The sequence below is a fragment of the Podarcis melisellensis genome (assembly GCF_964234715.1).
Source record: "Podarcis melisellensis genome assembly, chromosome: 3".
NCBI classification, from domain to species: domain Eukaryota; kingdom Metazoa; phylum Chordata; class Lepidosauria; order Squamata; family Lacertidae; genus Podarcis; species Podarcis melisellensis.
This window is the reverse complement of record NC_138530.1, coordinates 38,205,544-38,491,853: the sequence shown is the minus strand read 5'-3', so window position 1 is coordinate 38,491,853 and position 286,310 is coordinate 38,205,544. Positions and strand designations below refer to the sequence as shown.

The window sequence follows — 286,310 nt, the reverse complement described above, 5'->3', positions numbered from 1 at the left end:
CGCATCCCGGACTAAGTAATGCCCGAGATGCGCCAACAGAGGGAGCTCGCGAGTTTCGAAAAACTGATACGTTTCGCCAAGAGTCGAAGCTCCGGTCCCGTTTGCCCACCGAGACCCCGCAGCCTGGGCGGGGCGGCGGCTTTTTAGGGGCCCAACCAGAAGCTGGTTACGGGCCAATCGAGTAAAACTTGCGGAGTCACTGCAGCTCTTGCGCCGCACGCTGAGTCATGGCGGGGGCGGCAAGCGGCAAATTCTACAATTAAAGGCGCTGGGTCTCCAGCTCGCCCGGCAAGCCAAGCTTCTCTTGCCCGCCCCAAACTGAGCACGGAAGCTCTCCAAACCGAGCCGGAGGGGCGAGTGATCTTTTCGAGGGTTCATCTCATTGGCGAGGAAAAGGCACTTTGCACATGCCTCGCTCGGAGCCGCTGCCACGTTACTCCAAGCATCTCAGCCCCCACCACTGCGGGAAACTAGTTCCGGGGCTAAGCCCGAGACGCAACGAAGCCCTGAGTGGCAGCTGCTTCCCCGCCCCGTCGGTCTGGGCGCGGCCAGCATAGCTGAGGCCTGACTCAGAGAGCGGGGCTGCGGCTCCAGAAAGACGCAGTGGATCCGGGCCTTTGACTAGGAGGGGGAGGCGGGCTCTCAGACGCCGAAGTTTGTTGCTTCCGGGCTTATTAGCTCATGGTTTGCCTTCGACGTGCCCCCCAAAAGACACGCACACCCATCTGAAATGCGGACTAACCGAAGTGCAATCTCTGTACAACTGCCCACTGTGCCCATAAAGCAACACAATGCACACATGCAATTGTCATTGTTTCTGAAAAGATACTTAAGTTTGTTCGAGCTTTGTTGCTTTGCCACATATATACCCTCAAAGGGAGTTAGTGAAAAGATACTTCTATGTAACTCTTGACTTGCCACTTTATGAACAAGATTCTCAATTTCCTGCAAGTTGCACAGAATGTAGTACAGTAATGTACTCTGGAAGTATGTACTTGATTCTGACCAAACTAGCATTGGTTGCCAGAAATGAAATACAGTGGTACCTCGGGTTAAGTACTTAATTCGTTCCAGATGTCTGTACTTAACCTGAAACTGTTCTTAACATGAAGCACCACTTTAGCTAATGGGGCTCCCGCTGCCGCCGCGCCGCCAGAGCACGATTTCTGTTATCATCCTGAAGCAAAGTTCTTAACCTGAAGCACTATTTCTGGGTTAGCGGAGTGTGTAACCTGAAGCGTATGTAACCCGAAGCATATGTAAATCGAGGTACCACTGTATTTATCTAGCCCAGTTTTGTCAGCCCAGCTCCTCAGGGTTTCAGGTGGGGGGCACTCCCAGTTCTGCCTGGAAATGCCAATGTATGTTCTCTAACCACCAACCCACAACCCTTCCCCTGATGTCCTCCTCACCAGCCCTCTGAGCACACCATTCCCCTTTCCTTTCAAGGGTGGCAGGAGGAGGGGGTTGCATTAGACTTGCCTTACATATACTCAAGTCACATCTGTGGCTTTTCCATGTGGAGCTCCTCCACATGCCAGTGCCAACATGAATGGATGCATGCATGAAGCAAGCCGTAGCATTGTTACCACCCATCAAGCACAGACACAGCAGACAACTGTTATTAATTACCCCATGCTTCCACCAAGCAATTTGGGGCCCCTCATTTTATCCTTGCAATAAGCCTGTGAGGTAGGTGCAGCCTTTCTCAACCTGTGGGTCCCCAGATGTTGTTGAACTACAACTCCCATCACCCCTAGCTACCAAGGCCAGAGCTCAGGGGTGATGGGAGTTGTAGTCCAACAACATCTGGGGACCCACAGGTTGAGAGCCGCTGGAGGGATGTTGACAGGTGGCCCATGGTCACCCAGAAAACTTCAAGCAGGAGGGATTTGAATCCACATCTCAGTTCTAGACCGACACTAAACAACACGGCTATACTTTATGGTATTATAGTAACAAACTTGGGTGCTGAGTGTATGTAGCCAAAACAGGGCTACCTCTGAAAAGAAGGAAGTACAGGTGCAATAGAATAATAGAATTGGACAGCTGGAAGATACCCTAAGGGTCACCTGGTCCAACCCCCTGCAATGCAGGAATCTCAACATGCAGCCCCCCATCCAGTTTGAATCATACCAGGCCCTGCTTACCTTTGCAAATGTGCTAGAAGTTTTATTGCTGTGCCACTAGAAGCTGTCTGTTGTCCCATCTAACTCAGTATGGTCTTTGTTGATTGGCAGCAGTTCTCCAGGGTTTCAGACAGCATTCTCTGCTAGTCCTACCTGGAGATGCCTGGAATTGAACCTTGGAACTTCTACATCGAGAGCAGATTCTCCACCGCTAAGCCATGGTCCTTCCACACAGTCAGCATGCTCAGAAGAACCTGAGTGTTTGCAGAATTTTTCTAAAAAAGAGGGGGAAAGGCAAAAGCCCCTTGTGGTTTATTGTCAGTGTTTACATTGCATGTTACATTGTTGGCACTTGGTGGTAATATCAGTGGCTATACCTGCTTAGTCGAAAGAAACCACGGAGTGCAAATTGTTAGATGCAATGCAGCACATAGTAAGTCACACCTAGCCAAAACTAGAAGCGTAGCATGTGAGCAAAAATGGATGACCAGAGAGGAAAAAATTGCCCTACCCTGCAGGATAAACATACCTCTGAGAAGCCACCTGCCTCTCTCTCCTTTCCAGTTGCTACCCGCTCCTGTTACCTTGTCATCTCTATTGTGCTTGTTACCAGGCACTGTGTATTGATCTGCTCAAAGACGACATGGAAAACAAATAAAATGGAAGATTCAGGTGAGCTTAAACAAATAGGGGAGGGAGAGGTCCCAAGCCACTCTCACCCAGCCACATTTCTCGGTGCTGCCTTCCCCAGCTCACGCAGCAGCACCCTGCCTGGACATTCCTCTTGGGCATGACTTAGTACCACAGGCCAGCACAGCATCCCTCTGTTCACACCCAGCCAGACATGCTGCCAGGGATTTTTTACAGTCCAATAAAGACATGTATGCATCCAAACAGTGTAATGAATACTGCCTGGGTATGCACACACAACTGCAATAACATATACATTGTAAATCCAGCGGGGATGACAACAGTGAAAAGACAAGGGACATAAATGTTGTGCTTATTCCATTTTAAAGAAGAGACATGCACTGAGATTGCAGTCCCATGCACATTCCCTGGGAGGACTAGGTCCCACTGCATATTTGCAGGGACGCGGACTTATAAAAAATATTGGGGGGGCCCGGGAAAGCTCATGAATAATAAATAAGCTCATGAATATGCAAATAAAGTGGCGCCGCCTCCTCGTGAGCGAATAGGGGAGAGCGTGCTGCGCCTATTAATCAGCTCCAAAGGAAATTGGGTGGAGCTTTTGCTCGGGAGGGAGGGCAGGAGGCATGCAGCCCGCCCCTCCCTGTGCATTTTGGGCTGGGGGAGGGGCGGCGATGGCGCTCTGCTGGAGGGGCGCCGGAGATTATTGGGGGGGCGGAGCCCCCCCAAACGAATTTTTGAGGGGGCTCGGGCCCCCTCAAGCCCCATGCAGTCGGCGCCTATGCATATTTGCCAAGATCCCTTCTAAGCAAGAAGATTGGCAGCATGACTATCTACAGGTAAATTGTCATTTTAAAGCACATTGTTCCTCTCTGTGACACTCCCATTGCTCAACCATTATCTCAGCTCTCATAGGGTCTCAGTTGTGTTCAGATGGACTAAAGGGCTTCAAGGCCAAAACAGGCTATGTACACATGTGGGGTTTGAAATGCACAGGGCTCTTTTTTGCGGAGTTTTTGTATGTAAGTGCTTTGCAGTTGTACATATACACTAACATTTCCTAAATCGGGAGTTACTATCCATGCTGTCTGTACATACAAGTGGATGAAGAAGAAGAGAAGAGTTTGGATTTGATATTCCACTTTATCACTACCCAAAGGAGTCTCAAAGCGGCTAACATTCTCCTTTCCCTTCCTCCCCCACAACAAACACTCTGTGAGGTGAGTGAGGCTGAGAGAATTCAGAGAAGTGTGACTAGCCCAAGGTCACCCAGCAGCGGCATGTGGAGGAGCGGAGATGTGAACCAGGTTCACCAGATTATGAGTCTACCACTCTTAACTACTACACCACACTGGCTCTCACTGGATGAGTTTACGAAGCGAAGTGCATCAATCTTTTATTCTGTGCTCTACTCAGTTAGTCTACCCATCCACCATAAGCACTGGCAGAAACCAAGTAACACCTCATCACACCTGTGACCGTGCAGTTCTTCAATCAGTGTATCACCCCCCAAATGAGCCTGTATTCAGCACTGTACGCACATTAACACGCAATGTGTACATGCCCCAGGAAAAGCCTCTCTGGCTTGAATGGAGGTCAAACGTTTAGAAGGAAGGCCTGGCTATTAGGGTAGCAGCAGACAAAAGTCTTAAATCAGAGGGTGTAAAGATTAATAAGAACACTCATTCATATTTCAAGATAGGAGAAATTCTCAGCAAGGTTGAAATGCCCATTCTTGGTTACATTCAAGATCAAAGGGTGGGCAGTGCATTTTAACCTCATAGAAATGTTTATTTATTTCTTTGATAAAATGTATACAGTGCTTGGTTGTGGAAAAAAACTCAAAACAGTTGTCAACAAATTCCAAACATCATCCTCATCCTCATCATTTATGGAGTGCCATCAGTGTGCAGTATTTAAGGACAGGTCCCTGGCCCTAAGGAGCTTACAATACAAGCATTGACACAGGGGAAGAAGGGAGCTCAGGAAGGAAAGGGGGGAATTAAAAGCGGAAGTAAAGAGGGAAAGAATGTGCAGTTGGTTCAGTTAATACATGCCTGGGTTTGGTTACAAGGTTATTTATTAATATTGCTGCTGCTGCTGCTGGGGGTCATTTTGCATACACTTAAACTGATTGCCACAGACTCTTTGCACTCCATTGCCATTTAGTCTTGACATTCCCGCCACTGCTTCCATCGCTGTGTACCTAACCACTCTGTGCATCTGATGAAGTGGAGCCTAGTTCACCAAAGTAAATAAGTTAGCATTTTTGGTTGCTGTTTTTGCTGCAGCACAGACAAAACTAACCACACAGAAATAATAATGAATTATTATCAGCATCACCACTTGTATGCTGCCTTTCAAGGTAAAACCTCTGGAGGCGGCTCACAACATACCGAAGCCATAAAACTCATCAGAATCTGACATAAACCCACAATCTATGCTAACCAAACAGGAACACATCCAAATATCTTATCCTGACAGCAGTCTGAAACAGCACAATAAATTACATATCAATCCTAGTAACTAAAAATAAGATATGGAAAACACCCACTTCCTTATTTTTCAGCAGAGATTTGTGCTGTTAGCCTGCCGATAGAAACTGTTCAATATGATAGAACCAGTGACTTGGGACAGGACAGGAGGGCAGTGGGAAGGACAGGAACTTATGAGGATGAGATCTGAGATAAAAGAGGAGCGAAGCCTCCCTTCCTGAAATTGCACCCTACGGGTGTGAGGCGCCCAAGGTCAATATCACACAACTTCAGGCTCCCCCAAATCTCTATCACCAACCGATGATGATGATCTTTGGGGGTCCCGGGCATAGAGGCCCCTCGCGTATAATTGTCCTGTCCCGCTCCTTGGGCCAAAGAGAGCCCGAGAATGACGGCAGGCTAACTCTCGCACTTTTCCAGGGCAGGTTTACGATGCCTTGCACCGGACGGTCGGGGTGGGGCCGGGGGTCAGCTACGGCGTTTGCCCGGGGCAATCAAAGATCGGCTTTGCTTTGGCCCCTTCGAGGGGCTTTTGTTCCGCACATGACGGAATAAGCGGGAAGGGACCCCGAGCCGGATTTGTGCGGCGCCTTTAACTCCTCCGCCCTTGCCCCGCCCGCCCAGGCTCAATCTGAGCCGCCGCCGCCGCCGCCGCGTGCACATCCTGCCAGGCCAAACCCCACCTTCTCCGCGCGGAGCCTGGAGGGCGGCTGCCGAGCTCCGACCGTGCCTGGCCGATGAGCAAGTAGCAGGGCGTGGGGAGGTGCCCGCCTGCCCGAGGAGGGAGCGGACCAGAAGCGGAACTCCGGCCTGGCAGAAGTAAGTGGCTCTGGGCGCTGGAGATTTCCTGCAATCCGATTAGGAGTTGCTAATTCCAGCCCCTCCCGCTGCTGGCAGCAGGGCCTCGGGACCCCCCCCCCCGGCGCCGCCACCAGCCCTGCCCCGAACTTTCCGGCACCAGGCCAGGTAAGCGACTAGCCGGGGGGAGAATTTGGCGTCTCCATTACTTGCAAGAACTTGGAGGAAGCCAGGGAGATCTTACTTGCTTTTTAGTTCAGGGGGAGGAGGGGTTTTTGGGGGGCTCCCTTTCTGTCCTTAGTTAAGGGTCGAAGAATGTCTAGGGGAGCAGGGACCTTCTCTTAAATGCTGTCTGTTAAAAGGGTCCTGGGGGGAAAGGGATACTCGATCTACCTCAAATCTCCGATCCAGCATTTTATACCTTGTATGTATGGCTGGAAGCCGATCTGGGTGGGCGCCAACTTATGTGTAACGCTCTGCGCGGCCTGGGCTGGGCCAAGCCAGAAGGAACAAGCAGGATCAGCCTGGGACTCTGGAAGGGGAAGGCGCATTTCTTGGAGGATCCCTTTAAAGCCACTGGCTAACCTCCCTGGGGATGCCCTCCCTACACCCCTTGCGGAGCCATGCGCTTCTCCAGCAAGCTTGTGCAGTGAAATGCCGGGTCTAGAGAGAATGATCAAACGCTGCTTATCTCCTATCTGATTTTTCCCCGGTGTACCTTCTTTTTTGGGAATGAAGCCAAGCAACAGGCCTGGGAAGAGCATCCTGTCTGCACCGACATATTACTGAACAATTGGGAGAATGAGCCTGTGCTTTGTAGCACAAAGCAGAATTATTAGCATTCTGGGCTTAGTAGTTGGGTTTGTATTCAGGACAGGGTCATAGCAGGGATAGTCAATGTTGTGCCTCCCACATGTTGGACTGCAGCTCCTAAAACCCCTGACCAGTGCCCATGCTGGTTGGGGCTGATGGGAGTTGGGAGTCCAACATCATCTGGGAGCAGGGCCGACCGAAGGTATTTTGGCTCCTGAGGCGAGCCAGAAAACGGCACCCCACTCCCTCCAGGGAAGAAGGGGTGTGTGAAGATCTACATCAGGAGCAAGGGGAGGAGTAAATATCTACATTGGGATCTGCTGCTCCTGTGGATTTGCCACCCAAGGCAGTTGCTTCACCTTGCCTCATGAGTGGACTGGCCCTGTCTGGAAGATGTCATGTCAAGACGCCTCCTTGCTGTTTTTAATTTATGTTGACTGTGCACTTCAGGAGGTGAAGCACTGCTGAGGTCTCTCTGGGACCCCCTCTCTATATTGCACATAAGAGCACCCACGTTTTTCATCTGTATTGATGATAAAAACATAAGAAGAGCTCTGCTGGATTATCCCAAAGGCCCATCTGGTCCACCATCCCGTTCTTACAGTGGCCAACCAGGTACCTGTGGGAAGCCCCTAAACTAGCATTTGAAGCACTAAACTAGTATTGGAGACCTAAAAGTGTAATGAAGTTAATAGCTCTTGCTTTGTTTACTTATTTCTACAAGCAGAGAGCCTTTCATTTCTAAAGCCAACCACTAGCCTCTAATCTGGCCAGTTTAAGATGTCCTAATAGCCACTGTTGACTTATGTCATAGTTATGCCCTATATAAACAACTAAATACGTGCTTGAAGTATCAGTGGAAAAAACTCACTCTACTCCTTGGACTGTGCATCTAGGCATCCAAAACTGGTCACTTTTTATGGACTTGGAGGCAGTGGTTCATGACTAATAGTTTCTCTTTGGTAGATAGAGCCCAAGGCCAGGGTCTTCCACTGTTGTGTAGGAGCACACACAGGATGGCCATGCTAAATTGTAGTCTGTTTTTTCTTACAGTCAATACAGATTCCCAGTATCTGTTGGGTTTCCATGGAGTTCTGCCGCCTGACCCAGCTAAACTAGCGTCTTCCTGCCCTACTTCTCAGGGCTGGAGTATAGGACTACAGTTCCCAACAGATCCAGACATGTTGGGAACTGCAGTCCAAGAACATCTACATGTCACCATATTTGTTCCCCCCATGGCCTCATGTAGCTGCTGCATTCTACTGTGTTCCTCATGGATGCTTTTGTTCTGATGCTGAGTGTTCTTTTTTTTTATTATTCACTTTTGTGGCTCTGGAACATGAAGTACTTTGGGATGGCTGGATGCAGCTCATGGCTGCTCTTTGTGCACTGCTGGATTTATTGTGGCAATCTGTAGCTTTTCCTTTTCACATATCTAGGAGGAATAAACATGGGACTTACTTGCACTGATAGAGTACTTCCATAACATTAAAATGGAAGCTGCTGTGGATTTTCCTCCTGCAGTGTAAGCCTAGCTTCCTCCTGACTTGCCAGTGTAAATGACAGTCATACACACCAGTTCATTCAAGTCACTTTTCGCTCTTTACCATGTTTGGACTAGGCTGCCACTTTTTGATTTTTTAATTGTCATCCATCGAAAGTTTTGTTTCCCCCCTGAATTTGTTTAACGATTTAAAAGGTTTGCAAAATACACTTTGGGAATTTGGAGGATAGAGAGGAACTGGGGAAGCCATCTTATTCTGAGTCAAACCTTTGATCCGTCTAGTTCAGAATTGTCTACACTGACGTGCAGCACTTTTCCAGGATTTCATAACAAGGATATTCTCAGTCCTACTAGGGATGCTCGGGATTGTACCTGGGGCCACCTGTTGATGCTCTGCCACTGAACCGTGGTTTGTTATGTCATGGACACCAGCCAAGCAGTGCTGTGCAGCCTGCTGCTGCTGCAAAAATGTTGAAATGGATTTTTCTGAGTTTGGCACTGGAGAGAAAATGATTTTAATATAATGGAAGGAGTGTACTTGCAAAACAATCTGCTGCTGAAATGTTATGTCTATATGCACCCCTGAAGTGTTGGGGTGGAGGGCAAACCTTATGTAAATGGTAGCTTTGATCAAGACCAGTCCTGTTTTGATTTGGCTGCAGTTATGGAGTCTTGATTTAGAGTGAAGCAATGCGCTCCATGGAGCACTGGGTGGGTGCTTCATACTTCTGCCTTATTCCAGAGGTAGGCAATGTGGTGCCTGCTTCCAGAGGTTATTGGACAACAACTCCCATCACCCCTGACCATTGACCATGCTGACTAGGGCCAGCAGGAGTTGGATTCCCAACAGCACCTGAGGGCACCGTGTTGCTTATCTCTGTCACTAGAAGATCTAATGCAATCCAATTAATCTATATTATTTGCCAAGGAAGCACAAGCACCCAAACTAAATTATGCAAATTATCTAACAGTCAATAGAAGTTTATTGTTCTAGTCAAAACCTATGACAAACCTGCAGCATCAGTACCAGTAAAACAATACAGAGCATACGTCCATAATACGAGCCAGCACCCAGGATGTAAGAGAGAGGTTGCCAGAGACAACAAACTTAAATCCAGCTTGATTTCAAATCAAACCTTTGAATCACCACAACAATTTATAGTGATTTTATCTAACTCCCCTTTCCTGTTTTTTTGGTTTTTTTATTTGTAGCCAGTGCATAGAGGGACACTCTCTGTTTTACAAAGCTATTTTTGTTGCTCAGGGGGACTGGACCATTTCTGCCAGGGTGTACCTGCTTGCTTGTGTTCAGGGGTGCTAACTTAAATAAAATATGGGGGCAGGTAAGTCCCGCCTCGTATAATCAATCACATGACACAGCCCACGAACACCATTTGAATGGCAATGCCCATCAACTGCGGGGGGGGGGACCTCAGCCCCCTCAAATATTTTATTGGGGGGTTGAAGCCCCCTTGGCCTCTAGGAGTTGGCGCCTATGCTTGTGTTTATGAAAATTAATAATATCTGCATATATTTCCAAATTTATTGTTCTTCCAGCATTCAGGTTTCCAATCTACTGGACCTTTCTCCTTTTATTGATTGGGGGGGCTGAGAGTTGGGCTGACTAAAACAGGCATAGGCAAACTCGGCCCTCCAGGTGTTTTGGGACTACAACTCCCATCATCCCTAGCTAACAGGAACAGTAGTCAGGGATTATGGGAATTGTAGTCCCAAAAACATCTGGAAGGCCGAGTTTGCCTATGCCTGGACTAAAAGCATGTGGTAAATGGAACCTGACTGGGCACCATCAGCACATTCCTGCTTTCCTCTGCAATTGTGAGGGCTTTTTAAAGAATAAGTGCTGTATTGTATGAGCTAGCTGATATGTACCACGTGTACTAAATCTGTATTGTCCATGTTATCCCCAGTTGTGTGGGGTGCTAGCAATCGGGACTGAGCCACTGGAATGGACTGCTTAACTATTGCTTTCTCCCTTCCCCTTATAGGATGCTCTGGTGGCATTGTGACCGCCTTCTCCTTTGAGCGGTTCTGTGTAGAAGTCCTTGGCCAGGGTCTTCTTGCACTGCAGCAGGCGCCTGGGATTAATCCTGGAGGGTGGCAGGGAGCCAAGTCCTTCCCAAATACAGCAGACTGGTGTAGTGACTGAAGAGCTGGAGGCCATCACTCTGCCTGAAAAAGTGCATTGTATTCTAGCAGTCAGTTGCTATGTCTTCAGTGCTGGGAGCTGCCTGCTGACATTGCTGAAATAACTTGCAGATCACTGGATATAGCTTACAGCTGTTGATGTTTCTGTCTCAATTTTTAGGTGTAAGGACAGGCGGCATTTCTCTTGGGAAGGGCAGGGGAGGAGTGGGAGGCAGGCAGCTTCTGCATCTGCTTGGGCTGTTCTCTGTCACAGCTCCACACTCCCATCATTTTCTCCTTGGCCATCTCTAGCTCATGCACAAGATTTTGCTAAATGCCAGCTCATGCAACCCAGCAAGTCCTCCAAGGGCTAAGAACTGTTTCTTGGACTGTACCACCTCGGCTGCAGGTGTCAGTCCTCCCTGCAGATATTAATGTAAGTAAGAAAGGAAGCTGTGCTGAGTAGCAGGCAGTGTGTCACCTTGAGGAACATGTTGAATATCCTTCCCTTCCTGGATTGACTTTAGACAGATTCTGCTTCGAATGAAGGTCTCTGTGTTTGAATTTGAATGTCATCCCACAGCTCAGAAATCTGCAGCCAGATACAACTGTTCTCACAGATCAGAGTCCTGGTAGCTGGTCATTTTGGTCTGGCACAAGGGGAGAGGTAGAAAGTGAGGAACTCGGGACTTGACCCTGCTGCCAGTGCTGCAGAGGAACGCTGCCTCTGGGAAACTGCGCAGAACTCTTTCTGCACTAGGAATTCAGAAGTACCATTTTTAGTTTGCACGTACAGCAGCAGGAAATTGAAGTAGCAGGAAATGTTTTCTTTCTGCAAAATCAAATGATTGTGCCAGCTATGTGAAACCCATTTCAAAGCTGCATGGCCGAGAGAGTGTGCTGAAAGGCTGAAGGGAGCGGCAGGGAGAAGAGGGTATCCCTTTCCATTTTGCAAATGTTTAGAAGCTGATTAAGCACTGGCTGATCTGATTGGCAGAGTGCCTGGTTTGGGGGAATATGGGAGACTGGGAAAGTGACTGAATTAAACAATCCAAAATAGTAGCTGTATGCTAGGACTTCAGAAAAGCAGGAAGGCCTTTTCTGGTTATAGTCTATAGACTATAGCACTTGGTCTCTTGCGGGCAGTGGGGGGAAGTGTGACTTTGGGTTGTGTTTTTTACAGAGAATGGGGGTTTGTTTGTGGGGCCACTTTAAACCTTCTTAATCAGAACTCTGATCGTCCACACAAGGCAGTATTTTGGAAACTTGAGGATTTAAAGGAAAAACATAGAATCAGCTGTTTGTTTAGTAAAACTGGGCATCGAATGATGAGTTGGATTTGAGATCTTGCCCTTGTGGGTGCCTGCCCCTTGGTCTCCAACCCCTATCCAGACAGCGCCTTGGGAATGAGTCCAATGAGTGTGTACAAGATGCACGAAGAAGGAGAGCGGTAGCCCTAAAGCAGGCATAGGCAAACTCAGCCCTCCAGATGTTTTGGGACTACAACTCCCATCACCCCTGACCACTGGTCCAGTTAGCTAGGGATGATGGGAGTTGTAGTCCCAAAACATCTGGAGGGCCGAATTTGCCTATGCCTGCCCTAAAGCATCTCCTGTTATCTTCTGCCTCCTTGCGCTGACTTAAGAAGCAAACATATGCTGAAAGATGCATTGCATCCAAGGGGAAAAGCCATAGCTCACTGGCGGAGTGCACACTTTGTGCGCAAAAGGTCCCAGCATCTACAGGCAGAGCTAGGAAAGGCACAGTCACTGCTGGATGAACTAAGGATGTGATTTGTTATAAAAGCAGCTTCCTGTGATCCACATTGCCTCTTCCTATGATTTTCCTGGATGTGGGGCAAAAGACCAGCACACAGGCCTGCCAGGTTCACCCCTAGTGGCTCCACTACATGTAGAACCCCATGGCACCTGCCAGTGTAGCCAAAGCCAGGCATCATTTGTGGTAATGGCAATAGGCAGCTGGTTGACATTTTGTTAGGTTGCTTATACTTCTGTGAGAAAATGAGGAAAGACACGTTCTCATAATACAGGAATTGATAGTGGAAAAAGGAAAACACCAGAAGTTACATATATGGGTCTCTTACCTTACAACCATGTTTGCAGACAATTTTTTTGTTGGCGAAACACTCGTGCCTTACAGCAATAATAGCTACTGAGTTGTGCTCTGGGAACCAACAGAAGCTAACTGTGCTAATGTGCAATTAAAATGTGCTACCTGCATCTATAAATACTTCCAGCAATTGGTTGCTGATATGATTCCAGTGTTTCTAAGTACTGGCAGCAATATAACTGGGAGTGGCTCTGTAAGGAAGGTGAGCAGCTGTTTCAGCAGTCTGCCATTATAGCACCTGAAAAGTCTTATTTGTCATAAAATCAAAACAATTTGCACTATCTGTACAGAATTTGACCCGCAAGAGGGAAAAATCTGACCAAATGGCAAGAAGCTCGTGAGGAATGGCTGTGTTATAACTGTTTAAATATTAAACCTAGCATTCATTATTTCTTTTAAGTTTGTGAGATGTTGAAGTTTGTTTAAAGATTGGATAAATATTCCAGAGCTATTTTTGTATAACTTTGCATTAGAGTTCATCCTGGAGAAATATCCTCCCTATTTAGCCATTCTGATACACAACTGCATAATACATTCTTAAATTAAGACAGTTTACTCCTCCTCTGCTAATAGGCTTTTGTACAGTTGAGGTTTTTCTGTCTTTCTAGAGAAATGACATTTTGCCTACCCAAAGAATGGCATTTATTTATGAAGCTTTATTATTTATGTTTCACCTGTTTAATGGAATATTGACCTAGAGACTAACAATAAACAGAAAATAAATCAAAATATAAATGAAGACATATTGAAAATGCATATTGAAAATGCACATACCTAATAAATAAGCAGCAGAAAAAACACAGTAGTAATATATGCAACCACTCAGATAAAAGCAGCCAACTGATAGACTGAAATACAACTGAAAAGAAAAGGTTTTTGACTCCCAGACAAATGCCAAGAGTGGAGACTCCAGTGACGTGAGTGTGGCCATGAAAAAGCTCATTTCTTGTCTATATATTGTGTCAAAAATTCAAGGCTTTTGTGGAAATAAATTATGGATCCCATTTTAAAGGAATCATTCAACTAAAAGGGGTGCAATTTGTGTCTTGTTGGCCTGACTGACACTTGTGTTTTCATGTGCTGCAACATGCTACAAGTGCACTATGCACAAGGGTAAGTGTTAGTGCATGGCAGCTAAGTCATAAGCAAGCACAATATTATGAGATAGAAGGCGTTTTCCTGCTTGTGTGGCAGTGAGCTAAGGCCAGGTGTCGTAACTTAATGCTTCCAAGCTTTTTAATGCGTGAGTGAATTTGTATACACCTTAAATCTTCTCTTAAACAAAGAGGTGGGTGCTTTTTGTTTTGTTTTTGTTCCTTCATACTTAACAAGTACAGTGGTGCCCCGCAAGACGAAATTAATTCGTTCCGCAATTTTTGTCGTCTAGCGAATTTTTCGTCTTGCGAAGCACGAAATCCCATAGGAATGCATTGAAAATCAATTAATGCGTTCCTATGGTCAAAAAAGGTCTAAACAAAGCCAAATTTGGTACAACAACAGTTTATTAACTGCTCTTTAAAGTCACACATACTGTAAAGAGCAGTTCAAAAACTGAAGGGAAAATAAATTAACTTTATAAACAAAACATGTCTTTGTTTTTAGACGTCGCGAGACGTTTTCGTCTTGCAAAGCAAGCCCATAGGGGAAATTCGTCTTGCGAGGAAAATCGAAAACGGAAAAACCTTTCGTCTAGCGAGTTTTTTGTCTTGCGAGGCATTCGTCTTGCGAGGTACCACTGTATACGGGGCTGGAGTTAGTCTACTTTGACTTGCACTGATGCATAATGTGTCTATCCCTTCTCCCTCACCCTTTCCAAGCCACTACTTTTTGTCAGCTAATAGCACTGGGTTTCCCTCCTACATATTGTTCTCAAATAGTTTCCTGTGTGCTGGCTGTTGCAGTTGCTTAAGATAGCTTCAGCCATCCGTTCTGATATGGGGCTGCCCACGGGGCCATGAAATGACAGGGAGGGGGGGCTGGCTGGCTCTGTCACAGGATTGTTTCAGGATCCTTTCCTGAATTTTCAGTTTTCATTTTTAAAAGTGTCTGCCTGCTCCTTTCACTTTAGGTTGTGGTTTCTGTAAAGTTTACAGGAATGTAAAGGGGAAACATGCAGCGTTCTATCCAAAAGAGCTCAATAAAAAGAAAGCTTGCATTTTCAATGTTATGAGCCACAGATGCAGCCTGGTAGCGTAACAAAAAGCATGTGGCTCTTGATTTTAATAACACCAAAACAGAACACAAATGCATTATTATAATTATTTCATAAATTAAGGGTTTCATCCCATACTTATGCCCACTGAGGGGACCTGGGAAGTGGCTTAAGTACCATATTGAGAGATGATCCAGTCACAAGCTTCCCATCTCATTTGCCTCAGTTCTCCTATGTGCCAGACCTTGGTCCTGTGACTGAGGACCTGCATCAGAGACACCCTGTATCTGAGTGGGACACACACATCCATGTCATAGTCTAAGTGTGCTTTCTGTTAGCAGACTGACTTCTTTAGAATAATGAAACCACAGATCAGGAAACGGTTGCTATGATGAATATGAATGTGCCTGGTGATTCCGTTTCACTCCGCCCTGCCCAGTGAGTCAGAGAAAGAGAGAGAGAATGACTGGTCTGGTCTGCATGGAAATATGCATACCTTGTGGGGTGAGAAGTTGTGTGAACTTGTTTTTTGTAACTTTTACCCTGATGTAAACTAGTTTTCTCTCTCATGATAGCTGCCATCAAGTCCCAACAGTATGCTAGAGGCAGTTAAACCTTGGTAAGATATTTGCTGACATCGAATATATTGCCCCAAAGCATAGTTCTGAGGTAAATTTGACTTTTGTCTTTCAGAACAAGCAGCCTAGAGGGGTATGTAGAATGCTTGAACTCAGCTGGGAGTAACTCTGTGACAAACGTTGTTTTTGAGTGTGGAAAGTTCTGGTTTGTGAAGGGTGGATTTGTTTGTCTTCCCATATAGGAAACTATGTGTGTCAAATGCATGTACATTGAGGATCTATTTCACTATGTGAATGGAAGGCGGAGCCGCTGGTGGATTCCTGTAGCATGTAGATGTACAGATAGATGTGTGTGGACAGTGAAATGGGCACATTTTCATGTGGGTTGCAAAAGGCAGTAGTGAATCTCTACCATTTACACAGGGACCCTGTGGCCCTCCCAATCGTCTTGGACTCCAGCTCTAATCATACCTGACAATTGGTTATGCTGGCTGAGGCTGATGGATCTTTTTGCATTAGAAGAAAGAGTGTTTTAAAAAAATACATTGTCCCAGAATGCTAGCTGAATAATGATGTCAGCATCACCTGGAAAAAATGCAGCTACTATGCCACTATCAATGATAATGCTCCCAGTTGCTGGACATCGCAAGGGGGAGAGTGCTGTTGCACACAGGCCCTGCTTGTCAGCTTTGCATAGCTGTTTCTCACCACAAGAACACAATGCTGGGGTGGATGGGCCACTGGCCTGATCCAGCAGGACTCTATTGTGAACCACCCTGAGACCTCCAGATATAGGGTGGTATATAAATTCTATTATTATTATTATTATTAATAATACATTAAGTGCAATGTTTCTCAAACTTGGGTCCTCTGCTGTTGTTGGACTACAACTCCCATCATCCCTAGCAAGCCAGGACCAGTAGTCAGCAATGATGGGAGTTGTAGTCCAACAACAGCTGGGGACTCAAGTTTGAGAAACACTGGTTAAGTGGGATTTTGTCGCTCGAGTATCTATTACATTTTCTTTCTTTCTTTCTTTCTTTCTTTCTTTCTTTCTTTCTTTCTTTCTTTCTTTCTTTCTTTCTTTCTTTCTCCTAGGGTGTCTTAATCTTCTAAAGTCTGCCAAAAAAAACCCCAAACCGAAACATAACCCAGGAAATTTGGAAGTCAGGATGATGTAAATATTTTCATGCATATACAAACACATCTGTTTTGCATGGTATTTCACTAACACCCGGTTACCAAAGAGTGCTTGCATTTCTCAGTGGTCTTTTCAGGCTTCTGAGTTAGATGTCTGAGTGTGGGGTGACTGGTGGCACTCTTCCCAAAACGCTCATCCTCTCAGATGAGCTATATTTGCTTCTTTGGTTTTCTTATTCCTGCCAGAGCTGGGGCTTCTGGGATTTCTTTTCACTGGGTCTGCAGGCATTATTGTCTCTGGCCTACAGCTGTGCACAGCTAGAAGCCATCTTCTTGTGGGCTGCCCAGAATGTCCTAACCTGATCTGTGCTCAGTAAAGGGTGTCTCCCAGGCTATAGTGAGATCCATTTGCTGTGTTGCATGGCCTGCAAGCCAGTGTGGCGCATTTGTCTCCGCATGTGTGGAGGAGCCCAGGTGCAAATCACAACTTGGCCTCCAAGCTGACAGAAGGCATGAAACTGGATGACCTATTTCTTGGGTTGTTGTGAAGGAATAATGAGAGGACTCTTTCTGTGTGGGATCGTGAGCTCCTTGTGGAAACAGTGGGGTATATAAATGGCTGGGAGTATCTTTGACAAATGCACCCATCTACATAGTTCAACCTACGGACAAATATTGTTCACAAGAGCATGAAGGCTTATTCAGTCAATGCATTGCCCCCTGTAGTCTGGAAGAATATCTCCGATTTGGTGATTTGCCCTCCCCAGTATGCAGAACAAAATGGAGAATCCCCCTCCCCCAGAATACAGTACTACTGTTTTGGTTTTTCCTGATTAGCCATGAGGATTAGGACTGTTTTAATCTGTTTTTTAGTCTTTGGCTTGTTTTTTTTCAAACTATATCTTATAAATAGATATTGTACTTCCTTGTTTTACCTGAAAGGCAAGACAGGAATTTTAAAATCTATAATCATAGAAACATAGATGCACATGCTGGATACCCTTAATCAGCTTCAGTAATCTGTGTCTCATCTCACAGTGGATTTTTATTTTGGATTTTAGGAGTGTTGCTGAGGTATCCATTGCCCGCGTCCTGCTTGCTGTGCCATGATGCCTTTTGGAGGAATGGCTGCCAAACTAGAATGGAACCGTTTGCGGGCTGAAGGTGTGGGCCAGCACAACAATGCTGTTAAGTTCCTCGGCCAAGATTATGAGACCCTGAAGCAGCAATGTCTGGAGAGCGGCACCTTGTTTGAGGACCCCCAGTTTCCTGCCATCCCCTCAGTCCTTGGATTCAAGGAGCTGGGGCCAAATTCTTCCAAGACCCGTGGAATTCGCTGGATGCGTCCTTCGGTGAGTACCTGGCCGTCTGCTTGAAGGGACCCTCGGAGGACCACTTTGACCTGCTGTTCTGCATTCTGTTAGCAGCTTTTATTAAAAGCCTCTTTGTTCATGGATCCAACTGTAGCATTTATTATCATTATTATTTGCTTCTGGTGGCCTCTTTCCATCTTCTAATTAGTCCCGCTTTTCTCATTTGGACCTCTTGCTTTGCCCCATCAATAAATTTTAGTTGACTCTGGGATCCAGCCCAACCTCAAATGCATCTGAGCTTGCAGAAGATCGTCTAGTCTGCAAAAGGGGTGGAGAAATGCCAGACAACCAATTTCCGCACTTGAATATTCACTACAATAGAACTCTCTAGAGTTCCCAGCAGCTTCCTGTGTATCGATGGCACAGGCCCATGTTTTGGAGCCATTATTTAGTTGAATAGAGTTGTCCATTTTGCTTCAAGGTTTGGGGTATGTAGCAACATTTATATGCAAAGTCTCCCTCTAAGCTTTGGTATGGCCTGGTTCTTGGTGAGGAAAAAGTAGAACCGTAATAAGGCATAGGAAGAAATCCTTTGATACAAGCATATGAGATCTGCGCAAGCTGGTGCAAACCAAATCATATGATATCCAGTCAGCTGTGGACTCACAGCCTTAAACAAGCTGCCCTCTCACATTCTCCATCTATTATAAGGTGACAAAAATGCTGGCCTGCATACTGTATTTTTTTATGTATAAGATGCCCCCACATATAAGACAACTCCTAATTTTTGGAACCCAAAATTTAGAAATTGGGTCAGACCCAAGCCTGGGCCATGAGAGCCAGAGCCCAAAACCCTGCCCAGACCATCTGCGCCAGAGTCTGAGCTTGAACCCGAGTCCAGGCAGCCTGCACTCAACCCTGAACCCCTGTACAGTGGTGCCCCGCAAGACGAACGCCTCGCAAGACGAAAACCCCGCTAGACGAAAGGGTTTTCCGTTTTGGAGGCGCTTTGCAAAACGAATTTCCCTATGGGCTTGCTTCGCAAGAAGAAAGCCCATAGGGAAATCTCCGGGGACCTCTTTTAAATGCTAGCGGTGGGGAGCAAAGCCTTCCCCCCCTCCGGCCTTCAGAAGAGGTCCAGGGAGGCTGGCAGGGGCCGAAAGGCTTTGCTCCCCACCGCCAGCATTTTAAAAGCAGTCCGGGATAGCAGGGAAGCACTTCCCGCTATCCCGGATGGCTTTTGAAGGCAGGCGGGGGGGGAGCAAAGACTTTTGCCCCCCGCCCGCCTTCAGAAGAGGTCCTGGACCTCTTCTGAAGCCCGGCGGGGGGCAAAAGTCTTTGCTCCCCCCTGCCTGCCTTCCCGGGAGAGCGGAGAAATGCAGCGCGTTTCTCCGCTGTCCCGGGCGGCTTTTGAAGGCAGGCGGGGGGGGGGGGAGCAAAGACTTTTGCCCACCGCCCGCCTTCAAATGCCGCCCGCCAGCATTTTAAGATCGCCCCGGGACAGCGGAGAAGTCTCCGCTGTCCCGGGAAGGCAGGCGGGGGGGAAGCAAAGACCTTTGCCCCCCACCGGCCTTCAGAAGAGGTTGGGGGACAGACTGTCCCCGGACCTGGTCTGAAGGCGGTTTCCATAGGAACGCATTGATTGATTTTCAATGCATTCCTATGGGAAACCGTGATTCGCAAGACGAAAAACTCACAAGACGAAAAGACTTGCGGAACGAATTAATTTCGTCTTGCGAGGCACCACTGTAAATTCACCATCTGGGTATAAGACAGCCCCCAATTTCTGACTAAAAGTTTTAAGCAAAAAACATTGTCTTATACATGGAAAAATATGGTATTTATTGTAAACTTGGTACACTCCTTATGTTGATAGACTATTGTTTCCATAATCTCTGACCATTGGTCATGCTGGCTGGAACTGATGGGAATTGTAACATCTGGAGGGCCACAGGTTAGCCAGCTCTCTCTCCCCCTCTCCCTGAATGGATAGATGGGTGTGTATTCAACTAAGTTTTTTTCAGAGTACAAATTAATGAATATGATTATGTTGGGTCCATTGATTTCAGTGGGTCTACCCTGAGTAAAACTTGTTTGAGATTATAGGTGGTATTCAACAAGAAGAAAACATTGTCTGCTCACATTAATCTTTTTAAGACAATCAATCCTGACTTAAACATGTATATTAATATAAGCAATCCACATGTCTACTTGTTCACATGTAGAAAGAGCAATGAGATATTCAGGGTGGGTGGTGGGTGTTTATGCTTCCAGCCTTGAAGTATAAACCTCTTTGCAGCCATAAGGTTTTGCAGGTTCTGCTTCCGCTGCCTATCTGTAATCCCCACACCACAGAAATATAATTTAAAAGTGTGTGAACACCTTCAAATATCAAGGATTTTCCCCAAACTAAAGTTAAAACTAACGATTTCTGGTCAGAAAATAGGGCACCACAAAACACAGTCATAGTGTATGGCTCAAAAATGTATTATCAGCATTAGATTGCCAGCATCTGCCTGAACTGGCCGCCTGTGCTTTAAATGGTCTAGGCGATAGCAGCTGCCTGACTCAACTGAACTCTGATGCCAACCATTCATTACTGTACTTCAGTGCCAAACTGAACCAGGAGATGTTCCAACATAGAGTCTCCCTTTAAGGCCAGAAGCTTTCACAAGTAACAGAATACTTCATTGAATGTGTTAGATTTAGTTTCTAGATTCTGCTGGTTTTTGTTTTTGTAAAAACACTCTCCTTTTTTGTTATGGCACTTCAACTTTTTATGTAAAGCACTGCAGAAATAGGTCCTCAACAAAGAACTTGTGCACAGTAAAATAAAGGAAAAGAAAGTTGCAAGAATCCTAAGATTTGTGTGTGTGTTCTTAAACTCTCCAGAGTACATTTAGACCAATCCATAACCCAAGAAACCAGAGCAGGGAGGTCAGAGAGAGCAGGAGATATTAAAAAGAAGAGCAACATTGAAGTGAGAGAAAGGAACACTATATGGATCTGAGCCATAACAGTCTTTGCCTGTCTCCGTTTAAGGATGTTGCATTCATGTTGTGTATTCAGTGCTCCCACTAAGTGTGTATGAGTATTCTGAAGAACCCAGCCACAGTTTATATTCCATTTTTCTTTCCTCTTTGCAGGAAATTGTGGATGACCCCCAGTTTATCGTTGGAGGTGCTACAAGGACAGATATCTGCCAGGGGGCTCTGGGTGAGTAATGTGTGTTTATCCCTTGGATTGAGAGGGAAGCTGGAGGCACCATAGATGAATCTTAAAAGCAAGAAAGTATATTCCAAGTTTTCTGGTGATTTCAGATGATGAGGAATTTGCTGATACTGAAAACCTAGAGAAGAAATAAGGATATTAGGAATCTAGGTCCACTGGGAAACTGAGGCTTCATTCAGACAGCACTTCATTCCTTCCCCCTCCTCCCCCCGCCCCCCGGCAAAGTTTATGTGATCTTTCACATAACATAACAGCCACTTCTGGAAGTGCAGCGGAAGTTTAGTGCTCATTCCCCTATTAATTGCTTCCAGGGAAAATCCGTTTGCAACACCATTAACGGGGGGGGGGGGGGGAGGAATTGGAGGATGAAATTTGGGGTGGTATGCCAACATAACTACTCTTTCCTGCCATTTTCGTGGGGGAATCGTAGCGCACATGAGCATAAAGGGTGGGATTGTGGGAACATGTCTGCTGTCTGCGTTTGTGTACCACTATGCTTATGGGAGTGAGTGGAATTTAGTGTGACCTGGGCAGTCTATCAGTCAAAAAGCCACTGTTCCATCATTCAGCTAGTAATGCAGTGTAAAAGGAATGTCAGAAACTGGGACAAAAGTGTCACCAGGAAAACTGGTTCAGCAATCCCCACATCTGAATGCAGCCTGAGTTGACATCTATTTCCTTATTTATCAGGTGACTGCTGGTTGCTTGCTGCTATTGGTTCCTTGACTCTCAATGAGGAACTTTTGCACAGGGTTGTACCCCATGGACAAAGCTTTCAGGAGGACTATGCGGGCATCTTTCACTTCCAGGTAAGGCTCATCTTTCCCACAGAAAGTGCTTCAAAGGAAAGCCTGTCTCACAGGTGGATGGGACCCTAAGCTATGGAAAATGTAAAGCTGCAAACAGAGGAAGCCTTGGCTAAGAAGTGGAGTTATTGCTGAAGGGATAGTTGCCCTGTTCGAACCTAATGTCTACTGTCCCATTACCTCAACCCAATCAGCAAAGCTCATAGCTCAGTGGTAGAGTACATCCTTTGGATGCAAACCATCATGAGTTCAAGCTCTGGCATCTCCAGGTAAAGATGGGGAAGAACATCTAAGACCTTGGAAAGCTACTGCCAGTCAATACATTGTCCTTTTCCAGTTTAGTGGTGGAGCCTATTGAGCCTGAGCACCTATCTCGATGCAGCAGTACCGAAGGTGCAGGCTTCTTCAGGAGGATTGAGTTGTTGTTGTTGTTGTTGTTAATAATAATAATAAATGGAGTGATGGTCTGATTCCGACTGGACCATCTTGCTATGTTACTCTGCCTTACCTCATTATTATTCTCCGACTTCTTATTCTTCAGATCTGGCAGTTTGGTGAATGGGTGGATGTAGTGATTGACGATCGGCTGCCAACCAAGGATGGAGAACTGGTGTTTGTGCACTCAGCAGAGTGCCAGGAGTTCTGGAGTGCTCTGCTGGAAAAAGCTTATGCCAAGTGAGTGCTGCCTTGTGGTTTTCCCAGAAAGCCCTGGTTTGGATTTGTTTCCGTTGTTCTTCAACTCACCACCCTCTGTAACTGGGCCTTCCGGTTTCCAGGAGGCCAGGTTTAAGGCTAGCCTACTAACCGCCAATTCTCTTTGCCATACAGGCTGAACGGCTCTTATGAGGCCCTGTCGGGGGGCAGCACCACAGAGGGCTTTGAGGACTTCACAGGTGGCGTGGCAGAGATGTACGATCTCAAGAAGCCACCTCGCGACTTGTGCAGGATCATTTCCAAGGCTCTTGAGAGGGGATCCCTGCTTGGCTGCTCCATTGATGTAAGCAGTGCCCCAAAGAGGGAGCTTGTGGGATGTTCCAGATGTGGAATCAAAGCGGGGCAGCGGAGGGAGATCTGGCTTCCCTGATTTGGCTCTGATATTTGTTCTGAGGCCAGGGATTCGGTCAATGGAAACCTCTCAGAGTAGAACTGTAGAATAGGCCCAAATGTTAACTCAAGTCTGGGTTTGGCTGTGAAGTTCCATTTCTCATGTTCATCTGTATCAAGAGACATTTGGTTGGTGCCCCCTTGTGTTAGGAAAGTGTACGGACAACCACCCTGTTTCAGGCAAATACAGTACAGTTCAGGTTGCCATTTTCTTTTACTCTTTAGTTGAGTTATTTTAAAAATTAGAAAATAATGACGTGCAAAACAGGGGCATATGAATAGTCTTGTTATGTGCAAATTAGTCAGCTGCTGGTCTAAGATCCATGCTTGACTGACCATTGTCTGGGATGTTTGCCAAACACACATCTTTTAATTATTCCTGTGTTTTTAAAATGCGAGGAGAGAAAAACAACACTGGTGACCACACACAAGTGCACACCAGTCTAAACAAGAGAAATGGAATGATGCCAAGTTGTGAAGGAGGAATGCCTCTGAGCCAAGCTTCCTACGCAACAGCTTTTCCTTTCTCCATACCCACTCTTATTGCCCTGCATGCCTGCTCACACATTGCCAACAGAGTGACCTTCTATAAATGTCCATTTGTGAGTTGTAATAAGTCATCCCCCCTCACACTCCATACTGTTGTGGAGAAAAGCAGTGCCAAGTAAGCCAGAAAAATGAATGAGGGCTACATCCCATATATATATATTATGATCTAGTGGGCCAGAACTAATCTGTACATTTTCAGTGCGTTTACTTTTCACTGTTTGTGTATTCTGAATAATACAAGTGGCCAATTGGTGAATAGCTTGCAGCTAATCTATGGAATAGCTTTATGTTGGAAAATGGGGATGGGTGAAGCTGTAGCCCTCCAGATAGTGTTGATTTCCAATTCCCATTAGGCCAGCCGGTGTGGCCAGTGATGAGGGAGTTGTAGTCCCAACAAGAACTGGAGGGCTGGAGGTTCCCCATCCGTGCTATAGAATGTTGCCTTCAAATGTGAAAAGCTGGTCTTCTCTTGTTGAAAAAGTAAAGAAATCGACCTGGATGTCGTCAGCACTCCCAGTGATGTTTCACCCAAAGTTCTCTGTCAAGTTTCCAAATAACAGTTTTCCAAATGTCAAAGCCTACACCCACTAAAGGGCCCTTTTCCTATGGAACCTATGGAAACTGAGCATCTTTTGACATAGATGCTGTAAAGCCCGCAGCCTTACTCCATGACTTTTGCATCCTTCTGAAATGAACGGGCTTGTAAGAGTTCACAGCCTCTTCAACATTGTGAATGAACTTTTCACTGAGGCAACTAGGATATACAGGAACCAACACCGAGCTGTGAACTGCTGCTGGTACATTGTGTTTAGCAGCCATTTTAGTCCGTTGCCTTTTGGAGAAAGGGGAGGGTTAAGCCTTTTGACCAGTGCCATATATCCTCTCTCTTCAGATCACAAGTGCATTTGACATGGAAGCCATTACCTTCAAGAAACTGGTGAAGGGCCATGCCTATAGCGTCACAGGATTGAAGAATGTGAGTTTCTCTTCAAGGGGCTGTGGAGACCAATTCAAGGGCTTTAGCCATGTGTGTCGGTTGTCTTAATACCTTAACTTTGACAGGTGGACTATCGTGGCCGGCAGGAAGCGCTCATTCGCATAAGGAATCCCTGGGGCCAAGTGGAGTGGACTGGAGCCTGGAGTGATAGGTGGGTTGGACGTGCTCCTGCCGTGACATTAGTAAGTGCCATGCCCAGCTGTGACACCTGATAGCGATCCCATTTGGGATGCATCCGGGTGACACTTAAAAAAATGTTTCACAAATGCATGTGCCATCACTCGATGACCTTAGCATCAGGTGATGATCTGCATGTGCAATTAAGCCATCACAGGTAGAATTTCCATCTCCTTTTTAACACAGTGCTTTTTTATCTAATTAGCCATCTAATTAGGTTTTAATTTGATCCTGACTTGTTTTTAGGAGGTAATTTGATTATAGTTTGATTTTATACCAATGTTATTGTTGGCGATTTGCAGTTTAGTAGCGCTGCAGAGAGCTTGCTGGGGAGACCATGCATTAAAAAGGGACTCAAAAATAACTTAAACAAGGTTTTAATAACAAAACCAAAAACTCCTTATACACTAAATACATCAACAACAAACCAGACCCAACCACCAACCCATCCCCCAGGGTAATGGGAGAGCTAGGTGCTGCTCCTTATATACTATGCCCAATTTCTGACACAGCTTGATTAACACAGCCTAGCAGCACCTGCTATGTTTCACAGCTGTAAGACTGGGTCTTGTTATTTGCCCTGACCCTGGCCCTTAAAGACATACATAACTTGTGAAATAATAATGAACCTTCACATTTTAAAGTGACCATTCAACAGTTATATATTTGATGTTAGCTGCCCTGAGCCCTGGGAACGTGGGATACAAATAAAAGTTTATTATTATTGTTGTTATTATTATTATTATTGAATCTGTTCATCCATGAGCTGGAATGAAACATCAGGTTAGGGTCAAGGGTAGCTGCCTAATAGAGTCAGATCAATGGACTGTTTAACTTAGAATTGTCTACAGTGACTGGAAGCAGCTCTCCAGGGTTTCAGACAGGAGGGAGAATTGAACTTGGGACTTTTTGAATGCAAAGCATGGGCTCTTCCACAGCCCTTTGCTGCTACCAGATAAAACTGGAAGGAGCAACATGTCACTAAAATTCTACTCAATATTGATCCAGAGTAGATTCCAATGTATAGTTAGCAGAATAAAAACTTAAACACATTGCAGGATTCTCAAAAAATAGACCATGAAATTGTATTTCATCCAGCATTTGCTACTTGAAGGCAAATGTGCATAATGGTCAGGATTGGCACTGTCCATAAGAAGTCCAGTTGCAGCAGACTTAACTTTAACTTACAATAACTTATAATAATTCTAAACCTTAACATTAAGCACACTGTGTACAGAACACCACACCAGAAGGAAAAGAGACAGAAAGAATAACTGAAACCCAGGCTCCTTCTGGCCTCTTATTATAGTCAGCATGACCTTGAAGAAGAGATAACAGAACCAGTTTAAACCAGCTGTACTCAGCTTCTCTGAAGGAATAACCCAAACATCATGAACCTTCTGCTTGTTTCTTTCACACAAAGAAGCTTCAAGAACCCTCTCGAATTAATTAGAATAGGAAAGATCTCCACACATCAGATCAATACTTTCTGCACTAAGAAATGCAGACTGACACAACATGGGGAGGACACACAGCATAACTGCCTTTCTGTTGCTATCTTAGCTCTTCTGAGTGGAACGAAGTGGACCCCGATCAGAGGGAAGAACTGCAGCTGAAAATGGAAGATGGTGAATTCTGGTGAGTTCTGAGACTTGTGGCACTGTTTGTTCCTAGTGTGTACACACACAGAGACATGCCAATACCCCCAATAATTCCTAATTCTGCAGTGGGATATACAGAAGCGTTTGATGCCAAGCGTTTGATTGCCTCTTTAAAAAAAAAACAGAACAAAACACCCATAGCTGCTTTCTGTTTGTACCCCAAAGTTGTTTAAAGAGTAGGTGTGGAAAGTGTTTTCTTTTGGCTTCAAGGTTCTTTAAGCATTGGAGCAGCATTGCGCTTGCCCTGCCTGATTCTTCTCTCTGCCCTGTGACTTCAACATACTTTTTTGTCCCTGAAGGATGTCTTTTCGAGACTTTCTACGTGAGTTTTCCAGGCTGGAGATCTGCAACCTCACCCCTGATGCTCTGACCAAGGATGACATGAGCAGATGGCATACCACCCTCTTTGAGGGCACCTGGCGCCGAGGCAGCACAGCAGGAGGCTGCAGGAACCACCCAGGTAACAGCTGCTGCCTATTCCTTGTCCGCCCTCTTTGGTGGTACTGGACTAGTAAAGTGACTCCCACATTCTGCAGAGGTGTGATATATAAATTCACCATCCTGGAGCCTCTGCTTGAGCCACGATTTGTAGCCTGATGTCCTCCTCTCTTGATGCCTTAGTTGTGGAAAACTAACCTTTTTCCGATAATGCAATAGGTGGCCCTGGGAAAGACCACTGGCGGGGCTACTTCTAACATGCAGCTAGACACATTATTGTCAACCACAACAAAATCTGTGCAGTGTGAAAAGTTATTACGCACTTGGACATATGGGATTTCGGAAGTAACCACGTACAGTGGTACCTCTGGTTATGAACTTAATTCATTCCGGAGGTCCGTTCTTAACCTGAAACCATTCTTAACCTGAGGTACCACTTTAGCTAATGGGGCCTCCCACTGCCACCGCGCTGCTGACAAACAGTTTCTGTTCTCATCCTGAGGTAAAGTTCTTAACCTGAGGTACTACTTCCGGGTTAGCGGAGTCTGTAACTCGAAGTGTTTGTAACCCGAGGTTAAAGAACCACTGTTTCTTTAAAAAAGAAATAGATGAGGAAAGATAGGAAGAAACAGGAAATCAAGATGAATACTGGTTGCTTTCAAATCTTGATAAACTTGTAGTGTATTGTGAGGCTAGTTACTTGACTAGTCAGAGGCTTTTATTGACTCGTAGCAAACTCAAACAATTAATCTAGGTATACAATCACTACACAAACAAGATTGTTCAGTGGTGCTTCCTCCCACATTGTACTGAGCTTGCAAAAATTTATTTCATCTTGAGATGAAGTGGGGACTCAGCTTCATAGTTATGCTTTGTGGGGGAGTCTCAGTACTCAAGTATAGTTTAAGAAAGGGAGATAATCTCTTCCCCAAAATAATTGAGGGGGCATCCCTTGCTCTCCCATCCTTTTGAGGGCACCTCTATTTTCTTGCTCCCTCACCGTCTTTTTTATTTTGCACATTTCTTTCTTCCTCTGTTTTTTTTTTAATTTTCCCTCTTTCTCTGTTAATTCTTACTTTTCTCTTCTGTCTTCCATGTTCATTCTTTCACTTACAAAGAGGATGGGAGTGGGCAGTGGGCTGGCTGTTTGTACCATAAGGGAGAAAAGCTTAGACCAAACCCTGCCACAGTGTCACCATCTTCCCTCTCCCCCTTGCAGCTACATTCTGGATTAACCCCCAGTTCAAAATCAAGCTCTTGGAAGAGGACGACGACCCAGACGACAATGAATTGGCTTGCAGCTTCTTAGTGGCCTTGATGCAAAAGCACCGGCGGAAAGCACGTAAAGCTGGCGAAGACATGCACACCATTGGCTTTGCAGTCTATGAGGTAACCCCACGTGGCTTCCTGGTGTGCCCTTTTGAGCATCATCACTTAATAGGAGCGCATTCCTAACCTTTGTCTGCTTTCTCTCTGTGTACAGGTTCCTGAGGAGGTATGCCCTGAGCCACCAAAACCCCATTACTGAATTGTGTGCAAGAATGAAATGGGTTGAGGCCACAGAGTGCTGTTCCCTATTCTGGATGGAATCTGAAGCATGTACCTTCCTCCTGCTTGATGCAAACAGAGACCCATAATGTTGTGCACAGCTCTTCGATGGCTGCAGACATAGAATCATAGAGTTGGAAGAGACCACAAGGGCCATCGAGTTCAACCCCCTGCCAAGCAGGAAATGGTCCAAATGGACCAGACCAAATGGTCCAGGCTGTATAGGTTCTAAGCTAGAAAGGGGGGGGGTCCAATTCTGCACTGGATGCATCAACAAATTAAGCAAAATCAGTAAATGTGTGGTGGTTGCATGATTTTAGATGGGTTTGCCAGATGGCTTCATGAGACTTTAAAGTGGGATTGTAGTACTTTAAATGCATGGTGTGAGTGTTTCTAGATATGCATGTGATGCCTAGGCCGTTGTCATCAGATGAAGGAGGGGGCTGCCCCTTTGCCGCCCTGTATAATATACCTGAACTGTTTCCTGTTCCAGAACCAGGGCTGCCAGAGTATTCACCTGAAAAAGGAATTCTTCCTGAGGAACCAGTCTCGGGCGCGCTCAGAAACCTTTATCAACCTGCGGGAGGTGAGCAACCACATCCGCCTTCCCCCAGGCGAATACATCATCGTGCCCTCCACCTTTGAGCCTCACCAGGAAGCAGACTTCATCCTGCGCGTCTTCACGGAGAAGCAATCAGACACAGAGTGAGTCCATGCCTTCGGTGTGAGCTACTATCATCTCCTAGGTCTTTGTAAGGGGTGTGTGAGCTTTCCTTGGGACTCAGCTGCGTTTCTGTAAAGATGCCAGTTGACTTTTGGGGGGTTAAGAAAAGCAGAAGATACTCATCTGAGCTCTAGATGTTGGACAAAAGACTCAAAAGCTAGTTGAGGAATGGACCTGACTTGTATTCCACCCATTGTCTTTATCCTCACAGTGGCTTTCCATGTTTTGCTGCCTGAGTGAGCTGCACAGCAAACTTCCAGATACATCCATTGGGACTGCTCTCTTGAATGGGACAGTCAAAGTGGAGATGTGTCCTACCATATCTCTTGCCCTTCTGCCAGGTCCTCCTCCATCTTCTAAGAACTAGAGGCTTTCCTAACATTGTTCTTTCTTCCCCAGGGAGCTGGATGAGGAGATCAGCGCAGATCTGCCTGATGAGGTAACATTCCAACCCAAGACGGGCAGTTTTAAGTGTCAAACCTCCCTCTTTTTTAATTCTGACTTATTTATGAGAGCATTTAAGTGTTTGTGTGTGTGTGGTGTGTGTGTGTATTCTGCACATTTCACTGTATCTGGGTCTTAAAGCAGTTTACAAAAAGTGAAAACAATACAGTGTACAAAATTTAAAACATCAAAGATGATAATACCGAAACAAGTATTCATGGTGCAAATGCCTCCTGGAACAAAATGGTTCTAACTAAACGTGTGAAGCTTAGCAGGGACAATGCCTGTCTGATTTCTAGTGTGAGGGAGTTACCTAGAGTTGGGCTCGCTACATTCAAGGCACAACTCCAGTGTTGGATTAAGAGCTGGGAGACCAATGTTCGAATTCCCACTTGGCCGTGAAACTCACTGGTTGACCTTTCAGCCTACCCCACAAGGTTGTTGTGGAGATTAAAGGGGGAGTGATGTATGCCACCTTGAGCGCCAAAGTTGGGCTAGGAAGTAATAAATAAATAATACTTTGGTCCATGGGGGGTGATCTCTGTAATTGGCTTGGGACATAAAGGGGCAAGGCGGTTCTTAAGGTATCCTGGGCCTTAGTTGCTCAGGGCTTCATACACCAGTACAAACAGCTTGAATCTGGCCTGGTAGGAAAGGGGAAGCCAATGCAGGTCTCTTAACCCTGCCTTTTCCCATTATCCATCTAGCTGCAGCAATCTGCTCTAGATCAAGCTTTGAGATGAGTCCCAAGGACAGCTCCCCATAAAGCATGTTGCAGTAATATAGTCTTGGGTTACTGTATAAATCACCTGCACATAATAAAATACTTTGTTGAGCATTTGGGTAATGTCCCTTCACGCCAATGTTCCTCCTTCTTAAAGCTACATTTTAAATAAACCTTGTTGGTTAAAACAGGATGGGATGAAGCATGGAGAATTAAGGGAAGGGAGAAAGCCAGCTGATGGAAAGCGAGAAGATAGCATTTAATGATGGGAGTGTGTAAGATGCTGTCAGTGGTTTTTGAAGATAGCTAGAGGGAAAATTAGGTAGTCAGAGCAGTGCTTCACCTGCTGGTCCTGGTTTTTGTTTCCTCAGGAAGAGATATCTGAGGATGACGTGGACGAAAACTTCAAGAACATGTTCCGGCAGCTTGCAGGAGAGGTAGGTACTGTGACTCAGCATTCCTGTCAGTTTCTTCCCCAGGTGCTGTGTGCAGCTAGCAGGTAAAGTAGCGCCAGTGGCTTTGACAATGTGGAAGTGAGAAGGTGTCAAAGGAGCCTGTTCACTGTAAAAAGAGGACTTCACTTGGATCAGGGACCTCTCTGAGGGATGCCCCAAAGTCACCTTCCTTCAACCTCATCTACCTCACAGGGGTATTGTAGAGATGAAATGAGGGTTACAGAGGCATGCACATAGAACTTGGAGAATGGAGGGAAAGTTGAGGGGAAGCACAATAGATAAATATCATTGAACAGAAGCATGCTTGTGATCAATGGAGGAAGATGGCAATAGTTCATTGGAATATGAATTTGAGGCTGAAGGGCTCATAGTCCAGACAAATTTCCATGACTACTTCAGTGACTTAGCCTTCCTTGGTGTTGTCCAGAACCATCTCTTAATACTAGGGATGCTTGAAGAATTTAGTTTCTGAATTCTGATACAAACGGACCTGGGACTGAGTTTCAAATCAGAAAGCAATGCTTTGAATTTTGTGGTGCCATTCTTGGCTCAAAAAACGTATACCAAAACATGTAAATAAATCTGTTTTGTATGTTTAGAAACCCATTTATTGATGCAAAATGCATTTATTTTGGAATAAAATACATATTTAAATATAAATTTTGCTGTAGATTAAAAAAACAAACAGAATTGCAGATTGGTGTGGAAACAGGGCACAGTGAACTTATGAATAGACATGTATGTGAAATCAACATGGATTGTAGATAGAGTGATCCATTCATTCCTATGCATTGACAGGCTGCCCAAGGTGAGATCAGAGCCTGAGGAGATAGGAATGAGCTGCTTTTGGACCCCTGAAATCAATGCTCTTCTAATGATCTGCCTTCTCTCCCTTCCTCCAGGACATGGAAATCAGTGTCTTTGAGCTCCGAACTATTCTGAACAGAGTCATTGCCAGACGTAAGCGCTTCTTATTCAGACTCCTGGCCTATGCTGCGGGTGTCTCTGAACATCACATCCAAGTGTAATAACAGTGTGTCTCTTTCCTCCCTCGGCCAGACAAAGATCTGAAGACGGATGGGTTCAGCATGGATTCTTGCCGTAACATGGTCAACCTGATGGATGTATCCTTTCTGCTGAGAAGGGAGAAATGGGGAGAGTTATCTTGGTCAAAGAAAGTGGGGCAAGGATAGAAATCTGCTCATAGCATAGAACTACGGGCAAAGGTAGTTTTGAGAGAGAGAGAGAGAGAGAGAGAGAGAGAGAGAGAGAGAGAGAGAGAGGAGTGTTCTTGTATGAAGCTTAATAGCCTAAACCTACTGACCCAAGTTTGCCCATCACAATAAGCTGTAGTTAATGGTTTTCCCTGACTTCATGTAAGTCTGCACCAGGGATCATGCTTCGTTTCATTCCCCAAAACCCAAGATTTGTGCTTAGCTTACTGATTTGGAAATACCAAAAAGCAAGGAATTGAGGTTTGTTTTCTCCAAGTAGATGTGAGGAGGGAGAGAAGAGCCTCTTAGATGCTAACATGGTTCCCTTTAGATATTGTACTACAGCTTCCATCAGCTCCTGCCAGCATGGCTTCTGGTCAGGGATGGGGGTTGTGTATACCATTACCTATGTGAAGGGAGTCGCTGTGGCCTCATGATGTGTTCATCATTTACGAATGCAGAGTAGGACAACTTTTGAGGTAGTTGCCTCTTTATTCCTCTTAGTTGTAGGCAGGCGGTTGCTTGCGATTGTGCAGCCTCTCTGTGTATAGCTTGTCCTAGCCCTATAGCAGGCCAGAGACTTCTTGTAACTTGTAATTTTTAGGATATTGTGGGAGCCGATCTGTGTTAGTTAAATGCAGATTCTCTGGCTTACTCATGGCCCCACTGCTCACAGAAGTGTATTAGGCAACTGTATTTTGTTGCAATGCCCCTCTTCATACACGTGTGTAATTAGTGCGTGTGTTGTGAGCTGTGCTTTGGAGCCAGTTGTCTGATTGTGCTTACATTAGACACTTCAATGTGTCAAGGTCTTGGGAGCATTCAGCCAACAAGATAAATGTACCATGAGATGGGCCTTGTTTTTTCTTTCTTTTCCAAATTATTTTTATTAGTTACCAAATTAATACAGTGGTACGTCGGGTTACAAACACTTTGGGTTACAAGCTCTGCTAACCCGGAAGTAGTACCTCGGGTTGAGAACTTTGCACCAGGATGAGAACAGAAATTGTGCATTGGCAGCAGCAGGAGGCCCCATTAGCGAAAGCACGCCTCAGGTTAAGAACAGTTTCGAGTTAAGAACGGACCTCCAGAACGAATTAAGTTTGTAACCCGAGGTACCACTATACAAATAAAACTTAATAAATTTAATTTAATACATTTTTTAAAAATCAGGTTTCCCACTCCTGTTGCCAACATATCCCCATCTCTTCTGTTGTTGCCACATTCTTTTTTCTTGAAATCCTCTTAAAATCCTCGCTAGATGTAGATGGGCCTTGTTTTTTCAGTACTGGAATGAAAAATATGGAGAAATATTTTCTGTTGCTAGCCCTTTCTTGCTTAAATAGAACAATATCATTATGTAAATTTTCTTTCCCCTCTCTTCTACTTCACTTTTCATTTCATGTTCCCCCTCTTCTTTATTTTTTGGAAGTGAAAGTGTGTGTGTATATCTCATTCACTCAATATAATTGTGGCCTAGTGCACAATTCCTAGCTGTGCATACCTGCTATTCTCACTTAAATAGAGTGTTTCACTCAATTGTACAGAGCAGTTCAGAAGTGCAGCTGCTCCAAGCTGGCTGACGTGTGGCACTGATAGCTGCAAAATCATTAGGCTGTCTTGTGTCCAACTGGAAGACAAGGGTGGGTGAGGTGAACCTGGAATCCAGCCAACACTATCTCTAGGCTTCTTGTTTCTATCTTCTGCCATGTTGAACAGTTAATGAGCTTACACCCTCCTCTATTCAACTCCCTCTCCAATACTTTGGGATTAGAAGTCCTCCTTTTTGCACTTAATGTCTTCCCTTGACTCTTCTGCTCTTCAGAAAGATGGCAGCGCTCGCCTGGGCCTTGTGGAGTTTCAGATTTTGTGGAACAAGATTAGGACCTGGCTGGTAAGAGAAGCAGACTTGGCTGGTGTGTGTGTGTGTGTGTGTGTGTGTGTGTGTGTGTGTGTGTGAGAGAGAGAGAGAGAGAGAGAGAGAGAGATGTGCTCAACAGAACCTTCAGTGGGAGGAAGGGGCTTAAGGATGGCAAGGGAGTGTGTGTGAAGGAAGCAGAACCTCAGCATCATCTTCTTTCTCTATCATGACAGAATGTCTTTCGCCAGCATGACCTGGACAAGTCAGGAACTATGAGCTCTTATGAGATGCGTCTGGCTTTGGAAACATGTGGTAAGCATGGAAGGGGATGTTTCCAAACACTTCGCTGGTGGGTTGCTGGGGTCCTTACCAGCTGCAGACCCTAATATTTTGACTGTGCTATGTAGTCTGAATCCATGCTAGTCTCATACAATACCATTATTTTCTAATTGCTATCCAGGGCTTTTTTGCCGGGGGGTGGAGGGGGAGCAGAATCCATTTCTCAGAATCTGAACACAGAACTACTAAATAATGCCATCTGAGAAGGAGTGATGGTCCTTCTTCTCAGACTTCCTGTGTGGAAGGAGTTCGGCCTTTTGTTTCTAGTGCCATAGCCTTACTGGAACAGCTTTGGATTTGGCAGCATTCATCAGAACTGCATGTGGGTAGAAAAAACTATTCTGTGATTTGAGAAAGAAAATTCTCCTTCAGCATTCTTTTTTTTTAATTCAGGAAGGACATTTGGCAACATCTGTGTGGTAAATATAGGTGCAATCTTAGACCAATACAATGATCCTGTTCCCTGTTCTCTTCACAAGCCAAGTTTTCACACTCTTCCCCACCTCCTGGGGGGGGGGGGGTTAGTAAATATTGAACTGTGTTTTTTTTTTTGCCTTGACTCTTATGCTGAACCTCATTAAGGCAAAGAAGGCCTCCATTTCTTTCAAGCGGGTTTAACACTCCCATTTCTACCTTTTTAGGCTTCAAACTGGACAACAAGTTGCACCAAGTGGTGGTGGCACGTTATGCTGACGAGTCACTGGGCGTGGACTTTGATAACTTTGTCTGTTGCTTAGTCAAGTTGGAGACGATGTTCAGTAAGTGTTTCTAGAGCTGGGCCTGAGAAGGGAGCCATCTCCCTGGGCAGTCTGCCCAACGGCGTGTAGGAACATGCCTTTAGGCCTGAAGTGCACACACTTTTATTTCTCTATTGGTGGCAGTTGGTTGTGTAAAACGGCTATCCCAGACAAACTATTCTTTTGGGGTGTAGGTAACAGCTATACAGCTATCACTCCTTATTAATTTCAGCTGGGTTTCTCCTTGAGAGAAAAGGGGAGGAAGTAGCTCCCTCCAGGCAGGCTGCTGCTTGTGGTAGGCCTTAGATAATATCTTAGAGGTTATCAGTTTCCTCTGGTGATGGTTATATGGACTCAGAGGGGACATAACACCCCCCACACACTTGGCTTGTCAGTGTTTCTGCTGTAATGGAGATTCTGCCAACAGTGAGGATCAATTTGAGCCCCTCTTGGTTTTTGAAGTGTGATGGTGTTTAGCCTAAGGATGTAACGTATCCTGGTTCCTGGTATACAACAGATTCTCAGTGTACCAACTCCTTGCCAGGTTTTGAAGGGCAAGTCTCCTTTTGACAGGGTTTAGGTAGGAACATTATAAGTCAGGAGCCAAGAGCCACCTATAGCTCACCGCTCTGACTAGAAGGATATTTTAACTATGGCCAGCAGGCTGCCAACTGAATGCATCAAGAAAAATAAACAGGCAAGGAAATTTTTGAGTAGGCATTTTTAATATTCATTGTGCCTACAAGCCATTGAAGATCAGTTCAGTGCTTACGGGATTTAGCTGAGGCCCAATTCCAGGCATCCTTGGACAGGCCATTTCGGAAGTGGTGGTCTGCCTGTGGAGCTCCATCCCTAGATATGTTTGTATAGTGCCTACTTGTTTTGTATTTAAAACATCAATTTAAAAGGATCTGGATTGCTCCAACCTTTATTTGTAAGTTTCCTTAGGGGCCATCTTGATGAGATCAGATGGAACAGAAGTCCTTTCAATGACTGATCACCTTGTGTTTTCTCTTAAAACTCTGTAGGATTCTTCAATAGCTTGGATCCTGAAGGCAGTGGGAGTGCTGTGATGAACCTCGGTGAGGTAAGAAAACTGAGGCAGGACTTGAAAGGTGACAGAAAGTGCGTTCACAATATTGCAGCCCTGCTGTCCCTTTTGGAGCTCCTGTCATGCGTTAAATGTGCGGAGGGCAGTTAATTGATTGCACCAAACTATTCATTGGAAAGGTTGGCCACTGAGAAACTGGATGGGATGAGAAGGTCGACAGCAGAAGGCTAGACGGGGAGAAGTGGCAGGAATGAAGAGGAATAGCCCATGTTTTTGCCATGTTGTGTGGAGAGAACCATTGTGTTTTGGTGATGGGTTGAAAATGGAGAGTAAAGGAGGAAGAGAAGAGAAAGGTCCAAGGCCTCGTGCCTTGTTAGTTTGGTGGCAAAGTGAGGCACTAGTCTCAGACAGCTAATAAATGTAGGGAGACAGTGGAGGCAGCTCCCTGGCTGTTCCTGCTGTGTCCCTTAGCTATGCCCTTCTGCTGGAAGCCTGTTCTGCAACTCCTCATCTAGTCTATTGTCCTCAGACATGGTGGAGGACAGTATTAAAGTAAGATTCAACTGCCAATCCAGTAGAGTTCATTGGGGAGGGTAGCATCTTGTCCTTTGCCTCAGGTAGCCAAATATCTTGAGCCACGCCTGAGACAGATTGAGGTGGGGGGGGGAGCAGTTAATGGTCCAGTTCTTCATCTACCTTCTGGGCCCTCACAAGTGTATTCACTCTTGCTTTCCTTCCCTCACAGTGGCTGATGTTCACAATGTGCGGCTAAAGAAGAGACAGGCGTTTGCTGAGATGACCCTCTTGGACTGGGCTGCCCCAAGTGCCTCCCTTACGTCAGGCTGACTGACCTAGGATGGCCCATTATCCCTATTTCTTCCTCTTACCTCCTCATTCCCAAGCTCAGAGCCTGCTTCCATTTTCCCCCTCCATGAAACAGACACAGCCGGTACCCTGTGATTTAAGCTCCCTTACACCACTTATTTAGGGGGATCAAAAAGCTCTTCTATGGGAGCTGGGCAGAGAAGGAACAGCTCTTATCCTGCTGTGAGTGTGGCTTGTGGTAACAGCAGCACGTAGGCAATCAGGGGGTACTGAGAGAAGCGCATGGGTGCATGTTGGGCCATTGCATGCAGACATTTGTGTAGCTATACCCTTTGCCAGGAGGGGGCCTGCCTGCCTTCACAGTTATCAAAAGGAGGCAGGGGTGGGGTTGTGTTGCTTCTTCTCAAAGGTTGGCCTCTCCGTACTCACTGGCTACTGGCAATTTGGATCTTGCACAGAAATCTCGCTTGTTCTCTTGCCGCTCTGAGCATTGCAAGATCCCCTGCTCTGCTTTTCTCTAGTAAACTCGGTGGCAGGATGGAAAGGGATCTGTGTCCTTAATTTAACTCTCAAAGAGTTTTCTGCAGTGATGGCATGACCTCCAGAGCTGGTGCCAAAGGGTGGTGAAGTCAGTGATTTTCCAAAACCAATAACAGGCCCCACTGCCCACAGGTGCCACCATTCTTGCTTTGCACAGAACATCCATGGAGGTTGGAGGCCCAGGAACATAGGAAACTGCCTTGGTCCATCTAGCTCAACATTTCTACACTAACTGGCAGTGTGGCTCTCCAAGTATATTCTCACTTTTACTAGGAGATGCTGGGGATTGCACCTGACACTTTCTGCATGCAAAGCAGACACTGTCTACCACTGAACTGCAGCAGTTTGGCATTAGTGGGAGAGAGTTATCTGTTTGCACGCTAGTCTTTTCTGAGTTAAGAACTGCACTGCAGCCTCCTTGATGCTTGCATGCACAGTGGTGAAAGAAGAGGGCTTTGGATAACTTCACATTTCTTCAGGTACCCAAAGCATCAGAGTTCTTGCATCGTTGGGACCCAGTACTTAGAATAAGTAATTCATGCTTTTAAAAGCCAAATTTTCAAAACGAGAAAACATCAAAGCGGTGCTTTCAATCTCATTGTTATATGTTTAGGCAAGAACCCTTTTAAAAAAAGCAAAACCAAAGCATTCAAGAGTTGAGGAGGACCCCGCAGGCTGCCTCAAGTGTCACATGAACATTATGCAGTACCCCTAACAGGTGAAAGGATCAAGAAGTTAAGAATGAAGTATTCTGGCTCCTTGCACCTGATGGGTTAGTGACAGCTGGGAGCACCTGGCCCTGCTTTCTTGTTGGATTTGTAAGCACAGGCTTGCCTAATCATTACAAGCCTTGTGGAAGCATCTGACAATAGTTTTAAAACCGTGTAGTAAATACACAGATTAGCCTAAGCAAAGGGAGAAGTCCCTTGTTCTGAGGACCGTTCCCATGCCTGCCTCTGACTTGCTCTGTGGCCTTGGCCAAGTCCTTTTTATGCTTTTAGCTTTCTCCTTCTTCTGAGTGGAAAAATAGATACAAATTGGGGAGTGTGTTCCTCTTAGATTGCTCATTAATGCTAATGGCTACAGTGTAGTTGAATGCAGCGCTGCCTCTTTCATTCTTATACCTCTCCATCGGTTTCCTGTGGTGAGGACAAAGATCCCCACCTAATTGCAGTTCCAGCCCTCTGCAAGCTTTCCAGCCTAGCACTGTAGGCAGCCTGAGGCAGGATTGGTTTTCTACTGTGACGTGTTCCCAAAATGGCTGCCTTTCTTTGGATTTACTAGTACAGAACAACTACCAGCCTTTGGTGCTACTTTAGCATGGATCAGAATCTCCACTCCCCGTTAAAAATGTCATTGAGAAAAGTGGGGTGTGGTAATATAGCAAAGCTGTATGAGATGGGGAAAGGGAAGATCTTAAAAGCCACCCGAGTTATTGCAGTTGCCTCATTTTGATGTCAGTTGTAATACCTGATGTTAGTGGTAGGGAGCTTATTCTGTGGATTGCACCTGTAATAGGTAGCACTTGGCCCAAGTCATACCTCATGTCTGGCTCCTGAAAAGGGGTTCTGAATTTAGTGTCCTGAGCTAAACTGGGCAGATTAAGAAAATGGGAGTCTGCTTTGCATAAATTCTGTTTCTGAGGCTGAGATTTTGAGAGGGCTAGGATGCCCCAGTAAGGTCAGAGGCAGATAAAACAAAACATGGATGGGAGGGTTTTGTGTAGCCATTCTGGGCTGAGGTCAAGTACCTCTGAGAGCAGGATAGAGAGGCGTGTGCTGAAGGCATAAGGGTTAGAAGCCCTACTCTGCCACCTCCATGTGCAGGCTTCTCCAGACACTGCCAATGCACTCCCAGGTTAATCTCTCCCCCATCTCTCTTTAAAATTTGCCAAAAGAAAACTGAAAATGTTCTGGATGCCAAATTCCCATGCTGCATTCTTCACTTGTCTACCCTTAGTCATGCTGCTTAATTCTTCACCCATTTGAGAATGTAAAATGGGAGTTTTCTGAAGGGTACATTCAAGCCAGCTTTGCACAACCCAGGCCGCTTAATGGAAAGGAGATGCTTAGGTGAGATGCAGCCAAATTGGATTTTTCAAAAAGCAACAGTAGTGAGTTCAGATTCTACAGCAGGCATAGGCAAACTTGGCCCTCCAGATATTTTGGGACTACAACTCCCAACATTCCTAGTTAACCAGACCAGTGGTCAGGGATGATGGGAGTTGTAGTCCCAAAACATCTGGAGGGCCAAGTTTGCCTATGCCTGTTCTACAGTTCTTCCATGTACTCTCATTCTTTCCTGTCTTATACTCTTCACTCCCATGAGGGCATTTCCAGCTTCTGGGTCTTTTCTTGTCTCCGTTGTGAGGAACCCACATGCGGCATATCCTCCTGCCCCATCACCAGCCCAAACCCCTTCATGGCCCCTGTCTATATCCAGGCTGCTCGTGCCCTTAGTGCTTTGTTGCAGGGACCCACAACCACCTGCTGCCTTAGAATTCCTGCAGAACTTGGCTGCGATTATAACCACTTCAGCTCAGAGAGCAGAGCTGCCTCCTCAGTCTGATTTGCGACATATGTGAAATAATAAATAGAGATATATATATCAAACTATGTATGTGTGGGTGTTGGTATGATTTTAAAAAAAAACTATTGGGGGCAAATTCACGTACTAGGAGTCAGTTGAAAGGGAAGCTTTCAAACATCTACGGAATACTTTAACACACACCATACAATGCAATGCTAACCACCTGCTTGCATTGCTAACCACCACCACCCCTCTCCAAAACCAAATCTCCACAATTTGGTAGGCCTGGTTGGCTTCATCTCCAGTTCCCCCATCGTCTGCTGCTGCAATGGCCCAGCAGTTTCGAGAGTCCAGTTTGTCATCACACTTTAGTTTGCAGCAGCACCCGTCTGGCTAAGTAAACTGCAGCATGACACCATTCTGACATTTTTATTATATGTATATAGAAAATGTTGATCTACACATTAACCAACAGAAGAATAAATATATGCCTGCAGGCCAAATAGTTTCCCCTGCCTTTGGAAAACTACTATAAACTTCAGGTTTCCTTCTGTGCATTATATATTTGGGGAAGACGGGTATTTCCCAGAAATAGTTTGTGTGCAGTCCAATAGGAGCAAAATAAATAGAATTTCAAACTATTTTTGTTGAGGTAAATGCAAAGCAAGTTGCATTGCAAAGCAAATATATAATAGCAGCTGTAACTCCAAGTTCAGATATAAGAGTTTGCCAACTGACACCTATATCTTGATGTCAACATGCCTTTTATTTATTTAGCAGCGTTCATATAACAAGAAAAAAAGTCTTAAGAGGCTTACAGAAGTGGTATAAAATATTCAGTAAAATAATAAAAAAATGCACACAAGCAGGCATAAAAAACTGCAACAGAGGTGTGTGCCTGATACAAAGAGAGAGTTCCAGAAGATTGCTATCATGCTAAAAAAGATTTTTCATTTATGGAGTAAAAATGTGGCATATGATCAGTGTCAAAGATTACAGGTGTAACCTTTACACATTTTGGAAGAAGAAGAGAAAAGCTGTAGGTGAAGCGGGGCAAGATTGGCTGTTCGTTTACCAGAAGGTTACTCCTCCCAGGGATTTTTTTTTTTTTTTTAGTGTACAATAGTGTTCAATTTCTCTTGGTACTATGATTTTTATTCAGAAACCACTAGGTGGCAGGGAAGCTCTTTCCACAGCCCTGCAGAACTCCCTGACTCCCATCTGCCAGCCCTACTGCGATCTGCAACTTTGCCAGTGGGCTGGATGCCAGCAAAGTTGTCCTGCTGGCTTAAACTCTGGAAGAAGCCTGTATTGGAGTTAATGAAGAAAGGGGTTGACTCAAGAAAGGCAGGGAAGGGTTTGCCAGGTTGGGCATCACCTCCTCCCTCTCACACCACTCACAGCCTTGAGGCCATACCATTCGGTCATCCTTCCAGCTTCTAAAAGTACCTTGAGGAGAAAGGAATGGTGTGAAGAATTTTTTAAAATTATTTTTTTTTATTATTTTTTGCAAAGGCACTTGGCCACCTCTTGTTCTTTCCCCCTGATTTCTATAAAGCTTGGAGAGATTGCAGTGCCCTAGCCTTGTGGGCAGGTGTCCTTCTGGCCCATAGAAATCCTGTCCTTCAAGGGGATTAAGGCCCCTTGTGTTTAAGCGGTTGTACCTTGTGTTAGGACAGCTCTGTGGACAGCAAATTGAGAGAAGGATTGCATCAGAGAGAGGGAGTGGCCTGCAGGTGCCAAACAAAGCCGTACACGTGTCCATTGCAGCTGTGCCAGGGTCTCTAGAGGAACACGAATGGTAGCTTGGGAGACCACAACAGGACACACACACACACAAAACCTAATGTGAGTATTGTAGATGATATGTTAGCTCTACAATGCCATGTCCAAGTGTCTGGAAACCAATTGCCTGAAGATTCAATGCAGAAGATTTTGAGCATGCCTGGCCCAGAAAAGGGAATCCAACAGGAGATCTAGAGGAAGGACAAATCTCTCCTGCATGTTAGCAACCAAAGTGGGATGGTGTGCTGTGGCGGACCTTGGTGTCTCAAATTTCAGTGGCGCCCTGTGTGATGCCAAAATCTAGCACCCCACCCCACCTTTTGCCTTCCATTGGATAGTTGAGGCAACTGCTGCGGTACCCCAGAAACTCTGTGCCCCTAGATCAGCCTGTGTGAGAGAGAGGGACTCCAGAAGCGTGGATTTCAAAAAATCGATCTGAAGCTCTTGGCCTCAACTGTTGCAGTAAATGAGCTGTTAACGTTCACTTCCAAGTAGTGATTTTAATGGTAAAGAAGCTAGCACTTCATATCCTTCATCTTGGAATATTTACAAGCCCTTGTGGAGCACCAGCGGACACTTTCCTGCGCTCCTTTGGCAACGGATGCCGATCTCACTAGGCGGGCCCAAGCCAGGAGCCCTGTGCCAAGGCTGCAACAAGAGCAGATCTTGTTCTTTTCCACCTGGCCGTTGCATCTCTGCAGCTCGGCCGACAGGGTGCTGCTCGATGAAGGCTAGTGAGAGCACTGGGAACATGAAGAGCTTTCTCAGAAGCCTGGGGATTAGCACGGCGGGCAAGGAAGCAAGGAAAATCCAGCACTTCCGGCCTGCTGGGCTTGGGAGAGTGGACCACACACGGCACTTGCCCGTGGGCAGCCTCTGTAGAAGGCCAAAGTTCTTTCCTGTGTTTTTAGGCAAGCCGTGGCTCACAGCTGGATATAAAAAGCTTCCAGAAAAACTCCTACAAATGAAGGAGGTGGGCACTCATGTCACTCAAACCAGGGTTCTCCTGCTCTTGGCTGAAACAGATTACTCAACAACTGGCTTTCCCCACATATATTTAACCTCCCCTCATCTGGACTCTGAGGTGAGAAATCATGGGATGGGGAAAGCAGCCCTCAGGAGAAGCCATTCTCATGCACTCTGAAAACACAAAATTCTGTGTTGTATATTGCTTCAGGGTGCCTCACAGGAAGTGACTCATAAATGAAATAAATACTAACAATAGCAACAAAAAGAGGGATTGCTGACTCTGTCAGAAGTCCCTTCAGATGAAGAGCAGGGCAGCTGGGATCCTTGGGATCTACCTAGGCCCTGAGAGGGCCCACTTAATTCCTTCCCCAGTCATAGCACTTGGATCTAGCCATCCTTTTAAATTGCCACCACACCCCTGAGTGTGGGGCATGATGGGAAATGTAAAGGGTGGCTGGGCACAGCCGCACCTGGTGCTCCTTAGTGCACTGCCACCATGGCCAGATCAACCTTCCAAGGTATGCTGACAGAGGAGGTGGCCCACATGGAGCTACTTGGGCCAGTGACTCTTCAGCCCTGGCGTCAGTTCTGAGAAAGTGCTGCAGAGAGCTTCATTTGAGATAGTACAGCCTAAAGCAGCTCTCAGAGGGATCTCTAGCTGTGCAGCAGGGATGGGGCACCTCAGGCCCAGGGAATAAATGTGGCCCTTCCAAGACCCTCTGTCTGGCCTCAGGACTCTCCTCAGGTCACATCCCCTCTCCCCAGCTTGCACCTCTCACTGGCCCTACTTTGTCTGTCCTGGTACTTGTATTTTGAAAATTTGTTTAGTGTATTTGCCTGGCTGGAATGTGTTCTTGAATGCTATTGCTTGTCTTGATAGAGGATGGTAAGAAAGGAGTGAGTGAGTAGAGGAACTAGCCTACTGTACAAAAGTAAGATTCTCATTCTTTCCTCCACCTGCTTTTGTCTCTGGCCTTGCCCATGACTGGCCTGAGGGCCCTGGACAATTGCTCAGAAGGGGATCTGTTCTGAGGCTGAAAATGGTTCCCAGTCTCTGCTGTACAGCAACTAATAACTCTAGGCACTTTATGAATAATGAAGAATAAGGGGACATAGAATACGTTCACATGCCAGTATCCTGTTTCAGACCTTACAGGGTGGTGTACATGGTTCTCCCTCTCCCCATTTTATCCACAACAACCCTGTGAGGTAGGTTAGGCTAAGGGATAGTGACTGTCTCGAAGGTCACCTAGTGAGCTTCATGGATGTGTGAGGATTTGAACTCTGGCTTCCCATGTCCTAGTCCAGCACTCTAACCACTATACTGCATTGGTTTTAAAGGACAATTTTGGCACAGAGTTGAACTGGTAAATCAGAGGATGACAGGTAGGCATAATTTGAGACGTGTTTGCTTGCCAGAAGTCACCTTTCAACAGCAGGACTAGCAAATGGCCCCAGTTTAAATTAACCCCAGGTAGGGGTTTAGGAGCAAGAAGGAATAGTAGGTGAATTCTAGATGGGATAACTTTGATCCTGATTGGCCAGCTCAAAGTGTTGGGTGATTATTTGCAGGCAGGGAATGGAGGCAAACTAGTTATTTACGTAGAGGTCTGTCTCCTTGGAAACAACTTTGACCTCATTCTTCTTATGCACCTTGAGCAGCTCCAGGTTTCGGACAGGCACCTCTTTAGTTCCTCACATGAAAGAGGGAGGCTGTCAAAACTCTGAAAAGGAACTTGTTTGTGGCAAAGAGCAGCTGGGGTCAGAGCACAGAAGCCCAGGAGCGAGAAGGAAAGTAGGAGATTGCAGCCCAAATTTGCGAGAATTGCAGTTGACATCAGCACAGGGCTAAATACAGGCAAGCAACTTAACTTTACCATGTGGTAAGTGTTGGAGGAAACTGATGACTAGATAAATCCCTCAACCTTTCCTACACATTAGAATGCATAGCAGGAGGGCAGGGAATCATACTACCTTTTTAGTAGTACATACAACCAAGCAAAACTAGGGTAAAAAGCTTGATAAGTTGATTGTCCGCATTTATATGAAGCAATATATCTCAGGAGTCTTCAGTCCACGGAGGAACACTGATATTGGTAAACTTGTTCTGATATTAGGACAACTTATGACATTCTGGAGTCTCCCTCCCAACATGCACGCGCGCGCGCACACACACACACACACACACAGAGTCCCATTTACTACTAATCTCTCATAAATACTTGGCCACTACAAATAAATATAAACATACTCTATTTCAAAGATAGTAAAAAATAGGACTGATCATGATTTTTAAGTGTGCTTACGTGCATGTGTGGGCATGCACACAGAACTCTGGATTCTGAAGAAATTCAAGTTAGAATGATGAGTTTCAACCCAACAATGTTCCAGTATTTGCAAATAAGACACTTTGAACATGTAGCACCTAAAAAATTCACTTCTTTCAATAGAGAACACATTCTTCAATCTCTACCATTGAAAGTCTTGGGATTTATTAGTGCTTAACTTTTGTTAACTTTTAAAATCACAATAGTGGGAATAAGGCGGGGCATGATCTCCTTTTTCACGAACAAAATGGTCTTTGTTCAATCGTTGTAATACACCTAATTGTCTAATAGACCAAAATGTCTAATTGGGCAGGGGATCTTAGTAAGCCAATATCTGGCAGTGAACGGAGATATACACAACAGAGCCAGGTTCAAGATTTTTGTATTAATTTACAGGGCCCATAACAAGTTGGGTCCAGAATATCTTAGGGACCACCTGATCCCCTATCCCTGATTGATCGTTGAAGTCTTTGGGGGTGTCACTGCTAGTGGTCCCCCAAAGCTTGTTATCCGGAACCGTATGGTCAATGTTGTGGGCCCAATTTTACAGAAATCCATTCCAGTGAAGATCAGACTGGCCCCATCCCTGATGAACTTCCGGCACTTACTGAAGACTTCTTTTATTACAACAGACTTTTTGACCAAGTTCTGATTTAATAGTTCAAACACATTTTTAGTTTCGTTGTATTGAGTTTCCTCTGCACCACTTAGAGATGACTGTCATTAGGCGGTATACAATTTTTTGAAATAAATAAATATACTTCATTACTCGAACCTGCTTCTTCTTCTTCTTTTAGTATGAGCTTGAAATAAATGGTTTCTCTCTCCCCTCCTCCACATTCTGTGTCACTTAATGTTATACCATGCATTCTTCCTGGCAGTTCTGATTTCCTCTTGGGCACTAACTAGTCTTCTCCATTGCCACTTCAGTCAAGCCAAGGTTCTGGCCTCTGCTACTCCTTGGAGCCAGCTGCCTTTTCAGTCCGACCATTTGTTTCCCCTCCCAAGCAACTGCTTGCATAATTCTTGAGCTTCTCCCAAGCCAGCCAGACACTTCTTAGCAAATGGAGGGGTGAGGGGAATCCACACAGCTGGTGCCCACCTGTTTATGTCAGCTGCTGCTGCCCATTGCACGCAACAGGCTCTCTGACACTCCCTCTGTGTCCATCAGATGTGGGTTCTCCCTTCTCCTCCCTATTTTACTTGCTGCAGGAATTCCAGGCTTGCTGGCACAAAAAGTCCCTTTGTGAGATTGGGCAGGGGTGGGGAGAGGCAACCAGGATGCCCCAGCTGCTGCTTCTATTCACAGGGTGGCTTCAGCTTTTGGAGTCTTCTTAACACTTGCTGTAAAAGGATTGCAGTTGCTGAGACTAGGTGAAGAGCCAAGTGGGAAACTGCAGCAGGAATTCCAGACTGGGAGCAGCAGCAAACTAAGCTCACTTGATCATTGTGCCCTGACTACCCCTCAAACAAAAGGAGAAACTGAGTCATGCAGCCCAGATCCAATTTGTGCTCTATCTTTGGTCAGAAAATGAGTGAAATTACATGGTATGAGGCCCTGCTTCTCAAGCCGTTTTAATGCTTGAAGTCATTGTGTCCATTAATGGAAATGAGTCCCTGGCAAATTGCAGGAGCCACTCCAGGTTTGGAGGAGTTGGCTTTTGGCCCATCTATAAATGGCTTCTTCTACTTCAGCCTTCCTTAGCCTGGTGCCCTCCAAATGCTTTGGACTACAATTCCCATCAACTCTTGCTTTGGCCATAACAGCTAGGAGCTGTAGTTCAAAACATATGGAGGGCACACACCAGGTTGGAGAAGTCTGTCCTACATCAGCGAGCTCCTCTATAACACCCGCAGGATGTTAGGCCTAAATCATCTTTAGTAGGTGGCAAAACTGTTCAACAACGATTTGCATTCCCCATGACTGCCTTCCATCCACTTTGGAGAAATAATTTTTGACTTATTATTTGACTTGTGGCCCTCCAGGTAGGGCCAACTCCCTTCAGCCCCAGACAGAGTTCAGAGATGATGAGCACTGTACTCCAGCAACATCTGGAGTGTCATGAACTGCCTACGGTGTAGCCCAAACTGGGACCCCAGGGAAAGCAGGGGATGGGGAAGGAAGTACTCACAGGGTGATGGAGGATGGCAAGGCGGTGAGGGTCAGTGCACAGGAACCAGAGCAACAGGACCCATCACCAGAGCTAGAGGTGCTTGAGGAGCCCCTGTCTCCACAAACACGGCAGGCTCTGAGGTGTAGGAGCAGCAGGAGGGGTGCTCCAGGAGGCTGAGGCAGGCAAGGTCCCACAGCCCAGCTCCCTGTGATTCCTCAGCTGGAGTAGGTGCCCATGTTGATGGACCTTGACTTGGATGCTCCTGGACTTCTTTGGGATTTTGGACTTGTGGATTGATCCCTGGTCTTTGAACGTTGGACTTGACATACTGAGGTAGGATAGGGGTTCGGGACATGGAGGGCCATAGGTTACCCATCTCTGTTTTTGACATGGCTGCTCATTGCCTCTAGAAAATGTTTTTTCTTGGTGCCTGAAAGGCTTCCTCATCCCCATTCTTGAAAAGAGACACAAAACCAAAAACTCATCTCTTTGTAAAAACCTTTATTTGCTTTCCTCCCTTAATATTCATGCCAAAACAGCAAATACACTTACTGACTATAACACCTTCAGGTTAGAGCTAGTCATTGACCAGATGGTTTTCTAATTATCTGACCAAAGTCCAAGAAGCTATTCTGTTCTGTTTAGTCAGCTCCTTCTTATCCTTCATTTGGCACACATGAGCAATGTATGTAAGCTAACTGAGCAAAGCAAATTGCAATTTTTGTGCTGAAAAACTTCCACCCTGAAATGACACTAATAAATCGCTTTTTGCGAAGCAATACTAACTTGTGCAATGATTCTGCTATCCCCCCCCCCAGCTGTGCATATTTTCACCTCCTTTATATGTACCATATCACAAAGTCCCTCCAAATCTTCTGATGCTTTTCTGCCCGTGAGGATGAGTGAAAACATATTTCTCTCCCTTCTGCTGCACAACACCTCAAATGGCTTGAAGTTGAAAGCAGAGGAGACTGGGAGAAGAAGCTCTCTATGCAGCCTCCTGCCCAATACATTACTAGTCAAATGATCAATATTTTGCTAAACATATTACGTTTAGCAAAATCTTGGGAAGACAAGATGGAAGACAGCTGGCCTACCCCACCTGCTTCAAACAACTGATGTTCTAGAACTGGCAAAGTTATCAGACAATTAGTTCTTATTTCCCCAAGTTATTTATAGTCCCTTAAGAATGAATGGGCCATATTGTCCCTTCTCAGGAACCGATGGTGGTGGTTGAGGGTTCAGTTGTCTCTAGCCTGCCATACTTCTCTTAACCTCAACCACAGAACTATGTATGTCAGCCATGCAGCTGCTTTCAACAGGCTTCTCCTCTCAGAAGGGGAGATTTTGATACTTCCTGGAGCCAACAACATATACAGCTGTCTTTTCTGGGCTTAGCTTAGGAGCTGTAAAACTGGTGTGAAGACCACAACAAAGGTTGCTTGCTGCATTTGCCAACAAAGGTTTTGCCCCTGAGAATTTTGTCTTCATGGTATGTGTTGTCCACACTGGACTGGACTCCCTGTCTTGAGCAATAATTCCCAAAGGAATAGAAAACAGTATATGCCTTTGATGAAATCCAGGCCATGCCACAAAGCCCAGAATAACCTCCTTGCTACAGCCATATTTCCGTGCCAATCTATCCTCCAAGATCTACAGCAGACTAAATGAGGGTGCTTTGGCACATGGGATTTGTTTAGTGCTAAGATGTTCTTGTGCTGCGCATCTGAAACACAAAGACCACACTCAATTTGTTCAAATATTGTACAAAACTATGTTGTCCATTAGGTAAAATTGCAGCTAAGATTAGGGCAGGGGAACTGGCTAGTTGGCAAAAGACATTGGTCATGCTGTTGTAAAAGCATTATACCTGACTTCTCAGACTGTATTTAAGATCCAGTCTGCAGTGTGTCAAACTTCTTGGAGTGATCCTTATCAAGGTCTCCTCATTAATCTTAGAGCTTACACTGCTGTCTGCCTCCCATTCCTTTTCTTTCAGCAAATAAATATTTCCACATCATTCATGTGTCTGTCTGCAAATGCAGTGATGCCATGGCGCCAAAATCACCATTTGGCTCCCCTCCATTCTCTCCTCCCATTCCTTTTCTCTCTGTACCCCATCTCATGAAAGGCTCTACCTCTGGATTTGACCTCAGAGCACTTCCTTTGGGCTCTTTGAAGGAATGATCTCATGTTTTAAAAAAAAAAGGTTAAATGCAAATTGTCCCAGGCCTATAGTGTAAAAGCTTGTCACACACTGTCTCAAGTGCCCATATCAAAAACCTTTTTGGCACAACGAAGGCTGATTTCCCACTAAATATAATTTTTACTATGTTAAGTTTGGCTTTTAGTTGGTGGCTGATGAATTTACATAATGGATTGCCTCAGTTAAGATGCCTTTCAGATAAATTTACGTATTTCAAAGGTTTCTTTGGGGAACCTGAAGGAAGATGGATACTATCTTTTATCTGTAAACTACTGCTTATCATTTGATGGAAAGGTCATCTTTATCATTTCCCTTTCTTTGCAAACTGGGGAATATGCTCTGTTAGCTACTCCCCACTACAGTAGCACACAAGAGAAAAAGTAAAATGTTTATTTTAGAGCATTTACATAAGGCTTTTCTTTTAAAAATCACAAAGCTGCGTACAGCACAATGTAAAAAATGCAATAAAACTAACACTTATATAATAATAGTCATAAAACCGATGCAAACAGATAAAGAACAGACTGGTATCAACTGCCAGCTTAGGCTTCGGATGATGATATTTATATGCTGCCCATCTAACTGGTTGCCCCAGCCACTCTGGGCAGCTTCTAGCATAGGATAAAAACCCAACTATGCATCATATATAAAAAGCTTCCCGCTCTAGGGCTGCTTTCAGATGTCTTCTAAAAGTCGTGTAGTTGTTTATTTCCTTGACATCTAATGGGAGGGCATTCCACAGGGTGGATGCCACTACCAAGAAGGCCCTCTGCCTGGTTCCCTGTAACTTCACTTAAAGGTAAAGGTACCCCTGACCATTAAGTCCAGTTGTGGATGACTCTGGGGTTGCGATGTTCATCTCACTCTATAGGCCAAGGGAGCCAGCATTTGTCCGCAGACATGTGGCCTGCATGACTAAGCTGCATCTGGCGAACCAGAGCAGCGCTCGGAAATGCCATTTACCTTCTCGCTGGAGCGGTACCTATTTATCTACTTGCACTTGGCATGCTTTTGAACTGCTAGGTGGGCAGGAGCTGGGACCGAACAACGGGAGCTCACCCCGTCGCGGGGTTTTGAACTGCCTACCTTCTGATCGGCAGAAGCTCAGACTAGATGGTCCCTTCCAACTCTATAATTCTATGATTCTATTAAATACTTTCTTTCATCTCTCCTCTATCTTCCAGCATTCAGCTTCATTAGATGTCATGAGCTCTAGCATTACAAAAGAGGGAGAAAAACGTTTCTTTATCCACTTTCTCAGTGCCACTTGCTTTTTTATCCTGCTGCTTTTAATTACTGTTTTATTCTTGTAGTGTCTGTATATCGTGCTTTGTGATTTTAAGCATTTTGGAAACAACCTGGAATTTCTGATGAAGGGTGAGATGGAAGTTGTTTAATGCATACAGAAAAAATGGAGACAGCTCAATAGTATTCCCTTGCTTGTTGTCATTAGCTTGTGCTGAATTTTGAAGTTCTAAAAATGTCAGTATTTTAGATGTTGTGTGGTAATAAATATTTACAGAAACAAATGGGTGACATCTTGTGAAATGGTACTTTCTGGGATGTCAGAAAATATATAATTTCAATATAAACACAGAAGGCTTTTGTCATGGTATGTGTATTTGACTTCTGTAGACATATTGGTGCCTGAGGCAAATCACAATATGGCGCTCCCCACACCACACCGGGGAGCAAGGGGTAAGGGAAAACTGACATAGGGAACAAGGGGAGGAATACACCAGCAGCTCCTCCTATTCTCCAAAGGCTGCTGCAATGCCGGATTTACGTATAAGATAAACAAGCTATAGCTTAGGGCCCCACTCTCTTGGGGGCCCCCCAAAAAATTAAAGGGGAAAAAACCTGGATGCACATTTCCAAAATATAAGGAAAAAAACACAAATAAAATAAACCTACATACAGCAACAGTGTTTTGTGTTGTGTAGGCTCCTATGATATACATATTTGTTATGTGTAAATGGCTTTAGTTACCTGTTAGATCCATAAATTACCATATAGCATATATTCAACACAAAAAACAGCGACAATTTGTCTGAGGCAGTCACCTCACCTTGCCTCATGGGTGGGTTGGTCCTGACTAATATAACCAGAAGTGGCCTGTTTTGCTTGCTCACTGTCATGTTTAGACTAAGAATGATTTGTGTGTCATAGATTTCAGTTTCTTTATTTAAAAAAATCAGATTGATTCAATATTCTCAGGTGGGGGGAAAAGTATAAAGTAAGCAGAGCTAAACTAAGCAAATATGAACACTGAGGGTTGTTGCTTCTTAATATAATACATCTCTGACATCTTTCCCTAAGCATTTTTCCTCTAGGCTAAGCACACCTTTCTCCTTCAACTTTTTCTTACGTGTTTTTCTTTCTAGATGTTTCATCATCTCTGTAGTTCACCTTCAAACCATTCCAATTTGTCAGTTGCCTTCTGCATTGTTAAATGAGTTTATTTGCGGCAGTCCCTGCATACTTCTGTGCAATCCAGCTGCTGTTAAACCGCCTTATGTTTGTGAATTGCATTCTTCGTTTCTATGTTGCACAATTTGCATTAGTTCTTGTAGAACAGCACTTGTTATCACCTCTACCCTCCAGTGTATTTGAATTATTTTTAATGTTTAGTTTATGCTCTTAAGATGTTTGCAATTCTTCCCACTTTTGTATAATCGGAAAGTCTGACAGGTGTATTACTCAACTCTTTTCTCCAAGCAGCTAGCAAAGATGCTGAACAGCACCAGACCCAATAATGACCCCTGTAAAACCACAAACAAGGCTTCTTTCTAATCTGAAGTCAATCCATTATTCCCCTTTATATGCCATTATTCAGCCAGTTACATATGCACTGAAAGTCTGGTCTTTCTCTTCCATTTCCCAAGCTTCCTAAGGAGGATTTATCATTCAGAATCTGCGCTAAAGTCAAAAAAGGTTATATTGACTTTATATCCTATGTCTACTAAATCAATCACTTTATCGTGGAAAAAAGGTTTCTTTTAACAGCATGATTGAGTGGTACCAACATCTCTTTGGCTTCCTTCCAGATGATCTCCTGCAGTCTGGCCAGAATGTAAACATCTAACATTATGTAAGAGCTGGGACTTGAATTGTCTTATTTTCCTTTTCTCACCCCATCCCTTTTTCCTTTTCAGTCATGCCTATTAGGTTGTTAGAGATGATGATAGTCCCTTCTAATCTACCCTTCTTGGCACAGCCTCGTATCTTGACCATGCTCCTGCTGCCCCTACTCCTAATTAAGGATGGAAGGATGAGCCCATTTCTGTTCTCTGTTTCTCATTTTTCCAATCCTAAATTTGGCTCTCCGCAGTTTTGTAGCAATTTGCAAAAAAAAAAAAATCCTCATGAAATTTTGTCTGTATTTTAGTATAACTTTCTAATAAACACATTTGTGCATGCAGTTGTGACTGATATGCACATTTTTGCAAGCAATTTCTCCTATAATGCATCTTTGTATGTTATTTTCACTTATTTTTAGCACACATTTGCCTAACACGTGTATTTTTGTAAACGCTGGGTGAATGCAGAGCTACATTGCAAAAACTGGATAAGCGTGGATTTCAAAGGATGGCTATCTTTTGGCTGTCCTATGGTTATTGAAAGTCTGAATTTGATAAATTCAGGTTTTAACGTGAACTGAATTGAATGTGTCTGTCTCCCATCCCTACGCCTAACAGAGTTGTACCTGCTGCCAAATAATTTCGCTATCATACATGGGCATAGCCAGTATTTATATGGGGGGGGGCAGGCTTCATGTTAGGAGGGGCAGAACCTCAGTTAGTTATTTTCATTGATTTTCTAGATTTTAGGAGGCAGCTGAGCCCATGTTGTGCCCATGCTCCTGTCTCCCATGCAGTCCGGAATACTGACTGGTTCACAACACTTATATGAGCAACAGAAACATTATACGAATAGCATCACTGTGCACTAAATGATACTGAATGTGCAGAAAAGAAAGGAAGGAACAAGTTCTTCATCTGCTGAAAAGAATCAGGCAAGGCAGAGGGCAGCTAGGAAGCAAGCCCCAGGAGTCTGACATCACCATTGACCCTTGCTGCTCCCTCTTGCTAATGACTGAGCTGTTGAGTGGCTGTTTCTGATTTTGGAGCATGATGCTGCTGTGCTGGGGCCAAGCTGGTCCCTTGGGTTGATCTCTGCCTCTCCGTGAGAAAGCTGCAAGGGGCTGGGAAAGGTCAACCCGGCTGAGCTCATGGCAGCAGCCTTTAAGGGGCAAAGGATGGACTGGAAGAAAGAAGGAGGAAGGGCTGATCTTTGCTCTCAGACATAAACCTCCACACGGCGTCAAACAAAGTGAACTGGTTACAGTTTCCCACTTCCTTATTTTTCCTCAATTGTTCCCCAGTTAAATCTTGTGTGAGTTAACTGCAAAGCATGAGCAATAGGATCCAATTCCCAGCGCAGAGAATGTTAGGTATCACCCGGGCTCATGAACATAATAATACTCTAACTGTTAAGTAACCAATCGATTCATTGCCATTTTTCTTCAGTGTTAAGCCTATCCACAATGCTGGTTTTTTTTGGGGGGGGGGGTTGTGTTTTTTGCAATGTCTCTCTCTCATATTTTTTTTCCACATAACAATTTTTATGTTTTTTACAAATCGGTTTCATTTGTTGAGACATTAGGAAGAATAGGGGAAAGAGGTGGAGGGGGGGGGAAATATGAGTGGGGTTGGGGTTGGGTGGTGATGTTTTTATTTTACTTAATATATGTGGGGTTTTGTGTCAGCGTTGCTTGTGTGGGTTCTCTGCTGTTCACTTGTGTTCCTTTGGTGGTAAGAAAGGTTGGGGTTGGCTTAGGGTGTGGCTGTTCATTTGTGGTTGGCTGTGGTGTTCTGTTTTCATGTGTGAATGGGGTGGGTGGGTGTTTTGGACCAGGTTAGCCATATTGATTTGTATGCTATCCACAATGCAGTTAAGGCAGAGCACTTGGGTTTAAGCCAGTTGAATCTCATTGGCTTCAAGAAAATTAAATCAGTTGAAGGCCAATCTAATCTGAAGTGATTTGAGGAAGGGTCCCTCTCACATCATCAAGTTCTGCAAATATTTGACGCAGCACAAGTGGGGGTGATGGTGGAATAGAAAAGAACTGTTTCATCAACCCTCTCCACATAACTGTAGTGTTTACAAACATACTTTTTTAATTACTTCCGTTATTTAAAATGTTTACTATCCCCAAAAGTTCAAGGTGACTAAATAACAAACACTACATAGAAATGTTTTTTTTAAAAAAAATGCATCACATTATTATTTTTTTAAATCACTAAAACATCATTACTTAAGAAGCAGAGCAGCAAAAGCCACAACATTAAAACCATAAAAACAGTAATAAAAGTGTGTCAACCAAAGTTCATTAAAATCAGTAACAAAGACCTTCCTAAAAATGAAGGTTTTTCCCACTGTGGTAGAAAATATTCAGGGTCAAGGTGAGGCAAATCTGCCTGGGTGGGGAATTCCAGAGTCTGGTTGTGGCCATGGAAAAGGGTTACACAGATGAATGGGATTGCATAATGGGAAATAAAATCTCATGCTGCTGCATATGTGGGTGGAGGGGGCCTGCTTTGACATGTGGTGGTGACATTTTTTTGCCAATGCTCAGCCAACTTGCAGTGGAGTTTTTACCGCAGTATGACTAGCCACTCCCTCCAACATTGCAGTGCTTAGATAAAAGTGGATTGATTAACAGTGTGTCGGTTAGGCACATGGTTGCCTTACCATGTGCCGGATGCGCTTTCCTATTTGTGTCAGACATGGGTTGGATCCATTTGACCCATACGACATGCCACATTTTCCCACTTCCAGTTCTAGGTTCCTGCAGACTCAAATAAATTAGCCAGGCTCCTAAAATGGTTTGGAGATCTTTCATACAGAGATCAATGATTCTGAAGGATTCACTTGCCTTCAAAGGGTTTTCTATCTGCTGGGGAGCCTTAGAGAATAGAATCACTGAATCGTAGAGTTGGAAGGGATCTTCTAGTCCAACTCCCTGCAATGCCCACAGCCATCCCTGGGTGGGCTCGAACCACCAACCTTCTGGATAACAGCTAGATGCCCTGACCCATTGTGCCACAAGATGTATGGGAACATAGGAAGTTGTCTTATACCAGGGCTGACTATTTTTACATCAAGCCCAGAGTTGTCTACTCTCTCTAACAGTTGTTCTCCCAGGTCTCAGGCACAGATAAATTTCCCTTAACTCTATTTCTTGAACTGGAGATAGCAGAGACTGAACCCTTAGACTCCTGTATGTACAGCAAGTCTTAGAACTGAGCTACAGGCTCTCCCAGACCAAAACAAGCCCTCCCCATGTGGACACAATTTAAGCTAATTCGAATTCGAATATTTAGAATCAGAATATTTTTGCATTTGAGGCGAACCACAAAATGGTGCCCCTGCCCAGGGCCAAGGAAGAAGGAGTGACTGCAGATCTACATCAGGATCAAGAGGAAATAGAGATCTACATTGAAACAAGGGGGCGGGGGGAGAGACCACCTCCTATTTGCCAAGAGGACACTGCTGAGGAGGTGGACAGATCCTACCTCCAAGGTGCACAAGGCCAGATCTGCTGTATCTGTGGATCCTGCTGCCCAAAGCGGCTGCCTCAGCTTGCCTCATAAATGGGCCAGCCGTGCCTGGGTGGACAGTGAAAAGGCATTCTATCCCCTACCCCCCCTCCCAGTGCCTCTGGAGAGTGGGAACTCGCTGGGTGCTAGAGGACTCTGCCTGCAGACTGTCTCGCCAGAGTGGTGCATGCTCTGGTTATCTCCCACTTGGACTACTGCAATGCGCTCTACGTGGGGCTACCTTTGAAGGTGACCCGGAAACTACAACTAATCCAAAATGCAGCAGCTAGACTGGTGACTGGGAGCAGCTACCAAGACAATATAACACCAGTCTTGAAAGACCTACATTGGCTCCCAGTACGTTTCCGAGCACAATTCAAAGTGTTGGTGCTAACCTTTAAAGCCCTAAACAGCCTCGGTCCAGTATATCTGAAGGAGCGTCTCCACCCCCATCGTTCTACCCGGACACTGAGGTCCAGCACCGAGGGCCTTCTGGCGGTTCCCTCACTGCGAGAAGCCAAGTTACAGGGAACCAGGTAGAGGGCCTTCTCGGTAGTGGCGCCCTCTCTGTGGAAGGCCCTCCCAACAGATGTGAAAGCGAAAAACAACTACCAGACTTTTAGAAGACATCTGAAGGCAGCCCTGTTTAGGGAAGCTTTTAATGTTTGATGTATTACAGTATGTATATATATATATATATGCAGGTTTTGGTGTCCTCGGGTGTCTTCCCGTGTAAAAGTTGGGGTGTCTAGGCGACGTTTCGACGAGGTCTCACTCGTCATCTTCTTGAAGATGACGAGTGAGACCTCGTCGAAACGTCGCCTAGACACCCCAACTTTTACACGGGAAGACACCCGAGGACACCAAAACCTGCATTCCTGTACCCGTGAAAATCTACGAAAGCATATATATATATATATATATATATATATATATATATATATATATATATATATATTGGAAGCCTCCCAGAGTGGCTGGGGAGGCCCAGCCAGATGGGCAGGGTATAAATATATTATTATTATTATTATTATTATTATTATTATTATTGCCATCCTCTCTCTCCCCCTGCTATACAATAACATGTGTCTACATTCTTTGGTTCCTTGAGGAAATGAAGTGACGCTCATTAGCAATCCAGGCAAACCGTCGTGGAGCTGTGTGTTTAAGCTAGTTGCCTGCTCAGAGTTTGAATCGGGCTTTTCAACAGATGCTACTTGTGCCAGATCTTATGATTGTGCAGCACAGATGCTGTGATCCTTTCCCTTAGCCCCATCCCTTCCCCCCAGTTAGCCCCGTCTGCATGTTGCAAGCACCAACATTGCCACCCTAACAGATGGGGGGTCACAGGGTTGGCAGAGATCCCTTACAATGACCATGTGTCCTTCTCCCCTCCTCCTCTCCCTTGTTTGTTGGGAGAGACAGAGCTGGGTATGGGTATAGAGTTTAAAGGACAGCTGACAAGGAGGAGTCTTTTTTAAAAAAAGAAAGAAATGTGTCCCTCGTTGTCTGGGCATAATCGTGGTGCTGCTGAAGGCAAGTCGTTTTGCCAGAGGTAGTGCAGAAACCTGAAGGCTGGCCTTGACACAGGACCACTCTGCTATTCTGGAAGAGGAGACCGAGGAAGGAGACAGTAAGAGCTTCTGTGGTTGCGCATTTGTAGAGCTGTCTTCTGGGAACTCTACTAATCAGGGATGTGTTCCCATCCCATGGCAGATATGACCTCTGGAGGTCAACAGGAGCATGCAAGCTTCCTGTTCCATGTTCTTATGGAAAATGTAAGAACAAGGGGGAAAGCGAGTCATGGACTACTACAGTCCTTACTTGCTGGCCATTCCAGCCTAAAACTGAGCTGGTTTTCTATTTCTATGATGGAGGATTGCACAAAAATATTATAGTTTGGGGAGGATTTAAAAAAAAAATTGGTGGAGGGAGGGGAATATGTGAAGATGTACAATTTCTTCTTCTTTCTCTCAACTCTAGCTTTCTCTTAACCTAAAGAAAGGAAAGTGCAGACTGAAACTGAGTGTTTTGCCTCTGCTCTTGCAAAAATTTTGATAAAGAATAAAGGAAACAGCAGGTGAAAATTATAGGGTAGGGCGGAAAGGGGGTAGGATAGGAAAACTGCTAAAGTGGAAGCTTAAAAGGATATTGTTGGGGGAAATGTAGGGATTAAAGGAATCATAAACAGTCCGATTGATGTCCTCATATATAGTATTTAAAGTGTAGTTTTTCATCACATTATTTCAAGCTGTGCTTTACAAATAGGGTAACTGGTGCAGTAAACTTTGAACAGCTTTTGAATTAGACATGCCTTTAAGATGTATTAATTGAGAAAACCATTATAATTGCTTATTACATTTATGTGGCTGTCCATCAGTAACAGTTCCTGGGCCACTTACAAAATATCAATCTAATACAGAAATATTATCAAACATTCACAAGCTATCTGCATGAAGATAATGTAATTATTTAATAGGTTGATTAATTTATTAACAGTTCAAAGACAATCCACAAGTTTGTCTTTATACATAACATTTAAAACACCAGTGTCCCTTGGCTAAGTTGGAATCTGCACACATATAAAAAAACTGTGAAAATGCTTTTTAAAAAAACATTTTGAAAAATACATTAAATTTGGCATAGCTCACCGTAGCCATTTAGTGCCACATTTGTATATGGCTCTTTACAACACATTTAAAACGTTTTATTTGCAGCTGTATAGCTGAATCCTAAAATGGCTTTCCATGCTGCTGTTTGGTGATAAATTAAAAAGTTTATTCAAAACATTTCAGAACCTCTGATGGCAATCTTGGCAGGGTAGCTAAACTTTAGATTTGACCTTACAATTGTAATTGTTATGAGGCCCACTGGTGATAATAAATCAGGCCCATATTTCCAGATGATAGAGATGCCAATTTATTCCCTACCATCTGTTTTGGCAGATGTTTTATGAGAACCTTTTTCTTGCTTTCCTAGCTTTCATACCATTGCAAACCAAAAAGGACAACTCTTCCCATCTGTGGAAAACAGTTCCTGGGCTTGTGGTAAGACTTTATGTGATATATCCTGTCCCACAGAATCACCCAGACATTTCAGTCAATTAACCAGGGCAGAATAGGGAGGCGAGTGGCTGTTTTCATGTGAACAAGCCCTTAGAGGTCAATCAGTCTGTAAACAATTAGGGGACTTACGGTAAGTCATGATAAGCTGAGCCTGAACTGCAGAATCTCATCTCCAAAAGAGAGTGTGCTTAAACTATGCAGTTTTAAGGCCATTATTTGCATGATCTGGATGGCAAATGATATCTTGATTAGTCTACCTTTCTGCTTGAGAGGTGCTATAATTTTGACCTTGTGAACAAATACAAACCTATGTGGATGGAGAGGATTAGGTAGCCTCAGTGGCTAGAAATGTATTTTGGCAGCTGCGACTGGTATGACAACTGTGGCTGTTCCTGGAGAGCTTGCTTGGCCACAGTAGTTCAAGCATTGGAGACTTAAATGTTGAATTACTGCAATACTCTCTCTGTAGGGCATCTCCTAACCTGATCTGGTAGCTGCAGTTAGTGCAGAATGCAGCAGCACAGCAGACCCTCCAAGTGCCCCTAGTTTCCAGGGATAGCCCCAGATTTACAGAAGCCATCCCGGTTTCTGATTTGATCCTGGAATGTCTTGCTTTTCCTTAGGATGTCCCTATTTTCAACAGAAAAATGTTGGAGGGTATGGAGTTACCTGAGCCCCGAGCCATCTGAAGGCAATCCTGTATAGAGACTTTTTAAAAATGTTTAATTTATATATACATATATATGTTGGAGTGACTGGGGCAACCCAGTCAGATGGGTGGGGTATAAATAGTATAACAATAACAACAACAATGGAATAGGACATCCCTATTTTCATCAGAGAAATGTTGGAGGATGTGAGCACAGCTACCAGCAGGAATGAAACCCTGTCAGCACATAAACACCTCTGCTCAGAGAACTGCTTTGCTTGCTGATGTGTTACTGGGCCAAATTCAAGGTGTTGCTGTTAGTATATAAAGCCACTAACAGCTTGGGACCAGTTTACATGCATAAGCAATTTACTCCATATATGCCCACAATACAACAGTACTTACACTTTGGAACTCCCTGTCTGTTGACATCAAGCAGACACTTTTGCTGTACAGTCATACCTCGGGTTACAAACGCTTCGGGTTGCGCAATTTCGGGTTGTGCACCGCACCGAACCCGGAAGTACTGGAACGGGTTACTTCCAGGTTTTGGCACTTGTGCATGAGCGCTAAATCACGATTTGCACATGTGCAGAAGTGCCAAATTGCGACCCGTGTGTCCACAGACGCAGCACTGCGGGTTGCGGATGCTGCGGGTTGCGAACGCAACCCGAGCGTCCTCTGTATAATGTTTTCAGTACCTGCTTTAACATTTTTGTATAGGAAAGCCTATTGAAACATGTAGAAGCTGCATGTCTTTTAATCTGTGTTTAGCTTACTGTTGAGTTTAGTTTTCAATTTTTAAAAACAACAACAACAACCTGTTTTTAACAGTATTTTTTTGTAATTTTAATGCTTTAGTTTGTTTCTTGTAAATCACTTTGAGGCTTTATTACAATCAAGCAGTAGATAAATTTTGTTAAATAATAAGAATGCAAAAAAATAAGAGAGCAAGGGATGCAGGGCTTTCTGCAGTCAAACTGACCCATCTTGCCCCTGAGGCTCATGGGCTCTCCCCTAGCCCAGGCCAGAACAGTTTGCAAATGTGCCTATCGGCCCAAAAAGGTTGGCAAGCTCTATACTAACCAATCCTGTTGAAGAAAGAGCTCTTGCAAATTTTACTGAGAATCTGCCTCCTTCTAGCCTCAGTCTCCAAGTGCTTCCTGTTCAGTGCGGTCACAGTATTGCAGATGATTTCTTTCCTTAACTGTTCTTTAAATAGAGCAATTCCTTTTCCTTATGGTCAGATGTTAATTACTGGTTGTCTCTCATTTTCCCCTGCACTTTTGTTTCAAAATTGTGCATTTTCAGAAAGACAAAGTAAGATAATGAAAGGAAACCAGTAATTAAGGGCAGTGGAAAGCAAGAACAAGCTAAGAATGGGTCAATTCATCAGCAATGGCTTGCTGCGCTGAACAGGAAGCAATCAGAGGCAGACACCACAAAATGGTGTCTAATTAAAGACACAATAGCCCTGGAAAACCTCAGCGGTATTTTGCCTGTCTGCACTGGACAGACCGATGCTACAAGTGCCCTTTAACCATGAAAACGATAAGCACAAATCAAGTTGAATATAGATGGAAGGACAACATGGGGGTGTGGCGAAATTGAATGCAGAATCATCTGGATTCCCTGCAAAAAAGCAAGTGAACAATTGTAGACTGCATGGCTAGATTGGAAACAAACTGACATCTCCTTTTGTCACAAAATTCCAATTTGGAATTCCTATACAAAAAGCCCTTGATCTGGCTACCATTATGTCATTAGACATGCTACAGTGAAATGGAAAAAAGAAGCACATTATCACTACTAGCTTTATCTAACATACAGACCAATGGTCCCAGTGGGCGGCACCAGAAAAAAGGGGATGAGGCACACAGAAGGGGCAAAGTATATTTACAAGCGAGTGATTTATAGGTCATCTGTCATAGATGTGTTAGTTGAGATTCTTGAATTGCAGGGAGTTGGACTAGATGACTCTTCCCTTCCAACTCTGCAGTTCTGTGATTGTACGTCCCACACATTAAGCAGCTATTATCTTATCTTTAAAAGACATCTGAAGGCAGCCCTGTTTAGGGAAACTTTTAATATTTAAAATTTAATGCTGTATTGTTTTTAACACTCGATTGGAAGCCACCCAGAGTGGCTGGGGAAACTCGGCCAGATGGGTGGGTATAAATTATTTATTATTATTATTATTATTATTATTATTATTATTATTATTATTATTATTATTATCTCTGAAAGAAAACCAAATGTATATGTTACAGGCAGAAGTCCAGCAATAGAGGGACAAGGTAGGGTTGAGCTCATTTTGGGGGGAGAATGCTTGCCCCCCCCCCGGCACCACCCATCATGATGGGTCTTCCCACAAGCAACCCATGTGGCTTACTGTAATAGTTTCCAAATAGTTTTATTGTGTTATGTTATTACATTGTTGCACGCCTTTCCAAGCTCTGAGCACTGCGGGATTCCAGGGGCTCCAGCCACTCATCCAGGATATGTGTTTCCTTTTGGAAATGAGGCACAGTGGAGACTGAGGTGTCTTCATGATATATGGTTTATTTACACATATATACAACCTGAGCATAAACATCCCAAGAGAGTTTTGCTTCTTCCATAGCTTTAGCCCTGAATAACCCATCATGCTCTATCTGCTGCTTTGCTTCTTCCGGACACATAACTCCTAACTCTAACCTCTACAAGTTCTGGCTTTATCTGTCGAAGGAAAGTCCTCACTCCTTCAATCTCACACCAAGACCCTTTTGATCCTTGGTTGTCTTAACGGCCCATCAACCAGGAGGCTTCCCTGGCTGAATTAGCTTTTAGCATTTGCTAAATTGAGAGATTAAAGTAATATGTCACTGAGTTTAACACCCCAAGGCTTCATTAGATTCTAACACTTTGCTGAATCCCAGGATTATAGTGATCTGGCAATTTCCTGGAGTTAGAGGCCTTTAATTAAATTCTAACACTTACTGATTCCATGAATTTAGAAGTGTCTAGCACTCACAAGCTCATAACAATATATATATTAATCACATTCAAGGCAGAATTCTTTTGTTGTTGAAACATAGTCAGGATGTCAGACAGAATTTCCTAATAAAAGCAAGATGTTTCCCTGTCTGGTGCAGAAACAGCTGTAGCTCTGGTTACAGTGAAACAATTTTTTTTTTTTTTTTGCAGTGACTTTTGACCAGGGATGTGGGGTTGCAACTCGCCTTGTCACTGACTATTGGCCAACCTGGGGCTGAGGGAAGTCCAATAACATCTGGAGGGTCCCCATCCATCCTTAATTTAAATGTTACTCCCTGTCAATGACTATTGCAGAAAGATCTTCCCCTATGCAGGCAACTGAAGCATTCTGTGTAGGAATTTATGTGCATCTTGTCCACAGATTTCTGTATGCAACAATAAGGCTCTTCACAAATTATGCTGACTGCAGTGAGACCACCTTCTTTTCCTGTCCTGCCCCATGGGTGCATCCAGGATTTTTGTTGGGGGGGAGGCTTTTGTTAGGGGGCCAGAACCTGTTATTTAAGTATTTCTTTATTGATTTTATTTATTGGGGGGGCAGCAGCCTCCCTGCCCACACCCTGCCCCTTCAAATTTGGCATTAAGTTTTGAAGTAGCAAACATATTTACAAAGCAGCATCATAGTTGTTGTATGTGTGAATCTGTATTCTTTGACTGTGCAAAGAGCCTGCAACTGTTCCGTAGCATGGCTTTCCATGGGTTTTGTCAAACATGCATGAGGAGGGGGTGCCAGTGGGTGCAGTCCCACTCTCTACTGTTTCCATGTGACACGTATGATGCTTTAATCACACTTGTAGGTTTTTCACTAAGGGGACATTCATATGTGCAACCAATTGCGATACACAAAACAAAGACCCGTTGTTCACGGTGTTCAGACATTACTTTGGATGCATGAGGAGAAGGGAGGAGATCATGTACACTCACCCAACCCAAGCATGTGGAGCTTTAAATGTGAAATCTACACAAGCACAAACTTGATGGCTATAAATCTGTGTTCACGGCACAATCGTGTCTGTCTTAACACTCATGCCAGGAAATCAGATCTGCCATGTGTTGCAATAAATCTATGTCTTCCTTAAAAACTAGTTTAGTACTGGTTTTATTTTGAATTACGTGGGGGCATGGCACCATACTTTTTTTTTAGTGCTTAGGGCCTCTGGAGGTCTTAATTTGGCCCTACGCACATTCTATAAATTTGCGTTTCCAATTGCACGTGCAAAGAAGGCTCTTTCAAATGCCAGATTCAAGTAGGTGGAGCGGAAAGGGCTGCAGATACACTTCCACTGCCCCTCTGTGCGTCTGTTCAGATGGAAGCCCTGCCCGAAGGTCTATACAAGCAGGGCTGGATTTAGGTTTGATGAGGCCCTAAGCTACTGAAGGTAATGGGGCCCTTTATATGTCCAGCTGTCCTTTGTCAACAACAAATTGCCGCTGTTTTTTTTCTGTTGAATATATGCTATATGGTAATTTACTGACAATATAGGAACCTCCACTACACAAAACACTGTTGCTGGAAATGTAGGTTTTATTTTATTTATTTTTATCTTATATTTTGGAAATGTACATCCAGGTGTGTTTTTTTCCTTTTTGGGGGGGGGGGCAAGAGTGTGGAGCCTTTAGCCATAGCTTGTTTAGCTTATACATAAATGTATAATACAAGCCGCAGTTGACATTACTACAGAGAAGTGTCTTCTGTCGAGTTGTGTGAAGAGCAAATACCGAGGAACTCTCTCACGGTGAACGCCCCCCCCCTCTCCATCACGCCGCGCTCAGCGCGCATTGGGCTGCGGCTCCGCAACAGCAGCCCCTGAAAAGGGCCGGAGCGCCGCAGGAGGGAGCGCGGATACTCGGCCAGGCCGGGAGCAAGCGACAATCAGCGATCCGGGCTCCGTCCCAGCCTCTGGCCGTCCAGCGCTCTAGTCCCGCCTCCCCAGCCCGGAGGTTGCTGGAGTCCGTGTTCTCCGTTGCCATAGCGCCCGGGGAAGTTTCCTTTCCGAGTCCCCGCGCTTTGAGCCTATCCTTGTGGAATTCAATTGCATCATCGCCTTCGACGCGCTCAGTTGCTAAGACAACTCTGGGCACTTGCAGGGAACGCTCCTCTCCCCTCCGCCCGCCCACTCTAGATTCCAGCGGCCCGCTCGCTAGGCAGCAGGAGAGGACGCGCAGCAATAAGCAGGGGAAGCGGGCTCGTGGGGTTCCTCCGATAGAACAGGAGGCGCGAAAGCGAAGAACCTTCCCGCGCGCAGTTCCCTTCTATAACCCCATCCTCTAGCTAGCAAGAGGCTGGTGGCCTGGTTACATTACTTCCCGCGCAATTTTATAGCTTCACTTTAGGCTAAAGCGTGCGCGCACGCTCTAAAAGGAAAAATGCACTTCAAGCATACGCATATGCAAAAAAAAAAGGGGGGGGAAGTTTGCTCCATCCTTTTCTTCCGTGGCTCGCAACTAACTCCTTCAGGCTGTTTGCAACTAACCCGAAGAAGAGAGCGCGAGCCGTAGCGGCGTGCGCGTCTGAGTGAGGCGCTGAGGCGGCTCCTGTTGTCTTTAACAGCCTCCCCACGGGCAGAAATCCAGCAAGCGTTACGTTCCTCAGTGCGGCTGCCTCGCGCTGGGAAAAGCTTCACCTGTTGGATTTCTGTCGCGCGGCCGTTCAAAGGCGCCGGAGAGGCGCGGTTCGTTCCAGCTGCTGCCGGAGTCCCTTCCGCGACGGGATGGGTGCGCCCCTTCGTTGCCTTGTCTCGGAGGCGTCCCTCTCCTCCCCTCCTCAATCCGCGCTCCTTTCCCCCAACTGCACCCCGAGCCTCCTCCGGGAAGCGGCCGACCTCCACCCCCAGGAGGGAGGAAGGCTGCGCGTTTTTTTGGAAGCCGTCTTTTCCCCTTTGCCCAAGCCGCATTACCTCATGCTAAAGAACTCCCTGCCTGAAGGGCTGGGCTAAATATCGGGACTGGAACCGGGACCGGGAGTGGGAGAGAAGTGAAGACGGGGCCAGGAGGGAAAGGGAGAAAAGGAAACAGGCCCGCTCGAACCCTGGGTGGGTGGGTGGTGGTGGGCGCGCGCTCCTTCTCTTCCTTCCTTCCCTCTCCCTTGCTTCCCCTCTTGCTTTCGGCCACCGAGCAGGATGCGCGCCTTTCCGGGCCGCGGCTGCTCTGACCGCGGTGTGTGTCTCTGTGCCTCCCCTCGCAGATCCCCGCCGAGCGCCCGGAGCGCAGCATGCCCGCCCCGCTGCTCGCCCTCCTGCTTCTGCGCACCCTGCTGACTCGCCTGCTGCTGGTGGCTCGCCAGCGCCTCCTGCCGCTGCTTCGGCGCCTGGGGGCCCGCCTGACTTCCCGGCAGTCCCGCGAGGCGCTCCTCACCTGCCTCCTCTGCGTCCTCAACCTGCGCAAGAAGGTGGACGACGCCTGAGGCGAGCTCTGCAGGGAGACGCCAAGGAGAAGGGGCGGCAGCAGCAGCAGCAGAAGCCCCCAACTTTGCAGGTAGGTAGCCCCACCGGCACCACCTGTCGCCCTCGCCGCCGCCGCCACTCATGCAGAGACTTTCGAAGTGGAGCAGCACCCCAAAGGGCGAGGAGGAAACCGACTTCACCCCACGCTGCAGCCAATTTCTCTCTCTCTCCCTCCAGCATCTGAAGGGACATTTTTAGCTTCTGGGTGAGTGCGTGTGGAGAAGGAGCTGCTCTCCGCCTGCCAAAGGAGAGGGAGAGCAATCAGGGAGCAATCAGCAACTCCAGCCCTCCCAAGGAAGATTTAATTTCTGATCTCATTTCTCAAGATCCACCCCCAGACAAAAGGCTTCCAGCTTCAAGCCTCGCTGAATGCTTTTCTCCTCTTCGCTTTGAAGCCAGGACCAAGCTCCCACCCACAACCCCACACTCATGGTCTTTTGGTTGCTGGTGGAGAAATATGGATGGGGAAGCAAAGCAACACCACCATTGCTGACCAGAGGCCTGGCGTGGTGGTAGCATCGTGATTTCTCAGGCCTGGAAGCTGAAGAAGACTGGAAGTCCCCTTCCGTCAGACATTTCCGAGCAAGCTTAACTTCTGAGAGAGTTCCCAGGAGGACTGAACCCAACGGAGCAAATTCTGCATCTGCATGGTTCAGAAGAGGCTGGAGAAGAATCTCTTGTGACTTTGCCATGTGTTTTATAGCCTCTTGTTAGAGTTCAGGACTGGTGGCCCGCTCTCCCCTTCCCTTTCCCCTGTCTCCTGTGTGGCCAATGCGAGAGGCAGAAATGTCTGGCAGCAGAGCAAGGAAGGTCCAGCCGTTCACTATTACCACCAAGCTTTCCCTACCCAAGTGCTCCCTGGACTTTCCAGGAGACAGCTGTCCTGACATAGCTGCTCTGGATAATCATGCCCTGCACCAAAACCTCAATGAGCGTGTGTCTCTGTATCTGGCTCAGGCTTCTCCCGTGTCCTCTGAGGGTAGGTTTGACAGCACCAGCCCCGTTGAGGAGGTGGCCACCAATGAAGATTGCATCAACCGCAACTCCCTGTCCCGCTCCATCAAGAAAATCACCTTGTCCAACTGGCACGGAGAACCCAATCCAGGGGAGGAAACATCAACTCATACCCGTTGTGAGAGGAACTGCAACAACAACAACTGCAGAACAGGGAAAACACAGTTTAAGGTAAGGTCTTTTATATTCCTCCCCTGCCTTACTTTGTTTTGTTTTGTTTTGTTTTGTTTTGTTTTGTTACACTAGAGTGCATTGCTCCACTCTATATCACAGTCACATCAGGCCTGACCTCTTCCTTGGTTTCAGGATCCTCTGAGAAGAAACCCTGAGAAGGGGTGGTTATGTGTGGGTCAGTATGCATCTCAAGGGCTTTTCATAGCTTAAGTTTCCCCCTTTTTATCTGTTGAGGAAGATGATCTTGGGAGCTTTGATCGCCTGAAATTAAGGAAGCACAACTACTCCTCATATCATGGTAGAAAATAATTCTGAACAAGGGACAGTTCAGAATCTCAAAGGAGATGATGATGTCATCTTTTTTTCTGCAGGGATAAGATGAAACAAAGCACCTGCCTCCCTTGAATCACCACTGAAGTTTCCTTCATTATCATATTTTGCAGTCTGATGGTAGTTTTATGCAGATAGATCGATAGAAGCAGCACCAGCCTTGCTTGTCAGAGATAGCTGTAGATCCTGGATAGTTTAATCCTTATTTTGATTACAGTGGCTTTTCCATACAACCCTTCCCAAAACTGGGAACAGAGCCCAGGGATTTCTAGTCCTGCCTTGCCTTCTATTATATCATTTCTATTCTATCTCTTATCTATTGGATTCATCTACCTTTTTGGATGGCCTGTGGATGATGTAGTGAGAAAGCAACTAGCAGAGCATGGTACGGCAAGCCCAGGAAAGGCTTCCCATATCTTTAGTAAGCCTCTAAGTTTCCATCATGCTTCGCCCACAGGCATGTCAATGATGGGCAGGTTTTTATAGGGGTAGTGAGCAGAGTGATGCTGGTAAAGGCTCGGAGGTACTCAGTTGAAAGACTTCGAATTTCTTTGCAGCAGTGGTTCCTGGGCTTCAAAGAAAAGGCAGTCTGCATTCTGGTGCAGCCTTCTACAGTACTTTTGTAATCCAGAGTATGTCTACATAGTATTTGCCAGTGCTTAAAAACCATACCCAGAGTTGCTTTCATTTCTTGCTCAGACTTGTGTTGTTGTTTTTTGTACACACACAATCCTAGCAATGCCCTTTATTCCTGCTATGCTAGTACTAGGCTTGTTTTGAGCAGATCTGAGGGCTGATTGTTCTGCCTGTGTTTGTAAAGTCTATGCATGGAAGTGCTGGCAAATCCCTGAAGAGATGCGTTGTTAGGCAAACTTTATAGACGCACCCTTTTAAAAGTGGATGTCTCTGGGTCCCATAAGATCCATTTCCCCATTACAAAGGTGCATTACTTGCAACAGTTTTCTAGCCACTTCTCTGCAGAACTTTTATACACTCAGAGAAGAAGGAAGTAACACTGAGACTAACTCTATCCTCGTGACACATCAGCTTTGTGAAATTATGAAACATGCCCCAATGGGATAAACTGAGGACACCCTGCTTATTTCGGTTTTGAGTGAAGTCAAGATTTTGTCAGGTTCTCTGTAGTGTCTGGTAAAGGCATTACCTCATTGTGCTATCTCATAGGCCCCAGGGAAAGCGTCCTCCAAATTGACCTTGACATCTCAGCCAAGAGTCTGTCTATAAGGCCTTCTGTGTTTCCCTGGCATTGAGCCTCATAGGACCCAGGCTAGTTCTTCCTTTGGATAGACATACATTTGCCCTCATTTGTGTAGTCACACCAGCCAGCAAAGGTTCCAGCCAGTCACTTCTCAGTTGCAACCTCTACTTTCCAAATCAACAGAAAGACTAACTCGTTTCTTGTTTTCACATGTGCTCCCGGCTGCTGCTTGTTGGATGGGATGATATGGCAGGGGAGGGAGGGAGTCCTGCCTCCGCAATCCAAGCAGAGCAGCTCTGCAGGAAGGATGAGATCATCTTTGCTCTGACAGCCTTGTTTTCCTGCAGCTGATGGATTGAGGGAGCTTCGTATGTAAATAAAGCACTTATGTCACCTGCAAGCTTATCTCCCATTACTGAGCTCTGGCTGGAGAAGGGCCAAGTGGGTTGTGGTGGAGAATATATGGGCAGGTTTAACCGTGAACATCTCAGACCACAGGGCACTGTGCCAAACACTAACAACCATTCCATAAACAGGATAGGAGCAAAGCATCACCTAATGCACCGATAGGATAGTTGTCCAGGCCAGGGAGTCTAATTTGTTTGTTTGAGCTCCTCATCTCTTGGATGCTTTGATAGTTCAAGCCCCTTTAAGTCTTATCTGGATAACAAAATGTATCGCAAAATCCATCATGGAATATTCTTGTTCATATGTGTTTTGGAGAGGAGTAGCCTGACTTCAGTGGCCTAGCTAATGGTTTTTTTACCCACACACCCACCTACGCCAGATCTCAGATGTACACTCCAGTAATGAACAGAGGGAGTGTACATACTTCAAAGAAATTGTGATATGGTGATTCATACATTTATAAAACACCCCCACCTCCTGCTAACTGAAGATCTTCTGAGCAGCAAGAAGCTTGTCTTTGGCTATCATTTCTTTGCTTGCAAAACTGAGCCCCGAACTTGCATGATCCACCAGAAATCTCAAGAGGAAATGAGGCATTCAAAGCTACTTAACTTGCCCTAACCAGACCCCTCTGCACGTAAATGACACTTGGGCTGCAGTGCAGTTCACAAAAGTTAAAAGTAAGTCCAGAGGGTCTTGCTTCCAAGTAAATGTGCTTAGATTTGTGCTGTTGTAAGCCCAACAATAATTAAACAACCAACAAGCTTATTTAGAAAAGTGCAAGATATTGAATGCTCATATAAGATGGAAATAAACAGTACCAAAAGCCAACATAAACTTCTAATATGTGCTTAAAATGTAGTCATGCTTGAGTGCACTTAAGTGCAAGCTTAACCTCTATTTTTTGTTCTTATTCCCAGACCATAGCTTGTCAATACAGTGGTACCTCGGGTTAAGTACTTAATTCGTTCCAGAGGTCCATTCTTAACCTGAAGCACCACTTTAGCTAATGGGGCCTCTTGCTGCTGCCACTGGAGCACGATTTCTGTTCTCATCCTGAAGCGAAGTTCTTAACCTGAGGTACTATTTCTGGGTTAGTGAAGTCTGTAACCTGAAGCGTATGTAACCTGAAGCGTATGTAACCCGAGGTACCACTGTATTCTAATATACCCAGTTTAGGGTTCAGAAGCCACCACCACAGTAGCAAACCACCTGCTCTCCTTTGTTCTGAATCATGAACTCTGACAAGCAGTTGTGTTCTCTGGAACACAATAAATAATGATGATGATGATGCTCCCATGCTGTGTTCCTCCTTTGTTCCTTCCAAAAGAAAGTTCTTCAAGTCTGCTGAGCTCAGTCACAAGCATGCTACAACCACCTCCAGCAAGTCTCCCCTCAAAAAAATGTAGATTACATAGCTTTGGGTTGGGTGTTTGGGAGCTGATTTACCGTTCCCCCACAGAAACCTATGGTGCTTTGTCTAGCACCATGTCACCTTTGCTTCTAATAACATTGGTTGTTCACTTGTGTGAACTGCTTATAGCCCAATGTGTACAGTAGAGGTACCTTCCTTTGCTGCTAATGGAAGACAAATACAGAGAACAAAATGTTCTGTGTCACTGCAGTCCATATCCTTCCTGGTTACATTTGACATTTGTCACTGTTCTGTGCCAGATTTGTTCATTCCTGCTTTCCTCCCTCCACCCCCCCCCCACCCCATATGTGAAGTCTTTGAGTATAGGTAAAGAATGTTTCTTCAAATTATTTAATTTGATATTTCAGGCTTTGTGGATAAATGTCTGGCATAGGTAGCGCTGAGTGTTTATAAAGATCTGAATCCTGAGAAAGTATAGTTTTGTTAGACTTCAGGGTTTCTGCCTCTTCAGATAACACCTGAAATGTAATGCCTTCCTTTCCTGCTTGATAGCAAATGATATGTAAAGAGAGGTGAGTCCATTGGCCAGAATGTTATGCTTTTTGAGGTGGCTTTGGATATTAACTTCAGCCACGTACTTGCTGGGTTGCTTTGGAAAGTAACGTATTAGCTTCTGTGCTTCAAATGTAAAATAGGAATAAGTATTACTTCCATTGCACTGTTCTTCCAAGAGTGAGAGTGGAACTTAGTGTTGGATAGGCAGTATTTCCAAATATAATAAAGGATCGAAGAGGGTTGCAAAGTGATGAGCCTTTGCTCTGTATTCTCATGGAATGGCTGCCTGCAGATTTGTGACACAGTAGCAGCTGGCAGATAGGCTTTGTTGAAATTGTGGTTGACCAGCTAGCATGGGTGTGTGATGCTCACCTAAGAGCATAATTTGGATGAGACCTTGCTTTATGCTGCAGTTGGGTAAATGTGATGAAGTCTGCCCCTGAGAAGTTTCCTTTCTTCTTCGCTCTGCCTTTGCACCATGAACAGCCCTTAGTTGTCCAGTTCAAGTATTCTCTAATATTCTTCAGAACTGGATGAGGTTGCACTCTCCTCATCCATTATCTGTTTCCCCCCACTTTTTAGGTCTTTCTCAGAAAAGAGGTGGAAATAGAAGAAGAAAAGCAAGACTCTAGGAGGCCCCAGGCTAGTGGCCATTCTTCATTGGGCAGAGTTGCTCCTCTTCATATGGTATGTGCCTTTATACCCCCTCTAAAAATAAGCCCTTTGTTTGTGAGCCTGGGTGACTGTTTTGAGTCTTTTCAAATGGAAATAAAGGCAAACTCAATTACAGAATATGGACTGCATGCTTTCATTTTTGTCCTTGTAGAGCAGTGCAGTCAAATGAGGAGGAAGGAATGAGTCCATGAGAATTCCTTGAGTTCCTCGATAGATCATTGAAACCTCAAGGATGCAAAAAGCCTTTACAAATTAATTGTCTCTCCACAGTTTCTCTGTACATTATCTACCTATCGTATTTTTCCCTCTATAACACGCAGATTTTTTTCTCCTAAAAAGGAAGGGGAAATGTCTGTGTGTGTTATAGAGCGAATGTGTGGTCCCTGGAGCCAAAAAATCAGGCAAAAATCAAATCGCGCTTCACGGAGAAGGGAAACCTGAAAAGAGGAAGCGGCTGCTTTCCTGCATACTGCCTCAGGGTCTTACTGCCCACCCTCCTCTGTTTCGTTGCTGTGTTTGCTGAAACGGAACAAAGAGCAGGGAAAGCCCTCCCCTCCAGGCAAGCAGAGGGGAAAGCAGAGTGTGCTCCGGTGCTGCTGGGGGAGAGGGAGAGAGAGGGGGGAAGAGAGAGAGAGAGGGGGGAAGAGAGAGAGAGAGAGAGAGAGAGAGAGAGAGAGAGAGAGAGAGAGAGAGAGATGGCTTGGGTGGGGGGAAACTTTTGCCTTTCTTTCCTCCCTCCAGTTAAATCCCTCTCCTGCATTCTTAGCCAGCTGCTTCTCTGCACACCCCTCTCATGTCCCTTCTTTGTTTTTCCTTCCCTCCCCACTTAAAATGTGGTTACAAAGCATAGATCCACATGGATCCTAAGGGTCTTTGCATTGGGTCACCCCAAATTCACCATCAGATCACATGTCTGTGGCCACAGCATGAAGCACAAAAATGATACATCCACTGTTTCATTCAGAATGTTTTTTCCCTTGTTTTCCTCCTCTAAAAACGATGTGCGTGTTATGGTCAGGTGCGTGTTATAGAGCGAAAAATACGGTATATAAGTGGAGGTGCACACATTCTGAGGTTTGGATGGGGAGCCTGCGGCTCTCCAGATGCCATTGGACTCTCACTCCCATTCAGTTCCAGCCAGCCGGGTCAGTGGCCAGGGATGATGGGAGTTGTAGTCTAACAGTATCTGGAGAGCTCAGTTTTCCCATCCTGTTCTAAGGGCTGCCTGTGTTGCGACTGTACATTCTGGCTCTGTTAAAGCATGTACAAAAAGCTACCTGAACCAAGGAAGAGCACATTCCATGAGAAGCTGCACAAGTGATTCATATGTGATGTAGAAGTAGCAACAGAAGATATCTTGCGGTGCAGTCCTGAGAACATTTGCTCAGAAATATTGCCAAGTTCAGTAGAAGTTAATCACCAATGTGCCTGCTTAGCATTGTAGCTTTAGTGATTCGCACGCCACCTTTCCAGGTTTATGGGGTCTTGTCTGAAGGGGGAGCTCTCATAGCTCTTCCATGTACAGATGTGTGTTCTTTCAGTGCAGTACATAAAAATGTATGTAATTTTCGCTGTATAAGACGCCCCAGACCACAAGACGCACCTAGTTTTTGGAGGAGGAAAACCAGAAGAAAAAAAATTCTGAATCTCAGAAGCCAGAACAGCAAGAGGGATCGCTGCGCAGTGAAAGCAGCAATCCCTCTTGCTGTTCTGGCTTCTGGAATAGCTGCACAGCCTGCATTCGCTCCGTAAGACGCACACACATTTCCCCTTACTTTTTAGGAGGGAAAAAGTGAGTCTTATAGAGCAAAAAATACGGTAATCTGGGAGACCCTGGTACCAGTTTGCATATTCTTTCAGCTAATTGGCATCCAGCGTAAAGGACCAAAGCATTACCAGTTCATCACTTTCTAATGCATCCTTTGAAAGGCCACTACTCATGCCATGAGAACATGGCATGCCATTTTGTCTGAAGGCACAAGCTAATGGGAAATGTCATGGTATTGTGCCCGCCTCCAGTATCTCAAAGGCTGTGCCCCACCACAGTCTCTTTTTTGTGTCCTTGTGCAAAGTGTCTTCCTTGTTCATTTCCAGCTTCCCTTGCTATATCCTGCCAGACAGAAATGCAAATGAAAAGAAGTTCTGGGGAAAATGTCATGGGAGGAAATTAGGTTATGCCTGGGGCATGTCCATAAGCTTATCATGCAAAAACTGAACAGGACATCATTAGAAGGGTGATAGCTTAGGCTATAAACAACTATAGATTATCAAGGACTCAGTCATCTATGCTGTAAGTCCAGTCCCTTTAATAGTGGCTCCCCCTCCCCATTCTTGAATAAGAATAAGAATTATTCTTGTTTTCTATAATGGGTCTAGCTGTGATTAATTTATGAGGCTGCTGTGCTGCCCCCAGCCTTGATAGAGAGCTACTTTTCCATTGCAGATATGTGTGTTCTTACTGACAACCCTATGCCACTTGCTGTCCTCTAGGAACTGTTTCTGTTCAGTCTCTTCTGTTTTCATTCCATATTTGTATTCTGAGACATTCCCATGCCAAACCTCTTGGCTTTCATTCAGGTCTCCTTTTTGGATGCCCCTACACTACAACTGGTTGGACAGTGTTGGGGGCCCTCTATGAGGTGATGAGAATTCTTTGCTAGACATATTTTGCTCTAGAGTCATAGCTCAGTGGAGGAGCATCTGCTTTACATGCAGGAGGTCCCAGGTTCAATCCCTGGCATCTCCAGGTAAGGCTTGGGTTGTCCCCTGTCTGAACCCCTGAAGAACTGCTGCCAGTCAGTGTAGACAGTGATGAACTAAGATGGACCAATGGTCTGACTCAGAATAATGCAGCAGCTTCTGCCTCTTCCCCTACCACCTAGTTTACATATACTTACAGGAAACTTAGGGATGCAAGTGGCGCTGTGGGTTAAGCCACAGAGCCTAGGACTTGCCGATCAGAAGGTTGGCGGTTTGAATCCCCTCAACGGGATGAGCTCCTATTGCTCGGTCCCTGCTCCTGCCAACCTAGCAGTTTGAAAGCACGTCAAAATGCAAGTAGTTAAATAGGTACCACTCCCGGCGGGAAGGTAAACGGCATTTCCATGTGCTGCTCTGGTTTGCCACGTGACCCGGAAGCTGTATACCGGCTCCCTCAGCCAATAAAGCGAGATGAGTGCCGCAACCCCAGAGTCGGTCATGACTGGACCTAATGGTCAGGGTTCCCTTTACCTTTTACCTTACAGGAAACTTATCTCCAGGAATCATTGAGAGGGGTGAAACTGATCATTAAACTGGATTGAAACCAGCTTGTGTTTGCAGTGTAGACCTACCCTTAGCATGAATTTGTTGGGAATGTGCACCCAAGCTTTAATTTTAAAATCATTATATTTCTGAGTCGTGCTCTTCATGCATCATGAACTATTTCCCTCCTGACTTACACCTTCTCTGCTTGAAGGTCTCAAATCGTATCTTTCATAAGTGCTCTGGTATGTGTGCTGTCAGTGTTCTGAGTTCAGTAGTGTTAAGCTTCTCTTTCCATGCTCTACCATTTAAGAGCAGCCAGTACTAACCTCTCTTCCTGCAGTGGGATTTGAGATACTGTTTACAAATTTAGCCCTCCATGGTAGTTTGCAGCTGGACCTTGGGCTGAGCTTGGAGGAAAGCCATTTCTGCAGTTGGCTGACCTTAGTGGTCTTGGAGTGGTGACAGAACATTGCATCATTTCTGACCACAAGAACAAAGCCTGGAAGAAATCCAGACTTTCTCCCATTTGATGAGTTACTTAAAATAAGTATCTCTCTAGACTGCTTTTGAGGAGCAGGGTCTGAGCTCATTTGTAAGGCAGGCAGACAAAAAGTCTCCCTGTTTGTTTAGAAGCTCTTTTACCTGAGGGCTGGGAGTTTTGCAGAAATAGGTTTACTTCTGCCGAACCTGAGAGAGGCAGGATGAGATGAAGTTAAAGATAGGGCTTTTCCTCTTCTATGTTTTGCTTAGATGACGCCTTAGGCTTGATCCCTGGCACCTTAGTGGATCTTGAGTAGCAGTGCCAGGAAAGAACTTCTAGAGAGTTTTGTCTTCAACTATACCACCAGCCTTGTCCATATGTGCTGAGAAAGATGAACCATTTACTCACTGCATACAAGATTCTTGCAGTGAATGGATAATACAAAAACACTGAAGGATTTCAGTGGAAGTCAGCTTTCAAGGTACAGTGTGTACATGGCCTAAGACTCTATCTTATTGATTAACTTACTTCACAAGGCCGTTAGTTCCGAACCCCCCTGAAGCTCAGTTAGGGCATTGCTGCTTCCCCTTTATCAGACGTGGACCAAATCTAAACAAACTTTTTATTTCCCTCTGTTTCTCTCTCCTAGATGTCAAGCTGTGCTGTTGCAGGTCCCTGGAAGGAGAATGTCAAGAACATACAGGCAGGCAAAGTAGCAGGGCTGAAGCCTTGCCTCCAGAACAGCCCAGGGCTGGCCGACCTTTCCAAATGGAGCCCTCACATAGCTCAGTTCAACTGTGACATGATGCAGGTAAAAGAAAATGAGATTGGCAGAGGAACAAATCCCCTTCAGTGTCTCGGTAGAGCAGGAACATGTTCTTCTCTTCTTTCCCATACTACAGTAGAAAGGAAGGGAAGGCAGCCTTTTCCTTGCCAAAGGTCTTTCCTCTGTTAAAGTGAGAGGAACGTGCAGACGGAAGGAGACAAGGTCCCTTGGCTAGAGGGAGGCTGTTGTTATGGCATGAGGTCATCCTTGGCAGCTTGTCTTTAGGATGGAGGACCAGAGGAGAGGGGGTCAATCCACAGATATCTGATTTCTTTCCCATCTCTTTGAGGTGAAGGGGGCACAGAATAGCAGTCTCAGCCCGATGTAGGGACATCTAGGTGATAATAAAAGTGTATTATTTTTATATCAGAATGTTTGGGTATGTAGCTTTTGTCATGTGACTTTACAGCAGCCCTGTGAGAAAGGTGGCTGTCATTCCTTTCTGTGCCAGGTGTCTTGAACCAGGAACTCTTAGCAATGGGACTCAGACACCATGGCTAGTTGCCATGGTGGTAGAAACAGGCAGCCTGTTACCCATATGGCACTCAGGAGTTTAGCATTGGCCAGGTGACACAAGGGACCAATTGCATTCCACCTGCTCTTGTAAAGCTGCTAATTCATTCCTGGCTCTTCAATCTGAGCAGCTCAGACTGAACCCAGGCTGAGCTCTTGCACTGCACATAGCAGCTTCTTTGCTCCCCTGTTTTCCAGCTCTTGCTAATCCCAAGCATATAGCTGGAACATGTCTCAGTGCCTGTAGTCATGACTATGAGCTTGGTAACTGAAGAGCAGTGTAGTATGGGTAACTACATAATTAAGATAAATTAATTCACACTTGTGCCACTCTGTCACTCACTGCTTGAAGTATCTACTTAGCGTTTTTTCCATTCTATGGATTGACTTCTGAAACGTCCGGGTTAGATCTGTGGTGAGGTTAATGCCAGGGCAGCCTTTGCCAACCTGACGTCCTCCAGATGTTCTGGACCACAACTCTCATGAGTCCCAGCCAGAGCAGCCATCTGTTCACAACATCTGGATGCTGCTGTAGGGGAATATTGGAAGGAAGTCACCGTTTACCCGGTCTGACTGTTTGCCCATCTAGCCCAATATGGTCTTCTCTGCTGGCAGCAGCTCTCCTGTGTATTGAAGAGAGGCCTTCACCATCAAACCCAAGCTTTGGTTAAAACAAACAAACAAATGCTTAAAAACATTGCAATTCCACAGGATTGCATGCTGTAGCAATGGGAAGTTACATGGAATAATCCTGTACTGGGTTTTCTTTAATGTCATGCCAGAACAGGCATCTTCTCCATTTTGCCCAGAGTCTCTCCTTTCTCCCATACAAAATCAGACTTTTGAACTTCCTAATGGAAGTAGAAAGAGTGCTTTCCCCAGCTGCTTGTCCAGTTCCCATCTTGACATTTGTCTTCATGTTTCAGGCTGAGAAATGGGTACGAGCGAAACTCCGAGACCTGAAGGATGGTTGCAGTATTCAGGAATGGGAGAGGGCAGCTCAGACGTTACAAAGAGACATGAAAGACTTCGAGAATACCATGATCAAACTGAACCAGGTACAACAAGGTCTCTGGAAGCCCCCTCTCCCCCCTGCTTTGAGTTCTTTAGGTAGCAGCACGGCTCTGAAGAGAGACCTGAATCCTGTTCACCCTTGCTCCCTCTCCTGTAGTCCAGCATCTCTGTGTTTCCTCCTGTTTCTGTTCTCTTGATTTCTAGAGTTTCCATGAAATCAGTGCTCTGGCAAGACTGGATGACTTTTAAGTCTCGCCTCTCCATGGAATGCAGATTCCATGTTAGGGATCATTAGGAGAGGGACTGAAAACAAAACCATCAGTGTCATAACGCTGTTATATCTATGCCGAGAGAGCACATTTGGAACAGTGTGCACAGTTTTGATCGCATCACTTCAAGATGGTTATTATCAGAGCTAGGGGGAAAACACAGGAGGCAGTGATGGCCACCAACTTGGATGGCTTTAAAAGAGGATTAGACAAATTCGTGGAGGATAAGGCCAGGCGTCAGCAAACTTTTCAGCAGGGGGCCGGTCCACTGTCCCTCAGACCTTGTGGGGGGCCGGACTATATTTTGAAAAAAATATATGAACAAATTCCTATGCCCCACAAATAACCCAGAGATGCATTTTAAATAAAAACACACATTCTACTCATGTAAAAACACGCTGATTGCCAGACCATCTGCAGGCCGGATTCAGAAGACGATTGGGCTGGATCTGGCCCCTGGGCCTTAGTTTGCCTACCCATGGATAGGACTATCAGTTGCTACTAGCCACAATGGCTGGGTTCTATCTCCATGGTCAGTGCCAGTATATATCTGAATACCATTTGCTGGGAATCACAAGTGAGGAAAGCGCTGATATGCTCAGGTTTTGCTTGCCGGCTTCTCACAGGCGACTGTTTGAACAGGATATTGGGCATCATCCTGATCCAGCAGGGCTCTTCACGTGTTCTTATGTTCTTTCCCATCCATAGATGGGCGACCAGCTTACTGTCCAGTCAAACTCCAGTGCCGAGATAGCGAGGCGACTACAAACCCTGTGCGAACAGTGGCAACTGCTGAAGCAGATGGCAGCAAATCAGAGCAAAGCAGTGAGCGGACTCAGAAACTTACAAGAGTTCAACCAGAAAGCTGAGCAACTAGAAGCTTGGATCAGGCAGAAGGTTTGTGCCAAAGCAGGGCCAACCCTCGGTTCCCCTGTTTCTGCAGCATGTATAATATATTTGTATGCTGTCCTGATCTCCCTTGGGATAGAAATGTAATGAATGGGTGAATAATAATGAGAGCTAGGGAAGAGCCATAGGGAAGAGGAATTTATGTTTTGCCTGCAGATGCCGGACACATATATGGAAGGATCTCCCCAGCTGGTCAGATTTTTCTGAAATCCACCTATGGAATTAACTCAATAGATTACATTTTAAAAAGAAAGCATTCAGAAAATCTTCCAAGGTTTTGGAGCAAAGGTCAGAAAGATTTAGACAGTAGTTGGTTATGGCAGATGGGGAGCTAAGGTAGTCATTTCCCAATGGCATCTATAGTTTGCTTTCTCCCCTGTCTGCTGACTGCACTGGCCATCTAATAGCAATTTCCATGTGCTCTTGTCTTCGCCCCCAGATTCCATTCCATAACAAGACGTTCTAAACTCCTAGAAATCCTAAATCTTTAAAGGAGGAAAACAACTCTGAATACAAAAATAGAAGCAAGATTAATTGATTTTCATAATTTTCTTTCCATTTGGCCCTTGGGACTCTTGCTTGCCTAGTTGGAGAGAGTTAGAGGGGCGCATGTAGAATCCTCTGTCTTCATATGGCTGGAATGTAGCCTATTGTACAAAGGTTAGAGTGACACCCATGGCTCTGCCTACCTTTGCCTCTAGTCCTGCCCAGGAGGGAATATTGCCTTTGATTCCCCACTCCTAGTCTACAAATTGGATTCTAACTGTGTATTCTGAAGCAAAACCAAACCACTCCACTTGCATCTCTTAGGATTGGGATGAAATTGTAACACTGTGGTCACTCTGCTTTCAATATCTCATATATTCTAACCATTTCTATCTGTCCCTCTAGGAAGAGAAACCTTTGCTAACTGCCCTGCTACAAGAGAATGCAGACAAGATTCAGCTTACCCGACGTATCCTTGACTTGAAACAGGTGACAGTCTTACAGTCTTCTCTGTACAGTGTTGGGGGGGTGTGGTTCTGACAGTGCTGTTGTACCTGGGGTGGTTGCAGTTAGGCTTTGCATCCTACCTCAGATGATATAAATGGCATTGTAGTTCATACCTAGGTCCTATTGGGGTAGCAAGAGGGTAGCCTGGTGCAGTCCTTCATCACATTTTGCAGCTGCCATCTGCAAGAACAGAAAGGCGGGTGCCACTACGAAGATTTTGTCTCTTGTCTGTACTGGATAGTACAACTGTTTTCTCAGCCCTCCATCCCCTCCTCCCTGCAATTTGGGAATAATAATTCTTGGCCTGCATCATAGTTGTTGCAAGGATTGCTGAGATAATGTATGAGAAGTACTTGGAACACCTGAAAGCACTGCAAAAAAAAAAAAGGTTGGTGCTTAATTATTATCGGGAGCTCCTAAGCTCCTTTCGAAAACAACTTCTGAGTACAAGGTTTATTCTGCTGGGGCTCAGTTGGCAATGCCAGTAGCGGTTAGCTTCTTATGAGGTCATACTTTTATAGAAAGTAAGTTTATGTTATTCCTCTTCTCCCCCGTCTCTCCTCCCTTTTTCTCTCTCTCTCATCCAACTTAGGAGGAGCAGCAGTTCCAGGCCCTGCATGAAGAAATGAACAGCCTGGCTCACAAACTTGAGAAGCAGGGGAAGAGCGAGAGCAGGAGCATTATGGCACGGCGCAAGCATCTCAATAAAATGTGAGCTAGAGCAGGAGCTGGTGGGGGAAGAGAGATGGGGCATAACCAGCATTAGGATGGGCTATGGAATCATCTGACCGCATTTGCTTTACTTTAACTGTCAAGGATGTACAGGCTAAGCTGCTTCCCTGTTCCTAATATCCTCCTGCCCGTTTCACCTTCCAGGTGGCTGCGTCTCCAGGGGACACTGAAGGAACACCATGAGACCCTGCAGCTGGCTCTGGAAGCCGCTGCCTTCGTCCAGCAAGCAGAAGTGCTCCTTGGGGCCATCCATGCAAAGGTAGATTCTAGAGCAGCTTCTAAGAGGAGGTGGTGGGTGCTTTCTAAGAACTGCATTGCTACTTGTCTCGGGGCTTAACGCCTGTTGTTTCTGTTGTAGCGGAGGAATCTCTGTGGAGTGGGGAAACAGAGGGAACCTGAAACCAGCCCAGACCTGGATGTCAGGGATATAGCTAGTCAGGTCATGGTAAGTTGGGCAATGCCCAGGAACATGACTTGGAGCCCCTCCAGATGCCCTATTTATTAACCATTCATCTTGAGTTGCTTACATATAGGTCAGAATATATCCAGTCTTTATTGAGCAATGATTCTGATTTGTTTGTGGGGTGGTTATACAACAATGAGCAGCTGTCCTGCATTCATCCTGATGTGTTGATACATATTCATGTTCATACATTGTTCATCCCACACTTTTCAGTGCATTTTCCTGCCACTTTCCAAACTACAAAAATTATTGATTCTTTTAAAAAATGGATTTGTGATAGAGCAGCAGAGTGCTTTGATCCACGTTAATTGCACAAAACCAAATTTCTGGTATGTGCTTGAATCCCTTCTACAAAAGCGTGCCAGTCTGGTGGCACGCTTAAAGAAGATGTGGGGGGTGGGCAAAGGTTTTTTTTAAAAAAAGATTTGTAGGCTTGTCCATTTCTCCCTTAGTTTAGAGAGCAACTTGTCATCCTGTAAATAATGAACTAAGCAAGATGACCTGGACTCAAAAACTGATATCCAGCTGAAGTACCAACATCTGGTCTATGTCCTACCCCTCCACTGCTGGAGTGATTGTATCCAAAGTGAGGTGCTCATGCTGGTATTCGGAAAGAAGCTCAGTTTTCAGCAGAAGCTCCTGAATGCTGAGGAATGGTCCACAAGAAAGGGAGTTGAATCCTGCATTGTCACGTGTTTGCTGCTGAAAGTCTAATTCAGGATCTTCTTTGGAGGCAGTCTATAGATTAGACATGCACAACTTGTCACCCATTAAGATGCATGGTAGCCCACCAGGGGCTGAGCAAACCACTTGGTTTTAGGGAACCAGGGGCTACTGGTCACATTGCTCATATGCTACAAGATATGTATAGCTAGTGAGGTGCGTTTATCTTGATGGGTCAGGTTAATTTAAGTCAAGTGAGCAGTTGTCGCTCCTGCTCACTCATTCATTGCCAGCCTTTTTTGCCACCCAGATGCTGGATGTGACCGTGTCCCAGTTGACAAGCCTCCATCCCAGCCTAGTAGCACGAGTCTCTCTCAAGCATCAAGATGTGAAGGAGAGCTGGGCCCAGCTCCAGCAGTTATTGAGGTATTTGCTGAATGCCTAATTTTTGTCTCTCTGCATGAGGTGGATTCTGAGCTGGTTAATGATTATATTTAGCAAATGTCTCTAATTTGGGCACGCCAGAGCCATTGTTGACCATACTACTGTTCTGCTGTGCACCTTTAACAGGAGTGTGGCATACAGTAACTAAGCAGGTGAGGAGTCTACTGTGCCTAGAAAAGCTTTGCATGCTACTGATATTAGATGCACAGGAGCAAGGCTGCTAAGAAAAGGTGGCAATCCTAACAATGTCCCCCCCCCCCATTTCATTCTTTTGGAACAAGGTCCTATGCATGGTAGTTTAATCACTTTTTTTTTTGAGGTTGTAGGCCTTCAGGCAATGCATTTGTTTAGATTTTTAAGTTATGAATATGCAGCCTATATGTGTGGCTGCTGAGGGTGGCATCTATTTCTCTCTACCAGTCAAGGCAAAAGACATTTAGGAAGTAAAGGGAAGTCCCCTTTTTTGCTTACCAGCACTTACTTATTACCATATCTTCCTTGATGTGAGTAACTTGAGGAAACTTTCACCCAAATCTAATGTGGACTCTGGAGACTGAGATGGCCTCTGCTCCAGCAACAAGGCTAAGCCAGCAGCTCTGTTACTATCACTATAACTTTGGGATGCTCTACCCAAGACATTCCTCTTTCAACAAAAGCTGAAAGCATAATGAAAGCTGAAAGCATAATGGGTCAGAATAAAACAACCTGAGAAAGCTGAAAACAGTTGGGTTAGGTGCATAAGCCTGAGACATTCTACCCTGCAATACTGAGTGTTGAGCTGCTCTGTGCTCATTTGGCTTGAGAACTAGGATTTCTTCAAGAATGTCTGCATTTATTCTGTGGTGATTATCATCTCTCTTTTTTGCCCTTTTCTGTTCTCTACTCAGTGGCGTAGTGTGGGGGGTGCAGGGGGGCCCGGCCGCACTGGGCGCAACTTCTGGGGGTTAGGGTTAGGGGGCGCAAATCCACGGGTTAGGGGGTGCAAATTACTTGCCTTGCCCCGGGTGCTGACAATCCACGCTACGCCACTGTCTCTACTCTAACAGTTTTCTTTGTTTTTTCACCTATCTGCTTTCCCTCGCTCCTATTGCCCCTCTACTGGCTTCGACCAGGAGATCAATTGATTCCCCAAATCGTGAGCAAGTGAAGATCATGTCCAACAGTGCAGGGAGAGAGGCTGGAGGAAAACCTGTATGGGAGGTAAGAAAAGTATTCAAGATAACACCTCAAGATCTCCTGGGTACTGTGCGTAGATGACCAGCCTCAGAGCATCCTCCATTTGTAAGGCATGTCTCATGGGTAAAAGTTACCTCTGGAGAAAATGTTTCATGCATGGATGCATAGCAACAGGCAAGACTAGTCTGTCAATCTCAGGTGGCCACACTTGGGCCAGAACTGGTGGCTCAAGTGTCCCTGCAGACAAGGAGGGTCTCTGTAGCCTTCTCAGCTGTAGCCTTCTTGTTATAATATGGTGGTGCTTAAAAGCACAAGCCAGTGCAATTGCTTTGTTATGGTGAGGAAAAACAGAGAGGAGTGCTATGTACTCTTGCCCTGAATTAGTAAAGAAGACCACTGGTGATTACTGCTAAGCAGTGGTCTGTTTGCTTTACCAATATCCCAGAACAGACTTCATGCTACTTAAGTTTTTTTGGCCTCAGCCAAGCTCTAACACAAGAACGTTGCAGCTGGCAAAGGTGGGGAAGAGGAAGAGGATGGTGAGTGGCAAATCCATCCCCCTTTCTCCCACAAGGTGGCACCTGGAAAGAATGCAAAATGCTTGGCATTAGGCCAAGAGCTGGATTAAGACAGATCTCTGGGAACTGGTTCCATAATTCTGGAGCCACTTCAGAGTTCAGACAAGGTCCTACCCAGAGTTTTACCTCTCAGGATTCTGAGCATAATATATTCTTACTCTACTTTTACTCCTAGATATGGAAGGACATCCAAGGAAGCCAAGAGGGCAACACAGACTCACCAGGCAAGGAGGCCATCACCAGTGACAGCAGAAGGTACTGGCACACACAGTGCTTTCCTGGGAGATGAAAGCTGGGGGGAAAGCTATGTGGGAAGTGGTGAGGAGAAACTGGGACAGGGGAGGGTAGAAGTTGCTTACTGGGATCTGCTTTGTTGCTTAGCAACAATTCACTATGGGAATGAATTTATCTCTTACTCCTAGCAGAGGGGCTGGCCCTTTGAAGTTGAACGGGTTTGGGGGTTCCTGTGGTCTTGGCACTAAGCCCAGCCTCATTATGGGTAGATGCTGAGAGCTCCACAGAAAAACAATGAAGCTGTGAGGTTGAGCCCACCACCCAGCGGCTTCTAGTTGAATCTAAGTAGCACCTGCAACAAAACGCTCAGTTCAGCGTTCCAGTCAGTCATGCCCCCTTCCATTCAATTTTTCCTGGTTTTCTGTCACTCTCTTCGGTTGTCAGCATTCCATGGCCATTGAGCATGCTCAATCCTCATTTGGCTGGGTATATATATATTTGTACTTCTGTAAACCTTGTGGTCCTCCTGAGCCTGCTGGTACTTCCCCCGTTGAGCATGGATGCTTTAGTTACATTAGGACCTGCACTCAGAGAATTGAGTTCACTACTGGTTATAGAATGCAAGCTTCCTTCACTTCAAATAACAAAGTATCTTAAAGACTCCCACATTTATTATAGCAGAAGCTGTCATAACAAATTTGTCAGAGTGGAATTCAATGTTGCACTATTATGAACATTCCATCTGCGCAAGCATTTCTGGAGGAGATGATCCCTCCCTCTCCTAAAGGGCTGTCACATGGAAGATGAAGCAAGTTTGTTTTCTCCTTCTCTGGAGGGTAGGGTTTGAACCAATGGCTTCAGCTAACAAGGAAGATTCCAACTAAAAATCAGAAATAACTTTCTGGCACTAAGAGCAGTTCAACGGTGGAACAGACTACTCAGGAGGTGGTGGGCCCTCCTTCCTTGGAGGTTTTTAAGCTTAGGTGAATCCCATCCAGCATTTAAAGTGCAAAAAATACCCCCAACAGAGTAATATGGCTACACTTCTGAAAAGCCATTAAAATGTGTTGTGTTTTAGGGTGATCTCGGTATGTATAAATGCTTGCTTGCGCTCTCTCGCTCTCTCTCTCTCTCTCTCTCTCTCTCTTTCTGTGTACTTGATGTGGCAGTTATCAATGAATTGGAATATATGGCCTCACCCTAATTTTCTGTCTTCTCCAGGAGGAGGAAGAAGCTTCTCTGGCATTCAAATGCCTTGAAGGACCTGCCCCAGCAGGAGGCACACCTTCAGGACTTCTGCCAGGTCGCTGATGGGGTAATGTCTCCCTGCAAGCTTCACCAAATCCCCAAGTCTTTGTCATTCTGCAGCCCACATAGATTCCCTTACTGTGGTAGTAATTCTGGCTTCCCTTGGGCTGCTGGTAGGCTGCCATTTGGCTGAAGAACAGGCCTACTCTACAAGCATAGCTGAATGAGGTGCTTATCAGAAATCAAAAGCAAAATGTTGACAAATTTCTTTTTAAACTTTGAGTTAATGAAGAGGAATCTTGTGTTTCAAATACCCAAGTATTTAAGCAGGTTTGTAGAATTAAAGTGTGTTTCAATTAGGACTGTTGTGGGTGGTAAGAAGAAGGGAGAGAGGCCTGTTCACCAGGGATGCTCCTAATTCCTGCCCAGCCTAGGGTTGCCACCTTTGTTTTGGCAAAATACATGGCAGAGCGGGGAAGGGCAGTTGGGGGGTGTGATTCTCCCCCCCCCCCCAATGCTGAAGTGACTTCAAAGCAAACCACTATAATCTATTGCAGCCTGACAGGATGGCCCTCTGGAATTTGACACACACACACACACACACACGTAAACCTGTCTGTGCTTGGCTACCCAGAACTTTAATACATAACCTTTCACAAACCCTTTCAAGCACGTACATTTGGAGAGGAACCCTAACTTGGCAGAGAGAGAGAGAGAGAGAGAGAGAGAGAGAGAGAGAGAGAGAGAGAGAAAAGAGACCTGAAATACAGGACAAAACTGTATCAATACATGATGTAGCATCTTACATTGAAATACAGGACAATCCTGTATTATACAGGACAGGTGACAACCCCTAGCCCAGCCTGACAAAGGTATTTTCTGGGTCCCATAAAATATTTCGTTTATTTTTTGCATTTCTATCCCATCTTGTTCTCCAAGGAATTCAAGATGGTATTCATAGTTCTCCCTCTCCCCATTTAATCTCCACAGCAACACTTTGAGAGGCTGAGAGGCAGTGACTGGCCCAAGATCACCCTGTGAGCTTCTTGCCTGAGTGGGGATTTGAACTCTGGTCTCCCAGGTCCTAGAGTCTGACCTCCAACTACTACACCACACTGGATCTGTTAATACCTCCCCAACAGGGACAATGGCTTCTACTCTTAGAGTATATCTGAGGAGGGAACTAAGCAAGTGGGGGCCATGGCTCAGTGATGGAGTGCATGCTTTTCATTCTGAAGATTCTAGGCTCAGTCCCCAGCATCTCCAGTTAAAAAGCTTTCTGGTAAAAGGGCTAGAAAAGATACACACATACCTCAGACCCTGTAATTCAGCTGCCTATCACTAGATGAAACTGGAGTAGATGATCCAGCTGTCTGACATGGCTTCAGTCAGATTCATATGTCTGAATTTTATTTATACAAAACAAAAATTGTATCCTGCTTTTCCCCTTCAAAAAGTCAGTGCAACTTGCAATGTTTTAAAAAGGCATAAAAATAGCAACCCATTATTAAAACATAATTACCAGGTTAATAGCAGCACCCAAGGGCCAAAACTAATCACCAATAAATCAAAGCATGAAGTAACGAACAGAATCAAAAACTTGTTGAAAAGAACTGCTTTCATTTGCTGTCCGAACACATACAGAGAGGATGATAAGCGAACATCCTGGGGCAAAGAGTTCCACATATGCAGAACCACCACAGTGGGAGCCCTTTTATTCATATGTCTTAATGGCATGTGTGTGCTGTACATCTTAGGAGCTACACAGGTGGAGTCCTCAGATGGAAGATGCCCTTGAGGAACTGGAGGATCTCTGGGAGGAACTGAGAAGGCGGCACCAAGAGAATGGCGTGGCCCTGAGGGAGATTGATATAGTGAGTAGTGGCTGCCCCTGGAAAGGGTGTCTCATCCTTCCCTTTTGTAAACATGGTGCGCCAGTTTTTCACATCCTGTGATCTCACGGCACTGCGTGTTTCATAGAATCATAGAACCATAGAATTGTAGAGTTGGAAGGGACCCTGAGGATCATCTAGTCCAACCCCCTGCAATGCAGGAATATGCAGCTGTCCCGCATGGGGATTGAACCTGCAACCTTGGTATGAGTTCTCAGCACCACGCTCTAACCAGCTAAGCTATCCAGGAAGTGTTTCTCCACCCTTGCTGGCAACAACCAAATGATGCAGCGTGGAGGCAAATGAAATCTACGCCATCGTCAGATGAGACGAATTATGCCAGACATTAATAAAAGGTTTTGGGGGTGGAAGGGGGTGAGACAGCTGCCGTTCTTGGCAGCTGCTCTATGTTGTGGGTAACATGTAGTCTCAGCCTCACTCAAAAGACCCTAGCAATTCTAATATTTGTAGCTCATTCCCTGCAAGTTGTATCCCTGACAGAGGTTACATTTCCTGTTCAGTTGGATTGCTTGCCTGTCATCCATGCGCTGAAAAGTTTAGCCGTAGGGAACAGATTATTTGTGGTGTAGTGTTCAGTTTTCTCCCACAGTTAGACATTTGAACCTTGGGATTAGGATACACACTCTTATTTATTTAAGAAAGTTGTTCGCCATCTTTCAGGGCGAAGGCCTTCTCTTGCAGAGGACAGTGCGCAATCACTTTCTTGTCATATTCAGGCTGGGGGGCTGCCTTGCTCATGCCACTCCTTTCTGTTTGCAGGCCCTGCGGTTGGTTGGGGAGGTAGAAGAGGCTGAGTGTTGGCTAGAAACTGTGCTAGGCTTGCTCTCTGAGCCAGAAGCAGCAGCCGCAGCAAAGAACCTTGATGACCTCCATGGGGACCTAGAGAAGGTTGGCACCCTGGAGAACCAAGTGGAGGCGTGGCATATTAAGCTTCAAGCCCTGCAGGAGGAAATGAAAATGGACTCCTCCTCGGAACACACAGCAGCTGCAATGATTCATAGAAAGATGGAACGAGTGAAGGAAAAGTGAGTTCCTGGGAACAAAAGAGTGTTCTCTGTATGGAGGTGGTGTAGGAAGGAGACTTGGCTTCTGAGAAGCTGGAGAAGGAGAAGAGGTTACTTCAGGGTGGAAGAATGGTTTCAAAGGAATAGATGCAGGCAACCAAGGAGGAAGAGAGAGCCAGGGTTGTTGTTTTTTAAGTTTCCTTGTCGTAGGAGCATAGGAAGCTGCTTTCTGCTGAGTCAGACCATTGGTCCGTCTAGCCCAGTATTGTCCTCACACTATATAAGCAGCAGTTCTCCGGGATTTCAGACAAAGGTGCTGGGGATTGAACCTAGGTTCCTCTGCATGCAGAGCAGATGTTCTACCACTGAGCTTTAGTCCATGTTGTTCTAGACCTATCTCTCATCTCCATCAGCTTTGTCTGTCTGCATTGAAGTTGCGTATGTTTAGGCGGCAGGTAGCATTGCTCTCGTGAAATATGCTTGTAGGAAGATGTCATGGTTTCCTTCCCAGGTTCGCCTGTGTGCAGGAGGCTCTCCAGCGCCGAACATCAGACTTGAAAGATGCCCTGGTTTTAACCGAGTTCTTGCAGAATGTGCATATGGAAGAAATGCTGAGTCACAGGAACGAAGTACAGGTGAGAAGCAGAGAAGACATGGACCAGGGAAGGGAAGAACAAGGTGATATGCAGAGGTGTGGTCTGAATTCCGCCCTGTCATAGGAACATAGGAAGCTGCCTTATAGCGAGTCAGACCATTGGTCTGCCCAGCTCACTACTAACCAGGTTGACTGGCAGCAACTCTCTAGGGTTTCAGATAGGGAGTCTCTCCCAGCCTGGATATGCAAGGGATTGAACCTGAGACCTTTTATATGGAAAGGAGATGCTCTGCCACGGAACTACAACACTTCCCCAGAAGGGTCAGAGTTCAAAAATAACAAGCAAGGGGTTTCTTGCTTTATGTTTAGTTTGAACAATGAGGGAGCATGGCGCTGAAGGGACACACATCTCCATAAAAGTCCTTTGTGCTGCATTGTATCTAAGTGGTCAGTTTAGTGACACAGGAACAGTTTGCGTGACTCTCCTGTTTGGGTTCACATGATTTCAGTATGGTATGCCATCCAAATTACTGTGGATGGTAATGGTCCTGTACAGCTAAGTTCTTTCGCCATTCTAGCTCTGGTTGCATTTAGTCATGGAACCCCTAACTATAATGCCACAAATTGCAACTCTTGACACTGTTGGTTAATTGGCTACTGCTGCTTATTGAGGCCTTATCTTACTGATATCCACTGGCAAGTATCTGGGCCTTCAGTGAGGTGGCAGAAATTAGCTTCCCAGCTAAATATACTCAGGACTTAAGATCAGTGTTGGAAATTGAAGACACTTTTATTTCAATTTGTTTTTAGTTTATAAACCTAGTTTCATCACTGCCCGTTTTTAAATGCGTAGCATCTTTTACATTTGCTGGTGTTGGGTCTTCGTTAGTTTGAAATGTTGGTTATATCACATGTTCTTTGTTGCTGCTTTTTGAAATTGGGTGTTGGCTCTGAGTTATATTATTAGTAGATTGCATGGTTTTATTTATTATTTTGATGTATGTTGTGGTAGATACAATTAGTAGTAGAACAAAGATATAACCAAATCTATTATCATCATTAGGGATGCGGGTGGTGCTGTGGGTTAAACCACAAAGCCTAGGACTTGTCGATCAGAAGGTCAATGGTTCGAATCCCCATGACGGGGTGAGCTCCCGTTGCTCGGTCCCTGCTCCTGCCAACCTAGCAGTTCGAAAGCACGTCAAAGTGCAAGTAGATACCGTGGTGCCTCGCAAGACGAAATTAATTCGTTCCGCAAGTTTTTTCTTCTTGCGAGTTTTTCGTCTTGTGAAGCACGGTTTCCCATAGGAATGCATTAAAAATCAATTAATGCGTTCCTATGGAGACCGCTTACCAGGCTGGCGGTGCGGAGAAGGGCTTTTCTCCCCACCGCAAGCCTTCAGCACAGGTACGGGAACAGAGGGGAAGGCGCACAGCGCTTCTCCTCTGTTCCCGGGGCTTGCGGTGGGAGGAGGGTTTTTCCTCCCCACGCCAACATTCAGAACAGCATTCTGAATGTTTGCGGTGGGAAGGAAAACCCTCCTCCCACCGCAAGTCTTCAGGACAGCCTTCCGAAGGCTGGCGGCGGGAGGAGGTCTCTCCGCTCCATCGCCAGCCTTTGAAGCAGCCTTCCGAAGGCTGGCGGTGGGGCGGAGAGACCTCCTCCCGCTGCCAGCCTTCGGAGCAGCCTTCCGAAGGCTGGCGGTGGGGCGGAGAGACCTCCTCCCGCCAGCAGCCTTCGGAGCAGCCTTCCGAAGGCTGACGGCGGGAGGAGGTCACTCCGCTCCACCGCCAGCCTTCGGACAGGTACGGGAACAGAGGGGAAGGCGCACAGCGCTTCTCCTCTGTTCCCGGGGCTTGCGGTGGGAGGAGGGTTTTTCCTCCCCACTGCCAACATTCAGAACAGCATTCTGAATGTTGGCGGTGGGAAAGAAAACCCTCCTCCCACCGCAAGTCTTCAGGACAGCCATCCGAAGGCTGGCGCGGGGAGAAGGTCTCTCCGCCCCACCGCCAGCCTTCAGAGGAGGTCCGAGGACAGTGGGGAAGACGCGCTGCGCTTCCCCGCTGTCCCGGAGATTTCCCTATGGGCTTTCGCCTTGCGAAGGAAGCCCATAGGGAAATTCGTTTTGTGAAGCGCCTCCAAAACGGAAAACCCTTTCGTCTAGCGGGTTTTCCATCTTGCGAGGCGTTCGTCTTGCGGGGCACCACTATAAATAGGTACCGCTCCAGTGGGAAGGTAAACGGCGTTTCCGTGTGCTGCTCTGGTTCGCCAGAAGATGCTTAGTCATGCTGGCCACATGACCCGGAAGCTGTACACCGGCTCCCTTGGCCAATAAAGCGAGATGAGCGCCGCAACCCCAGAGTCAGCCACGACTGGACCTAATGGTCAGGGGTCCCTTTATCTTTACCTTATTATCATTATTAATATTAATATTGAGTGGCTTTAGTTAAGCCTCTCTCTTGAAGTTTCACTTTCCTTCTCTGTAAAGTAGGAATCATGGCAATTTGCTCAGAAGACTTCTGTGAGAGAATTAACAGGGTGGCCTGTCTAGATTGGTACCCAATATTATTCGTGTACTTGTTTTGCTTTAGGCAGTGCCGAACCAGCTAGGCTCCCAAGAGCCTCTGCAGCTTCTCATAGCCCAGAGTGCTCAACAGCTGAGCAATGAGGACATGAACAGGTCACTGGAGGAACTGCAAGAAGCAGTGGACATGCTGAACAGTGTTGTGAAGGAGCGCGAGCGGGCCATGGAGGCAGTGACCAAGACAGAGAATCTGAAGTGCTTTGTACAGGCCTTGTCAAGTGGGGAGGAAACTAAGGTAAGAGAGGGTTAAGAGGGGCTGTGTGCTTAAAAAATCGCTCTTCCCTAGTGGTTAGAGGTGGAAAGCCATCCTTCAGGGTTGGTTATTGCATTTGGGCAAGAAGCTACAAAATCTATCTTCTTGTTTCATAGAGGTGGACTGACCACCTATTAAGTGCTACCAGCACCACTCTGTTGCAGTTCCAACTTTGGTTTGGTTGTCCAAGCAGCCTGTAGCACAGAGAACTGTTTCTCAGTGTCGCCTTTCTTTTTTCAATTTTTCAGCTGGCCTGGGTCACCTCACAGATCAAGACAATGAGGAACAGAGCAGAAACACTGGCTCAGGACATAATGCAGGCAGAGAGAAGCTTTGCCACAGTGAAGAGTGAGGCAGATCTTCTGGAGCTGCAGGGGCTCACGGAAAGGCAGAAAGAGATAGAGGTGAGATCAAAAGGCTATTTGAGGCCTTGTAACAGGGACCCCATATAACCAGTGTTTGCTCATGGCAATGTTGGAGAAGTGCTAAATCAGGCATTACGCACACCTTGGAAGTCTGTTCTTCCACCCAACACCACTGTAAATTGCAGGTTGAGATTGTTATGCAGGTTCAGGTTTGACCATTGGTTCTGAGCTCTCACTTTTTTAAATGGGTTAGGGTTAGGGTTAGATCTGATGTTTGATGATACTGCCCTGTTGTTTTTTGGCTTCCTAAAGCCAGTTGGGAGTCTCATGCTTGTTTTTAGATTGGACAAGCATTTACTATTGGGAAGGAGCCAGGAGTTCCCCATTCGAAAACCCTATTGCTAGCCTGAATCCTGCTGTCTTGTATTTCATAGAGTGAAATGTCTAGCCTGGAAGGCGACATGGAGAAACTAGAGAGAGCCTTCATTGAGCTGGAAGAATGCTGTTTGATTGAAATGCCAAATGAGTCCAGAAGAATCAGTGAAACATTGGAGGCTTGGAAAGATCTGCAAAAGCTGGTGTTGGGAAATGCAGTTCGTGGACAGCAAGCCGCTCATTTGAGACAATTCTTCAGAGCTTATTTAGCCATTATGTAAGTCAGTAGACCTTAGTGGACACTTCCTGTCCCTTGAAAGTTTGTTTTGCAATGTCTGACTCACCCATTTGTGATATTAAGTCCCCATCTGGAAGCACCCCTTGTTTTCAATTGCGCTTGGGGACTATCCATCTTATCTACCATATTTTTCGCCCTATAGGACGCAATTTTTCCCCTCCAAAAATGAAGGGGAAATGTATGTGCGTCCTATGGGGCGAATGCAGGCTTTCGCTGAAGCCTGGAGAGCGAGAGGCATCGGTGCGCACCGACCCCTCTCGCTCTCCGGGCTTCAGGAAGCTATCCGCAAGCCTCGCACGCCCGGCGGGAGGTCCCGCCGGGCGCGCGAGGCTTGCAGGCAGGAGCCTGCAACCCAAAGCATGGGGTGAGCTGCGCAGCCTGCCCTGTGCTTCAGGCAGATGTCGGCAAGCCTCGTGCGCCCTGCAGGAGGTCCCGCCGGGCGTGCAAGGCTTGGGGCGGCAGCCTGCAGCCCCAAGCACGGGGCAAGCTGCGGAGCCCGCCCCGTGCTTTGGGCAGATGTCGGCAAGCCTTGCGCGCCGGGCTCGCAAGGCTTGCAGGCAGCAGCCTGTTCTGGAGGCTGGGGTCGGGGGAAGCTCGGGCTTCCCCCACGCCAGCCATGCGCCTGGGGGGGAAATATTTTTTTCCCCTTTATTTCCCCCCCCAAAAAAGAAAACCTAGGTGCGTCCTATGGGGTGGTGCGTCCTATGGGGCGAAAAATACGGTACTTTGAAGTCAGTCCAGCAAGCTTGAGTCTCAGCATCAGTTCTAACTCCCATTCACACACCTGGATGGGGTGGAGGTGGGGCAGGGTGGAAGTGAGGTTTGGGACCTTGTAGGGGTACCTGTGCAACCAGGTGGTTGCTCCCGCTAGTGCACCTGTGAAGGACTGAGCTTGCTGCTGTCCCAGCCCATCACCATCCAGGCAAGTGGCAGCAATGCCTGCATTGAAAGGGCAGTTCCACCCCACCAAATATGCTCTTACTGAAATTGGATGCAACTTCAGTGTAGCACGTCACAACTTATCTTGCATTTATTTTGGTGCAGCTACACATGCCCTGGATGTTGTGATTTAGCTGCAGATTTCCTGAGTATTTACTCCTCTTTGCTCACACATTTGCCAAGACTGGTGATTTGCTTGTGAGATGTAACACCAACTTTTCCATGGAAGGGCTTAGTGTGTAGATTGTTTTGCCACAATGGAAGCAGCCCTTAGTGCAGGCATCCCCAAACTCACCCCTCCAGATGTTTTGGGACTACAATTCCCATCCTCCCTGACCACTGGTCCTGTTAGCTTTGTAGTCCCAAAACATCTGGAGGTCCGAGTTTGGGGATGCCTGCCTTAGTGGTTAACAAAGAGAGAGAAAAACTATTTTTACTGGGACACACCTTTTTAATACTTCTTTAAAAGGCCTGGGGAAATGGTATGTATCTTAACTGTGTGCCACTACTTGAAAGACAAAGCTGTCTAGAGACTGAGACAACTTGATGCAGAATAGGTTTTTATTGGGATTCTTCCAGGTTTCTCTATCAATTGGTAAGTAGCTTTGTTGGAAGGGTAGAGGATAAATTGAGCTGCAGTTCTGTGAAGTGTTAAGACACATTTCTTCTGGCCATATTAATAGTTGCTCCTCCTTCCTTGACTCTCCAGCTCCTGGACAGAGGATACTCGGGCACAGATCTTTTCTGAGACTATGAGTACCCACGGTCTCTCAGAAGCTCAGTGGGAAGACCTGGAAAGTAACATGGAGACTAAGTTCAAGGAGTTTGAGGAGCTGGCAGCAGTTGGATGGAAACTGGTAGCTGAGGAGCACAGCTTGAGTGAGACAGTAAGTGTGGCAGGCCATGATACGCAAGCTTCCTACATGCCTGCAGCATCCTTTGGGGAACAACCTCCCATCCCACCTCACTTCCCTTTTCTTTCTTTGCCATCACTTCTTTTGGAAGGGAGGAGCCGAAGCACCTCATCAGGTGGGTGGGAGCTAGACAGTTGTCCCAATTGTTTGTCATCCAGAGGGATGGCCCTGACTGAGACCTGTACCTAGAAGAGAAAAGAGAGGAATTCATCATGTGGCCTTTTTTTCCTCCTTTCATTTCTTTCTCAGTTTTGTTCTGTCTTTTTAGATAAAGGAGCGCATGGAGGAGCTGCAAAGCATGCTTGGATGGGTGATGGTGCGCTGGAGAGCACAGAGTTCCCAGAAGGACCCTGGCACTAAGAGTGATGGCAGGGAGACTCAGAATGGCACACTGAACATGACCGAGCACTGCCAAGTTAGTATGCAGCCCCTGAGTGGCAATACTAGAGCTAAACTTGAAAAATAGCTTGGCCTGCACTGTGTATTTATCGTGGAATAGCTATGCTTTGTTCACTCACTTTATATGGGGCATCTGCACAAAGTTATAAACAAAACACCCCCCTTTCATGTTTTCTCTCTTTAGCTTCCTTCCTCCACCACCCCCACCCCGAGCTTAGAAATCTGTTTTATTTTAAACTTGGTGGAATACCTACACAATTTCCCCATGTGTATATTATCTTGTTGCTATTCTGCCTCAAAAAGACCTGTATTTTTTTTTGCATAATTTCTTATTTGCCTTTCTATAACATACCAAGCAATACATTTTGACAGAATCTCTGGCTGCTGTTCACACACACATACAAGTGAGCAGAGCAAATTTTAAGCTGCATGTATTGGTCTTTAGGTGGGGGAGATCCCATTTTAACAGGAAATCCTAGAATTAACAAAGAACAAAGAAGCTATCGCTGCAATTTCTTTCTTCATTGTATTACCTTACTCCACAGATTAAAGTAGTTCCTGAATCAGGTGTGGGTGAAGCAAATGGTATCCTTAACGCCAGTGTTTCTGAGAGGCCTCCATTCACCCTCGGCTCCCTCCCAAATGGTTCAGCAGCACAGCAAGAGAGCGAATCCACTGCAGTGCTATCTACCCTGGATGTTCTTCCAGGGCACAGGAAGAGTTTGAAAGAATTGGAAAACCACTTGCCCTTTGAGATGGACGTCCCAAAGGAGACTCTGATCCTAGAACCCTTGGAGACTCCTGTGCTGCTGGTGCCCCAGCCAGGCCCTGGCAGTCTGGGTGGCACAGTGAACTTGATACTGAGCATTGGGAAGAAAGCAGGGAGAGAGGCCACGGGAAGCCAGGTTAGAGCAGCAGCATCAATGGGACCGGAAACCTTGCACAAGGTCAGTTGCCCTTTACTTTAGGCGTGACATCGATAGAGCTGTTTGCTATCTCCAGGACATCAAATAAGTGCCTCTGTGGCAAAGGGAGGCAGCGTTTTCATGATGCAAAGTATTGCCAAGTGTTCAGGCAGGACAGAAGTGGGATGGCAAGTGAGGGAGTGCCAAGCTTAATGGCTAAGGCTTGCAAGTGGAGAACTTCTAACTTCCCTGTGAGCATTAAGATGTTAATGGACACTCTGAATCAGGGAGACTAGCAGCTCTGTTGCTTTTTTGCTTCTCGTTTAAGCCACTGCCAGGCGTGCAGTTCTAGAGCTTCCTCTTCATGGGCCAGGCACTGATTTTGCCCTTTTCTTCCTGGCTTTTGCAGGTCATCCTTGCTATTCCTTCACTTTTATTTTTTATTTTTTGTCTCTCTCTTTCCTAAAAATCCAGCTCTCTGAAACTAAATCCTCAGCCTGTAAAGCTTTCTGGAAACGTTGCCAGGGGCTTTTAGGAAGTACTTTGGGTAGTTTAAAGAGAAAGAAAAGGCCACCCCGCCAGCATGCAGAAGAGGTAACATGGAGCAGTGGGGGAGAGAGAATGGACGATGAAGCATGTCAGACTGAGAGTGGTTGCATGGTGCAAGGAAACCTTGACTAACCCATCCAATAGCCTCCTTCAAAAGGCAGCCCTTAAATTAGGAGAGGGAAATGCTCCAGATGTGACTTGGCTATTGTCCTTGACCATTGGTCTGGCTAGCCGGCTTGGGACTTAGCAAGTTGGAGTCTCAACAGCTTTGTTCCCTTCTCCTATATCACTTAAATGGCATCTTCAATATGTTAAGAGGTCACATAGATGCTGTGTCTCTCCTTTCCAAGTCTATGGTGAATAAGTTAGATAGGCATTCTGTGCTTGCACCTATACTCCTGAGGAGATGCCCCCTTAGGAGAAACACCTTCAAATATTTTGTGACTTCTTCTGGTTAAAGCACAGGGTTGCCATGTGCAGCACAAAATGTGGATTCTGTACCTTTTAAGAGAATTTCAGCTGGCACAACTTGTCATATCATATTATTGCCAGGAATACCCCCTTCTGGAATATTCTTAGAGGCATAGGACCATCCAAACAAACAAACAAACCAGAGCTTAAATGTGCAGCCAGCACAGTGGAATATGGAGATGTCTTCCTCAGCACAATAATTCATATCCCACAGCAGAAGAGCTACCAGATTTGCTAGAGGAAACGGGAAACGAGCCTGAAGTGCACTGCCTCTTGATACGGGCTGAAGGCAGGCCAAACTAGTTTGCTGTGAGGAAATGACCCACATAACAAGACACACTCACTTTGGGTTGCCCCATGAACAAGAATTCAGAGTCTTGTGGTGATTTGGGGATGAGGTGAACTGAGAAGAGGAATACACCTATTTGCTAGCAAGCAAGTCTTCGTAATCACTCACACATTAGCAGTTGTGATTAAAAGGGCACGGTGAGAAGATAATTAGGGATTCAAGCAGATGGGTAGCTGCTACAATTGAAAGGCTGAGGCATGCTGTCCAAAACTAGTTTCTGGCGAGGTGCCTGAGCATAGAAGCTACAGTAGCTCCAACAACTTGTGAACTGGAGAGGAGGATTTAAGGACTGTAAAGTGTATTCATTTAGAAAGTCTGCTGCCAGTCATGAAGGGAAAGGAACACCAGCCTCTACGATGTACAGTAATAATTCCTGAATTAAACTTCTAGACATCTCCTGCAGCTGTTGCAGGAAGGGGATTCCTGTTAAACTGAGAGCTGATTCATGTGCACAGAATACCCCTGGTACATCAAGGAGCTCATACAAACTTAAAGCCTTATACTTTATAGAGCCAGATCTTATAGGAGCCTTATACAGTCAGATCACTAATCTTTCTATTTCAGGATTGTCTGCTCTGAAAGGCAGTGGCTATTCCAGATTTCAGACTGGAGTTTTCTCAGATTTTTCTGAAGAGGCTGCAAAAGGAACCCAGAATCTTCTACATGCATTCTGCAAGCATGTGTTTTATGTATTGGCTGAGTCCCTGCCTAAGGGTTTATTTAAGCCCAGTTCTCTTCCTGTTGTGATAGCTTTCTATGTAGAGGAAAGGTTTCTTTGTTTTTTACAAGGAGCATTCATACATGCAATCTGCACCACATGCAATCTCAAACCATGCAATGTAAGATTCTTAATGCACATTTCATTTGGTCCTGAGCTGGCCTCAACTGTAGCACAGCCCATAGCTGCTATCATGGTACCCACCCCCCAATCATGCTGGGCTCTTCAGTTTCTACTGCAATATTTCATACTGAGTTTTGTAGCCTCTTTTCAGGCTGCATCATCTATCCTGAAGTAGAGTGGGCTGCATCTAGCAGCCTTGCAAGTTGGCAGTGTGCCCCTTCTGGAAAGCCCAGCAGAGTTGGGTCATCTCCAGTAGTAAGCTTGGAACCACGGTAAGCCAGAAGTTTTGTTGCCACTCCCTAGGATTGAACTATAGTGATCCTAACATCCTGGAACCTGTTGTGGACAGTCTACCTTAGTGTCTGCTACGATTAATGAACATGCATGCATGTATACTCGCTGAGTTGAAAGGAGCATGTGCTAGTGCATGTCAGTTTGCTGCTGTGGCATCCAAAATAGGTAGGTTTAGGCTCCAGTGACCTTGTGCAGTTTGAAGACTGCTCCTCATTGGGTCTTCCCTCTTTCTGCAGGTGAGCACCTATTTGCACGTGAAGGAGAAAGAGGGAGACAGAGATGCAGGCATAGTTTGTGGAAGCTCTACTATGCTGCGGCCTGCTAAGCAAACGCCTCCTGGAGCTCACTCTTCCTCATTTCCCAGTCCCGCGTGGGGCACCTCAGCCTTCCACACCTTGCCCAAGATCAGCTCCAGCTGCTTCTTAAGGAGCCTGAAGAGAAAAGGCAGAGTGGAGGCAGAAGATGCCCAGCAACTCACCTTGCAAGGGATCATGGGAACCGAACCAAGTGACCTGCAGGCAGGGCAAGGGGAGAGGCGCAGCACTAGTAGCACCTGGCCCCCAAAGGGTAACAGGAGGGCACAGGTCTTGCAGGCAGAGTGCCCGGCACCCTGCAGAGAGTTGACAGACTATGTGAAGAACCCATTGGCACGGGCTATTGACGCTGAATGTGACTTGGTTAGGGAAGTATCTGGATGTCATGTGTTCCCAAGAGAGAGCAGAGGTCTCAACAGCCCCCCGTCACTGGCAGAGCAGATGAGCAACACATGCCAGCATCTTTCTCTCGGTTCTGTCCTGAGCCTGGAGCTCCCCAAGGACCCCACAGTTCTAAGGAATATCCACGATACCATCAGAGTAGCAAAAGAGGGAGCATCAGGAAGGAAGGGAATAAGCCAGGTCTGCCAGGGAGCTCGGAGCAGCCCAGCTGGGGCAAAAGTGCAGGAGGTTGGTAGTAGCCTGCAAAAGAGGGTGCTCGGAGGGCAGTCAGTCATGCACCAGAGGCCCCTCAGGCCTGAAGATGCTCGTGACAAGCTTCCCCAGGGTAAGGGAGGCACATGGTTTGAAGAGGTGAGCATCAACCCAAGCTACAGCAGGCAGAAGGCCTGCTTCGTTGCTCTTAGAGGAGAAGACAGGCAGAGTCCAAATAGCCAGAGCAGTCCCAGTGACGACTTCCTGGATTTCAAGCAGAACCGGCTATCCCGCATTAGTGTCCTGCATGAGCAGATAGGTATAGAGTGGGACAGACTAGCTACCTCACTGGGTACAACTGGCAGCTCCAAGGAGGCGCAGGTAAAGGGTCCGGCTGACCACAAAGCCAGAGAAGCATCTCGGGTGAAGCTGAAGCCCTCACCTGCTAAGCACACGGGCAGCTCCGATGCAGTTTCCAGTATAGCCAAAGCTAAGAACCCTGCTGTGAATGGGGCAGAAGAGAAGGGAAGCTGCATAAGAACCTCGCCCTCATTCCTCCACCTGGGGGTCAAATCTCCTGCCAAGCTGTCTGTATTTGAATGTGAACTAGGCACCCCAACACCCTCAAGGCTGGACCCTCTTGTCCCGGCTCCTGGAGGAAGCACGACTAAAGGTCCAAAGTTGCTGGAGGCTTGTCACCCTGCCCACGAGTTGTTTGAAGAGGAGGAAGAGGAGCTGCAGGCCATATGGAGCAATGTGGAGAAGCACAAGAAAAGCTCCGGAATCCACAGCAGCCCTGCTGGAAAGGTGGATAAGATGCAAAGTCCAGACAGCTCTGGTGCAAGACTCCTCCTGGCAGCGGCAGACAATTTGTTGGTGGCTAAGTTCAAGCTTCCCACCTCTGCCCAGCTGCTTCAGAGGTCTGAAGGAGAAAGAGGGACTAGTTGTGACAGTCCGAGTCGGTGCCGGGCACCCATGCCTTCTGTCCAGGAGCCCTCAGAAGGGGCAGTAGCTGCAGCTGTGAGGTCACTGCAGAGTACCTGCCCAGGGGCCCAGCAGAAGCTTCAGGCGGAGGGCAGAAGTACTGGCAAGGTCAGAACCATTGGCTTCTATGGGGCAGGGGTGGGGATTGTATGCCTGGAAACCAGGTGTTTACTGTTCTTTTCCTCAAGCCCCTGGATATACTGCTGGCATGGATCTGCAATGTGTACTTAAGCAGTTTCTCATTGCACAATTATTAAAATGTGTATTTTTTTTCCTATCAGGAACCAGCAACTCCTTATATGTGGAGTATTTTCTTTTAAAGGAGATACAGATCCAGCTAATGAGATGCTTACCCTTGAGATGTTTACATCAGTACTGTTCCTGATTTGTCTGGGGGGTGGGAGAGAGAGATCCCCAAACACTTTCCTAGCATGAGCCATAAAATGTATGTTTTTTCCATGAATCAGTGACTGCTCAAAGCACACTTCTTCCTTTTTTGCTCTATTTTGGGGGATGTGGTGTTAAAATGCCTTCGTATTTGAAACACTGCTGCTTTCATTGTGGTTGCTTCATTCATTGTTGCCTGCCTCTTTCTAGAATCTTCCCAGTAAACTAGAGCTTCAGATGATGGAAGGAGCTTTGGAGAGGAAGCATCTGTTGCAGGCAGGAGGCAAGAAGGTACTGTCAGAGCTGTGTGGCATTATGTGAGGGGGGGGGGTGAATATGGATGCCAGTGACTTGCTACCAAGAAACAACTTCATTGGTGGTTCAGTAACACTTCAACAGAGCCTAGCCCTGTACAGCAGAGCTTTCCAAACTTTTCATGTTGATGACACACTTTTTAGACATACATCATTTTGTGACACAGTAATTCAGTTTTACCAGCCAGTCAGAGGTTGAACTAACCCCTTTCCAGCCCCACGAGCAGCGCAGGGAGCATTCACGTGACACATCTACACACTGCAGCTGACACACCAACGTGTCACAACACACAATTTGGAAAGCTCTGACTTATATCAACACACACAGAAACACACAGGTGGTAGGGGGGCCACTAGGGGCGCATTGGAAGATGGCTGACAATACCATCTCTCCGACCCACATGGCTGTTATGGAAGTAGGCAGCCTCCCTTGTTGCCCCAAGGAAATGGGGAACACTGCCCTTGCCTGCTGTGCCCATAAATCACCCCCTAATTCGAAAGAAGGGGGTGAGAGCACTAAGCAGAATGCCCCCATGTGGACCTCGGCTCTCCTGGACGCTGTCTCTGATCGCGCACTAGCTGCAGCAATTTGGAATAATTAATTACAAAAGAAGCAAATGCACATATTTCAAGTGAAGAAGGGGAGTGAAGTCTGCTAATTTAAGTGACCTCTGTGAAAGAAGACGACGAGTTGGAGAAACAAGAATATTTTACGATGAAGATACACCAAAGGCTGGGTATGTTGACAACGGGACTGAATGGGGGGGGGACCTTTTTTACATTCCTTCTATGTGATTTACAAGAACCCCTCCTCATTAGAATCGTCGGTTGAACTGACCCAAGCAGGATGATTAAGGTCTGTGTGGAGATAAACTTTAACCAAAAGTATGCTTTATGGAGATCGAGAAGCAATAAGAGCTTTTGGAATGGCGCAGCAATTAATTCGGAGTCGCCATCTTGCCAAAGGATTTATAACCGGGAGAGGGAATGGACTTGTTTTCAGACTGCATTCCTGGTGAATTTCCTCAGAGGTTTTGAGAAAGGAGGCAGATTGGTGAAGATTAATGACGCTAAGACTGTTTTGATGTATGGAAGTGATGTTATATGGAAAACGTCTGGATATGGCTACTGGATAAATATATATATATATCCACGCAGGATTACAAACTGTTCTAACCAGCTTGTGGAGACTATCAGAGGTCACAAAGAGAAAGGAAAAATATATGAAAATAACAACAAGAGATGTGGAAAAACAATAAGAAAGGAATGGATAGTACTGGGAACATCATAAGGTTAGATTTGTGGACATTAAAACAGCAGCAAGAAGCAAGAAGTTGATTGGATCCCCTTCGGAACTTGAAATATGGGTACCCCCAACAAAAATTTAAAATTCGGCTGTGTAATTTGGAATTTATGTAATTTGGTTTGATTTGATGTGATTGGTCGGTTAATAAAAATTATTCTTACAAAAAAGAAAAGAAACACACAGGTGGTTCAGGCATAATAGCAAACCAAGATTCGATCCTGATTTGCAGGGGAAGCATAAATAACAATTTGCTGTGTGACAAACTAGCTATGGTTTGGTCCAAGCCAGGATCTGCACAAGACTTGGTGGCTGAACTCACGAAACTGAGGCTCCTTGCTGCTTATTCACATAATACCAAGCCATGGTTATGTCTAAACCCAGGGATGGGGAAACCTCCAGTCTGTGGGCCTACAAGGATGTTTCATGAAGCCATGCCCACCTGCTCTACACCTGAAGTCGGGTGTGGAGCAGGTAAAGGCAAAGCTTAGATGAAAGGCAGCTAGTTGCCACTTTGCAGATTTTGTCTGCACAATTTGATTTCAAACCACACAGAGAAATACAGGCCACTTGATGCTATTGTGTCATCAAGTGATTGGCAGGTGGATAGTCCCACCCACTGGGCAAATGTCACCTGTGATGGGGTGTGGATATAAGGATCTGGATTACTGGCCTGGCTTAAACCAGCACAATGCAGAAGGCAAAGGGCCTTTCCAAATGACGAAAAACTTGTGGATTTTATTCTTATACTGTACTGCCAACTGTAGCTGCTGCAGACAGGAGGTGGAAACATAAGGTCCAGAGTAAGCGGACCATATATCTGAAGGTGATGTTCCTTGCAGTTCATGTTCCCATGCTTTGAAGAGCTACAAGGGTCTTTCAGGCAATGGTTGCCTATCTTTGCCTCCAGGGGAAGGGAGGGGCCTTACTCTGGAGGCAAGCACAGGCAGATAGGGGCTTCATGCACATGAAACCATGTGAACAGGTCACCTTGTGAACCAACCTTAACTCTTCACCTACTTCAGATCTGATCTTTTCATTTCTCTTCTCCTAGGCAAATTGTCGTTCCTGGAACACATTCCACACAGTACTGATGAGACAAACTTTGTGTTTCTACCAGGACAAGAAAGACACCCTCAAGGTAATGGTAGGCAGTGAGATGCCCAAAGACAAATGGAGATAAGAAATGGGTATAAGTAAGGCCTGTGTCAAGGGACACGAGTGGCACTGTGGCTTAAACCACAGAGCCTAGGACCTGCCAATTAGAAGGTCGGTGGTTCAAATCCCCACAATGGGGTGAGCTCCCGTTGCTTGGTCCCTGCTCCTGCTAACCTAGCAGTTCAAAAGCATGTCAAAGTGCAAGTAGATAAATAGGTACCGCTCCAGCGGTAAGGTAAACGGCGTTTCCGTGCGCTGCTCTGGTTCGCCAGAAGCGGCTTAGTCATGCTGGCCACATGACCCGGAAGCTCTACGCCGGCTCCCTTGGCCAATAAAGCGAGATGAGCGTCGCAACCCCAGAATCGGTCACAACTGGACCTAATGGTCAGGGGTCCTTTTACCTTTTTAAGCCCTGTGTCACATTTTCATATACCTCCAGCCAGTGCTTTTTTTCTTTAAAAAATGTTTAGGGGCACGATTTTCTTACTCATAATGAAATACTGCCCCTCAATCAGGCCAAACTTAGATTCACAAAATGTTTAGGGGTATGCGTACCCCTGCATCTCCCCAGGAGGAAAAAGCACTGCCTTCAGCATTTTCATATCCTGTATAGTCCTTCCCCTACTGACATCTCCTGTGAATGTTTGGCATGCATAGATTGTCAAGCATCTTCACTTTGCCGATTGCATTTATTTTTGTCTAAACCTTCAGTGCATTCTCTGCCAAAATAGAACTTGAAATTCTTGTGAAGACTAACTTACATCTAAAACTAAAATAAAGACAGTCCACAAATCACAGTAAAACCAAATGGCAAATCTCAAAACCATCAGGCAGCGTTGGCAGAAGAAAAGCTCAACAAATTTAAAAGTTCAGTGTACCAGCACAGGCCGTCCCGAGTAACAATGGCCCACCCAAGAGAAGAGTGAAGTAGCTAGTAGGAGCCCACTTCAGAGTGGCTTTCTGATTCCAGGGACTTTTATCATTTGCCTTCTTTTGCACAGCAGAGTTCTGTAGTGGCCTTGCCACTGAACCTCCGTGGAGCCGTTTGCACCCTAGAAACAGAGTATATCAAAAAGAACAACTGCTTCACACTACAGTGAGTAACCTCTGTTTCTTTTCCTTCACAAGATAATATAGGCAGCGTACATTAAGCTCTATGAAGAGGTAATAAATGCTAAATAATAATACTATTACAGGTTTTAAAAAGAAAATAAAGGTAACTCAGAACCGTAATACCTCAGGGACTGCATCTTCCCATAAGAATTGATCTGGATCCTGCAATCGTCATCTGAGGCACTTCTTTGTGTGCCCTCTCCATGAGAGGTCTGGAGGGTGGCAACACAGGACTGAGCCTTTTATATGGTGACTCCCCATTTGTGGGATGCTCTCCCCAGGGAGGTTCGCCTGGAGCCTTCATTACAAATCTTTAGGTGCCAAGTGAAAACATTCTTCTCCCAGGCCTTTGACTAATTAGTCAATCTGTGGCCTTTTAAACTGGTGGGAGTATTGTTTCGTTTGTTTGTGTGTTTGTGTTTGTATATTGTAAGTGACCCTATGATCCTCAGATGAAGGACGGTAAGATTAGATAGATAGATAGATAGATAGATAGATAGATAGATAGATAGATAGATCTGGGAAAGAAAGACTTGAACATGCTTGGATATTGATGAAATGCCAGCCCCTGAACAGCATAAATGGTGATAATAGAAATCTTTGCGGAGGGTGCATGCTTCTAGCTCCTAGATTGCTAGGTATTTAAGGCTGGTGCTGGTTGTTGTATCCGTATCCTATCAAATTCCTTCAGCTGATTTCCTTGCATACCCCAGGTTGAAGGATGGCTCCAAGTACCTCCTTAGAGCTCCTACTGAGCCACTCATGCAGGAGTGGATTACCAAATTGCAGCAGAACTCAGGTAAGACTGAAGTAATTATAAGGAAGAGACTGTAGGGGCATTGGAGGTCTAAGGGAAGGAGATATGGTTACCACTCAGGAACAAGAGGCAATTTGAGGCCTCCTGCAGACCACTCTGGTGGTCTACATGAGCGAGAGGCCTACATGGGCACTCTTGGTTTTCCCTCAAGTTCATTGTCGAGAGAAGCAGGAATGCCATGTCATGTTTTTGGTAACTGGTTTTATATTTGTGCCAGATTTTATATCTCCCACATTTCCCACTGTAATTGAGTCAGACCGGAGTTCAGAAGGAGGATTCATCTTTGACATACAGAAGGCCCATCGAGTGCTGGGACTTGCATGTGGAAGGCTGGAGCTCAGATTCCAGTTTAGCTACAAGGTTTTCTGCAAAAGAGTTGGCTCCTGGGCTCCATTCCTTTTGTGTAAAGAAGAAAATAGGTTCTATGGGCCACTGTACACATTGCATTTTTTAGTTGTACACCCCAGAAACAAGTGGGCATGTGGCAAAACAGGTGAATGATATGTAGCTTTTAAAAGTCTGCTTATCGGAGAGACTACAACTCCCTATTGCAAGGCAGCAAGTATGTGGAACAGACCTATGCCTCAGCTTTGTTTGGGTGAACAACACTCTTGATTTTCAAAAGCCATCTCTCTATGTTTGCTTTTCTGTCCTCAAAGGCTTACCTGAAGTGGACTTTTTCCAGTCAGCTTCCCAGACTGCCCAAGAGACGACATCTGCTGTTAGGTAACTACTATAAGCAAAGCTTGATCCAGATGTGTTTGCTGGGGGCAGGGGCTAGCTTTTTAAAAAGTTCTTCTCATAACGTTTGTCCTAATGAGGACTCCTGTCCAGTGGCAAGTAGATCTTCTCATAAATCATATGGTGCTATTTTGTCAAACTCAGCATATTAAACAAAAAACAGGGGGATTTGTATGCATTCAAACCAAAATTCAAATTTTGGAACGCAAATTGGTATGTGTTCCTCTTTTTCTTCTCTCTCCCTTTTTAAGGGCAGCTTAAGATTTAGAAGTGCATGTAGGGCAATTTGAGCTGAGGCCATTAGTTATTCTGTTTAGGAGTGATCCCATTTGCCCCTTGCTGCTCTGCTCTAATTTCTGCCTTTATTAGTGATAGCAACTTCCTTGTGCTCCCCACCCCCCAACATGTTCACATCCCATTATTGTGCAATCTGCTGAATTTTCTCTGCTGCGTAGAAACCACTGGTACATCAAATTTCCCATTCAGATACTCTAAACCCAGGCTGTCATTATGGTGGCTTGTATTACCTTTGCTGCAACTAAATTTTACTCTAGCTTGGCATAGCCCTGCGCAACTAGGCATGTGAGACCAATTCTCTATTTTCTGCTGCTTCCATTTTTTTCCAGTGTGATTCCTAGCCATGGAGTTCCCCACTTCCTTGGCCCTCATCAGTCTCTCACAGCCAAGAGCCAAGAGGCCATACTCTTACCCAGATCAAGTGTCAGGCTGCAGCTGCCTTACGAAAATCAGGATGATCTATTGGATTCAGCAGAATCACGGACAGGTGTGTGTGTGGGCTGTTCACAGTTTCTTGAGGGTTCTCTTTAAAGCAGGGATAAGGGACCTGTAGCCTTCCAGACTGAGCAGTCTCGTATGATTCTGCAACCAATTCGGGAAGGGGTTGCACTTACCTGAAGGATGTGGTTTGTGGATTAGAGCAACTCTTGGGTCCATTGCTGTCCATGGGGGCAAATGTAGCCTTGTGGTGCAGACTTATTTCTATCAGCTTCAGCTATCCATGTCCTGACATGAATAATTATCTAGCTTTAGTGGTCTGTGGCCTCATAACCTCCCAAGTGGATTCCCTTCATGCATTATATATGAGGCTGCCTTTCTAGATGGTCCAGAAACTGCAACTGGTGCAGAATTCAGCAGCCATACTGCCAATGGGATCAGACAACCTGAACGCATTACAGCAGGTCTGGCTCCATGCACTGACTTCTGATATATTTCTGGGCCTAATTCAAAGTGTTGGTTTTAACTTACAAATCCTTATGTAGCATCGACCCCTATACCTTTTCTCCATATGAGCCTACTCAGTCAGAGCTTAAGATACTCTTTCGAGACCCTCCTCAGAGTGCCCCTGTTGGCAGAACTTGGATGGTGGCAACAAGAGAGAGGGCCTTCTCAGTGGTGGCCCTCCCCCCTTGTGTAATGCTCTCCCAAAAGAAGCTTGCTTAGTAACTATGTTAAGATATTTACAGTATCAGGCACAGAATTTTATCTTCTGTCAGGTCTTTGAAATTCTCCTTGTTCTTTCTTTATTTAGATTTCTTACCAGCCCTTCACTATGAAGTCCCAGGCAGGTTACAACAATTATTGAAAAACAATATTACAAACAGTAAAAACAGCTGACCATCACGAGCATAGAGTGGGTCCTAAAATACATTTTTCAGGTTTCAAAAGCCATGGCAAAGAAGAGCAGCACCTCACTGTTGCTGCTGGAATATTTCTAGCTATTGATGTTGGTTCTGGTTAAGACAGTCAGGGGAAAAGGGCTCCTTGATTTTATTGTGACCCCTTGTGATTTTGATGACTGTGCTGCATTTTTAAATGTGTAAATTATTGTTGTTGATTTTTTTTTTTTGTCCATTATTTTAAATCATCTTGAGACTTTGGTATAATGTGGCAAGTTCAGTTAAACAAACAAACAAACAAACAAACAAACAATCCCTGGAGGTCTGCCTCTGTGTCACATCCTTAATTTCTTCCTTTCTCTCCTCTTAGAAGACAGCCAGAAATCTGCTACCATTTATACCACAGATCACAGTCTGAAGCAGTGCTCTCCTACAGCATCTACAAGGTCGCAGGAACCTTACATTCTTAAGGAAGAGGACTATGGGCTAGTGGCAAACAAGAGGCGATCATATTCCTTTACCTCAGGTACATATTGTATGACCTTGAAGAAGAATGGGTTACTAGTCTGGGTTGAGGCTACCTCTACCCCTCTGCCTGTTTGTACAGGGAAATCTGAGTTTGTTCATTTGCTCATGTTCTGCATTTGCTCAGTTTGGCCCTTTGCCAACTGACTTCTGTTCAAATGCAGCTGAAATCTCTCTGACTAAATCCAGTCTGTTGTGTACCCAGCATGATATCATTATGCTATTTTCAGTGCTTGGCTGCATTCATTCAAAGCACAGTTATTCTCAAAGGAACAAGTTCATTGCTTAATGTCGCCATTAGGTGTCAGCAACACGCTTTTGACTCAATGGCACATGTCTGAAGTTGAAGCTTGTTACCTTTGTAGGCTGGGCAGACACTACATATATGTAGCATATCCCTCCCCCCCCCCCCCCCCCGCAAAGTGAAAGTAGTCGCATTTTAAAAGAAGAAGAAACAGCAATATTACAATTTTCCAAAAACAATTTCTGGAGGGCCTGAATTGCATAAAATGCAGACCTTCAGAAACAATAAAGTATGCAAGCAACGGCCAGAAAGTAAACAAAGATGGTGTGTGTTTAATCTTACGGGCCTTGGAATTGTACATCCTGGGAGTTACAACAGGAATGGCCCTTTTCTCTTGTCCCGACCTAGTGTACTTTGTGGGGGAGGACAGACACTACAAAGAAAGGCCACTCCCACAGCATGTAGAAAATGGGACAGTTTTGTATGGACAATAGAGTCTTCGTCCCAAGCCATTTAGGGCTTGAAAGATAATGACTAGAACTGTGCTTTGTACCTAAATATGTTGTGGGTGGAGGTAGGCGTTCCTTGGTGAGGGGAAAGCATATTTTGAACATACCCAGAGACAAGTTAGTCGTCTACTACTACTACCCACGCGGGTGACGCTGTGGGTAAAACCTCAGCGCCTAGGACTTGCCGATCGCATGGTTGGCGGTTCGAATCCCCGCGGCGGGGTGCGCTCCCGTCGTTCGGTCCCAGCACCTGCCAACCTAGCAGTTCGAAAGCACCTCCGGGTGCAAGTAGATAAATAGGGACCGCTTACTAGCGGGAAGGTAAACGGTGTTTCGTGTGCTGCGCTGGCTCGCCAGATGCAGCTTGTCACGCTGGCCACGTGACCCGGAAGTGTCTGCGGACAGCGCTGGCTCCCGGCCTATAAAGTGAGATGAGCGCACAACCCTAGAGTCTGGCAAGACTGGCCCGAATGGGCAGGGGTACCTTTACCTTTAGAGACAAGGTAGTCGTCTACTACTACTACTACTACTACTACATCATATGTTCCTTGGCACCAGAAAAGGTCCTGGGGCAGAAGCATAATAAGCCTCAGTTCAAACACTGCCCTGAATTCTCTTCTCCTCTTTTTACTTAAGAGATGGGATGAACGTGATACTCTGGAGTAAAACAACCATGTATACCACAGACTGTTAACCAGCCTCCGGCACGGTCTGCTGCTTGTTTTCAGTTCATGGTGCTGCTGTGCAACCTTTACGCTCCATTCTTTTTTTCCAGCTACATACCAGAAGATCACACCTTTGTCGGTGTCCAAGGAACCCTCTGGCCTTGGCAGCAGCTACTCAGTCACTCTGTACATTGGAGAGCAGGGACCGACTCCTCCCAGGCCTCGCTGCCATTCCTTCATCGCCTCTCCTGGTGGTGCCCGAGAAACCTTGGGTGAGAGGAGCCAAGGCGCCTCGCCTCGCCAGAAGAACAAATCTGTCTTCAGAAAGTTCTTTGGGAAGAAAGACTGAGATGCCAGCTCATTCTCCTCGGCCCAGGAGTGGATTTGTGGCTGCATGCAAGCGCTTGAACCTTCCCAAGACTGGGCCCAATGGCTACCAGGACACACTGTTATGCTGCACCATTGCTTGACCTTTGTTCTCTCTCTTTTCCCAAGGAGGTCGGGTGAGAGAGGTGGGACTGGTAGGCCCTTAACAGTGAAACAATCCCTTATCCCTCAGCCCTCTATGCCATTTAACTCAACCCTGATAGGGGCAGCAACCCCAGGGAATAGCAGCTGAAAGGGTCAAAGGTCTTCAGGGAGAAAGAAAATTAAAGTTAAAAACCACCCCACCTCATCCATATTGTTGCAGGGTAGTATATTCCAACTACCATGGGCTTTTTCTCTACAAGCACAGAGCACAGCCTTTGTTTGACATACAAGCTAGTATAGGAAATCAGGTAATACATTCCCAGGCACATACATATTAATACTGTATTTGTATTCAAGGCAGGGGTTTGTGGAAGACTCATGTTGTTTCTCTTCCTTCCTAACAAATGTTTGCATGGCTCATGATGGGATCAAAAAAGGAAGCGCTTTCTCGGTACCAATTATCCTGACTATGTTATTTACGCAGGCATATAGGGTTGCCTTTTGTTTTTTTTAACTTGACCTGGTGCCTTCACAGATATTAGCAGGGGATAATGTGTAATCTCCTGATTTCTGCAGGTCAAGCTGCTGTAAAATGCACATGTCAACACACACACACACACACACGGAGGCCAGGCCAAGGATTATTCTGGATAGTCAGCAAACCTGAGTCAGTCCTAAAGTCTGCAGCAGAGCCCAGAGCAGAAGAATTATTTCTTGGGCAAATTGGTACATTACTAATTTAGAATGGGCATGGATTAAGGTTTGTGGAGGCTTTTGGAACTAGGTTTTTTTGTATGTATTTTTTTGCACCTCAAAAAGAACAATTTCTGTACCTACCCTTTTTATGGTTCAGAAATAGAGGGTGAGTTCTCCACTGTGTGTGTGCGTGCGTGGGCACAAGAAACCTTAATGTTTGCTTTCTTTTCTCCTGCACTATGATGCCTAATGCAGCAGCAAATGAGACTTGTCAATTGTCAGTTGCATCTTCTCAAGAGACATTAACACCACATTAAAACACCAGTTGGCTGTCTGTGTGCCTTCCTTCAAAGTGTAATAGAGTTTACGGAGTTATTATTTAACTGTCTGTCAGTGAACCTGTTGCTGAATAACCCTGCTCTAAGGCTCCTTAGCACACTTGGCACTCCTTGTCCATTGAGCAATGCTGGCTGGGGCCGATGGGAGTGGTAGTCCAATGATATCTGGAAAACAACAGGGGGTTTGTCCCTTTAATGGTGGCGGGTTCTCAAATGGGAGGAAGTGAGGGAATTTATTATTTATACCCCAGCCACTCTGGGAAGCTCCCAACAGAATATTAAAAACACAATAAAACAGCAAACATCATACTGAGGTCCAGCTCCGAGGGTCTTCTGTTGGTTCCCTCACTGCAAGAAGTGAGGTTACAGGGCACCAGGCAGAGGGTCTTCTCCGTAGTGGTGCCCACACTGTGGAACGCCCTCCCATCGGATGTCAAGGAAATAAACAACTATCTGACTTTTAGAAGACATCTGAAGGCAGCCCTGTATTAGGAAGTTTTTAATGTTGGACATTTTAGTATATTCTGATATGTGCTGTGAGCCACCCAGAGTGGTTGGGGAAACCCAGCCAGATGGGCAGGGTATAAATACTACTACTACTACTAATAATAATAATAAAAAATATCAAATGTGAGGAAGCCTTTAAGCAACCAGCAGTGGGCCGCACCTGTTTAATCATCTCATACTGTCAGTGACAACTTGTTCAGCCCACTCATAAGAGCAAAGTGTGGAATGGCAATCAGAGCTGCTGTTTAAGCTGAAATTGACACTGGTTTCCTGGAGAGCTGGAAGCAGCTCCGCTCTAAAAGGCAGGGGCTTTTAATTATCTGTAACCATCTAATGAAGGCAGTTCAGCCTCTTAAAATCTGCAGGCAGAAATGTTTTCTTATATCTGAAAAGATGAAGTAGTGAGAGAGACAATATATGAATCTGAATATGCAGAATTGTGAACCTAGGAGTGCAGCATTAAAAACATGGAACACGTCTGCACTGCAGTTTTGTTGGCTATATTCTGGTCTGGTGCAGTTCTGACTTACAGCACCTATGCCTCGCTAGATGTTGTAGAAAGATGCATGTACAGTAATTGTAGTGAAGACCCTCTTAAGGGTTGAAAAGCTGCTTTGTACAGGAGCTTAAGAACAGGGAAGTAGTGGGAAATGATGCAGTTAATTTTTTTGCCTGTTCGTTATTTTTCTCCAGAATCACACCATGGTGTGTGTGTGTGTGTGTGTGTGTGTGAGAGAGAGAGAGAGAGAGAGAGAGAGAGAGAGAGAGATGTATGCATGGGAGCTAGGAGGTTCAAATATATGTTTCAAAACCCAGTTTGCCAGGGTTAGCAAAAGGCAGTTTGTTGCAAGAGGTGAGGGACAAGATCTGTCCATTTAAGCCAACCAGCCTGGCAATTTAATACTGATTTCAACATTGGCAGCGAGTCCGTGTCCTTGACTGCCCTTGGTGGCAGTAGGCCAGCTTAGAGGGTGCAGGGCAGGCTCTGTCCACCAGTACCACTTGCCTGAGGCACCCACCTCACTCTTACCTAATGATAGGGCCGGCCTGTTTCAAACAACATCAATAGGCTGCAAGCTATACATGCCTGCATGGAAAATTCCAGAGGGATTAGGTGTGTGAGACTGTTGTAGCAAAAGCAGTTTCGGGACTACACATTTATGTGGCACGTGTTTGGCCCCCCAGAGTTGTGCACTCCAGGAATGCATCAGTCTAGAAGTAGAGAACACACATGATGCATCACATATATAAAGTCTGGGATTCACTGCTAGTCTCACTAGTTAAAAAGCATTTCTGTTTACCAGAGCAAAGGCAGATCTCTTCTTGAGACTCCGGAGTGCTGCTTCTAGTCATGGGTGAGAACACTAGAGTGGTGGCTGCAGCATCATCATGGGCAGGACCCTAGTTCCATAGTATAGTTTTGCAGAGTCGTCATTGTGTGGCCAGCCAGTGGCTTGTGTTAGGTTTATAGAATACTTCCCAGCTCTCTTGTTACCATTGTATTGCTATTCATGCTGCTTTTGGGGATTTGGGGTGGCTTTTTAAAGGATTAGACAAATTCATGGAGGATAAGGCTCTCAGTAACTACTAAGCGTAATAGCTATGCTCTCTGGTCTGGTGCACTCTGGTCCTCCTTGCAGGTTTCCCCATCAGCATGTGGTTAGCTAGTGTGAGAAGAGGATGTTGGCCTGGATTGGCCATTGACCTGATCCAGCAGGCACTTCTTTCTTTCTTTCTTTCTTTCTTTCTTTCTTTCTTTCTTTCTTTCTTTCTTTCTTTCTTTCTTTCTTTCTTTCTTTCTTTCTTTCTTTTTAAAAATAGTATTTTTTTGTTAATTTTCCAAATCTTAACAAGCGAATACAGTGACAAGTAACTTGGTGGTTGTCCCACTTAGAGAGTACAAGGTGCATCAAAGGGGTATGAAAGTTTGTGCAAAAGCACAGACCATGGCAAATCATAACGGCTTCAATCTACTAAGTCTTTCCAAAGTCCTCTGTTTGATTGAGGTGGTCTCCATATCTGGCCATCCCACTGCTTCTGTGTGAGGTGAATGGTTGCCAAGCTGCATAGAGGGATAATGGGTCTGATTTCCCCTTAGCATGTATTTGACGTGTCATTTTCCTCTGTTAGCACCACTGTCCAAACATAAGTATACCAAGAGTCAACAGATAATCCATCTGCAGAACGCAAACACCTGGCAAATTCTAAACACGCCACCACTATCGGAGCTATCAGCAATTCTTTATAACATAAAAGCTGGTTGGCTTCTTCTGTTATCCCTAACAGCACTAATGAAGTTGACGTGGTCATGTTTTGTGTTTTACATTAATTCCATTTCCGCAAATACACTGGTCCAAAAGGTGTGCGCGTTCTGACAGTGCCACTAGAGGTGCGGAAATGTAGTAACACCGCAGCCACTTCTTATGTTCTTACAGTTTAATTTCGGCGCAGGGCCTGCTTAGCAAGTGATGGTGCATATAAGCTAGGAGTCACCAAACATTTGGAGCCTGATGGCAAATTTGCAGGCACCACACACCCATCTCATCCTGTTTCCTTGGCTAAAACAGAATGCTTCTTTCAAGCCTAATTTCAGCAAGTGGAGGGGAACTGATGGACGCCAAGAAAAGGCAGGTACTGTACTGATAACCCCTAATGTAAAGCCTCTGAACCAAGTCTACATGGCTGTCCATAGTGTTGATTAACCTTGGAAACAAAGGGAGCCTGGCTCAATGCTCAAGCACATGTTTCACATGCAGAAGGTACCAAGCCCACCCCCTGCCTCACATCTCCAGTAAAAGATTAAGGAGTAGGTGAGGTGAAGGAACTGGAGCCTTATACCCTTGAGAGCTGCCATTGGTCCAAGGATGAACAAACAGGCCTATACCTTTCCTTCTCTGCTGGCAGCCCTCCTAGTTTTTGCATTAAGGATATAGGAGATTCCAGGTGAGATTCTGGCACCTCTCTTTTGAAATTCAATTGTGCTCACACCTCTTCCCTTCAGAAGCAGGGACTCCTGCATCAGGATTTCCAGAGTGTAAGAGAGGGCAAGAGGCTACAAGCTATCTGCACCCAAACAGGAAATGAAGGTCATGAGATGGCAAGAGGAGACTGCACTTTGTTAACACTTTGCTGCTAGGGTTTCTCCTGCTCCATTGATTCAGGCTGCCTCAGCCTATGCTGCTCCCCATTCAGCATCGGAGTCTCTGTTGAAGCCACTGCGTTCCAATGTACAGAGCTGGCTTCAACTAAAACAGCCCTTGGTCCAGCTCTAGCCTGATATCGTCCACTCCAACTGCTGTGTTTATTCTGCGTGGAAGGGAAAGCATTTTAAAAAGTGTGTGGCAACATTTATCTATAAGGAGATACAGGAAAGCTTCACCTATTGCATTTCTGCCTGCAATGCAGAGCTGTCATCAACGCCTAGGATGCCCTGCCCTAGGATGGGGGAGGCACTCTGCACCTGCTCAAGGACACTGCTTTGATTACTGATTCACACGTGCCAGATCAGAGTCCTGCTTTCAAATAAAAGCCTCTTCTAAGAAAGGTTCGCCAAGGGCGCCAGAGGATAAAAGCAAGTGCTGGGCGCGCTAGGACCTGGGGATGCTCAGCAGGCGCCCGAGCAGAAAAGTCTGGCCGGGACGAGCGAGCGAGCGAGCAGTCTGGTGGAAGGCGGCGAGTTTTCCGCGGGAGAGGCGGAGAAAGCGCTGGAGCCGGCGGCGAGGTGGCCGAGCCCTGGGCAACATGTAAGCGCGCGCGGTGGTGCCTCGGGGCTCCAGCTTGTGCTTCCTGCTTGCGTTTGGTTGAGCCGAGTTCCCTGCAGAGGGAACCTACAGGTTGTAAACACCCGGGGTGGGGGGAGAGAAAGAAGCCGAGGCGGGCGCCCTTCGTCCGGGGCTGGGGTAAGAGTCGTCCGCAGGGCTACCCGCTTCTCCCCGAAGGGCTCATTTCTGAACTGCGTCTGGGGGTGGGGGCGCCCTTTTTCCGGCTCCGACGCGCAAGGACGGATCTCGTTGGCGCACAGCCGCTGCTTCCAAAGTGGAGCCTGCTGGCGAGCCTTGGGCGCACGCCTGCTTGGCCGCGTCTGTCCCGGCACATGTCGTTCTTCTGAAAAGCAAGTAGGGCCGAGTGCTTTGGCGGGTGTGCCCGGAGGCACAGTTCCTCAGCAGCATGGAGAGATTAGCTCCCCTTTACGCACGCCCTGCTGTGTACTCGATCGCGGTGGATTTCCTACCCTTGTCACTACTTCGGGACATCCAGGGAGAAATAAATCTCTTATGTTAGCTGGTGCAAGGTGCGCGTGTCCTCCAAAGTGTATTGGTGCGAAATCGCCCAGAGGGCATAAAGCGTCTGCTAAATTCTTAACTGGATTTGGCTGCAGAAAGCTTAGAAATTGCCCTTTGAAGCCTCCCAAAGATAAACTAGCTGATGCTCAGGAAGCTACCGGTTGACCTGATGCCGTTTGCTTGCCCGTTTGATGCAGCAGCAACAGTGCTTGATTTTACCCCTTGGGTATGTGGAGTGGAATAAAACTGAGCTTCAGATACAATTGTGGTGTTAGGCGTAGCAGGTGTGTGGCAGGGAACCAGAGAGCTTGCCTGGAAGTTGCATGTAAATTGTTGACTGTGCTTCCTCCCTCAGGCTTTAATGCTGACTAAGTAATAGGACTTTGCCACTAATGTCTAGGCTAGGCTGCTTCTTTTTCTTTTTAAAGCCTGGAGGCGTGCCTAATGTTTGCTTTATCTTAGTCTAAACAAGGTTAAGAGTGTTGGGATATTCCATCAAGCAGGTGTAGAGCAGGCATCGGTCATCGTTTTGCTGTGTCCTTGGTGCTAAGTCTCCAGGGCTGGCTATGTGTACAGATCTCCAGGTTTTCAAGGTCACAGCTTTGAATACAAATCTGTGAAACACACGACCATTTCTGTTGCACGCTAGCAGAATGTCTCCATCCATTCTAATCCCCCCACCCCAATTTCCTTCTGTTGTTCTCTTTCCCCACTAGCCAGAGCTGTCCTAGGTCAACTGTGTTGGCATCTCAATGATGGAGCTGTGCCAGGTTTGGCCAATCGGCACAGGTGTTCGGAAGGGTTCCCAGGTTGCAATCCAGAGGTTGTGTAGATGATTTGTACTGTTTTTACAGGAGCAAAAGAGGAACCTGTTGTGGTTTCCCTTCTTCTGTTGCTCTCCTGATGCCTTTTGCCCATATGTTTCTGAACACCATTGCAGGAAACCATGGGAGGGGAGAGCGCTGTTTCCATCAGGTCCTTCTCATAGGCACTTGGTGGTCCACTGTGAAACCAGGATGCTGGACTGGGTGGGCCACTGGCCTGATCCAGCAGGACCCTTATGTTCATATTCTTCTTCCACAAAGTTGGCAAGGTTTCCTTTTGCTCTAAAAACTGTGTCTTCCCTTTGCATTTGACACCATTTTAAACAGAAGGGGTCTGTCACCATCACACTGAGCTCAGCTCAGAGTTCAATATGTAAATACATGTGGGTCACCAGTGGTAGCAAGGCAAAGGGAACTGCAGTTGCCGATGTACTGTGTGACCTTGGGAGGTGACTGGTGCTCTTTGCTGAAATTTCCCTCCTTACACCACCAGGGAGGCTACTGCCTTGCTGTGCAGGCTATGAGGCTCTGTTCAGGAGATGCAGAAGGTTGATTACTGTTAGGCGTCCCATTCCTCCTGAGCTTCCTGCCCTTCCAACTGCTATGCAGCTAATGTTGTGGGAGACCTGCCATCCTCTCAAGCTTAAGCTTGATTTCCGACAGCCGTGAAACAAATGATTGGTGGGGACAAGAACCATGACAACAATCTCTTGTGCGAACAATGGCTGTTTTCACACATGCAGTTTAAAGTGGCCAAAGTGCCCATTTGCAGGACAAATGCCTTTCCTGTTTTTCTCTTCCGCATGAAGAGTAACGTGAAGCATGAGCTTCTCTCATTCTCTTTTAAGCATCACATGTGAGATGCTGCTTATTTAACTATATAGACAGATATAGCTTAATACCATCTGTACAATTGGATTCAAAGTTTCTGAATTAGCAGGGAGAAATATACCGGTAGGTGGTTTTGCTGCATTTTGGTAGGTTGTGATTTGCTCAAGTGTGGAAGACCAGATTCCCACTAAAAGATGAAGGCTCCTTTATCTCAAGCAGATTCCAGGGCACTAGTCTTGAATCCTGCGGTCAATGCATAAGCAGGAAATTCCATTTTATGGGTGGCTTTTGGAGCAAGGCATCACTGAACGGGTGAATTTGTACAAGGGTAGGCAGTCCTTCAGAGCCTCTCATGCACTGGGGCTCAGGCACAGTTGCTGTGCTCATGCAATCGTCATGGTAACGTACAGCTGTAATCTGCCCCCCCCTCTCTGCAAGTCCTTCCTCTATGAGCTTATTCTAGCCTGGATAAAATAGCTTTTTGCATGAATACCGCAGCAAGGCAGTTCCTTGTGCTTCCAGCCCTGATCGGCTGATGATTGTGCTGGACAGCACCAGACACCTGTGGAGAAGTTAATGTTTCTTTATTGTCTAAAGCCAAATACCAAATACTGCAAATGCTGTCGCTTTGGCAGTTGTGAAAAGATCAAGCTGTCTTAATTCTCACTCTTTTAGCTACTGTTTTCTCTGTGAGGTGTGTTTTTTAAAAAAACACATACACAGGTAATTTCTTGCACAGCTTTTCAGATATCCATCCACTGATGTTTTCTCCAAAGGGGTGCAGCAATAATAATACATGCTTTTGACTAATCAAACCACTTTGCAAGAGCCTTGTAGGGTAGGCTAGTATTATTGTTTCCATTTTGCAGATTTCCAGCTGACTCTGGCTGAGGGTGGGTTGCTGTGAGTGCAGTTAAGAAGTGAATAGAGGACTGCTTGCTGATGGCTCAAACTCTTAAGTCACCGGATCCTAATTAGGTTTGGCCAGAGATGTGGATGTGATTGGATACGGCAGGCTGGCTGTCACCTTACTTCCCAAAATAGGTGGTAAATTCTAAGGCCAAACATACCTCTTAGGGCAATCTCAATTAATATCCAAAGGAAAATACATGCTGGTGGAAATTTAGGCAGGGCTTTGAGGCCTACCCATCATGGCTTCTCTGCTGGTACCAGTGGCGTACTGGAAAAGGGATGAAGCACCACCACTTATATCAAAGCAGCGGTGTTGATATCCTATGCTGGAGCACTATTTGCCAATCAAACCTGCAAGTTATTCCTGAGAGAGGAATCCATTACATGAGCTAAGCAAGGGGAAGGAGCAGGTTACATTGGCATGCAGGGCTAAGGATTAAGGTGTGGCTTCTGTTTTGAAAACTTTTGACCAACCAAAATGGCACAGAATCGTGAGCAAGCTTTCAAGTCCACCAGAACGCGTCATCAGGCTGAATGTTAAGCCAAGTGCATATGTGTGTGATTTAGAGAGAGAGAGAGAGAGAAGTTGACTTGGTATTGAAGCCATAATGCCTTCATAAGTCAAAAGTTTGTTTTTGTTGTGTAGGCTTAGAAGAGGTCTGGGAACCTGACATGGGGAACCGGAACTGCCTGCACTTCAGAATTTACTACTGCACACTATTTAACTTTTACCCTTTCTTTCAGCTCTTGCCTTTCTTAACACGTCCAATAGCAGGGATGTTTCTTATCAGCCTTATCCCCTTTTTGCTTTGCTAATCTGTCCCTGAAGTTCTTCTCTGTTTAATTCTCCCCATGCATCTTTCAGTGTAATTTCACTATCCTAGTAGCTTTCTGCTTTAAGGTTCTCGCCACATCAGTGCATCCATAACTCTCAGAACTGCCTTCAGGCATGTGACTCAGCGTGATTTTTGGCTGCTCAATCAGCTGCTATTTGAACTAGTCAAGTGATCCTTCCTTGAGGGGAGATCCCTACAGCTGAGGGTGAATTCCTGCCTGAGGAGAACACTACACGGCAATTAACATCTCTTCCGAATTTAAACCTCTATCAAGGAGCATGACAAATAATTATAACCTAACACTGGAAAAAGTTTTGCTGTTTTGCGAGTTGTGAGAGAGATTTCTGCTGTTCCCATTTTACAGAACTCTGGCTGAGGAATCATCCAGTGAACTCAGGCCTGGGCTGGGATCAGAATTCAAAGAATTTACTCACAAGGCCACAAAGAATTATTGTCATGGGCCTGCAGTTATGTCAAAAGGGTCTATAGCTCTCACCCCGTGCTCTTCAGCAAGAAAATGCCATCTCTAGAAATCCCTCCCACCAAAGGTTTTTCAGGGGCTTATATTGTTTTCTTTTCAGTGCCAAGCGCCAGACATTTTAAAATACATTCTTTCTGCCTTTTAAAGTTCAGATGTTAACTTGCACTATTTTAAAAAGGGTTTTATTTATATTCAAGTGAAATTCAGCAACAAATGTCAACGCAAGGTAAATAGAAAAGAAAGAGAGATGTAAAAACAATTCAAAAACACAAAGTTCCCAGGGAACAGGCACAGTGCCTTATTCATCATATTGTCTACACTGGTGTGAATAACATTTAAACCAACTTCTGCAATATCTCTTCTCTTATTGCTGTATGGCTGATTATTTAGCTTTTGTATTTTTGAAAACCGTGTCTAAAGAAAAAGAAATCCACCCAAGGAAACATTTTGGCAATGATACATAGAACAGCAGCAGAAATGGAAAGTGCAGAGGCCAAAGCTGGCATAAAAGCAGTTATAAAATAAATGTTTGTCCCAGTCACATTTCTCTAAAAGTGGTTGCTTTTTCTTTACTCTTTTAAGGGTCCAGTCTTCAAGTTATGTCTGCTGCAGAAGGTATGCTTCAGTCAATGGGATTACTTGGGAGATAAACTTGATTCATAATTTCTTTCTTAAAATGCTTGCCAAGACCTAAAATTACCAGCCTCATTCTCTCTCCCTGGATCTGCTCTTTAAAATCCTATAGCTGTGACCCCATATGGACAGACCCCATAGCTCAGCTTTGGTTATCTACATTCTGGTAACCTCTAGGCTGAATAACTTTGATGCATTATATGTGGGGCTACCTTTGACGATGGTTTGGAAACTACACCTAGTGAAGAATTAAGTGACCAGATTGCTGACTGGATGTACATAACGCCAATACTGTATTGGCCCAACTGCATTGGCTGCCAATTAGTTTCTAGGCTCAATTCAAAGTGCTGGTTTTGATAAAAGCCACTGGAGTGGGGTAGCATGTATTTTTTTTTATGCTATTCCTGGATGGACACTTCTTGTTGTTGTTGTTTAGTCATTTAGTCGTGTCCAACTCTTCATGACCCCATGGACCAGAGCACGCCAGGCACTCCTGTCTTCCACTGCCTCCCGCAGTTTGGTCCAACTCATGCTGGTAGCTTTGAGAACACTGTCCAACCATGTCATCCCCTTCACCTTGTGCCTTCAATCTTTCCCAACATCAGGGTCTTTTCTAGGGAGTCTTCTCTTCTTATGAGGTGGCCAAAGTATTGGAGCCCCAGCTTCACGATCTGTCCTAGTGAGTACTCAGCGCTGATTTCCTTCAGAATGGAGAGGTTCGATCATCTTGCAGTCCATGGGACTCTCAAGAGTCTCCTCCAGCACCATAATTCAAAAGCATCAATTCTTCAGCGATCAGCCTTCTTTATGGTCCAGCTCTCATTTCCATACATCACTACTGGGAAAACCATAGCTTTAACCATACAGACCTTTGCCAGCAAGGTGATGTCTCTGCTTTTTAAGATGCTGTCTAGGTTTGTTATCACTTCTCTCCCAAGAAGCAGGCATCTTTTAATTTCGTGACTGCTGTCACCATCTGCAGTGGTCATGGAGCTCAAGAAAATAAAATCTCTTGGACACTTTTAGTTAACAATTTTCTTCTATTTTCTGATATGTTTTTAACCTGGTAGTGTATGCCCCCCCCCAAAAGTAAGTTACTCTGAGACAAACTTTTTTTTGTAGTAAACAGATAAATGTAATAAATAACAATGATGACACAGTTGACGCCGACGTGGAAAGTACAGGCATATGGGCACTTCCCTGCGTATTTCCTCTGACAGGCCTTGCTTGCAGTTTCTCCTTGTGTGGGAGGACAAATCTGCTAAGTCATGCAAAAGGGAAATACAATGCTGTCACGTGCTGCTCCCGGGGCCATGCCAGGATTTGGCTTTGGGCACATCGTGGCAGACGCTTGGGGGGGGGGGGAAAGCACTGGCATGTCGGTGCATGCCAGAAGTTGAATCCTGTGGGCAGCAGCAGCAGCACACGTACGTGACAAGTGTGTGGCCAGCAGAAGCAGCTTGGACATTAGGCATAGGGAATGCTTCTCTTTACGTGCAGCATGTTCAGATGATGAGCCACCCTAAACGGGAGCCAAAGAGAACAGGGACAACGGGCCTGTGCTGTAACGTGGATGCCGTTGCCACGAGCAGATCTTGGGAGGTTTACCTTGGTGTTTTAAAAGTTTCTCCATTCTTTCGCCAGGCTATCGGAAGCACTTAATTCTATAAGCCATTTAATCCAGCCCCTCATGTGCCTCATGTGATGCCTTGATCCTTGCTGGGGAAATAGCGCAGTTCCTTTCTTTCTCCTCCATCCGACTGCAGCACCCCTTAGCAACAGAGAGTCCTGCTCTCCCATTTTAAAGGGTGGCAGAGCTTCCCAGGCTGCTCCAGCTAGGGTCAAAAAGTACTTTGTCTCTTTAACACCACCTCTCTGCTTTCCCTATGGATCAGATGTATAAACATTACACTGCCCTCCATAAAGCTGCCTGTTTTTTTTGGAAATGGGAAGCTACCGTAGTTTAAAGTTTCACGTATCTATCAGTTTACTTAAGCGCTGTGGCACAGCACATTTAGGATGCATGCAAAGCAGGCAGAGCGAGCTGGAGCAAAACACTTCTCCTGTGGAAAGCATGAGTGGCTCCTGAGACAGTAAAATAACCAGATCTCTGCTCCCAGCAGTAAAAAATTAAGATGGATCCAGTCATTTTAATGGCAAGGGGCGAGACAAAGGCATGCGTGCCTTTAATTCCTTGGCATAGGTTCAATGACTCCAGGAGGCAGGTTCACTAGAGAGACAGGGACTGGCCCAAGGTCACCCAGTGGCTGAGTGGAGATTTGAACCTGGGCTGGGCTGGTCCTGGTCTAGTTGCATTCTGACCATTGCATCACACAGGCTCTCCAATGAAAGACATGTTGCTGCCTTCGTTTTTTGTTTTATTTCAGAACAAAAATTCTGCACCACTAAAACACAGAGACACAACCCAATCCAAAGAAGTATCTAATAAATTTCACAGCACTTAATTTTAACTACTAAATAAAGTGCAGCAGTCAATAGTTGGAAATCGAAGGGCACTGCTCAAAGAAATGAATGAAATTTTTTCAGAATGACAGCCCTATATGATGATTTTAAAATTATCACCTCTCCAAATTATATATATTTTTAAGAAGGGAAACCACTTTACTATTAAACTGAGGGTGGTACACCTGTAGCCCTCTGTATGTTGGGGGACTACAGTTCCCACCACCTCTGACCATTAGTCATGCTGGCTGGGTTTCACGGGAGTTGGGAGTCAGATTGCACGAGAGCCAAATGTTCCCCATTACTGGTCTTCCACCTTATTCTGGCACTCTGAATGTCTGAATTACTGCATCAGTTTTTCCAACGGTAGTCCCTAGACTCTCCTTTCATACCCATTTTTAAAGAAGATGGCAAAGGATTGTTGTTGTTGTTGCTTAGTCATTTAGTCATGTCCGAATCTTCATGACCCCATAGACCAGAACACGCGAGGCACTCCTGTCGTCTGGTAAAGGATTACCCTTAGTCAAAAATGGTTGGATTTTGTTTTCCCCATTACTCCACATGTGATTTGCTATAATCTGTCCAGCATCGACTAGCAGATGCCTTACATTTAATCCTAATTGGAGTCAAGTGCCAGCATACTAAAAAATAAACTATTGAATTTGTGCACAAAATGATTTCATCAAATGTTTCATCAAAGGCTTTCTCTTTTACTAAGAGCTTACAGCTTAAATTCTGATTTTCCATGAGTACTGGTTTTTAACTTGCACTTGATGGAATACTGTGTAGACTTCACTCATGCACCCATTGCTAGCTCTTATGTAATATGATCAAATCAGAGGGTGGGGAATGAGCAGAGGGGAGGATGTGTAGGTCAGAGTTCTGAAAAATCTGCATGATCGCCATCTAGAAGATAAGTTTGTCACAAGCCATCTTACAGTTAATCAATGCTGATGTTTTTGTTGGTGGGCTGGGAACAGTGACACTGCAAGAGATTAAAACAGACCAATCAGGGAAGGCAGAGAGACTCAAGATGTTTTGGTGCTTGTGGCAGAAGATCCAAATGATACCCACAATGGGGGTGAAAATGCACCAGTAAATTACATAATGGATAGATTACTGTACATTGATCTACTGTGCTGCAAACAACAATGTGGAAAAGGCTCTCTTGATTATATTATGCTACTCTACTAGGAAGATGCATCTTGGGCCTGTTCATAGCACTGACTGCTAAAGAAGGAATTGCAGCTTGTGTGAAGGACTAAGCCAGGCCTCCTCAACCTTGGCCCTCCAGATGTTTTGAGACTATATTTCTTATCATCCCTGACCACTGCTAGCTAGGGATCATGGGAGCTGTAGGCCAAAAACATCTGGAGGGCGGAGGTTGAGGAAGCCTGGACTATTCAATTCCCTACTGAGCCAACTATTTATGGTTTTACTTTACTTTTTCTTTTTTTTTAAAGCAGTCCTGGAAAATTACCAGGCCTGCCCAAACCTGAGGCTTAACAGCCAAAGTTTAGCTTATTGCACCACATTTCTCCTCTCCCTGAAGAAACGGAACACTTTGTGTTAGGCAATCTGATGAAACGCAGAGTACATATTCTAAAGGACCACTTGAAATAAGTGAAGCTAATTGGTTTCTAACTTTAATGAGATAAAGAAAAATGAAACGATGCCATTTCTTAGAGGCCTGGACTTTGCTGCTTGGCTCCTTGCACATCCTATGAACAAAAGCAGGGCCAGCATCTTTATTTATTTATTAGTTATGTGGCTAGTTACATTTTAAAATATAAAAGTAAATGCCAGCATCAACAGTTGGCACCATTGGGCTTCTGCCGTTGGTCCACAGCCCAGCAGGGGACCCACTGGCAACAGCCCCCCTACCCCGGGGAACTCTTCCAGTTTGTTCACTCCAGGGCTGGTCCAGGACATTTTGCCGCTGCAGGCAATACAGAAGATGCTGCCCGCAGGCGCCCCTCCCCTGTGCTGAAGGTGACTGAGAAGCAAAAGGAAGGTGAAGAGGAGTGGGCAGCAGGCAGGTACAGAGGAGGTGGTGTCGGGGCTTGAGTCAGGTGTAGGTCAGCAACAAAAAACCCCATAAATCACCCGAGACCAGTGAAGTTAAATCTTCAATTAAGGAAACAAACCCACAGCTCAGGCCTTGGCAACTCTACTTGAAGTCTTGGCAACTCTACTTGAAGGTCTTGCCCCGATGACACAGTTGTGAGGACTGAAGGTCCCTGCCTTACCACCCCTCCTTAAGGCTCTTCCTTTCCTGGGTTTTCCCCCATGCAGTCTCAAACTGTGTCTGCGCACAAGTAATCTGTGTTCTGCTCATTTCATTTCTCTGCCACCAGGGGGGAGGGGAACTGGCCACAGCAGGAGGGGGAGACTCCCTGGATTCTTCAGCAGCCTCTTGACCCCCACCCTCTTCAGCCTCTGCCTCTGCCTCAGAGTCTGGACTGCACACTGCCACAGACTCCTCCTGCTCATGAAACCCTGTTGCCATTCCAGCTGCCAACACTTCCCCCTGCAGTCTTCTCTCCCTCTGACCACTCATTGTCATAGAATCTTAGAACTGGAAAAGACCCAAGGGTCATCTAGTCCAACCCCCCAAGATGCTGGAATCTCAGATAAAGCATCCACCACCAATCCCCTGGCTCTGAGTCTTCTTCCCCTGGGGGTTCGCTGGGTGGTTCCCCAGCTGGTGTCTCCCACCACTCCTCTGCAAACAGCTAGTCCATTACAGGTGGGTGGACATGAGAGAGGAGCCGAGCTCCTTAGAGGCCAGATCTGCCACCTAAGGCAACTGCTTCACCTTGTCTCTGTCAGGAGCTCGTCCTACTCTCGAGTAGGACCCTGGCAGAGACACATGCCCGACTGGCATGTTCTCTCCCTCCTGGTCGATCGTTTGCGAGCTTCAAAAGCTTTCTTCTGCCCAAACATCACAGTGAACAATGCCAAGAGACATCAGCACACAGGGATCCGCAGAGTCTTTGCAGCTCGCATAACAGACCTCAGCAAATCAGCGTTTTGGCTAATCTACTTTATTTACATATAAACACACATGGAGCACTGCAACATGGCTGCCTCCCTCTCTAGCATCAGACAGCAAAGAGAAAGGACAAAGGACAACAGTCCCACTTTATGGAACACAGTAACACAAACATCCTGTCTCCGTCACTTCCCACTTTGTGGAGTCAAAACATACACCGCCATGTGATAGACAACAATCCCATGACTGCAATCACGGAGCAGGAATTCTAACAGTCTCATGGGCTGGCTAGCTCTGGTTCACTGCCTCTCAAGCTGACCCAGACAACAGAGGTGGTGGGAAGAAGGAGCAATAGATGCCACTGCCTGCTTGCTCACTGGCTCTCTGCCTGGAAAAGAAGAGTGTGGTCATGGCAATGGGGAGGAGGAGAAGGTGGTGAGGATGGTAGTGAGAAGGGATTCTCACTGAGAGGGGTGGAGATGGCCTTGCCCTAGTTGGGTCTCCGCAATCTGGAGCTGAGCCTGAATTAAGACAAGCCTTTCAGTGAGCCAAGTACTAGGTTGTGCTATAGTAATACTTTTCACTTGTGAGCTGCTAAGAAGAGCTCTGCAGAAGCCTGCCATGGGCACAGCTTGTCCTTTCATACCATTTCACACAGCTGCCACTGACATCTGCCAGCTGGTCCTGCAAAATCCTGGCAGCCGAGGAGAGTTTATAGAGCAGGAGGACAAATCCCTGAATCCCCATCATTGTATCCTTCCCTGGATCATCTGGTCTAAGGATATATAATATAGACTGCATACCTGCTCCTGAAATCTCCCACTAGAATTGGACTACCCTGTAATAGGCGCATGTGGCGGGAGTCGTCGTCCCCCCCCCCCGCTTCTGGAAAGCTACTAATCTATTTTCAGCTGTTTTTAATTGCTCCTTAATTGAAAGTGAGCGGGCTGCTTTATGTTTGACTTTAATATATTATTGGCTGGCCTCGGGAAAGGTCAGTCTTTGAAGTGAGAGATCTGGCTTAATGCACAACTAGAGGTGAGGCTGAGTGAAGGCAGGGAGGTCAACACTAGGGGGAGCCAGAGCCAATGAATACTAGTCTTCACCCCACCCTTCCATTCTGAGCTCTATACAGACAAAACTGTGACACAGGTGGAAGAAGCTGACAGCCACCGCTGCCCCTTGGATTAGATCACAGGCAGCTGGGTCTGGCTGAGGTTGTGGGGCAAAGCCCCCTTCTCCCTCTACTGGTGAGGGTGGCTCTGTGGCACAAGACCCTTATCCTAAGCTCAGGACTCTACATTGGCGCTTTTTCTCCCTGCTGGTCTTTGGCCTCCACTTCATTTTATGGCTTAAGAGCTTGGCTAAAGTCCAACGGTGCTCCTTCACTGGAGACTGGCTCCACTTGCTAGCCAAGGAGCTGCTGCTCCTGTACAACAGCTTAATAGACCTGATGACCTTGGAGTCAGGACATGCCGTTTTCCTTGTTGAGCAGGTCTGTCGGCTCCCTGCTTTGCCAACACCCCAGGGCAGGGGACAGTAATGTAACCGGCCAAGTCTTTGATGGGCTCAAGGTGATCTAGGCTGGGGTGTCAAACTCAAATTGTTCAGAAGGCCACACTTCTCTTTTTGATACCTCAGGAGAATCACATTGCTATCCTTCTCATTACAAGTTTAAGCCTGTATTATTATTATTATTATTATTATTAATTTTATTAAAGAAAAATATTTTAATGTCATAATACAAGCTATAATACAAAAAAGGAAACAGAGAAGAAAAAAATACATTATCTTATCTGTAAGCTGGAACATACCGTAAATGATATCTACACTTCCATAAATCTCTCAATCTACATTCATAAGACAAAAGTCATAAGACAAAAGTCACACACACACACACACACACACACACACTAAATAATAAGAGGAATAGTAATATGGCTTTTGTTAATATGTAATAGAATTTGCAATCTTCAAGTCCTCTCTGTTTGCTCTCTTAGTGATGTTTGCATTACTTTGTTTTAACTCCGTTTACTTTGTAAAACTCTCTTCTCTTTCTCTATGACTCGCAGCAATGCTCCCTCTGTACCATCCTTGACTTCTCTCTCTGTTAGATGTCTCTTTCCCTCTCCACTCATTAGCAGGACCTCTCTCCTCTCTCTTTGCGGTCCGTGTGTCTGTGTGTGTCTTCTTGCACCGTCAGAGTCTGCAGCCCTATCCCATGTTATCCCCTGGCTATCTCTGTTACCCCCTCTTTTCTTAGGACCACAAAGATATAGAAAGCTGCCTTTTGCAGAGTCCATCTAGCTCAGTACTGACCACACTGACTGGCAGCAGCTCTCCAGGACTTCAGGCAGATGCTCTATAATTGAACTACACCCCTTCCCGTTCTCCACCCCCAGACATCATCCTACATTCCGTAGTTGAGTTTCTTGCATTTCAGGGGCTGAACAAGACAATCCCCAGGATCTCTTCCGATACTACAGTTACATTATTAGGTATCATAACAGTTTGTTCCAGAATGGTATAGAACGGCTCTCGCCTCATCACAGCAATTCAAAAGAACATATTCATTATGGAAAATCAATGCAGGGGGGAAAACCGCCTTCATGACAAATGGGCTTGGGAGGTGTGGTTTCTTTCATTATGATTACAACTTGCTCGTCTTCCACATGGAATTCAAGGCAGTTGGTGCCCAAGGAGGTTCACAGGGAGTCTCCCATCCAGGCACTGGCCGGATCCAGACCAGCTTAGTGTCATGTGATGCCAGATCATGCCCTGTGCAGTCAAGCCATCCTCATCTTTGAAGGTGGCTGGTGGAGATGGTCTCGCATGCTTAAGAGAGGTGTTTTGATTTCAATGGCTAGGAGGAACAGAGAAATTCCAAGGCTGAAGATGTATGTTAAATTTGAATTAATTGGAGGTTCATTTGTTTTATAAAAAATTGAAAATCAATAAAAAATTCATAGGCATAAAAGAGAGAAATTCTGCAGCCTCCAGAGTGGAATTCCTGCCATGGGGCTCTTTTGGAGGGTACTTGAGATGGGACATCAACCAGTTTGCCTCTTCTGTGTCATGAGAATTCAGAGGTGAGAGACAAGGTCTTCTCTTCCTGCAGTAGAGATGGCCAACTACATTTTGCTGCCTGTACCAAAGGAACACAGGAAACCCAGAAATGTAGGTATCTGCCTCTTACTGAGTCAGACCACTGGTCCGTCAAGCTCAGTATTTCCCATCCTGACTGACGGTGGCTCTTCAAAATTTCAGGCAATGAGTCTTTCCCAGCCCTACGGTGGTACCTTGGGTTACATACGCTTCAGGTTACAGACTCCGCTAACCCAGAAAGAGTACCTCGGGTTAAGAACTTTGCTTCAGGATGAGAACAGAAATTGTGCGGCAGTGGTGCAGCAGCAGCGGGAGGCCCCATTAGCTAAAGTGGTGCTTCAGGTTACGAACAGTTTCAGGTTAAGAATGGACCTCCGGAATGAATTAAGTACGTAACCAGAGGTACCACTGTACTTGGAAGATGCTGAGGATTGCACCTGGGACTTCCTTCATACATAGTGGATGCTGTACTACAGAGCTATGGCCCTTCCTCAAAGTTGTTCCCCATCCCATATGCAAAAGCCAGCTGGCCTGGCAGCTGAATCTTATTTCAGCACTAATGATGGAACATAGTCCCCTATTGTAGCTAAAGGCAGCAGGTCAGCTTATGGGGCAGGTGACATGGTGCCCAGAGCTCTCTCCTCCAACACCCCACCCCAGCATCCTTTCTCACCTTGTTCTTCCTACTAGTAGGACCGACATCCCTACTAATATTTTAGTTGTGATAACTTGTGAGTTTTCAGTTTGAAAAACTGGAACCATGATCTCGTGTCAGATTGAGGCTCCAGTATTGCACTGTTCCTACAAGCAGACTGTGAATATGAGCAAGATTTTGTGGAAGGTCAGCTGGCAGGCAAATATCAGTAAAGACACAACCTCATTGTATTGGGAAAGTGTGGAAACAACTTTTGAATCCATACAAGCTATTTATTAATCCTAGTAGGTGAACTGAAACTGTTTTAAGTGTCAGTCATCTTGGTAGTTTGAGCTCCCAGGCTATTAACTTCTGGGAAATAACGTCAGCCATGAGAAGGAGCTGCCATGAGATCCATTTTGGCTTAATATTTACCTCATGTCTGAATATATACCACACCCCATATCCATGGTTTATGAGATTCTGGTGAGTCAGAATCTTGCAACGCAATTGTGTGGAATGTGCACAGCTGAGAGTCTGCATGCGTGATGGTGGTGCCCCCGACAGAGTTGAAGCCTGAGCTACGGACAATGTAGGTTTGTTTCTGCTTATTGAGCCAGAAAGGCAATGCTCAAATTCCTGCTTGTTCCAATATAGAGAAATGACAGCTCCCACTGGAAGCCTGCAAGACTCCATGGGGCCTCCACAGACAACAATCAGGTAGAAGGTTGAAAAAACCAGTAGCTTAGGGAGGGTTGAGCGTCAACTGTTATTGTCACCCCAAATGACGAGCATGCATTTGCTCAGCCAGAAGGACTCATTTTGTGATGGTGCCACAGGATATAATTGACACCATGTCTCCCGGACTTCCTTATCTGTTGAGTAGGGAACCTGTTTTCTCCAGCAGAGGGCAGTCATTTCATGTATGTACTGTATTGGATTGGCATTTTGATAGCACCCAGGATTAAGTGGAACTTTGTGATACTGTATATAATCTCACTATCCACTATACAATTTCAGCCTGTAGCTTTCTTAATTTTACTTATGCATATACATGAAGCATGGGGATCACTCAAAATTAATTTGCCACCCAGTAACAGGGCAAACTAATGACCCATTCAACATTATAGAAACGCAAAATGAGCAAGAAATTATTGCAACTGCAATATAATAATGGGTATTGTTAACTATAATTAGTTCATTATTAACTATAGAAGAATTGCCCTTATTTAGTAGCATTCATTGCTATCATATTTTGTGTTATTTCAGTGCAGATTGCACTGCATCGGCAGAGAACCAATCAATTTTAATTCAGTCTCTCAAGGAGGTCTGGATACATATGGTAATTCATGCCAAAATTAGGGTTATTCACTGTGATTTTATTATGAGAAATAATCCATGGGAATAAAATAAAACAAATGGATAAATTGCATCCATAAGAAGTGTACTATTTATGAAGAGCCAGGCTCCGATATATAAAATTAGGGATGGGTAGCGGCTTGATTTAAAGTATATATAATATGGTGACAGACCACCTAATGCCATTTCTGTCCTACAATCACTTAGGGCTCACAATGAGCAAAAAACCCCACCCATCATGCATGTGAGATATGTTGTATAACACATCTTTTATAATTGCAAATTATATCAGTACTCCCCTTATCCTTCTACAATATCTCACTTATGTTTTTTGGTATCACATGTGTATCACAGAGCTTAGCTTGCTTGCAATGACTGTGGATTAGAGTTGAAGTGTGCTTGTATATAGTAGTACAATCCTATTCATGTTTAAGTAAGTCTCATGGGTCTCAGTTGAGCTTACTACCAGCTGTGGGTAGCGGATGGCAGCCAATTGCATCTTTGTACAATGGTGGTACTTAGGCTTTAATAACCTGGCACCTATTATTGTGCCATTTTGACAAATACATAACCTCCCAGGCTTTTTCAAATATTGGATGAGCTGATTTTTAACACTCTTTCCATTCTGTTGCTTTTGATGTGTGTGTGTCCATCGGCCTGTTGCAACGATTGTTTTTTCTTTAACAGTTTAACACTGAATATGTAACTTTATTTAAAATTTAATATTATTAGCTAAGACTTGTATATATGGCAGCCACAGGTGACAAGGAATTGCAGGAAGGCAAGCACATAGCATGCCTGGGGGGGTGGAACTGTCATTATGAAGCCTTAATTACTTGGGATCCATTTGCCCGCTTACCCAGGACGCAGAGGTGACAAAGAAGCACCAGGGATTCAGTTCCTTCGGAGAAAAAGTTTATTGTGATCTGCGCAGAGACCACCAGCGGAATTATTTCCAAAGGCTGGGGGCCCCTAAAACACGTAAGCAAGCAGTTTTTATACCCTAGCAGCACCTCCCAACCACCCCACCACCAGTAACGTATCATATCATATTCCCCCCTTTGCCTTATGGCCTCATTGGGTGTTGCCAGAGCATTTTGGCAGTGCACTCCTTTCGCTTATCAGTCAAACCTGCATATCTTATTTGCTCCAGATGCATTTCTCCTCCTGCTCTCCGGGCGTTGCCTTCCAACTGTCAATGCACCCCCCCCTGCCCACTCCCTTCATTTCCCTCCTCTTCTTCTGAACAACCTAACCCATAGGTTCGTTCGCAGGGATAGGCCTATACTCTCGCATGAGGGCAATCACACGGGGTCCCATCATTCGGGACATCATTTTTTTGCATCATCTGTTGCAAAAGCAGGGAATACAGAAGCAGAGCAAAAGCAAAATTAGCAAAGGTCCCATAAGCATAGCAAAGAGCCCCCGGAGCCACCCTGTTGGGAGGAAATTGTCTAGTAGGACATATCCCATCCTTCCTTCCCAAGTTTGTACAGGAACATGGGCTACTTTTTCTGCCAATTGAAGCCACTTGTTATAGAGACTCTGAGCCCCCTGTCTTCTCATTTCATGTGTGGGGAAAATGCTATTACGATTTAAGGCCTGGAAGCATTTGGCCTTGGGAGTGGATTCTCCCACCATAAATAGGAGAAGGATCATCAAGGGGATGGAGGGGGATCGCTTCCTTCCAGAAAACCTATGGCGTTCGTGCCAACAGAAATATAACAGCATCCATATAATCAAGGCAGTACATGTCACCCCTATCCACCATGCCCGATGGTTCCAAGGTTCCTCCCACCATTCCTTAATCATGATAAGGGTCTGGGGAAGGTTTTGGCCTGCCTGGGCGTTCAGGGCGAGTTTTGACCAAACGTGATCCACCTGGAGGAGGAACCGGCAAGCCACTCCAGTATCCCTGCCAAGAAAACTCCATGGACAAAGACAACAGGCATATAAAAGATATGACGCTGGAAGATGAGCCCCTCAGGTCGGAAGGCGTCCAACATGCTACTGGGGAAGAGCGGAGGGCAAGTACAAGTAGATCCAGAGCTGATGAAGCGGCTGGGCCAAAGCCGAAAGGACGCTCAGTTGCGGATATGCCTGGAAGCGAAAGGAAAGTCCAATGCTGTAAAGAAAAATATTGCATAGGAACCTGGAATGTAAGAACCATGAACCTGGGTAAGTTGGAGGTGGTCAAAAATGAGATGGCAAGAATAAATATTGACATCCTGGGCATCAGTGAACTAAAATGGACGGGAATGGGTGAATTCAGTTCGGATGACCATCATATCTACTACTGTGGGCAAGAAACCCGTAAAAGAAATGGAGTGGCCCTCATAGTCAACAAAAGAGTGGCGAAGGCTGTACTGGGATGCAATCTCAAAAATGATAGAATGATCTCGATACGAATCCAAGGCAGACCTTTTAACATCACAGTAATCCAAGTTTATGCACCAACTACTTGTGCTGAAGAAACTGAAATTGACCAATTCTATGAAGACTTACAAGACCTTATAGAAGTGACACCAAAGAAGGATGTTCTTCTCATTATAGGGGATTGGAATGCTAAAGTAGGGAGTCAAGAGATAAAAGGAACAACTGGCAAGTTTGGCCTTGGAGATCAAAACGAAGCAGGGCAAAGGCTAATAGAGTTCTGTCAAGAGAACAAGCTGGTCATCACAAACACGCTTTTCCAACAACACAAGAGACGACTCTACACATGGACATCACCAGATGGGCAGCATCGAAATCAGATTGATTATATTCTCTGCAGCCAAAGATGGAGAAGCTCTATACAGTCAGCAAAAACAAGACCTGGAGCTGACTGTGGCTCAGATCATCAGCTTCTTATAGCAAAATTCAAGCTTAAACTGAAGAAAGTAGGAAAAACCACTGGGCCGGTAAGATACAATCTAAGTCAAATCCCTTATGAATACACAGTGGAAGTGAGGAACAGGTTTAAGGATTTAGATTTGGTGGACAGAATGCCTGAAGAACTATGGATGGAGGCTCGTAACATTATACAGGAGGCAGCAACGAAAACCATCCCAATGAAAAGGAAATGCAAGAAAGCAAAGTGGCTGTCCAATGAGGCCTTACAAATAGCGGGGGAGAGAAGGCAAGCAAAATGCGAGGGAGATGGTGAAAGATACAGGAAATTGAATGCAGATTTCCAAAGAATAGCAAGGAGAGACAAGAAGACCTTCTTAAACGAGCAATGCAAAGAAATAGAGGAAAGCAATAGAATGGGAAGAACCAGAGATCTGTTCAAGAATATTGGAGATATGAAAGGAACATTTCGTACAAAGATTTCCATAATAAAGGACAAAAGTGGAAAGGACCTAACAGAAGCAGAAGACATCAAGAAGAGGTGGCAAGAATACACAGGGGAATTATACCAGAAAGAAATGGATGTCTTGTATACCCCAGGTAGTGTGGTTGCTGACCTTGAGCCAGACATCCTGGAAAGTGAAGTCAAATGGGCCTTAGAAAGCACTGCAAATAACAAGGCCAGTGGAAGTGATGGTATTCCAGCTGAACTATTTAAAATTTTAAAAGATGATGCTGTTAAGGTGCTACACTCAATATGCCAGCAAGTTTGGAAAACTCAGCAGTGGCCAGAAGATTGGAGAAGATCAGTCTACATCCCAATCCCAAAGAAGGGCAGTGCCAAAGAATGCTCCAACTACCGCACAATTGCACTCATTTCACACGCTAGCAAGGTTATGCTTAAAATTCTACAAGGAAGGCTCAAGCAGTATGTGGACCGAGAACTCCCAGAAGTGCAAGCTGGATTTAGAAGAGGCAGAGGAACCAGAGACCAAATTGCAAACATGCGCTGGATTATGGAGAAAGCTAGAGAGTTCCAGAAAGACATCTACTTCTGCTTCATTGACTATGCAAAAGCCTTTGACTGTGTCGACCACGGCAAACTATGGCAAGTTCTTAAAGAAATGGGAGTGCCAGATCACCTCATCTGTCTCCTGAGAAATCTCTATGCGGGACAAGAAGCTACAGTTAGAACTGGATATGGAACAACTGATTGGTTCAAAATTGGGAAAGGAGTACGACAAGGCTGTATTTTGTCTCCCTGCTTATTTAACTTATATGCAGAATTCATCATGCGAAAGGCTGGGCTGGATGAATCCCTAGCCGGAATTAAGATTGCCGGAAGAAATATCAACAACCTCAGATATGCAGATGACACAACCTTGATGGCAGAAAGTGAGGAGGAATTAAAGAACCTTTTAATGAGGGTGAAAGAGGTGAGCGCAAAATATGGTCTGAAGCTCAACATCAAAAAAACGAAGATCATGGCCACTGGTCCCATCACCTCCTGGCAAATAGAAGGGGAAGAAATGGAGGTAGTGAGAGATTTTACCTTCTTGGGCTCAATGATCACTGCAGATGGTGACAGCAGCCACGAAATTAAAAGACGCCTGCTTCTTGGGAGAAGGGCAATGACAGGCCTAGACAGCATCTTGAGAAGTAGAGACATCACCTTGCCAACAAAGGTTCGTATAGTTAAAGCTATGGTTTTCCCAGTCGTGATGTATGGAAGTGAGAGCTGGACCATCAAGAAGGCTGATCGCCGAAGAATTGATGCTTTTGAATTATGGTGCTGGAGGAGACTCTTGAGAGTCCCATGGACTGCAAGAAGATCAAACCTCTCCATACTGAAGGAAATCAACCCTGAGTGCTCACTGGAAGGACAGATTGTGAAGCTGAGGCTCCAGTACTTTGGCCACCTCATGAGAAGAGAAGACTCCCTGGAGAAGACCCTGATGTTGGGAAAGATGGAGGGCACAAGGAGAAGGGGACGGCAGAGGACGAGATGGTTGGATAGTGTTTTCGAGGTTACCAGCATGAGTTTGACCAAACTGCGGGAGGCAGTGGAGGACAGAGGTGCCTGGCGTTCTCTGGTTCATGGGGTCACGAAGAGTCGGACACGACCAAACGACTAAACAACAACAAAGTCCTGCGGGGTGACTATATCCTTGGTGGGTGGAGGGCAAACACAAGCCCCACGGGGAAGGAGCCCAAGGTTGGTAGATTACCACACACCCACAAGAGTAGGTGGCACTTGGTGTCAAAATACCCACGGGCTCTTCCTCACACCAAATAATACACACTAGAGTTCTTTCGGAATTTAAAACATTATCAGGTGGTGTTACTCAAACTGCAGGCACGCTGGGAGCGCTGCCGGCGGGCGCTCCTCCCATCCACTTCTTCAGCCGTGCCTAGAGGTCCGGAGTGATACCAGCAGAGCGGTCGTCCGCTGGGCGCCTGTGTACGTACATACTGCCACAAGCAAATAATGATACAATCCACATCGAGGTAATTCAGTAAAGTCCACAACAAGGTCCTCCATGGGTGCCGTCCCACTGTGCTGAACTCCTGGTGGAGCCAAGTGTCCAGTTCTAGGGTTGTTCCTTTGGCACAACATGCATTTCCTGGAAGCTTGGGCAGCCAGTTGGTAAAGGTTGGCCACATAAAAACACTTTTCCAGCTGCTTGGTCATGTCATCAGGTCCCACATGGGTGGACTCATGGTACCGCTGAATTACTTGCCGGGACAATGATCCTGGGATCCATATCCTCAGCATCTGCAGTAGCCACCTCATGGGCAGAGTACCTTGGTTTCAAGGTGCTATCCAGAATTTCTTCTGGTACCAGGGCCCCAATGAAAGGTGTTGGGGATGAACCCCGGGCTGCTTCCTTTGCTACCCGGTCAGCCAGGCGGTTTCCCCTGGCCTCTTCACTAGGTCCAGTTTTGTGTCCATAACAGTGTATCACTGCCACTGCTTCAGGTTCCCAGACAGCGTCCAGAAGGTCTAAGAGCGCCTGAGGGTGCGCCACTTGACCCCCTCTGGAGGTGAGCAGACCTCTTTCCTTCCACAGTGCCCCGTGGGCATGCAGGGTGAGGAAAGCGTACTTTGAGTCAGTATAAATATTGATCTTTTCCCCTTTTGCTAGACACAGGGCCCTGGTAAGTGCCGTTATTTCAGCCAGTTGGGCTGAGGTTCCCAGTGGGAGTGAACTGGCCTCAACCACGTTGTTTTCAAGGGCTACCACTGCATATCCTGCCTTTCGCTGTCCAGCCTCAACAAAGCTGCTCCATCCACAATCCACAAACCATGAAGGCCAATGTGGGTTTGCCTCATCCTTAAGGTCAGGCCTGCTGGAATACACTTCATCCATGACCTCTACACAATCATGGGTCGGTCCCTCACCTTCTCCTACCGGTAATAAGGTAGCTGGGTTAAGGGCTGTGGTAACCTGAAACTTCAGGCGTGGATGTAATAACAACATCTGGCACTTCCTCATTTTTGCTTGTGATAGGAAATAGGTGCCTTTCATGTCAAGTAAGGCTGGGACTGCGTGTGGAGTCACACAAGTGGTGTCTTGTCCGAACGTGAATTTATCTGCCTTTGTGAGTAGGGTGGCCACTGCCACAACTGCTCTCATACAGGGGGGCAACCCTTGTTCTGTTGAGGTTAGCCTCTCTGACAAGTATGCAACGGGTTGCTGCCAATTTCCCAGTTTCTGGCATAAAACTCCCTTGGCTACCCCCTGGTCTTCATCTATGAACAGGGTAAAAGGCTTCTCGGGGTTTGGGATGCCAAGCGCTGGGGCTTGTTGTAATGCCACTTTGAGATCCCGAAAAGCCTGCTGCTGTTCCCTGCCCCATATAAAAGGATCCTTCTCTGTTCCCCTAGTTGACTCATGCAGGGGCCGAGCAATGCTGCTGTAGTTAGGTATCCATATCCTACAGAACCCTGCGGATCCCAGAAAACCACGGAGCTCCCTGCGGTTTTTTGGCTCTGGTATTTGGATAATAGCCTGTTTTCTTTCCTCCCTTAGAGTTCGCTGTTGGTGAGAGATGTCAAAACCAAGGTATTTTACAGTTGGTTGACATATCTGCGCCTTCTTCTTGGATACCCGGTATCCAGCCTCAGCCAGGTGGTTTAACAAGTCCTTGGTGGCTTTCATGATTCTGAATCACTTCCCTAACTCTCATCACCTACGGTCTGCAAATAATAACATCCTCAAGGTCCCAGGCCTCAGAGAGGTCAGGCTGGCCTCAACTAGAGCCAGGGCCTTCTCGGCTGCGGCTCCAATCTGGTGGAACGCTCTGTCACAAGAGACTAGGGCCCTGCGGGACCTGACATCTTTCCGCAGGGCCTGCAAGACAGAGTTGTTCCACCAGGCCTTTGGTCAGGGCACAGCCTGACTCCCTCCTCTGGCAACCTGCACAGAATCTTGCTTAATCAGTTGCCATTAATTTGATTTCAATTGATTTTTATAATGAAATATTTTTAGAATAGTTACAGATAGGTAGCCGTGTTGGTCTGCCATAGTCAAGACAAAAACAAAAAACAAAAAAAGGTGCTACTGGAAGGATTTTTTTTTTTTTTTTTTTAGAATGTGCAATTATCTGATTGTTTGATTGTTTTGATTGTTGTTAGCCGCCCTGAGCCCGGCTTCGGCTGGGGAGGGCGGGATACAAATAAAATTTATTATTATTATTATTATCAAATTAGTAGGCTTCCGGGAGGCCCGCCTTATCCCAGTCAATACATTCAAACAATTTTATAATTTTCGCTGGGTTCTCCTCAAAAAAAAAAAAAAAAGGGGTTCTGATTGCGCCAATTACATACATCTGCACTTGAGAAAGGCACATGTTGGACCGTATATGTTCGTGGCGCTGGCGCCCCGTTCACCCCTGGGGGTCCCGGTGGGTCATAAACCCGGCGCAGGGGGGCTATCTTCTCTGCTCTCTCCTTTTGTTTCTTGGCTGCCTTATGCAGGGCAGCTCTATCCCAAGCCTGTTCCCAATGTCTCTGTTTCTTCTTCCATTGCTCCCTTTTACACTCTGCGGCACTCACTAAGTGCCCACTAACGTCTATTTCTTCCTTAAAGTCATTTACAAAATCTCTAACTCTTTTCCTTTGTTCTTCAGTCCACCTCTTTCCACCCTTTGTCAACTTTCCAATAGTCTGTCTAAACTCCTCATCCTCTCCCTTTTCCTCATCTGATTCATCATCTTTGGCCTCCCCTGGCACTGCCATTGGTGGGGCATATGGGGGAGGAGGTCTCAATACACCTTCTTCTTCCGGGTCCTGTAAGACCTGGGGTTTTGGCTTCGTTCTGACCGCACACAGGCGGGCGCCCTGGTCTATTCTACTGCGGCAGGATTCCAGCCACGAGGGATTTTTTCCCACATTAGTTTTCCAGGTGGAAATATAAGGAATCTGGTCCGGGTGAACATTAACTATATTTTGCCACAGGGGGTCTATTAACTGCAGGTCGAGAGTGCCCTCTGATGGCCAGCCAGTACTTCACATAAAGTTCTAAGTCTCTCTTTCTGCAACTTAAAACCCCAATAGTCATGTTTTGTAGCTGTTCTCCAGTTATCCAGTAAACACTGCAAAGGGGTACATTTACTGCCTCCAGATCCCATGTCTAACAAAATACTCTGCTCCTATACGGGACTTCTCTTCAAACACACCGGTTTTGCTACAGACTGTGGCTTGGCGAGCTCGCGCTGCCAAGAAACTCACAATCCTACACACGCTTGGCCATGGGGACGCTAAGCCCCGGCCTCACATATACATTCATCCTTTCACACCACACACAACACAGGCTCCCCTCTGTCCTCCCCTCCTACCCTCCTGGCGGCACTTTTACTGCCACGGCCAGGTGAGGTTGATCAAGCCTCTAGCCCCTTTCCCTTAGAGCTCACCTTTCTCCCGTTGTGGGTCCCTTTCCTTGGCCGTCGTTTTTCTCCCTTGACCGGGTGTCTCCACTTTGGGACGGTGTGGCTAGCTCCCCCTACAAACTGGCAGGGTGCGCGCTTGGAGCTGCGAGCACCAGCCCAAGCTGTTCACCGCGGTCGAGCCTGGCCTCCGGTCCAATGGGTTTGGGCAAATCCCGGACGAGCCCCCAAATCTGAAGCCTTAATTACTTGGGATCCATTTGCCCGCTTACCCAGGACGCAGAGGTGACAAAGAAGCACCAGGGATTCAGTTCCTTCGGAGAAAAAGTTTATTGTGATCTGCGCAGAGACCACCAGCGGAATTATTTCCAAAGGCTGGGGGCCCCTAAAACACGTAAGCAAGCAGTTTTTATACCCTAGCAGCACCTCCCAACCACCCCACCACCAGTAACGTATCATATCATATTCCCCCCTTTGCCTTATGGCCTCATTGGGTGTTGCCAGAGCATTTTGGCAGTGCACTCCTTTCGCTTATCAGTCAAACCTGCATATCTTATTTGCTCCAGATGCATTTCTCCTCCTGCTCTCCGGGCGTTGCCTTCCAACTGTCAATGCACCCCCCCCTGCCCACTCCCTTCAATTATACAGGAGCCTTGGATTTGGGAGAAATGTGTGCTAGGAAGGAGAAGGGGAACAGAGGGAGAACCCCATGTGGTGCTGGCAAGAGGAGGCTGCACTAGGAGCCATGATAATGGGTGCTACTTTGCACCCAAGCTTGTTGAAGAGAGGGGCCACAAGATACATTATTGAGGTACAATGTTCTGTACCTCCTCTGCTGCAGACTCCCAGGTGTAAAAATGTGGTAATAAACCATAGATCTTAAAGATACTAGCCTCCACTGCACCTCAATCTCTCCAATCCTGCGTAGCATCTAGAATTCCTGGAATCTGTAACCACTCATGGAGACTGGGGTAGTGTGCAACCATTGCAGATCTACTGGCCTGTCTCCTATAGGTCTTCTCGGTATATCCCAGTTCACTGTTGGTATGTTTTACGCTGACACTGCTGCTTCTCTTTGTTTTTGCAGACAAATGAGTCATCAACAGGAGGTCATGGCCTTGTTTCTTCAGGCTTTTCTTGATGCTCCCCCGCCCCTTTGTGGATACATTGGCACATAATGAGCTTCTTAAAAGCAATGTTGGATGAATTAAAAACAACATTCTCCTTCTGCTTCACTTTCGCAAATAAAATAACGTTTCCAACCTCTGTGTCTTCTCTCCCCAGCACTGGCCAATTGTTAAGTGAATACTTTTACAACCCATGCACCAAATTGGCCCTCATATAAGTCAAAGCGAGAGAGTTTGCTGGAATTTTGGGGATGGGGGAGAGAAGGGTATTTGCCCTTAAAGAGCAGCAGATAGTCAGTTTCTATAGTTGCGTGGCAAGTTCCCGCCCCCCACCAAGGATAAATAAAGACACCAGACACCAGAATTTAAGGTTAAATGGACGAATTAGGCCACAACTTTATTGAATTAAGGAATGAGAGGCATTGGCTTAGGCATTGGTCCTATCGACTATCCGGCTCCAGCCCATTTGCTGGAGACACGGGAAGGGTTAACACCATAGTGGGGGAGTCTCCTGCTGAGGCGCGTCAACTAGGAGCTCTACGCCCCCCCCCCGCAACCCCACCTCCTGGGCAGGCCAGAAGTGGCTTTACCACCACAGCAGTGCTTTTTTCTGCACCCTTGAATAAACCCCAAATCATGGTGCACCTCTTGTTCTCCCCTCCCCCTTCATTTCCCTCAGACAAGAGAAGGAATATAAGGATTTGCTACAATTTCAAATTTAATTTTTAAAAAACATGCTACCCAAGCCCTAGGTTCCACGTCCTCAAGGTTGCAGGGACAATGCTGGCAATATTGTCAAATGTTGTTGCAGCTACATTATTTGTGGAATAATTTTTATTTCCATTTAACCCTTTTCCCTCTCCACCCCTGAGCATGCACTCTCTTCTTTCTGCAAACTGCTCTTTTACTGCTCCCTCCTTTTCACTCTCCCGCACGGATCACGTTCGCAATCCGAGCGTCCACTCTACATGATTGGGCCTCCAAAGTTTCAAGTCATTTGGGCCATGGATTCAGACGAGCCATGACAGCAATCGACTAGTGTCCTGATAATGCACCCAGCAGCCATTTGTGCCAAGAAGTTTAGAGGGTTTGATACCTCAGGGTTTGTACCTCTTTCCCTGTTCTCATAGTTGTTTAGCAGCCATGGCAGAATGAACCCTTGGCAGCAATCTAGGATTGAGGATGTTATGGGAGAAGCAGAGAAACTAGGGCAGATAGCCCTGCATGAATTTGGGTTTAACACTGCTAATGGATCTCTGCAATAGGAGCAGTTTGTTTGTGAGTGAGCCTTGAATTTTGCTTAATATATGTGTATATTTCCCCCCTCCCAACACTGCTAATAGCTGCTTTGGCAGATGGCATATAGGTCTGGGAAATGGTGTGTGAGACAGGCTAAACACTATGACCGCTGCTCCCTCTGTTTAATTAGGAGAGGCTTGCAGACAACAAAGGCTGAGCGAAGTCCTGAAATAATTTTCAGCAGTTAAACTCATAATCCATTTATGTTAATTTTCATTTTATTTCTATATGTGGATACTGCTTAAAGTTGTCGTTTTCAGGAACATGTTTAGAGAGCATTTTGCACTTCTTTCCTAAATCCACTGTCCTTGAAGTAAGTCCTGTTGACTTTCAAAAGGATTAACTTACAAAATGAGTGATTTAGAATTGCAGCTGTGGACAATATTGCTGCTTTGGGTTTTCATTTTACAGGATGTTGCTACAAGAACTCTGGTGTATCTCTAGAGAAAATGAATTACTTCCAAATTCTGGCACCAGGCTTTCCTCGGGATTGGGGGTGTGCTGAGTAGATTACATTCGTCTCATATGATGATTCTGAGTTAGAATGATTGAGTGAGAATTCACTTTGTGTTCATTATTTGATATTATATGCAGAACTGCATTTAACCCCCAATCCTCAGCTTTCACTGTGAGCTGGCACTAATGGAGGCAAAACTCTCCATAGAGTAGTTACAGATAGGTAGCCGTGTTGGTCTGCCATAGTCAAAACAAAAAAAATTCCTTCCAGTAGCACCGTAAAGACCAACTAAGTTAGTTCTTGGTATGAGCTTTCGTGTGCATGCACACTTCTTCATATACACTGAAACAGAAGGGTCTGGTGACTTCTGTTTCAGTGTATCTGAAGAAGTGTGCATGCACACGAAAGCTCATACCAAGAACTAACTTAGTTGGTCTTTAAGGTGCTACTGGAAGGAATTTTTTTTTGTTTTTCTCCATAGAGTAGTTCCTTTTCTTGGAACTTCTTTTCTCTTGCAAGCGAAATGACGATTTATCATGCTTTTGAGGATTAAAATATCTTTTACGTATGCCTAAAACTAAAACATAATCTTCATAACCTTTTTGAGCAAATACTGTGTTCCCTTCCCCTTGCATTCCTGATATAAAGGCTAAATAAAAGCCAGTGTGGTGTAGTCGTCAGAGTTCAAATCCGGCAGAGACCAGGGTTCAAATCCCCCACTCAGCCATGAAGCTCACAGGGGTGATCTCAGGCCACTCACTGCCTATGAGCACAACCTACCCACAGGGTTGTTAGGATAAAACAGGGGTGGGGAGAACGATCTCCGCTTTGAGGCTCCCCCCCCCCTTACATCCAAGCAGTATGCTCACCCAGGGTCCATGTTTCCTTTTGCAAATGAGGCATAGCAGAGACTGTGGTGTCTTTGTGGTATATGGTTTATTTATACTTATATGTGACCTGATCCTATGTTGGAGGGGTTCACACTATTAACACCCCAAAAAGCTCTTGTTTCTCTCACAGCCACAGCCTTGGATTCAAATACACAGCAAACATTCCTTTTCCAGTCTGCAACTCACTCCCCCCCCCCCAGGTTTCATCACAACCAACTCTCAATCCTGGCTTTTATCCTTCCCGCTATCTAAGAGCTGGTGGTGGGGCCCCACTCATTTGCCATCTGGTTGCCCCTTTCAACTTTCATAATGGGGTATCACTCTTCCTTTGTTTTCTTAATGGCTTATCACCCCAGGTGATTACCTCAACAGGAAACTAGCCTGGGTTATATTTTAACACTTGCTGAATGCAGGGGTTCAGTGTCTGGCACCCAGTTTAACACCCCAAGCTTTGATTAAATTCTAACACTTACTAGATCCAGGAATTATATGTGCCTGGCACCCCACCCCTGCCCCCCCCCAAACTCAAAACAATACTGATGCCCTGAAAAGCTCTGGAAAAGCACATAAACCCTGGCATCTCCTCCTGCCAAGGATGCAAGGCAGAAAGTGGTTCCTTAAGCAGGGAAGAGGCTTTCTGTGTGTGACATAAGGCTCTGGAAACTTATTCACATTCAGACCCTGTCCTGGGTGTTTGGAAATAGCAATGACCCATTTTGTCGTCTGGGCTCCTGAATGGAGAGGCTTGAAGAGAGCAAAAGACATGGAGGGTGGGTGGGAGGAAGCAGAACACTAAGGGCAGGGGCAGTGGGTGAGGGGTGGCACAGCTGCAAGCCAGAGTGAAATGTGTGCCAATTGGAAGAAAGGAAGGGGAGGTCACAAAGACCCAGTGCCAGCCAAATGATGGTTGGAGAAGAGCTGGCTGGAGGCAGTGCCACAGCAAGAGAAGGGTGCTAGGGAGGGGTGTGCAGAGGCAATCAACTTCAACTAAGGCTGCCCTATTCAGAAACTTAGGTAAAGGGACCCCTGACCATTAGGTCCAGTCACAGATGACTCTGGGGTTGCAGCGCTCATCTTGCTTTATTGGCCAAGGGAGCTGGCGTACAGCTTCCGGGTCATGTGGCCAGCATGACTAAGCCGCTTCTGGCGAACCAGAGCAGCGCATGGAAACGCCGTTCAACTTCCCGCTGAAGTGGTACCTGTTTATCTACTTAATGCTTTCAAACTGCTAGGTTGGCAGGAGCAGGGACCGAGCAACAGGAGCTCACCCCATTGCGGGGATTCAAACCTGATCGGCAAGCCCTAGGCTCTGTGGTTTAACCCACAGCACCACCCGCATTCCATTCAGATGCACTGAAACAAATGGGAGTTAAATTCCAAGAAAACATGCTTAGAATTGGGGCCATAGTCCAGGCATGGTGCTAGACATGTTTACTTGAAGGCAGTAATTTACCCCAAGTGCCTGTCTTGCATTTATAACCTGCCATCTGAGTTCTGTTCTTTTATTCCTTGTAAAGGGGGAACAGCTAAAAAGAGTGACTGTCTCAAAGTCACCAAGTGAGATATATGGCCCAGTGGGGATTTCAAACCCACACCTCCCTGCTCCTAGTCCAATGCTCTTTATCACTAGGGCTCTCTCCTACTCCCAAAATTAACACACATAGGAGAACTATGTCCCCACTTTCTGCCAGGCCTCAGACACTTCTTCATGTGGTACATAGTTAAAACTATGGAACTTGCCCCCACAGGAGGCAGTGATGGCCACCGAGCTAGCTGCGTTTAAAAGAAAATTAGACTAATTTATGGAGGAGAGTGCTACTGATGGCTATGCTTTGCCTCCACAGTTGGAGGCAGCCATGCTTCTGAAAAACGTTGCTGGAAACGACAGGAGGGCAGGCAGAGTGCTCCTGTGCTTAATAATAATAATAATAATAATAATAATAATAATAATAATAATAATTTACTATTTATACCCCCCCATCTGGCTGAGTTTCCCCAGCCACTCTGGGCGGCTGCCAATCAAGTGTTAAAAACAGTACAGCGTTACATATTAAAACTTCCCTGCTTGAGTGCCGCTTGCTGGTACAGTATTCCGCAGGCAGCTGATTGGCCATTGCGAGAACAGGATGCTGGCCTAGGTGGGCCACTGGCCTGATCCGGCACAGCAGTTCTGCAAGCGTGAAACTCGGAAGATGGACAGGCCGCATCCTCACGCCCCGCTTCGCACTCATACCTCATGGCGAATCCCGAACCAAGGGCTTGCAGCCGCCTCCCTCGTTTGGGAAGCGCCCTGCCAACTGGTCCAGGCCCAGGGCACAGTCACCAGGCACGGTGCCCAGCAAAGGCGGGAAAGGAGGCGGCTGCTGCAAGCCGACCGAGTCCCTGCAGTGGCGCGCGAGGAGAGGAGGAGGCGGGCCGCGGGAGAGCCTATCTTTACCACGAGGCGGGGCTGCCCCGGAGTGAGCCGGCCCCTTCGCATGCAATTGCCGCCGCGAGGACGCGGCACGCCGAGACCGGAGAGCGCGGGGCCGGAGCAGGTGAGTTTCGCCTGGCGTGCATAAGGAACCGCTTCCCGGGGCCTGCCTGGGGGACCCAGGCGCTAGGCGGGAACGGAGAGACGCCCCCCCCGAGCCGGGAGGAGCGACGTGGCTCGGCAAGCCGATGCCAGCCAAGCCGATGATGGATGGGCCGGGGTGGTGGCGCGTGTGCCTGGCATCGGGAGCCAACTCTCCCCGGCGGGAAGCGCAGTGGCAGGTGCCTGTTGCTGCTCCGGAGGGCGGAGATGGGCTTCCTGCCTTGCTCGCTCCGCGGCCACGAGGCGAGCGGTGCCAGCCTGGCACTCGGCTCTAGGGGGCTCACCTCTGCTTCCTTTCCAGCAGGCGGCTCGAGGAGTCGCTCCGGTTTCGCGGAGGCGGCAGAGCAGATCCTAAGGGCGCGAGCAACTTAGTGTCTGTATCTATATATCTCTGTCCGTCCATCCATCCCTTTCCCCACCCGCTGCCCTGAAACGTAGGTTGCCAAAGTAACGCTCATTTCTCTCAGAAGAAAGAGGCGCCCCAGCAGCGGCGGTGGTGACATTTTCTGAAGTTGGCGGGAAGAGAAGTTGGCGGGAAGGGGGTTAGGATGCCCGCGGTCGGGGCTGGGGGGCTCTTCCCCATCTTCGTCCACCTCTTATGAGTCATACTCTGTTCTTTTTCGACATTTAAGAGCTTGTGAGCCGTTCCCCTTTCTTTGAATAAAAGAGTCTAACGATTTCTTCCTACCTCGTGGTAACGGGGACCGCCCCCACTGGAATCCCTCTATTGTTTCTGACGTATCGCAGCGTCGCCGTTCGTCTTAAAAGGAATTGCTTATCTTTCCAGACGGCGATCGTGTAAGCTGTGTATCCCTTACATTTATTGAGCTATTCCATACTGCAAGGAGGTGGTTAGCGTAGACTGTACGAGAGAGTCCTATGAGCTGGTCTTGGGCAAACCAGTTTATTTATTTTTTGCACACCTACGGATGGTTGCCAGTGCACAGGATTGTGTCAGTGGTATAACCAAAGTCTCCTATGGAGACTTCAAAATTTGTACCCACATGCAACGATTGCCATATCTGGGCCATATCTTTATTTCCCCTCACAGTCAACTTTGACAGGCGGTTGAGACTACTCCCCAGTCAATCACCTGTGTGAGGAAAGATAGTGACCAAGCAGAATAGCACCCCCCCCCGCCGTCCCCGTGCATCAGATGATCAGGCTTCCTGCAGGCTTTGAATAGCAGTTGCGGGAAACCACAGAAAGGGAGAATGCTTTTGTGCTTGGGTCCTGCTTGTGGATTTTTCACAAGCATCTGATATGGGTCACTGTGATAGCAGGATGCTGGACTAGTTAGTTAGGCCATTGGCCTGATTCAGCAGGCTCTTTCGGTGGGAGAAAGGATGCATGCGTATAAGTGGTTTTTAGTTACATGCGCCTAGGGTTTTAGAGTAGGTCATGGGGTTATGTCAGCATCGGATTTTGAGGAGCAGTTTGAAGCAAGCAGGAAATTAGGAAAATGCCTTGGTCTGTCTATATCATTCCATATGTGGTGCGTCCAACATCTGGAGGGCCACAGGTTCCCTACCCCATGTCTATTCAGACTGGAAGTGGCCACAGTGGTGTAACGCTGCTTGCCGGCACCCGGGGCAGGGGCAGACCATGTTCACCAGGTGGTGTCAGAATGCATTTGCCCAGCCCTCACCACTGTTGGGCAGGCATGTGCTTGGCAGGCACAGAGGGTGCGCTTCACTCTCCGCTCTCACCAAGCCCCCACCACTGGAGCAAAGCAGGGCATGGGGATCTCTGCACAGTCCCCACCAGATTCGGTGCCCAGGACCTTGGCACCCCTGGCACCCCCCATGTACTCCACTGAGTGGCCATCCAGGGTTTCAAAGTGGGGCATTTCCCAGGCCTACCAAGAGGTGGCAGGGATTGAATCTGCATACAAAACCTGTGTTGTGCTACTAAGCTGCAACCCTTACTCAGGTAAGGCAAGTGGCTTCGCACAGGTGTCCTGAGAGGCAATTTCAAGCATAAGGGGTAGCAAGAGAGAGAGAGAGAGCAGAATGGTTTAAAGGAGCAGGAGACTTGGCTGTTTGAGGGTGATGGGACTAGAGAAGTGAACATTACAATTGGAGATGGATTGAGGCAGGATAGTAGGAAGATGAGGGAGAGGGCAAATTGTGAAGGGACCCTTCAATGGCTCCCATTCCAAATTCACTTTCTTTGTGCACATTCAGCTCACTTTTTCCTATTCAGTCTGCCAGTCGTTACTGTCAGGTTCCTGACCTCTTTCCCTTTAATATGGACTGAAGGGTGAGCTAGACAATAATCAGGATCTAAAAAGTTGGGGCAGTGGGAGTTTAACAGTTTCCTCACCTGCTGCAGTCCTAACAAAAATCCCTCTTCTGAAACTGCTTTTTGCGTTGTGAGAAAATACCAATGCAAATAGCAGCAGAGGAGGAATTTTTGTTAGGATTAAAGCAGGGTAGCAAATGTTTAAGCTTCCCCCTCTTGCTGCTGAGATAATGCAGTGGCGTAGTGTGGGGGTGCAGGGGGAGCCGGGCGCAACATCTGGGGGTTAGGGTTAGGGGGTGCAAATCCACGGGTTAGGGGGTGCAAATTACTTGCCTTGCCCCGGGTGCTGACAACCCATGCTACGCCACTGGATAATGATAATTATCACCCCCATAAGATGGTATTTTCATTTAAAGAAACATACAGATTAAAGGCAAAGTCACATTTGACTATCCAGTTTAGCTTTTTGTCTTTTCTATAATCTGTGCTGCTCTTCCCACACCTGGTGCTAAATGGCAGAGAAATAGAACAGGGAAAAGTATTTTATTGTAGCAAAGCAACGAGTTATTCAGTGTGTCTATATCTCAAAGCTTGGGAAAGCATTCCAGTAGCAAAGCATAAGGAGATAAGACAGTTTGGTAAGAAGAAGGAAATAAATAAATGAATATTTCATAGATTTTTAACAGGGATATTTGGGATTGGCATAGACTTCATGCTGTTGTGAGTGGTATTGGATTATATGATAAATGTGGGGTCTTAATTAGAAACAATTTGTTTCTAACTAAGTTACTGTAGGCTGCCAATAAAAGTACAGTTTTATTAAATATAATGACAATGTATTGCACTCAGTATTTATCAGGCATGATGAGTAGCCTTGTTACTCTGTAAGAAAACAACTCCAATTTCCACAGTTGGGTAATACCTTTATTTGGACCGACTGAAAGATTACAAAGATGTGGAAAACTTTTGAATTCTCCAGAATTATTCAGCAGGCAAAATGTTGCACAATTAGGGGTGCTTGCACAGGGCAAAATGTAATAAAGTAATAAAAATAGACAGACTGTTATAGGTGTGGGGTCAGTTTACAAACAAAGTCAAGCTGAATTCCACCCATTGTTTTTCTGTGGTGTACAGAATTATTGCTAAATCTTCCAGCGGTTACAAAAATTGATTCACTCCAGATAAAGAGGCACATCCTTCAGCAATAGAAGTACCTCTTTATATCCATCCATCAAAGTATAGATGAGGCTGCCTTTTGCAGAGTCAGAGCAAAAAACACACTTGCAGCAGTAGTGTGTACTTTCATGGGCAGCAGATTTCCAAACTCTCATAGTTGAGGGGAGGTAGGAAGATCGGATTCATTGATTATTTAATTTCTATACCATTTAATACATTTTAAATATATCTAAACCGTGTATAAAAACTGAAGCAACAACTTACAATATTACAAATATGCACAGTTACATATAAAAATGTTACATTAATACAAATATATAAAAATCAATATCAATCAATATAAATTCATTTTTCAATATCAAAATCAATTCATTTTCCTTCTGACACACCCACCCTCTCAGCTTTCAACTTGCACCCAGGGTCTGATGCGTGGATTTTTTTTTTTTTTAAAAAAACAAAACCCAAGTACCCGTTATCCACTTTTACAGTGGTGAAATGCCCTTACACTTACTAAGTTAAAATGATTCCTTGCCCTCTGTTCAAGGGGCACCCCTGCTCACAAAAGTTGTAGAGAGACGTAAAACACAGAACGTCATATCAGCAAAGCACCCCATCAAACCTGCTAATTTACAGGCCAGCAGCAATAAAAATAAAACAAAGCACACAATAAAATGAACCAAACCTGGGTTGGTTAGAATGTCTTTAAGATCTTCTTGAAAATTGACAATCATGGGGTCATGGGGGCCCCTCCTTAGGAAGGGAGTTCCAAAGGTGCCAGTCCACCAATGAAAAGCCCTTGTCTCAGATACCTACCAATCTAACTGCTCTTACTAGCAGGCCGGAGGGCAGGGCCCCCTCATACAGACTACAGCTCAGGCAGTGTTAGAAAATAGATATTAAAGCTAGGAGCTAAATGGCACCTTAAACCTAGGTTATGGGTGCAACAACGCAATGTTTAAGCACACTTTTTTATAACAAGAATACAAAGCTGAAAATGAACTGCAGCTAGCTAAAATATTATTTTCTTTTTTCACATGGTCTAGTCCTTCCCCTGCCCACCTCCTGATCTTCTTAAGAGGGTCTCTTCTCCAGTTTTCAGAAAGTAGCTGGAAGTGGGGAGGCAGAAAAAAGTGCTCCTTTCCTTCCACTCTGAAGTTTTAATCTGAAATTTTAGGCGCAGTACTTCACCCACAGAGTGCAGAAACTGCTCGCGCTAATGAAACTCCCTGTCTTAAAATGCGCCTAGAACAATGGGAGTTCCGAGCACTTGAGCTCAGGCAGCTGTATTTGATCACAGGCCGGGGTAATAATTGTTCATTAAAATTGTTGAGGAAAGGCACTAGTAGGAATTCCCTCCCCCCCCCCCACCTCCCAGTTCTGCATCATTCTGACCACCTCCTGGCTATTTGCCTTGCAAGACTTGTGCCGCCAGCGTGCCAAGCAAGCCCTTAGCCACACTTGGGAACAACAAGCAGTGAAACTGTGGGGCCTGAGAGTTGTGAAAGAACGAGATGTTACAAAAAGATTGAGATTAATGCCTCCATGAGTCATAACACTCCTGGAACAAGCATTTCAATGCTGAGCTCTCTGATAGACTTACAACCTGCAAGTTGACTCTTAAACAACAGGGAAGGAGTATCCTTGTGTTCATTTTACACATAAAAGGACCAAAGACCTATGGGTGGGGTTTCCACTTCTCTAGTCGCTCTAAAAAAAATGATGCTAAGTAAGAGAAGGTGTAAAGAAAGCAACTCCTGCCAACCTAGCAGTTCGAAAGCATGCCAGTGCAAGTAGGTAAATAGGGTTGTTTTTTTTTTTAACCTTTACCAAAGAAAGCAACATATTTGCTGCTCACAAAGCTTAGGCCAGGGGTCAGCAAACTTTTTCAGCAGGGGGCCGGTCCACTGTCCCTCAGACCTTGTGGGGGCCCGCAGTGGCATAGCATGGGTTGTCAGCACCCAGGGCAAGGCAAGTAATTTGTGCCCCCTAACCCGTGGATTTGCGCCCCCTAACCCGTGGATTTGTGCCCCCTAACCCCCAGATGTTGCGCCCGGTGCGGCTGGCCCCCCTGCACCCCCCCACGCTACGCCACTGGGGGGCCGGACTATATTTTTTGGGGGGAAATAAATGAATTCCTATGCCCCACAAATAACCCAGAGGTGCATTTTAAATAAAAGCATACATTCTACCCATGTAAAAACACGCTGATTCCTGGACTGTCCGCGGGCCAGATTTAGAAGGCGATGGGGCAGGATCCGGCCCCCGGGCCTTAGTTTGTCTACCCATGGCTTACGCTATGTCAGGCATAGGCAACCTTGGCCTTCCAGATGTTTTGGGACCACAATTCCCATAATCCCTGACCACTGGTCCTGTTTTTTTTTTTTAATATAATTTTTATTAGGTTTATAATATTCAAAATTCAAATTGCAAATACATGTTTCCATAAATCTAATGGACTCCCCCCATCTTCCGATCACTGCATTCTCTGTAAATCCAAAACCTCAGCAATTTGTTGACTTATTTTAAACATAATAATATATCTTCCATTTTATCGTGGTATCTGGTCTCTAAACATTTCAATCCAAATCCATTAATTTTTAGTTTCAACACAATAAAATTATTTCATTACACCACTTCTGTCTTGTTGTGCCTTATTTACCAATTCAAAAATTTACCGATACTGAAGCTGTACTTTCCTAGAAAGGAGCATTTTTTAACATTCATACAACTTATAATGCTTTTTCAAATAGTCCTTAAATTTTTCCCAAACTTCCTCCGTTTCTTCTTCTTCTGGTCCTGTTAGCTAGGGATCATGGGAGTTGTAGTCACAAAACATCTGGAGGGCCGAGGTTGCCTATGCCTGGGCTATGTCAACACCAGTACTTTTGAAATGTTTCGTCCATTCTTTTTCATTTCTTAGTTCCAGCCCCACACTGAAATAGCCCTGGATTTGCACCACTGTTCTCATGCATGCAGACATTAGGTGTTGGCCATGTTTGGATGACATGCTAGATCATAAAACATGACTTACTCATAGTTTTCTGTATACAGCTCAAGCTCTCTCACTTAGCCTTTGCATGATCAGATACAGAAAAAGTGCATACTTAGTGCAAATTTAAAGGAAACCAAACCCCTTACATGAGAGAATGGGAATCTTATGCTCTACAACGGGTGGCTAATCTTCTTTCGGCAGAGGGCTGCATTGACTCATGGTTAGTTGTCAAAGGGTGCAGGGGGGCATGTCAGAATGGGTGTGGCCAAATTGAAAAAGTAGCTGCATTAATAACTGTAATTCTCAAAGCTGCCTTACATAAGACTTCCCGGTCAGCAACTACTATTTTTAATCAATTTTAAATCATTCATTATTAAATTATGTAACCAAAAAGTATTTTTAAACAAACATATTTTACGGAGCGACTTGGAGGGACACACACACACACACACACACACACACACACACACACACACACAACATTTTGCCATCACTGTAGGGGACCTACAGGAGGAGTCAATTACGGTATTTTTAAAAAAATAAATAAATGACAAATTGGGGGGGGTGCTTTTGCCGTGCATTCTCTCCAGTATGCCTTGCCTCTTTAAGCCAGTGCAGAATCTGTACATTGATCCCTTGCCCATGCTTATTTCTTAAATGAAAGGTGCCAAAGTTCAGCTCTGCCTCAAAGTCCCATCCCACTAACCTTGATGCATTTATCTCTAATTTCAGATAGGTGTGAGCAAGTTGTGTTGATATGGTCATAATAGAAACCAAGGCACTCTAGACATGCTCTGTCATAGTCTAGCTGACAATGCACTCTGTTTATTTGTTTCCACCCTGACCCTCTCTTTGTTGCTGAGATTATCTGCTCATTCATGCTACATGTGCTGCAAGTGGCGCAGACAATAGGAGTTTGTTGCACTCCTGCACTTGGATAAAGCCTGGTGTTGCACAGCTCTCCATTCCCTAATTTGTGGCAAAACCACATTACAGCACAGTACAGTGGTACCTCTAGTTAGAAACCTAATTCGTTCCGGAGGTCTGTTCTTAACCTGAAACTGTTCTTAACTAGAGGCGTGCTTTCGCTAATGGAGCCTTTTGCTGCTGCTGCGCCGCCGGCACACGATTTCCGTTCTCACCCTGGGGCAAAGTTCTCAACTCGAGGTAACTCTTCCAGGTTAGCGGAGTTTGTAACCTGGAGCATTTGTAACCTGAGGCATTTGTAACTCGAGGTACCACTGTATTTATTATATTATATCATTATTATTAATTGATACTGTGGTGTACACCAGAGGAACTCAGTCTTCTACTTGGTTGTACGCTTGCCAAAAAGGTTGTCGGTTGCTGATCTAGATACTATTTCAGTTGGAGACCTGATACTTTATACCTTCAAAAGTTCTATTTAAGCCCCAACAGCTGCATCCAAACCCAAAGGCCTCTTAACTTCATTTTTAGTAGCAACGGAGACCTCCATTTTTCCAGATGTGCCCTGAAGCAAAGTGCTGGGCCCTCTTCCTTAACCTGAATGGACCCCCACTAAGTACTCACTGACCTCTTTACAGGGTCCAGGAGAAAAGGGGCAAAAGCTTCTTTTCCAGCTGCTACAGAAACTTGGTTCTGTTGGGCGTGGCTGGCCCACATTGCCTTCTTATAACAGGGTGGGGATAGAGCTTAGCCCTGGGGCCAGGAGAGGCAGAAAAGGATGGGCTGTTAGGAAGGGAAGGGCTTTATTGGGTTTTAAATGTACGGATCCTCTCCTGTGCTCTTTGGGGCTTGGTGCGTCAGCAGAAAGCTTTGATTTTAGGGATAAAAAAGCTATGTGAAGAATGACTGTGTCAGCTGGGGCATATACTGTTGCCTCCCCCTGTCTCCCTCTTAAATTCAAAGGTTGCATCCTGTACCTTAACCAAGGCAGAGGCTCCCACCTTCTGATGGACGGGTGGATGGAAACCATCAGTGAGCTTTGCATGCAGAAGGTCCTAGGTTCAATCCTAGGCATCTCCAGGACCATCAGTGAGGCAGGTGGTCCTTCCCCTTCACGCACCCCTCATTATTGGACAAACCATCAAGCACTGGTAAATACAAGCCCAGTAAAAAGAGGCTTCTGTTATTGCAGACGCTCAAGTTAATCACAACTAAACCAGCATTAAGATCAAACCTAGAACACAGATGGCACAGATGTTGCAGGGAGGGGCTGGTTTTTAAAGATGGAGCAGTAAACTCCTGATTCAGCAAGACTTTCTATCCTTTTGTGTTCTTTGAATGGAGAGCTGTTCTTTAATCTTGGATGACCCGATAAAGAGGGGAAGCCCATCTATCACACAGGAAATGTTGACAGTTGTGCGAGTCTACTTCTTTTAACAGATATCTGAGATTAGTTTTGGGAAAACATCATTCGAAGACTGTGCTGACTTGGTTGCCTTCCAAACCACCTGATCTAGCTCTCGTGTACTATGCTACAAGTCCATAAAAACTTACGCAATAATACATTTGTTGATCTTTAAGGTGCCGCAAGACTCTCTGTTGTTGTTTTCCTGCAAGAGATTAGCACTCTGGAACCGGCTGACATAAGAAGTGGCAGAAACTTATTGTATTTCTGTCTCTTGCAACATAAATTAAGTTTAGGCTTGGCACGCTTGTTGTTGCAACCAACCAAAGTAGCCACTTTTCCTTGTAAATTATATGGAAATTTTCTTTGGAAAGTTACTCCTGCTGACTCTTCATTTCCTGGTAAGCATCTGTAATTGTTTTCCTGTGGTTTCTCATCTGAGCAGACAAATATTGGGAGAAGAAGCAGTGGATGTACAAGAATGTCAGGTTGTTTCGGGAGGTGGATTAAGAAACTTGTTAAGGTTGCAGTTCCTCCCTCACTGACCTGAGAGTAAATCCCATTGACTTCAGTTGGGTGTGCTTCTGAGTAGACATAGGATTGAACTACTAAGATCAGGCATCCCCAACCTGCAGCCCTCCAGATGTTTTGGCCTACAACTCCCATGATCCCTAGCTAACAGGACCAGTGGTGAGGGATGATGGGAATTGTAGTCCAGAACATCTGGAGGGCCGAAGGTTGGGGATGCCTGACTAAGATGGTATGGAATGTTTTGCAATATATTACTTTGGGAAGACCGTGCTACAGTGATAATGGAAATGCTTCTCAGATAATGATTGCTGGGGCAAGAAGCCCAGCTACTTAATGCTCGCGGAGAATGCCAGGGTATTCTAGCTAATCTGAAAATACTGCTTTGCTTATCTGAAAAGTCCCTTTTGCTGTTGGCAGTGGAAACTGAATTATGCTTTTTAGTCTGCTGTTTGGTCATTGCTTGCGCACTGTTTAAAGGGCAGCCAGGAACATTTTCAAGAGGTGTCAGCAAATCAAGAGATAGTGCCAGTTCTGTTGTACAAAGTATGTGTTTACGTAAAGCCTTCCAGTCTTTCTGGAACCTTAGTTTATAGCCCCAATGGCCTTTCAACTATCATGCAAATATTTCTGGAACAGGATACCAGATGGTTGGCTAGCTCCAGCCCTCTCCCATGGTGGTACTTGATGGAAAGTCCCTTAACCAGTAATGCTTTGTGCAGAATCTAGTTTATAGTTTGTTTATAAAATCATTTATATACCTCTATATCATAAAGTATCACAGGGATGGCTGTTAGTATCACCCCTTTGGAACTTAGCAGAGGCTGTCAAGGCAGCTTGTTGGACCACTGTGCTCCAGATAATTTCAGTGATTGAGTTAGGTTCAGGTGGTCCTTAAAGGATCCTAGGCCCAAGTTGTTCAGGGCTTTGTATATCAACGCAACACCCTTGAACCTGTCCCGGTAGCATATGGGCACCCGATACTGTACAGGTGTTTCACCTGAGGTTCACATCCTGTCATTCGTCTGCCCCACACTGCTTTCTGCACTAACTGGAGTTTCTGGACCAGGCCCGAGGGCAGCCCCACAAGGAGTACATTGTAGTAATCAAGTCTCAAGGTTACACATGTATGGACTACTCTGGACAAATTATCCTGATCCAGATACAGCTGTACCTGGCATACCACATGAAACTGGTAAAAGGTAGACTTGGCCACAAGAGAGAGGAAAGTATTTTGGTTATTATAGACTGCAGTATCCCTTAGCAAGGTTTTATTAGTTGTGGTTGTTATGTGCTGACCATAGCTGTCAATGTTTCCCTTTTTTTAAGGGAAATTCCCTTATTCTGAATACACAGGAAAAGGGAAAAGTTGACAGCTGTGGTGCTGACATATTGTCGTTTTGCTGACATATGCTACTACACCCCTAAAGTACATATGCAGCGCAAATGTAAACTAGTTTAATTGCAAGACTTGTCATGTTCTCTTGTTCTATCCCTCCTACCCTGAACATATTAGTTGAGGGAAGGAAGGATTTTGCTTCCTTTGGGGCTTTAGATGGAACAATTGTGACTTGCAGCAAAGTGTTGCAGCATAGCCTCAGCTCTGAGGAGCAGTTTTCTTCTTCATAGTGCCTGTTGGCCCTTCTCCAAGATACTTCATTTCTTTCTCTCTTTTTCAGGTTTCCCCCCAAGCTGAAACTTAACATACCCTGGCTGAGTATATGCATTTGTGAGGGGAGGTTGTGGGGAGGGTACCCCCTTTGGTTTTTCCTTGTACCACTGGAAACCTTGGAATTCAGCTGAGCATGTTGATACCTTCCTATTGTTTCATTTTGGCTCCAATCCTGTCAGCACTCGACCACCTGAGTTTGCTATTAAAGGGAATTGTTTGTGGTGCAGGAGTGCCTTTAGGCCATACCTGAACCATGAATATAAACCAATTTAGCTCTCCTGGATCCTTCCAACTGATCTGTGGTGCTACAAATTATGAGCATTTTGTCCTCTATTCCTGCAGTTCCCTCAGAAATGGATATGTAGCTTAACTTTGAGAGATGCCCTTCCTGGGGCCTACCCTAAACCTATGGAATAACTAAAGAGAGTTTATATTCACTAAGAGAATTGAAAGCAGCTTTCATAATGAGGTGAGAATAACATTTACTCCCACCACCTTGTTTGAGTTCAAGTGGTCCAGGGTTCCGGCAAAGTTGATTTCACCAACACAACCCTGATGCTGCATAGCCAACATCTTGGGTTGGTTCCCCCAGTTTTCAGTGCTAAGTGTCAAAAGAATTAACATTTCTGTTTATCCAACCAGATGATTATAGAATACACCCAATTCAGCACTTGGCTCTCCCTGCCTCTTGTCACGTTCAAACTGACCACACCTTCAGCAACTTGGCACAGAAACTGGTATGAGTAGGATTTGCCTGCTGGGTCACATGCAGAGAGGATTGCTGGCATGTTGGCCTCAATGCATAGTTTCTCAACCAAGATGATCAATGTAAACAAAGGTAAAATAGGGGTTGCATCATAAACAAGCTATGCACGTGAAATATTTTTGGTTCTTTTTAAAAATGAGGCAATGAACTCAAAGTAGATGTCATGAGACTGAAGTAATCATGGAAGCAAAATATCCAAAGAATGTAAGATGAGCCCTATTGGATCATATCAATGGTCCATCTTTTTAGCTGTGATTTTAGTCATCTTTTGAGTGCTTTCAGATGCCTTTTTTAACTTTTTCTTTATTTTTGTAAACTACTTAAGCGGATTTTTTTTTACAGTCAAGTGGTTTGTAAATATTGTAAAATAAATAAATAGACAGGAGGACAGAAGACAGCTGGGGACCATGAGAGCACTCTTCAAATACTCAAAAGGGTTCTCATATAGAAGAGAGCAACAAATTCTTCTCTGCTTCTTCAGAGGGCAGAACTACATCAAATGGGGTTAAAATACAGGAGCACAGATTTCAGTTGAACATTAAGAGAAACTGCTTTGTGATAAGAACATCCAACCAAAGAACTAATTACTTTGTTGGAGTGGCAGGGCTCTCTTTGACGTGGGGAGGTATATTCAAACAGAGACTGAGCAGCTGCCTGTGGTGAATTACTCTCAACCCCACCCCAAGAGCATTTGAAAATTGCTGAGGTTCTGGGTGCACTACTTAATGATTTTTCTGTTTAGCAACTGCAATATTCTGTGCTAGGAACTAATATATGTAATAAAAAAAGGAATTCAAATGTTAATACAATAAGAAAAAGAAGCAATAAACATACAATTAAAAATCAACATTGGTGTCTTAATGCAATGGATGGGCCTGTTGTGTTAAATGAAATTCTCAAAGTTTAGTGTAACTCTGAGTCATTCCTGACTGTGGGTAGAACTCTACATTTGGCCCTATTGAAATGCATTCGGTCAGTTTGGGCCCAGTTCTCCAATCTGTTAAGGTCATCTTGAAACCCGATTCTGTCTTCTGCAGAATTTGCTACTCCTCGTCTGGCCTACATTTTGCCAGCTTTTCTGCAATAATGTCATGGGAGACTTTGTCAAAAGCTTTACTGTATTCAAGATATACTATGCCCACAGCATTTCCCTGATCCACCAAGCTTGTAACTCCATCAAAGAAAGAAATGAGATTTATCTGGCATCACTAGTTTTGGAGAAAGCCATGCTTGGTCTTAGTAATTACAGCATCCTCTTTTATGTGCTCACAAACCAACTGTTTAATTATTTGTTATACGGCCTTTCCTGGAATTGACATCAAGCTGACCAGTCAGTAGTTACCTTGGTCTTCTTTTCCCTTCTTTTTGAAGAAGAAGACAACATTTGCCCACCTCCAGTCTGCAGAAACCTCACCCATTCTCCAAGAATTCTCAAAGATTATAGACAGAGGCTCTGAAATTACCGTATTTATTGCCCTATAGGACGCACCTAGTTTTTTTGGAGGGAAATAAAGGGGAAAATTATTTTTTGCCCCCAGGCACGGGGCTGGGGTGGGGGAAGCCCGAGCTTCCCCCGACCCCAGCCCCCAAACAGGCAGCTCTCTGCAAGCCGTGGGAGCCCAGCGCTGGCTCACGCTGCTTGCTGAGAGGTCCGCGAAGCCTGGGCGCGCTGAGCTCAGCGCACGGGGGCTTCAGCATGCAGGCAACTCTCCGCAAGCAGCGGGAGCACTCCTGCTGCTTGCGGAGAGGTCCGCGAAGCCTGCATTCGCCCCATAGGATGCACACACATTTCCCCTTCATTTTGGGAGGGGAAAAAGTGCGTCCTATAGGGCGAAAAATACTGTACACCTGCAAATTCTTTAGTACCCTTGGGTACAGCTCATCAGGCCCTGGAGATCTGAACTCATTTAAAGTAGCTAGGGGCTCCTTTGCCACCTCTTTTCTTGAGCTTCCTCCTTGCATCATTTGTTGTGTTATCACCAGGTTGGGCACTGCTCTGCTCTATTTCCTACAGTTAATTAAGCTAGATTGCCTCTATAAAGCCCCCTTCAAAGTCTATGGGCTCATCAACACTTTCACATGGCCTGTAATTTGATTGCATTGTGTACCAATTAATTTCCCTGGGTCCAAGAGCCTTTCTCGTGGTTATGCGGCTGTGCCTTGCAAAAATCCATTCTTACTGCCTGAATTGGATCTTATCAGATGTTTAGAAAATCTGGAGAGAGTTTACTTAGCTGAGCTCTTGGAGCAGGGGGACTTAACCAGTACACAAAACGATCAAAATATGGGTCAAGTAAAAGGTTGGATGAGCCCCAAGATTCTATGAAGTACTTCCTTTTCTCTGTCCCAAATCTTGATTTGATGAGCCTGAGTTCTAGTATTATGAGGGAAGAAGGAAAACTTCAATCAACACAATGTGTCATTTTACAAACCTCCCTTAGTCACCTTTCGTCAAGACATTACGTTGCCTCCTTCCCCCAAACCAGAAGTCCTACTTTCCGGTTCTCTCTGGCAGGGAGGGAGTGAATTACAAACAGCAAGAGGATGTGTGGCAACCAGCGGTTCATTTTTAATGAGTAAATGTTTAGGTCTATACCTTTTACAGCCTAAAAATAGAGATTGGGAGTGTGTGTGATTTTATATTTCCTTCTTTGCCTTTCCAAAGAAAATAATTGGGGGGGGGGGAGGATTTCAGTGTTGAGCAGGGATTTAGTCTCCACGAGTCCTAACCTCACATTCTACTCACTATATACCACAGGAAGGGTCCCTGAGGATCATCTAGTCTAACCCCCTGCAATGCAGGAATATGCAGCTGTCCCATCAGGGGATCACACCTGGAACCTTGGCTTTATCAGCACCCTGCTCTGACCAAGAGGGTGTGGGGTCTGATTAAACACATTTGTTGGGGGTAGATAAGGCCTGTGGTCTAAACCATTGAGCCTCTTGGGCTTGCCGATCAGAAGGTTGGCGGTTCGAATCCCCGCGACAGGGTGAGCTCCCATTGCTCGGTCCCAGCTCCTGTCAACCTAGCAGTTCAAAAGCACGCCAAAAGTGCAAGTAGATAAATAGGTACCACTCTGGCAGGAGGGTAAACGCCATTTCCGTGCGCTGCTCTGGTTTCGGTGTTCTGTTGTGCCAGAAGCGGCTTAGTCATGCTGGCCACATGACCCGGAAAAACTGTCTGCGGACAAATGCCGGCTCCCTCGGCCTGTAAAGCGAGATGAGCACCACAACCCCAGAGTCGTCTGCGACTGGACTTAACCATCAAGGGTCCTTTACCTTTTTAAGGCCTGTGGTCTGGCTACCCATGAAACTGATTGTTAGTTTCATCCAGCAAGGCTCTTATTTCCAGAGCCAGGTATATTCAGGTTAAAAGAATAATCAATTTTCTGCTGGTGTCATGCATAGCTCCAACTGCTATCGAAGCTAAAATTCAAAGTCTGTTTGCAGCTGCCCAACTTGCTAAGACTTCTGGTGATTACAACCTTTTGGGAACATGTAGCGAGCCAGCCTTGTTGACCTGAATGGAGGGTGTGCCAAATGTGTTGGAAGGCAGCCAGTATATATAAATGGCTGATAAAGCTGGAAGTGCTACACATACGCAGCAATCAGTGCTAAATAGCAGGTTTGGTAAGGACAAAGAGATTGTACACCTTCAATGAAGCAAGTGGATGTGTAGAGGGGTTTTTGCTGTCAATTCAGTTCCCTGGGAAAAGGGATTTGATTGTGGGAATTGTAGTTCTGTGAGGGGAATAGGGGTCTCCTAGCGACTCTCAGCACCCTTAACAAACTACAGTGTCCAGAGTTATTTGGTGGAAGCTATGACTATTTAAAATGATATATTTGTGCTTTAAATGTGAATGTAGCCTATGTCAGGTCATTGGTCTGCCAGCAGTTGGACTGCAAGTCACTTTGACCATCTGGAGAGCTGGGATAAGAATTGTCTAAACAGCCCAGTGTTTTTGCCTATGACGGTGGCTCTCTAAGGTCCAAAGCAAGCGCCTTTCCCAGCCCTGCTTCATAAGACACTTTGAAGATGCTCTGAATACAACCGTAGGCCTTTTCAGACAGGGCATATGTTCCACCAACAAGCTGTGCTATTCATTCCATTTTATGTGACACTTTTGGACCAGATGGTCTTCAAAGCGTCCAGTGATGCAGAATAAAATCTTCTGCACAGCAGTTTAAGGTTGTTTGCAAAAGGTCATCTGCCATAATATAGCCCACCAGTGGTGGACATGTGTGTGTGTTTGGAATAAACCACCAGCATGGGCCAAACACATGTAATGACTTGCCTTCATTTTGGGTTCAAATTCTACGTACAGAGGTATAACAGCAACAGCAGCATTTCTAGTAGTTAATTTCCGACTGTGGTTGTACCTGTAGTAGGGGCTCCAAGCTTGCATCTCAGTAATTGTGTGAGAGTGAATGAAGAGATGGAAGAAGAAGCTTCCTCAAAAGAGGGAGGGAGGATACAGGAAAACAAGGTATTTCCTCCTGGCTTCAGAAGGGGCCTGGAGAAGTCACTCTGCCATAAAAGGCAACTTTTCCCCACAGAGAAAGCCTGGACATAGTGATTTTCTAACTGCTACTTTAAAAACATGAGGGTTTGTTTTATTTTAGTAGCCATGGTCCTCCTCTCTGGGTGATACTCAGAGTCTCTTACATCACAGATAGGTCCCCAACTGAGGCTGGTTCCCATAATAGCTGCTCACGATGCCTATGCTTCCTTCTCTCCCACTCCTACTTCCATGCTTGGAAGAGCTTCCCTTCTCTCTTTTAAGAGCCTCTGTGACCCACTTGAGCAACGGCTTTCCTGACCACACCACCCCCAGCCTCACTGTACCTGCTATTCCACCACCATCACAACAGGGCTACTCCACCCTGTTTGAGTTCCCATTCAATAGCCTCTCCCACAACCCTGTCTTGCTTGCCTCTTGCACACAATGTGCCTCTGGGCAATAATTGCACCACTTTTCCATTTTGTGCAGTGGCTTGCTTCTCATGGGTGCATGAGCCGCATCACTAGAACGATGGTCCCCCAACCTTTGTTCATGGGAAAAACATGTTTGCACAATCTATTCTCTGACCCTGGGTGACTCCATGGTATGTATTACACTTAGCTATGATCTACTGCGGTCACACAAGGAAGCTGTTGATGCTGCAAGAAGGTCCACTCAGGAGCGTGGGGCCAAGAGACACTCTAATCTTCCTACCTTTCCCCCCATTTTAATTGTTCTATGGAATTGTACCTTTTATATGATGATATCCTTCTAAGTCACTCATTCCGGCGGTGTGAAGCAATACATGCACGATTGAGCGAATTATTTATTTAATTATTTTGTTTAGGAATCATTTCCCATGAGGCATCCCAAAGCGATTTGCAATATACCGTAATAACACGTATAAAACAAAAATATAGAAACAGTTTAAAACAGCAAAAGCACATACGTGGAATCAATTCAAATCCAAGACACATTCCAACTGGGATAAAGATTTTAGAAGGCTCATTGAAAGACAAATGTCTTTAGCAAGTGCTGAAAATTCAGCAGATGGCGCCTGCCTGACACGCAATGGGAAGGAATTTAGGCCTGATTCTGACACTGTAAAGAAAGGACCTCATGGTATCTGCAGGATGCCCTCTCCTGCAGAATGCAGTGATCAGTTGGGGATGTAGGTTATGAGGCAGCCTTCTAGGTATCCTGGCCCCAAGCTGTGTAGGGCTTTGCACACCAATACCTTGAATGTAGCTCAGTAGCTATCTAGCAGTCAGTGCGATTTTTCAGTAGCAGTGCAGAGAGAAGAAACACCCTGGTGCATCTGCAGCTTCACAACCAAATGCCTTCATCTGCCCCAGCTGCAACAAAACATGTCTCTCCTGTATCCATCTCTACAGCCACAGCAGGTGCTGCAACCTTCCAACAGCTTGGCCTCACCCCCCTAAGGTTCACTCCTCCATTGTCTCCCAGGACAGACGGATGCCCATGATAGTGATATTCCATGCCACTTAGAAGTTGAGCCTCCACATTGACTACGACTTCCTGTTATCTGGGATATTCTTGCTGGTGCTGTCTTTCAAATAGCAGTGAAATTCCCAACCATCTCCTAACCACCAGATGACCATTTAGCCCACAATCTGCATAACAAAGGAATGATAAGCCAGAAGCTTAACACATTACTTCCTGACCTTAGGCTATCTCTTCCTAGCTCCTCACCTCCCTCCCTGTTCTGGTCAGGTGTCTTGTTTGCTTATGCCCTGCTTAGGCTACCACCAAACAAAATCCAGCCTGGTCATCTTAACTGGTGGTGTGTTCTGTGTCAATTCCTGCTTCTGAAGAGTTGCCTTGTGACACCTGAAGGCTGTTTTATGGTATAAGATTTCATGGACTAGAGTCTACTTCATTGGATGCATGGAATGTTATCTTAAATTGGTAGGTGTGTGTGTGTGTGTGTGTGTGTGTGTGTGTGTGCATATATCCCATTCACATGTGTGGCATGGAGACATTAGCAGTGAGGTCAAATTATTATTATTATTATTATTATTATTATTATTATTATTATTATTTATTTTATTAATACCCCACACATCTGGCTGGGTTTCCCCAGCCACTCTGGGCAGCTCCCAGCAGAACACTAAAAACAGAATAAAACTTCAAACATTAAAAACTTCTATAAACAGGGCTGCTTTCAGATGTCTTCTAAAAGTCAGATAGTTGTTTATTTCCTTGACATCTGGTGGGAGGGCGTTCCACAGGGCAGGTGCTACTACCGAAAAGGCCCCCTGCCTGCTTCCCTGTAACCTCACTTCTCACAGTGAGGGAACCACCAGAAGGCCCTTGGTGCTGGACCTCAATGTCCGGGCTGAACAATGGGTGTGAAGATGCTCCTTCAGGTATACTGGGCTGAGGCCAGGAATAGGAAATGCACGAAATATGAACTCTGATAATTGTGTACAAAGCAGTATTAATGATAACACAAACTTTCTGGCATTGTTCAGCTACTTAACTCCCATACAGGGAAACCCATTGTTTTGATTCAGGCCACGTGTGATAGAACGTAACTTTATAAGTGTTCATTTAGCAATTTCATGCTAATTTCTCTATGAACTTCCTTCTTTCCACTGAAATGACAGCAGTTCAGTTGATGGTCTCATAGTGATTTTGAAATACACCTGCTTTTTATGTCATATTGGTACCCACTTACTCTTTTGTGTTGTGACTGAATTGTTTGTCTTATACATAGAATATAGATAGGTATTACTGGCAGATGATAGCATATACTATATTGGAAGATGATCAGGTTCGATTAATTTTGGTGTTGTGGCTGACATTATTAGGCCCTATAGCAGTACTGGTTGAGTGGGGTTGATATCTTGGCTTGTGGGCTTGATATCTTGTGGCAGGATCTGGTCCCTCATTTTGTATTTTGTGTAATGTGCAAATAATAGAACTTAGTTTGGGTGGAGTAAGAAAGATGATAGTTTTCAGGCCTCAGGATGACAGTAATGATATTTTTGTCTGACTTGCGGCAGTGGCGCTAGTCATTATTTAAACCATTCTGTAAATCAGCCTTCCCTGGAGGTCTCTCCTCTGTTGCTGAAAAAAGCTTTTGCCAAGATAGAATCCAGTCCACTAAATTTATCTGTTGCCTAAACAAAGCAGAATGCTTTGTCAATTCCAGGCAGCTATAAATTAGACAGGACACAGCAGACTCTTCTTCAGCCCCCCTAATGCATAAACATTCAAGCATATTCTTGAACTGGAGGGTGGATGGCCTGCTTTGAGGAAAGTTTGGAATAATTATCTGGTGCCCAAGATAATAGGCAGAAGAAAAGAATCTGAGCAATATATAGCCTGGCTCACTTGCTTGAGTCACTTCCACTATTTGCTTCACCCAATTGCATAGGTTGATATCTGGGGGAGTTGGATGAAAAAGCCTTTAAATCTTTTTCAGACCTGGAGAGGGCAAGAATGGGAAACCTGTGACCTTCCAGATTTTACTGGATTCCATCTCTCAAAATCTCTTGACCATTAACCACGCTGACTGGGGCTAATGGGAGATGGAGATACGGAGGGCTATAGGTTTGCTACCCTTGCAACAAATGGCTTGTTTCAGTTTTCTAGCCTGAATTTGAAAGGCATTCTGCAGACTTGTGGCATGCTGCATCCTTTTCCGTTCCATTGATGATGGTGCTGGGAGCCAGTGTGGGTTTCTGCCAGATTTTTGGCAGTGTTTTTGCATCCCACTCTCAGGGGTGTCCATACATGATCCTATGCCTTCCCCCCTCACTTTGATAATTGATATGTTCATCCATGGACTTGGCATTAGGATGAACACTGCTAAGAAAACTAATCTTTTAGTTTTGCATCTGTTCCATCCCCTCTTAAGGTTTCGGCTGCTAGTTTAGTGCCGTGTGAATGAATAGTGGGTTGCTCAGCCTGAAATAGACCCAGTATTTTAGTCTTGTGTGTGTCGTGAACTAGGTAGGGAGAAAAGCCATAAATCCGGCTGGCACTCCTCCAAGAATAATTATTGGTCAAATTCAGTGTCAATCATGGCCACAAACAGCTCTGCCTTGGTATTTTACTTTTAATTGGTAGAAGTGGTGGTATTTTAGCACATAGAACGTTTTGTCCTGCGTTTTGGCTTCAACCACACTCTAAATTGGGACCAGCTGCAATGCTGTAAGTCTTGCATTGGCCTCTAGGCTGAATAAGAGAAGGACAGATGTCTCCGAAATATAGATGAAAGGGAGCAGATGGCAACTGAAAATAGCTCAGTGGGAAGCTGTGCCTTTGTAAAAATGGATGAGTGCTGTGTCTATATGAGGCAGGTCTCTTGCCGCCAAAGTTTCTGTGCACCAGACATTCAGAATAATTTTGTGCTATATTGCATGCACACAAAAGTCCTCCAATCATACTCTTGTGGGCTGAGAGTGAACCAACTTCACAGTTGTGTTGGAAGTAAAAGAGCAGAATGCATGTATCACTCCACTCGTGCAAGACCAAGTATCTCATACTCTGCAAACTATAGAATTTTGCAAGAGTGTACCTGCTTCACCATGATTGCTACACGTTCTGATTGCAATGATAATGAGTAAGATAATAGGTGGCTTTGAACCACAAGATGGTACAAATAACTCTTCGCTGCCAACATGGTGGCTGTAGTAAATCCGGATTCAGAGAATGAGAATTGCCCAAGCTGCTTTGTTCTACCTGAAATGATTACTATGAATTACCTGTGGGTGGAATTCAACTAATGAGTACCATCAACAGAAGCCCACACAAAGACTTCCACTTGCACAATGGGGCTTCACCCCTCCTCCCCCTGCCTACGGAATTGACTCTGGGGGGTGGGAGACCCCACCTCCTCGAACATGGCAGGGGCAATCATTCCATATGACAAACTAAAATGGCCAACAGAAGATTGAATTATTCTGCAATGGCACTATATTTCACATGGTCTAAATGCTTGCTTGGGATCCATGGAACTTGCAGATATGCCTTATAAATAAAAGGAAAAAAGGATAATAAATTGTTGGAGGCTTAGGCTTCACTTGCATACCCACATTCCTTGAAGTAAGCCCCATTGAATGAGTAAACATGGGTAGGATTATGCTGTTGGGCTGGAGACAGACAATAGGATTTTTGAGAGTCAAAATCTGTTTGCTAGAAGGACCACTGTGTTGTTTACTATCTTCCCACTTTGGTTTCTGGCAAACAGGTTAGGCATTTTTTTTGGTATTGTTTCAAAAGCCTGCAAAATCCATTTGACCAGAAGCAATAATTGAACTCAACCACACAAAAAAACCCCTGTGTGAGCACTATGGGGAGTAATGCCTCTCTTAGCTCACCTTCTGCAACGCTCTTAAAATGTTTACAAACTTAGTTTGATTTATTACTGTTAATGTGTGACTCATGGCTATTTATGTGTGATTCATCACTGTTTGGCCATTATTCCATCATCCCTTCAGAGGAGCAGCCAAAGAGCAACCACAGTCACTCTAAATTTGCTTGTCAGTGGTCATGCAGTTCCTTATGTTTTCTTTATAGCTTTTTAAAGAGCTGTTGACATGCAAGGGTTAAGATGTAGCTGCAGGTTAGAAGCTGGTGCACTGTCTTCCTTTCTGGGAGGTAGTAGCACTGGAAAAGCCAGCCTGATACAGTGAAAGTGAATAAAGTGTTGGGCTTGGATTGGAAGGCCTAAGTTCATATCTCATTCCCCACGTAGCTCAAAGGGGGCCTTTGGTGGCCTTAGCTGACACAGCCGAACCTTGTTGTGAGGATAAAATGAGAGATCTCATTGGAGGAAGGGCAGGGCAAATAAAGCAAAACTGCCTCCACTATCTGGGATTAGCACCTCCCTGCACACTGCGCCACCACTGGATTGATTAAATGCTTGCTTTTGCCAGTATGTTTGTTACTGAAAGACCTACACTGGCTCCCAGCACGTTTCTGAGCACAATTTAAAGTGTTGGTGCTGACCTTTAAAGCCCTAAACGGCCTCGGTCCAGTATACCTGAAGTTGCATCTCCACCCCCATTGTTCTGCCCGGACATTGAGGTCCCTCACTGCGAGAAGTGAGGTTACAGGGAAGCAGGCAGAAGGCCTTCTCGGTAGTGGCACCTGCCCTGTGGAACTCCCTCCCATCAGATGTCAAAGAGATATACAACTCCCAGACATTTAGAAGACATCTGAAGGCAGTCCTGTTTAGGGAAGTTTTTCCTGTCTGACATTTTAATGCATTTTTAATCTTTGTTGGAAGCCGCCCAGAGTGGCTGGGGAAACCCAGCCAGATGGGCAGGGTGCAAATAATAAATTATTATTATTATTATTATTATTATTATTATTATTATTATTATTATTTGATAATTGGATGCAGGACTGCACCGGTGAGATAATATTGGGGTACTTAAGCGAACTGCCATTTTGCTGGTCATGCTGGGGCAAGCTTGTTCCTTTTTTTCCCTTTCTTTTTTTGCAAAGTGTTACTTTGTAAGTCACAGCTAAAAGTTATTTCTCTCTTGGCACGTTACCTCCTACCTCTACAAATTCAGGAATCAACCCTTGCTGCTACTAAAACCTACCTAAACTGACTCAGTCCATCTCTTGCAAACAGGTACACATGAGCAGTGGAATGCATGCACCATTCACAGCAGGGCACCTTCATCACGGCTGTTTAACAAAAGTGCTCTGGGTGACTATCATTCTACATGGCCATGATTTAAAGGGCCAAGTTCATAGCACTCTTTGCAGCTGAGATAGGGGGGGGGGTCAATGCACAGAGGAGCTGCTTGCTTTTCATGTTATTAACATTCCTCAAAGTTTCCCACAATCAGGATACTTTATTGTGAAGAATACTTCATTATTATTTTATTGCTGCTTCCTATATAGAATCTCCATGGGGATAGGAAATCTTACTTTCCTGCCATTGTGTCATTTCCCAATTTTGCCCATAGGGAGTATTTCTCTTCCATTCTTGTGCTAACCTCCCCCTCCATCATTGTTTGCTCATTGTCTTGCTGTTCTAAGGAGGGTTTATGCATCTCATTCACCAATGTACCTTGACCACTCTTTCCAAGCTGAAACTCTTTGACTTGGCTTGCCTAGCGATTTAATCCATCGATTGTGACTTGTAGCAAGTACTTCAACAAGCTGGCTGCCAATTCACTTCCTGGCTAAGTTCAAGGTACTGATACTGGTGTATAAAGACATATACAGCTTGGGACCAGGATACCTGAAAAAGTGTCTTTTATATACCCAATTAATCACTGCACTCTGCATTGCAGCTGGTTATTCCTGCCTAAGAAGAAACATTGTGCAGCGGCGTAGCAACCCCTGCGGGCGCCTGGGGCAGACCAAAGTTGTTGAGCTTTTTATGGGAAATCAAAATTGTTGAGAAAGCTCCCCTGCTGCCCAGAAACAAAACTCCTGACGCACAGCAGGGAACATAAGACAGACCCCTGTGCCGTCCTATAGACCGCCCCTGCCCATGGCTACCTATGCTACTGCATTGTGAGTGCAGAATAACTTTCCCATGTGACCAACCTCATGGCCTCACTTTGCCTCAAAGAGCATCTTTTGCTGCAATTGGAAGCTCTGTGAACTAGGGGCAAGTCCCCAACTTGGGTCCCCATCAAGTTCCTTCCTCTCCTCCACCCTTGGGACAAAAGGGGTCTTGTTTGCTTTTATTCTTTGATTAGCACACAACCATCAGAGCCTGAGACTGACCCTGGGAAAATGTCCTTAAGCTGAGCCAAGGGAGCCTTACAACTTCCATTTGCAAACTTAATTCACTGCTCTGGGGGAGATGGAAATGTTACTGCCACTCCACTCCTTGAAATGCAGGCGAGTAGCTTTCCTTCTTGGACAACTTTTTGGGTGAGTTCCCACCCCTGTTATAGAGCTTTGTAGGTCAAAATGAACACCCTAAACTATGTCCAGAAGGCAGTCTGGAGCTAGTGCAAATCCTAAAGCTGCAGTCCATATTGTTTTATTTAAATAGCAATGTTTTTCACCATCCAAATAGTAGCGGAGTTCTAAGAGCCATATTGAAAAAAATGAAACTTCATACAGTTGCTAGCCAGCCTTTGCCCCATCTCTCTTCTCTCTCTCACAAGCATTCTCTTTCTTCCTAGTTTCTCTTCCTCTTCACCTCAACAAAGTTCCTTATTCCTCCTGCCTCCTTTCAAAGCCTCTTGTTGTATTTCCTTTCCCTTTGATTAAGATCAGTATTTGCTGCTGCCTTCCATCTGCAAACAATATGATTACATTCTCACCACCACCTATTCATATTATGTTTCCTTTGAATTGCAATGAATGGGATGAAATGACAATGTAATTTATGTAATTTTGCCAGAGAGATGTAGGGTTTAGTGGAAGCTGAACTGCAAGAGGATGGAGATAGCATTGCATGCAGTCAATACAGGGTGGGATGGAAAATGATGCCTTCAGACATCCCTTGTCCTCCACCACTGTCCTCTTAGCTTTCAGCCCACAGTTCTTTGGAACATCAAATGCCACAGTTCTTCCATACTGAGCCTTCCTTGCTGGAACTTTGCTAGGAAAAGGTGGGTGTGATCCAAGACATTTAACAGTTCCATGAAGGAATTCGGTCATTTTTCCTCACCAGTAATTCCAAAAGCTCCAGTTAAATGTCTACATGCTACGTAACTATTAAAAACGCAGGTGTACTCCTGGAGGGGGAAAATATTGCAACTCTACAGCAACTCCCTCTTTCCTTTTTTTTTAAAATTTCTTTTATTGGAAAAAAAAGATTCACATTACACATCACACATCAAATACATATATACATACAATTAAAAAGTAGGAAAAAAAGAGATTACAAAAAAAAGAACAATCAAGAGAAGAGAAAAGGAAAAAAAGAAAGAACGATAAAAGACAGACTTCCGTTCAACTTGGTCTAGGATTACATAACCATTATATGGTCTTTGCAGTAGAACTTACATTAGTATTATACATCGAAGGTGTTAATTATCATCTGCTGTTGTATTAATAATTCCCATATTGTTCTCAACATAAATTAAAAATTTCTTCCATTCATCTTTAAGTTTCGTTGTGTTATTTTGCCTTATTTTCTGTGTTAATCTCGCTAACTCCATATATTGATATAGTTTCACTTGCCACTCTCCAATCATAGGCATATCAGGGGATTTCCATTTTTGTGCAATTAAGATCCTCGCTGCGGCTAACGCATATTGAAGAAAGGTTTGATCTGATTTTTTTATTTCCTCGCCAATCATGCCTAGAAGAAACAGCTCGGGTATTTTGGGGAAGTTGTACTTCAGGATTTTTTTCAATTCGTCATAAATCTTTCCCCCAAAATCCTTCACTGCATCACAGGTCCACCAGATGTGGAAGAAGGTCCCAGTCTTATCTTTACATCTCCAGCAGTTATTGTCAACAGTTTTATACATCTTTCTTAGCTTTGCTGGGGTCAGGTACCAGCGGTACATCATTTTCTCTAGATTTTCTCGGAGGGTTGCACACGCTGTGAATTTCATACCTTTCCTCCAGAGTGTCTGCCATTTATTGTAATCGATATTATATCCAAGGTCTCTATCCCAACTCCCTCTTTCCAAGCACTTGACTGTCAGACAGATGGGAGGGAGAACAAAGTCTTGAACTGCTTTTGAATTCTGTACATTCCACCTTTTGGGCATCTCCGGTGTGGAGTGTAATTTAAAACAAAAACAAAAAAACACGCCGGTAAGATCATGATGCACTGTGCCAGTTATTCCTGAAATAATTCCTGAAATAAACACCTTGTTTATGAATACATACTCTTTATCATGGTGAACATGATTTCTCCTTTCAAAATTTACTAATCCAGCTCATCAGAGTGGATTAAAGAAGGAATGAAAATGAAATCTCTTCTCAAAATATCGTTGACCATCTTCAGCAATTTGGAGGAGTAGGAGGATAGTTAGTTAAAATCATCCCTTTTGACATTGTCTTTCCAGCCTGATGATATTGGTTATAACAGGGGCAGCCAATGTGGTGCCCTCCAGCTGTTGTTGGAGTCCAATGCCCAACTGCTTCTGCAAGGATACCAGTTGTCAGGGATGATGGGAGTTGTAGACTAACATCTGGAGGGCACCACATTGGCTTACCCCAGTGGTTTAACATGCTTTTTTTTACCATTTTCACGACACTGCAAAACATATTTTTAACGCACTTCTCAGTGCCTTGGAGCCAAGCAGTGGTTTGACAACACACAGCAAGTCTGTCTTAACTTTTCAACACAGCAAGACATAGACTCCCTATTTCTCCCTGGAGTTGAAAGAGGGTGTTTTGTGTGTTCGAATTACAGCAGTAGGCTTGGACTGTATCTATGACGTACTTAAATTAGAATCAAATTCTCCCCAAGGAAAGCAGTATCTGTGTTCAGAATGAACTTTGAACTTCTTTTTCCTTGAGCAAAATATTTTTGCAGTATTTTGGAATATTTTGGCAGGAATTGGGGCGATTCAGGCCAAGGAAGGGGGAACTTAGGTCAGGGTGGTTGGTGAAATGGAATTGGGAGGAGTCATGGCTTCTTCTGTATAATCGTTTTAATAAAACGTTTATAGCCAGGTTCTAAGCACATTTTTGCTTGAGAATTTAAGACACATTGATTTCAGTGTAGTTCGTGTCTAGATTGTGTGTGTTTAGGATTGCAGCTTTAATTTGCAAAGTGCTGTGCCTGCTTAACACATTTAAGACATGTGTCTCCCTTCCTCAAATAATTTTGGGAACTGTAGTTTGCTAAGGGTGCTAGCTCTGTGGGGGGGGGGACTACTGTTCCCAAGATTATCTGGGGGTAGCAATGTGCTTTAAGTGTATAGTGTATGTGTGCAGCCTTTGTTTAAAAAGAGAAAGAGTTTACTAAAGCTCTGCCATGGGTTTATGGAAGGAATGGAACCACACTGGCTCTCAGATGGAACAGGGATGTCTGTATGTCTGAAGCCTTTCCCTAATGTGGGAGGGAGGACAAAGCTTTTTTTTCTGTCAAGGCCTGTATTCCTTTGGGGGCTGCATGCTGGTGGAACTGGTAGCAGGTGGGGCCAGAGCCAAAAATGGGCAACACTGCCCCTTTTCTCTTTTTCTGTTCTCTCCACCCTCCCAGCAAGCTGCCTTGCATTTCAGTTTCCAGCTTTCCCCTTATCCTCCCTCTTGGTTCCCCCACCCACCCACATGACATTTAGCCAGGGGCCTCATATCACCCTTAGACTGCAAGTTCCTAACCCCTGCCCAAAACACCCCTTCCCCTTTGCGGTCGCATTACTCAGATACTTTGAGATCTTTTTAAAAAAACCCAGCATGCCAATGGAAAGGGAAGCAATTGATAAAAGAAGAAGTGAAAAAGTGAACAGTTTTTGTATTTCTTCTGCCAGCTCCTAAATGTCAGCAAAAATAAAAAAGTGGCAAAAAGATAAAAAAGAGAGGCATTGATAAATTTCATTAGAAAGCTTACTTTGTAGTTTCAGGGCTGTTGGTCCTCCTCTGGCCAGCCATAGTTCTAATGCAACCTCTTTTGCACCCTCTCTAAAGTTCTGAAGTGTTGTTGAGGGCAGTCACCATACAAGGGGACGGGGCATAGCTCATGGGTAGAACACATGAGATTTGCATGCAGAAAGCTTCAGATTTAACCCCTGGCTTCCTCAATTTTAAAGAAGAATGTCTGTTAGCACAGCTGCTACCTGGAAAGCCAGGTTGGGGAGACACCGACTAACTCTAGTGGCCAGATTTAGTATAGCTTAGTCAACCCAGAATAGCTACTTCCACCTTTACCTGTTAGCATACTTACATTCACCAGCAGTGCTTGGAATCCCATACACACCAATTCCATCCATTTTACAAGCTGGTTAAAGAGTGCCTAATCTGCAATAAGCAAGCTTGATCTGCATTAAGTAAGCTTGAGTGACTATCCTTACGTTCAGTCTCATGGTGATTCCTCTTGGCAACTCAGTAGAAAAGATGTTGTGTAACACCCAGCCTTATCGCTGTTTTCACTAGGTGGCCTTCTTAGAAAGGGGCCCTTGCTGATGGCAAACTGCTAATCAGCAGGTGGTTTGGCTTAGATACCGCACATGCACGTGTGTTTGACTCATTCCTGGACCACTGATAGTCTACTGGAACTCTTTATCACATGAGCGTTAAAGGATTTATAGAACTGGTGGACTAGCCTGTGCTCTAAGTAAGTCTCTTTTCAACGTTACCTTAAGATTTGTAAGGGGCAAGGGCACGTATGCCTAAACCTGCCTATTCTTTCTAGCTGAAGGATCTGGAACTTGAAGTGTCGATTTGGCCAACTGGTCTGTTTCCATAATGCTGAAAAGAAGCAGGACTGGGGACTTGGCTGCAGCTTCTGCTGGGTGGAGGCCCCAGGGTTTGCTTGGATGCTGAGAAGGTATCATTACTGATGTAATTAATTACAGCCACTGAGCTGCTCTGTGCAGATATTCCCTGTGATGGATGTCCGTGTATATATATATGCTAGAGGCTCGGGAGAAAGGCACAAACAGCCCATTAGTCTTGTGGATATTGGCAACACATTGGCTGGTGCACTTCCAAGGGAGTCTGGCATTTTGCTGCGATGGGGCCCTTTGGAGGATCTGCAGGGCGGAATCCTAACTGGGTTTTTGCTTTGAATGCTGCCTTGGGGGTGGGGAGTGTATAACTGAGAGTTTGGCTTTGCTGTCCTTTAGAGGAGCGTAATCTCCAGCGAGCCTTAGGTTTACAACATTATTATAGAGAAATAAATTTAGATTCCTAAAAGATCAACCTAGCAAGGGCAGCATCCTCAATTAGTGTTTATAAATGGGCCTGGAGGTAATTAGTCATGCAAAGTAGCCCAGTTCTGCCATCAAAAGATATAACCTAATGGGGGCAGCAGGTGTGATAATTATATTTTATCTAGTGCCATCACTGTGTGTACATAACCCAAAGAGGCAAATGTTTTCCCTATCGAGTTTGCAATGTAAATTCATTTCTTTTTTAAAATTAAGATAGGTCCTAACTATTCCACATTTTCTTGTACAGTGCAGGTTTTGACATGAATATATTTAATCCTGGATAGTGTAGCAATACTCCATCCTGGATTTTATTTCCAAGACTTGATCCTTATTGCCCTTTTGTTCATTCTCTTGTGGCTGGTGTCAAAGCCAGGCTGGATCCAGCAAATGCAGTGCTATTGAATGAAAACTGGGGCTTCGTAGCACTTGTATTCTTGCCTTTAGCTCCTTGTATTGCAATCTCAATATCTATGGGGGCAGGAGGGTAAGGGTGGAAGATGAGCACAACAGTGCTTATTAAAGACACCTACAATTTGACCCAATTTCACCACCTTTTCTGGTGAACAATGACAAACAGAAGGAAACTTCCTCCATACTCCTTTGGGGTGGTGGGAAAAGCTCAAGGCACATCCGAACCTTTGGGGAACTTGCACCACAGCTTTTCAACAAGGCCAGATGGCAACTGTGAGATAAGACAGTGGTTAGGTGAATCCGGATGCATTTTGAACTGGAGCAGTCATCATCAGGGGAGTATGAGAAACAAATGTTGATACAGCCATTTGGTAGAGTGATGAATGCTTATGTCTCTTTGAACCTTGAGCACGGGGAAACTAAGGAAGTTTGTGTACACAGACCAAGTCTGATTTTCATGAAATGTGGGAGAGTGGGCAGCCTTCAGTGTGAAATAGAAAAATATATACGTTTGTTTACAAACTACAGTGCAGCTGGAGTAAAGTACTTCCAGTCCATCCCTTTTTCACTCCTACTGTGTTTATTCTAAGGAACTGGGGGATGTTATACTCCAATCTTGTGGTCCTCTGCTTGCACAGGGACATCAAAGGAGGAAGATGTGCCTGACCTCTGGAGCAGAGAAAAGCTTATCAGCTTAAAAACAGGGGGAAGGAAGGAAGGGGGAAGAGATTTCGGCATCCTTTTGAACTCCAAACAAAGCATTTGCCATTCAGAATGTGTAAAAAAAATCTGGGTATTGTGTAGGCACGTAAAGGAGGGCTGAATAGCAGAAATAATTGACTCAAGTTAAATATCTGCTTGATCTGCTCTGAGCTGACAATGAAATAAGAGAGCAGTCGCTGTGTTTGTGCATGGTACTGGGTCCCCCCAAAATGCGGCCTCCCTGTTAGAAGGTTAACTGCAGAATTAGCCTTAACAGCACAATCCTAGGCATGTCTGCTCAGATGTAAGTCTCATTGGTCTCATGTGCGCTTACTACCAGGTAAGTGTGCATGGGATTGCAGCCTAAAGCTGTGAGACCAGGTATAATGTTGTTGTGTGGATATACTGAGCCCTGAACAACTTTGGCCCAGGATACCTAAAGGACCACCTGAGCCCTTATATCACAGTTTGATCTTCGGAAGGAGCACTGCTAGTTGTCCTTTGTTGGGCATTTAGCATCACTGGTCCTACCCAAGCTGTGGAACACTCTTCCAGCAGAGATTTGGCAGGCATCCTTGTTTTGGACTTCCAGGCATCTCTGAAAGGCTTTTTATGCCAACAGGCCTATGTAGTTGCATAAAGCACATCATTTAGCCAAATCCTGTAATGATAATCCTGTACTGGTTTTAATGGTGTTTTATGTTTTATCAATGTGCACTGCCTTGATAGGATAATAGTGGTATAAGACCACTTTAATAAGTAAATAAGATAAAATAAAACTATACTATACTACACGAATCAAATCCTTCTTAGGTTTACCGGGTACCTGCAGTTTTCTGGCAGTAATTCCTGTTTAGTGTTTTTCAGTCACTACATTCACAGGAGCTGCCACAGGTTTGTTGACTTCGGGGAAAGGAGAAGACAATAACTTCCTTTTGGGGTGTAACAAAGACTGCCACAAAGCAAATTCTAACTCTCAGAATGCAGAATAAAATTTAGAATTTATCTGCTGTGCACAATTACAGGGTTTTGTGGGTTTTCTTTAGAAAGCACGTCCATGGAAACTGGCCACAGCAAACGGATATAGTTCATATTGCCATTCTGATTCTTTTTACCACATCCCTAAATTCATTCCAAAGAAAGCAGTGTTGTGTTGATTTGGAGGCGATGTCAGAACAAGGGCAAAAATTGAAAGGAAGCAATGTTGAAACAAGGAAAATATTACTTAGGCACTCTTTTCTTACCAGCAATGCTGCAGTGAACAAGTACCGTGTTTTTTGCTCTATAAGACTCACTTTTTCCCTCCTAAAAAGTAAGGGGAAATGTGTGTGCGTCTTATGGAGCGAATGCAGGCTGAGCAGCTATCACAGAAGCCAGAACAGCAAGAGGGATCGCTACTTTCACTGCGCAGCGATCCCTCTTGCTATTCTGGCTTCTGAGATTCAGAATATTTTTTCCCTTGTTTTCCTCCTCCCAAAACTAGGTGTGTCTTGTGGTCTGGTGCGTCTTATAGAGCGAAAAATACGGTAAGTCATTGAGCACAGATCAGTATAGGAAAAAGCTCACCTGCTCTCAGTACCCTCTGTTTATATCCCTCTAACTCCTCTGGCGCCTTCCCTTGCTTGGAGCAGTCATCCCCCCCTTGCTACCCATGTTTTAACTCAATACTACTCATGTATCCAGTGCTTTCGCCTTTGTGGAATTCTAGATGTGTCCTTGCTGAGCTTTTTTTCAGCCAGAACTCACTTCTGGCACCTCTCAGGTGGGCGCCATTGCCATTATAAGCACACAAGGGAGGCATTCATTGTGAGTTCCAGCACCTCTTTTTCTAGAAATACTCTGTAATAGGGTAAACACACAGCTGAAATCCCACTGGGAATCGGGTGGGGGAGGGGGTTTGGAGCAGAAAAATTGGTGGTGGGGAAAGAATTAATTCTGTAGAGACGCATACAAAAGTTTCTCTGCTTAAAATTGCCTTACCCCCAAGCCACTTTCCTTTCCTGAAGGTTTGCCTTCAGGGATTTGTTATTCATGTTAGTATATGCATATTTAGACCCTTCTTTAGCTTCCAAAAGAATATTAAAATACTGTGATACATCAAACATTAAAAGCTTCCCTAAACAGGGCTGCCTTCAGATGTCTTCTAAAAGTCTGGTAGTTGTTGTTCTCTTTGACATCTGGTGGGACCGGGCGTTCCACAGGGCGGGTGCCACTACCGAGAAGGCCCTCTGCCTGGTTCCCTGTAACTTGGTAGCACGCACACACCCTACCACCACCACACAAAAGTTGTGCCTATCAGTGGCTATTAGATTGCCAGGTGTTGGGGACAAATGCCAGGAGGAGTTTGTCACTGTCAAACCCCACTTCTGCTGAGCTTCCCTGGGATTGTGTTTTCTGCCTTTCCTCTTTTATTTCCTAGTCAGGAGAGAACCTGGACAGCTTTGTGGCACTTTGAAAAATATCCAGGTGATAACATTACATAGTCAGTTCTAGGAAAGATATATGGACTGTCCTTCAGAAAGGAAAATGCCCTATTTTATTTTTTGATAGTCTATTTTCCTAAAGGCCATTACCTTTGAAGCGCCCCATTACACTTTGCTGCGACAGTTCTGTGAACATTTGTAATGTCCTCCGCATGTACCAGCAATTGGCTCTAGGCTAACCGCTGCAGAATTGTGCAAGAAAGCTGACCTGAACTATGTTTGCTGACTGACCATTCCAAGAGGCTTGCTTGTTGTTATAGACCTTATCAAATTACTTGGTTATCATGTAGGAGTGCCCAAACATTTTAGGTTGCCCTAACTTACTTTGCCCTGGTCATGTTCCCCAAGCTGGTGCTCTCCATATGCTCTGGACTACAATTCCCCCCACCATGCTGGCCACAGCAGATTGGAGTCTGTAGTGCAAGACATCAAGGGCAGCAGGCTGGGGAAGACTGCATTAGTCGGTGATGGCTGAATTACTCTTGTGGTAGGAAGTTTCTACCATCAGGGCACCTTCCCACCCACTCCATCCCTAGTTGTTCAGCACTGCCTCATTTCTCAGAAACAAAACACAGCTTTCTTTGGAAAGGATTTGGAGGCATGTGGCGAAAGCAACCAAGAAGACCACGATGAGCCATGTCCGTTGTGGCTTTTTTCCCATGCACATCCTTTCCAAAGGGTTCTGGATTTATGCCCACAGAACTGTGTCCCTAGCATGGATGACGGATTCATTTTCTATTTTCCAGTCCATGAGTTAAATTCCCATTCATAGCTTTGTGGGCACCTGCAAAAGTAAAAGAGGTAATCTGAGTAAGATATGTGCAATGAAACTTTCCTGAGACTTTGCTGGACTTTGCTGTGTCTGAACAACACACACCCTGTAGTAGGGAATTGAAATTCAAGTAAGGCTTTTAACAAAGTGCCCCATAATATTGCAGAGAAGCTGGTAAAATGTAAGCCAGATGAGTGGTGAAGACAGAATCAGGATTCAATTTGACCTTAACAAAACTAACAAACCTGGGCCAAAACTAACAAAATGATAGTTTAGACTATGTTCTGCACATAGTCAGGAATAACCAGCTGCACAAATGTAAGTTGGGGGACACCTGGATTGCCCATAGTACCTGTGAAAATGATATAGGGTCTTAGTGAACCACAAGCTGAATGTGAGTCAACAGTGTGATGTAGCAGCAGAAAAACCTAATGCTGTTCTAGGCTGCATCAACAGAAATCAAGTGTCCAAATCAAGGGAAGTAATAGTACCTCTCTACTCTGTTCAGACCCCACGTGGAATACTGTGTCCAGTTCTAGGCACCACAATTTAAGAAGGATGTTGACAAGCTGGAGAGTGTTCAGAAGAGGGCGACCAAGATGATCAAGGGGCTGGAAACCAAGCCTTATGAGGAATGGTTGAGGGAATTGGTTATGTTTAGCCTGGAAAAGAGGAGACTGAGAGGAGATATGATAGCCATCTTCAAATATCTAAAGGGCTGTCATATGGAAGATGAAGAAAGCTTGCTTTCTCCTGCTCTGGAGGGTAGACCCAATTCAACGGCTTCAAATTACAAGGAAGGAGATTCTGGCTAAACATGAGGAAGAACTTTCTGACAGAGTTGTTTAACAGTGAGGGGAATGGACTCCCTTGGGAGGTGGTGGACTCTGCTTCACTGGAGATTGGGTGGCCATCTGTCATGAATGCGTTCAACTAAAGCACCACTCTGCATTGCAGGGGGTTGGACTAGATGGCCCTTGGTGTCCCTTCCGACTCTACAGTTCTCTGATTCTATGAAATGCAACTCCTGCCCTTCCTGATATGAAGAGAGCATAGGGGAGTTGGGTGTTAGTGACAAACGCAGACTAGCTCAACCCAGCAGATACTGCAGATCTATTTAGCATTCCTGACAGAGACAAGCATCCTCCATTCCCACCATAATCCCAGAGTTGGCAGCCGCAGCTGCTCCTACCCATTATGTGTTTACTTAAGCCGTGACTCAAGCGACGGACCAGATGTAGTGCCAGACACTGATCTGACCGCAAGTCAGATCCAGCCCATGATTCTGACATGGTCTTTGCCCCATGTCAGTCTCAAAAACAGTGGAAAGCAAAACACATATCCACTCCTTTCAAATACACGGCTCCCAGCACAGGACTAGGCTCAGCAAACTTGAGACACGGTAAGTGCCAGTTTCCATTCCATCTGGCTTAAATTCTCTCTTGTTTCCAAGGCAGGAGAGCTGTGCTTCTCCTCGCTCTTGGACTTGTATCTGGAGCCTCTTTCGGTGGTGGAAGCAGGGACTGTGTTGGAGAGAGAGAGAGAGAGAGAGAGAGAGAGAGAGAGAGAGAGAGAGAGAGAGAGAGAGGAAGAGGAGAAGCTTTGTTGGTAGTAGCACCCTGGTGAGGGTCATGGAGTGTTGTGTTCACAGGTTGGCCAGGTTGCCGTGAGGGCAGATTGATCCCCAGCTGAAGTATCGAGTAGCAAATAATCTTAAGAGGACTCCGGAACACAAAGACAAATTTCAAACTGTATGGCGCATGCTTGTTTCCAGTACATTAGAAAGGACAGTGTTGCCTTTTCACCCATGTCTCACTTTAGGACAATCTGCTAAGAGAAGAGAGTAGAAGACACCTAACTAGTGTAATCGGTTCTAAACTATGTGCAAACTTTATTTTGACTTTATATTTACATTGTATGAGCGTGGAATGTTTCTCGGAGGGTGGGGGTATATGGGGATTGTTCGTTATACAGTAGTACCTCGGGTTACAGACGCTTCAGGTTACAAACTCTGCTAGCCCAGAAATAGTACCTTGGACCAAGAACTTTGGTTGAGAATGAGAACAGGAATTGTGTGGCAGCAGCAGAGGGAGGCCCCATTAGCTAAAGTGGTACCTCAGGTTAAGAACAGTTTCAGGTTAAGAACGGACCTCCAGAACAAATTACGGTAAGTTCCTAACCTGAGGTACCACTCTATATATATTTGTATAGAAACTTAAAAGAAAGGTATAGGCTGAAGCCATGTTCAGGAAAGAATATAGATGAGAGATAGTTCGTAAGATACAGAGTGGCCTACAAGTAGCAAAGGGCTCTACACAGTGCACCCCAACTGTCTGGGGCTGCTTTTGCATGCAAAAGTATAGCCTGACCCATCACAGATCCAGCTGAAATTTCCTGGCAGTAATGAACATGGCAGCACATTTCTCAGCTGCTGCACTGATTGGACTTGTCACAGGGATGCTGGATGTCTGGAGGACTTGGTTCTCACAACGTGGTTTTCCATGCCAGTTCATAGACAGAAACACACGTGCCAAGCCTTGTCTTGTCCTGTAATGCTAACACTCAGATGTAAAATACTTGAGTCTTTTTTTAAAAAAATCATTGTGAGCATTTAGCAGAAAAGAGAAGAGAAAAATCTCTGTGTACCCTTTTACTTTTCCCTGAAATGCAATGCTGTTTCAAACCTCTCTTTGAAACCACCATGGTTAGAAATGTATTTTGAAATGAAAGTTGTGACGCTCTGGATCATAGTGGCAATCTCTGCCTTTTACAGAAGTGCCTGAGGGCTTGGGTGTGATTCATGGTATGTGTGTTGCTTGCACCTGGCTAAAAGCATGAAGAAAAAATCCTGCAGCTTCCTGGTGTTTTTGCATGATGCCCTTTAGGATTATGGGCCTTCAAAGCATTTTGCAATTCTGAGACCAGGGCATTTCTTCCGCTTGAAATTGAAGTCCAGCTTCAGCCCCAAATTTGGCACCAGTGGGGTGATATCCTACTATGGTATATCTCTGCACTGCAGTGGGGTGTGTGTCACCTGTGGGAATGGTTCTGTTTTGGATTTGTGTGATTTGTACCATCCTTTATCCTTATGGTTCCTTATTGATTGTTACTTGCCCTTTTTGTGTGTAATAATGTAGTTAAAACATTACAGATAGTTATAAAAAAATATTGTGGGCTTTGTGGAGAGAAAGAGAATGTAAGAGAGAAAGAGAGTGTAACAAAGAACCTGGAACGATAATTCATATGTGGTGGGGTTGCAAGGAAATAAAGAAGTTTTGGGGAATGATACATGAGGAACTTAAGAAAATGCTAAAAAAAAACCTTGATAAAAAATCCCAAAGCTTATCTATAAGGGTTGGTGGGCAAAGACATACCATACATGAAAAAACCAGTCTTTTTATATGCAACAACAGCTGCCAGGGTAGTGATTGCCACTAAATGGAAATCTCAGGACACACCAACAAAAGAAGAGTGGATTTGTAAAATTAACTTCAATTATAAGATATCAATCAAATCAAAAGTTAAGAATGGAGTGGAAGTATTTTGAAGATTATATGTCAAAATAATGTTCTAAAAATGACATGCTAAGAGGCTTAGAATAAAAAATGTAAGAAATAACAAAAACCAATAAAGAAAGAAGGAAAAATCTGAATTTAACAAAAATAATTTATTATAGAATGCAAGGGGGAAAAGGTAGAAAGAAATATAAAGAAGTTGAATTGCTGTGGAGGGAAGTAGAGGATGGGTGGTGGGTTTTATAATTAAGTGTATAATTATGCAGCTGTTGTAATTTAGCTATTATATTTTATGTGAGGGAATCATTGGGAATTTTGGTTATTATGTATATATGTTAAGTTTCAATAAAGATCTTTGGGGGGGAGAGAAGTACGTCTTTGTAACCAGTGGTGTCATGGGCACTAGCCAATAAGTACCTGTGGCACGTGCACAACTGAACTTACTGTATTCCAAACTGCAGCTGCTTTTTGCAGATAAATTGCATTTTCCCATCAACATAAGTGCTACAGTGGGGAGGAAATCTGGATTACCCAAACAATGTAACAGCTCTATGTTCATGGTGCAATAAAACAATAGTCTTGAAATACCTAGTGGTATAACAGGCCATTATTGCAAGCCTTGGGGAGAAAAGACCAAGGGGAAACTCTGGTCTGTCTCCTCTGAGTCCAAGAAAGGCTCGGAAAGTATTGCAGCAGAAGGAATGGAGAAGTGATTATGTGCCCTTTGTCAAATGGGGCCATATAAATGTGATAAGAATGAGATGGATAAAGACTGTAAATCAATTTGTACACTAATTATGCTGTAAAAGGTATTTATTTATTGTGCATGCTTTAGCAGAATCACAGAGATTCAGTGTATGTGCAGTGCAGACAAGTAAGAGAGTTTGGGGGGGAAATCTCAGGACCTGGCATAAATAGATGTCAAACAGCTTTTAAATATAACCAGCTAAGCTCCATTCTTATGCAGCTGGAATTTGCATATTTGCTGTAGCCAGTACTTAAGTCACCACAGGAGCTGTGGTTTTGACCTCTTCATTTCATGTATGAAAGATGCTAAGCTTTAGTGGGAAAGCGAGAAATGTTGTGAAGACAGGAATCTGTCTCTTCAATCTGCGTAAAAAGAACAAGTTGGCCAACCACGCGGAAGACTTTTTGTTTTAACGATTTCACGATATGTTGTTCAGACTGTACCCAGTTAAAGTTTCTTGAAGTATTAAGTGATACGGAAGTGCTTTAAAATAAATAAATGTCTCATTCACACAGGAGCAAAATCCCAATTCAAAGAGATGATGTTTGGGTAGCACCTTCCCATTAAAAGTTATTTCATTTTGTAGCGTCTAACCTGAATATCACTTTCTCCGTGTCATGATATAAGGCAGATTATAAGTCCCCCCCCCCACCGCCCCAAAAAAATGCATAAATTTTTTTCCAGGGGGAACTCAAGTTTGATGGGAAATTGCTGTATCTTGTTAGGAGCAGGGAGCAAACACTTTAAATTATCCCCGAGTGATGCTCTTCCTTTGCATCCTATTATGCTTGTGTATGAAAGGCTTTGGAAGGAGGGTGTGATGTGCCCAGGCTGTGGATGCCATGCAGTTATGGGCAATAATGGGAGAGGGCAAAGGGCTCACAAGTTCAGACTTACATGTGGATCAGACTGAAACCACTGTATGTGCTCTCTATCCAAGAAATATTGCATATTGCTATGATTGTGCCTGTGTAGCAACATGGTCTTGTTTGCTTTCCTAGTCCTTTATCACATCAGATGTTGGTTTCTCTTCACTTTGTCCCCCAACTTCTACTTGTTGTCTTTTGATCGCTTGAATACGTAAGATCTTTTATGTTGGCTGCTCTACCTCTGGCCTTTTCCACTGTTGTTTCTGCTTACTCATATTTCCATCGCTGTATTTGTGTGTAGATTTCTGGACAGTATTCATCTGCATGTTTCCATTAATGATTCAGTTCTCAGCCTTTGGTAAATAGAACATTGTGTGTGGAAGGTGGGATTGCTAGGAGTGAAGTGGGGAATATATAATTATGGCAAATCAGTAACAGCCCAGTAGTAACCTGTTGTGTGCAACTTCTGAAAGGGCACAAGGATTACATCCAGGTCTTGTAATGAGATGGAGTGTGTGTGTGTGTGTGTGTGTGTGTGTGTGTGTGTGTGTGTGTGTTAAAACGGATGGATCCACAACAAATCCCTGCTGAGAGCACTTCCCCAGTATTCAAAGGCAAGATTTCCTTTTTAAAATGCCACTGCTAAATGTGTTTTTGCATGTATTTTCTAGAGAGGTCAACAAGCGCACTGTGTATTAAATTTCCTATTTGTGTTCCTGAGGACTAGAATCTTTTTTTTAAAAAAAGAGACAAATTTGTCTGTAAGCCAGCACGTTCTATTCTAGAAATCCACATGCATCCTTGTTCTGTTCAGCTGCTTCAGTGCTGGTGTCTAGAACCACCAGTGTTTCTAGATCCTTTCAGTTTCTTTGGATTCTATGAACAATTTCATTGGACTCAATTTTTCTGGCTTCTCATTAACTGTTTTTTCAAAAAATCTATTACTTTTATTTGAGCATAACTAACAACCAAATATATTCAATGAAGCTCCACGGTCTTGTCAATATATGGTGCAAGATGTATAATATATTCATAGTAATCTAATGCAGCAAAATTAATCAGTAACTAACCTTTTTCTTTTCTTTCGACCCTCCAGGGGGCCAGCTGTGAAGTGAAGCAGTGAGAATTTGCTACACACAAGAAACACCTGCGAAGTGCCAAAATGACAGGCAACAGCCCTCAGGACAGGTATGGTTGGGGCGCAATGGTACAGAAAGGGAACTGCCTGTGTATATGGGCAAATGCAAACACACACACACAAACATGTTTATTTCGCACCAGGCCCACCACTAACACACAACACACAGCTGCTGGAGTCCTACTACCTTATCAGGGATCACTGCTGACAGCTACTTTAGACAACCTTTAAAAATAACGTTTTTGGTGGTCCAATTTGTGCCCATGCAACTTAGTCTGGGAGTCGCTGTGATTTTAATGCCCTACAATACCCCGGATTGATGCTATCTCAGGGGCATTGTGGGTAATTTTAAAGCTGTAGACTTCCAGACTCAGCTGCCTGCTCATCAGAGCATGGCTGCTGCCTACTATGGTCACTAGGTAAGTCTGCTACTTACCTAGCAGACTTACCTAGTGACCATGGTAGACCGAGCACTTAGGGCACTTTAACAAAGACACCCCACTAAAGCCTGGAGCCAGCTTTGCTAGCACTGTACGAAGCAGCCCCTTCTTTTCCTACGCCTTGATTTTGATGTCACATGACACATTTCCCCCCTTATGGAAATAGGAAGCTGCCTTTATATAGATTCAAGCCAAGGAGCCATCTATCTCAGTACTTTAAACACTGACTGGCAGCAGTTCCCCAGAGTTTCAGGCAAGAGTCTTTCTCAGCCCCAGTTGGACCTGAATTGAACCCAGGACCTTTTGTCTGACTTACTGCATGGGAAACGTAGTGTGAGTGTTTTGGATGACTGGATTTATGTTCCGATGACTGCACTGATGTCTCTTAAGAGACTTCCTTGTTCCGAGGCAGTAGCAACAACAAACAGAATCAATTGGCAGTGGAAAGGCTGTGGCAGTCCCTTTTAAAAAATGAGCTCTGTCTCTTTGCCTGCTTCTGAATCTCTTTATTCCTAGCTTTGTTCACCACAAACTTCTCACTTTCTGACATAAGAAGCAGGCAACATGCTTAGCGCTGAGGGCTCCTGGCACGAGCTTAGGATGAGCCACAGAAAGAAATTCCAGAGCTTGAACAAAGCCTCTGTGCTCTTTCTTCCTAAATGGAAGCCATGGCAATGCTGCTTGCCAGGAGACCATGCATAAAATAAATCACATTTTTACACCATTGCCCTTGCTATACGTACCTTGCCTCATTTTAGCCACCACTCAAAACCTCCTTTGCCACAAATCTGGTACTTTATCCTATGTTGAACATGTGAGTATTGTTGTATGAATGATCCTAAGAGACTGGGCAAGTATTCTCCCACTTAACGCTTCTGTGACTGTCGTAAAAGATAGCAAAGAAGGATTCCCCCCCCCCCCTGTGTTTCCATGCTTGGTGCCTGAGTGCTTTGGAAGATCACATATTTACTCAATTAAAAAAAATAAAAATTGGCTGAGCACACTTACTCATTCATTAGCCCAGGCAAACACATGCTTAAATTTATCTTGCCGAAATCAACAGGACTCTTAACCATAGCTGCATCGCACACTCATTTGTTTGTTTATAGCTACAGATGGTCCATCCCAAGTCTCGAGATGAGAATTATTTGTATACGAGATGGATCCATGTCCCCAACAAGCTCACGTATTAAATTTGAAGGGCGTGGAGGAAATGAAATGAGAATAGTACTGAAGTTACCGCCCAGAGTCTGGCGAGAACTAGCAGAGCAAAGGATCTTGAAAGGATTTAGATAGAACCTTCCCTGGCCTTGTGCCCTCTGGATGTTTTGGACTCGACTCCCATGATCCCTGACCCTTGGCCATGGTGGCCAGGACTGATGGGAGTTGTAGTCCCAGCATCTGGAGGCTGGGAAAGGCTGATTTATATTGTACTCAAGAGATTCTAATAAGAATCTACAAGTTGCCCCTTACTGGCTCTGGGGCTATATATAGCCTGAAGGGCATGTTTATAAAAACGGTTGCTCGATTTCCCACCACTGCAGCCTCGATCCCAACATATAAACATCTTGTTGAAAGATGAAGGTCTTTCAGTAGGCTCTCAAAATCAACAGAGATGGCACCTTTTTAACATGCAAGTAGAGGGGATTCCGGGGGGTAGGTGCTGCAACCCTCAAAACCCTAGATTGTGTGGAATGGACCTCCTGATGTGATGTAAACTGCAGCAGGCACTCAACTGCAGAGTGCAACTGTTTTGTGTTGGCGTCAACCCAGATCAGCCTATTGGTCAGCCTATTGGTTACTAGCATTCCAGCACGGGATAGTGGGATTCTCCAGGTGAGGAAGGAGCAAGATGTGACTGCCCTGCTGGTTGCTGCAACAGTATAGCTTACTCTCTAGCTCAATCAGTACTTAATCTCAAGGTCTTGGGTTCGAGCCCTACGTTGGGCAAAAGGGATTTGGACTGAAATGACCCTCATGGTGCCTTTCAATTCTACAGTTCTATGATTATTTATTTATTTGTTTGATTGTTTATTTTCTGCCCCAAAGGTAGCGTTTTATTTATTTAGTTGAAAATTAATTTTATTTTCTTTACTCCAAGGGTTCTCAGCCTCCCCCTTTTATCTTTGCAACATCCCTGTGAGGTGGGTTAGACTGAGAAATGGTGGGCTTCGTGGCTGAGTCACCATTTGAATCCTGGTCCAACAATCTCTTAGTTGTTGCACCGCACTGGCTCTCTGGCATGTTTAGCACCTTTTGCACTTGCACTGTTTCTAACGTTTATTTAATCCTCAAGCGATATGCAACATTTTGAATGGCAATATAGAAATGTCTTAAATGGCTAAGGCTGTCCCTTGTCCAGGAGCTCCCACTTAGTCCCCGTTGGTTGTTCTTGTTTCTTGCAGGTATAAGGCTGTCTGGCTGATCTTTTTCATTCTTGGCCTTGGGACGCTTTTGCCGTGGAATTTTTTCATGACTGCTACGGGGGTAAGTTCAAGGGAGGTGGGAGCCACTTGTGTATATATCGTTGATGTGTTTGGTACTAGACGCCTTCAAAAGGGCTGGCCTAGATCAGGGATTCCCAAGTTGTGTGTCAGGGTACCCGAGTGTGATGCTAGAGGGACTGAAATGCACCTTGAGGAATCAGGTTGTTTCTTGGATGCATCCACCACAGCACATTGCTCCACAAGACCAGATTAAGAGGCATGGTGGCTCTGTGTTAGTCCGTGTCCAAGACACTATAGTCATGTTTACTTCAGTGGGACTTCATTACAGCCACTTCCTGTGGCTTGCACCCATACATAGGAGGGGTCTTTTGATGAGGATTGCTTGATGAATATGAGCAGCGATAAGGGCAACTCTTCTGCCCAAACCTCTTCTATCCCAGGGGTAGCACCCAAGGCGAGCCAGCCTGGACCTTCCCATTGGAAAGGTGTTTTATCTTTCCAAGATGAATCTCCTCAAGGCATTTATGAGGATCCATCCTCCCCCCAAAAAACACGCAAAACAGCTCTTTGTTTTGCTGTCATAAACATGGCTTAGCATGATTTAGAGTTGATTCTTTTAACAGGTGACAGAAAGTCCTGCTCAGTGAAGAACTTAGCAATTACTTAGCAGGGAAGCTTCTTTTCTTCACGCTCTCCTCTGTCCACTCTCTGCAGTACTTTACTAGCCGCCTGAATGAGGATACTTACAACAATGTGTCCTCCATTGATCTCCATATGAACATGAATGACACAGAGACTGAGAAACCTCCTGCCACACACTTGCAGTCCATATTCAACAATGTGATGACACTCTGCGCCATGTTGCCTCTACTCATCTTTACCTGCCTCAACTCCTTCATCCACCAAAGGTGAGATCTTTGTAGCTTTCTTCCTCAAAGGAAGTCCCATGCTTCCTGCTTCGTCCCTCTTCTCCTTTTGGCCCAACAGTTGCATCAAGGGCAAGACAGCCTTGACATTTCCAATGGAAAGGAGACTCTTTTTGATAGAGTTATAATTATGGTGGATCATGTCCTTTTTGCATCTTTGTTGGGCTTTTTAGTTTTCGACAATGCTTTGTTAATCATGTAATATGGCTTATTCTGTAACTGTGATGCTCTATTAATGTCATGGTTATTTATTGTTTGTAAGCACTTTTGGGATTCATTTGAATGCATATCAAACAACCGGTCAATTTTCTCTTGCTCCCTCTGTCAATGTCAACTTGTTAGGATCCCACAGCAAGTTCGGATCCTATGCAGCCTGGTGGCTATCCTGTTGGTCTTCCTGATAACAGCCATTGTAGTCAAGATCTCCATGGCTCCTTTGTCGTTCTTCACTATCACCATGGTCAAGATAGTCTTCATCAATTGTAAGTGTGGGTCACTTGTAGACTGGCCTTGATATTGACAGAATGGAATATAGACATTTCTCACATGCAACCCTTCACCAATGGGGAGAGAGAGAGAGCGAGCTTGTCTGAATGCAGGAAAGCAAATCCTGATTGCCTTTGGAGGAATGGGAATGTCAGAATTCACAGCCATGACTCTCATAGCAGAAGATATTGTAAATGATTGGGTAAATGATTATTTATTTATTTATTTACAAAATTTTATAAAATAGACAGACAGACAGAGGTACTTGGTGTTGAAGTGAGAATGTAGCTTCTATCTCTGTAAAACCTGCATATGGAAACTTAAGGCCTTCTAGGTGTTGTTGGACTTACGGCTTCCATCAGTGGAGGCTGTAGAAGGAGTAGTCCTTCCCCAGCAAGGCTGAGTGTGGCATGTTTACTCTTGAGAGTGCATATTCAGGCTGCCTCCTGCTCCTCAGCACTGGGTGGTGTCACAAGATCTGCTCTGCACCAGACCTCTCCGCCACTCACCTCTCTGCCTTTTCTCCCTATAGCCTTTGGTGCCATTCTCCAGGGCAGCCTCTTTGGACTGGCAGGACTCCTGCCTGCCAGTTACACAGCGCCTATTATGAGCGGGCAGGGCCTTGCAGGGACATTTGCAGCTCTGGCCATGATCTGCGCTCTCGCCAGTGAGTATTGCTACACAACCACCCATCTCCTTTCAGCATAACAGCCTGGACTACTTGGGAGTATGAAATCTCAGATCAGAAGAAGCCCTTAGTGTACGTTCTTGAAAAGGCCTTCTCTCCACTGGGGTCTAGCTTCTGTGGTCCATAATCTTCATATCCCTTCTCAGTCACAAACTGCAAGGCTTATCCTTCGCAAATGCCTGTGAAGGACAAACCTTGAGGTTTTGGTATCTTCAAAACCCTTGGCTCTGTGGTCATTATCACTGGTGACCTGCATTGTGTGTGTTGGTTTGTGACTGGACCTCCATGCAAAGGGTTGCATTAGATGACGCCCTGGTTTGAAGCAGGAACCCCAAGGTTCCTAGAAACATAATTTTCAGTTGGCTGCCTCTGCTTTACCCTCAGGTGGGAGGGAAAGTTTCCTCAGTCACCGTTTCTTTCCAAATCTTTCAGGTGGCTCTAAACTGGAAGACAGTGCCTTTGGTTACTTCATCACCGCCTGTGTCGTGATCCTAATGGCCATTGGTGCCTATATTATGTTGCCTCGTCTGGTAAGGATTCTCTTTTCTCTTAAGGTGGCCCTGAAATAGTGGGCAAGTGGGCAGCTCCTTGTATTCCTGGCCAACGGGCACCATTTTGCAGGGTGGTGGGAGCAGGATCTGTGTCCCATTCTCAGTTCTACAATAGGTCTGTGGAGCCACAAGGAGTCTCAGTTTTTTGCTTCAGAAGAGTTCCCAAGATCACCCAAGAACACCCTCCCACCAGATGTCAAAGAGAAAAACAACTACCAGACTTTTAGAAGACATCTGAAGGCAGCCCTGTTTAGGGAAGCTTTTAATGTTTAATAGGTTATTGTATTTTAATATTCTGTTGGAAGCCACCCAGAGTGGCTGGGGAAACCCAGCCAGATTGGGGGGGGGGGGTATAAATAATATATACAGTGGTACCTCGGGTTACATATGCTTCAGGTTACATACGCTTCAGGTTACAGACTCTGCTAACTCAGAAATAGTGCTTCAGGTTAAGAACTTTGCTTCAGGATAAGAACAGAAATCGTGCTCTGGCGGCGCAACGGCAGCAGGAGGCCCCATTAGCTAAAGTGGTGCTTCAGGTTAAGAACAGTTTCAGGTTAAGGCAGACCTCTGGAACAAATTAAGTACTTAACCTGAGGTACCACTATATTATATTATTATTATTATTATTATTATTATTATTATTATTATTATTTTTATCTTTCCCTTTGCCACCACTATGTTATAGTTGTTTTTACCTTCCACGCCAACACATGTCCTATGCTACGCCCTGGTTTTCTCAACAGGACTTCTTCCGCTACTACTCCATGAAGGATAAGACAGAATATCGGACCCATGAGGCCTACTCTGAGGTGGAAACCAAGATGGACCTCATCAAGAAAGGTAAAAGAAGGAAGAGATGATGGGCTGGGAAGTGTGCTTCCAATTCAGTTATGGGGTTGGGGGGTCCCCACCAGCACTTAGTAACAGTCAAAACATGCTTTAGTACAGGCCTGAGGAATCTGTGGCCCTCAAATTGTTGTTGGGGTGCAGCAGAATGGCCAATGGTCAGGGATAATGGCAGATTTTATCCAACATCTGGAAAGCCACATATTCCTCATCCCTGTTACAAAATATACGCAGCAAATGATAACTCTTCTGACACCCCAGTGGGCCGCTTTATTTGGGCGATTCCCCAAGGTAAGATTAGGAGTACCTTTTGCCATCTATGGCAGGTCTGCCAACTATATGGCCACCATGGTGCAGGAATAGCCTGGCTACAATGATTCATGCAGTGTAACCACAAGATGCAATTATTGCAGTGCGCTCGGTGTGGGGCTATCCTCACACATCGCCTGGCGCAAAATGCTGTGGCTGCATCGCTGAGAGAGAGAGGCTACTGCCAGCCCATAACTCCTTGCAGTGGCTGCCCATATGTTGCAGGACCAGGTTCAAGGTTCTTGTATTAATTTACCATAACAACTCAGCTCCAGGATATCATAAGAGGCCATCTGATCTCTTATATCCTGGCTCAAACACTGAAATCTTGAGTGGAGCCCCTGTTGGTGGTTCCCCACAGTTCAAATGCACCCCTCGTAACTATTAGGACCCACAACACTGGATGCATAGCTTCTATCTATGGAACTCCACACACACACACACACAGAGAGAGAGAGAGAGAGAGAGAGAGAGAGAGAGAGAGAGAGAGAGAGAGAGAGAGAGAGAGATTAGACTCTCCTTGCTGAACTTCAGGCACATGGCAAAGACTTTCTTACTACAGAAGGAATTGTAGGGAAGTGTTTTGGATTTATGACACATTTTTACTTTTTTATTTTCTGCATGGTTATTCTCCATATGATTTATCTGTATAAATAAATAAATAAATTACAAAAGCCATGAAACCCTTATGCTCAACTTCCATCCTATTCCCTGTTTTGGAACGATGGTCTTCATTGATGTGCACTGTTATAATCTCCCCTCTTCTACCAACCAATCCAGCATTTCTCACTTGAACATTGGCAGATAATGTAAACATTTGAATATCCCTAGCACGGGGAGTGGGGAAATTTGTGGCCCTCCAGATGTTGCTGGACTCCAGCTCCCGTGATTCCTGGGAAACATGGTCAATGGTTGGGATGATGAGAGTTTTAGTACAATGTCGTCTAGAGAGCCACAGGGTCCCCACCCCAGATCTGTTAGTGCTCTGTTAGGATTTTCTTTATTATTGTGTTAACTTTCGTGGGCCAGTTATTAACAACCTCCTATGAAAACCCATAATAAAAACAAGTTTAAAGGAAGTTTGCAGGTGCGTCCAGCAAATACTCAGGCATAGTGTACTTTATCAGAAATTATCATAATTTTAAAAAGTGTAAGAAATCATTCTAAACATTGTCTTTTTCTGCAGATGACCTCAATGGTGTGGAACCTCCACATGCTGCAAATGGGGCCTCCCATGCACCAGACCACAACCCTTCAGTACTGAGCATTTTCAAAAAGGTATTGGAACATAGAATGGGCCTTGGAATAGTTGGCTCTTCCAAGGTTGGGTCTTGAAATGAGCCTGTCCCACACCCATGTTTCTAGGGTTTTCTTGCCCTGAATTTGTCTTCATGTGTACCTATTCCATTTTCTTCACCAGATCTGGGTCATGGCCGCTTGTGTCTGCTTTGTCTTTACTGTCACTATTGGGGTCTTCCCAGCTGTCACTGCTGATGTAAAACCAACCATTGCGGGAAAGACACTTTGGGGTAAGTGAAAGTGCACTCCATTGTAAGTGGCTGGGGTCAGGACCATTGATGGCCAAACCCTGGGAGATTTGGGCAGACAAATAAATAAATAAATACATGAATAGCCCACCCTTCATTTGGGGAGCTCAGAGCTCCTTACATGGGGACTCCTGGGCAGCCTTTTATCCAGCTTGAATAAGGTTACACCACCATCATGCCATCATCAGCTGTAACCCCATAAAGCAGCCTTCCCCAACCTTGTTCTCTCCAGATGTTCTGGACTACAACTCCCATCATACCCATCCAGCATGGCTAGGGCTGATGGAAGTTGTAGTCCAAAACTTGTGAAGTGTGGACTGGGCAGGTTTAGCCTGGAGAGCTGAAAGACTTTGAAGGGAGGATTATCAGTTGGAAGAAGAATATTTGATCAACAACAATGACTAGGGTGGAAACGGGTCTGAAAATTAAATGCATCCTTCCTGGTCTAAGTTTCTACATCCTGCTTGGACAAAACACGCACATTTTCTTATTTCTTCTTACTATACCTCTCTGCATTTACACCATGCATGCATGCTACAACAGACTCTGTACAATAATCGACTACATTATCTGTTGGGAAAGGAATAGCAGAGGGCTGTGACAATCCTTGCATATTATATAGATAAGTTCTCATGAGCAGTGTGCATGAAAAGTATGCTAAAGAAGGGAGTATGATTTCACAGCGGAGAACAGAGAAGATTTCAGAGGGTGTCTTACTGGGGTAGGAGGAAGCTATGCCCACCTCCTCAGCTGCCTGAATTCAACTCTATTTGAAGATGGAGCAAACCTTTTGCTGCTTTGATAAGACAGAACAGTATCGAAAGGGAAAGAATGAAGGAAATTTCTACAACCACCAAGTCCTGGATGCGGGATGCTCTTCCCCCAGCCCTTAACCTACTATTTTGGGAGGGGTTGTGGGGTTTTTTGCATGTATCTCAAAGGGCTGAGTTTTCTTCACCAGTTTGACACCACTCACTAGTGCTCCCATAGTGTCTGGGTACAGGAACAGACTGACCCATGGCTGCAGGGCTCCTTTCATCAGCAGCATGTTCCATGTTCAAAGAAGGCGGAAGTGTGTGGTTTACATGCACCTCAAGCATTCCGTACCATTTGCCTGGGCCTAGCCCCTGGGGCTTGCTGTCGCTCTGTTTGACTATAGCAGGGGACTGAGGTCCTGGAACTGATTCCTCCTCTCCACTTCTCTCTCTCCTCAGCTGATTACTTTATCGCAGTCTGTTGTTTCCTGACGTTTAATGTCTTCGACTGGGCAGGTCGGAGCCTTACAGCTGTCTGCATGTGGGTGAGTATCCACTAGAAAGGCCACTGGTATTGGCTTAACCAGACAGAGCCTACCCTTCCTAAAGGTCACTAAACAAGTTAGCACAACAGCCAGTAATGTTTCTGAATACCAGTTGCTAGAAACCACAGGAGGGGAGGGAGCTCTTGTGCTTGAATCCTGCTTGTGAGTTTCCCACAGGGATCTGGTTGGCCACTGAGAGAACAGGATACTGGACTAGGTGGGCTATTGGCCTGATCCAGCTGGCTCTTCTTATGTTTTTATCAAGAAAAGGCATGTTCATGTGAAGTCAAGCTGGGATGGGTAGAAAGTCGATTGGGATCTATACTTGTTGATTTTGGGGGAGATTAGATGGGCAAAGATTTCTGGCTTGCAATTGTTGAACAATGGCAAACAACAAAACTACCTTTTGCAAGTATATTTAAGCTGCCGAAATGAGTGAACCAGGAATGGGCTTTTAGGTGAAAGGACTGTGTGCTCAGTTCAGTTCCAGTACTGAAAAACTAAATTCCTAAAGTGTACTTTGAGGCACCCCGTTCTCTAATTTTAACTGCGTCTTTTGCACTTGGCTCTTGAGTCTGTGGGGTTCTAGTGAAAACGCAAATTAGATCTGAGAGGGCCTGAATTCTACAGACCCCTGAAGCAGGGGGCTGGAAAAGGATGTCCATATACTGGACCCAAGCTGGATACAGAGACTCAAAAACAGCCATTTCCCCCCTACCTTTATATTTCATTTTTTGGGTCAGGCTCTGTTGGCTTTTTAGAAATTTCCTGTCTTTCCATCTGAGATATGCGGGTATTATTTCTTCCAGGTTTTTTTGCCTCCGAATGAGGGCAGATGGATTCACAGTTTTGTATAGAGTAGTAGAGAATAGTTAGAGCTGAAAATAAGTAATTATAGAGAGAATGTGCCACAAATGGAGTTGAAGGAATAGCCCTTACAGCACACTTTCTCTTTCTTCTTGAAGTTGTGGTTCATATTAAGATGCCCCTCTGACTGGATTGAGCATAGTCAGTTTCACCTCATGGTCCTCTGTGGAACATGCAACATATTGGCCTGGCATCAAGGGTTGACATGGGTTGGGCATCTGCCAAGGGGTCACTGTCTGGGAATAGTGAAGGAAGGGGAAAGGGGTGTAAAGGAGGAGACTTCGAAAACAGGAGGGAAAGTGGGAGGCAAAGTTGATGCTTGGCTAACCAGAGACATGAGCAACCATGGAAAGAATAAGAAATGCAGAGGTGGGGAGGGAAGAGTCAAAAGACAGCTCATGGTTTTGCTTGGCACATGAAAGAGGCACACCTCTGTGTCCCCCGCCCCCATGTATGCGGCTTGGAGAAAAACACCTCACCAATTGCAGACTCTAGTAAACAAGCCCACGCTTGCAGTCTCTCAATGAGCAGGCTGTCTGGTACAGCACAGAGGCGGCATGCTGGGGGCCAGGCAACAGAGAAAGGGCTCTGGCAGCCCAGACCAAGATCTGTGGGTGGAGGGTACAGAGAACCCAAAGATCAACCACCTTCTTCTCGAGGGTTGTGAGAAACAGGTTTCCTCTTGGGCCCCTCTGCAAGATGAGCACCTGCACTACAGCTCACCACTTTGGCCCAGGCCCCTGCAGTTCAGATAAATATATTGGTGCACACCAGTAAGAGACCCCATCCTGGTCTGAGTCAATAGACCTCTGTGGGAAGTCCGAGCCCAACTTCACCTTTTGCTTCTCTCTGTCTGTTGGCTGCTCTCCCGTTTGCCCATGCAAAGAGATGGATGTACAAATAATGCTTGCAAAACAGCAGTGTGGGAAGTCTGATGCCACAGACTGCCTCTTTGTATGTGGTTTGAGCCTCATGATCCATCCAGGCCCCTCATTTCCTCTGGCAGATCCATTTTCCTGCTGCCTCCTCTTTTGGCAGAAATAATAGTTGTGTTCGTTCGCCACAGCATAGTCAACACCGAGGTAGGTAGAGGGCTGCTCGCCCCACTGTTATTGAAGTGCCTGGATATAGGCCCATCCAGCTTCTCATGTTTTGATAAGGGACCAGTGCTAATTTGGCAAACCGGGACTAGTTAAACCCCCAGGAAGTCTAATTCTGGTCTTTATAATGTCATGACCCATTTGGTGGAAAGTTCTCCAGTAAATCAGGACTAAGAATTTGACCTCTGCTAAGGTATATAATTCTGCCTTTGTGGGTAATTCTCCCCCCCCCCCCAATTTTTGGAAAAGCTGGGACATTCTGTTGAGGTCATAAGGAAAGCTGTACTGAATCAAGCCACTATGGTAAACCCTACAGATGGGGAGAGCGAATACCAAAAGACCTCTTAGTAGTTGTGCACACTAAGCCATTTTGTCAACGTAGGCAGTATTTTCTGGCTCTTATTAATATTGTATATGGAAAAATAATGGAAATAGTTCATAAGAACTCTCTCTCTCTCTATATATATATATATGTGTGTGTGTGTGTGTGTGTGTGTGTGTGTAGCAATGTGTGTAACAGTTCAACAACATTTTGGGTGACTGCCAATAGCTCTGTGTGTGTGACGGTTTCTTGAGGTTTATGCAGCCTTACAGCTAGCTGTATCCATTTAATGTGGGGATTATGCAGGAGAAGGGGAGAGAAATGATGGCAAAAGAAGGCAATTTGAAGGTCCTCGCAGTCCTGAGCTATGGAGAACCCAGTTTAAAGTACTGTCCTGAACTCTTATCTGTATAACAAGAAGAAGGGAATTAAAGGATCACCTGACCTGTTTCAATCAGGAGTCATGCTTATAGCTATGAGGCAAATTACAGGCCTCATGTTGTCATTGGAAGCCGCCTTATATGGAATCAGACCATCTAGCTCAGTGTGGCCTACTCTGACAGGCTTTGGGTAGGGGTTTTACACAGCCCTGGTACTAGGATTTTAAGCACACAGTTTTCCTGCTTTGCAGCTGAGCTGTCTCCTTTCCCCAAAGGCTCAGTCAAGAGAGCTAGACTGCAAAACATCACAAGTTTAGATTGTGGATATGCTGTTGTCAGCCAACACTAAGGACATTCTCTTGGGAGGCTTTTGAACCAGCTGACATTTGTGCATGGTTTAAGGATCTAGAAAGTCTTTTGGAGACTAATGTGAGCATTGCAACACGCAGGCACTTCTCGAGGTTTTGCCAGGTCCCCTTGCCAAAGCTGAGGGAAGGGTGAGCTGTTCCATAGTGCGTTAATGTTTCTGTGAGTGGCTTTTCCAGCTGCTTTCTTTGCCACGTATCGCATCTGGAATTATTGTGCAGTGCTTTGCCATGGCCAGCAAACCAAGCAATCCAGGGCAGAAGAACCCAGCGGCTCTTTCAGTCATTTTCCTTTGCTCTCCCTTTGCTTGGGCACAGAGGAGTGTGTCTGTGGAGCTCTGCACAAGTTCTCCCACTTTGGTGGGAGGAAGTGCCCAGTGAGAGGGGAAAGTGGGAAAACCCTCAACTTCCAGATGTCCTTTGTGACCTCTGTGGAGTCACTTCTCCCCGTGATTTGGCCGACAGACTGCGACTACACAGCCTAAGGATGCGTGCGAGGAACAGACTGTTCTCTCTGGTGTGTAATTTCAGTGGGAAGATAACAGCAGTTCACGAAACAGAACCCACAAGGGTATGTTGGTAGACTAGACTGAACATACATGAGATTTGCTGAGCAAATCTGTACCCTCATGGAAACGAATAGACCGAAAGCTCCATGGGGCAGGGACTCATTTTGTATGTATGGGTTATTGTTTTCCTGATAGTTGCTTTTGGCTCAGGCACGACTTTGTTCTCTTTTCCCTTAGGATCTTACTGTTTTTCCATTTATTATAATCATTTCCATTTATTATAATCATTTCCCACAAAATAGCTCCTTACTGATGTTTGCAATAAAAACAATTGCGCAATTTCATATATAAAAAAACAATTGTAACAAGAACACTTTTATATGTAAAAACAGTTTCAAATCTAGTACATGTACAAACTAGGATAAAGATGTTCAAAATAAGAAATAGTTTTGTTAGTTGCTTTGGTCAACTAAATCACAACTAAACAAGTGCTGTTTTATATACAGAATAATATTGGGAGCCCACCTCCCTATTTAACAATTGCAGAATTAAGAGCACAGAGCTGCAGTTTGTACAGTCCACCCAGAGAACAATAAGTCTTCCAGTGAGCAGGGAGAATGAGCAGGGAGATTCTATAGCATGGAGCCAAAGGAGATGTGACATAAAATGTGTTTGATGTTAAATGTAACATGCATACTCTGAAATATACCTATCTATCTGCTGATGCATCTGATAAATACCAGGATTTCAATAGAAAGGGGAGTTTAGCCCTTACAACCCAGTTGCAAAACTGACCAAAATTGCTCCTCTGAAGCTACTTGCATTGGGAGGAAATACCAGCAGCTTACTGCTGTCAGGGACTGGACTGAAGGGGATGAGCTTGATGAGGAATGGTGGAGATCTCCCCCCCCCCCGCCCCCGAAGCTTCCATAGAAGAGGAAGGCAGTATTGAATTACAGCAGTGGTTTGAGGAAGGTCACAGCTCAGAGACAGGTGAACAGAAGAGTTGGGAGAAGAGGAGGAGACAGAGAGAGCAGCCAGGTGACACATTATCACTGGAGAGTATTTCTGACCCTGCTTCTCCCAGAATTTGGCATTCATTGAGAGTGCAAGAGCAATTAGCCCCTGGTGGCCACCATAAGGGGAAGTGCTGTTGCTAGGAAGGGAGAGGGGAGGAGATCAGTTGGAGCAACGCCATTAACAGGATACAGACTGCATTCCTTTGTCTCTCGCCGTGATGATTGAAAAACTCATTAGTAAGAACTCTTCCTTGTTTTCTCTGCTTCTTGCTGCCACCAGGGGAGGGATAGAATTCCCCGAAGCCTGACAACTATTAATTTTCTTCTCCCCCATTTCCTACAGCCTGGGAAGGACAGCCGCCTGCTGCCCATCATGGTGGTTGCCCGTGTGGTCTTCATCCCCCTCTTCATGCTGTGTAATGTGGGCCCACGCAGACACCTGCCTGTCCTCTTTGCCCATGATGCCTGGTACATCGTCTTCATGTTCTTCTTCTCCATCTCCAATGGCTACCTGGCCAGTCTCTGCATGTGCTTTGGACCGAAGTGAGTAATCACCTGAGAGGAAGGCAGGCCTGAGAAAAAGGCCAAACTTGAACTCTTGCCACACTCTGCTTCTCCTGCTCTATGGGAACTGGCATGGAGTTTGCCTGAGGGGCTATCATTGCAGCCCAAAATGCATTTGATGACTAGTAGTCATCTACCACAGAGGTTTTCAACCTTTTCAAGTCCACAGCTCCCTTGACCAGCTACATTCTTTCTGCAGCACCCCAGTGGGGCTCAGGAGCCCAGTTGTATCACCCCTTGCCTGCAGAGCTGGCAACCCCTCACCCCTTTTCGAACACCCTCCCTTGTGGAGTGTTGCCTCAGCTTCTCTTCTCTCTCCTTGGGAGTCCTCTGGTCTCTGAGCTGCACCCCCTGCCCCAAAGAGAGGTGCCTCCTCACACCACCCCTCAAGGGTCTGGGAAGAGGATGGCCCCAGCCTTAGCAACCTGACGGAGACTGGCCAGAGGTGAATGTGAGGCCAGCACCTTACTCACCTTGGCAGGCAGCAGCAGGTACTGCTGGGCTTCCATGGCAGAAAGGCTCCTGCCTTCAGCATCAGGCACTCAGCTCCCAAGCAGGTCTTGCACACAGCAAGCCCAAGAAAGGCCAGCACACTGCCTGCTTGGCCTCCTACCAGTCTATCTATTCCCAACAGCAAGGGCTGGTGGACTGTCTGGCTGGGCTTCCTCACCTGCTTGCTTGCTTCCTCCTTCCACCGCTGGAGCTTGTAGCCAGGGCTGCTGCAACAAACAGCTGTGCAAGCCTTTGGGAGGAAAAGAGGGACAGAGGCCTGTGTTGCCATCATTCAAGGCACCGCAGGGTTCCACGGCACACTGGTTGAAAACCATTGGTCTACCACATTGGTCCACAGCAATTTCCTTGGGTTCAGGGAATTTTTCGCAGCAGGAGACTGCCTCCAACCATGTGGCGAAGCACAGCATTGCCTCCATCTGAAACCACTTCAAAATCTAGGGCATTGTAGATAGACAAGGATTCTATTTGTATCTGCCTCCCGTTGCTTCATGTTTCCGTCAACCTGTGTGCATCCCAATTTTCCACACTCTGCAAAACACTAGATGGTGGGGAATTTCTGTCGTGTGGGGCTAATTAGGTCTTCCATGCCTTCTTGTTTGGTCTGTGAGGCCATTGCAGCCAAGCCACACCCACCCACCCTACTGAGCTGAAGGGAGGGGCAGTTGTATGCACTGAAGAGCTCTGTGCAAAGTGCTGATCCACCCACCTGTCAGACACCTGATGTCACTGTTGCCAGGTGACCTGTATTTTTGCCTGTCCTTGAAATCAAGGCACAGCTTGCAAAGCACCATCAGCTGATTACTGGGCCTTGTGAGGCCTTGTTTGGGTGTTTCAATGATAGCCTATATAATAATAATAACAATAATAGTATGATATTTTATTATGATGTAATGATCTCAATAATAGCCAAAATATGTACAACCCTAAAATAAGCACACCCTGAAATAAGCTTTCAGCCTCCACCACAAATGATGAATATCAATACCTCCCGACTTCCACTAGATGGTGCTGCCATGTCATTAACAGTCAAAATATGTAGCCAATCAAACACAATCCCATCCAGGCAAGCAAGAGGCTTTAGGACTCATTAAGAGGCTCAAGGACACATTACAGTCATGCAAACAAACAAGTTGATGAGGGTGTGGGAGAGGAACAGTGATGTGGCAGGGCTGGGGATGGGTGTGGCCTGGTGAGAAGCCCTAGGGCCAGATAGAGAGGACTGAACATTTGTCCCCTGGACCTAAGATTCTTCACCCCTGAGGTAGTGGCGCAGCAATAAAACTGCTAGCACATTTGCAAAGCTAAGCAGGGTCCAGTCCGGTTTAAAATTGGATGGGGCACCCTGTGTTGAGATTCCTGCATTGCAGGGGGTTGGACTGGATGACTCTCGGGGTCCCTTCCAACTTTACAGTTCTAGGATTCTAGTTAATCTCAACCATCAATAATAATTGCCAGCTCCTTTCTAGTGCTTGAGGCCCCAGCTTCAGTCCATCAACCAGATATGCCAAGGTGGGAGCTGCATGCAGGGTTTGTACTCCCCTTGAGCTCCCTTAAGAGCCACACCCTCTGCATTTCTGGTATGGGATTAGCAAGCTATTGCCTGGGTTTTCTGCACAGCGCTGCCCATGCACTTGGCACACTGGTGCCTACAGAGTGACGGAAACAAACCAAACCTTAAAGGCAGGCCTCTGCCCCAAGGTGCTTACACTCTTAAATGGGAGAGGCGAAGGGAAGAATATAAGCAAGCCCAGCTACATGCCCCTGGCATCTCTGGGCAGAGCTGGCACGCCTGCTGTCTGAAACCCTTGGTTGGGCTGACTCACTGAAAGAACTGTGTGCCAGCAGTTGGTGGCTTGGGTAACAGGGTGCCGGCCCTGAACTGACCAGGTTTTCTCCTTCCTTCCCCCACTAGGAAAGTGCTGTCCCACGAAGCAGAGACGGCTGGGACCATCATGGCATTCTTCCTCTCATTGGGCCTGGCCTTGGGGGCTGTCCTTTCCTTCCCAATCCGACTAGCCATCTAACAGACACACTCTGAGTGCTTTGCGGGCAGAGGATCAGCTCAGAGAGGCCACAGCGCCAGGGAAGATGTTTTGCCTGCTGCCCGGGAATTCACTGCCTTAGCTGACTCAAGCACTTCTTGGCCTGCAGTGGGGCTGCGCTAGCGGCCTGGCTCCTCTTCTGTGCAATACGCCCAGCCTTCCCATCTTTTCTACTGCCAGCTGTGAATGACCTCCACTTCCAAGGATTGTGCCAACCCTCTGCGCTCCCGTTGACATCGGGATATTTGTCTGTCCTGCCTCCCAAACCCTGGACCATTTACCGTGTTTCCTTATGCGGGGACTGGCTTAAGAATGTCTGCCCTTCTTCTATTTTTTTGAACACCATTGCAGTCTCCGCTGCTCCGTTAAAGGGATTCTTCCCCTGCACCTCACTGCCACTTCAGTCTCCCACCCCTGCTTTGGTTGGAAGGACTTGCTCCTAAGTGTCCAAGCTTCTCTGGCATCTGCTTTGCTATCTGATGGGGGAAATCCCAATGGTTTGGCAATAATTACAGGTTGTACCCAGAGTTGTGTCAATCGGGTGTCCTGGAAGGCAACCCTTCTCTTGAGGTGGACTTCTGGCACTCCCAAGCCACATCTCCCCAAGGCATAGCTGGTTTCTGTCTATGGAAAGAGCATGGTAAGAGTGCCAAGTCCGAGGAGGAAGACCTTGGCTACTCCTGACCCATAACTGGCGGAAGTGTGTGTGTGAATATATATATATATATAGAATAAGACTGAGCAAGCCAATGATGGAGAGCATTGCTTTCGACAGCCATAGTCTTGGAGTCTCGAATTACTCCCTATTACTTTGCCTTTGTAAATATGTGTGTGTATTTGCCATTTTGTATACAAACAGAACATGCCCCGGTTTTAAAACTGCCTCCATGTCTTTGGCAACTTTCTACTCACATGGTCGCCAGGTGGCAGCACTGAAGGAGTGTATTTTAATGCATGGAATTCAGGAAATGCTATAGTGGATGGCAGACCGCTTCCCATACCCTCCCCTGCCCTGGTTGTTTAGAGCAAAGGCCCAAGGCACTTGCAATCCGTTCTCAGCTTATCTCCTGCCCTCCTTGGATTTATAAAGCTCAGGATTGTAGTTGTTTTGTTTGTACTCTGTTTAAAAAAAAAAGGCAATGCTTGTGATATATATTTTTTATTTTTTTGTGGGGGGGAGAAGCTCGTAGTCCTCTAGTGTGTGGAAGAGATTTGTATTATTAAATTAGGAGATGCGTTAAAAATAGGACTGCTCTTTTATAATTAAAAAAACATGCCTGGAACCTTATCTTGTGAAAGGTGTGGAGTAAAGTGTATGGGAGGTAAAGGTTTGCAATGAACAGCACATTCCATATATGCCTGCAGAGAAGTTCTGTGTATAAGTGTGTATAGGACTGCAGATTTGTTAATTGTTAGAATTGTTAATTATGAAGAGGGAAATTAGGGGAAGAGCACTTGGATGAGATTGCATCCAGCACTTGGATGAGAGCACAGTCAAACACTACTAGAAGAAATGACCAGACATGTTAAAAGGTTGATGGCGTGTTAGCACTGAACAAACTACAAGGACTGAGTTATGTTAATTGCTCTGCAGGCAGTTTGCATCTTGCAAAGAGCAATGGGTGGAGAGAAGTTCAAGGCAGAATGTCTTGCCTTCTCAGCTCCACTCCAGAAAATAATGCTTTCACAAATTTTCCATTAGTTACTGCAATTTTGTATCTGGAAACTTCTGCTGGTGGGCGGGGGGCTGGAGGTGGTACAACATTCAAGGGGTGAGGGGGAGAAGTGTTAAGTATAAGTAGACAAATGTCAACTACAAGAGGTAAAGCTTTCCAAACATTGCTTGCTATTGGCTTTGGCTTCTGAAGGCAATAATAGAACTAGAACACCACCTGTTGGCCATATTTCTATACTGCAAGGCAAAAGTTGTTTTTTTAAAAAAACTCATTCTCAAAATATACCGGTATTTCCCTGAAATTTTATATCTGAGCAAACATTTGAGTCCCATTTTAAGACAGCTCTACGATACCCTTGTTGAAATGTAGTGACCAAAACTGTACACAGTATTCAAAGTTTGACTGAACTATAGATGTTTGTAAATTGGCATTATGATATGGACAGTTTTGGTGTCGTTCCCTTTCTTAGAGATCCTAGCATGAAATTCACCAGTTCAACATTTTCATGGAGCTATCTACTATGCACCAAAGATCTTTTTCCTGGACAGTCACTGTCTGTTCCAATCCCATAATAAGCATCTAGGTAAAGTTAGGATTTTTTGCCCCACTTTCTTACGCAGAATTGCATTTTTCATATTAATAGCGATTCACTCAGTTTGAAGAGATCCTTTTGGAGCAGAGCAGTTTAACATTCAATCTCTCTTCCCAGGGAACTCTGGGAGTTGTAGCTTTCTGATGGGACTAGGCGCCTCCTAAGTATTCTCAGCATCCTTAATGCACTACATTTCCCAGAATTCTTTGGGCGGAAGCCATGAATTTAAAGTGGTACGATGCTACTTTAAATGTAAAGTGCAGATGGGGCCATTGTTAATGGGCAGGAGATACCGCTTCAAATTCCTACTAAGCTATATAAAGCTTAGGGGGCAGCAGCAGAGTGACAGTTTCCCCTTGTATCTATTTTGTTTCTCACATTTATATCTCCCGCCTCTTCCTCCAGGGATTCCAGAGTGGTGGGCACATGATAGCACATGGATGAAGTTACCCCATTTTATCATCCTCACAAACAGGCCCATGAAGCAGCCTAGGCTGAGAGGTCACCCACAGTGAACTTTGGGGCCACTTTTGAACCCTCTCATGGCTTGCTGGGCACCTGGCCAAGGCAGCCCCTCTTACTTTTGCAGCACCAGTTACACCAGGGGTTGTCAACCTGGTCCCTACCGCCCACTAGTAGACGTTTCAGGATTCTAGGTGGGCGGTAGTGGGTTCTACAGCACAAGCTGGATCCTCCTTCCATCGAGCACTGGTGGGCGGTAAGGAAATTTTACTATCAGTAAAGATGCATTAGTGGGCAATAGGTAGAAAAAGGTTGACCACAGCTGAGTTACACAAACTAAAATATATACAATTACAGTGGTACCTCGGGTTACATACGATTCAGATTACAGACTCCACTAACCCAGAAATATTACCTCAGGTTAAGAACTTTACTTCAGCATGAGAATTGAAATCATGCTCCGGCGGCACAGGGGCAGCAGGAGCCCCCATTAGCCAAAGTGGTGCTTCAGGTTAAGAACAGTTTCGGGTTAAGAACGGACGTCTGGAACGAATTAACTTCTTAACCCAAGGTACCACTGTACTATCTGGCCTATACAGAGGTAGGCTAGGCAGAAAGCAGATCAGGATTTATTGGTAATATTCTGGATGATTTTTAGTAGATGGCCAAAATGTGTCCCTCCCCCACACCAAACGGCACTGTTGAAATCAAGAAAAATTATGGGGGGGATGCTAGCTGGGTTCAATTCTGGTCCTCACACATACAAAATCCTAGATTTCAGAACAAAAAAAATTCCTTCCAGTAGCACCTTAAAGACCAACTAAGTTAGTTCTTGGTATGAGCTTTCGTGTGCATGTATCTGAAGAAGTGTGCATGCACACGAAAGCTCATACCAAGAACTAACTTAGTTGGTCTTTAAGGTGCTACTGGAAGGAATTTTTTTTGTTTTGACTATGGCAGACCAACACGGCTACCTATCTGTATCTAGATTTCAGAACTATTTATTGACATTTGCATGGCGCTCTGGTTGCTGGATCTTATGGGTGAGCACGATGCATTTAAAGCACACCACAACAAAAAAAGAATCCCGGGAAATGTAATTTAAGGGTGCTGGGAACTGTAGTTAGGTGTAGAGCTAAGCTACAGTTCCCAGTATTCTTGGGGGTCTGGGTGGTTTAAATGCACGGCTTGTGCGGCAGAGGCCTGAGTTACGGCTCCCCCTGGTGGCCACGCAATGAGCCCGCCGCTGCGTCAGAAGCATTCCCGCAAGGCGGGAAAGCGGGCGCGAGGTAAAAGAAAGCCCCAAGCCGAACAGGGAGGGAGGGAGCGAGGAGCCTCGCGAAGAAACTACTGGAAGGAGGTCGCAGCACAGCCAACCGTCTCCCTACGCCACCCATGCAGAGTACCTCAAGAAAAATAGTCCCCGCACAGCCTCGCCGTCGCACGCCAATCAAAGCCGGCGGCCGCGGCTCCGCCTCGCACCTCGAGGGAGCGCGACTGCGCATGCGTAGACCGGGCGGGTTCTCGCAAAGCAAATCTGCACCCGGGAGCCGTGATTCTGTTCTGGAGCAGCGATTGTCTATAGTGCCCATTTGGTCCTTGCTCTCCGCGGGCGTTTATAAGCAAACCGGCCCATAGGAAGCGCTCAGGTGCCTGAGTTGAGAACGGGAACGCACACAGCAATAGACGAGAGCGCCTCTGGGCATGTACAGAGTGCTTTGTCCACAGACACAAGGCGGGGGGGGGGGAGCGGAGTCAGGGCTTTGAGGCGAAAAGAGTGCGGGGCCCCATTGCCCTGCCTTGGGCTTTCGAACGCAAAGGCTCTCCTTTGATTACAGGAAATGTGTAGTGATCTGGCTATTAAAAGATCTGGGGGAGGCGGGAGAACTGAATCGGCCCCCAGAGCCTCTGCGTTTCCTCCCACAGCTTTCTCTTTCACTTAAGAGGGAAAGATCTTGTGGGTCCCACAATGTCAGCTCCAGCCTGTGTGTCGAAGCTGTAGCAAGGCAAGGACGTTCCTCCTCCAGTGTGTGAGGAGAGGAGCGCAACTCACAATCGAGCACCTATCTCTGTTTTCATTCGTGCATTCCAATTATTTATTAGCTGCTTTTCAGGGCCAAGTCCCCACAAAGCAACATGCGGAGAGAAATTGTAGACACATGGATAGTTATGTGTACTAAGTGCGTAGGGTCATTTCACATGACTAGTTTTTAAAAGTTTTCCAGCAGATTTATATTCTTCCAGCTAAGCTAATGACACTTGGGTCATTTAAAGCAGAAATCCTGGTAATGTTTCAGTTTGTTTCCTCTTCAACGTTCAGTTCATCAAGCCCTGAAAAGCATTTGAAAGGCCAGTTGAACCTGGTGGATCCTGAGTTGGGATTTCTTTCCCCAGATCCAAATGGAAAGTACTGTAATAGGTGAAGCATTTATACACAGGACATTAGCTACAGGGGGTGGGGTGGGGGGATAGCCAGATTTTTTTGCCCTGGGTTAAGCCTCCAGATAGGCACCATTGAGGCTCTCAGCCTTTGTATGTCTGGACGCAATTGTGCACCCCAGGTGTGTCAAACTAGGTCTTTAACTGGGTGAAATAAAGCCTAGTTTTGATCCTGTTTCTACACTTGATGCTTAAATTGGGTTTGGGCATTTTCTGTGTTTGTAAAAGTAGCATATTTACATGCATCTGACTTTGAACTGGCTCTCTTCAGCTCTTTGTCCTAGTTTAACAGCATTCCATTATTATTATTATTATTATTATTGTAGTAGTAGTAGTAGTAGTAGTGAGAGGAGTTTGAGCACTGAAATAAAAGCTCTTCTGCAACTCTCTGAAAGTAGGGTCTTTTATCCTGAAACCTGTTGGTCACAACATGCTGGAAAGCCAATTCCAATTTAATGAAATATGGTACTAATTTTGTGTTGTCTACCCTGCTTTGGGGGCAGGTTACAATAAAGAAAATACTGTTTCTAAAAACCTGTGCATTCTGGTTGGGGACTCAAAACTACTAGGCCTGCCAGACTCTTGTGGCACCTTAAAACCACAAAGATTTTATAGACTGAATGGAATTCACTTTGTCACATTGCCCAACTGAACCCCATTTTCCAGGGATGTGAAACCAGATGTTGTTGAACTACAACTCCCATCACTCTTGGCCATTAGTCATGGCGACTGGTGCTACTGGGAATTGGAGTCCAACAACAGTTTGAAAGGCTACCGATTCTTCACCTCTTTGGTAGTCTGTGGAAGCTGATCCCACAAGAAACAGTCCCAGAGCAACCATTGTTTGTGCTACAACAGAGCTGGCTTTTTGAATTAGGGTTAACAAAGTTATAAATCTGGCAGAACTGCAACACTTTCAATGGATCAATCTGTTAGATTAACCAGTTACACACATTACCTTTTATTTTAGCCAGAAAGCCAAGATGGAATCATTTAAAAACTTTTGAGGCAATAAAATTGCTGGGTATACAGTATTTGGCCTAGAGAAGAAATTAAGAGATTAAGGGGAGGAATAATAGCAGTCCTACAATATCTAAAGAGTTGTCAAAGAAGGCAGGGGTAGGACCGATGGGTGGGAATTGCAGGGAAGCAATTTCCAGTTAAATATTGGGGTGAGAGCTATGTGACCCGCAAAAAGACTTTCTTGAGAGGCATTGGGCTCTCCTTTGCTGGAGACATTTTTTAAGCCATATATTTGCATCCAGCATCGAAGATCCTGCATAGAGATCTACCTGCATAGATCTACCTCCAAGGTAACTTCCACCTCTAATATTCCAGGATTCCAATGAAAATAAAAGTATTTTTTTAAAAAAAACAAAACTGTAACTGGGCTATCTTAAAAGAAGCGTTCTTCTTCCTCACGTAAGGAATTCCTCTTCTGAAAATGTTGACTGAGGGTACACGCCTCCATCATCACAAAACGAAATATCTGTTTACAGTGCTTGGTTCTGAACTCTACACTTCCCATACAAATTAATGCACCTTTGATGGGGAGCTAATCGACGTCTTTAACAGACCGCACTTATCAGCTGCCCTTCGTTCGTTATTCCTAGCCATTCCTTTCGAAACGGCAGAGGGAGAAGAAGCGGGACCCGGGAGCCCCTGAGCTTCAGAAGGGCCAAGCGAGAAGAAGAGCCGTCGAAGTGCGAAGGGGAGGGAGGAGGCTGTCGGAGCCCATCCGAGCACCAGGCCCCTTTAAGGCGGAGGGAGCAAAGGGACGCGAGGCTCCGGACTCAGCCGCTATATAGGTCTGCAAGAGGCGGTCCGCGCTCCTCTCCTGGCTGTGCCGCGATCTCTGTCGTCAAGACCAGGCCGTGCTCCAGGCTTATCTCCCGCCGTCGATCAAAGTAAGCGGGGGGGGAGCCCTGATTCCCCTCACCCACCCCATTCCCCCAAGAAGGACGCCGCGTGAGGCGACGGCGGTGTCCCGAGGGATGCTGCGGGTAGAAGGGCAGAGGAGCGGCGCCGCACCTGCTTCCTCCGGGAGGCCATGTGCCCGCCGCCGCCGCCGCCTCTTCCTCGGCTAGGTCGGGCCCCAGACCCCGCGAAGGGTTTCCTCAGAGGCGCCGCTGACAGGAGAGGGTGGGGGAGGGGCCCCAGCGCCACCCGGCCGAGGAGAGGCGGGCGCGCGTGCTCGTGGGCCTAGCCAGGCCCGGTGCCCGAGCGCGTCATTCTCAAGGCCCGGAGCCCTGGCGCCTTCCGCAGCCCCTGCCTCCCTCCCTCGAGGCCTTGCGGCTTCTCTTCCCCGCGCTCGGCTTTTCTTCTTGCCGGCCTTGGCTGAGCGCAGTTCCTCGCGGGGGAGAAGGTGTGAAAGAGAAGCAAAACCACCCGATCATGGTGGATGGTGGCGGTTGCTGCTGCTGCCGCCGCCGCCGCCCTAATGGCGCTCATCTTCTAACGGCTTAAGTGGCCGGTTCAACAATGGCTCGCCTGGTCTCGGGTATCGCCTTGTGCCGAAAGGGAATCGGTTTAGCCTCGGCTTCCCGAGGCAGCCGGCTTTTATCCCAGATGCAGCTAAGAAAACAGGAGAAATTGGACGGGAGGGGACGTAGATCTAGGAATTCCCATTGTTTCAACTTAGGTTTAAATCTTGCTAATTGGGTTTTTACAAATGGCGGGCCAGAGAATGAAAACGTCGGGGAAGTTAAGCCTGCTGGCCCCCTGCTCTACTGCAAAACATGTGATGCAAGAAGATGCCTGCCGGTGGCCTTGATCTAGTTCAGCCTTGCACTAATCCTGGCAGGAGATAAGTCCTTTTCGTTCGCAGGAGCCGAGGAAGAAAGATAGTGGTGTCCCAGGAAACGTTCAGTGAATCTTTCTTTCACTCTAGCGAGCTGAAGTTCAGGACTCCATCATGCAGTGTCAGACTAACAGGGATGGGAAACCTATCAGCCTCCAGATGCTGTAAGGCTCCTGCCAACATGGCCACTGGTCAAGGATGATGGAAGTTGCAGTCCAACAGAAACTGGAGGACCATAGCTTCTCGTTCTTGCTATGTAGACATAGCACGTGTAGCTGAGCTACCTGCGTCACATCTTTGCTCTTGCAAACTTGACTAGCTAGCTTTCAGGAGGTCACTATTGCTGCCCAATGTTTGTAGGAGGACAACAATGTGGGGATATGCCTTTCAAGGTGGTCGTAAGGCTTACTGAGTTAATTTATACTAACCTCACTGAACGCAAAGGTTCCAGGGTGGATCACATCAATGTAAAATACAACACTAAAAACAGTTTAAAAAACAAATTAGAATACAACTAGAGTGGGTCCTAGAATATATTTAAGTGTCAACAGCTAGGATAAAGAGATGTGTCTTCAGCATAAGACAAAAACAGGATGGTGTCAGATGCACCACTAGAAAGGGAATGCCACAATTTAAGGCCCACCACACTTGAACTTCTGAGGGTGCCATAGCTACCAAGAGGACCCCCTCTGCTTATCTGAGCACCTAAGAGGATCTGTAGGGCAAGGAGGTGATCTTTCAGGTAGTTGGGGCCTAGTTTGGGGCTTTTAACAGCAGTGTGAGCTCCATAAATTAAACCTGGAAACAAATTAGCAACTGGTGAAGCTGTGGTAAATGTTAGTACTGTATCCCTATATGAACCCTGTATGACAAAGATACTGACATCTTGGTTCGTATTCCAGATGCCTGAAGAAATCCAAACCCAGCATGGCGAAGAGGAGGTGGAAACCTTTGCCTTCCAGGCAGAGATTGCCCAGCTTATGTCCCTGATAATCAACACCTTTTACTCCAACAAGGAAATCTTTATGCGGGAGATCATTTCCAACGCCTCTGATGTGAGTATGTTGACCTAGAGTTGGGAGAAAGGAGAAGAGCTGTGTGGAAGAAGGAATAATACTTAAATCTAGAATTTAAATAATTTATTTAAATTGAGTTTCCCATTGGAACTTCATATATTTCCCAAACAGTGGTACATCCTCATTAGTTGAGCTATCCATAAACATTTAATTAAACAGAGCATTTATACTATCTAGGAGGCTACACTACTTGCCAGCCATTTTTTCTAGTTGCAGAACACATCTGTTCTGTCCTGATCCCAAAAACACAAAGTAGAAGACAATCCAAAAACTCCATTGCAGCATGCCTATGTACATTTTTTGTTTATTTAGAGACTATTAAGTGCCCAGAGCTTTCTAGAAGCAAGGCTTGGGCAGAGCAAGTTGTTAGGACTTACTTTCTTTTTTCATATTCATAATGTCAGTTATGGAGTAGGTTGCAGAGTTCAAGAAGTTAAAGAATATGGCAGGCTTCAAAACTATTGATCTGTGGACAAAATGAAGCCTGCTGGGGTCCTACTTTGCCTTGCAAGGCCCACCTGCCATAACACTGCATAAGGTGTGGGGCATAGAAACCCACAGAGGAATAATTGGGTGCCTTATAATTTTTCTAGTTGTTTCTCTGCAAGGGGGGCTTGCCATGGGTGTCTTTAAAACTTTGCCTCAAAGGCAAGCCCTGGGCACAATGGTATAGGTCTCCCAGTGATCCACAGAATGGCATTTCCTGGACCCAGACTCTAGATCCTGGCGCATTTCATCACTTGCTAGAGTCTAGCCCCCAGTATCAATCCCATAACAGCAGTATAATATGGTATCTATTGCACAGTCCCAAACTGTTAGTAACAACATAGTACATAACCTTTTGTGCCATTTGGTAATGATTGATCTTGAAAAATGTATTTTTACAGTGGTTCTTTATTTTTGAAGAAATGTAGCCTTTCCCTCAGTGTATTTGAGTTTTCACATAATTTTATTCAGATTTAATTGTCCTATCTTTTTAGAAAGATAAACTTGGGAGTTTTTCTTCTTCAAATAAGATTAAATGATTTCCCCTCATCTTGGCAATACTGGAAAAAAAAGGCTTAGCAGTAGGTACAAACAGATTTGATCAAGCTGGTATTAACTAGAAGTGAGCACTCACTTTCCATCTTTTACTAGGTAAAGCATGGACTGGTTACCTTAGAAGTTCAGACTGGGACAACCTTCCCAACCTGTTGCCCTTTAGATGTTGTTGGACTCCAGCGCCCATCAGCCCCAGCCAGTGTGGCTAGTGGTCAGAGATGATGGGAGCTGTGGTCTAATAACATTGGAGGACCACAGGTTTAGTGTGTTAGGGAGGTGGACAGTGTGGACAGGTTCCTACATTTAAAAAGCCTTCTGGAACAAACCAAAGAGGCATTTAGTCTGGCATCTTGTTTTTGTCAATGGATAGCTAGAGGCTCTCAAGATGCCCAAAAGAAGGGCATGAAGACATGTCGCGATTGTTTGCCGGTTGCTACAGAGCAGCTGTTTGTGGTTATAATGGCTAGTTATATTCTTTTAAATCCTCTAAGCCAGTGGCAATTGCCACACCTTATGACAACAAATTCTATAATTCTGCATTGTGTGCTGAAATACTTACTTGGTCCTAAATCTGCTGCCCAAATTTTGTTGGGTCTAATATTATATATGAGTGAGAGCTCACACACAATTTCCTGTTATCTATTTTTTAGCACCATGAATAATTTTATAAATCACCCTCCTATTCTCCCTTCAGGAGTAGCTTGGCCAGCAGCAATGTTGGTTGCCACTTCCTGGGAAGGACAAGGCTGGGTGCAGTGGTAGGAGTGCTGGATTGGTTCTGCTGTGTAGCCCCAACCTCCTCACTGCCTAGCGCCTCTCCTTTCCCATCAACGGCAACCACTGGGGGGCTCTTGCTGTTGGTGTGCCTCACCAGTTGAGCCGCTTCTACCTTCCTTAGTTTATGAATAAGAGAGAGAGGGAGGTCTTCATACTCTTCCTTCCAGGAGAGCAACAACCCTTTGCTTCTGGGACTTCGTTTAAGCAGAACCTTCTCATGCAGAAGCAGCATTCTGACATGGATTGATCACATTGGCTCAATTTCTTCCTCTCACACTCAGAAGCAGCTTTGCAGTAGGCATGTGCTGACAAGTGCTGGGGGAACTGGTTCACCTTTCCTTCATACTGCTCTGAGATTTTACTCATCCCTTTCTGAACGGGCTTTGTGGGCAAGTGTTGGCATCACATTTCAAAATAGTCTAATAAATAGATGAGAATCCAAAACAAATGCCTAAGTGAAATACTCATAGTAAAAAAAAGGGGGGGGTCCAATATGTTCCAGTAGCCTAATAGGTTTAAAAAAGTAGAAATAATAAATCACTGTTGCAAATTTGCTTTATGAGAGTGTTAACTTATGTGTCATGATAAACTCATATTTGAGCAGAATGAACTTCTTAAGATAAGTGTAATTCCTGAGGTCCAGTGGTTACCCTGTAGTTCTAGGTAATGTTTTTTTATTTAAAGGAATGTACTATTTTTTACAGAAACAAAAAAATACTCCATTGTTTTTAAAAGTCGTATAACAACATTAAAATGGAATTGGTGATACAGTACAAGTAAAATGCTAACATTTTCTCTGCCCTATTTTGAGAAGTTGTCAAGAATTAAATGGATTTATGTTAGCTTTGGTCTTCAGAAATTTCTCTTCCTCATTCATTTCAGTAACAACAAATTGGATCCCCAAGCTTTGTAAATTCCATGTAATTTAACAGCAAACAAAGTGAAAGTTGGGCGGTGGGGCTTAAACATCACAGGACAACTGATTGCCGTCGTCATTGGATATGTGGAATATAAAGTGACTTGAGATTTGTATTTTTATATAGCAAATTTCAAACGGCTACTTAGCGTCACAACAATGCCGTTAACTTTGACAACGGTTTGTAAATCTGAAAACTGATAGCATCATGAAACATTTTGTTTGCTTACATGCAGTTCTATGGAAGTGATACAGATTCTGAAATTGAGATTGTTCGATCGTCCCATCCTTACCTATTTTTTCTTGTCTCATAGGCACTGGACAAGATCCGCTATGAGAGTCTGACAGATCCCTCAAAGCTGGAAAGTGGCAAAGAGCTGAAGATAGATATCATTCCCAATCCCCATGAACGCACCCTCACCTTGGTGGACACCGGTATTGGCATGACAAAGGCAGACCTTATCAACAATCTGGGCACCATTGCGAAGTCTGGCACCAAAGCCTTCATGGAAGCCTTGCAGGTGGGTGGCTGGTGGATGAGAGTTTTGGAAAGGATGGAGAGCAACAACTTTAGAAAGAAGGGATCTGGCATATAGAGGCATGCTTGAATTTCACATTCAAAGAAACTGGGATTCTTTAGCAGGAAAACCTGAATCTCTTACTTAACATCTATATTAGAAATTAAAATAATTACATGCAAAGTAGGCAAATTGGTGCTTATTTAACAACATTCTACTGGAGAGGAACAGAACTGTACAGGGTATCTAATCCCCTTGATATGTGGAAATTATGTCTCATGCGCTCTTCTGAGAATTTCATCAGCCACTATCCATGCACTTTATATATAGTCTTATGGTAAGGAACCTGTGCTCCTCCTGATGCCACCTGATTTAAATTCCTACCATCCCTAGCCATTGGCCATGTTCTCTGGGGCTGAGGAGAGTTGGTTTCCAGTAAATTAGGGCCACAGGTCCCTCTCCCTGATTTTAAGAGGAAGAAGGCTGCTTTTAATATAATCAAAATTGAGGCTTTCAGGATGTTGAATCCTTTGCCTATGAATTTTCATTTTTTTCACAAAATACAGCACCTCGCTCATAAGCTGCTTCACTGTTTTGCACCATTCCTATTTTTAAAATAAAAAAAATCTAAATTCATTATAAAGGTGCATCTAACCTGGGTGTTGCCTTCTTTCCTGCCAGCTCTTTATGTCTAGAGCATAGCTTTCTGGTTATTTAGAAACTGTGTATGCATATGTATGTTAGGTTTCCTTTCCAGGCATCTAGTCTCTCTTCTTCCATCTACAGGCTGGTGCAGACATCTCCATGATTGGACAGTTCGGTGTGGGCTTTTACTCTGCTTACCTTGTGGCTGAGAAGGTTGTGGTTATCACCAAGCACAACGATGATGAACAGTATGCCTGGGAGTCATCTGCAGGCGGCTCCTTCACTGTCAAAACTGACCATGGTATGTGATGGCAGATGCCCCCAATAGCAAGTGATCAAGGGGTTCTCAAATGCTGTCTTGAATTAGAAGTAAAAGGGGGAATATGGCAGTCTCATAGATGACCCAAAAGTAGGAACAGTAGTACAGTGGTACCTCTGGTTACAAACACCTCAGGTTACAAACACTTGGGGTTACAGACTCAGCTAACCCAGAAGTAGTACTTCAGGTTAAGAACTTTACCTCAGGATGAGAACAGAAATCGCGGCGGGGGGAGGCCCCATTAGCTAAAGTGGTACCTCAGGTTAAGAACAGACCTCAGGAACAAATTAAGTACGTAACCAGAGGTACCACTGTAATCCTTCCTCTTCTCTTTTCTGCCCTCTGCTGGTGAGGTTGAGCAGTAACCAGCAAAAAAGACTTGTTACCCAGGAGACCTTTCAGTCATTTCCAAAAGAGCATGGAGGTCATTCATGTTGCATCAGCACATTGTGTGCTGGTCCCAGAATCCCTTTGATATGTTGCTGGGACTTCCCACATCATTTACAGTGCATTTGGGATCTCTGTTTTTCTGGTTTCATGAGGCAGATTGAGCATGAAGTGACATTTTTCACTTTTAAATAATATTTTATTAAGCAGGATGTATAAATAGCATCTCTTCTCCACCACAGAATTCTCAAAAGCATTCCATAAAGAAATAAAAAAGAAACCATAATTATCTGTTGATGCAAGAGATACAAAATAAATGTATTATCTGCGTCACCTCATGCTTTTCATATTTCTGAGGCAGCTATAAATAGGTGTCCTTGCATATTGTCATTAGGTGCATAGCTTGAGTTTGCAGGGGAGGAAATGGCAACACTAGTTGTCAATCAAGATGTCGACCCAGTGTGTGACAGCTGTAAAAAAGACAAATTGCATACTAGGATCATTAGGAAATGAATTGAAAATAAAACTGCCAATATCACAAGTGTCATTATAAAAATCTGGACTGCATCTGAAACACGGAGGGAAAATTGCGGCATTTAGGACTTTTTAATTTAGAGAAAAGGCAAGTAAGAGGTGACATGATAGAAGTTTGAAAAATTAAGCATGGCATGGAGAAAGTGGATAGAGAAATGTTTTTCTCCCTCATAACACTAGAACTCCTGGGCATTTAATGAAACTGAATGTTGGAGGTTTTGGGACAGGAAGAAAGGCATTCATTCACATAGCACAAAGATAAACTTTGGAATTTGCTCCCACCAAAGCAGTGATAGCCACCAACTTGGATGGCTTTAAAAGAGGATTAGAGAAGTTTGAGGAGGATAAGGCTCTCAATGGCTTAGGGAGAGCACTCCTGTTTGTGAATTTGACACAGGAATCCAGTTAGCCACTCTATGAACAGGATGCTGGACTAGGTAGATCATTGGCCTGATCCAGCAGGCTCTTACCTTCTTTCTAGTAGCCTCATAAAAGGGACGTGGGTGGCGCTGTGGGTTAAACCACGAGCCTAGGGCTTGCCAATCAAAAGGTTAGCAGTTTGAATCCTCGTGAGCTCCTGTTGCTTGGTCCCTGCTCCTGCCAACCTAGCAGTTGGAAGGTACGTCAAAATGCAAGTAGATAAATAGGTACCGCTCTGGCAGGAAGGTAAACGGCGTTTCCGTGCGCTGCTCTGGTTCGCCAGAAGCGGCTTAGTCATGCTGGCCACATGACCCGGAAGGTGTACGCCGGCTCCCTCGGCCAATAAAGCGAGATGAGCACCACAACCCCAGAGTCGTCTGTGACTGGACCCAATGGTCAGGGGTCCCTTTACCTTTACCTTTAGTAGCCTCATAGGTTTCCTCTGAACAATCTTAGGCTGCATATGTACACTTAAGAAAGAGTTCTTACCAATTATAAGACCTATGACTTGCCCTTAGAAGACAAAAACTAAGTTTTTTATATCAGCCTCTCCAAAACAAGGACTACCTCCCCCAATAATGGCCAGTCTTCCACCTGCTGGAGATGTTGGCTCTGACCAGGAACACTTTCTAAGGAGCCGCAGATCTGATGTGGCCTTCTAGAGTCTCCCACCAGCCTTCACCAACCTAGTGCTCCTCAGATGTTTTGGACTGCAGCTCCGCAACCCAGGCTTAGTTCCTCTTGTTTGTTTGTTTTAGGTGAACCCATTGGCCGTGGTACCAAAGTGATCTTGCACCTGAAGGAAGATCAGACTGAATACCTGGAGGAACGTCGCATCAAGGAAGTGGTGAAGAAGCACTCTCAGTTCATCGGCTACCCTATCACTCTCTATGTAGGTATATGAGAGGAGCTGCTCCAGGGGATCAAATGAGTTTCATTTCCACAGCGACTTTTAGGTGTATGGTGGAAACTGTTCCACATTGTGCTGCTGTAGGAGTGCTAAAGTCTCTCCATGAAGGAGAGCCCAGGCATTGTATGTGAAGGAGGGAGAGCTGGACTATTCATATACTGCCTTTACTTGTAGAGCAGTCCTGCAGCTTTTGAAATGGATTTTATAGGAGCATTGTACTTGCCTGTGGCTTAGACTGCTATTGATTTTATTTATTGAATTTCGTTTCAGACCGGGACCCACCTTCAACACAATAATGGATTTGGGAATCCGTTTCTTAATTTTTGTTATATGTATCTATTGCGGTAGCGCTGCTGTTAATGAGCCACCTTAAATCAGACCATGACCCAATATTGGGTCCCGACACACCAGTTGATGGGTGAAGTCCTGCATGCTTTAAAGTGTTTAGGGTGCTAAAGTGAAGTGGCTCTTGCAATTTCAAGTGCGGCTTCACTTGGGAAGCATTCTCATGTGTTGCAGTGGAGAGCAGCTCCATCCCATCGTGGGCTTTTTAAAAAGTTCTGCCACATCTTGGGTTGTGGCCTGGTCACAGGCCTGAGAAAGCAGTGGCCACACTGGATTGTAGCGGTGTTTTGAAACTCTGCTCCCTTGACTAGCGTGAGAAGCAGACCGGCTATATTCTCTTCCTGGTGGAAATATAGGTGTGAAGTTGGCAAGAGAAAGGGTGCCTATCTGTGTGTGCATGCTTCATACACGGTACAATAACCCCCCATTCTCTGAATATGGCTCACCCCCAGGTTTGACCCTTTTAACTTTAACCTTCTTGATAAACCTGCAGTACAGTAACAAGGTTCTCTTCTTGCAGCTGGAGAAGGAGCGTGAGAAGGAAATCAGCGACGATGAGGCGGAGGAGGAAAAAGTGGAGAAGGAGGATGAAGAGGCAGCCCCCAAAGATGAAGAGGAGAAGCCCAAGATTGAAGATGTGGGCTCAGATGAAGAGGAGGAAGGTGGCAAGAGCAAGAAGAAGACCAAGAAGATCAAGGAAAAGTACATCGACCAGGAGGAACTGAACAAGACCAAGCCCATCTGGACCCGAAACCCTGATGACATCACTCAGGAGGAGTATGGCGAGTTCTACAAGAGCTTGACTAATGATTGGGAAGACCATCTGGCTGTTAAGGTGAGAGTGGTAGATATCTCTGCTGATATCTACTGTACTTGGTTCTCTGTATCGAGCAAAGGCCCAGAGAAAGTAGCAGACAAGATGGCAATACAGGGCAGCAGCGTCTGCTAACTAAGAAGCTGAGTACTTGAATAGGGTTGCCATACATCTGGAATTTCCTGGACATATCGAGAATACTGTGGTTGGCAGCAGTGCCCAGGCAGAAATTGGTAAAATGTCTGAAAAAAATCAGATGTATGGCAGCCCATGCTGGCAGTGTGGTTTTTCCATTTAAAAAAAGCTCAACTACTTTGCCACTGCCAAGCAACCTTTTATGCCCAGATTTTTGAAATATGGCAACCCTAACTGAAGAATGTATGCATTGTTATGTGAAGGGGATAGAAGAGACCACTTCATGGAGGAAGAAGCTTGCAGTTCTCCACTGCAATATATTTTCTAAGTGTCGCTAGGTTTCATTAGAGTTGTCTGCACCATTCATAGTTGCCCAGTGGGTAGAAGTATAGCAGTATGTTTTAAAGTATTAACTGATGTATCATTGAAAAGTTTAAAAAACAAACACACCCTCTCAGGCTAGAGGAGAGAAGGGTCTCTTGAGTGAAATAATTGGAACTAAGTGTATGGCTGCCAGATTCCATGCTGGGGCAAGTTTTTGTCCATTTCCAGCTGTGTTCTGGGTTGCAAATGAACAGGTGCAACTTCTCTTGTCCGTATAGCCCTAATGGAATAAGTGGCACCTGTTGAACTCTACTGGGGTGCAAGAAATTCTAGCACAGTGGAGTCTCTGAAGTTTCCTCTTGCCTAGCAAGTTTTGCCAGGAATATCTAACAAGTCCAGTCCACACAGAAGTCTTTCTATGATATTTTTGCTGCCAGTGTGTGTTTTCCCCAAAGGGCTGCTCACTAGCTCATCTGATGTTCCCAAACTTCACAGCACTTCTCTGTGGAGGGGCAGTTGGAATTCCGGGCGCTTCTCTTCATCCCACGCCGGGCCCCGTTTGACCTCTTTGAGAACAAGAAGAAAAAGAACAACATCAAGCTCTATGTGAGGCGCGTCTTCATTATGGACAGCTGTGATGAACTCATCCCAGAGTACCTGAGTAAGCTCCCTCTTTCTGTTCCTGCTTTACCTCACTTAGAATATTGGGCTGTTTTTTATTGCCCTTGTTTGACCCATCTCTGCAATGCCAGTATTGAACTATCATTTTATTCTGGTTTTTCAAACTCCCAAAACAAGGTGGCATCGCTAGATGCTTATGGACTACAATTCCCATCATCCTTAACCATTGGCCATGCTAGGTGGAGCTGATGGGAATTGGAGTGACGCATGTTCCCCATCGCTGATCTCTAGCAAAGCTGTATCTCCCACCCCAGCCAGCCTGGCTTAGTGTACTCATTATCTTCCTCTGCTATTTGAAGAACTGTGGCAGGGCAGGGGGGAATTAGTGCAAGGGGGTCATGACATAGGTTAGCTCCCTCAGTGCAAGTTCTCTTTGCGCTGTTCTTCCCAAACACCCGAGGCTTGCATTTCCAATTGGGCACTGTTTTGCTTATAAAATGCTTTCGTAGGTTGGGATGAAATACCACCTGGCCTAACCTGCCACCCACCCGTTCACCCTCTCCTTAAAAAATAATAGTAATACTGCACAACATTGGTCCAAGGAAGAGAATCAAACCATACAGCAATTCTATGGAAAACCAAACCATATGAAAATTCTCAGGGTGGAGACTGAAAATGAGCAAAGCCCTTCTGCTGAGTTCTGCAAAGGGCACTTTTGGGGAAGGCTGAATTGCCATGTATGTACACACTTTCTTGTCCCTTCTCCCTGGATCACTTAGGTAGAACCAAGAAATGGTACTCTTTCACTCAGATTACCTATCACTTGTCATGGCTCGTTTAGTCTCTGATTTTATTTCTTCCTTTCTTTTGTTAAATCAGACTTCATCCGGGGTGTAGTGGACTCGGAGGATCTGCCCCTGAACATCTCCCGTGAGATGCTGCAACAAAGCAAGATTCTCAAAGTGATTCGCAAGAACATCGTCAAGAAATGCCTGGAGCTTTTTGCAGAGCTGGCGGAGGACAAAGAAAACTACAAGAAGTTCTACGAAGCCTTCTCCAAAAATCTCAAGGTGAGAGCTGACCAGCCCACTGTCTCAGGCTGGATTGAGCACAGTAATTTGGGCAGTAAAACAATCTGCTGCAGTAGAATTTCTTGCTCCTGACTTCTACTACCTTGTTTTGTTTTTAATTATGGGAAGTGTTCTTTTAAAAAACAGTTCTAGTCCTCATGATTGTGAAAAGGCTGGGAAATCTTCAGGCCATAAGCTCAGAAAAGTGGAGAGTGAAGCTAAGCAGTAATTTTAGCTGATCAGAAAGCTTAACTCTAGCCTGAACACCTGTTGCCCTGCATGTCCATTTATTAGCCTGGCCAGTTGGGTACCTATTTATTTAGAGTCCAGTTCTTCTCTCCCCAAACACCCTGGGTTGGGCTGCCCATCTGTCAATAGTGACATTTTTTTGCCCACATTATTTGGAATCTATAAATACAAATAAATGCATCTAAAACATCTTTTGCCCATAGCTGGGGATCCATGAGGACTCTACCAACAGGAAACGCCTGTCAGAACTGTTGCGGTACCACACTTCCCATTCTGGCGACGAGATGAATTCCCTCTCCGAATATGTGTCCCGTATGAAGGAAAACCAGAAAAGCATCTATTACATCACAGGTAAATAATACCTGCTGTCAGGACAAAGCTGATCAAACCTTGTCTCCTCACAGTGGAATGGTGATTCCTTTGAGCAGGAATCTTTGGTTATAGTGGAACCTGGAGATTTTATTTCCACTGAACTCACCTTGGCTGCTCTGGCATCAATTTCTGAGTTATTTGTGCCTTTGGTCAATTCTCCTTAATAGATTACCTTCCTTGGATCTTCTGGGGGTGGTGGCTCTTTTCTTTAATTGAAGAGAGATTGAAAACCCAACTCAAATCTTCATGATTCCAGAGATATGAGCTAAAAACCTCCAAGTTTTAATTAAACGTTGTGAACCAGTAAGAGTTAATTCAGAAGGACTTCCAAATATCTGTCAGTTCTTTTACACATCTTTGCCCTTTAGAGTTCCAGTCTAATTTCTCAGTGCATGATAAAAAATGGGAAAACACACCTTTCAAAGTCCTAAATTGCATGATCCACATAATGTGTGCTGATTAAATTACGCAAAAGGGAGGCTCATTTATAATAGGAACTGAAGCTTAGATTCATCAAATGTAGACAGAAATACATCTTGATTTGCTCTGTACTAGAATATTGGTCTCTATTGGTGCCCTCTGTTTTGAGTGTTGGGTGCAAAAATCTGCTGTTTTGATACCTTCCTAGTCTTGCCAGGTTTGGGGGCCCCATCCACAAGGCTTAGCAAAATGCAAGACCAGCTGAAACATGCTTGCTATGAGAGCAGCATTACTCTCTTTAAAAATGGAGCTTTGTTGGAGCCCATGATGTGCAGCCTGATGTTAGCTCCTCTAATCTCTTGTGCTGCAGGTGAGAGCAAGGAGCAGGTGGCTAACTCTGCCTTTGTGGAGCGAGTGAGGAAACGTGGTTTTGAGGTGGTGTACATGACAGAGCCCATTGATGAGTATAGCGTCCAGCAGCTGAAGGAATTTGATGGCAAGACCTTGGTGTCCGTCACCAAAGAAGGGCTGGAGCTGCCAGAGGATGAGGACGAGAAGAAGAAGATGGAGGAGAGCAAAGCCAAGTTTGAGAACCTTTGCAAACTCATGAAGGAAATCCTGGAGAAGAAAGTTGAAAAGGTGAGTGTGCTTTGTCCCATTATCTGCCTGACCACACACATGTGCAAAGAAGACAGAGATAAAGAATTATACAACTTTTAGAAGACATCTGAAGGCAGCCCTGTATCAGGAGGTTTTTAAAGCTTGTTTTTATTATATTTTTAGATGTGCTGTAAGCCACCCAGAGTGGTTGGGGAAACCCAGCCAGATGGGTTAAGAATAATAATAATAAACATTTTTTGATGAAGGTTCATGATTTGGCATCTGGTGTCTTATCTAGGTGACGGTCTCAAACAGGCTGGTCTCCTCACCCTGCTGTATTGTCACCAGCACCTATGGCTGGACCGCCAACATGGAACGTATCATGAAGGCCCAGGCCTTGCGAGACAACTCCACCATGGGCTACATGATGGCCAAGAAGCACCTGGAGATCAATCCTGACCACCCCATTGTAGAGACACTGCGTCAGAAGGCGGAGGCAGACAAGAACGACAAGGCCGTCAAGGACCTTGTGGTGCTGCTCTTTGAGACAGCACTGCTTTCCTCTGGCTTCTCCTTGGAGGATCCACAGACTCACTCCAACCGTATCTATAGGATGATCAAGCTGGGGCTCGGTGAGTTGCTGGGAGATGGGGAGCAGCAAATCCTACTTCTGCTATTGAGGAAATGGAATATGGCCAGTTAAGAGAGGTTTCTGTGACCCTGATGCATTCAATCCAGGGCTTGTCAAACAACTTGTGTTTTTTGGCCTCAGGAAGGTCCAATTTACTTGGTTCCTCTACCCACAAATGCACACTCATTCTTCTCTGGCCTCAGGGGAAACTTTGTTGTGGCAGTGGTGGTGGGAACATGAATGTGGGTTAGTCACATAGAATTGTGACGTTGTGAAAAGGGCAGGAGAGGTATAGCAGTGGGGGGAGTGTTTTTATAAGTGAGGCCTGGTGAGCAGAAGGATGTGAAATTGCCTGTAGCTGGTGTGGAAAGCAGACTTGGAACCTAAATGTCAATTAATTTGGGGAGTCCCAAGAAAGGATTCCAGCCCGTAACACAGGGTGATGGATGTGAAGGTCTGAGAGCCCAAGCTAAGATTGGACCTTTTCCATGACTTTGCTACTGATGGAAGTGTCTGTTCCCCCCACACCTACAACATGGAGATAACTTTGCCGCAGCTTTCCAGGCTGTTGTGTTACTGAGATTGCGTTGGATATTGGCAAATGTTCTTTAGTCTGCCAATTTTTTCTAAAAATTGTAGATATATACCTAAGGAGCTTCCATGAAGGGCATTCTATAGTATAAGGCTGACAAGTCTTTGCTTTGTTACTGCTACATGTGTGGCCTTATTAAAGCCCTGTTAGGGCACTGAATCTCCTTGTATGTAAACAAACCTGCAGGGAGAAGCAGCAGGTCATGGCTCTGAGCCCTCCACACGCTTGAGGACAAAGGCCTAAAGTGAGGATCCTTCTCTCTTCATGGAGGCTCCTCACTTCAGACCCTCATGCTTTTGGAGGGCTCCAAACTTGAGTACAACCAATGTGCCACGGGGGCAGGATGCTTGCTTGCAAATGAGAAAGGAATACAAGTCTGGCTCTTAAAGAGACCCTTTCTAGCCTTGAACGGCCTAAAAATGATTTTCTATTGCACACTTACTATTTCAGGGATTGATGAAGATGAGGTTGCTGCTGAAGAGCCTAGTGCCGCTGTCTCTGAAGATATTCCCCCTCTGGAAGGAGACGAGGATGCCTCACGCATGGAGGAGGTGGATTAAAGAGAGGGCGCTGAGCTCCCCCTCTGTCTTGCCACCATCCATTCCCTGCACCATCGCCTTGCTCAGGAAGACTGGCTCCGGCAGTGCTCTGGCATGCCTTCGTAAGCAGTCTCTCACTACCTTCCTGTATAATTGGTAGCCAGTGTGACAAGGGGTCTCCACACCTATCTGATCTGTCTTTCTGCTTGTTTAGAAAAAATGCTGCTTTAGGGGAAAGGGACCGGCCCACTGGTTTTAGGTTTTCCCTCCCCCCATGCGGGTTTTATCCTTTTTCTGCTGGGCCACCAAGCATCCATCCTACCATAGCTGAGGTGAACACAGTGAATGTCCTCCCCACTAATAGAGCAGTGAGTTGACTCCTTGCCTCCCTCCCTCACTGCTGCCCTTTGTCCTCAGAGAGCAGGGACTTGTACTCTTGTTGGCTGTTTGTATTTGGTTTTGTTTTACTGGAATTAAAATAACAAAGAATGTGGTTTACAATGAAGTAGTATTGTGATGGATTTCTTTTCTTGTGGAGCACATGGACCTTGTCACAAACTGGTGCAGATAGCCATACCTGCCCCCCAATCAAGAGTGGAAACTGGTTGTGCCAGAACACCCTGACCTTCTTGAGCTTGTGTGTACATGTGGAATTCTGAGAAAGTGTTGTGGGCACTCCAGCCTCAAAATGGCTCCTCTTGCATTTGCATGATATTTACATGGAGTATTCCCCTAAACCAATATCAAACTACAGATCGGACATCTAAAAATCCTAGACCCAGCAATTGTCATTACAAACACTGGATTCTCAAAACAAATCCTTATGGTTTTCACAAGGATTCTTCCGCAAATTATAAATAAATTAAAGCCGTGTGGCATTGGTTTTTACACTGGGCAGAAACATGCCATGGAACAAAACTGTAGACCTCAAATGTGATGTTTTTAGGGGATTCCTTGTGGGCAAACCTTAAAAAAACCATGCGTATACGTGCCAGAGTAAATAAGTTCCTCATGGTGCCCCAAAGCCTCCACCCTGGAACCCACATTGCTGCTTCCATTGCCGCATTCATGCTGGTTAGAGGGCATACGGAGATAACTGAGTGTCAAGGAATGGCTCTGGGCAAGAACAAACTTCCAGCAATTCAATCTGTTTCAATGGGTTCATGTTCTCATGGGTTCCAGGTCTCTCTTGGCCTTGGTGGGTGCATGTGCTTTATGGGCACCATGTTGGGGAATCCCCACTGCAGGTTGTTAGGGGAAGCACCTTTGGGTGCCTCCATATGAAGTGCGTTGAGCAAAATGGTATGGTATCACAGTCGCTTTTGGAAACACACTTGGTCTGTTGGCCATAAGTTACCCATCCCTGCTCCCCGTTGTCATTGTGCAACAAGATGACTTATTTTCAAGTCAGTTCTCTTTTAGAAAAATCCACCTGCTTAGTTTCGTCTCCTGAAGGTGGTAGGACTATTTTGGCAGTTCAGAGACTGTCTCTTAAGTAGTCAAATTTCTTACATGCTTCTCTTTACTGGCATCTGCTCTGCAGCAGGGGTTGTCAACCGCTTTGGGCTTGTGGGCAAGGCGCACCCTGCAGCCATGCATAGTTGCATATGCATATAATAAAATCCTGCTGTCAAGCCTGCTTCCAGCAGGGGGTGCTGATGGTTCAGTCTCATGGAGGGAGAGTCCAGAGCATTCCCTTCACTGGCTTTGCTCCAGGCCCTTTGGATGCTTTTTCCTAGCCATAATATGTTCCTGAACTGTGACTCTTGCTTGCCTGGATGTACATGGGGGTTGTAGAAACATCTCACAGCTGCAGATTCCTGTACTGCAAAGGGTTGGACTAGATGATCCTCAGGGTCCCTTCCAACTCTTATGATTCTACAAAATATACTTTGGCATAGCTGGAATAGAGCCAAGGGTACAAAAGTTAAATTGCTTTGCCCACTTTTGCCTCCAGCCCTGCCCACCACTGGCAGACAGTCTCTGGAAGGTTGCCCATGGCCCTCTGTCCCAGTCCTGCTATAAAGGATAGACTACACAAGGCATCATCTACAAGAGCAGGGATGTAGCAGCCATCTATATAAAGCTGTTATTCTAACATGTACAATTCCTTGTAGGCTAGAGAAGATTGCTGAACCCATCTTCCTCCCCTGGCCAAACCCGGTACAGTGATACCTCTGGTTACAGATTCCGCTAACCCAGAAATAGTACCTCTGGTTGAGAACATTGTTTCAGGATGAGAACAGAAATCACGCGGTGGCAGCGGGAGGCCCCATTAGCTAAAGTGGTACCTCAGGTTAAGAATGGACCTCCAGAACGAATTAAGTTCTTAACCCGAGGTACCACTGTACAATGATCAACTGACCCATGGGCAGAGTGCCTTCAAAGAGCTCTTCAAAACCAGCTTGCCTTCATTGTAACATCATGCAACACCCACCTAACTGCCCAATTTGGCCCATGGGATAGTGTGTTCCCCACCCCTGCTAATAAACGCTTACAATAGAGCAAGCTTCATTGAACAAAGGGACTTGTAAGTAAACATGCATAGGATTACTCAGATTTCCTGACAGCTAATTAAGGAAGTACCTTGTGCTTCTTGCTGTCAAGATTTTATGCTTTATTACAGGCACCTGCCTGTAGGTGATGTCCAGGACAAACTACAATTTGGAAAGTTACACTTTGAACCCTGTGATCGGAATCCAACAAGAGTTTAGGCAGTTCAGATAGGACTTAATTGGGTTGAATTGTGTATACCTTCCCTTTCTACAATTAACAATACAGATCTCTTTTCAGTCTTCATTTATGCAAGTTTATAACAGTGGATTTCACAGGTTGATCAGCCAAGGGTGGGGATATTTTTAGACTGCAACAATATTTGCAGAACAAGGCTAAGACACCATACACTGAATTTCCTACCCATTGGAATTTTCTCTTAATGTGGAGCATGGCTGTCAAGTGTAACCTTTGACCTGGAACGTCTTCTGTGTCCTAAGCAGCCTTTTAATGCTTTTTTAATCCTCTGCAGTCCACTGCCATAGTGACAGAGATTTTTAAGTCTTTGGGGGGAGTTAAGTTTTGCTTTGAAGTCAAGTTAAGAATCTAGGCCTCATGGTGCTACTAAAGCTGAACTTCTGTGTGAAGTTACTACTTCTGTCCACATCCCTTCTTGCCCATCATTACTTCCTCATACCATGCCACTCCTTGAAATAAAATTGGAAAGCCTGGAACATTTTGAATTGTGAATTTACACAACATACTTTGTAGCCAAAGATGAGGATTTTGGTGTCTCATTGGTACCTTTGCCCTTCAATTTACTTATTATGTGCTCATTTGAGGAAATTAACAAATGGGGCTTTTTCAGTCACAAAACATTTCTTCCCCCTTACTTGTATTTATATCAATTTTTTCTCATACTTGTCTACCTGTTACCAGAGACTCAATCTGGCTGGTCCATTAAAGCAAATGCAGCACTCCTCCACAATAACTTGTCAGCCCTCACCTAGTATCCACATGCCTGCCTTCTGTCTTATAACCAGTCAGGCTCTGTCATTGGTTCTGGCTGCACCTACTGTTGATCTCTTAGCCTTGAGCCCCAACGGACAACAGTCATCACTGCAGAGATTGAATGGCACTTCAGCTACCTCGTTTTGGCTCTATTTAAAATAACATGGTTTTTTCCTGCCAGAAACCTCTATCCTCATGCAAGGAGTACTAAAACTAAACTGACACAGGAATCAACTTTTGGCAGTATTTCTACTTGAGAGAGAAGACTTTTGTGGCAGCAGAGATAGAGAAGGAAAGATGACTAGCTTTGCACAAATAATTGATCTCAAGCCTCCAAAATTGTTCCCCATCTACAAGGTAAAGTATCAAGTTCACCTGGCTCAAAAGGCAAGAGATACAGCAACATCTTTCTGCTTAATGTAATGGAACTCCTATTTTTGCCACTTAGATCCATATTTGGCACATCAGATGTAAAGCGACCCACTTGCTAATGTGATTAAACCATACTGGATAAATCAACTGGATGAGATTTGAGATGTTTGTTTTCACCCCAACAGCACCTGGAGGCGGGGGGGTGGCCCACAAGGAAGCAGCAACTCCTTTAGATTATCCCTCCTGGACACACTTTAAAGGCTATAAAACATGTCCTGGCCACTTATTTGCAGCATAGTTTAAATTTAATAAAATAAAACAGTTGTGTGTCGAGTACCAAAAAATGTTTCCCCTGCCCAATGTCAGCTTGGCAACAAAAGGGTTAATGGGTAAAACTCGAGACTTTTTCATGTGGAGAAAAGGGTAAAAAGATCCAGCCTCTGGGCACCAAACTATCCTGCACCGTGCATCTCAGAATTGTTATCTCCTGGCTCAAAAATGAAAATGGCACAGCGAGCTAGACAATACAGTGCAGTTCAGTGCCCCCACCACATCTTGCAGCTTCCAGAACGGCCTACGTGCCACGTAATAAAATTGGAACATGGCACAAAAGACTGCAAGGCCCAAGAGGGTCAGAGCCCAGAGCTCAGCCCTGCTGGAAGCAGCACACGAGCCCAGACTCAGGCTGCTTCCGTATGGCTGGCTCTCAGCTTGAACCATGTCCTTCCCACCAACCTTTGCAAAAATCACTGGGGAGTGGGGGGGTGGGGTGGAGCAAAGGACTGGGGGTGCACATTCTTTTACTATGAGGATACCCTCTCCCTCACCACCTTGCCTAGAGCAGCAAAGAAACTTGGTTCCGAAGAGAGGTGTTTCAAAAAGGCAATATTTGTGCTTTTCTAAGTTTGCAGCAACAGTACACCCAAAGAAAGCACCCCAAGAGTGGCCTCGAGGGGTTCTGGGACTGTAGTTCATGGCAGTGAGAGGAGGGGATGGTCAAAGAAAAACTAAGCAAAAAGCAAAAACCCAAATGACGCTGGCAAAGGGGGCACCGTCTGAAAGGTCCGACAGTGGGGCAAAAGTACAGGTGGGTATACTGAGCCAGAAAGCAAAAGGGCTGTGATTTAAGAGAGGCCGTTGCCCAGCAGGGTAAGTTCAAAACCTCCACAGTCGGGACTGGTTTTCTGTCGAAGCTGCCAGCTTTCCATTCCAACCATGAAGTTTTGAGGGTGTGGTTCTCTTTTCTTTCTTTTTAATGGAAACTGTAAAAGTCTTGGCCTTGCTATTCCCTTATACGCAGCTCCAGGGTGGTGAGCAGAAGGCAAACCGTAGCAAAACAAAAACAAAAACAAGCTCCAATTTGACTTGATCATAAATTAGCCTTCTCTCCCCCACAAGCTGTCAGTCAGGGCAGGCATTAGGGACACCTGTACCCTTATCTTGGAAAGGAGTCTCAGCTCCTTGCAAGTCTCCTTCAGCAGAAAGCCTCAGCAGACTTAAAATACTCAGACATTAGGACAGGAGGAAGCTGCCCTTCGCTTCCTCCAAGCCAATCCCAGCAGTGCTTTAAGAATCAGCTGGGGTGGGAGGTGTAGAGGATGGGAACTGACGTTTCCCAAATTGACCAGCTCTTTGCTGGGTTCGTGAGACGAGAGAGAGATTCAGCAAGTGCCTGGGGGCGGGGAGGACCTCAGGGCGTGTCGCTTGCCCGGTGGCCCCTAAACCTTCTGCACGGTGCCCTCGACGGGCACTTTCTTTGCCCGCTTCTTCATGCGGCTGCGGGCATAGACGCGGAGAAAGAGCGCCGTGAAGACCACTGCCACTCCCAGCCCGCCCACCACGGTGACCGCGTGGCCGTAGATGAGACACGACAGGAGGATGGCAAAGGCTTGCCGCAAAGTCATGATGATGGTGAAGACGGCGGCTCCAAACTGGTTGATGGTGTAGAAGATGAAGAGCTGCCCGAAGGCCGAGCAGACCGACAGCAGCACGGCGTGGGCGGCAAACTCCGAGTGGCGGGCCATGAAGCGCACCGACTCCAGCAGGGCGCCCTGCTCCAGTAGCGAGCCCACCGTGAAGAGGCACGAGAAGACGTTGACGCCAAACATCATCTGCACCGAGGACATCTTGTAGGTGAAGAGGGCGTCCTGCCAGTTGGACGTGAAGCTGTCAAAGACAATGTAGCCTGCCAGGAGGACCACGCCGGAGAACGTGGTGACCGTGGAGAGGTGCTTGTCGTGGGAGCTGGAGAGCAGGAACATGCTGACTCCGACCGAGATGAGGGCTGCTGTCAGGTACTCCCAGTACTCGTAGCTCTTGCGGGACACCAGCTTGCCCATCAGCATGACCGGAATCACCTTGGAGGCTTTGGCCAGCACCTGCGTGGGGAAGCTGATGTACTTGAGGGCCTCATACTGGCACCAGCTGCTGAGGATGTTGGAGAGGGAGGCGAAGGAATACTTGTACATGGGAGCGCCGTGACGGGGCTGCTTGATCAGGGCGCAGTAGAGGCCGGCCACGGTGCACGCTAGGATCCGGTTCATGAAGACCAGGAACTGAGAATCCTTGAACTTCTCGCCAGGGTCGGACTCAGTTGCGCCGTACGTTCGGGTCATCACCCTCTCCTGGAGGACACCCCATGTCAGGTAGGAGATCTGCAAAGGAAGAGGAAGAGAGGGGGGAATGGAGGGCAACTGCCACAACAAACAGTAAGATAGCATCTTGGGGAATCGGGCAAGCAGGAAGCATGACGCTCTTTGGATGCCACTGACCCAAGCAGCTCATAAAGACGCCCACTTTTCCTATACTTTCAACCTACGCAACAGGAAGCTGAGGGCCGGATCTGATCAAGATTCTCTTTCCACTCCCAAGCAGGATCTAACCAGATCGGTATTGCACTTCATCCCACAGAAACTATTTTCTATGTTGGGCTATGTTAAGACACCACCTACAAAAATTACAGCAATAAAATGCTAGCTGAGCCACAAGATGCAATGTTTGCCTTGGCATTTCCTATCGGCACAAACAATCTGAACACCATCTGGTTTATGTTTTATGAAATGACCATGATGCTATACAGGATTACATATTTCAGGCACTGAAAAAAGTACATAGCTGGACAGCAGCTGCCACAGAGCACCTGCCTCTGCAGACAGCAGCTTTTAGTGTCCCATCAGGCCTGCAGAATCAACCGTTTTCCTTCTTTGTTTTCTCAGTTCCTTGTAAATGCAGAAGCAGTAATCCCAACACCCTCACCTCAGTAATACGAAAAGTATCATTACTTCTGTCCTGTAAATTTGGAATGATCTGAACCAAAGAGATTTCATGACTTGCCTATGGCCATTCAGCAGGCTTGGTACATAACTAAATCCACATTAGTTAAGTGCATTAAGAAAATTTCCTTGTCTCTCTCTTTCTTTCAATGTCATCCAAGGACATGCAGCATTTCCTATGTATTTCTTTTATAGGTAGCTATGGGCATAACCCAAGGATGCCAAATAAAGTTCTGCACTTGCTAAACTATACAAATTTCCTTCCAGTAGGTCTTTCCAGTTGGTCTTTAAGGTGCTACTGGAAGGAAATTTGTTTTGTTTGAATATGGCAGACCAACACGGCTACCTATCTGTAATTGCAAAACTATGCCACTCTAGGGCCTGCAGCATATCGTTATTTTGGACTTACAGTTGTTCAAAAAGCCAAATTAACTACAAAACGCCTCTTATCTATCTTCCGCAGAATGAGTGAGATAAGAGAAACAAAATTCTAATCCACCTGATACCAACTAAGCAGAAGTCTTTATCTTTCTAAAATAACAGAAATCCCCTAACTGAACCCAGTGTTCTTACTCCAGTTCAAAAATAACTGGGTGATATTCTGACCTCATTATTGCATGAAGGGTACAAACCATGCAATTCTGAAAGCATCATCTAGGTTTTATTTATTATTTTATTAAATTTATATCCTCCCAAATGAACCCAGGATCCAATTTAATGACAACCTGCAAGTCTCATGAGAACTGACATTGTAGCATTGCTTAATGGAAGTTATAGGTCAGGAAGGCTATATGTGTACCAGTGCACATAAAGTCAGTGCAAAGGGTGGGATATTTCAACCTTGCTTGGAAACTTTGCTCAGCTGTGAACTAACCTTTGAGCCAATCATACTCTCGGTGTAATGCTACATCTAAACAAGAAGCTCCCAATCACCACCCCAGACAAGCCAAATCGAAGTGGCGTACTAGCTCTCAGTTCTTTACCTGTAGGCCTGTTGCACAAAACAGCAGCTTAAAGAACTGCCGGGCTGTGGAGGACTCGACGGTCTCATTCCGAGCTGCTAGCAAGGTATCGTCCTGGTGTACAGATTTGGCCTCATTGCCAAAGACACATGATTTGATAACTGGAAAGCAAATACCACGGCCTAAGAGGGAAAGGAGCAAAAACACATTAGCCACAACACTGAATCACACCAGTTGGGGGCATGGGGGAGGGAGGAAGGGAAGCCACACACATTACAGCTGCCAATATTGTCCCCACAATCACCACCATATAAGAATTAAGAAGAGCCCTGCTGGATTAGGCGAAAGGCCCAGGATAGTCCCGCATTTTGTTCTCACAGTGGCCAACCAGGTGCCTGCGCAAAGAATGGCTGCAAGCAGGGCTTGAGAGCAGCAGCATTCTTTTCACTTGCGATTCCCATAAACTGGTTCTTGGAGACATACTGCCTCCAACAGTGCCACCATATGTGATTTCTTGATGGCACTTCCAAACAGATTTACTTTCCTCTTCTCTAGGCCAGTCCTACTCTGCTCACAGTGCTTGCCCAGCTAAGAGAAGACAAAACTGACTGAGCTGCAGAAAATCAGAGATAGTGATACAGATCTTATACCCACATTGCCATGGCTATTCCTTGCAAATCTCCGAATTTCCTCAACAGGTAGTGGCTACAGATTCTGTGCTTGCTAACATGATAACACTGATGGAGTGGACGCAGTGTTTGAAATTTGCCAGGCACCAGGCACATTTTGCACCCGGCTATCGGCCACTTGCGACCAAGTGAAGATGCCCAGGCACCAGGATGGCACCTGACGTCTCCGCCATCTGGAGGTCCATCTGCCTGGGGATCCTTGTATCGTGACTGTTTTCACACACTAGCAACATACCCCGTAGAATTCTATCCATTATATTTTATCTGCACATTCAGAATGAATTTCAGGAACCAGAAAGTTGCATTGAAATGTAAATATAAATAAAAAGAAGGCCCCTTTTATCGTATGTGGTGGACTTGTAAAGTAGTAAAAGAATTCTGGGAGATTATATATAATGAACTGAAAAAAATCTTTAAAATAACTTTTTATTTAAAAAAATCCCCCAAAGCTTTTCTTCCAGGAATTCTAGACACCGAAATCTCAACGGATCAGAAAAGACTATTAATGTACACGACTACTGCTGCTCGGATGCTACTAGCCCAGAGAAGAATGGCAGATTAAGTTGAAGGACTATGCCAAAATGGCAAAAATGACCGGAAGAATCAGGAAGACCAAAACATTAATAAGGAAAGGGGGAAATATATAATTTACCTTAAAAATCATTGTAAACAAAATTATTAGTAGGATTGGAATAATACTTGTAGTTTAATGTTGAATTATGGTTCAAATGGAGCTTTAATAGATTTGGATTAATAGAGAAGATGCAGGAGAAAAAAAAGTTTACTAAGGACCCACAAAGGGGAAGAGGGAAATCTATGCAATTCTCTTTTTATTTGGGTTGTTTGACAATTGTTTGTAAATTTCAAAATTTGAAAAACTAAATAAATTTATAAATAAATACAACTTTTGAGCCATCTGGCCCCAAAATGGCAACAAGGCATTCCGTTTTGGCAACTGCAACCCTGCTTTAAGGAGCCATTTGACACCTAGCTTATATATGTGAGTTTCTAACACTGGGTGAACATACTGATTGTGCACTTAAAAGTCGACAATGAATGAACTGTGGGGGATTTTAAGTCCAGGATAGCACAGCTGAGGGGCTGCAGAAGATACGATGGGCTCAGAAAGAGCCATCTCAGCTGCAACATCAGGCAACCACTGTGTGTGCATATTCCTACTACTTACCTGTTTCAAGGTAATTTTTCCTCTTGAAGTATTGTATAAGCAAGAAGCCTGGCACCACAATACTTGCATAGCCTGCGGCATTGACCAAAAAGCGAAACAGCCAGAAGTCTCCCCAGGAGTCCTGGTGGACAGCAGGTACCTCTTCATTCGCAGTCACTATGGGGAGAGCAGCCAGCGCAAGAGCCAGGCAGAACCTGCCAAGAAAAAGAGCAGGCCGTAAGCCAAAGGGAATCCCTGGATCCAGCGAAAAGTTTATACAGGCAACTCTCTCATCATACATAGGAAGCATTCAAGATTCCCGCCCCCCCTTCCTCTAGCAACAGGCGAAACCAAGAACCCCAGAAACCAAGCAGCTACATCTGTCTTGTGCAGGATTCTCACAGCAAATGCTGCAGACGTGCTTGCAGCTTCAAAGCTGAGTGAAGAAATTCTGCACATGCAATCCCTATGCCTGTCTGAGGAACTATTGCCTTTCACTTAATCTGGCACGACACCAAGGCAGAGGCCTGTGACAGCTCCCATTTGTCAGACCTTTGGTCTTTTCAAACACCCTTCCTTGCAGTCAGGGAGAGAAATAAAAGAAATGAAACAAAACAGTAAGGCTGGGATGCAATAGACACAGGCAAACAGAGAACACTCTAAACACCCTCCTTTTGGGATCTCAGACAAGCTGTGCACATTAACATGCACAAACACAGATCTTGGAACAGGCGGGTCCTGGTGTCCCCTGAGCAGCAAAGTCAGAGTGACCTTCCTACAAAGCAAATAAGTGTAGTGGCTGAGGGCTCCGTTGGTACTTACCAACCAGACATTCTATGGGGCAGGAGTGTCCTTGGAATATGGCAGTACGTAACTCCCAGATATGTCACAGAACAAGCCTATTAAAAACTATATTCTTACGCAGCATGGGAAGCAGACAACTGGGCTGCTCACTCAAATCTATTACAGAGGAATCACACGTATTTTCAGACTTCAGGGCGAGAGCCAATGAGCAGCTGTGTAGTTGTGCAGATATTCACCACAGACACGTGAGAGAAGGAGCTAATGTCTCCCTGGAGTAGCCACAGTGCAGTTGCACCACAAAGAGAGAACACTCCAAAAGAGGAGGCAGATTAATGGCTGTGCTGTCAAGCCCCTTTTCATCCTGTTAGCGGCAAAGAAACCCACAGGGTCTCAACTGGCCTTTTAGCCAGCGACCCTGAATCTGTCAAACTCAAGTTATGCACATTTGGAGCGAGCGTTGTTTTCCGGGAAAAGATGGTGAGCTTGAGGTGGGCAGAGAATCTCGGAAGAATAGGTAGCGAGATCAAAGGAGAATATCAGTTACAAACAAGAAGCTATGCAGAGAGAGCACCCTTTAACCATCAGAAGGCATGAAGAAGACTATCGGTGGCTGCAAGCCATGATGGCTATGATCTGCCTCCATGCAGGCAGGCAGTAATGTTCCTCAGAACGAGTTGCTGCAATCCTCTTCTGCTCGAATCCTGCTTGCTGGTTTCCCACAGGCATCTGGCTGGCCATTGTGAGAACAGGAAACTGGACTAGATGGGCCACTGGCCTGATCCAGCGGGCTCTTCTTCTGTTCTTATGCAGCCCCCCACCCATGATTCCCAAGCCTAAAAGGCACCGCTGACACATTTCTACGTTGGCCCCCTGCAACTGCAAAAGACAGAAGCCCTGTTTGTTAATTTACCTCACATGGTTAGAATCGTGTGAGGGAGAGTGGGGTCAAGCACAATAGCTCTGCTGACTCACCACCCCCACAGCTCAACATTTCTCGGAGGGCAAATGTCTGCAGCGAGGAGCCGCAGCCACCGATGTAGACGTCAAACTTGCACAAAGGCAGCAGGTTCCCTGCTGCTGCTGTCTGCGCTCCAACATGTGAAGGGTGAGAGGGACCAGCACTGTGATGTGATGCAGCGAGCACATGCATCCTTATTCTTCCCTTCACCGTGTGAGAAGCATACTGCCCTAAGGCTAGTCCTTCCATCTCCAGCTGAAGGCAGAATAGTAAATTCTTCACTTGTGCCACGTTTTTCTGGACACCGTGGAATCACAACTATCATAGATGCATGCTTATTCAGAAGCAAGTCTCAATATGTTGTGCCGAGCTTCCTTCCATAGGATTCCAGCCTAATGAAAAGTTGAACCGTTACTCATATCTAATAAAGCTTCCAAGGCAGAATTAATACCCTCTTGCTGACAACTTCAACCCTCTAACTCAGAGTTTCTCAAACTGAGGTCCTCAGCTGTTGTTGGACTATAACCCCCATCACCTCTGACCACTGGTTCTGCTAGCTAGGGATGATGGGAGTCGTGGTCCAACAACAGCTGAGGAGCCCACTTTGAATAATTCTGTTAACTGTTTCCCCATCCTCTCTCTTTCTACCCACCAACTGCCTTGGACAGGCATGTGCCAGCGCAAGATCTTTTGCAAGATATGAAACCACAGAAAACCGGTTTTGAGTAAGTTCAAAGAGGCTCTGAAACAGCCCTCTGAGGTCAGTTTCAAAGCATTGCCCTCTTACATCGTTTGTTCATGCTGTGGCAAGCACTACCCAAATTACAGAAATAATTGTTAGAAAAATTTCCACACCTCGTTGCATAAAACTGTAGTCCAGGCACCCAGGAATTTCAAATATCTTTTTTTCCCCCAAGCCATGAATATATTATACTCTGGTGGTTTCCAGATAAATGTAAAAAAACTACAGCCATTTTTGGACAAGGACAGCCTGGCTATGATGATTCATTCATTGGTAACCACAAGACTCAATTATTGCAATGTCCCCTGTCTGAAGGCTCCAGCTGGCACAAAATGTTGCAGTTAGATGGTTGGTGGGGTCATATTACCACCAGCACATCACCCCAGTGCTTAATGGTTGCACTAGCTGTCCACATACTACTAGGGCAGTGTTTCCCAACCGGTGTTCCGCGGCACACTAGTGTGCCGCGGAGCCTTGCCTGGTGTGCCGTGGGAGGGAGGCGGGCGAGAGGCGGGGCGGCGGCGGCAAGGATCCGCGTCGAGCCGGGGGCGGCTCCGCGGTGGCGGTGCCGAGGTTTCTCTCTCCATTCTCCCCTCACACACACACACAGGAAATAACACAGGATCAGCTGACAGGACCCGGCCAATGGGGCGGCGGCGGGGCAGCGCGCGCAAAAGGGAGGAGCGCGAGACAGCGGACGAGGAGGAGGCCGGCATGTCCGGGCAGCAGCATGGAGCCTTGCATGTCCTTTCAGCCCCGCACCCACCGCAGACCCCTTCCTATGCCACTGGTAGCTAGGCGAGGCGGGGGGCACTGGGCGCCACACCTCGGCGCCTGCAGCGTGCCTGAGCCATGCGTCTGCGGGCGAACTGCCCACAAGCTCCGCTCTGGCCTCTGCCCACCGCCTCAGCCTCCCTACAGCTGAGGGGGAGGCTGCAGCGAGGCTCCACGCAGCGCGCCCTGCCATGGCTCGCCCCCATGGCACTCGCCCCTGGCTGCAGGACGCGCGCGCCGCCCCGGGCCACTGAGCGGCTAGCTGCGCCGCTGCGCTGAGCGCAAGGAATACGTCCTCTCCGAGTTCGGCGTCGTCTTCGTGGGCAACGCGAACCGCATCTCCAGCTTCGGGTGGAACTTTGGCCAGGTAGGGGGAAGCCTTTGGGCGGGGGGGGGTGGAGACCGGGGTGGGGAGGGGTTAGGAGAGACGCTACCGGCGCCGTCCAGAAATGCCCAGAGCAACTGGAGCTCAGCTACGCACACACATGCGCCCTCCAAATCCCGTTTCCCACCCCTTTCTCAAAAGAAGAGAGAAAAAATGGGTCCTGGGTGTGAAACCAAAGGACCTTTCCAGCTCCTCCTCAATTCCAGGTGTGGATGGCAATGCCTCGTGTCTCCTCCCCCGCGACCAGAGCACACTTCCTAGGCTGGTTGGACGGTCCCTGGGGGTCTTCGGGTTGCCATATTTTGAAGAGCAAAAAACAGGACACATTTGTCGACTTCTGCTTTTAGCTATGGATCAGTGGCCTAGCGTGGGGGGTGCAGGGGGGGCCGGCCACACCGGGCGCAACATCTGGGGGTTAGTGTTAGGGGGCGCAAATCCACGGGTTAGGGGGCGCAAATTACTTGCATTGCCCCGGGTGCTGACAACCCACGCTACGCCACTGCGGCCCTGAACGAGCAGGAGAAGGAGCTCAAGTGACGCTGCGCGCTGACGTCACGGGGCTGTAATGGTGGTGTGCCTCGATATTTTTTTCATCAAACAAGTGTGCCTTTGCCCAAAAAAGGTTGGGAAACACTGTACTAGGGCACATTCAGGGTTCCTGGACAACTTTTGTCCAGGTTAACTTAAGGACCATTTGATGCCAAACCCGGAGTCTCTGTTAGTGATCCCTCACGGCTCAGACACATCACCAGGAGCCATGGATTCTGTGGATTCCCCTCCCATCCAGCTGAACAATATCCTTCTTTATTGACCTTCACACACCTGATCACTGAAGAAGAAAATCAGCAGGCATTTTAAATAATTTTATGGAGAATTTATCACACAGTACTAGCTTTTGAAAATACTATTCCCTTGTGTGGTCAGGACTCTCAGGCCGTAGACTTTTCAGCAAGGAGGCAAGAGATTGCTTATGTTTGATTTGCCTATTTCACTCCCAAGTAAGTCATAATCCCTAAATATATCACTGGTCCTGGTATCCCCAACTGCACGGGCACCTCCCTGTGTGATTAGCCACTTAGAGGGAAACTGGTTTAAATCAATTTCAACCTGGCTTAATTCAACTGCTTTGGGCCAGGGCAGGAGTGCTGGTATTACTGGCTCCCAGAGAAAAAGGAATAAACCAGCCAAGCAACAGTTCTCTTTCCTGCTTTGGTTCACAGCTCCGTGGCCCATGAGCAGGGCCAGATTTAGGACTGATGAGGCCCTAAGCTACTGAAGGTAATGGGAGCCCTTTATTTGTCCAGCTGTCCTTTGTCAACAACAAATTGTTGCTGTTTTTTTGTGTTGAATATATGCTATATGGTAATTTATGGACCTAATAGGTATCTAAAGCCATTTGCACATAAAAATATGTATTTTGTCAAAATAATTGTTGATCTGAAATACAATTAAGAAGTATATTATTAGTAAAATAAATATTAAGCTCTAACTGTATGTAGGTTTTATTTTATTTGTTTTTTATCTTATATTTTGGAAATGTATATCCAGGGTTTTTTCCCTTTAAATTTTTTTGGGCCCCCAAGAGAGTGGGGCCCTAAGCTATAGCTTGTTTAGCTTATATGTAAATCTGGCACTGCCTGTGAGGCACTTCCACCCTGTGTTCCTCCCTCCCAGCTTCAGACAAGGCAGCTAGTGTTACAGGTGAGCTCTCACTTCTGCCAGGCAAGCAAAACCAGCACCAGTGCTAGGAATGAAAGAAGCTTTCATAGCTTCAAACCCACAAAGAAACCAGGAAGTCGGAGCTCATATATACCTCTACTGTTCCCTTTCACACTGGACAGACGTGCTTTTGACACACACCCCACCCCCACGGATAGGCGGCTCTCTACTAGGGCAAGAGCGGTCTGGGACAAAGCCCCCTTTGGCAGACCTTTCCATTTCAGTTCCTCCAGCAAGATGGTTCTGAAGCAGGAGTACAAATCCCCACAGACCTCCGTTCTTGATGCTAGTGACAAGAAAGCCGCAAGAAAGCAGAGCACAAAAAGATCATGGGAGCAAATGCCCTTCACCCTTCAATTGCATTTCTCCTGCAGCTACAGTTCTGTGGGCCTTAAGAGATTCCTCCCTTCTTTGGATCCACAGTCAGAATTACTTCGCAAGTATTTGCACCTATTAGGCTTCTATGACATACTGTCTCACAATTAGGGTGGTTAAGGAGTGGCAAAAGGGCACATTTACGGCCAACCTATTTAGAGGAAAGGCCATAGCTCAGAGCACCTGCTGCTCTGCATTTCCAGGTAGGACAGGAGAAGTGCGCCATCTGAAACTCTGGAGAGCCACTGCCAGTCAGTGTAGACAATACTGAGCTAGATAGGAAAATGATCCGACTTGGTATAGGGCAGCTTCCAATGTTCTTTTGTTTCACACGTATACCGTATTGGCTCAAATATAAGCCGCACGTTTTTTTCCAAATTCTATGAAAAGTTAAAGTGCATCCTACATTCAGAACTGAGTGCTGTGTGCCCGCCTCCCAGCACTACCACCCTGAATGGGAGGCAGTGGTGGCTTGAGGAAGAAGTGCCAGGAGGCGGTAGTGCCAGGAGGCAGGCGCGCAGCGTGCTCAGAACCAAGCCCCCGCCCCCTGTTCAGGGCAGTAGTGCCAGGAGGTGGGCTGCACCCGCAAATAAGCCTTGAATTTTAAAGGTGCAGCTTATTTGCGGGTGCGGGTTATATTCAGACCAATACAGTAAATAAAGTGCATGGATTGAAATTTGCTTTAGCGAGTGCAAGCATGGAACCAGGGGAATATTGCACATATTGCATTACACTATTAATCAGCTTTTAAATCAAGCTTGAGGAGTTAGGCATTCACCTCCCTTATCATAACTGCCAATCCTTGCATTGGACCCAGGAGCTCCTGATTCCAGGGTGAGGGACATTGACTGTGCATGGTTTTTTCCCCCTGCAGAGGAAACTTTAGGGACCAGCTCCCACCCACAGCTTATGTCTCGCTTGAGGGCTCCCAGTTCTAAGTATTTGGTCTCTGCAGGTGGTATAGTGATGTGCACGCAGACAACCCAAAAATTTAGTGCAGCATCTCATTCTTGCTTTCTCTTCTGCGTTTAAGGGCCAGAAGTAAAGCATCCAGGAGCCTAGTACATGGTGCAGAATCACATTTCTGACACTTATCAGTCAATCCTAGTTACCAGGAGGCAATCACTACCTGACACTGCTGATCTAACAGTTAGAAAATTACAAGCTGGTATTTGTTAGCTCTCTTAACCAGCAAATAATAAAAACAATTTGAAAACCAAAGGAAAGCTAAAGGCAAATCTCAGCCACAGCGACAAGAAAATGTTATGAAAAATAAAGCTCTTCCTATGACTGGCATCTCTAGCCTAAGGGCTTCCCAGAACACAGAAGCAAGAACAGCAGAGGCTGCTGATCAGCTAGTCTTCGGAGTTCACTAGGAGAACCAACAAGTCACACTTGCCTGTCAAGCAATCATTAAATTTGCAGAGCAGCAGACTTCTGGGCAGCGTCACCACAAGACACTGAAGCTCACTTATGAACCATGAACTGGAATTTAACCACATATAAATGCCCCCAAATAGTTTATTATTCTTATTTCATATTATAATGTAAAATGCCCCTGAATAGTGACTGATTTAGATAATAGACACTTTTCATTGTTTAAACATATTCTAAATATTTCTACTGGATCCCAAGAAATCCAGAGCTCAGAAAGCATTATTTGCAAGCCTCAGAGAAACTCACAGGGCTACTTGCTATGTAGAGCAGTCAGGGCAAGGATCCTGGTGCAAAAAGATCCACAGGGAGAGGTTGTTTCGGCAGTTGTCAGCTTAGAACTCTGGGAGCTGAAGGGATGTCATAATTACAATGAAGGCTGGATTTCTAGGCTTGCCTACAACTAACTAAACTTCTTTAACATATCAAACTGTTAATGATTCACCCACTAAAATGAAATTTACAACAACAACAAAAGGCACCCTAGTTTCAGGGCATTTTAAACTACTGGCCATGAAGTATTGTTGGACCAGTTAAGCAGAGTGGAAGAAATACAAATTGTTATTGCCCTTTGGTGGCTTTTTCTTTCAATATGACAATATCAGAGAATAGCGACGGGGAGATTTTCATTTGCTACTTGAAGTTTTTTTGTGGGAATCTACTGTATTTAATATTCAATGAAACATTGGGATTACCTGCAGATTTGGAGTGTGGTATCATCTCTAAATTGACAACACAGCGCTATCTTTCATTTCTACCTAATCTAATAGCAATGGTCTTAGTGTTTACACCCGTACTTAGAGGCTATTTTAGCAAAGATTCACCCATTACAAGGTGAATCCAGACAAGGTGATTATAGCAAGTGGGCCATGTGATTTGGGGACGTTTTTTTGGATGGTGTCTCAATGTCCCTCAAAGAACAAATATTCAGATTGGGAGTACTCCTGGACCTGGCTTTGCTGATAGGTGCACATTTGTGGTCCAGCTCAAAAAGAGGACAGGACACCTGCAACATTACTAGCGTGCAGAAGAGGAAATGTCAGGTGTCAAGCTACTCCTTCTGGGATTCCCTACTCCACAACTATTAAAAGTATAAGAGCTGTGGTCTCTTTTGCACATGGCTGCTCTAAGCTTTGGCCAGAGACTTTTTTCATTAATAACCAATATGTGAACTGCATCCCTTCCTGGAAAACAAGGCCCTAGCAACCATCATTCGTGTATTTTTTAAACTCTGAAGTTTGACTACTGCAAATAAACTACAAATGAGGCTGCCTTTTAAGACTGGAAATGTCAGCTTGTACAAAATGCAAAAGTCTGTGATCTAACTGGAGTCAAAGATTGAGAGCATACGCCAGCTGCGTTCTGCAATACTGATTATCAGGTTCTGGGCACAATTCAAACTGAATGTGATAACTGAACAGATCCTATGTAGCTTGTGTCCTCCACAAGCCTTTTTTACTCAAGATGTGTGCTCTGCTCCACATTCCATAAAACTGTGACTGGGGTTGTTGTTGTTTAGTCGTTTAGTTGTGTCCGACTCTTCGTGACCCCATGGACCAGAGCACAGAGAACTATGACTGTGGTTAGGAGCAAGATTGTTTTTAGGAAGAACATCTACTTGAATAATTTATCCTAAAAGACACCTGCCTAAGCCTGTGCAGCTCCACATTTTTTTAAAGGAAAAGAGGTAATATTTTTGTTTAGCTAAGCTTTGGCAGATTCCCCCCCCCCCCAACTTCAGTTTTGAATGTTTTTAATTTTTTATTGTATATATGTACAGCCAACCACCTGATAGCTCCATGTGTTTACAAACTGCAGCAAGAACCCCAGTCAGCAAATTAAGGAAACTGTTAATCTCAGTTTCCAATTCAAGATTCTGATACTGACCTTTAACATCAGTCGGCAACACTGTGCCCACAGGTGCCAGTGTGCCTGCCAATACCTGCTATGGTGCCTATGAAGGGTGTCAGTATATAAATCCTCATAAATCCAGAATGCAGGAGAGACTGTTTGTTCTTTGTGCTCCATCCTTGTTTACACTGGCGCAGCTTCTTAGTCATTGAACTTGCTCTCTTAAACATGCTCATGTTTCACTAGATACTAGGAGTTGACCCTCCTATCCATTCTAAACAGAGGAGAGGTACAAAGATTTTCATTTGTGAATAAGAATGGCAGTGGCTGAAGTAGGCTCCTTTTTCAGTTGATGAGACAACTGATTCTGTGGTCTGTCAAATCCCTTTACGAACTGACTGGCCTTCATAAAGTGGCACTCTGTAGAGCAAGGATGGAGAGACTGTGGCCCCCTAGGTATCACTGGACTCCAGCTTCCAGGCAATGGTCATGGATGATGGGAGTTATAGCCCAGAACCACCTTGAAGGCCATGGGTTCCCCATCCCTGCAGTGGATAACTTCATAAGATGTGTTATAAGTACTAATGAAATTGTCACCTTTGAGCTTTGAATTTTTTAGTTATTTCAGATGCACTTACCATTTGCACACTCAAGCTGATAAAAACAGAGCAAAATGCTTCCCTTACACTTTAAATCTGAATTCTTAACTATACTGACTACTATTCCCACATAAATGATCACATCCTGTTACTCTAGCGTCATAATCCTCAAACAACTCCCACCATAAATTCCTTACACAAAACTGCCACTGCGAATAGAATTCCCATTCTACCTGTTAAGTGTGAATGAAGAAAGCGAAGTGAGGACAAGCACCCTTACCATTTACTGTGATTATAGCAAGGTTAAAAAAAAAAGCATTAAAGAATTATTGACTTACATTAAAATTGGATACACGCCATTAAAATATAGAGCCCGTGAGTTACTTCAGATTAATCCATTCAGATTTTAGCTATGAAATCGTCCACACAATGATTTTCACTTACTGCACCGTGTGAAGCATCAAATTTCCTGGTAAGCAGAGTTGGACTGGAGCCTTAGTTTTAAAAGACACCCAGTTAAGTAGGTATAGATTGAAGCCCAATGCGTCTATGTAATCTACTAGGCTACTAAAGCAACCTTGATACCAATTCGATGTCAACATGAAACCAACTACGTGGCCTTGGATAAATGATGATTTCAAAGTCAAGTTGCTCAGCGGGTGGAGCTAGCACTGGCCTGCCTCGCAGGGTTGTTCTGAGGCCAATCCAGGAAAAAAGGTACTTTGCTACTAAGAAGTAAAAAATCCTATTGATATAAATGGGACTAACTCCCCTAGTAAAGGGATAAAGACTTCCACCTGGAAACATACCAGGCATTTATAACCTCCCACAGCTGCTTCAAACCCAGGATCAGATCGTACTGTATATCGAGTCTTGCTGGATCCCCCCCTCCCCCCAGATTTCATTTCTATCCGACTCCTCGGTCTCCGGCTGAACCCGGACCAGGCAAGCGAGACAAATCCGCCTTTCCGCGAGCTTGGAAGGGGAAACCGAGCTCTTCCCGAGAGCCAGCCCCATCTTTGATTCCCGTTTCCTGCAGAGGCACCCAAGACTAGCGAGGGGCTCTTCTGCCCGCTCCTCCATGCATCTCTCCCGCCTGACCCACAGCATCCTCCCCGCCCCAGCCCGGAGCCCCCGAAGATGCCGGTAGGCGCCTCCCGTCTCCCCCCGCTGGTCGCGGGCCCGCCAGCGCGGGAGGAGACGGCCGCCTCATCCCCGGCGCAGAGAAGCGTCCCCCGTCCCGGAAGCCTCTGCCCCCCCCCCCGCCCCGCGCTCCGGGGTTAGCCCACCTGCGGCCCATGATGCCGGCCGGGCCGGTGCGCTCCGCTCCCCCGCCACTTCGCTGCTCCGAGCCCGGCCGCGCCTCCCTCCCGGCGCCACAGGGCCAGGAACCGGCCGCTCGCCCCAGCCGAGCAGGGACTCCGGGGCTCCCACAGCGCCGCCTGCCGGTCTGGAGGCCCCGTCTCCGCGCGGCAATGGATTCCCTTCCGAAGAAGCCTACAAGTTCCCGCCCATGTTTGACTAAGGGGAGGAAGCCGGCGACAGGCGAAAAGGACTCGTAAATCCGTTTGAGAGCTAGGCCGCCGGCCCAGAATCTGGAGGGCAACGTTTCTTGGAAGAGTGACCGTGAAGTTTGCAAAAAGGTGCGAAGGGCTTCCCCTCCATCCTGAGGAGCCACGTGAGGTGAAAGGAAGAACTTCAATTTCAGGAATTATTCTCTTTTCACTAGCAAATATACCCTCCTGCGGAGAGCTGTGGGCTCCTTTCGGACAGGACAATGCCCTGTGGAAAAGCAAGTGAACGTGGAAGCCACCCATAAAAAGCCTCATTCACTACGGTTTCAGTCACACGTCTCCAAGCCACAGGATTTGCTCTCTGTATATGACCGGAAGCGCTGTTCTTCAGGCGGTCTGCGTGCTTCATCTCTAGATTAACAGTCAATGAAGCATGGCATTCCTCCACTCTTACTTCCCGATTTTTTTTAAAAGGACACTTCTATGTTTTTCAAATAGTTACTTTTTTCCTCAGGTTTTTCAACCAGAGAAAACTCAGATGCCTTCATACTCTCAGTTGCTACATTAGCCAGTATCAGGGTCCAACAACAAAACTTGGGGTGACAGTTGTGGGTAACTTGTGGCCTTCTGAGACTGCATCATTCCTGTACATTTGCTACGCTGCCTGAGGCTAGTTGGAGAGTTGAACTACTAGAGAACAAGTTACCCAACTGGCACAAACCCAAAAGTGAAGGAAACAATTTGCTTCTCTTGAGTTCACCTGTCACCTTCCCTGCCAGCTATGTGGAAAAAGAGATACAGTACATATTTGAACCTGATGATGGCGCTCCCTTGCCCCATATACCCATTCTAGGTAACAAAACTGCCTGCCTTAGGGTGAACTAAGAGTTTCCAAATACCAAAAGTATTTAAAATATCTTGAGGGGGGTGATGTGTGATTTATGGCATCTAATTACAATAGCATGCATGCTGGGCTATTGAGGGAAGCTTTTTGCAGTAGCACATTGCATACATACCCTGGCTTACATCAAACTAGGATACCTATTAGCTCAGCTACTTAGAGCGTGATGCTGATAACACCAAGATCATGAGTAGAATGTGTCCTTTTATTTAAAATGCATCTCTGGGCTATTTGTGGGGCATAGGAATTCATTTTTTTCTTTTTTTTCAAAATATAGTCTGGCCCCCCCCCACAAGGTCTGAGGGTGAGGTCTGAGGTCTCGACAGTGGAATTTGCTGCCAAGGAGTGTGGTGGAGTCTCCTTCTTTGGAGGTCTTTAAGCAGAGGCTTGACAACCATATGTCAGGAGTGCTCTGATGGTGTTTCCTGCTTGGCAGGGGGTTGGACTCGATGGCCCTTGTGGTCTCTTCCAACTCTATGATTCTATTATTCTGTTCTAGGGACAGTGAACTGGCCCCCTGCTGAATAAGTTTGCTGACCCCTGCACAAAGCTATTCATCTCAGACAGTGTTTGAGCCCAGTTCTCCAGAACGGAAATTCTCTTTGCTAGACTGGAATGTCTTTTTGCGTAATCTGTGTCCAAAAAGTCTTTTGCAAATGTTCTACCACTTCCTAAGAATGCATTTTCATTCATAACATCTTGCCATTTGTTTTCTAACCACAAACAATAAATAAGACGCCTGCCTGTATTTTAGACATGTCCAGTTTTATTTGCTTTTATCCTGTTAACTTGCTTTGCAACTTCTGTATAAAGTGATTTAACAAATGCAAGTAACGACAACCAATTAATATTATCCATAAATTTAGTAGACTTGAATTACAAAACTCTTCAAACACTTTATAACTGAAAGGTAGCCTTACGTCCGATATGAAAATGAAAATATTTCCTGCGTGGTTTTATTACTTTTCAATGACTAGTTATATTTATAAAGCATCCTGCTTTATAGGAGCTCAAGGTAGTGTGCATGTAGACTGTACAAAGTTTGTGTTTCTGGTATTAATTATCTTGAGATGGTTAAAGCAAAATTTCATATCAAGGGAAGACTTCAGAGCACAATCCTGCACGTGTTTACTTGGAAGCAAGTTCTACCAGGTTCAATGGAACTTATGTTCTAGAGCAGGGGCAGGCAACCAATTGTGGCTCAATCGCCTTCTCAATCTGGTCCATGGATGGTCTGGGAATCAGTGTGTTTTTACATGAGTGTGCCCTTTTATTTAAAATGCATCTCTGGGTTATTTGTGGAGCCTGCCTGGTGTTTTTACATGAGTAGAATGTGTGCTTTTATTTAAAATGCATCTCTGGGTTATCTGTGGGGCATAGGAATTCATTTATTTATTTTTTCAAAATATAGTCCGGCCCACCACACGGTCAGAGGGATGGTGAACCAGCCCACAGCTGAAAAAGGTTGCTGACCCCTGATTTAGATCCACGAAGGAGAGGATAGCCATAATACAGCTACATTGAGCCTTTGGGATCAGACAGCAACTACTGAAAGCAGAAGCAGGCCTGCTTGTAGGTTTCCAAGGATGCATCAAGCTGTTGGAAATACAATAGAGAAAGACAGCTCTAATTTTCCTCTTGAATGTTGGAAGCTGTGTCTTCTGCTTTGTGAACCGTTTTCAACATACTCCTCCTCTTCCATGCTAACAGCTGCCAATCGCCAGCAGGGTGCAAATGGCTTAAAGTTCCACTAAAGCATCTCAGGAAAGGCAGGAAAACTTTTCTTAAACAAAAACAAAAAACCCAAATCAAATTCTTGAAAGCATTCCTGCCCTAATAGTTCCTGTGTAAGGAGCTACTATGTTTGCTGACACTTCTTTGGTAAGGTTCAGTGGACAGCTTTATATTTGCACCAATTGTAATGCTTTTGGTACAGAACAAAGTCCCTCGTTGTCGTCCCGGAACTGAAGGCTTCTCCATAGTAGCCAGCCAAAGATTTCCGTACCTTGTAAATGGCACAGTAGCTTGATTAGATTTGAAGAGTCCTCTATTGTCAGAAACCTTAAATACACAACTTTCTATATAAGCCTCCTCCAGCTTTGATTCTGTAATAACCAGAACTGCACGAACTGTTGCATTGGGCCTAAAGCCAGAAGACAACCCATGTGATCTCAGCCTTTCTCTGCTTCAGCAGCTGACTGGTGCTTTCCCAAGCAATTTGTTGCTGTGGGTGAAAGGATATCTCCATCCACTGCTTTTGGTTATCTAGCTGGGGCAGAAAAACAGGCAGATTGGCTGCTCTCACTGCTTAAGCGTGATATGTGTATCTTCTTCCTGCAGCAGATTTGTAGACCTGTGAAAATGTGTGGGACGTTATATCTGAAAGAAATAACGTCACAAGCAAATCTGGGATGATATTTTACTAGCATGACAATTCATAGAATCATAGAATCCTACTGAGTTGGAAGAGACCCCAAGAGTAATCAAGTCCAACCCCCTACAATGCAGGAATCTCAACTAAAGCATGCAAGACAGATGGCCATCCAACCTCTGCTTTAAAACCTCCAATGAAGGAAAGTCCATAACCCCCCCCCAAGGGAGTTGAACAGCTCTTACTGCCAGAAAGTTATTCCTGATGGTTTAGTCGGAATCTCCTTTCTTGTAACTTGAATCCATTGGTTCGAGTCCTACTCCTACTCTCTGGAGCAGGAGAAAACAAGCTTTCTCCATTTTCAACGTGACAGCCCTTCAGATATTTGAAGGTGGCTGTTGTAGATGGCACTCTCCTCTTTTCTAGGCTAAACATACCCAGCTCCTTCAACCGTTCCTCTTAAGGCTTAATTTCCAGACCCTTGATAATATTGGTCGTTGTCCTCTGCACACATTCCAGCTTGTCAATGTCCACCTTAAACTGTGGCACCCAGAATTGGACAGGCTAGAATGGTATCTGAACACTATACTTCTGTTGATGCAGTTTAGAATAGCATTTTATATTTATATTTTTTTGCTGCTGCATCATGCATCAAGAGAAAATGTGCCCCCACAGTTGTGGACATTTCTGCCACAATGCCTTGACCATTTTAAAATTCACAATGTGCTCCCTTGTGTGAAATGTGGTGTTTCTCCCACATAAGTTACAGATGCATTTTCCTCTGTTATATCTGAAAGTAGCTGGTGTAAAACTGAAGATCTACCGGAGGCAATACTGACATTTTTAAAATGCCATGCACCAACTTTGGAAGTGAACTGCATAACCTCCACTTATTTGGGGAGTTTTACTTTCCCCCTCTACCCCAATAACAACAAGCAGTAGAACTTGACAGAGAATTTGGGGGTTAAGGCTTACCATGTTATGCTTCGATTGGGCTGCTCTGTCATGCCATTGTAAACTGCAGATTACCATTTGTTCCAGATTCTGACAAATGCTGCCTGTTTTCTAAAACACCAAATAATGGAGTATAATGGAGATGTTTCCATACACAAAAACACAGTGGTGATCTTGGCTTTTGATCAATAAGCCTTAACTAGGGGAGTTGACTAATTCCTAGTATCAGCAAGGGAGTTCCTGTTCCTTGGAGCTGGCTATTCAAAAACTAGTGCTGGCCATCCCCTATGGAAATATCCTGTTGCAAAAAGACAGACTACCCTTGTCCTACACAGCTGTTAGTACAGTCTGCAAATTCAGACTTCCTCTAAAGAATCCAAATAAAACTGGCTTTGTCAGAAGGAATATTGATCTGATGTTGCAAGAGCCTGGTTTCCCCAAAAAAGAAAAACCAAGGAGGCCATGAGGATAGTGTGGAAAATTAGCAGAAACATAATTCTGCTTCTCCACTGTTTGCTCCACAGGACTAAGAACATGGTACATATCAGCTTGCAGCATGGCTTTAAAGGCGCCACAAGGAGGAGCTGCTAAGAGCAGCTGCAAGGTAATAGCAGATTTTGAGCGTCTTCACATTTGAAACATGGTTTTTTAAAGCATTCACTCTTCTTGCACACTTCCCCTTCGACAGTCTAGCAGCCTGCTGCAGTTGTCATGTTGTGACTCTCCATGCACTGTGGATGAACTGCTGCTGCACCCCTCTTTGCTAGTCCAGCTGAAAAAACACTCCCATCCCAGATGTAATGAACAGTGATTTTAACTGGAGAAATGTATTACTATGAAGCAACGCATTATTTGTATGGAGGCAGAGGAACACCATGCAACTTGCAATAGCAGCAGATTAATCCAGTTTTAAAAATTTTATTGTGTTGTTTAGACAAAAAAAAAAGTTAATAAAAACACAATGGGGGAGTGCAGGAGGAAGAAGAGCTAAGGGTTCAAGCAAATAAGCCAGATATAAAAATCATGGAGGACTTTGCTGGAAAATATCGCATAAAAGTTGCTACTGCTTCTAGGTTGGTCTTCTAAAAAACAGGGAAGAAGAAAACCTCTCCTTAAAACATCCCAGCTGATTGCGCCATCCAGGACTTGCCAAGTTACAAACAGCCGCTCCCAGGCAGCAAATAGTGGGAGGGAGGGGACTGGGAATTTCCCCAGTTCAGAGTAAAGTTTGCATGTAAGCAACTCCTATTCCTGCCATTTGATGACCCAAATGCTTCTCTACACTTGCTGCAGCTGGTGAGAAGCAGAGTGTATAACCTCTGGGTGGAACACAACAATCATCAAGGGAGCAAATACCACCACGTTACACATGTTACACATACCGCACGATCCGGAGTCCTATCACTCCGCAGGTCATGATTTCCAAACCCAGTTTTGCAGTCTCATGACAGGCTGCTTAGGATCACCAAACTCACCACTTTGAATGCAGAGAGAAACAAGACAATCTACCTACCCACTGGCTAAAACGGATAGATCTGTTCCTAAGCAGGAGTACTGTTCAAATACTAAGAATCAGCATGCAGGAAATGTAGCCATGTGCAGCTTCTTCCAGCAGGGACAACAAAAACACAGTTCCTGGCAACTGTTACAAAGCTTATGTTCAAGATGAACAAAAGCAGTATACAATATGGGATTCCACAACACTTTATGAAGGGGGGTAGGCCTTGGAATTTCCTTGTTCTCCCTTGCTCCACAGGCAGAACTTCAAGTTGCCGGCACAGCGAGGGAAGTGTGGTGTTTTTAGGATGGCAGTTTAGAGATTAGGAACTTGCTTGTACAGCAGTATTAGCTAGTAAATCTGAAAGAGAACTGAAACAGAATAAGGCTTCTTTGCTTCGAGTCTGGCCTGAAGAACACCAGTTATCTTGAGGCATGAGAGAAAGTCTCATTTTGTCCCCATAAGCTCAGCCTTCAAGTTCCTTCTGGCACGTCACAGAAGCAGTAGAGAGGAACTTAAGAGTTGTCTGTCCACTCTGCTTGCAAGGGTTTTCCTCCATGGGAGGCAACAGGTGGACTAAACGGAGAGAATGGAACAATTTGCAGTCCTGGATGTTTCAGAATTAGTAGCCTGAGTCAATCCTCAACTGGCTACCGAAGGAAAAGGAGAAGGCCTGAGCAGCAGTAGCTAGATCAGAAAGTAGCTGGTGTGTGGGAAGGAAGCATTTTAAAAACAGAAGTGACTCTGGCGGACTGGAAAGAGAAAAACCCCTATTATAGTTCCATCACAGACTTGAGGTGAATGGCAGGGGCTGGAGGAAGAAGGAAAAATGAGGGCTGACACACCACCTCTGTTGACTGTGCAGTCTTGGAAAAAATAAGTGTCCTCCTAGAACTTCTGGTGTCTCCAATTTTCAACACAGCAGGCAAAGCAAACATAGAATCTGTCTATCTGGACTCTTGTCACTCAGGTAGGCGGCAACTCCATGACGCCATCAAATTAAATACACAAAGAACGATTTTTTTCTCTTGCACCAGCTCCCAAGGTCCTGCGCACTATTGTAAGTGTCTGAAGAGGCACAAAAGGCTCCAATTCTGCAAGAAGGGGAATGATATACCGGTGACCAGCTCTGCTCCTATCAACCTGCAGCAGCGGGATACGTCTCCCAATGATGTATTCATTCACATTTTGCAATGTTCAACTGGAGCACACAACAGGTTTGCCAGAGATCTTCAGGTCATCAAAAGGCAAGAGTGTAAGAATCTGCCAAGGCAAAAGGAGAGGAAACAGTAACATTAGCATTATAAAAGAAAAATAGGAATCTTATTCCTAGCTGTGAGGAGTCCCAATGTAATGCATTTGTATCACGTCCTTCCTTGAAGAAGCTTGGAGTGGAGCGTAGGGGTTATCCCAGTTTATCCTCAGTGTCATCCTGTGACACGTGTTAGGCTAAGATAAGGAATGTCTTACGACACCCAACGAGATTCATGGTTGAATGGTAACCGCAATACCTCAAGGACCGCCTCTCCCCATATGAACCAACTTTTGTCATGTATCTTTGGCGCCAGGGAAAAACATTCCTCTTCTTCCAGGCCTTCGGCCAATTAAACAATCTATGGCCTTTGAAACTGTGGGAGGTATTATTTTTGTTACTATGTTATGCATTTTTGTGTTTTATATTGTAAACTGCCCTGTGATCCTTGGATGAAGAAATTTAATAAATAGTAATAAATAATTGAATCTCTCTCTCTTAAGCTTTTGTTTTTATTATGTATTTTCTTTGTTTCTATTGTGATTTTATGCTATGAACCGCCCTGAGATCTACATGTATAGGGCGGTATACGAATGTTATACAAATGTATACAAATGTTAATAATAATAATAATAATAATGCAGCACCAATGCATGAGAAAAAGAGTTGTTGCCTCATCCTGACCTACATGTAGTTCTGTGCTGGCTTACATCCCTCCCTAACTGAGGGAAGGAGTTGCCAAAATTGCTCCACTGCAATGCAGCTGCTGCAGTTCCTTCCACTGAAGAAGCTTCAACAGTGCAATGGCACTGGAGACATCGGAGGTAGGCTTGCCAGTTTAGCAGCTCCTCCCTGCTATATGGCCTTAAGATGATGACACCAAACTAATCTGAATTGGAAATAGTCAAATCACAGGTATGGAAGGAGTTGCGAAACTCCAAACCCTGTTCTTAAACACCTTCTACTGATGGGCCAAAGCTTGAGAACTACGCCATACAGCCTGCCCTCCTGGCCTTGCTTCAAGAGCTTGATGGGAGTTGTTCAGCTTATTCCTACAAGCCCCTGATCTAGAACAGCCAGACTCAGAAAGGTTCTCACATCATCGTTTTCATCAGCCAGGTCCTGGGCCGTCTCATCCTCCATATTCCGCAGCAAGGTGTCTGCCCCCGATTGGCAGAGGATGGCAGCAATCGCAGCGTCCTTCCTGCCTACTGCCAGGTGCAGTGGGGTGCAACCATTGTACATCTGGGCATCCACCTGGGCCCCCATTTCAAGGAGGTGCTTCACAGCCATCTCGTCATGGTTCTCCACTGCCATGTGCAAGGGTGTCTTTCCGCTTGTGCCATCCTGGGACCATGAAAGCAGGGTGTCAGATCAGCCACTTCAGTCAGCTTCTGAAACAGAATCTTACAGGGATGGAACACCCTCTAAACCAGGGACGGCAAACCTGTGGTCCTCCAGATATTGTTGGACTCAACTCCCATCAGCCTCAGCCAACATGATCAATAGTCTAGGATGATGGGAACTAGTGGGGCATCTGTAAGGTCACAGGTCAGCCAACCCTGTCCTACACTAGCACATTTCAAAGACTCAGATAAGTGTAGAGTTGAAAGGGATGCTGAGGATCATCTAGTCTAACTCCCTGCAATGCAGAAATATGCAGCTGTCCCATATGTGGATCGAACCTGCAACCTTGGGATTATCAGCACTACACGCTAACCAAATGAGCTATCCTGTGGCCAGGATTGGAAACTGGGCCCTGCAGCATAGAGACACACTGTTCCTAAACCTAATCTCAAATGAACACAGGAACAGGCTCAAAACATAACATGGAGTTTTAAATCTTCCTGGAATTTTAAACATTTGGGGGAATTCCAGGAACCTACACAGATTCAGATGATCTTGGGTGGGGAATCACAAAGGTATGGAACTTATCACTTTCCCTAATCTGTGTCCTGTTCCTGCAGCTGCAACACTGTCCAGTGGTTCTTCACTGTTAAAAATCTGCTCTGAATAAATCCAAGTGATGTAGATCAAGCAGTTCTGCAAGCCTGTGTTTTTGCAAAGCTGCAGCTTGTTCGTTCCTGTTCAGTCACCTCTGCCCACCTTTTGATACTTCACTAGGCACTTCCTACACATTTTCAGTATTAATCTCCCCTGCCACAATGGACAAACTTTTTCGCTTTCTGTATCTAATTGCCAGATCTTCTTGCTCAGCCTGATCGCAAAAGTACAGAGCACGTGTGGCTCTGGTGCAGCTGCCCTTGCCGTACCTGAACATCGATGTCGGCTCCACTCTTCACCAACAATGCCATCAGATGCAGGTTCCCTTTCAAGGTGCTGATGTGTAGGCAAGTCAAGCCTGGAGAAGAAGACATCCCAGGAAGTTGCTACGAGGCAAGTAGCCGAACGCTGGCCCCAGTGTGTCACCAGACACACACACACCACCCTGATCAATCTTTACTACCTCACCTTGCCAGTTCTGGAGGTGCAAATCTTGGCGGCTTTTTCTAGCCTCCAAGGTCTTGTTGGAGATGATCCCCTGCAGCAGCAGCTGCACACACTCCAGGCTCTGCTGCTCACAGGCCAAATGCAGTGGTGTGTTCCCATTGCGGTCTTGCAGCGCTGTGTTCACTCCTCTCAGGACTAGTGCTTGCACCACTCTGGACTGTTCCAGGTACACGGAGAGGTGAAGCGGGGTCTGCAAATGGGAAACGGAGAAGGTTACTGCAAGAGAGTGACACAGGGGCTAAGTAGAAAGGTGCAAGAGGCAGGGGCAAAACCGAGAGTGGCTGTTTGCTGTAATTGCATCACAAAACACACACACAGGATTTAGGAATGGATGCGTAATTTAATATCTCAGCTGAAATCTCAGCTTTCATGGTGGGGGGGACGACACACACATGCAACACCTAATGATCCTTCAAGGGTAAGCTTCATAGAATTGTTAAAATTAATGGGACATCAATACCCTGCATATCTTCTCAACAGGATTGGCAGAAGCCAGAAATAAATCAACTAAAAGCAAACAGCTGTGTGAGTTTACTTCATTTATATAGCTTGCAGAATGCAGTCTTCTCTAGGCCAGAATTTGGATTAGAATCATAGAATCATAGAGTTGGAATAGACCACAAGGGCCATCGAGTCCAACCCCCTGCCAAGCAGGAAACACCTGCTCTGGTTCTTTAGATTTCTTTATAAAAATCTCACATTGAATACACCACCTTTGGCAAAAATGAGAGGTAGATGCTAAACTTTAAAGCTTGCATGTTCTTTTCCTCAGAAAAAGTGCTCTTATTCAACTGGGGAAGCAGACTTCTGTGCAGTCTGCCGATGCAGATATACATCTAAGTCCACACCCCAAAGATCATTTAGCCCCCAATAACTAATGGGGTCAGATGACTCATCCAGATGAAGGGATATATTCCTACTCAGGGCACAAGTTGCTACATGCAACTCAAATTGGACTGAGGCCATTGACAAGAAGAGTAACTAGAATTAGTATTACTCATTTAATGGATTTCTGTAACATCTTTTAATGTGTATAGCCTTCCAAGGTAGATTATAATAAAAATCTATCACTGAGAAGCAACTGTCACAAATTCTCAAGGAAAACTTCCAAGACTGTCACAATAGCTTAGCTGGTTAGAGCATGGTGCTGATAATGCCAAGGTTACAGGTTTAATCCCCATATGGGAGAGCTGCACATTCCTGCATTGCAGGGGGCTGGACTAGATGATCCTCAGAGTCCCTTCCAACTCTACAATTCTATGAAGCATAAGAAATCTGCATATGCCTGTCCACCAGATCTAGAAAAATAAGGCAAGGAGCAAGTACAGGGGGGGAAATATAGCCAGAGACAATTGCCACGAGCAAGACAGAATGACCCAGATTCCCAGTTGTTTTCTTTCTTCTAGCTAGACTGGGAAAAATACTGACCTTTCCCCACAGTCTATCACATACCTGGAATAAGTCATTCTGGATCTCTAAAACCTCCACTGGCAATTGGGCAATGAAGCAGAGTGCTATTGCAGGTACACAGTGAATGACTGCCAGGTGTAGCAACCTGAAAGAGAGAAAAGAGATTTTAGTTTGTGGTGCAGGGCCCAAGTCATGCCAACCTAGAATCATGAACAACACACTCCCCTTTAAGCATGAAAAACATTTGGGAAGTTCCTTGCTTGCTCTTCACACTTAGAACAGAAAACACGCACATGAGTTTATTGGACAACTGATTCAGTTAGACCTCCATGTATATACAGGAGTGATGACTCTCCCTGAACCACTTTACATGCTTACAACTTTTCACAGGGCAATGTACAGTTTTTCCACAGCAACTTCTTGCCATTTGTCAACCACGTATTTTCCTGGTGAACATCGTCATTTGAAGACGAAACATGTGCCTATTGATGCATGGTGGCTGCAGAACTCATTGTGGATTCCCAGCAAAGGTCCCATCAGTTTAATTCAGATTGTCAGTCGTTGACAAGGCAAATACAAGCCTACCAAGAACCAACCCTAGAATCCAAGACCGTTGAACCCAGGAAGACAATAAACTTTGCTCTTGAACCAGGGAAAGAGAGAACCTCCATCTCTGGAAGAAAACAAGCAACAACGAGATCACATACAATGAGAGGTACCAGGGATACATGCCAAACTCTCCCAGTAGTCTTTGCATGGCATCTAATCCCAGCGCAACAAGGACTGGAAAGAAATGGAGATGGCTCAACTGAATTCTTCTTCTAGTTATATGAAACAGATGGGCATCAGTGAAGACTCAAGCTGCACCCCTGTTCTTGAACTAAGGGTCAATTCTAACAACCCTCTAAGCACATGGCAGCTGTGGTTTTTAGAATGCTGATTAACTTCTCAAAAAGTGGCAACTTTGATTGAGTGGAAAAATATAATCTGTGACAACAATAGTATGTAGCACCAGCATTAACACAAATGGCCCAATGAGAGGCGGGCCATGACTGAAGTCAGCAATCCAAGGACTGAGGACAGACTCATACAGAGACTCACTCCATCAAAAGCAAAAAAATTTCCAGAAGCTTCCATATAGCTAGTTCTACCTACAGTGCAGAGATCACAGCTCAGATGGCTATTTCACAGACAGGCTGCACTCATGGCAGAAGTTTCACACTAGGCCTCATCAACTCCTTTCAAGTCTGAAGAGGAGTCTGATGGAAATTCTCAAAAAAAATTCTCCACACCAGCAGCTCTTATGCAACTCTACCTGTTGAATGTTTCTACCAGAACATAAATTCATGAATCACCTCACAGATTGAGCAGGCCTTAGAAGGTTGCTGCCACCCTGCACTATCCAACTACTCCTAGCTGTTCAAAGGTACAAAGCAGGCACTCCCACTACCCTGAAACTGAAAGTAGGGTTTTGAATGTGTTTGAAAATAAATACGGGATGCATGCACAAAACCTTACAAAATGAAGAAGCAACTACAGTGGTGCCTCGCAAGACGAAATTAATTCGTTCCGCAAGTTTTTTCGTCTTGCGAGTTTTTCGTCTTGCGAAGCACGGTTTCCCATAGGAATGCATTAAAAATCAATTAATGCGTTCCTATGGAGACCGCTTGCCAGGCTGGCGGTGCGGAGAAGGGCTTTTCTCCCCACCGCAAGCCTTCAGCACAGGTCCGAGAACAGAGGGGAAGGCGCGCAGCGCTTCTCCTCTGTTCCCGGGACTTGCGGTGGGAGGAGGGTTTTTCCTCCCCACCGCCAACATTCAGAACAGCATTCTGAATGTTGGCGGTGGGGAGGAAAGCCCTCCTCCCACCGCAAGCCTTCAGGACAGGTCCGGGAACAGAGGGGAAGGCGCGCAGCGCTTCTCCTCTGTTCCCGGGACTTGCGGTGGGAGGAGGGTTTTTCCTCCCCACTGCCAACATTCAGAACAGCATTCTGAATGTTGGCGGTGGGGAGGAAAGCCCTCCTCCCACCGCAAGCCTTCAGGACAGGTCCGGGAACAGAGGGGAAGGCGCGCAGCGCTTCTCCTCTGTTCCCGGGACTTGCGGTGGGAGGAGGGTTTTTCCTCCCCACCGCCAACATTCAGAACAGCATTCTGAATGTTGGCGGTGGGGAGGAAAGCCCTCCTCCCACCGCAAGCCTTCAGGACAGGTCCGGGAACAGAGGGGAAGGCGCGCAGCGCTTCTCCTCTGTTCCCGGGACTTGCGGTGGGAGGAGGGTTTTTCCTCCCCACCGCCAACATTCAGAACAGCATTCTGAATGTTGGCGGTGGGGAGGAAAGCCCTCCTCCCACCGCAAGCCTTCAGGACAGGTCCGGGAACAGAGGGGAAGCCCTCCTCCCACCGCAAGCCTTCGGAGGAGGCTGGCGATGGGGCGGAGAGCTCTCCGCCCCATCGCCAGGCTTCGGAGGAGGTCCGAGGACAGTGGGGAAGACGCGCTGCACTTCCCCGCTGTCCCTGGAGATTTCCCTATGGGCTTTCGTCTTGCGAAGGAAGCCCATAGGGAAATTCGTTTTGCGAAGCGCCTCCAAAACGGAAAACCCTTTCGTCTAGCGGGTTTTTCGTCTTGCGAGGCGTTCGTCTTGCGGGGCACCACTGTATTTCAATTAACAAGGCTACTAAATCTATATCGTAATCACAACTTGACATCATTTATATATCCCTCCTTTATTTCTTTTTCTTTCCCCCCTCTTGCATATACAAGCTAGGATGCAAGAGATAAACTTAGTTATATAGATCAAGGACAGAAAAGCAGCTTTCTAAGTGAAAACTGCTGTTAAGTACAGGTAATTGTTAAACCTGACACAGTTGTACCGTGGTTCCTGAATAGAATGCATTCAACTCCCGAACTGTTAAAAAAACAAGGTATGTCTTCTGATTGGCTGCAGGAGCATCCTGTAGCCAACCGGAAACTTTGGAAGCCGCGCCAGACGTTCAGCTTCTGAAAACTGTTCGAAAACAGGAACACTCACTTCTGGGTTTCGATTGTTCAGGAGCCGATTTGTTTGGGAGCCAAGGTGTTTGAGATCCAAGTTACGACTGTATATTAAACTTGCTATGGATGCTTTTCTAAAAACGATTTAAACACCAAATGAAACAGTTTTTGAAAAATCAAGTGATTTCTCTTTTTTAAAAGTGGGTACTCATGCATCGCCCTGCCCACATTCAGAAATAAATCCAGAACAAATACAATGCATCAGAGTCAACCAGTTTTTTTTTAAAAAAAGGGATACACTTTTAGAAATGTGTTCCAGAGGGATAGTCTGCAGTAGCAAACACAGCAAAGCATCAAATGGCACTTTATTATGGCACAAGCTTTCATGGACTTTACTTCTTCAGAATGCCGCCTCCTCAACCTTGTGTGTGGAAACTCAGGACAACATCTGATGGACTGTAGTCCAGAAAAGCTTATGCTGGGGTGAGAAACTGCAACCCCTCCAGATGCTGGGGCTGAAGTCCAGATGTTCAGATGATGGAGATGGATAGCTCAGTCGGTTAGAGCGTGGTGCTGATAATGCCAAAGATTTGAGTTTGATCCCTGTATGGGACAACTGCACATTCCTGCATTGCAGGGCGTGGGACTAGATGATCCTCAGGGTCCCTTCCAACTCTACAATGCTATGATTCTATGAAACAAGCATTGCCAATGGTCAGGGATGATGGAAGATGCAGTCCAACATTTGGAGGGCCACAGGTTCCCCGGCCTAGCGTATGCCGTAATAAAGTTTGTTAATCTTTAAAAGGGGTCACAAGACACTGCTTTTGCATAAGTATGGAACCAATCAGCTTAGAATGTATTTCCAGTAACCTATTCAAAGTTACCATGTGCTTTAAAACAAGTCTGCAATTAGAGAATCGTTTTTACTGTATTGTCGCGCAGCCCTTCTCGTTTCCAGAGCGTTTAACAAAGGGGATTTCCATAGAGGCAGAGAGAAGGGATATGGTAGTGACAAGGTCATAGAGAAATCAGGAAATAAGGAGGGGGGAAAGGAAAGGAATCAGGCACCCGTCCAAGGTACCCAAAAGTCATCACAGCAGCTCTGGTTGAGGCTGCCTAGAGGAAACTGCCCAAGCACCATTTTACAAGGCTTCCATCTGACAAATGGACTCTTAAGCAGAGAGAACAGACGGTCTTTGCTCCCCAAGCCAAGCAACGGTATGTGGCTGAGGCACAGGCAAGGCCCCTGGGGAAGCCCAAGGTCACATGGGCATGGGGAATTTCCCTGCCCTGCCGGAGATGTGGCCACCCACAGTTGCCTCAGCAACAAGGGGAGGGGAGAGTTGAAGGAGGCTGTGCACAGCTGCTGTTGCCCATAGAGGGCTGAAGACATTGTGGGAAGAGAGAGGCTGGGTCCTTCTGAGGATTTCTCTTCAAATTCAGTTACCGTACTTTGGTTTTATAAGGCTGCAATTCAGACACAGCCAGAGGGAGTAAAAAAGATTGCAGCTATATAGCTTCTAAGTAAAAGATGTTAGGACTGTTCTACAAGCCACCTCGCGATTCTTTATTTCATATGCAAAGTTAAATTTACATCGGCGCCAGTTTATTTCTATTTAGAGCACACCAGTAAAATTGCAGGTGACCTACGCATTGGGAGGTTCTCTGGAAATACAGCAACAGAATAGGGAAGTTGTGTAGAAAAGGGGTAGCAGCACGCTATGGGACAAAGGCAGATACCTAATATTAGTCATACCTGGAATAGATGCAGTGATCTGTGGGCATGCAATTTCCATTTATTTCCATGGGTTCATTTCAAGTATGACTTAGCCGGATATCACTCCAAATTTCCATGGATGTACCTCCTCTATTCTAGGATCTTCCACGTCTTATAACACTGTTTTTCATTAATGTTAGCTGACCAGAGTATGCATAGACCCCAAACATCCCACTCTCTGGGCTGATCCACTGACAAGTGGCTTCCTAAGCAAGGAAAAATTGCCCAAGACCTTACTTAAATCAGCTTCGTAATTATAAGACCACAAAAGCCTTATAAATGGCCCACCTGCCCACACATATCCATAGTGTCACTTGATGGTGTGAAACAAAGGTGGGGGAGAAGGAGTTTCTTAAATTTTACATAAATATTCCTGGCTAAAACAAATTGCCCAAAAGCAAAGCATTTAAAAAAACACAAAAAACCCCCACACAGCTCAGCATTCCCCGCACAATTTGCAACTGGCCTCCATATTCAGACTTTGCAAGACAGTTGGATCTGAGTTATCTAGTCTAGTCCCTCAGACTTGGTAGATTCCAAATTACAACCTTAACCAGCTGCTTTTCGTGAAAACTAAACAGGCACCTAGATTAACACTGCAATAATTGAAGCCCCCAAACTGTTTATTCTTAAAGCAGGATGATATGAAGCACCTTAAATACAATTAGGAATACAGTGTAAAATATATGAGTGTTCCTGCATTTATTTTTCTTATGGCTAAAATCAATGTTAAAAGGAGAGGAAGTGTCTGGGGGTTTGAGGGGGTGGGTAAGAGGAAGAGGAAGAGGTAGTGACAAAGGCAGAAGCCATGCAATAGTTTTTGATAGGGGAATCTGGATTGAAGAGAGGCCTTTCTTTCCATGCCATACATGCCCCACCCCTACCTCTGGCCAAACAGGTCTGACAGGGTTTTGGAACAGTACAAAAACCTTTCAAAACCTGGCTTACCAAAGACAAAAGTGAAATGCACTGAACAAGAGAGTATCATTTTAAAAGCCATTTTTTGAGTCTTAAAAACCCTAAAAGTATTGTAGAACTATGAATTGTAGCAATGAATTGTAGCATAACCTTGCATGGATAACAGTGCACTTCAGATGCATCTGATGAAGTGGTTTGTAGTCTGTGAAAGTTTATGCCATACTAGCATATGGCACAAGACTGTTTTTGCTGGGACAGACCACTTCTACGATTATTTTTAGAACAAATTCCAAAGGGCTAGCTGTTGGTCTCTAGAAGGGGACCCAGGCACACAGCCTACCTACCCCCTCAAAAAAAAAAAAACAACCCACATCTAATAATGATAGTAACCTCTGCTCACCATCACATGGTACAGAGAGAACTGGAAGAGATAAGATCCTAATTTGAAGCAGGAAGAACTAAAGAAAGGTTAAATAATCTACAAATGCAGCATTTCATTTCAGTATTACTTGTACAGAAAATGCTGCTCAGAGGCTTTGAGAGTGTTATCAATAAAGAGACAGCAAAAATTAGCAAGAGCAGTTACAGTGATGGTTTGGAATCAGACAGGACCTAAAGTCAACTGCACCAGAATCTTCTCAATCAAACATCAGCCGAAACACTCTGCTAGACGGTACCTGTGCCTGAGTGATCTCAAACTGGAAACCAGCAAAAGACTCCATTGAAATTTGCTTCCACAAACTATGTCCTGTTTGGTGCCAGATTACGAATGTTTCATTCGCTCTCATTTCCAAGGATCTATCATTACATGTGCGCGCACACACACACACGGTCAGTTTATCCTTGCAGATCTTTTACATTTTGACTTTGTGTGGCTTGAAGTTTATCTTTCTTGCTTCCTAACAAGTATGTAGCAGATAAGAACTCTCAGGAACAGGGACTTTCCAACAAGGCAATCCGGCCTGAACTTTAACCATTGCTGCTTTTATCTGACAGACTGCACAGAATTCTCTGGGGCTATTTTAACCAAGCCACTTTCCCCAAGAATTGCTCACAACAGCCAGCAAGGACAGCCAAATTCCCATTCTAGGGGGAGGCTGGGCTACCATCACAAGATACCAAGCATCAGTATCTGCTTCAATAACACTAAACTGAAATATTTATCCAAAAGTTTGCTTTACTGTCTGGAACCAAATGTAATCTGTCCAGAACAGAAGGGCACTTCCACACCATCTGGCCCCATGTTATTCAAGCAATGTATGAAAACAAAAACCCTTGCCATTGCACCTGTATCAATAGGTCCCCATTTCTTCATACTTTATAGCAGAAGTGGGGGTGGGACCCAAGCACATGGGTATATTATAAATTCCTTTAGAGCAGAAACCTGTCCAGCTTTGCCTCTGTAATTCTACAAAATGCCCGTTGGTGGGACAAAGCAGCAGCAGCTGCTTAACTGCAACAGAGGACATGGAGTCTGTGCTATAGAATGAAGAGGTAGAATGGCATATATCACTCCAGACTACAGACTAACAATAATATTGTTCAGTTAAAAACCTTGCACATAGAAAAATCAATACAACAGGGAGTGAGCTAAGCAAGAATCTCTTACCCCAGTGTGCTAAACTTTATTAGCAAGCAGGTTTGCTTTGCAATACATAATCACTGAAATAGGGTACCCTTTGGCTTGAAATAGCACGGCCCTGTCTACTACCTCATTTTTCTATGAGGGGAGAACAAACCTGAAAACGCGAGCGCGCTCTCTCTCTCTCTCCCTCTCCCTCTCTCTCTCACACACACATATTAAATAACAATCTGTAAGCTACGAACTATTTCAAATACAGTGGTACCTCGGTTTATGAACTTAATCCATTCCGGAAGTCCATTCTTAAACCAAGGCGCGCTTTTCCTAATGAGGCCTCCCGCCACCAGTGCCCTTCTACCATTCGGTTTCCGTTCTTAGACCGAGGTAAAGTTCATAGACCGAGGTAAACTTCTGGTTTTGCAGAAGTTCGCAACCCAAATAGTTCGTAAACAGGGCTGTTCTTAAACCAAGGTACCACTGTATAGCCTTAGAAGCGAATGGACAACCAATATCAACTTGCAAAACACAAGCAAGTCAACACAAAAAAATGGAATAGTGATACACCATGGGAAGCGACACTTTTTCCAATTTACTCCTTCAGCTCTATGTACTTTTCAATGTGTGTGGGGGGGGGGGAAGAGCCATAACCTCTCACTCCACCTTGTGACAAAGGGAGTCGTAAGCAGGGGGGCTCAGAGGCTTTGTGGGTCCTCAAGGACACTGTTGCCAACCCAGCCTTAGAGAGGGGCTTCCCTCCTTCACTTTTTTTGACCTTCTGCAAACCTAGTGGGGGTTCCCCCAAGCCTTCTACGATCTCCCTTATGAGCTCGGATGGTACTATTTAGGTTGCAGAAGGATCCATACTCATCTCTGAACTTTGTGACTGGGAGGAATGGTGTTTCTAGTCCTTACTGTCTGCAACAGCTGGCAGAATATCAAAGCTTGTTTGGGAGCAGGGAGGAGGGAAAAGGGAGTGAGCAGGATCCCCCATGGTCAGGAATGTGGCTTGAGAATGAGAGCATACACAGCCCTGAGCGTGATTCATGGAAGGACGGTGTCTACCTAGTCACAGTGAGACTAATGTGCACTTACAATAGAGGAGGAGTGGGGATATTTCAGTGTCAATGTGGGAAGTCCCTGATCATGAGGCAAGAAGGGGTGGGGGAAGGGAAGCTTCAGCTGCTGTTTACTTGGCCTGGATTTTATACAGTTCCCTCCCCACCTCACAGAACTATGCTAGGGAATAGCCCTATTTTCAGGCCCAGGCTTTAAAGCTTTAATTATCCTCTCCCAAATGTGCTGCAGTTACTAGAGAAAAGCACACAGAGGAGGAGCCCAGTTCTAATATTGGAGCCTGTTTATTTATTGTGCAAGAGCTACTTGCGCAGCTTCTTCCCTTCTTCCCATCCCCTCAGCTCAGCCTAGCAGTACACAACCCAGCTCTGACAGGGTAAAAAGGCAAATACAAACCCATCTAAACAAAACACACAAAGCACTTTGGCATTATCACCTCAGTAGCTCTCCTGCATCCTTTCTGTAAACCAGGTGCAATACTACCACTGTAATATTACGGATGGGAAACTGTGGCCCAGAGTACCATCAGCTGAATATGTATTATGAGACTGGGACCAGGCCTTCCTGCATAACAAGGTCCATGCATTCCTTTGGGTCCCTACCTGTGCCTTTTAGCAAACCTCTAACACACAACACTCAGCCTGGATAGCTCAGTGCTGCTGACAATGCCAAGGTCACAAGTTTGATTCCCATATGGAACAGCTGCATATCCCTGCATTGCAGAGGGTTGGACTACATGATCCTCAGGGTCCCTTCCAACTCTACAATTCTGTGATTCTATGTCACTATTCGCAGTTCAGACAAAGAAGATGCCTTTAAAACAGCTTCCCAGTGCTTCACATTGAGCCGTGTATGGTACAGCAGAGGACTCTGGGGGCAAAACTGGTCATTCATTCTCCAAGCCAGTCAGGAGCTGATGGGAGATCAATAGAAGGTCTGGGAATTAAAAGAACTGATTCAGGACCTATGTCCTCACTCTGTTTATAACCCAAGAAGCTACCACTTACTAAATCAGATTAGCACAATATTGCATGTCTTCCCCTGGAGTAAGCTTCAGGTTTGTGGGATCTACTTCTTTTGTTCGCTTTAGTATTAAAATAAAAACCTCCAAGAGCCACCAGCTTTGTACAAAAGGCATGCACCTAGGGAATTCTGAGCCCAGGAATTTGCTTTGGGGAGCAGAAGTGAACAGAACACAGTCTGCTCACACGAAAAACCATTCCTGCTTACCCCAAGTTTTTTTTATTCCAGCACTATAATTTTAGGGTGCAGAGTCATTTTGTTGCTGCAGTTGAGAATCAGAAATCCTCGCTGATCTACTGCAAATCACCCAGAGATTTGCCTTCTACTTACCCCAAAACACCCCCCAGGTTCTCGGGCAGAGGAGTAGCCTTTTCTCATCTTCTGAACTTTCTATGTGGAAATGCCAAGGAACTTCTGCATCCAACCCATATGCTCCACTGCTAAGCAACAGTCCCTCCTCAAATAAGTTCTGCTTTGTTGACTTAAGAGCATACGTTACAAACTTTTATAATAAGCAACAGAAACTGAATACAAGGTATGACACTATTCATCCATTACCACTTCGCTCTGGTGCTCCCCCCCCTTAGGAAGTAAGATGGGAAATGCATGCAACTGAACCATTTATCCAATAATAGCTATGAAAGGCAAGGGGAAAGGGGGGGGCTAAGAAACCAAAACAAATATAAACGCTGTTGATACCAAGAAGCCAATAGACTCTCCAGAAAAATAAAAGAGGGGAATTCCACACTTGTCCAGTGCATATTTTTTTAACTGTCTTAACTGACCTCTTTTACCAAGAAAAACTGTCCAACAGTAACCTTTTTACAATACTGTGGTATCAATACACACACACCTCTCTCTCTCTCTCCCCTAATCAACACTTTCCTCCCTGCTATTCCAGTTTCTCAGCCTCCTTGCAGTATTATATACCTGACTAATTAACTGTGCCTGGTGGCCTGATGCTACCAAGGTGGCAGCTGTAGATTTTAGAGCATGCGTATCCTAAAGGTGAGGAACGGGAGTTGCTCTTGCCCACAGGGACAAAGATCTGTTTTGGAAACCACCTTTCCTAAAAATCAACAAATACCAATCTGAGCTATTTCAACCCTCTCTATTTCAAACCTCTGCTTCCACCAACCCTTTTCATATTGTGGAATTTTCCCATCAGTTTCAGGAAACAAAGATCACATGAGAGACTCCTGCAGGAAGAACTATAAAGGATAAATACATAAAGGGACATTTGTGAAGAAAGGAACAGAAGCCCTTCCTTTCAAAGAGGAAGCCAAAGGCAACACCAGTGAAAATATAATGTCACAGACTTCAGAGGCTTTTCAGTATTAAGACGGAAGCCACATCTGGTTTGCTGCTCTTTTTTAAAAGAAAGACCCATCTGGGATCATCTGTGAAAGCCTTCTTGTGTAATAAGCTCACATTGCTGTGTAATTTAAGATGCGCAGAGGTTAACTGAACTAAAAGTGCACACACCAAATCTACAAAGGCAGCAAATTCAAAATTGAGGAATTTTGTGATAGTGTTGGGTCTCACTCAGTGGAATAGATCCTAAAAGCTTCCAGGTGCACTAGCTACTAATCCAAGGTAAACAAAGTATTGGACAGTACAATTTTCCTCATTTAAGGAAAAATGGGATTGGCACCATATAAGCAATAGGGAGTCTTCAGCACACAGGCAGAAGCTGTAGTTTTTCCTAAGCCATACTCATTTGTCTATCACCTGTGGTCTTATGATGCATGTGACAGGTAAACCTGAAGGGTGAAACTGAACAGAAATCATTCTTCTTTTCCACCCTCAGGTAGAGCTCAGTGCTTGTCAAATTTGGCGCCTTTATCTGTTGCCCTGCACAACAGAGCCTAACAGTGCACTCCCAACCTTTCCTTTGCAAATGAGTTCCTGCTTTCTCTTTAGGAAATAAAGAAAGCTTTAAGTTCCTGAACAAAGTGCACGATATAAGAAGCTTTTATGTTTAAAATGTCAGGATAAAAATGCAACTGGTTTTTAAAATAATCATCATGATTTAATCATCTTTCCTTTGCAGATGACTATGGCCAATTGGGTTTCTTCCAATAAATGGCAAGTCCAATCACTGGAAAGGGAATGACGTATGTGCACATCTGCATATGAGGAAGAGCTAAAGTATTTGGATACAAGTCCTGCCAAGATTCCTCATTCACTCAGGTACCTTTTTCTACACAGGAAACAAGAGTGAAAGATGGCGACTTTCCCCAAGACTGACAAACTGGATCAGTGCCAGAGGTAGTACATAAATCTAGGCCTCCCAAGGTCTATCCAGGTAACTCAAGACTGTAGCACAGTGACTCTGTGTAGCTAGATAGCTGGAGAATTCACAGAATCCTTAACATTATGCATCTCTACACGTTATTACTTGCCCCAGCATCTTACCTTGCATACATGCCAATTAGACTGGCACATTTTGGCTGGGCAATGTTCCCATGAACTAGTGCCTCACTGGCATCAATTCATTTCCCAGATGCCTGGGAATGCCAAGTTGCTGAATGGTAACAGTTGTTAATGTTTGCTTTCTTCTAGAGCAAGCCAAGGAGGTACTTGCAACAGAAGAATGCAAAATGGCTCCACCACAACCTGCTGGTCTAGTGGAAATAATGAAAAGTCATGATAGTTTATTCCACTGGCAGGAGGGCAGGGGGCACTAATAAAACTTTGTCATAGAAGTGACTGGGGGAAGGGGGAGATCGCATGTTCTAGCAAGTGCTGTCTTCGTAATAAAAACATTTCTAGATAACAGAACCGATTGCCCTTGGTCTCGGCTTATTTTTAAAATCCCGAACAGTTTAAGCCCTGGATATATTTGAGACCCACACCTAGAACTCCAACTATGAGATGCCAGCACTCAAAATACCTCATGTAATCTGGAATTCCCATCTACCTGGAGTTAAGCGAGTGATCATTCATTTGCTGTAGCAGATTCTACCATGGAAGCTTGCTCTTCCCAACCCTCCATTACTCTCCATTCCTCCCTTCTCACCATTACAAACTGCTAGAAAATATTTCCCAGGCCTGGTCTACACATTAACAGAATAAGGTGGAAGTAAGGTGGTAGAATGGAATGTTTCACTTCTGGCTGCAAATGGGAACCATAAATTTGAACCCTTGTATGGGAAAATCCCATGCAAAATAGAAAATTAACAAATCAGGGAAAGTACCTTCCTCCCTGTGCAAGACGGTTAAATTGCAAAGTGTCCCGCACCTGTATTGACTGTATCATTACAGTTTTCTACTGCCTGTATAGATCAGGCTTCATTTAAGTGCATTTTAGAGATGTCATGATTAGTTTCCAGTCAGTATCTTCTCTTCCCTTCTAAAATGTGTGCTTTAATATTTTATGGCACTGTTGGAATTACAGTGGTACCTTGGGTTACAGAAGCTTCAGGTTACAGACGCTTCAAGGTTACGGACTCCACTAACCCAGAAATAGTACCTCGGGTTAAGAACTTTGCTTCAGGACGAGAACAGAAATTGTGCGGCGGTGGAGCGGCAGCAGCGGGAGGCCCCACTAGCTAAAGTAGTGCTTCAGGTTAAGAACAGTTTCAGGTTAAGAACGGACCTCCAGAACGAATTAAGTTCTTAACCCGAGGTACCACTGTAATAAGTTATGTTTTGTAAAGCAAACCGAGTATGAGTTGCTAATGGTGCTAAAAAAATAAGACTTGGATGGGCAGTAACATCTGATATCCACAGATGTCAGCTTCTGTGTATTGAGAACTTAGTGCATTGAGAACTTAGTGCATTGAGAACTTAGTGCATGCTCCTTCCAGCTCAACTTGTAAAATCCATGAATGCCCAATCTAATGAAGCATGAATGCCCAATCTAATTTCCATTTAATTTAGTACAGTCAGTTCCAATGTGTACACATCCTGAAGCCAAAAATTGAGTCAACACATTTAAAAATCTAAAAAAGAACAGTCATCATGAAATTCTTCACCTTGTGGCTTTTGAGCCATTTGTGTAAGTGATATCAGCCATGGTGCTAGAAGCATCTTTGGAATGAAAGCAGAGATTCAGAATCTCCCATTCACAGGACATGCACACTCACTGTGGACTAGAAGATGAGACTCAAGATACTGGAATGAAACATGAGCCCTTGCAAAATCTGATCAGACTATTCAGTCTGTATTACAGCGATTTCTTACACAATGGGAGTTTGGGTCCTCTTCTTCTAAGGCATCCAAGAAGATTTCTGGAAGTTTTCATCTTAAGAGCGTCCCTCTGCTTTAACATCTCCTTGCATAAATTAGACATTTCCCCATTCCACTCCCTCCTCCAATCACAGAAGAGCTACACACTTGCATTAAGAATACTTGCGCAGCCTCCTGCATAGGCAATGAGCTAATTCAACTGTGCAAGAACTTCTGGGGGTGGGGGAATTTTTATGATCTCTCCATCCCTTCATGCATTAAAAGCATGTGCAAGGGGGTTGTGCTGCCCACCCTAATCAATACACACGCAGTTTCGCTTGTACTTGCACATGGTCTCTTCCAAGATTTGCATAAGGCTCCTCCGCATGAGAGCATATCCAGATTGGCCCAGGAGTCTCATCACACAAAGGCAGCCCAGGGGGCATGGCAGGTGGCAGAAGAGCTGGGCTAGCCAGCACAACTCCTTCATGCATGCTTTCCATTTGGAAGAGGGATAATGCAAACTTCCTTTATGTCTCTCATATACGCTAAGCCTCCAAATGTCACCTGGTCTATGCCAAGTGCCTTCTAACTGCACCTATTACAAAACTCAGCATCTTTTTTTTCCACTGAAAGATTACAAATTCTAAAACAACCCAACATCTGCATGGTAATCATTTCCACTTGTACCACGTAAGACTAATTTAGGATTAATATGGAGAAGCACTGTGAATTCTCCGAAGATAATAGCAATTCTCTCAAATCTAAACACGTCACAGGGGAGCAAGTCTCTTTGTTTTATTTTTTAAAGTAAAATTCTATTAATTTTATTCCATATTACATCACAATGCAAATATACCAAAGCCTTCACCACATCATCCCCACATATATTTAAATCCTCAAACATAATATTCTTTTGTCCCTCCCCCCACTTCCCTCAGCCTCCACTCGATTTCCTCTACATTCTGAGATTACATTTATCTTTGCATTCTACAGACTTCTCAATTCATCTATGTATTCTTATTGTCCTTCCTTACTAGCTTACATTCACTCAAATACTTTACATTTTTAATCTAGGCATATTAGCATATCTTTTTTTGAGCAATATTTTTCCCATATATTCCTCAAAACATTTCCACTCAAACAATGGGAGGATGACATAGGCTATGAGATTAACCCAACTCAATAGACCAAAATGTGGTCTAAACCCCCCTTTAAATCCATATCAACGAAAGAAAAGAACTCACTCTGAAACTCGCCTACAGGTGGTACCTAACACCAAAAAAACTAGCACTAATACGCCCAGGAACCTCACCAAAATGCTGGAGAGGGTGCACCTCCACAGTGTGGTGGGAGTGCCCCAAAATCCAATCATTCTGGACAACAACTATGTGAGAAATAAGTAAAATAACCAAGCAAGTATTAGAAATCACCCCAGAATTGGCTTTACTAAACATCTTCCAAGACAATAATGCCCATTTACACCACAAAGAACTCATAACCCACCTACTTTCAGCAGCCAGAAGCATCATTGCCAGACACTGGAGAGACCTGTCAGGAGTAAGCATGGACCAATGGTACCAAATAGTATGGGAAACAGCCCTACTAGAAAAATTACCAATAAACTGAAAGTGACACGGGGACAAATAGAAAAAGACACCTTCACCCCGGTATGGCTCCCCTTTATCACATACACAGTCCAACAAGACGATGACAAAAATCCACCAACGGCATACAAATCAATATGGCTAACCTGATCCAAAACACCCACCCACCCCACTCACACATGAAAACAAAGATCACCACAGCCAATCACAAACAAACAACCACAGCCTAGGCCAACCCTAACCTCTCTCACTACCAAAGGAACACAAGCGAACAGCAAAGAACCTGCACAAGCAACGCTGACACCAAATAGAAACATTGCCACGCCACCCAGCACCACTCTCACCCATCTCTCCCCCCTCCACCTCTTTCCCCCTTTTCTTCCTAATGTCTCAACAAATGAAAATGATTTGTAAAAATGTTACATGGGGGGAAAAACACGAGAGAGAGACTTTGCATACTTTTGTAAATCAACAAAATCTTTAATAAAAAACAAAACAAAACATTTCCACTCCTTTTTTAATTTTTGATTCGGTTGAATTTTTATAATAGCTGTTAGTTTTGCCAAAGCTAAGTATTTATTTAATTTACAAATCCATTCCTCCCTTGAAGGTAGAGTTTGTGATTTCCATTTAGCAGCAATCACTACTCTAGCTGCTGTGCTTGCATATAAGAAGATTCTCTCTCCCCCCTCCCCCCGGTATCTCTTCCCCTACCAATCCAAGGAGATATATCTCTGGTTTTTTAATTATTGATATTTTCAGGATCTTCTTTAATTCTTCATGCATTACTGCCCAGAATTTCTTAATTTCCTCACACCTCTGCCACAAATGTATTGTTGTTCCTATTTCTTTACCACATCTCCAACAAAGGTTGGATTTCAATTTATATATCTTTGCCAACTTAGCTGGCATTGGATACCACCTGTGGAAAATCTTAACAAAATTTTATTTGTGTCTGAGGCGGTAAATCAAATATCTTCTCGCCAGAGTTTCAGGGAGCAGGTCTTTTAACTGATGCTTCAAGCAGTGCTATCTTGTTATCAATTGATTAGGCCTGCCTTGGTATTTATTTATTTATTTATACTTCATAAAGTTTATACGCCACTTGAGTGTAGGAAAACCTCAGAGCAGTTTACAAAAGATAAAACAGTAAAATAAATCCCAACCATACTTTAAAACATACAAAAGTTAAAATACTAAAACAAACTAAAATCACCACACCTTTCCATGCTTGTCTAAACCAGAATTATTTTTTTTGCAGGTGCCAAAACAGCTAAGACCAATTACCATATTTTTCGCTCTATAAGATGCACTTTTCCCCTCCTAAAAAGTAAGGGGAAATGTGTGTGCGTCTTATGGAGCGAATGCAGGCTGTGCAGCTTTCACTGAAGCCAGGAGAGCAAGAGGGACTGGTGCGCACTGATCCCTCTTGCTCTCCTGGCTTCGCTTCGCTGGAGAGCCGCTGCGCAGCTTTCCCTCTCTGCGCAGTGCCCCTTCAGCAAAGTGGGAGGAGAAATGGAAGGGGCTCAGTTTCACCTGCCGCTTCGCTGAAGGGGGGCTGCGCAGAGAGGGAAAGCTGCGAAGTGTCCCCTCAGCGAAGCGGGAGGAGAAACGGAGCCCCTTCCGTTTCTCCTCCTGCTTTGCTGGAGAGGCGCTGAGCAGAGAGGGAGAGATTTTTTTCCTTCTTTTTCTCCTCCTCTAGAACTAGGTGCGTCTTATGGTCGGGTGCGTCTTACAGAGCGAAAAATACAGTAAGATCCTTCTTTTTGAGGATGTACATATATGGGATAGCTCAGCTGGTACAGCATGAGACTCTTGATCTCAGGGTTGTGGGTTTGAGCCCCACCTCTTAGAAGAGGCATTTCCTCCTGTGTGAAATTGGAGGGCACGGACGCTATCTGCAAGTTTTTTCTAAGTACTCATACTAAAAACAACGTAATTTTAAAAATAAAGTGCATTGCACAAATTATTCTGAGATGCCTCTTTGGTTGATTAACACAACAGCTTTGATTAAGCCAATCTAGATCAGTAAAAGGCTACAGCTCTACTGCGCAAAGCTATTGTCCTCCTTTGTTCGAGGCTAAATTTGAGAATCCCGCAAGAGCCACATGTTCCAGGCCAGGCAGGAAAGCCTAAGCAGTTTTTTAAACTATCGCTTACCTACAGGCACCACCACATGAAGAGCAAACATCCCCAACCCAACCCCTATCAAGACAAGCTTTAAATATACTCAATGACCTTCCAAGCCTCTGCTCTACAAACCTCAGTCTAGAAGTCACCAACACGTGATTTCCCAACAGTCAGTAGAGAGTATGGTACTTAACCACATGCCACAGTTAGGCTTCCCTGCCGTCGCCTACTCCCACTAGAGACCACATGCATATTCGGTCCTACCAAAATAGATACAACTGTTTCCATACAGTAAAAAAAAGGTAGTTGTCGTCTCATTGCCACTCAGTTTGGGGAAAGCAATAGAATGGGAAGAACCAGAGATCTGTTCAAGAAAATTGGAGATATGAAAGGAACATTTCGTACAAAGATTTCCATAATAAAGGACAAAAGTGGAAAGGACCTAACAGAAGCAGAAGACATCAATAAGAGGTGGCAAGAATACACAGAGGAATTATACCAGAAAGAAATGGATGTCCCGCATACCCCAGGTAGTGTGGTTGCTGACCTTGAGCCAGACATCCTGGAAAGTGAAGTCAAATGGGCCTTAGAAAGCACTGCAAATAACAAGGCCAGTGGAAGTGATGGTATCCCAGCTGAACTATTTAAAATTTTAAAAGATGTTGCTGTTAAGGTGCTACACTCAATATGCCAGCAAGTTTGGAAAACTCAGCAGTGGCCAGAAGATTGGAGAAGATCAGTCTACATCCCAATCCCAAAGAAGGGCAGTGCCAAAGAATGCTCCAACTACCGCACAATTGCACTCATTTCACACGCTAGCAAGGTTATGCTTAAAATTCTACAAGGAAGGCTCAAGCAGTATGTGGACCGAGAACTCCCAGAAGTGCAAGCTGGATTTAGAAGAGGCAGAGGAACCAGAGACCAAATTGCAAACATGCGCTGGATTATGGAGAAAGCTAGAGAGTTCCAGAAAGACATCTACTTCTGCTTCATTGACTATGCAAAAGCCTTTGACTGTGTCGACCACGGCAACCTATGGCAAGTTCTTAAAGAAATGGGAGTGCCAGATCACCTCATCTGTCTCCTGAGAAATCTCTATGTGGGACAAGAAGCTACAGTTAGAACTGGATATGGAACAACTGATTGGTTCAAAATTGGGAAAGGAGTACGACAAGGCTGTATTTTGTCTCCCTGCTTATTTAACTTATATGCAGAATTCATCATGCAAAAGGCTGGGGTGAATGAATCTGAAGCCGGAATTAAGATTGCCGGAAGAAATATCAACAACCTCAGATATGCAGATGACACAACCTTGATGGCAGAAAGTGAGGAGGAATTAAAGAACCTTTTAAGGAGGGTGAAAGAGGAGAGTGCAAAATATGGTCTGAAGCTCAACATCAAAAAAACGAAGATCATGGCCACTGGTCCCATCACCTCCTGGCAAATAGAAGGGGAAGAAATGGAGGTAGTGAGAGATTTCACCTTCTTGGGCTCAATGATCACTGCAGATGGTGACAGCAGCCACGAAATTAAAAGACGCCTGCTTCTTGGGAGAAGGGCAATGACAGGCCTAGACAGCATATTGAGAAGTAGAGACATCACCTTGCCAACAAAGGTTCGTATAGTTAAAGCTATGGTTTTCCCAGTAGTGATGTATGGAAGTGAGAGCTGGACCATAAAGAAGGCTGATCGCCAAAGAATTGATGCTTTTGAATTATGGTGCTGGAGGAGACTCTTGAGAGTCCCATGGACTGCAAGAAGATCAAACCTCTCCATTCTGAAGGAAATCAACCCTGAGTGCTCACTGGAAGGACAGATTGTGAAGCTGAGGCTCCAGTACTTTGGCCACCTCATGAGAAGAGAAGACTCCCTGGAGAAGACCTTGATGTTGGGAAAGATGGAGGGCACAAGGAGAAGGGGGCGACAGAGGATGAGATGGCTGGATAGTGTTTTCGAGGTTACCAGCATGAGTTTGACCAAACTGCGGGAGGCAGTGGAGGACAGAGGTGCCTGGCGTTCTCTGGTCCATGGGGTCACGAAGAGTCGGACACGACTAAACGACTAAACAACAACAACAACAACAATTGGGGAATCCTGTGCCTCACAAGACCAAGCAGCTACAAGGCAAAACAAAATGGCAGCCACACACAAATGACATTTGGGGCCTACACTTTAGGAACTTGAAACTGGTCAGTATTCCACTGCCAGATTAGAAGACTTCCTCACAGTGGAATTTCATTCCCTATCAATGGGGGCTAGAGGTCACTATTATCTTTTTCACAGCAGTCTTTCTCCTCACACTGTGTAACCATCCTCTAGTAGTAGGGAGTGGGGAACCTTAGGCACTCCAGACTCTGTTAAGAATACAGTTCTCATCATCTTTGACCATGGGTCATGCTGGCTTGACAGGAATTGTAACCCAACAACTTGTGGGAGGGCCGCAGGTTTCCCATCCCGGTCTTGTGGACATCTCACCTTGAGTCATGAGAATCTTCACTACCTTGCAATTGCAAACAGAACTCTCCATGTATTAAGAGTCCTACCCAACACAAAGAGGGTTCTGTGCTGAACAAGAAAAGAACGGAACCATTATCCTGCTTGAAGAATGCCTGGAGTCAGATTTTGAAGGTCTCAAGTTTTAGCTACTTAAAAGGAGTTTTAACTAGCTTTAGTAAATCACCAACATCCACTGGGGTGGCCTAGAGTACAGCAGTAAACCACTTCAAGACTGATTCAATAGTTTCATTTCTAGGAAATGTGGGTGAAGTGGGCCCAGAAAACCCTCCAAGAATTCTGGATTCAGAAAAAAGAATAGGGTCGCCATACGTCCAGAATTTCCCAGACATACCTGGAATACTACAGTTAGAAGCAGTGTTTGGGTGGAAGTCGTCAAAATGCCTTGGAAAATCCAGACATATGGCAACCCATATCAGCACTGTCAACAACTTTTGTGTCCGGATTTTCACTTGTTGAAATATGGCAACCCTATACAAAGATCCATTTAAGTCCCTTCGCGGGTCTACTGTGGAATATACTACAATTGCAGAATTCAGAACACCTGGACAAAGAGGGATCAAGGAGAGAAGAAGAAAGAATGGGTGTGTGACTGGAGAGCAAACGTGTAGAAAAACTTGGAGAACAGCATGAAGACCTGGGTAAAATAAAGTAGCATAGGAGGGAAGGGGGGAGGACTTAACACACATAAATTAACGAACAAAAAATGCAAGAGAGTAGCTACATGTTGAATTTGAAGCTGAACAAATGCACATACTCCACTGAAAAGTGCTGTACAGGAGGAATAGGAAAATTCTATTCATGATGGACAATTCACACGTGGAAGACATCACTTGATGTCCATGTGTAAACCAACACTGAGCATGTTGTTTTTGGTACAACAGACCAACATAGCTCCAACAAACACACATGCAATTTGGAATGATTAAAAAACACCAATCCAATTCAGAACCATCTCCATTCTCACTATGGCAGCTGTTAAAAAAACAACAGGAAGCAGAAATCTGAAGCCACAAACTTCTGTTCTTTCATCACTAGAACTGTTACAAGGAAGTGATATTGTTCAGTGGGGATTGCTGAGAAACTGTGAATAAAGTAATTCCCACTCTGCCACTTAGGATGCTCTCAGCCAAAGGGAACATTGTTGGCCAGCTATTGCCCAGAGTGGCTGGGCAACCCAGTCAGATGGGAGGGGAATAAATAACGAAATTATTACTGTTGTTCTTTTGAGTAAAACAAGGCAACAAGTTCAAATAGATCATTCTATATGGAATCAGGTGTTGTCACCGCCTTGACTCCTGGAGGGGACACCTCTCACTGCTTCTACCCAAGCTTCCAAACTAGGAGAGGCATGGAAGCACTTGCAAAATAAGATGCATCTTCTTGTTTCCCCATCCCCACTACAAACAACTGTTTAGGTTAGAGACTTTCCCCACTATCTAATTTCAAACTTAGCACTTCCCCCCTCCATAGCTATAGACTTATCTAGGAGGTAGGAGAACCAATCAACAATAACCAGCCTATGTTTGAAAACTGCAGGTTTCTGACAAACGCAGAGCTGGAGGCGGAAGTGATTTAATGGTGTGGAGGAGAGAGCGGAAAGGAAGTGTTGAACTCTTCCCCCATGCCCAGACTTTCTCCCTGGTAGGGCATACTTTTCATGTTGCGTCCAAAGGCAAAAGCAACACAGGGGGGGCAGAAAGGTGACTTGAGAGGAAAAGGATGCATGGATGTAGGTTCAGCAGCTACTGCACCACCACAGCCACTCATTCTACACCAAGCTGTCCCCCATGCTGCCATTTTAATGTGTTCAGCGCACAGGTCACACTGCCATAGTGTCTATAGTTAGCCCAGCCATGTGGGAGTGGAAACTGGAAACATCCAGCTGGAAAAAGCAGAAACGGCTCGTCTCATCAGAGATGCAGGATCAGGAGGAAGTTGGGAGGCCACAGACGGTGTATTAGTTATGGTAAACCAACAGCAGAGAGCCAAGCTTATTACTTCCTGCTTGATATGAAAACCCCACTCTCCAAATGTACAGGATTACATTTTACCCGCACAAAGCCCCCAAGAGCGAACCTAAAAGCTCCGGAAAAGCATGCCTCAGATCAGAGCCCCAAGAGAAACTAGCACTACTACATCACAGAAGTCATGTGGGCTTGAGAGGTTTGCCTTTCACACTACTAAGTCATCAAACTTGCCTCTACTCTACAAAGGCGGCTATAAAAAGCATAAATGGCTTAGAGGTCATGGAAAACTTAATGGATGCCCCAATTTCACCACTTCTTCTTTTTTTAAAAGGCAAAAACATCTTGCTTAGAAGCAGACTCCCAGCAAGTAACCCCATGCTAGGTTGGTTGTGCAGCTGGAAATGTGAACTATTACTTCCCAAAACTCCATGGATCTTTCAGCCAAGGGCCAAGGTGATATGAGGGGGCTGGATTTGGAGTCAACACCTTTTAGAGTGCCTTGGCAATTCATTCTGAGCCTCTTGCTGTTTCCACATGCCTACTCCACAGGTTTTGTGTGCAGATGAAGCCATAAAAGATCAGGGATCATTGCACCAATGATCACAGCAGAGTTTGTATGTTCAATCTATTTTCCAATGAACAAATAAGGAACTGAGTAACTCCCATGAAAAAATAAAACTGATACTAAAACTGCTACCAAACAGGTTTGCAGAAGGTTGTGGGGGAAGGAACAGAGAGGTGCCAAAATAACCCCCCCTCCTCCCATCATCCATTCAACCCCAACTACTCCCACATTACAGTTAAGGAATTTCAGAGAAACCTTTGCCAACTGCCTGCATCATATACTTATTGACAAAACACGCTTTTTGAAGCAATACAGCTGGACCTGAAGGGCTACCCCATATCTGCAGACAAGAAGGTCCCATATAAACAATGGGCTGCTTTTATTTCAGATGGCACTTTTTAGGCTGCGTCTAGACAGAGGCCGAATACTGTAAACTGGACGTTTACACCACGATTTTGTCCAGAAACACAATGTATTGGCAGGTGAGGAGGGTGAGGAGAGAAATACGGTACATTATTTTGATTGCAGCAATGCTACACGTAAGCTGCAAAACCAAACCTGTATGCATGAAGATCGGCGATACCACAACACCCTTGTGTCGGGAAGCACCCATAAGGTGTTCCTTGAGTTTGGAAATGTTGACTGAGCTAGTAACGTCACCCCTCCACCCACAGGCGACTCCCTCTAGTAGTTTCCCCGTATTCCCCAGAGTGCAGAAAGCACGCGCGCAGGTGTCTTGCCTCCGTGTGCACGCGCTCGTTCACCCTTTGATGTTCAGCAGACGCCCCCACTCGCCCAACCTGCCCCACCCGCGCGCCGACTTTCAAGTCTCCTGCCTCCCACGGACTGAAACAAGCACGTGAGAACGAGCTGGGGCCACTCACGTGTCTCCGTCCTCCGAGACGAAAGCGAACGTCTCCAGCAGCAGCTGCTGCCGGACCCTTTCGGCCTCTTCCTCCTCTTCCTCTTCGCCAGGGTGCCGAGGGGTCTCTCCAAGCCCCGCCAAAGACTCGACCAGCGAGGAAGAGCCGTAGCTGGAATCGAGCCGCTCGTCCGGCTCCGACGCCGAGCCCTCCTTGCCTGCGGCCGCGTCCGGGAAATCGGCAGCCTTGTCCGAGCGGACCCCTCGGGCTGCCGGCGACCGGGGCTCGCCTTCGGGCAGCTGGCCCTGCAGGGAGCGGATGGAGCCGAGGCCGGAGTCGCACTGCCCTTCTTCCAGGTAGACGCCGCCTTCCACCTGCACGTCCTTCTTGCCGTCGCAGCAGCTCCGGGTTTCCGACATGGTGGCGGCGGCGGCGCAGGCAGCAGGAGGGGCGTCGAGGCGCGAGGCAGAGCGGAGCTCGGGGCCCTGGCGGCGCCTAAAGGCTGGAGCAGAGCCGCGTCCCAGGAAACCCCGGCGGGAGGAAGCGCGGAGGGCGCATAGCCGAGCAGGAGAGGGCGATGCGGCGCGCGTGAAAGAGCCGCGGGGCCAGCAGCCCCGACGCTTAACCAGCCTGACTCCGCCCACCTCCGCCGGAGCCAAGCCCGCCTCCGAGGGAACGGGCGCCGCCTAGCGGCAAAGACGGTGAACGTGAATACACCGTCCACACGCCCCGACGCGCACACAGCCAAGCGACGCACACGTGTCCGCGCATGTACGTGTGAAAGGAGCCCTGGGTAGACTTTGCATCGCCCGTATACGAAAGCAACGCCGAAGCCCCTATTCGGGATTTTGAACCCACGCGGACACTAGAAACGTGGAAGGAATAAGAGATCGCGCAAGATAGGGTCGCACATGGTCCCACCCCTGGTTGCCGGGTTTTCTGTATCAGTTTGAAGGAGGGGGCTATGCAAATGAAGGGGACCTTATTATGCGGGAAGAGTCAGGGTATCTAGATGCGAAAGAGGACTAACTACTTGCACCTTTAGTAGCTTGGATTGAGTCAGACCAACGGTCTATCTAGCTGAGTATTGTTTCTACATTTGACTGGCGGCGGCTGTCTAAGGTCTCAGGCAAGGGGCTCCCCAGCCCTACTTGGTGATGCTGGGGATTGAACTCAGGACGTTCTGCGTGCAAAGGAGATGCTCTAGTCTAGGGCTGAGCTTAGGCCTTCCGTTGCTACAGCAGGTGCAGCGTGCTATGCTAAAATCTCCTTTTCTGCACAACTATCAGAGCTGCAGGAGCCCCGTCCCCTTTTGTACCTGATCACCTTAGAAAGGAGAGGATTAATTGGGGTTCCCACCTTCAATGGAGGGATGCGGGTGGCGCTGTGGTCTAAACCACAGAGCCTAGGACTTGCTGATCAGAAGGTCGGCGGTTCGAATCCCCACGACGGGCTCCCTCGGCCAATAAAGTGAGATGAGCACCACAACCCCAGATTCGGTCATGACTGGACCTAATGGTCAGGGGTCCCTTTACCCTTTGCCTTTATCTACCTTCAATGGAGTGAGACAGCCATTGGTGGGGTGGGGGTTGCTTGCCCCCTTTCTTGGAATCCTAAATAAATCCTATTTATTTTGAAGCACACAGGCACACTCACAGCCAGCTAGTCTCAAATTGAGGCGGACTTCCAGACTCCAACTTTGCCTTTTTCTCAAGGAGAGCCTTCCTGGGCCAGCAGGCAGCTCAGCTGGACTCTGCTGATTCTGATCAAATGCTGCTGCTTCTGTACAAGTTGCAAGATTAGGAAACCCTGTAAATGCAATGATAATATAAACAAAGGAGTTGTGTTCCCTTTTTGTGTTTAGGTGAGGAGCCTGGGGGTGCTGCTATATCCAGCTGTGCTTTTTTGACAGACAGGTAATGAGGGTGGCCAAGAATAGAAACCAAAAGTGCCGGCAAGGTTCTCGGGAATTGAAACCTAGTTCTTGGAAATCAGAGGAAGAGAGTGTTATTCAAGTAACTTTTGCTGAGAATAGACACATTGAAATGGATTAACATGGCTAAGGTAGTCCCATTAATTTCCACGGGTCGGCTCTGAGTAAAACTTAGTTGAATACCACCCTTTGTGCTACTGTTTCGATCGGTTAAAGGTTGGCATAAAGGCAGAAGGATTTTCTTAATGAGGTTGCTAGGAAGAGAAAGCAAATAATCATAAGAGTTCCATTGTAGAGTTGGAAGAGAATGCAAGGTTCATCTAGTACAGCTCCCTGCAATGCAGGAATCACAGCCAGTGGCGTAGCGTGGGTTGTCAGCACCCGGGGCAAGGCAAGTAATTTGCGCCCCCTAACCCGTGGATTTGCGCCCCCTAACCCTAACCCCAGATGTTGCACCTGGTGCGGCCGGCCTCCCTGCACCCCCCACGCTACGCCACTGATCACAGCTAAAGAATCCCAGACAGACTGAATCCCTCTTCAAAAACCTCTAATGAACCATCTTCTGAGGTAGTCTCTTCCACTGTTGAACAGTTCTTACCGTCAGAGAGTTCTTCCTAATATTTAGTTGGAAGCTCCTGAAGACCTACCCCAAGGAGAAAATTATAAAATAAGTTATTTACCATTTTGGACAAGACCCTCAAGGACTCGACTTTTTGTGGAAAGAATGATCCATGTTGTATTATATTTTCCTTTATGTTGTGGACTGACAAGCATTCACAAAAAAAGTCTGACCGGTTTCAGATTCTTGCGTTGCAGAGGTTTGGACTAAATGACTCTTGAGATCCCTTCCAACTCTACAATTCTATGATTCTGTGAGGATCCTGAAGGACAGAGCTGGCCTAGCAAACTCAGTTCCCCTTCCTGATCTGCAAAAATGCAAATAATCAGGGCCTGCCTACCACACTTTTCCCTTTCTATTTTTAAGAATGAAAATGTTGCAATGAGGTTTAGACTAGAGAAGACTGCTGTGGACCAGCAGATGGCGCCTCATCCTAGAGCAAGAGACAAATTCACCCATATCTACACGTGTCGAAAACTGCTTGGTCTGTGTAAGCGGCTGCTTGTTTGGCAGTAACTAGAAAACACACGGTATTAGTACCATAGTGAACGCTTATTATGAATGTTTCAAACAACACAGCTGTTAAGATATTGCAATGCAGGGCAGTATGACCAAATCACCAAATGTGCTCATCATATACCATTGTAAGGAAAGATATAATGGGCGTTATTTTTTGTGCAAGGAGAATGACTTCTACTTGTGCAACAGGACTTCATCTCCCCACTCTCCTCCTTCCATGCACACTCTGTGCCATGCTCAAATCTGCTCTAAAGGGTTGGGGGAACCCTAGAACAAATTTAGGGGGGCTTCAGGGAGGGAACAGAGAGGAGTAACATTCCATTGTGCAAGGAAAAATCCTTGTGCTGATGGAGGTTCGCATTAGTTCTGTATGGATGGAATGCAAATAATATAAACCACAAAATACCACCAACCTTATACTGCCAGGGTATCAGCTTCTGTTTAGCTGCACCTGTTGTGTGCTGAGAGTACTAATCTTACTGGGAGTAATCTTTCTGGGAGAGAGGGGGGGAAACAAACTCTCTGAGGTAGATTAATGTTCCACTAATCCACGTCTAGGTTTTTCCCCTTTTACTGTTCCTTCTGGGAACTGATGTGAGTTATTCAAGTGGGAAGGAAGTGCCTTAAGCAACCTGGAACCAGCATTTTACCTTTCGCTTACGCCCAGTGTCTTTGAACTACTTCATGCCACACTGTCGTGTGATGATATAGCTAACAGAAGGGAGAACAATGTGTCACCCAACTGTCGTGTCCCCAAACCCTCGGTTCTGCTATGGGGGGTGTTGGGGTGCTCAGCTTGCATGCCACACAATATGAAACACAGACATCCTTTGGACATCACAGAACACTGGTGCACAAGTCTTGCAACATCTGTAGCAGTACTACCTGGCCTGCAAGTACACCTTGCCTGTGATGTCAGAAGGATGTCAGGAGATACTGACATTGGACACTGTTTCCTTGGCACCAGCCAGCAAGGGCCTTGGATCTCTGCTGTTGCAAGGGATCCTGGAGTGCATCTTATGGCCTGTGTGACATGCTCAGGCTCTTATCAGCAAAATGTCCCACAAAGCAAAAATCCCATGGAAGAACCAGCCACTGTAATGAAGAAGTGGGCATGTCCCATGTCTACCCATGGATGAGCTTATATTTAGTAGCTCTCTCCCCTCTTTACCTACCAAGCCCAGATATCTCATATGGTTGGTTCTTCTCTAAAACCCATGGGAAGTTCTTAATATTTAGGTCTTCTTAAAGGGTCAAGAAATATAAGGGAAGCAGGGGTACCGAGCTTTGGAATGCAGAGGCTGCTTTAGTAAAGAAAGGTAGAGACATCTGTTTCTTGAAAGAATAAACCAGATGAAAAGGAATGAGAGGCCATGGATATAGCAGGCAGCTATTCCTGGAGGTAAAGGACTTGGCTAGGCCAAATCGCACCATGGCTCCATGAATAAGTGATGCGCTGTGCTGGGTTACCCAGGTAACCAGCTGTTTCTGGCACTAATGCCATTTAGAGGCCTTTCAGCATTGGTGTTTTTTCTCCAACATGTTTATTTTCTGCTAACCACATTTACTGCACTGGTCCCATAGGGGGGTGGAAAGAGGCCATGTGGTTGGGTAGATCCCATAGGCCAGATCTGCCTTTTGAGAACACCGAATATTGATTTAATATGCTTTGCAGCTCAGTGATGGGGATTCATGAACATTATATTCTAGCTGGCCTAGCTAGTATGTTTGTTGATCACTCATTTAAGATCCATAGAGGAAGTGTTAACAAGCTGGGACCCAGGTCCCTTAAAGAATTCCCACTCCCATATGAGCTTGCCCTATAAATTTAAGAATCACAAAGGATCCTTTTCCAGATCCCAATTGCTGTCAGAGGTGAAGCAAGTGGTGGACTGATATAGGGCCTTTTTTGGTTGTGGCACCTCAGCTTTGGAAATCTCTCCCAAGGAAGGATTAGACCAGGCATCGAATTTGATTTCATGATGCTCGCCACACTTCTCTGAGCAGGCAGACGTTCCAGTGTGAAAGTAGCTACCCAACAACAGCCAAGGTCCCTTGCTCTCACATCAGATCTTCAGGGTGACAGTGAGGACTCTAAGATACAGAGCCTAAACTTAGCTGAACTAGATGGGTGATTGCATTATTCATTCTAGGCTCTTGTGTTCATAGCTGTGGTGATGTAGCAGGGTGGGGAGAGGCACATCTGGAAAGCAGCAGTCCCTCTGATGTTGGTGTTTATGTTTGTGGGTAATTCTTTGTTACCACCACAACCACCTATCCTTCTGTTGTTTTCCTGCTAGGCTCAAAAGCTAGTTTCAACCAGTAGCATCTGCTAATGGTGTTATTTCCCCATAGTTTTGATTGTATAGAGATGATGTATAGAGATTTGATTGTATACGCTGCTTAGGAACTGGTAGCAATTCCTATACAGTAGGTGTGCCCTTAATCTGCAACACAAGGATCTGATAAGCTATTATAAGATTATTGCTACCAACAAAGAGCCCCATCTACAAAGCTCAGGGTCCAATTAGGTTTTGCATTTCTGTTTGCATAACAAATGGCCTCAAAGCTGGCAAGTATAGCTTGACAAGGAGTGAGATGCATCTATTAAAGCAAGTG

General features: G+C 45.4%; 6 protein-coding genes and 2 long non-coding RNA genes across 19 annotated transcripts; 4 read left to right on the top strand and 4 right to left on the bottom strand.

The window, feature by feature from the left end:
• The first annotated feature begins 5,936 nt into the window (after positions 1–5,936).
• Positions 5,937–39,888, top strand: CAPN11 (calpain 11). 3 transcript variants are annotated; one of them, XM_081904714.1, is made up of 23 exons: positions 5,947–6,094; positions 16,494–16,572; positions 17,597–17,887; positions 20,995–21,064; positions 21,770–21,888; positions 22,427–22,560; positions 22,714–22,882; positions 24,431–24,514; positions 24,601–24,686; positions 26,276–26,350; positions 26,673–26,833; positions 28,031–28,200; positions 28,295–28,306; positions 28,853–29,064; positions 29,483–29,522; positions 30,623–30,688; positions 31,609–31,666; positions 31,766–31,830; positions 33,746–33,814; positions 34,015–34,093; positions 34,762–34,878; positions 35,886–35,944; positions 36,654–39,888. In XM_081904714.1, the coding sequence occupies exons 3-23, from the start codon at positions 17,642–17,644 to the stop codon at positions 36,678–36,680; spliced, it is 2,118 nt and encodes a 705-aa protein (XP_081760840.1). In that variant the 5' UTR covers positions 5,947–6,094; positions 16,494–16,572; positions 17,597–17,641; the 3' UTR covers positions 36,681–39,888. The 3 variants fall into 3 exon arrangements, with proteins under 3 accessions (XP_081760839.1, XP_081760840.1, XP_081760841.1); XM_081904713.1 differs by lacking the exon at positions 16,494–16,572 and having other exon boundaries at positions 5,937–6,094; XM_081904715.1 differs by lacking the exons at positions 5,947–6,094; positions 16,494–16,572 and adding an exon at positions 6,101–6,241.
• A 26,083-nt stretch (positions 39,889–65,971) lies between these two features.
• LOC309366804 (uncharacterized protein) lies at positions 65,972–243,227 on the top strand. Of its 6 annotated transcripts, XR_014166883.1 has the most exons (33): positions 65,972–67,183; positions 71,656–71,760; positions 76,125–76,286; positions 77,741–77,872; positions 78,806–78,994; positions 79,898–79,981; positions 80,592–80,710; positions 80,876–80,990; positions 81,090–81,176; positions 82,168–82,283; positions 83,414–83,501; positions 84,231–84,310; positions 85,511–85,604; positions 87,295–87,411; positions 88,210–88,475; positions 88,966–89,089; positions 91,642–91,869; positions 92,136–92,291; positions 92,687–92,904; positions 94,574–94,751; positions 95,047–95,193; positions 95,723–96,124; positions 96,557–96,676; positions 98,823–100,586; positions 101,076–101,156; positions 103,537–103,623; positions 104,642–104,736; positions 105,467–105,552; positions 106,230–106,296; positions 106,938–107,095; positions 108,319–108,474; positions 110,002–111,146; positions 243,216–243,227. XR_014166883.1 is itself a non-coding variant. In XM_081905635.1 (32 exons), the coding sequence occupies exons 1-32, from the start codon at positions 66,770–66,772 to the stop codon at positions 110,238–110,240; spliced, it is 6,471 nt and encodes a 2,156-aa protein (XP_081761761.1). In that variant the 5' UTR covers positions 65,972–66,769; the 3' UTR covers positions 110,241–111,382. The 6 variants fall into 6 exon arrangements, 5 of the variants coding, with proteins under 5 accessions (XP_081761761.1, XP_081761762.1, XP_081761760.1 ...); XM_081905635.1 differs by lacking the exon at positions 243,216–243,227 and having other exon boundaries at positions 104,645–104,736; positions 110,002–111,382; XM_081905636.1 differs by lacking the exon at positions 243,216–243,227 and having other exon boundaries at positions 106,950–107,095; positions 110,002–111,382.
• Positions 115,492–204,481, top strand: SLC29A1 (solute carrier family 29 member 1 (Augustine blood group)). Of its 3 annotated transcripts, none has more exons than XM_081905671.1 (13): positions 115,492–115,646; positions 185,928–186,019; positions 188,815–188,896; positions 189,571–189,764; positions 190,125–190,264; positions 190,801–190,935; positions 191,389–191,486; positions 192,254–192,350; positions 193,852–193,943; positions 194,086–194,194; positions 195,427–195,512; positions 200,418–200,617; positions 203,064–204,481. In XM_081905671.1, the coding sequence occupies exons 2-13, from the start codon at positions 185,994–185,996 to the stop codon at positions 203,173–203,175; spliced, it is 1,371 nt and encodes a 456-aa protein (XP_081761797.1). In that variant the 5' UTR covers positions 115,492–115,646; positions 185,928–185,993; the 3' UTR covers positions 203,176–204,481. The 3 variants fall into 3 exon arrangements, with proteins under 3 accessions (XP_081761797.1, XP_081761796.1, XP_081761798.1); XM_081905670.1 differs by lacking the exon at positions 115,492–115,646 and adding an exon at positions 146,156–146,287; XM_081905672.1 differs by lacking the exon at positions 115,492–115,646 and adding an exon at positions 174,812–174,946.
• LOC309366831 lies at positions 170,512–174,728 on the bottom strand. Its single transcript, XR_014166888.1, has 2 exons — positions 174,344–174,728; positions 170,512–171,094 (listed from the first exon to the last, which is right to left on the bottom strand). It is a non-coding gene; the product is annotated as an uncharacterized lncRNA (long non-coding RNA).
• HSP90AB1 (heat shock protein 90 alpha family class B member 1) lies at positions 210,111–225,922 on the top strand. Its single transcript, XM_081905653.1, has 12 exons — positions 210,111–210,269; positions 212,065–212,217; positions 215,287–215,493; positions 216,277–216,436; positions 218,554–218,687; positions 219,571–219,885; positions 220,819–220,984; positions 221,824–222,014; positions 222,467–222,614; positions 223,426–223,694; positions 223,954–224,287; positions 225,329–225,922. The coding sequence occupies exons 2-12, from the start codon at positions 212,065–212,067 to the stop codon at positions 225,436–225,438; spliced, it is 2,187 nt and encodes a 728-aa protein (XP_081761779.1). The 5' UTR covers positions 210,111–210,269; the 3' UTR covers positions 225,439–225,922.
• Positions 225,715–229,695, bottom strand: LOC309366832. The gene is made up of 2 exons (XR_014166889.1): positions 227,340–229,695; positions 225,715–227,277 (listed from the first exon to the last, which is right to left on the bottom strand). It is a non-coding gene; the product is annotated as an uncharacterized lncRNA (long non-coding RNA).
• SLC35B2 (solute carrier family 35 member B2) lies at positions 229,708–246,725 on the bottom strand. Of its 3 annotated transcripts, none has more exons than XM_081905669.1 (4): positions 246,312–246,725; positions 235,403–235,596; positions 233,549–233,709; positions 229,708–231,947 (listed from the first exon to the last, which is right to left on the bottom strand). In XM_081905669.1, exons 1-4 carry the CDS (start codon positions 246,320–246,322, stop codon positions 231,012–231,014), a joined length of 1,302 nt encoding a protein of 433 aa, XP_081761795.1. In that variant the 5' UTR covers positions 246,323–246,725; the 3' UTR covers positions 229,708–231,011. The 3 variants fall into 3 exon arrangements, with proteins under 3 accessions (XP_081761795.1, XP_081761793.1, XP_081761794.1); XM_081905667.1 differs by lacking the exon at positions 246,312–246,725 and adding an exon at positions 244,515–245,433; XM_081905668.1 differs by lacking the exon at positions 246,312–246,725 and adding an exon at positions 236,204–236,989.
• Positions 246,726–251,664: 4,939 nt separating this feature from the next.
• On the bottom strand, positions 251,665–281,252 carry NFKBIE (NFKB inhibitor epsilon). The gene is made up of 6 exons (XM_081905673.1): positions 280,642–281,252; positions 257,476–257,578; positions 255,985–256,213; positions 255,786–255,874; positions 254,611–254,859; positions 251,665–253,523 (listed from the first exon to the last, which is right to left on the bottom strand). Exons 1-6 carry the CDS (start codon positions 281,037–281,039, stop codon positions 253,458–253,460), a joined length of 1,134 nt encoding a protein of 377 aa, XP_081761799.1. The 5' UTR covers positions 281,040–281,252; the 3' UTR covers positions 251,665–253,457.
• Positions 281,253–286,310: the final 5,058 nt, after the last annotated feature.

What these genes read in the sequence shown, in the direction of transcription:
- CAPN11 (XM_081904713.1), top strand. Translation starts at nt 17,642, where the DNA reads ATGATGCCTTTTGGAGGAATGGCTGCCAAACTAGAATGGAACCGTTTG. An exon ending in CTGGAAAAAGCTTATGCCAA is followed by an intron (nt 22,561 to 22,713) that starts GTGAGTGCTGCC and finishes TTTGCCATACAG; the next exon opens with GCTGAACGGCTCTTATGAGG. An exon ending in ACAAGATTAGGACCTGGCTG is followed by an intron (nt 33,815 to 34,014) that starts GTAAGAGAAGCA and finishes CTATCATGACAG; the next exon opens with AATGTCTTTCGCCAGCATGA.
- LOC309366804 (XM_081905634.1), top strand. Translation starts at nt 66,770, where the DNA reads ATGCGAGAGGCAGAAATGTCTGGCAGCAGAGCAAGGAAGGTCCAGCCG. An exon ending in GTATCCTTGACTTGAAACAG is followed by an intron (nt 79,982 to 80,591) that starts GTGACAGTCTTA and finishes CATCCAACTTAG; the next exon opens with GAGGAGCAGCAGTTCCAGGC. An exon ending in TTCAGCAGAATCACGGACAG is followed by an intron (nt 107,096 to 108,318) that starts GTGTGTGTGTGG and finishes CTCTCCTCTTAG; the next exon opens with AAGACAGCCAGAAATCTGCT.
- SLC29A1 (XM_081905671.1), top strand. Translation starts at nt 185,994, where the DNA reads ATGACAGGCAACAGCCCTCAGGACAG. An exon ending in GGCAACAGCCCTCAGGACAG is followed by an intron (nt 186,020 to 188,814) that starts GTATGGTTGGGG and finishes TGTTTCTTGCAG; the next exon opens with GTATAAGGCTGTCTGGCTGA. An exon ending in ATATTATGTTGCCTCGTCTG is followed by an intron (nt 191,487 to 192,253) that starts GTAAGGATTCTC and finishes TTTTCTCAACAG; the next exon opens with GACTTCTTCCGCTACTACTC.
- HSP90AB1 (XM_081905653.1), top strand. Translation starts at nt 212,065, where the DNA reads ATGCCTGAAGAAATCCAAACCCAGCATGGCGAAGAGGAGGTGGAAACC. An exon ending in CCTTCATGGAAGCCTTGCAG is followed by an intron (nt 215,494 to 216,276) that starts GTGGGTGGCTGG and finishes TTCCATCTACAG; the next exon opens with GCTGGTGCAGACATCTCCAT. An exon ending in AAGCATCTATTACATCACAG is followed by an intron (nt 222,615 to 223,425) that starts GTAAATAATACC and finishes CTTGTGCTGCAG; the next exon opens with GTGAGAGCAAGGAGCAGGTG.
- SLC35B2 (XM_081905667.1), bottom strand. Translation starts at nt 244,600, where the DNA reads ATGGAGCACAAAGAACAAACAGTCTCTCCTGCATTCTGGATTTATGAG. An exon ending in GAAAAATTACCTTGAAACAG is followed by an intron (nt 233,710 to 235,402) that starts GTAAGTAGTAGG and finishes TTTCCCTCTTAG; the next exon opens with GCCGTGGTATTTGCTTTCCA. An exon ending in TTTGTGCAACAGGCCTACAG is followed by an intron (nt 231,948 to 233,548) that starts GTAAAGAACTGA and finishes CTTCCTTTGCAG; the next exon opens with ATCTCCTACCTGACATGGGG.
- NFKBIE (XM_081905673.1), bottom strand. Translation starts at nt 281,039, where the DNA reads ATGTCGGAAACCCGGAGCTGCTGCGACGGCAAGAAGGACGTGCAGGTG. An exon ending in GTCTCGGAGGACGGAGACAC is followed by an intron (nt 257,579 to 280,641) that starts GTGAGTGGCCCC and finishes TCTCTCTTTCAG; the next exon opens with GTTGCTACACCTGGCAGTCA. An exon ending in TGGCTGATGAAAACGATGAT is followed by an intron (nt 253,524 to 254,610) that starts GTGAGAACCTTT and finishes TTGCCTTGGCAG; the next exon opens with ATTCTTACACTCTTGCCTTT.